The 288,358-nt window shown below is 42.1% G+C and overlaps 3 protein-coding genes, 1 non-coding gene and 2 pseudogenes across 12 annotated transcripts; 2 read left to right on the top strand and 4 right to left on the bottom strand.

The window, feature by feature from the left end:
• Positions 1-22,800: 22,800 nt before the first annotated feature.
• On the bottom strand, positions 22,801-32,034 carry LOC115523169 (phosphatidylinositol glycan anchor biosynthesis class P). Of its 3 annotated transcripts, none has more exons than XM_030328893.1 (5): positions 31,973-32,034; positions 31,268-31,371; positions 24,946-25,018; positions 24,291-24,409; positions 22,801-22,984 (listed from the first exon to the last, which is right to left on the bottom strand). In XM_030328893.1, the coding sequence occupies exons 2-5, from the start codon at positions 31,347-31,349 to the stop codon at positions 22,854-22,856; spliced, it is 405 nt and encodes a 134-aa protein (XP_030184753.1). In that variant the 5' UTR covers positions 31,350-31,371; positions 31,973-32,034; the 3' UTR covers positions 22,801-22,853. The 3 variants fall into 3 exon arrangements, with proteins under 3 accessions (XP_030184753.1, XP_030184755.1, XP_030184754.1); XM_030328895.1 differs by lacking the exon at positions 31,973-32,034 and adding an exon at positions 31,831-31,964; XM_030328894.1 differs by lacking the exon at positions 31,973-32,034 and adding an exon at positions 31,518-31,729.
• A 137-nt stretch (positions 32,035-32,171) lies between these two features.
• On the top strand, positions 32,172-144,770 carry TTC3 (tetratricopeptide repeat domain 3). 5 transcript variants are annotated; one of them, XM_030328888.1, is made up of 40 exons: positions 39,003-42,207; positions 43,579-43,758; positions 44,850-45,004; positions 46,348-46,390; positions 47,227-47,377; positions 47,850-47,937; positions 49,179-49,232; positions 51,283-51,403; positions 53,727-53,812; positions 55,502-55,596; positions 56,729-56,791; positions 67,335-67,389; positions 75,637-75,799; positions 76,734-76,779; positions 78,073-78,193; positions 79,304-79,367; positions 81,509-81,569; positions 84,787-84,871; positions 89,874-90,008; positions 90,663-90,743; positions 93,144-93,256; positions 96,645-96,765; positions 99,377-99,499; positions 100,268-100,369; positions 101,943-102,035; positions 102,669-102,733; positions 103,757-103,893; positions 105,700-106,026; positions 108,350-108,601; positions 111,439-111,485; positions 112,642-112,698; positions 113,232-113,305; positions 114,596-114,760; positions 119,267-120,335; positions 121,266-121,331; positions 126,648-126,797; positions 137,528-137,663; positions 141,724-141,792; positions 143,220-143,316; positions 144,735-144,770. In XM_030328888.1, the coding sequence occupies exons 2-39, from the start codon at positions 43,662-43,664 to the stop codon at positions 143,243-143,245; spliced, it is 4,956 nt and encodes a 1,651-aa protein (XP_030184748.1). In that variant the 5' UTR covers positions 39,003-42,207; positions 43,579-43,661; the 3' UTR covers positions 143,246-143,316; positions 144,735-144,770. The 5 variants fall into 5 exon arrangements, with proteins under 5 accessions (XP_030184752.1, XP_030184751.1, XP_030184748.1 ...); XM_030328892.1 differs by lacking the exons at positions 39,003-42,207; positions 43,579-43,758 and adding an exon at positions 32,172-32,207; XM_030328891.2 differs by lacking the exons at positions 39,003-42,207; positions 43,579-43,758 and adding an exon at positions 32,176-32,316.
• LOC115524294 lies at positions 94,076-94,181 on the top strand. The gene has a single exon (XR_003972007.1). It is a non-coding gene; the product is annotated as a U6 spliceosomal RNA (small nuclear RNA).
• A 62,678-nt stretch (positions 144,771-207,448) lies between the features above and the next one.
• VPS26C (VPS26 endosomal protein sorting factor C) lies at positions 207,449-255,510 on the bottom strand. 3 transcript variants are annotated; one of them, XR_003971722.1, is made up of 9 exons: positions 255,261-255,510; positions 229,709-229,852; positions 228,369-228,518; positions 220,208-220,288; positions 216,475-216,549; positions 211,060-211,210; positions 210,693-210,845; positions 209,187-209,469; positions 208,036-208,121 (listed from the first exon to the last, which is right to left on the bottom strand). XR_003971722.1 is itself a non-coding variant. In XM_030329428.1 (8 exons), the coding sequence occupies exons 1-8, from the start codon at positions 255,315-255,317 to the stop codon at positions 208,039-208,041; spliced, it is 894 nt and encodes a 297-aa protein (XP_030185288.1). In that variant the 5' UTR covers positions 255,318-255,501; the 3' UTR covers positions 207,449-208,038. The 3 variants fall into 3 exon arrangements, 2 of the variants coding, with proteins under 2 accessions (XP_030185288.1, XP_030185290.1); XM_030329428.1 differs by lacking the exon at positions 209,187-209,469 and having other exon boundaries at positions 207,449-208,121; positions 255,261-255,501; XM_030329430.1 differs by lacking the exons at positions 209,187-209,469; positions 220,208-220,288; positions 228,369-228,518; positions 229,709-229,852; positions 255,261-255,510 and adding an exon at positions 219,822-220,200 and having other exon boundaries at positions 207,449-208,121.
• A 26,464-nt stretch (positions 255,511-281,974) lies between these two features.
• Positions 281,975-282,154, bottom strand: LOC115524398 (annotated as a pseudogene).
• A 3,787-nt stretch (positions 282,155-285,941) lies between these two features.
• LOC115524342 lies at positions 285,942-286,033 on the bottom strand (annotated as a pseudogene).
• Positions 286,034-288,358: the final 2,325 nt, after the last annotated feature.

Consider the following 288,358-nt stretch of genomic DNA (forward strand, 5'->3'; position numbering starts at 1 on the left):
CTCTCTCTCTCTGTCCCTTCCCCGCTCATGCTCTGTCTCTCTCTGTCTCAAAAAAAACCAAAAAACAAAAAACAAAAAAAACACACACAAAAAAGAAAAGATATCTTCTTCACCTCATACATCCAACGAAATATTTAAAATGCAACAAGAAGGTAACAGTAGATGCAATAAAAATAACTTCAGAAATTTTAAAATACCTTCTGAATAGTCCAAGCCCTTGAGATCAGGACCGTGCCTTTTCTTTATGCCATTGTGCCTTGGTTGTTATTTGGAGTGCAATGGCTTCCAACTTCAGGTCCAAATAAAAGAAAACATCGTTTTGCATTAGTCCAGGAGATATCTTGATTTAATTCTACCGATAGTGACATCTAATGTTTTAGTTTTTTGCTTTTTCATTTCAGAAAGGACAGAAATTCCGACTGTCATTTTGATATCGGCATGCGATGAATTCCTACTGATGCTCTCTTTTGTCCTCTAGTAGACATCTTTTGTGGGGGGGGGTACGTCCAACTCACAATCATTTCCCTCTTCTTTGGGGACCATCCCTCAGTTCACCAGGGAAGCCAACCTAGGAACGTGGGTGGGTCTATACCACAAGCATTTCGGAGTTGTGAGTGGACATGTCTGGCCCCGCAGTAGACAAGGTTAATCTGTAGAGAGATGAGAAATGAAACAGACGTGCTTGGAGGAACAGAGATGAGTGGCCGAGAAACCTGTTGGTTGGTCAATTCCTGGTTCCACTGCATTCCTGACACCTAGCTGCATTCCTGCCCTATAGATGTTCCCTCCACACAAAAGTTTAAAATAAGGAGACCTATAGAAGCCGAAACTAATACTGTAGTGTATGTTAACTAGCTGGAACTTAAATAAAAACTTGGAATAGGGCGTCCGGGTGGCTCAGTCAGTTGAGTGTCCAACTCTCGATTTTGGCTCAGGTCATGATCTCACGGTTCCTGCCCTGAGATGTTATGTTTTTTTCAACAAGAGTAATACATACTCATATGACACCGATAGAATACCTACCATGTGCCAGATGCTGTTCTAAGGACTTCTGTTGTGACAGTCTCACGAGACCCTATGATGTCATGACTGTTATGGTGCCCACTTGACAGATGAGAAAACCGTTCAACCCTTGCTGGAGACACTTGGGGGCAGTGCCCAAGACCCCGGGATTCTGTTGGTGGCACGCAGGAGGGGTGGCCCTGTCAGAGAGTGCTGACGGAGGAGCAAGGAACCCACAGCCACGGGTTGGCCTGAGGAAGGACCTCAAGAGTAGAACAAGAGAGTGTCTGTCCAGCTCCAGGTGAATGAGCATTGCAGCAAGTAAGTGACCCTGTTCTCTGCCTCTGCTGCCTACCAGGCTGACATCAGTGAGGAAGAAAGGGAAGATCTGGGGTGACAATGGAAGGTGAGATTATAGTTTCTCCCACCTCAGAGAGGGGGAGGACTACTAGCATAGACATGGGGGCCTCAGGTCTGTCCTTCGGAAAGCTGGCCCCTTTCACCAGCACTTCTGGGGGTTCTGAGAGTGGGAGATTCTATTGGCGCGGTGGCCGGAACAGGCATCCTCAACACTCGGGGGTGGACGTTTAGCACAGGGCTGCCCATGGCCACACAGTTAAGAGCATTGCAGACTTACGCTTGTTACATCACAGACGCAGCACCGTGGCTAAGGTTACACCGTTGTGTCCACAAGCCAGTTGCATGGGCCGGCGTGACGCCCTGGAAGGGCCTGGCCCGGGGTGCCGACCGCCCGGAGCCCATCCTCTTGCCAGAGAAGCCCCGGTCTTCCTTGTCGTACTAGGCCTGCCCCCTTGTCCTGTCCCTCCCTCCCTCTGCACTGGGCGATGCAGCCACCGTGCCTCTTCCAAGCTCCACTGCTTTCTGTGGCCTGTGGCACCAGGTTCCACCGCCCACCCTGGGCTGAGTGACGATGGAATGTGTCTTCCTGACTCCCCTCTGCTTTCTGTCCTGGACTCAATACCTTAGGTGGAGCCACGTGAGACGGCTGTTCTCATTTACCTACAGAAATCACACGTTCTCATAGGTCAACTTAAACGTAGGCCTTTTAATTTTTTTATTTATGGGAGAGCACAAGCAGGGGGAGAGGCAGGGAGAGGGGGACAGCGGATCCGAAGCGGGCCCTGCCCTGACGGCAGAGAGCCCGATGTGGGGCTGGAACTCGCCAACCGTGAGATCACCACTCGAGGGGAAGTCAGATGCTCAACTGACTGAGCCACCCAGGCGCCCCAAACAGTAGGCCTTTTTTATTTGAAACATCTTGCTGCTCACTGCGGCAGGAAAATACACAGAAAGAAACAAAGTAGGAAATCTGGGCACATGACAGACTCCCTGGAGACTGTACAAGATCGCTTTCCCAGCCTGTCTGGCTTTCCCAGGGGCCTTTTTTTTTACTTTTTTTTTTTTTTTAACATTTATTTATTTTTGAGACAGAGAGAGACAGAGCATGAACGGGGGAGGGGCAGAGAGAGAGGGAGACACAGAATCAGAAGCAGGCTCCAGGCTCCCAGCCATCAGCCCAGAGCCCGACGCGGGGCTCAAACTCACGGACCGCGAGATCGTGACCTGAGCTGAAGTCGGAGGCTTAACCGACTGAGCCATCCAGGCGCCCCCAGGGGCCTTTTAAACAGGGAGTTTTGAGGACGTCTCCCAAGGTTACCCCATGGCCTGACCTGAATGTCGGACCCGGGCGGCTCTGCTCAGACGGTGGCCGGGCCCGACCCACCCTCCTATCCTCGTCCTCACATCTCTGCTTCCCTCTTCTCTCTTTCCTGCAGGCTTTTCTTCTGCAGCCGCCTCTTGGTCCTGGGCTGTCTCCCAACCCCCGTGAGAAAGAGGCCTGGCTGCTCAGGCCTGTGTGACCTCGCCGTTACCTCCCTGTCCTGTCCTGGAGGCCCCTGGGGCCAGCCCCCCCCCTTGCCTGTTTCTCTCTGTACTGTGTGTTTTGCCCACAACATTTCTCCTGGCCAGGTTGCTAAGTCCAGAAAAGTTTAGTTGCCTTATCTCCGCTGTGGGTTTCTATCTAGCCAGCTCTCTCCTCAATTCATGTTTCCCTACACAGCAGGGGCCACCTTTGCAAGCCCACCAGCGGCTTCCCCCACCTCCACCCTGCAGATTCTGTCTCTGTTTCGGGCCTGAGTCCCTGCTGGCCTCCCTCTGGGGCCCAGTGTTGAGGCTGCATGGCCCGCTCCGGAGCAGAGGGCCGCTGACCACCAGCTGACTCCACCCAAACCTGACTCCCCAGACTCTCTCTCTGAAACTCCCCTCAGGTAGCCCGTTGCCCCCTCCCAGTGCACGGCAATGGATCTTGAGTGGAATTTCTACTCGGGGTCCTCAGAGGGAATCTGATCAGAGATCAGAGGGTTACCAGTCGGAGCACGGGGGACAGGCCGAGCAGAGCTACTCTGGGATAAAACCAGGCTGCTACGTTGGCAAAGCCCGCTCCTGGGGCCTCTCATGAGCCTGGGCAGGGAGAGCACTGCTGAGTCATTCCTGGGCCCCTGCTGGTCCCCCATGATGCCTGCAGACTTCACCACCAGCACCCAGCCACTTGGCCAACAGTGACCAACCCAGCCAATCCACCCATCGGACCCCTCTTTTCTACACACCCTCTTTTATAGTGACCGGTTGTTCATTCAGCCACTCACGCCATTCAATAGAAATGTGTTGAACACCTAGCACCTGCCAGGTACCATTTTAGGCCTTAGGGACATGTGGTGAATAAGACAGATGAGGTCCCTTCCACTATGGAGTTAATAGTCCAGTGGGGACAAACCAATGATTATCCAGCCGCATGGGCTAGTAGGGTCTGTGGACTAGAGCTGAGCCACAGATCTGTGTTACCAGCTTGAGATGAGGTAACACAGAAGTTGAGAGAAGTGTTTAGAAACTTCTTTTTTTATTTATTTTTATTTTTCTAATGCTTATTTTTGAGAGAGAGAGGGGCGGGGAGGGGCAGAAACAGAGGCAGACACAGAATCCAAAGCAGGCTCCAGGCTCTGAGCTGTCAGCACAGAGCCCGACGCGGGGCTCGAAGTCACGAACTGTGAGATCATGACCTGAGCCAAAGTCGGACGCTCAACCGACTGAGCCACTCAGGCACCCCTAGAAACTTCTATAGTGATTTGATAGAGTAATCTTATGTTCATTGAGTCTAGTAAAAAAAAAAACCTGGCTTCTATTGTTTGTCTTTTTTTCATTTTATTTTTCTAGTAATTCATTTCTTTTATTTATTTATTTTTTTAATGTTTATTTGTTTTTGAGACAGAGAGAGACAGAGCATGAACGGGGGAGGGGCAGAGAGAGAGGGAGACACACAGAATCGGAAGCAGGCTCCAGGCTCTGAGCCGTCAGCCATCAGCCATCAGCCATCAGCCCAGAGCCTGATGCGGGGCTCGAACTCGCGGACCGTGAGATCGTGACCTGAGCCGAAGTCGGTCGCTTAACCGACTGAGCCACCCAGGCGCCCCTCTAGTAATTCATTTCTAATATATTTTACAAAAATATAGATCTGCAATGGGCTGGAAATTTAGAAAAATTCATCCTATACTCCAGAAATTTTGAGAAGCATTGCTCTAAATTACTAATTGCAATTTGTGCCATGAAAAACATGATGGAGAATAACGGGAAAAACTTGGTCTAAGAAGGGTGGTGTGATGTGACCTAAAGGGTGAGGAGGAACCAACCAGGCAGAGCTGGGGATGGAGCTTTCCAGGCAAAGGAACAGCCGATGCAAAGGCCCTGAGGGGAGTGAGAACCTGGAGGGCTAAAACAGAAAAGAACCTAGTGGAAGTGGAGGCAGAAGTAAGGGGAGACAGGTGGGGCAGGCGGGGTGGGCGGAGCAAGGGAGACAGGTTGGGCAGGCATGGTGGGCAGTCAGAGGCCCCCATCCCGGGAGTGCATTTGAAGGGCAAGGAGAAGCTACTGAAGTGCTTTAAGTGTCACATCAGGGCTTCCTACCTGCCCCTTTCCTATAACACGTGCACAGCCAAAAAGGGACCGCTTCATCCTGGACTCCATCGGGAGGGCTTAATGGCTGGATCCAGGACATTGTGATAGCAGTATCTCTACTAAAGTCCAGTTCTGAAACAGGGATTTTCATAACAGCTTTCTTGGGGCACCTGGGTGGCTCAGTCAGTTAAGCTTGGGCAGCCCGACTTGGGCTCAGGTCATGATCTCGAGGTCCATGAGTTCGAGCCCCGCGTCTGGCTCTGTGCTGACAGCTCAGAGCCTGGAGCTGTTTCAGATTCTGTGTCTCCCTCTTTCTCTGACCCTTCCCTGTTCATGCTCTGTCTCTCTCTGTCTCAAAAATAAATAAATGTTAACAAAAAAGTTTAAAAAAAACAGCTTTCTTGTAAAAGTCTGCAAACCTTTTTTAAAGGAACTTCTTGTGGGGCACCCGGGTGGCTCAGTCAGTTAAGTGTCAGATTCTTGATACTGGCTCAGGTCACGATCTCATGGTTCATGAGTTCGAGACCCGCGTTGAGCTCTGTGCTGACAGTGCTGAGCCCGCTTGGGATTCCCTCTGTCTTCCTCTCTCTCTGCCCCTCCTCCATCTCTTTCCCTCAAAATAAATTAAAAAAAAAAAAAAAAAAAGACACTTCTTGTACGTTGGGCACTCACTGGTTGAGACAAAATGTTGCCAGGATGGAATTTGATTTAAAGAAGGATTTTCAGGGCACCTGGCTGGCTCAGTCGTTAGAGCATGAGACTCTTGATCTCAGGGTCATAAGCTAGAGCCCCACATTGGGCATAGAGTTTACTTAAAAAACAAAAACAAGGGGCCCCTGGGTGGCTCAGTTGGTTGGGCTAATGACTTCGGCTCAGGTCATGATCTTGCAGTTTGTGAGTTCGAGCCCCGCATCGTGCTCTGTGCTGACAGCTCGGAGCCTGGAGCCTACTTCGGATTCTATGTCTCCCCCTCTCTCTGCCCCTACCTTGCTCACACTCTGTGTCTCTCTGTCTCTAAATAATAAATAAATGTTTAAAAAAAACAAACAAAATCTTTAAAAGTAATAAAGAAGGATTTTCTCAAAGATACTACACTTTGCAGGGTGCCTGGGTGGCTCTGTCGGTTAAACATCTGACTTTGGCTCAGGTCGTGATCTCCTGGTTTCTGAGTTCAAGCCCCGCATTGGGCTGTCTGCTGTCAGCACAGAGCCCACTTTGGATCCTATGTTCCCCTCTTTCTGCCCCTCCCCTGCTCGCTCCTCTCTCTCTCAAAAATAAATAAATATTTTTTAAAAAGATACTGTATCTTTTGGGGCGCCTGGGTGGCTCAGTCGGTTAAGCGTCCGACTTCGGCACAGGTCACGATCTCATCTCGCGGTCCGTGAGTTCGAGCCCCGCGTCGGGCTCTGTGCTGACTGCTCGGGGCCTGGAGCCTGTTTCGGATTCTGTGTCTCCCTCTCTCTCTGACCCTCCCCCGTTCATGCTCTGTCTCTCTCTGTCTCAAAAATAAATAAACGTTAAAAAAAAATTAAAAAAAAAAAAGATACTGTATCTTGCAACTAGGGAAAAAAACCTAAAGAATGGAAAAGAGGATTCTAATCCATCATTTTTCCTTTTTTAAAGTTTTCATTTAAATTTCAGTTAGTTAACATACAGTATATTAGTTTCAGTTGCACAGTATAGTGAATCAACACTTCCATACAACACCTGGTGCTCATCACAGGTGTGCACTCCTTTTTTAAATAAGAATAGGGATTGGGTAACATGGTTGGTTGATCTGGCCTTCTATCAACCGGTCTGTGCTTCAACAACTGTTCATAACGACAATGATGCTAAGGCTCTAAATATTTCTAAAGCATCTTGTAAGTCCCCCAAAGGAAAATTATGTAATTTAAGCATTATTTTAGAATTGTGGTTTCTGTATTCTTTAAAAAAAAAATGTGGTGCCTGGGTGGCTCAGTCGGTGGAGCATCTAACTCTTGATCTTGGCTCAGGTCATGATCTTGCCATTTGTGTTGGGCTCTGCACTGACAGCATGGAGCCTGCTTGAGATTCTCTCTCTCCCTTTCTCTCTGCCTTTTCCCTGCATGTGCATGCACACAGTCTCTCTCAAAATAAACTTAAAAAAAAAAAATGTAACTGAGATCTATTGAACAGGATGGTCTATACGTCTTTAACGACTGGCTTGTGTCTAAAATGAGATCATTGTCGTCTCCTTGCATTCTGTTACTTTAACAGACTTTGCTAGGCTCTTTTCACTGCAGGTGAAGGTCTTTGTATATTCCAGAGAGTTATTGCACATTGTTTGCAAAAGATAACTTAGGTGGGTTCAAAGTTTGAACCAGCCCCATAACCTTTTTCATTATTGTAAAATAATTACTTTGTATGTGAAGGGGATTTCCTGCATGAGTTTGGTGAAACTTTAAGTTATGCCCTACAGATAAGTCATTTCTACCTCCTAGACCTGCCAGGAAGCTCTTAGTTCTGGTTTACATGTTAAATAAGTCTCGCTAAATTCCTAAGAGATCATTGCCTTCAAATTTCTTTGAACTTATTTAGTTATTCTGAAAATGATCATAGGAGATCTACGACCATTTTTTGGAATAGTTAAAGCTTAAAATGCATATTAAATAAATAAATAGGTTAGCAATACATGATGTTGACAAATGAACAGTCACGCTTTGCTGGTGGAAATGTAAAAACGGAGGTTAGCTTCCTGGCAATTTGGTGATAGGTAATAAGAGCTTTAAGAAATTTCATATCGCTTACCCTTCAAATACATTTCCAAGAGATATAATCAGAGATAAGAACAAAGATTTCTATACAGGAATATTTGTTACACTGACATTTATAAAAATGAAAATCAGAACCATCCTTAGAGTCCGTTAATAGAGAATTTGTGAAATTATGGTGCATCCATATGCTACAATATTTTGCAATTATTAACTGCTCATAATATAATGTTATTTGAAAAATGAGGCACACAAAATTATATTCACAGTATTTTTTTGTTTTTTGTTTGTTTGCACACACATGTAGAAGGGCTTATAGAAGACAATTAAGAATATCTTTGAGTGATGGGTTATGGTTGATTTAGTTTTATTTGTTTTCTATAATCTAAAAATTCTCGGGGTGCCTGGGTGGCTCGGTCAGCTAAGCGTCCGACTTCAGCTCAGGTCATGAACTTGCAGTTTGTGGGTTCGAGCCCCGCGTCAGGGTCCGTGCTAACAGCTTAGGGCCTGGAGCCTCCTTCGGATTCTGTTTCCCTCTCTCTCTGTTCCTCCCCTGCTCGCACCCTGTCTCTCTGTCTTTCTCTCAAAAATAAATAAAGAATAAAAAAAAAATAAATCTCTATGATGCATGTGTATTACTTTTAAAATAAATGATACTGATTAAAAACAATGCAAATATTTAAAGTATCCGTCATTAGATACCATTCCACATTCATTACTTATGTAGATTTAAAATGCTGTAATAATGAAATGATCTTAGCCAAAATCTTACGAACTTTAATCAAGGGCATTTCTGATATGGTCTGTTGATCCATAGACTGTGTGGCTGATGGGCTCTTCAGCACCTTTCAATCACACAAGTTATTTGGTTCTTGGCATTTTCATGATTAATCCAACATGAAAAATCTGATCTAGCCCAATGCACTAACTACCACTAATCTTATTGGTGACAAGAAGCTTCTGATAAGGATGGCTTGGAGAGGTGAAAAAGAGGGCAAGTTTGGGGATTTAACTTCACTGAAACCATTTTCTTTGAGGGATGGGATATCTGATCCGATTTCGTTTACTTCAGATCTTTGAACAAATCATTACACAGGGATTTGGGGGGAAAAGGAGTTAAGTCGAGAAGCAGTGCTTGATTTAGCATTTGTTTTGGAATCACTTACCTTTTGGGTTGCTGACAGCAACAAACATTTTCTAAATGCCCAAAAGAACGAAAGTAGATTGTCTTCCCATAAGAAGTGGCGGATGAAAGTTGGTTATTTCTCTATATTCATTCAGATGAATGTTTGAGCGAGAAAAAAACCCAAGAAACAACCTGAAACCAAAACAAAACAGGTAAAAGTTACCTCTTAAATTTGTCAGGCATCCGTACATGGTGTGTGGCCTTCACTAACTTCCAAGATGGCCTAGGAGAGATATTTATTTTGTAAAATAAAGTTCAGAAAGGCAGAGATATCATCCACTTAGACCAAACATTCAGTAACTCCTGCAAATGGATTGTCAATAGGCCTTGACATCCATTCCTTATTCTGGCCAGGAAGGAATAGAGTTATTCTCAAGGTTAAGTAAAGGTCATCTCTCTCTGCCAACTGCCAGTCAGCAGTGATGGAAAAGCACAGGCTGGGGCTAGGTGCCTGGAAATTTCACTTAAGAAACAAATGGCCCCAGTCTGTCTGTTCACTCAGGTCACTTCTGTTAGTTTTCCCATAATTGTGCTAGATCGGTAGGCAAGTGAAATGACAGATTCGTCACTGATAGAATCTCTATCTTGGGTTGACAATTCTTTAATTTGTGGCCCTTTGTGGTCAGAGGCCATTATTTCTGATTGCCTTTTTGTCCCACGGCAGTTCATCTGTCTTTCACGTGCATTAAATTTAATCTTCTCGTTCAGAGATGACAGTGAATTCAGTCTGAAGTAGCTTTCAAACTGATTTCATAAATTTAGTAAATTCAGGGGGAAAAAAAATCTTAAAAGGCACCAGAATTTGAAAGTAGAAGACAAATAATGATGGCTTTCTGGAAATTTCGGGTCGTTACAAGATCTCCACATTGATCATTCTAAATATTTAGGGCCTTAAATGACTTGACTCCTTAAAATATGAGAAAAGTTTGTATCTCCCTCATTCCACCTTCAAAACCATTTAATTGTAGTGCTTCTGATGATTCCAGCTAGGAGCCTCTGAATTTTTGCTTTTTCACTCAATAACCATATACTTTGTTGTCTGTGCTAGAAACCCAGGACCCAAGATGAATCAGCCAAATTCTCAGCAAGTGAAGTAAAAACCAAGTGTGCGTGTGGCCCCGTGTGTGTAGCACAGAGAACGTTCGGAGAGAGATGGACACAGTGTGGACGGGGTGTGGGGTGTGGACAGGGAGCAGCAGGGACAGATGTGGGCCAGGATCTGTGACTCCAGGATTTTCGTCCGCTTTACCTGATTCAACCCTCAAGATTATCTCAAGGTAGGTGTATCCCTCTAGCACGTGAGAAAACGGAGCTTTCAGGGTGGGGGGAGGGGAAATCTCTCCAAGGCTTCCCACTCCACCCAGGAGGTGAAGTGAGGACTCGAGAGCTGGTGTTCTCATCCAAAACCCAAACTCTTAACTTTGCAGGCTCTCTTCCTGAGGACACGGGCAAGATCGGAAAGGGTTTCTATGAGTGTGGTGGTCCAGCCAAGTGGGGGGTGAGGGGACAGGGGACAGGTGGGGGTAGAGAGAGACAGCAGAGGAGAGAGAGAAGAGTAATACTGTGTAGGGGCATGTTGATCTCTCTCTCTGAGTCACAAGAGGGATTTATTATCTAACACAGTCCACTTACGGCATCGGCTCTCTCTGGGTTTGGGGTATTCTGTGGCACACTTTGCCATCAAAGATAAAGGGTTTTCTTCGTCGTGCTGTGCCAACCTTAGCACTTGGGTTTTCATCCTCAGGCTTGAGGGAATACTTCGTCTTCTGTTTCCTGACATGGATTTTAAGCCAACCTTGATATATGATTGGGGTAGCCTGAATAATGGCCCCCAAAGACATTGGCAGGTGCCAGTTCCTGGACTCTGTAAATGTCATCCTATAAGGGAAGAACGGTCTCTGAAGATGTGACAAAGTTAAGCCTTGTCTTGTTTTGCTATATAAACACTTTTTATTTTTTTAATTTTTTTTTCAACGTTTATTTATTTTTGGGACAGAGAGAGACAGAGCACGAACGGGGGAGGGGCAGAGAAAGAGGGAGACACAGAATCGGAAACAGGCTCCAGGCTCTGAGCCATCAGCCCAGAGCCCGACGCGGGGCTCGAACTCCCGAACCGCGAGATCGTGACCTGGCTGAAGTCGGACGCTTAACCGACTGCGCCACCCAGGCGCCCCTATAAACACTTTTTAAAAGCAGCAGACCAGTGTGGCGCCTGGGTGGTTCAGTTGGTCAAGCATCTGACTTTGATCTCACAGTTCACCAGTTCGAGCCCCGTGTCGGGCTCTGTGCTGACAGCTCGGAGCCTGGAGCCTGCTTTGGATTCTGTGTCTCCCTCTCTCTCTGCCCCTTCCCCACTCACACTCACGCTCTCTTTCTCTCTCTCTCTCAAAAATAAATAAACAGTGGCAGGTCAGCACTATGGGCCAGTGGTCAACCCAGATGCTCAGGACCCAGCAGCAAGCCCAGCACTCACCTCTTGCTCTGACTCTGTTGGGGTGAGCACGTCGCACTCATGCACTGGGCCTTTCTCGCTGAGGAAGTGGCTGGAGTGGCTTGTGTCATTTCTGAATTCTATGTGCATCTGCACGCACTGTCCCTGAGAACCAGTCCTGCCCAGTGCCTTGGTGACCCCGCACATGGTTTATATCTGTGATGGTGATGCAGGTGGCGTTTGGGAGCAGACAAATTAAGGATCTTGACATGGGGAGACGATCTTTGATTATCTAGGTGGGCCCTAAATCCAATCACAAGTGTCCTTATTTATTTTTAATGTTTATTTATTTTTGAGAGAGAGAGAGAACACGTGCGCGTGCACATGCGCATGCGAGTTGAGGAGGGGCAGAGAGAGGGGGGACAGAGGACCCAAAGCAGGCTCTACGCTGACAGCAGAGAGCCTGATGCGGGGCTCGAACTCACAAACTGCGAGATCATGACCTGAGCAGAGGTCGGACGCTCAATTGACAGAGCCACCCAGGCGCCCCGCATGTGTCCTCATGAGAGAGGCTGAGGGAGATGTGATACATGCAGGAGAGAATACCTTGTGTCTTGGCCAGCTCGGGCTGCTGTCACAGAGCACCCTGGCCGGGCGGCTTTAACAACAAACACTTATTTCTCACTGTTCTGGAGGCTGGGAGTCCAAAGCGGGAGTCAAAGCGCCTGCACGTTCTGGGTCTGGTGAGAACCTTCTCCCTGGTTCATAAGTGATCATCTTCTCGGGGCATCTGGGTGGCACCTGGGTGGCGCCTGACTTCGGCTCGGGTCATGATTTCACCGTTCATGGGTTCTGACCCCACCTCCGACTCTCTGCTGTCAACACGGAGCCTGCTTCAGATCCTCTGTCCCCCTCTCTCTCTCTCTCTCAAAAGTAAACATTAAAATAATCATCATCTTCTCACTGTGTGCTCACATGGAAGAAGGAGAAAAGGAGCTCTCTGGGGTCTCTTTATTTCATTTTTTTAAATTTTTTTTTCCACGTTTTATTTATTTATTAAAAAATTTTTTTTTAATGTTTATTTATTTTTGACAGAGACAGAGCATGAGCAGGGGAGTGGCAGAGAGAGAGGGAGACACAGAATCTGAAACAGGCTCCAGGCTCTCAGCTGTTGGCACAGAGCCCGACGCAGGGCTCGAACTCACAGACCGCGAGATCGTGACCTGAGCTGAAGTCGGACACTTAACGGACTGAGCCACCCAGGCACCCCTGGGGTCTCTTTATTTACAGGGGCACTAATCCCATTCATGAAGCCTCCATCCTCATGATGCAATCACCACCCAAAGGCCCCATCTCCAAATTGGTGGTTAGGGGTTAGGATTTAGGAAACATTTGGGGACACAAACATTCAGTCCACAGCACCATGTGACCACCGAGGCAGAGACTGGAGTCAGCAGCCACCAGAAGCTGGGTGACGTGAGGGACGGAGTCTCCCACGGAGCCTCAGGAGGGAGCTCAGCCCGGCTGACGCCTTGATTTCCGCCCAGTGAAACTGATTTCAGACTCCTGACCTCCAGAACAGTGAGAGGATAAATTCCTGTTGATTTAAGCCACTAAATTCAAGGCAACATGTCATAGCAATCATAAGAAACTAACACAGCGGTAGCAACAATTGGTGGAGAGGGGCGTCTGGGTGGCTCAGTCTGTTGGGTGTCCGACTTCAGCTCAGGTCATGATCTCACGGTTTGTGGGTTCGAGCCCCGCATCGGGCTCTGTGCTGACAGCTCGGAGCCTGGAGCCTGCTTCGGATTCTGTGTCTCCCTCTCTCTCTCTGTCCCCTCCCACTTGTGCTCTGTCTCTCTCTCTGTCTCTCTCTCTCTGTGCCTCTCTCAAAAATAAATAAAATGTAAAAAAAAAAAAAAAAAGAATGGGTGGAGAAATGGCATAGATTATAGACAGTGGCCCGCATGAGGAAAAGAGTGAGATAGAATCATGACGACCATTAAAGGCCTACCATGTGCCAAACATGTTTCCCTATATCCTATAAAATGGGTGTTGTTTGACAGATGCAGAAACTGAAGGTCAGAGAGGTCAAGTGACCTGCCCAAGGTCACACTGGCAGGAAGTGGCAGAGCGGGGATTTGGACTCAGGACTCACTGATGCCAAAGCCCTAGTCTTTTTGCTTTGTTTCCTGGAAGTTGGCCATTTGAAGGTATATTTATTATTTTTTAATATAAAAATAGGTATATTTATATAAATTTTTGTATAAAAATTTTTGTAATATTTTTTGTATAAAATATTGAGCCTAGTTGTATTCAAATATGCAGATTAAAACCGCGTACCATTCGTGTACTTCCTCCATTAGCAAAAGCAGAGCAGGCAATGCTTCCCCGGCCACACTGTGGCAGATTGCTCATGTTTTGCTGCTATAGATTCACTAAGAAAAACATACAGTGTCTTCCCTTCCCATACCATCAAGGAGAGACTGGCAGAGGGTCCAGGTTTCTTTTAGGGGGTGACATGCATGTGTGTCTGGAGGAGAAGTGAATGGAACTTTCTGTGCAGATCAAGGAGACTTTGCAGCCTGGAGGCCCTCCCTACCGAGGCTTGTGGTTTTCAAGGGTCATTATCAACATGGGGTCTGTGGCCTATTCCCAGCAGAGCCTCCAAGGAGGCCTGTTAAAAATGCAGATTCCAGGGCCTTCCAGACTTACTAGAGCTGGGAACCTGCATTTTAACAGCTCCTCAGGTGGTTCTTGGCCATTTCAAAGTTGAAAATAGACCTCCAAGCCCATTCTGGCCATCAGCAGGGTTATTCCAGCAGGACGAAGATGATGGCTTTGTGCCTGAACACTGATGGGAACTGTATTGTTAGGTTTAGCTATGGCTGTGACTGGACGACCCAAAATTAACAGTGGCTGAAACCAGATAGAAGGACGTTTCTCTGTCCAAATCCAGAGGTTGGCCATCCAGGGCTGGTATGATGTCAGGATTTGGGCTCTTTCAATCTTTTTGCTCTGCTGCTGTGTGGCTTCAACTCCTAAGGGCACCTCATGGTCTAAGGGGCATTTCCATTTCCAGTCATTAAATCCACACCCCGGACAGTAGAAATGAGGAGAGCCGAAGCAGGGCATGATATGTCCTTGAAAGACACCTTACCAAAGTGACACACACTCCTTCCCCTCTCGTCCAATGTACTGCCCAGAAGAAACTCAGGTGGTGCTGTCTTGCTGCAAGGGAGAGAGCACTTTGTTCTAGGTAACCATGCACCTCATTAAAATTTTTTTAAATGTTATTTATTTTCAAGAGAGAGGGAGAGAGACAGGGCGTGCACGGGGAGGGGCAGAGAGAGAGGAAGACACAGAATCCGAAGCAGGCTCCAGGCTCTGAGCTGGGCATGGAGTCTGCTTGGGATTCCCTTTCTCCCTCTCTGCCCCTACACCATTCGCGCTCTCTTTTTCTCTCAAAATAAATAAAATAAACTTAAAAAAAAAAAAAGCCTCCACATTAAAAACAAATAAAGAGAGAGAAAAATCCACCCTTCCTCCACTTTTTATTCTATCCGGGGCTCTCAAAGGACTGGAGGTCCACCCACACTGGAGAGGTTGGATGTTCTTTACCTAGACTGATTCAGATGCTAATCTCTTCTTGAAACACCCTCGTGGACACATTCAGAAATAATGTTTTATCAGTTGTCTGGGCATCCCTTAGCCCAGTCAAGTCGACACATAAAATTAACCATCACACCAGTAGAGCAGCGAACTGTAGGGAGTGTGTTTAATAGATATGACCTTTTTGAACATCAGTCTGACATCACATATTAAGCGTGAGAAGTAAGGGAGAGGACTCATTTTCAGAAGTACCAAATAAAAGCCACGCTGTCTAGTTAACAGTAGGTTTATAACCTATTGGAAATATGTACAACCCCTCCCCCCTCTCCACAATGGAGTCCTAAACCTTAGACAGTTCACTTCCTGGTTTTTCTTTCCCTTTCTGTTTCATGGGCTTATTTTTTCAGGCTTTGCAATGAGCTTGCGCCAAAGAACAAAGGGAGGAGGGACTGAAAGTCTCTGTCACCTCAGAGAATGTACCTTTGTTCCAATCAGGCTACTTTTTTTTTTTAAACGTTATTTATTTTTGAGACAGAGAGAGAGAGAGAGAGAGAGAGCGAGCATGAACGGGGAGGGTCAGAGAGAGGGAGACACAGAATCTGAAACAGGCTCCAGGCTCTGAGCTGTCAGCACAGAGCCCGACGCCGGGCTCGAACTCACGGACAGCGAGATCATGCCCTGAGCCGAAGTCATGCCCTGAGCCGAAGTCCGCCGCTTAACAGACTGAGCCACCCAGGCGCCCCTCAGACTACTTTTTGCCTTCCATGGGCATAGGCGACTTCCAGGTAAGGCTATAACCTCTGTAGTGCTCAGCCAATGAGGAACCAGGGGAGGGACTCACACAATAGGAGATAAATTATCTGCTGTAACTGCCCCAAGTGTGCCTATCCGTCAGACACCTGCTCTTGCGAGAACGTTAATTAAAGCCTCGCTTCACTGTGCTCCGCCTCCCTCCTTTGATTGATTGGGTTGGTGGGCTTATTCCTCCCTTTAAGTATCTTCAAGATGTTCAAGCCCTTTGATCCTGTAACAATTCCAATGTCAGGAACCTAGCCCAAGGGCACAATTTCACAAAGCTTATCCACAAAGATTTCCACTGATGGTTCCTAATAGGGGAAAACAGGAGACAACCTAAGTGGCCAGAGTAGGGAAACCATCATCCTTCTGCTCATATTTCTGCCTCAGTGACTAAAACAGTCTGCCTTCTTGGGAAAGCATTGGGGGAACACACTCCTGCACTATATTCCACACTCAACACTCACAGGTGTGTGACTTACCTGATGGGTGAGAAATGGCCACACTGACTGCACAAGAGTTGTCTGCTATCTGCCAGGACCACACAGGACGCAGTGCACCACGCTGTCTTGTGCATGCAGATGGCTGGGCCGTGTCTAACTCTGCAGGCCAGCCCTCCTCACATCAGATTTAAGGAAGAAAGCTGGGCTTTGGCTTCATTTTTATGCAGCACTTGAACATCTGGCTCCATCAGTATTAAGGTGGACAATGTATTTAAAAAAATTTTTTTTAATGTTTATTTTTGAGAGAGACAGAGCACAAGTTGGGGAGGGGCAGAGAGAGAGAGGGAGACACAGAATCCAAAGCAGGCTGCAGGCTCTTGGCTGTCAGCACAGAGCCTAATGCAAGGCTCAAACTCACAAAAGGTGAGATCATGACCTGAGCTTAAGTTGGAGGCTTAATCGACTGAGCCACCCAGGCGCCCCAATGGACAATGTATTTGAATTCCCATCGGGCACTTGTCCTTCACAGAACAGTGACGGCGAGTGTTGTGTTCACCCCAGTGGTGTGCATGTCAACCTGTGGTTCACTGAGAGGTGTCAAAAGCGGGGGTCCTGGAAACTATAGTGTCAGAAGGCAGGATGGGGCCTTTAGAAGCAGCCACGGGAGCAGGGTGAACAGGCTTTATAACACAAGTGGGCCAGCCTGGCCAATTATGGTGCAATCGGAGGGTGCCATTTGATGCTTTAACTGGCATCATCCAGCCCTGGCCATATGGCCCTCTGTGACTGACCTATACAAGCAGAGCTTGGACACTGGATTTGCAGAAAAAGCCTGATGAGACAGGTATTGAGTCACTGGAGTTTTTCCCCTGCATCACGTGAAACAGATTCACAGGGGGAAAACCCAGGTCCACAAAAGCATCTGCTCACCAATTATACCTCAGTTTCTGTAACGCCATTATTTCGAACTCCGTGGCTCCTTCGGTCCCTGAGGTTTCCGTTGCATTTCTGGAACACTGGGACTTATGTGGTGGTGAGGAATGGAGGGGTAGGGAACATTTGGTCCCTGGTCATAAGTCCACACAGGTGACCACTGAGACATCCACGGTCTCTGTCTACATGGCTCCATTCTGATTTGGTGGTTATCTCCAAGTGCTGAACTTTTGTTGTGTCTAGACCGATTGGAAAGGTGGGGGAAGTACGTCTGCCCATTCTGAAGTAGTATATATATAGTGCTACGGTTAATCCACCTGAGTTTTACCCTGAACGAGGAGAATCTTGACAACGGCCACAGCCTGACCTGCACCTTGGGAAGACAAACCAAAAAGAATCTCTTCGTTTCTGCCTCCCTTTCCCCACATCCCATCCAGTCTGCGCTGAAGTGACTGCCTAGGACGGGGGGGGGGGGGGGGGGGGGGGGGGCGGGTGTCTGTGTTGTTGCCCAATGTACTGGTCTGGGATAACTGCAGTAGCACTGGATTTACTTGAGTTTTCCAAGTTCTGTGGGCATGGGCCTGGTAATAGGATACTGCTTGTCCCATCGGCTCTTTGAAATAGTGGCACATAGAAGAAATTATGGGCTGGATCAATTTGCTTAAGGAGTAACACCAGTTCTAATGAGCCCCGAGGCATCGGCTTCTGTAGAAAACCCAGCCTCCTGATTGAGATACTTCTCAGTAAGACAGGTAAGGTCAAGAAATTAGGGAGGGAAGAATTTTGGATTTGAATTGTTGGCTTTTCATTTAGGTGATTTCATATCTGGACTTCTATAATTCTTGTTGATAATCTAATTACTAGAAGGGGTTTTGCCAAAATCAGAAAATGTTTATATTGCTGACATTTGGGGAGTATTTTATGCTATTATTTAGGCTTATTGTAAAACATGGTGTCTTTCAAACCTTTTTCTTTTTAAAATTGTTTCAGTGTTTATTTTTGAGAGAGAAAGAGAGAGAGAGAGAGATATCATGAGCCAGGGAGGGGCAGAGAGAGAGGGAGACACAATCAGAAGCAGGCTCCAGGCTCTGAGATGTCAGCACAGAGTCCAAAGCGGGGCTCGAACCCACGGAGTGGGCCGTGAGATCACGACCTGAGGTGAAGTCTGACTCTTAACCAACTGAGCCACCCAGGCATTCCTCAAATCTTTTTCTTAAACTACAGTGTGCAGCAGGGAAATGCATTACATATCACGGCCCTGCAACTGAAGCAAAATTTTTACAGAAAAGCCACATCTCAGCCTGGGGTTCTCATGAAAGCAGAGCCTGTGACAAAGGCTTGTGTGTAGGCAGTCTATTTGGAAAGTGACACTAGGGAAGAGTGGGCAGCAATGGAGCAAAACCGAGAAGAGCCAATTCAGGCATGCGCTACTGAGCTCACCATTGCCATGGTGACCGCAGCTCAATCTCCCAGGGCCTCCTGAGGAGCTCCCGAAAATGAAGCTCACAATTGCTTCTTTGGGGGACGGACGCTTGCCCCACATGGAGCTCCATGGCGTCCTCTGGGGGTTGACCTCCCCTCTCTCCAGGGTGCACTGTCAAGGGGCATCTGTGGCTGATCAAAGGGGCATCAGTGGCTGGAATAAGGCGTGGAACCAAGCAGATCAAGTGGCCATTAGAGGTATTCAATTAAGATACTTATCCTTCCTAAGTGCAATACCGTATCCTACACACACACACACAGTCTCTCTCTCTCTCTCTCTCTCTCTCTCTCTCTCTCTCTCTCTCTCTCTCTCTCTTTCTAGTTGAGGCCCACTAACCAGTAGTTCTCCAAGTGTGGTCTGGAAACTCTGTTTCAGGGGGTCCATGAGGTCAAAACCAATTTCATAAAACCATTAAGATGCTATTTGTCTTTTCCACTCTCATTCTCTCACAAGTGTGCAGTGGTTTCCCAGAAGCTCTGTGACATGTGGTATTAGAACAGACTGAATATAGAAGCAGATAGGAGAACCCAGCTGTCTTCCATTAAGCCAGATATTTAAAGTGATTTGCAAAAATGTAAAACAATTCCACTCATTTCACGAAGTTTCTTTTAGGAAAATATAGTTGTTTTTCATAAAATGTTATTTAAACATGTCAAAATGTAATGGGTATATTATTTATAAACAAATATTTTAAAAATTCCTATGTTAATTTCTAAATATAATCCACCTACACAAAAGCTCTTTGGGAACGCTCTTTATGAATATAAAGGGGTCCTGAGGTTTAAAAAAAATGGTGAGAACTGCTGCACTAAACCAAGACCCTGGAAAGAACTGCATCCCATAATTTAAGAAAAAGCGACATACGGACAAAATGTCTTATAAAGTGTAAGAACAGCAGGGCTGGGAAACAGAATGAAAAGTTAATAGGGGGCTGGAGGCGAGGTGGGGTACTGCAGTTAATGAAGGGCCTTTTCTCACCCATTTCAACACCTTCATAGGCCTATCATTGGCCTGAGGGGAATGCAAAGGAGTGATGCTGATCTGGGCGGGAGTCTCACAAAGGTGGGAGGGCCGCTCCAACACTGCCTGTTCTTTCAAAGCTAACACCACTCCCTGGTTGACCACAGGCTCAGTTAAATCCAATGAATTAAGGCAGGAAGTTCTCAATCCTGGCTGCATGTTTTAAGTGTCCGGTTGTCATTAAAAACCACCCCTGCTTGGGTCCCACTCCAGACCAATGAATTAAAATTTCTGGGGATGAGGCATCGGCACTGTTCTTTACCTTTTTATTGATGTGTAAGTTACTTCTTGGTTGAAGGGACGGGTGAAACAGGTGTAGGGGATGAAGGAACTTCTAACTTACAAACTTCTCATAAAATAAGCCACAGGGATGTAATATACAGCATAGGGAATACAGTCGATAATACTGTAATAACTTTATATGGTGACCTACTGTGGTGGGCATTTTGTAATGTACAAAACTATCCAATTACTAACTTGTACACCTGAAACGAATACAACATTGTATATAAACCATAATTCAATTTTAAAAAGCATTAAGTCAAATGATATTAACACAATGATTGTTATACCCAAGTAACTACAACCCATATCAAGGTGCGGGGCATTTTCAACAACCCCCCGCAGGTTCCCTCATGGCTCTGCTAGTTAATATCACCATTCCAATATATTTTTTTTTTTTTAATTTTTTTTTTTTCAACGTTTATCTATTCTTGGGACAGAGAGAGACAGAGCATGAACGGGGGAGGGGCAGAGAGAGAGGGAGACACAGAATCGGAAACAGGTTCCAGGCTCCGAGCCATCAGCCCAGAGCCTGACGCGGGGCTCGAACTCCCGGACCGCGAGATCGTGACCTGGCTGAAGTCGGACGCTTAACCGACTGCGCCACCCAGGCGCCCCACACCATTCCAATATTTATCACCAGAGTAGTTTTTCCTGATTTTGAATTTCATGTAAATGAAAACATATAGTATATATTCTTTTACGTCTGTTTTTCCCCCCAACATATATCTGTGATATTCATTCCTGTTGTTAGATAAAGCAGTGATTCATTGTTTGTACGGCTGTAGGGTTTTTCAATGTATAAACAGATCACCATTTATTTACCATTCTATCCTGGATGGACCTGACTGGTCCTCTTAAACTGCTCTTAAATGTGGTGAGATGCTCTTACCATAAAAATACAGGAAATGGGACAAACAACAGAACAGAAATAGCAGATTCCTGTCATCCATCTCGTGCTCATTGGGCAGGGATACTGTCCTTGAAATGGAAGTCCTAGTTTTCTCAATTATTTAAAATTAATAGTTTCTTTTTTTTTTCATTTTACAGAAGGTATAGTTAAATCTAAACAAAAATGGGTAGCTCCACGTCTCTGTAGAGATTTAGTGTGTTCAAAGTTAGAAGGCCTTGAATGCTTGCTAAGACTGGCCAATTGTGAGTATACTCTTACAAAGTTATACATGGTTTGTTTTTTAAACTTTAAGCTTCTTAATCTCACGTGGACACAAACAGATGTTCACAAGGTGGCATCAGTCCAAGTAACTCATATACCAAATTCTCCAACCCCCTCACCTACACTTCCCCAAATACTGTCTGATTCGGCAAAAGGTAGAACCATCTACTCATTGATCCAAAAGAACCCAGGAGGGGCCCTTGATCACAACTTGTCTCAGCAGCTTGCCTACCCTGCACAGTCAGTCAGCTGCGTCTCCGACAAAGGCTGCAGAGTGACTCCTCCCCAGCTCCACCGCCACCACTCTGCTCCATACTCTTGCCCCATCCCGGACTCTCCCTCCCGAATCCATCCTCTATCCACCAGCCTGAGCAACTTTTTAAAAACATACATCAGGCCATGTCATGCCTTCCCTTAAAGCCTCCCGATCGCTCAGTGTCTAAAGGGTTCCAACTCCTCACACGGACCCTTAAGTCCAAACTTCCTACACTGGCCCACAAAGCCCACTGCCGTGTTGCTGGCCTCTCCGGGCTCCCCCGACCACACCCCGTGGCACAGAGCACTCTAGGCCCCCTGCTGGCCTTCCATCCTCAGGACACGCTGAGCTCCTTCTCACCTGGAGGCCTCTGCCCTGGCTGCTTCACACCTGCAAGGTCTCCCTTGTCTCTGATCCTTCTGTTGGGCTCCTGCTTTTGCTAATCAAATTTCAGTCTCAACTGCCTCTCTCTGAGCAGCCTTCCCTGACCCAATCTAAAGTAGTCATCCCTTTACTTTCTAGAACATTATTTTAATTCTCTGCATAGCACTCATCACAAATATTTTACTTGCTTAGTCTGTCTCAATCTGCCTCTAAAATGTAGGCTCTTTCAGAGAGAATCTTTTCATCGCTACATCTAGAAAAATACCTGGTATGTTGGAAGTACTCCACTAATGTTTCTTTGTGTCTTAGACACAAATGTGATGGCAAGAACATACAAATTAAACGTACCCTTCTCCCAAATCAGAGTTCGAATTCTGGGCCTCCAAGAACAAACAACAGGAAGGACATAATTGCCATTTAAAAATTGCAGCATGAGGGGCGCCTGTGTGGCTCAGTTGGTTAACTGGCCGACTTTGGATCATGTCATGATCTCACGGTTCGTGAGTTTGAGCCCCACATCGGGCTCTCTGCTGACAGCTTGGAGCCTGGAGCCTGCTTTTGATTCTGTGTCTCCTCTCCCTCGGCTCCTGCCCTGCTTGCAGTCTCTATCTCTCTCTCAAAAATAAATAAACATTAAAAAAAAATTAAAAAAGAATTACAGCATAAATGTCTCTCTGGAGGGATTTCTTGATTTTACAGATACTTGTTTCAAAAAGTCTGGTATGTGGTAATGCAGTATTTATTTTGTCCATTAATAACTAATACTTGAGAGCATCTACATTTTTTTAATGTTTATTTATTTTTGAGAGAGAGAGAGCATGTGTGCCCGCACAAGACGGGGAGGGGCAGAGAGAGGGGGAGAAAGAAGATCTGAAGTGGGCTCTGTGCTGATAGCAGACTAGCCCAATGTGGGGCTCGAACTCACGAACTGTGAGATCATGACCTGAGCTGAACTCAGATGCTTAACCGACTGAGCTACCCAGGCGCCCCAAGAATATTTACAATATTAACGGAACTTTATCTAAAACAGGCTCAACTTATTTTTTTACATTTCAATATCATGTTTTAACAAGAGAGTCAAAATAATTATGGTCAAAATTATTACATCAAAAACTTTTATAATAAATGCTTGTTGTTAGTCTACATACATTTTAGTTTTGGGTGTGATGTTCTTTGGCTGCAAGAAAGAACATTTGGTTTACTTCACTAATAGGAATATCTCTTAATGCCGGGATGGCCTCTTCTTGGTAATTCTTCCGCTGTTGATTTTTAGCATAGTTATCTGTAAGAAGAGGACAAAAAGCTATGCTTACCTAAGTAATTTCTTCTACAGTTTCTGTGGTTTATGGAGATCCACCACATAGTTTACTGAGCTAATATCTGCATAATAATAAATACCGTGTTAACATAATTAAGACTACTTGAATGCTTTCTTTAAAAGAAATGTCCCTGGGGCGCCTGGGTGGCGCAGTCGGTTGAGCGGTTGAGCGTCCGACTTCAGCCAGGTCACGATCTCGCGGTCCGTGAGTTCGAGCCCCGCGTCAGGCTCTGGGCTGATGGCTCAGAGCCTGGAGCCTGTTTCCGATTCTGTGTCTCCCTCTCTCTCTGCCCCTCCCCCATTCATGCTCTGTCTCTCTCTGTCCCAAAAATAAATAAACGTTGGAAAAAAAAAATTTTTAAATAAAAGAAATGTCCCAACTGGAATAAAAATCAGGAAAGTCCTTTCTATATATAACTAGGGTAAGAAATTAATATTTCATTCAACTGTACAGTGATGATTAAAGTCCCACTTGCACACTTCTCATAGGGACAGAATTAGACTGAGGCTTGGAAAACAGATTTAACCCAATATCCCCAAACTATTAAATCATTCATGCAAACTTAACAACATCCCCTTTGTACAAATTGTCTATTTGCGGTAATTCCAGGCAAGAATTCAGGAAATACAGTAGGTTCTCAGAAAAGAAATATAAAAATATTGTAACTGGTTCAAAATATATTGTAGAGACTCATGAAACAAACGCTTTGAAAAGTTAAAAAAAATCATACCAAGCAATATGGTGTGATTAATACCATAAGTATAATAAAAAATACTTCACTTCTTACAATCTGAGCAAGCTCAGGAATTTACTTTGATCGTTAGACTTAAGGGAATTTAAAAAAACTACAGAAACATGCTGTGGCTCTTTATCTACAGAACTGGGGTCAGATGGACACAAGGGTCCTGAGGAGGGGGCACACTGTCACATTGCTCTCCTAGACAAGGTCTACATGGAACGATTTGCCTGCCTTGATCAACACTGCCTGTTTAGGATAAAATTTGTTTTTCTCAGGAACAGTTGCTAAGGAACATATTATGTACTTGTGGTCTTTATGGGAAAATACACATGCTATAAACAGCAGATTTAGAATTTATTTCTGCCATGTAAACATCTCCTCTGGTATAACTTTGTATTTATTTCTCCCAGGTTCTTTTTACCGGGCCAGTGTGTGTCACCTACTGTAGCCTATTCTCGGTTGCTTTTCTTGATAAAACTGCTGACTCTTTCTCTTCCATTCCCCCACACTTCCCTCTGAGGTACATTTACCTGTGATCGTATGAATGGAGTTGAGTGGAGAGGTACTCATCATGTTTATTCCAAACAAGAGTACATAACCGATTACTATAGTAATGAGGAGGTAGACGGGCAATGCAATCGCCCAATACCTGCAGAAGAAAATATTAAAGTAGGTAACTGCCTAAAAAGTCATCATTCTCAAGAGTCCGTCACCAAGGTAACATGCTTTTTGAATTTAATTTTATTTTTGATTAGACATATCGTTCTACAAGGTCTCATGATGAAAAGCTGCAATCCTGTATCATTCCATACCATAGCAACATGGAAAAAGTGGAAACTAAGTCAGTTACCACTCACCTACCTGCAATCCATTTCCTTAAATTCTGCTGATACTTCTTACCTGCTATCCCATTATTTGTTCCCATGGGTTTATACCTTAAAATGTTTTTTTCTATAGTGTTATCTGAGCAAGATGTCAGGAGGAAATGGAGATAATGATGTTGTGTCCACCTCACCATTTTTAAAGGTGTATCAGTGATGTCCTTTAAAAAGCTTTAGATTTCTATATGGCTTTTTATGGATCTTAAAAGAATAAATATTTAAGATTTGGGAAATCTAAAGGAAAAACTATGATCCTGAGAAACAGCATTAATACATTTTTATTTAAGAAAATCATTAAACTTACTTTTGAGGCCAGTAGGTTAAGCCTAAGGAGTTTAGCCAAGTTTCAGGAATAAAAGCCCACACAAGATATAGTACTGCAGAAAAGGGGAACAAAAAGAAAAAAGAGAAGTTAGTAAGGCATGTATCTAATCCAAGGTTTAGATAACACAAAAAGCTCCTTTGAAGGTTCCCTGATCACCTCAAAAATGACTTTTCTTTCCCTTCAGTCTTCTAGCTCCTTATCTGTATCATTCCTATGATACTTACAACAAGTTAAAGTAGTATATTTCCATTGCTGTGAAATGGATCTCTAGAACTTTACCATCTTGCAAATCTAAAACTCTATACTCATTAAGCTACTCTTCCCCCCCATTAGTCTTTTTTGTTTTAAAACATGTCTTAAGTCTTATACTATATTTTAAGCAATGTAAGGTCAGAAATCACTTTTTAAAAAAATGTTTATTTATTCTGAGAGAGAGCACATGTGTCTAAGGGAGGGAGGGGCAGAGAGGAGAAAGATAATCCTAAGCAGGCTCCATGGGGTCAGCACAGAGCCCAACGCAGAGCCCAATGTTGGGCTTAGTCCCATCCATCAACAGTGACATCAAGAGTCAGTTGATGAGCCGAAATCAAGAGTCAGTTGCTTAACTGACTGAGCCACCCAGGCTCCCCAGGATATAAATCACATCTTAGCTGTTACTGTGATCCTTACAGAACCTAGCAACTTGCCTTATATACAGTAGCTGTTCAACACTTCGTCCCCACAGGGTTGAAATGATTACAGACACTTGTTGCTCAAAGGTGAACGTATCTACTACCCTTGTTTGGACCCACTACCTGTTGGGCTTCTGCCCCATCTCCCAGAATACAATCTTATTTCCCTCAAGTGGAGTCTTTGTGGCACCCTTTACTGTTGTTAATATGTAAAAACAACAGTCAACCTCCAAGTGCTCACGGTTGGATAAGCATTTTACATGTAGTATTTAATTTAATCCTTAAGACAATCCTATGTGTGTATGTCATTTTTACAGCTGAGTAAATGAAATCTTAGAAATGTTACATCATCTGCCCAAGGTAAGGGGCAGAGATAAAATTTGAACTATCGGTATCAATGATGATGAGTCATATTCTGTATCAGGAGCATGAGAAACGGCGGTGAACCCAAAAGACATGGCCTCTGTCCTCCCCGAGCATAAAATTGGGGGGGGGACAGAGAGAAGTAAATTGATATTTTCACTGCACTGTGATTAAGTGGTATGAGTAATAAAAGACATAAGGACATATGAGGACCTTAGCCCACACTAGTGCTGATGGAGATGATGTTAGTGGTCAGGAAAGATTTCCTGGAAGAAATGACTAAACTGGGGCCTAAATAATGAGTAGCGGATTAGCCAGATTAAAGATGCATATAATTGGGGCCTGCAGATGAGGAAGGAAGGAAATATGAGAAAACGATGTTCCCTGCCATGATCCACAGAGAGAGCACGAAGGATCTGGTGAGGCATTTAGTGCGGCTGGATGGTAGAGGGAAAAGATGGCAAGGGACCAGCTTGAAGCTTGTGATGGCTTTTAAGACTAAAGAAATGCAGGGGCGCCTGGGTGGTTCAGTCGGTTAAGCATCTGACTTCAGCTCAGGTCATGATCTCATGGTTAGTGAGTTCGAGCCTGGCGTCTGGCTCTGTGCTGACAGCCTGGAGCCTGCTTCGGATTCTGTGTCTCCTTCTCTCTCTCTGCCCCTCCCCAACTTGTGCTCTGTCTCTCAAAAATAAATAAATGTAAAAAAAAATTCAAAACAAAACAAAACAAAAAAACGAACTAGTGCATGAGACAGAAATGAGCCAAACGTAGTGGCAGGAACTTCCCATACAGTATCTTGTCTGACTCTTTCCAAATCCTTTGAGGTGCATGCTATTATTATTCATAAGCCACAGACAGAAAAATCAAAGCACAGGGAATTTAAGTAACTTGCCTAAGCTGGACTGTGAACCCATGCAGTGTGTTCATACTATGCTTTCAGGCAGCAGCAAGAGCATTAGTTAAAACGGAAGTGAAGAGGAATGTGATGCTTCTGGGGGAAACTAAGGAGTTTAGAGTATGTACGGCATAAAGCATAAGGCTGTGAGTGCTGAGAGGTAAAGCCGGAAAAGTGAACAGGTCCCAGATCATGAAATATGTTGTACAAGGAACTTGGACTTTATGCTCTAGGCAATGAGGACAGCTGGAGATACATATACATACACATATATATATACACACATATATGTATATATGTATGTATACATATGTATACATACGTATATGTATATACGTATATACGTGTATATATACGTATATATATATTTTTTGCTTTCAAGATCTAGCAAACTATGAAGACAAATAACCATTTACACTCCAACCAGAGGTTTTAAGTAGAGGAGTTGGGTCTGCGTCCCAAATGAGTCACTGTGATGGTTGTGTGTGTGGGATCTATCTGTGGAAGAGCAGAGGCAGTAGAAAGCCCCACCAGATTCAGCGGCAGGAGCAGATGAATGAGTTGGAAGAAGAAAAAGTGCAAGTGAAGAACGACTCCGGGTTTTTCGAGTGGGTGTCTAGTAATTTCAAGGCTGAGAACACGTGAGCAGTCATTCTCCACACAGCAATGAGTGATCCTCCAAAGATATAAATCTGACCATATTGCTTGCCTGCTCAAACCCTTAGAATAAATTAAGTGCCTTTAGAATAAAATTCAAACTCCTTTCTTGCAAGGACTTCAACATTGTGCTCACTTCTCCAATGTCTAGTCCTGCTGCGCAATGCTCCTGCTCCCGGCGGAGTCTCAGGGCCCTTGCACTGACAGTGAGTGCAGTGATTACTGCCTGCCTGGAATGTTCTTCATTTGATTCTTTCAATGGATGTTTCCCTCTCTTCCATTCATTTCTTGGCTCAAATACCCTCTTTTTAAATGAGGCGTTTTCCATCACTTGCTGTTCCAGCTGTGTGCCACCCACCACCCCCTCCTGACTCCTATCATTTCCCTTTATTTCCTTCTAAGTTACTATCAAAATCTATAATTATTGTTATGGAACCGAGGTTTATATCTCCCTCAAATTCGTGTGTTGAAGTTAGAATCCCCAGTGTGGAGGTATTTGGAGGCAGGGCCTTTGGGAGGTAGTTAGGTTTAGAAAAGGTCATGAGGGTGGGGCCCCATGCTGGGATTAGTGTCCTTATAAGGAAAGTAAGAGACCAGAGCTTCCACTTGCTCTCTTGCCACTCTGTGAGGACACATCAGGAAGGTGGCTGTCTGTAAGCCAGGAGGAGGGCCTTCACCAAGAACCACCCATGCTGTTACCCTGATCTTGCACCTCCCAGCTTCCAGAACCGGAAGAAATGTTGATTGTTTAAGCCTCCAGTCTATGGAATTGTTACAGTGGCCTAAGCAGACTAAGAAAATTACTTGTTTTCAATTCAGTAAATATTTAAATGTAGAGAGGATCATGTAATCCCTTTGTACAATACCTTCTTTTATCATAACTGCTGGGTACAGCCTCTGACCTCTGTCCTATTACTTTCTACCTCATTTTCTCAGGCTTCAAGCCTACACCTCCATCGGTTCCTCAAACTCATAGGCACGTTCTTCTAAATGCTTCTGGTACTGGCTGTTCTCTGTTTGACTTTTTCCCCTGATTGCCCCACAGCCAACTCGCACTTTTCACGTCTGTGCTTAAATCACATCTCTCAGGGAGGTGCTTCCAGATTGCTGTATTTAAAACAACAACCTCCTCCCATTAACCTTAGCCTCCTTTCTTGCTTCATTTTTTCCCCATGGTACACGTTATCATCTGACATCATATATGTGGTACTTACTTACTTTGTCCACTGGCTATCTCCCCATACTAGAATGAAAACCCTAGGAGAGCAGGTAAGTTTTGAATGTTTTGCTCCTCCTTTGCCTATCACAGTGCCTGGCATCTGGTAAGTACTCAAAAATTTGTAGCATTACTTTTTGGTTGTGGGCTGTAGCGATTTCTTACTAGATAGGTCTCCTGAGGCAAGAGAAACAAAAGCAAAAATAAACTACCGGGACCTCGTCAAGATAAAAAGCTTCTGCACAGCAAAGGAAACAATCAACAAAACTCATAACGCAATCTATGAAATGGGAGAAGATAATCACAAATGACATATCTGATAATGGGTTAGTAGTGAAAATATATAAAGAACTTATCAAACTCAACACCCATAAAACAAACAATCCAGTCAAAAAAATGGGCAGAAGAATGGACATTTTTCCAAAGAAGACATACAGATGGCTAACGGATACATGAAAAGATGTCCAACGTGGCCCATCATCAAGGAAATACAAATCAAAACTAAAATGAGATACCACCTCACACCGTCAAAATGGCTAAAATGAATTAAAGAAAACAAGCAATACTAGCGAGGGTGTGGCCCTTATACTGTTGGGAATGCCACCTGGTGCAGCCACTCTGAAAAACCCGTATGGAGGTTCCTCAAAAAATTAATAGTGGGTATTATTGGATTTAGGTCTTAAAGTCATTGCCTTTACTTATTTGTATAGTTTGTAATCTTTCTAATACTAAAACAGGGATTTTTAAAAATGATGTTGTTGATGATAATAGTAACAGCAGCTAACACTTAAGTAATTATGTTCCTATATGTTAACTGCTTTGCATAAATCACAGCAATTAATCCTCACAAGACCCGTGAGAGGCAGCAGGGTGAAGTCAACCCAGTGTCTGGGTTCAAATTCCAAGCTGTATCATTTACAGGGTATATTAGTTTGAACACATTACTAAAACCCTGTGCCTCAGGACTGTCGTTGTAAAATGAGGACAGTAATAGTAATATCTACTTCACAGGACTGTCTTGCACGCAATAAACATTCAGTAAACTTGACCACCACCTTTTCACAGATGAAGAATCTGAAAGTTCAAGAGGTTAAGCAAATGGTCTCAGGTGACACAGCTCATCTCTAGAGGAGTCACGATTTGAACTCAAGTTAGAACATCTTTACTCCGTACGCTACCCTAGCCAAAAGCATGGCTGGCTGTACTGATGCAGTTAAGGTTCAGAAACACCACCACTCCCTCACCTCCCTGGTTTCTACAAAATTCCAAGATGTTGGATGGGGACACCCAATTTTCTCTCAGGTTTTCCTCACAATTCCCGCATCCTTTTTTTTTATTAAAAAAAATTTTTTTTTAGGTTTGAGATAGCACAAGTGGGGGAGAGGCAGAGAGCAGAGAGGGAGAGGGAGAGGGAGAGAGGGAGGGGGAGAGGGAGAGGGGGAGGGGGAGAGGGAGAGGGAGAGGGGGAGAGGGGGAGAGGGAGAGGGGGAGAGGGAGAGGGGGAGAGGGGGAGAGGGAGAGGGGGAGAGGGAGAGGGGGAGAGGGAGAGGGAGAGAATCCCAAGCCGGTTCTGTCAGCGCAGAGGCGGATGCGGAGCTCAAACCCAGGAAACCGCTACTAGATCATGACCCGAGCCAAAACCAAGAGTCAGATGCTTTACTGTCTGAGCCACCGAGGCATCCCCCCACATCCTTTAGAGGAGAGATGTGGGTCCTGCTGTGTGACCGTGGGCACATGAGTGTCTCAATGAGCATCAGTTTTCTTATCTGGAAAACCGGATCCTCCCCAGGGACTGAGCCAGATCCAGGATGTGAAGCACCTAGCTCCCACAGGCTGCACCCGCACCAAATTACTCACTCTACACCCTTCATTCAAAACCTTCCCACGTCTAGGGGCGCCTGAGTGGCTCAGTGGGTTAAGCGTCCCACTTTGGCTCAGGTCATGATCTTGCGGTTTGTGAGTTCGAGCCCCGCGCCAGGCTCTGTGCTGACAGCTCAGAGCCTGGAGCCTGCTTGGGATTCTGTGTCTCCCTCTCTGCCCCTCCCCTACTCATGCTCTGTCTCTCTCAATAATAAATTAACGTTAAAAAAAAAAACAAAAAGTGAACCTTCCCACGTCTTGCTTCTTATTGGTTATTGTCGGGGAGAAAGCTGACCCTGATTTCCCAGGTTGATTTCATGTCGCTCTACTGGGTTCCCATGGCTCTTTTCACACTCTTAATTGTAAATTTACTTGTCTGCCTTGTCCAGAAGACTATGACCACTGGGACCAGGTTTTATCCACTTTGCAGTCCTGTCTGGTGCTATATAAATATTTGTTGAGTTAAACTATTTACGCTGGTGCCTGGCATACACAACACCAAACACAACTTCCCTTCGGGTTTTCTTAAAGACATAGGTAGAAAGAATCACAGTTCAGATGGGCCCATTCTAAGAACAAATGCAGTAATTTCCTTGTCCTTGAACACCAGAAAAAGGCCCTGGCCATCAAAGTACTCACTGAAGCCAAACTGGGAGCTTAAGAAAAGAACAAAGCCATAAATCGCTCTTTCTGGTAATGGCGACGGTGAATTTTCCACCATTTTCCCTGTGGCTTTGGACAACCTGTAGGAAAGAAACACAATCATCGTCAGTGATTTACTCCCCTTCGTCACTGGTCTGTCGTAGCCTCATTGCTTTGCTATGGGCACAGCCTCTGCAGTTTTTTCCCCTAGCCTAAACCACTGCACGCGGCCAACCTGCGGACACACCTCCCAACACACACCGCTTGCACGCGCGCACAAGCCCCCGGACCTCGCGTGCGCGCGCACACCCTGCAGCTGAGGGGGAGGGAGCGCAGAGGAGGGACAGACGCCGCTCCAGCCCTGCAGACTTCGCTTCCCTGCGGAAGGGCAGGGCAGGGCCGGGCTCCTCCCCAGGTTTGGACCCCGGCACCCGGGACCGGACCCTGTCCTCTCGGAGGAGCTTCTTGTTTCTCATTCGAGGCTGGGGGGGGGGGGGGGTTGGCCCTCGACCTTGGGTCCTTGAAGCGTCCACCCAGACCCCTCCCAAAAGCTCGACCACCTCAGCTTCGAGTCCCCTGCGCAAGCGCTGTCCGGGAAGCCTCGGGGGGGGGGGGGTGGTGCGAGAGAAGAAAAACTGATGGAAAGGCCGGGTCGCGATGGCGCTCCCCCCACGCCTCCCCCCACCCCAGGCGCAGGCGCACCGCGACCCTCGCCGGCTTGCAGCAAGCCCGCACTAGGGAAAGCTAGATCGCTCCGCTCGCCGCCGCGGAAGCGGGGGGCGGGGGGGCACGGTTACGCATGCGCGCTGCTGCCCACGTGATACGCCCGCCGCCTGCGCTGCCTCCCGCTCCCGCCCGCCCGCTGGCTGACGTGGAGGGCCCGAGGCGGCGGCGTCGGCGGCGGCCCGCGTCCGAGGCTCGCGGGCGGCGGGCCCCGGTGAGTGCACATCTGGCGCGCGGCGGGGCTCCCGGATGTGTCACCTTGTCGCGCTGCAGCCGAGATGCCCGGGGAGAGGGGCCCTCCACACCCCCTCCGTGGGTGTGTGGTGAGTGTGGGTGTGTGTGCGTCGTCCCGCGTCGCTAGCTGTGGTGCCCGTGGTGTGTCTGCGTGGGTCGGGGTGCCGGTGCGCTGGGGGTGTGGCCGCCTTTTTCGGCCCCAGTGGGTGTGTCCCCTTTGTCTTATGGTCCCCTTCTGCAAGCTTGGGCCCCTCCGGGCGTCTGTGCGAGGGTGGGAGTAGCCCCTTTGTGTGCGCATCCCCCTGCCGCCCGCGCACTCTCGTCTGGAGGGTGACAACCCTGATAGGCGAGGGGTCCTTCGGCCCGGGCGTGCGAGCACGCGCCTGTGTGTCCACTTTCGGCTTCTTTGTGTCGCGACCGTTCTTCTTGGCGTGGGCGCCTGTGGCCCGTGTGGGTGGCCCCTCGTTGTGTCACCGTCCCTCTCCGGGGGGTGCGCGTCCACTCCTCGCGTGGCCGCGCGTTCTGCAGTCGTGACCCTGTCCTGGGGCATCTCCCGCCCAGGTGTGCGTCTTATCGTGTACCCGCCCGCGTGTCGCGCCCGGATCCTGTCGAATGTATGATTCCCCCTTGTGCGCGTTTTCGTTCGCGAGTGTTCGTGAACGTTCGTGCACGCTCCATCCTCTGTGTTTTGTGTGCCTTACGTCTGCGCCACCTGCTTTCGTGAGAACGGCAGTCGAGTCCGGGGCTGGTGGCCTCCTTCCCTGGAAGGGACCAGGGACGGGAGACGCTCCCCCCTCCCTTCTTTTGGAAGCATCCTCCCACCCCCAACGCTGGTGGGAAGAGGGGAGACGGCAGCGGGTCTGGCCAGCTGCTCTATAGTGTTGACGACTAGTGTGGCCTGTCGAACCAGCCTATTCTGGGGATGGAATAAGGGGGGAGCCAAGGGCCCCAAATCGAGCCTAGGCGTAGGCCAGTTTTGGCTGGTACCCGTGCAGAGTGCCTTTTCCAGAAGCGCCCTAGACACCCAAAGCCCTTTAACTGCAGACTCCTTCCAAAATATACGTACACGCCAGCTGGGTAAATATATTTTAGCTGTTTCTGGGCATTCTTGATCTTACTTAACGGTTCGTATAGTGTTTTATGGCGTTCACATAAATTGTCACTTGATTCTGCCCAACACCCTGGCGAGGGGAGTCAAGGTAGACGTCTTACAGATTTTACTCCTCCCTTGGGAGCAGTTTCCTTATAGTTACAGCTTCAGTTAGGACATTTTTTTATTGCAAGAAATTTGCATTTTATCCTGAGCGAAATGGGATTTATTACAAGGGTACCCAGGGAAAGAGACTTCAAACCCGTTAAAGACCCTACCTTCTACGCTTCCTCTTGCTCAAAGGTTCGTGCTCTGCGCTCAAAGGCTGTGTTTTGGTGTCTGTTTATTTCTGCTCATTTGTTCAGTTTTCTTACCTTTGCCTAATCTCCCTTTTTCTTTTTAACTTCTGGAATAATTCACACATAATATACGTAGGGGGATCTAACCAGTCCATGACCCAGATTTACAAATGTAATTATTTTGCCAGATTTACTTCAGATCCTTTTTTTTTTTTTAAGAAGTAAAATTGCAGATATTGGAGGTGCTCCGAGCTCCTCCACCTCCTCTAGAAGCAGCCACCGTGTTCCTATTTTATACTTGATTCACAGTGACTCCGTAAACAATATGTAGTGGTATGTGTTTTAAATTTTAACGGTGTTAAATGATAAGTGTCTTTTGCAACTTGCTTTTTTTTGATCAGCATAATATTTTGAGATTTATATACAAATAAATTGGATAATTGTGTTACCTTTGGTTCATTTTAATTACTGGTAAAGAATTCAATTGTATGAATATACCATAATCTATCCATTTCCTTATTGATGGATTTTGAAGTTGTTTCTGGTTTTTGACTCTAAAACAATCCTGCAACAAACCTCTTTGTACTTGCCTGCTTGTGCACACGTTTGGAAGTTTGTCTAGGAGATGCACCTGTAGCAGAGTTGCTAGATAGGTTATGTGCATTTTCAATTTACTAAATGTCACACAAGCTCTCAAGGTGGTTGTACTAATTTTCACTCACTGGTTTTGAGTGAGGACACCCATTTATTTCCTCACACCCTTGCTAATGTTTTATGTTATTAGACTTTTAACTTTTTTTGTCTTCTCTTTACTGACCAGCTTCCTTGTACTTTAGTGTATGGCTAAATCTGCTTGCAGCCACCTTGGCTACTGCTCCAGCTCTGTGTCAGATGGGTTCATCTCCCACAGCTAGTTTGCTCAGTCTTTATCTCATGTGGTCCTCATAAGTTTAATTCCAGTAAAAATTTATTTTGCACCTATGGTTGATGTAAAGTTAGTAATTTCCGTGATATGTATATGTACCTCTCTAGTGGCAGTTGAGGCGATTTAATTGCTTTTTAAAATACGATGAATGGTTTTGAAAAATCTTTTTTTCCTTTTTAATGTAATATTTGATATAATCAAAATATATGTAACACAATGAAGATAATAAAAAACAAAATATATGTAATATATATGCAGGTTATGAAGCAAAATAATAAAATGAACACCAATCAGTACACCCAATCCAAGAATCAAAATGACCAATATCGAATGTACTCAACTGCAGAGTGACTACTATCCTGAATGGTGTCATTTCTTGCTTTTTAAATACAATTTTGCCAGATATGTGTATATTCCTCAACAATGTATTGTATGGTTTTTGACTTAAAAAAAAAAAGGAATTCTGGATACAGTTTTCTGAGACTTGGTTGTTTCACTCAATGTTGTTTCTAAGAATCACTGATACTGAGTATAGATGTAAGTCATTTTTTAAGGCTGTGTAATATTCCACGGCGAATATAACACAGTGTATGCATTCTTCTTTGATGAACATTTTGGCTCTTTCCAGGTGTTGCTATTACGAAATTTTCATACATACCTTCTGGTACACGGTTGCAAGAATTTCTCTAATTTTCATGCTGGGGTGTATGACCCTCAGGGGAGTAATGAAGGTATTTCTAGGGAGTACTTGGGCACCACGGATATTAATGCCTCCATTTCTAGATGATTAAATTCCATGTGTACTCTTTCCTGACGTTGGTAACACCTGAGGCCTGTAATAGAGGCCTCCTGTTGCTTCCACTTTCACCTTACCTTTCCTAGTAGCACTTCTACCTTAGATAAGGAAGGCATACCACTCATCCACATGGAGTCTGACGAAGGCATTGTTCCAAGTGGAAAAGCTCCATGGAAAACAAAGAGATAATTTAAAATCTAGTGTATGTTGTTAGAGAAAGCCTTTTTAAATCCAGGCACTTCCCATTTCCTCAAGACTGCATTTGCAGTACATTTTAACACTTATCTTCAATTATCAGTGTATATAGTTATTGTTGATCAATCGTATGCAATAATACTTATAACAATTTAAGCCAGTGATGTGTCAGCTTTATTTTTAAATGTCACAAGAAATTCATCCTTTGCAATTATTTAAACTTAGACTGAGCATTTTAGGTGTCATCTTAGTGTGAAATGATTAGAAGTATTTTTTGTGGTTTGTGAGTAAAAAAAGGTTGGAATACCACTGTGGTAAGCTATTTGCTAGAAGTGAAATTGTTGGATTATGGGGTATAAATGTTCAACTTTACCAAATTGTTTTCTGAAGTGGTTGTACCACCTTGTACTTCGACTAGCAGTTTTGTCAATTTATATACTTGGATGAACAGTGTGCAAGAGTTATGGTTGATCTGTATCCACTCCAACACTTATTATCATCATCAGATTTCTTTATATTTGCTGACCAAATGGGTATGAAATGATTTGTCATTGTGATTTTTACTTGCATTTCTTTGTTAATGAGTTTGAGCATCTTTTCACATGTTTATGAGCGGTTTTCCTTTTGTGACATGCCTGCTCGTATCTTTTACCCATTTTTCTGTTGTCTTTTAAAACTAACAAATGGGTAACAGTGATCCTTTATTGATTGTATGCATTGTAAATATCTTCTTCCAGTTCATGGCTTGTCTTTTTACTCTTTATGGTGTATTTTGGTGAACAGAAGTTCTTAATTTTAATGTAATCTAATTGGAAACTTTACCTGGCCTTGGAATTATAAAGACGTTCTCCTATGTTTCTTTTTAGAAGTTTTAAAATGATGTCTTTCACATTTAAATTCATAATCCATCTGGTATTGATTTTTGTGTATAGTGTGAGGCACTGATCCGCATTCATTTTCTTTTCCTCCATGTGGCTACAGCTGTCCTCATACCATAGGTGGAATTGTCCCTCTGTTCACCAGCATGGGTTTGTTTCTGGCTCCCTTTTTCTTTGCCACTTGTTTCCTTGTCTATCTCTGTGTTATACCACACTGTTATAATTATTAATCCTATAGCTTTACCAGAAATCTTGCTATTTGGGGCAGGGGGTCTTGAGTCTCAGCTATTCTTGGACCTCTGTTCTTGTTTTAAGAATCAACTTGTCACATGACATGAAAAACTCTTTGGGAATTAATTGGAATTATTGAATCAATTTGAGGGAGAATTGAAATCTTTAAGATTTTGAGCCTTCCTGTCTGAGAAAATGGTATGTATTTCTATTTATTTAGGTTTTTAATGTCTTTTAATTTGGTTTTGTAACTTTATACAGAGAGAACATTAAACATTAAAATATTCTAATGTTTCTAGTAGTTTTGTTTCAATTATAAATGGTGTTATTTTTTAAGATTCTATTTTCTGTGTTTACTGTTAGCAAATAGAAATTTAATGGATTTTTATATTAGTCTTTAGCCACCCAATTGATAAACTTTTACTGTTTCTAATATATTTTCTGTAATTCTTTTGCGTTCTATGTGAATAATTATGTCATTGCAAATACACTTTTTGTTCTTCCTTTCAATTATTTTCCTTAAAAGTTTTTTTTCTTGTCTTAATATGCTGGCATACTTTTACATCTATGTTCAATGGAAGTGATGATTGTTCATTAAAAGTGATTGTAGTGGACATATACATGTCTCATTCCCGATTTTAAAGGGAATGTTTCTGCATTAAAAATATTTAAGTTCTTGTGAATAACTCTTTATAAGTTAGGGAAGTCTTTGCAGTTTTGTCACATCCCTTTCTGCATGGGACAGAAAAACTTGAGAGAGAGTATCTTGTAGTTTTTCTTTTTTAATCTGTTAAATGTAGTGGATTTCAGTTAATACATTTTAAAATTCTTAATTCTCTTTTGTATTCTCTACTGAGATAAACCCAAATTGATCTTAGTGAATTGTTTTTTGTTTGTTTTTTTTTTTATGAACTACTGGATTGAGTTTGCTAATATTAGGATTTTTTTTTATCTGTTTATGAGTGAAATCACATATCATTATTCTTTATTGACTATCTTGTCTGGTTTTGGCATTAATGTTACACCACCCTTATACAATTAAAGAATAGTTCTTTTTTTTCTGTTCCCTAGGACAGTTTGGATTGGGGTGATCTGTTTCTTAAATGTTTGGTGGAATTTACCCCTAAGATCATTTGGATCTAATGTTTTCTTTGTAGAAAAATTGTAAATGGTTGATAATTTGGTAGTAATTAGCAATGGAATAATAGTAGGACTTTGCTTTTAATCAGTTTTGGTAAGTTTAAGAAATTTATCTTTTCAACAAAAACTTGAAGTTGATTGGCATCAAGTTCATGGTATTGTCTTAATTTCTACCCCCCTTTTTTTTTTATGTTTATTTATTTTTGAGAGAGAAGGAGAGACAGAGCATGAGCAGGGGAGGGGCAGAGAGAGAGGGAGACACAATCCAAAGCAGGCTCCAGGCTCTGAGCTTTCAGCACAGTGCCCAACACGGGGCTTGAACTCACAAACCGTGAGATCATGACTGCCTGTGCTGAAGTCAGACGCTTAGCCAACTGAGCCACTCAGGTGCCCTCTTAATTCCCTTTTTAATTTATGCTTTATCTGTAGTTATGTTCCCTTTCTCATTTGTTTTGTTTACTTATTATTATTATTATTATTTATTTTGGAAGAGAGAGAAAGAGAGTGCAGGGGAGGAGCAGAGAGAGAGGGAGAGAGAGAATCCCAAGCAGGCCCCATACTGTCATTACAGAGTGTCGATGCGGGGTTCAATCCCACTCACCTTGAGATCATGACCTGAGACAAAATCAAGAGTTGGTGCTTACCTGACTGAGCCATCCAGGCGCCCCAACCCCCTTTCCTCATTTTGAATATTTGTGTGTGACTTCTCTTTTTTCTAGATTAATCTTGCCAAAAATTTGTCTATTTTACTAATCTTGGAAATGGATTAGTTTTTGGCATAATTAGTTCTATTAAATTTTTGTTGTTGTTCATTGACTCCTTTTCGTTTATTTACTTCCTTTTTCTTTCTTTGGGCTTATATTACTTTTTTAACTTAAATTCCATGTTTAACTTAGTAATTTCCAGCCATTGTTATTACCTAGTATAAGTGTTAGGCTGTAAACTTAACCCAAAATTTATTTTTGCCTTAGCTAACATTGTTTAACTTACAATGTTTTCATTAACTTTCAAATCTAAGTGCTTTAAAATTTTCATTTTGATTTCTTCTTTGATGTACATGTTTTAAAATTTTCTTTGAAACATGTAACATGTTTTTTTAATTTTCAAAAGTATCTACATTAACATTTTTCTTTTTGTTATTCACTCCTAAATTGTGTTATCAGAGAATGTAGTATTTTGTCTTTTAAAAAATGTTTGCTTGCTCTCAATTTGTGGCCTTGTACATAGTGAATAATAACTGTTAAGTGTGTACTTGTGACAAGTATGTGCTTTCTAACTGTTATGTATCTGTTAGATCAAACTTGCAAATTGTGTTGTTCAGACTGTCTTTATTAATTTTTGTTTCACTGGTCATTAATTGAGAGAGATGTGTGCAATCTCCTGCTACTACTTTCTAACTGACTTCCTATAGTTCTAACAACTTTTCTGATGTGTGGTGAGATTATTTGATTAGGGATGTAAAAGTTTAACATTATTTTCTTGATGGATTGAGTCTTTTCTATTATGCTGTGATCCTCTCCATGCTTAATTTAGCTTTTTGTGTTAGTCTTATTTAGTCTATCTCACCTTCCTTTTGGTGGTAATTTACCTGGAATATACTTTTCCTTTATTTTGCTGTCACTTTTTTTATGCCCTGACATTTTAGGTGTCTGTTACAGAGAATATATTACTGGATTTTTCTTTCAATCCAGTCAGTTTATGTCTTTTAGTTGGTATTTTTTAAGAAGTTAGTTCAAGTCTCTTGGTAGCTCAATTTTTATATAAAATTATTTTGATTTTATCCTTGTTCTTGAGAGAGGTTTGATGGGTATACACATTCTAGGTTGATCGATTATTTTCTGTCCACATGGTGAAGATATTATTCTACATGGAAAGCCTCCTGTGCGTTTATTTTTGCTACTTTGAAGAAACTTCTTTTTCTTTTGGTTGCATTGGATATTCTATCTTTGGTGCTATGTCATTTCCTTTTTAAGTCTAATGGAGATTACCTTTTGTTTATCCTCTTTTGGATACACACATTTCTTGATTCTGAATTTTGTTGGATTCTGAATTTTGTCTTTCAAGAGGTCTAGAAGATTCTGAGCCTTGTAATAAATACTGTCTCTTTGGAAATTTAGTTGAATGTGTATGTATTGAACTGTTTGCAGGTTAAGTACTTTTCATCTTTCATAGTTTTCATTTCCTTGTTTCCCTGTCAGAATTTACAGTGCTGGGTAATTTTATCAGCCATATCTTCTAGTTCATCAATTTCTCTTCATCTGTGCTTAGTCTTCTCTATAATGCGTCCATTTTTTCCCTTTTACTCTTAACCGTTTTATTTTTTATTTGTAAAAGTTCCACTTGGTTCTTTTTTCAGATACATCAAGTCTTTCTTTCATGTTGCTTCCTCGTTTTTCTGAACCCATGGGTATTCTGTGGACTGTATCTGTCAGTCCCAATGTCTGATGTCTTTAGGGATCTAAATTTATTCCTTGTTTTTTTCTGTTGTCTATCTCTCATATTGGGTTGTCACCTCCTATGCTTGATGATCTTTGGTTATGAACTCTTTGATTGATCTTTCTCCGTGGGATCTTGAAAGTTTGATTTGGAGGCCCTTTTCTTCTGATAGGATTTGTATCATGTTTGGTTGGGAGCCAGGGAGTTTACATTGGACCACTTTCGGTGTCTTCACTTTGCTTCTGGCCCAGGGCTGTGTCCGTTGCTGCTCTTGGCAATACTACTTGTAGCTCTTGACTCTCAGCTTTAGTTTTTAGCCAGAGGTTTGTTGCTTTTGGGGGGAAAGGGTGGTTTTAGACATTCCTAGTTCTATAAGCTCAGCAAAATTTAAAAAATTTTAGAATCGAGGATCTACTTTGTTTTGCAGTGAGAGTCCCCTATTAGTTCATTGTAACCTATGGGTTTAGAAGTCCTTTACATTCTTACTTGAGTGTATTAGAAAAAAAAAAAAAAAGTCCTTCCAAGTGTAAGGTTTCTTGTGGTATCAAATTTTCTATTAAAACAAGCTTAGATCTGAGTTAAAAGTTGAGTTATTCTCAAAAAAATATTGAATAACAGTAGTAGAGGTAGCAAGTAGATTTAGCAAAGTTTTCTAGTTAGGGAGCTTGAATAAAAAATTTGGCAAGTACTGAGCTAGGGAATCAAGATGAATAGGGCACAGTGTACCCTCTCAGCCTACAAAGATAAGCCTGTGATGACCAGTGTGAGAACTGCTGTCAAAAAGATGTGGGCAGGGTGCTCTGGGCTTATGGAGAAGAGGTGCAGAAAGGAACTTGGTAGTAGTAGTGAGAAGATCAGGAAATGCTTCCCAGACTGGTAGGCCTTCGGTGGTTGTAGAACAAGGTTTGTTTATGAATCAGAGGCAGTTGAGTATGAATGTCTTCTGTGTTGCATGTTGTGGAGTGACTGGAAATAAAAGCAGAAACAGGATTATTAAAGACCTTCCAAGCTGCAGTACGAAGTTTGGACTTTATTCTGAAGGTGAAGGGAAGCTATTGAATGATTTTAAGCAGTAAAATGTTATGGTCAGAGTTTTAGAGAGTGCCAAGTTTGAAGGCAAATCACCAGCTGGGAGTCTGCTTGTTAAGTTAGTTCAGAGAAGAAAAGATGAAGCGAAAATGAAGGTAGTGTCATTGGCATGAACAGGTGTATGGGTGCTAATTTTAGATTTCATAGGTGGGAAGAAACGACAGGACTTTGTGGTCAGATGGATAGGAATGTTGAGAGAGACTGGGGAGTCCAGATTGCCTCTGGATCACTGGTTTGCTTAACCATGTGGCATGTAGAACAGTTGACTGGTAACATACGGAAAGAGGAGAGAACTTCGTTTCATTTGTTTGTTTTTGAAGAAAAAGATAGTTTATTTTTGAACTTAATCTGAGGAACTTGTGGGACATCTTGTTGACGGGGACTATAGAGATGCAGTGCAGCCTGGAGAAATTTAGAGACTTCAGCATCTGGCCGTTTCAGCCGTTGTTTGCTTCAGTGCAGTTTGAGATAATTTAAAGTGGCACATGGATTCTGTAATAGTTAAGAACTTAATGTGTATGAAAAATGTAAATTGTATCTCAAATCTATGATATCATGGATATTACCACTTAGGCCAAGTGAGCCCAATAAAAGAGAACTACTAAATAAATAAAAATACATGCGATATGTGGAAATGGCAAAAATCATGGTGAAGCTGTGCAAATGATGGAAGTGCAGAAAGTACTATTTTGAAGCCCTGGGTATGGTGGATGAGGTCACCGAGGAGAGAGTAAGCCTGAAAAAAAAAGAGAGGTGACATTTGGGTGGCGGGGAATGGAGAAGAAGAGCCCATGGAAACTGAGGAAAAGCAGCCAGAAGAATAGGAGGAAAACCAGGAGAAGATGGTCTTTGGAGTCCATATGAAGAGTTCTGAGAAGGAGGAAGTGGTCAACAGCGTCAAGTAAGTTGTAAGCTGAAAAGTGCTCTTTGGACTTAGCAGTTAAGGTAGACCGTTTAGCTGGAAGCATCCAAACAGTGGATTTTTAAAAATATGCATCTAATACTAATGTTAACAATAGCTGATATTTATAATATTTCCTATATGCCATGTACTATTCTAAGCACTATAAATGTGTTACTGGTTAATCAAATAGGTAGTATTGTTATCCCCATTGGAAATGTGAGGAAAGCGAAGTACAGAGAGGTTAAGTGACTCGCCCAAGATCACACACTCAGGAAATGAGGGAGCCAGGATTCAAGCCCAGGCAGTCTGGTTCCAGAGTCCATGCTCTTAATTAACCACTGTGCCATATTGCCTCTTTGGCTAAAACAAGATAGAAAATAAAAATTACATGAGTGTCTAATCATAGAATAGTTGGTATAGGGTGTGGTGAGTCAGGTGTGATGTCAGTGAGATCTGCCAGGCTGTGAATGACCAGCATGCTGTCACAGTGGCTCAGTCTCCTGGGTATGAGCACATTAATTGGATTATAACCGATGCCATGATGGCGATGTGTGGACTATGACAGAGAGTTCTTGGCTCTACACACACAGAATGTTTGTAAGGCAAATGAATTAAAAAGTGTGTATATTTTCCAGGATAGCATATGTCCCACTTTATGTGCCATACCTTGGGTGCTAAAATGTCTATTTTTTCCAGTCATTCGCTTTTGGAGTTAAATTCTCCAAACTCTGGAAACTTTATTCATACAGACAGTTCAGGTTCCAGACATAATAGATAATCAGTCTCTTGTAGAAGGTCATTAATGACCTTGTTGTAAGCAGTTTTCCTTGAATAACAGAGGTGGAAAGCCAGTTGCGGAAAGCTGAAAGGATTCGAATGGGAGAAAAGGGAGGAAGAATTCTTGATGAAGAATGTCTGTGGTAGGAGGCAGGGGACACAAGAGCTGTATGACTCTTGGTTGTGGTCAGAAAGGAGCTAATCAAAGTTAAAGGTTTAAAAACTGGCTTAAACCTGCACAGTGATCTGGGGTGTAGCCTTGGGAAGGAAGAGCCTTGGTGTCACAGGTGGTGAAGATCATTTTAGCCAAAGAGGTGGATGGTAAGGCTGGGGTCCTGAAGGGATCGTGTATACAGGCCTTGGTGTGGCTGGGTTGGTGATAGTTTGGAGGAGAGAGGGGAACAGTGTGATGATTGCCAGTGTTTTTAAACATGGCAACAAGCAAGAACTGGCTAGGTGGCAGTGACAAGGAAGAGTGTGTGAGAGGAGAGACTATGGAATCAGAGGACCTAAGTTTAAATCCTTCTAGCTTGGTGACCTTGAGCAAATTACTTAATTTTACTAAGCATGCTTCTTATCTGCACACTGGAGGTGATGATCGGACCTGAGAATTGCTGCGAGGATGAATGAGATGGTGTATGTGAAAATGTTTGGTACAACGTGTGACAAATAGCATGAATAGTTTGCTAGGAAGATGGTTCTTGTTCTTCACTTCTGCTACTGTGAGGTTTTCGTACAGCGAATTGGACACAAGAAGAATTCAAAGAACAGGTTTGTATTTCAAGGACTGACGGTGGTCTTGCTTAGGGAAAAAGAAGCTTTGTTTGTCCTAACAGGAGCGGGGTGATAGTGGTGAAGTGGAAAGGTGTAAGAAACGGTGTTCATGATGGTGCTGGTGAGGAGAGGGAAAGACGGCCGTTACATGGGCGAGAGTTAGAAGTACTACCATGCTGCATTTTTCAGTGATACTTAGGTTTTGTAGCTAATCTCTGAGAGCTATAAATCTTTATTATTGAACTTTCTTCTGGAAAAAAGCCTTAGTCTGAAACTCCAGCCCTAATTTCCCTCTCCCCCCATTGAAATGATTCTTTTTAAAACATAGTTAATATGTTTGATAATACGAGGCTGTTGATAATATGAGGGTTTTTGCCTACCTTTGCAATCTAGCAGTGCTCTGTGGTGTGGTAGTTGTGAGAGTGAGAGATGCAGTGATTGTTAGGAGGATGGAAGTCTGGATGCGGCTGTGGGAAGTTGGGAGATTGACAGACTCACCCAGGACCACTCCAGCTCTGCCTCTTTGTCCAAGACAGGAACACACACGGAGGGATGGATAGCAGAATATGAACAGCCAGTAAGACACCATTTTCTCAGTGGAGTCAGGATTTACTTCTGGCCAGGAGGTTGAGAATATGGTAGAGTTTGTGTGTGATGAAATGGCATATTTTATAGGATGCAGTAAAAGCAGATGGTGTAGAAGGGCAGCGGTGGAAAGATGTCTTTTGTTCATTCAGCAAACAATTATTTGAGGGCTTACCATGTGCCAGGCACATACAAAAGTGAGTAAAATGCCCTTAATTATCTCCCAGCTAAGGGAGACATGCAAACAGATAAATTCAGAGTAGAGATGGTGAATATGTGAGTCTAAGGAAGAAAAGAAAGATAAACTGATCATTTGAGGAGAGTTGGGGAAAGAATAGCAGACTGAGGATGAGAATCTTCCAGAGCTCAGTGTCCTTATTGATTATTTTGAGGAGGCCTAAGTTCCAAGGATTTTTCTAATATACCATAGAAGCCAGGAAAACTGCTTCTCATATTATCTCAAATGATTTAATTACTAATTTGGGTTTGTGTTATTTCCTTAGGATGGTACAGCATGGATGATTTTGCCCTGGGAGATTTCACTGTAGTAGATGATGCCTTGTTAGAAGATTGCCCTTATGTGGACGATTGTGTCCTTGCTCCTGAATTTATGTCCAATGATTGTGTTCGCGTGACTCAACTTTACTGCAATGGGGTGGTAAGATTTGTTGATTCTTTAACATTGTGTCTTCTTCTTCTTTTTTTTTTTTTTTTAATTTTTTTTTTCAATGTTTATTTTTGGGACAGAGAGAGACAGAGCATGAACGGGGGAGGGGCAGAGAGAGAGGGAGACACAGAATCGGAAACAGGCTCCAGGCTCTGAGCCATCAGCCCAGAGCCTGACGCGGGGCTCGAACTCACAGACCGCGAGATCGTGACCTGGCTGAAGTCGGACGCTTAACTGACTGAGCCACCCAGGCGCCCCATTCTTTTTTTTTTTTTTTTTTAATGTTTTTTTCTTTATTTTGAGAGAGAGAGAGTGAGAGGAGGGGCAGAGAGAGAGGGACAAAGAGAATCCCAAGCAGGCTCGGTGATAACAGCCTGGGCCCGATGTGGGGCTGGATCTCAGGAACCGTGAGATCATGGCCTGGGGCGAAATCAAGAGTCGGATAGTTAGCCAACTGAGCCACCGAGGTCCCCCTAACATTGTGTCTTCTTAAAGGTTTATCATTTTATTGAGGTATAATTGACCTAAAACATTGTATTAGTTTCCCATGTACAATATAATGACTTGAAATACGTACGTGTCGTGAAATTATCACCACAGTAAGTTTAGTTAAAACTACGTTCATTACTGTTCGTAGTTAAAGATCTTTTTTTATTCTGAGAACTTTTAATGTCTACTTTTTAAAGGTGTTTTGATTTAGAGCTATGGGAGTAAAGATGTTTTTGTGGTACACAAGTTTAAAAAAATTTTTTTTTAATGTTTATTTTTGACAGAGAGAGAGAGAGAGAGAGAGAGAGAGAGAGCGCACGTGCGCACATATAAGTGGGGAAGGGACAGAGAGAGAGGGAGACACAGAATCTGAAACAGGCTCCAGGCTTTGAGCTCTCAGCATAGAGCCCGATGCGGGGCTCAAACTCATGGACAGTGAGATCATGACCTGAGCTGAAGTTGGACGCTCAACCGACTGAGCCACCCAGGTGCCCCTGTGGTACACAAGTTTTACAGGAGGTACAAATGTGATTTCAGAAGGGAAAGTAAGCAGTGCCTCAACAAGAATGTACAATACCAGAGAATGAGTGATGAGGAAATATGGTTTTCTGACTGGAGATTAGAATGGTTCTCGAGAGAGCCGTAGATACAGGCTCAGGGGAAATGAAACGCTTTGAAAAAAGGCTTAAAGGCTCACCACTGAGCAAAGATAGTGTAATCAAAGTGTATAAGTAAATGGGCACTGAAATTTGTTACTTTAGTACTGATAATCCTTACATTAAAAATTGAAAGCTGTATTTTTGCATTTCACCAGATACAGATCAAAAGAATTTTTTTCTATTTAGGGGATGCAGTATAAAGATTTTACCCAAAGTGAGAGAAACTTAGGTGAGTAACTTGGTATTTTAATTTGTTAAAAGACTGTAATGGGAGGTTCATCCATTCGCATCAACATACCAGTCCTACATATCTGTCATTTTTATTTTTTGATTTATGTCTTTTTAAAACATTTTTAACGTTTATTTATTTTTGAGAGACAGAGAGAGAGCGCAAAAAGGGGAGGGGCAGAGAGAGAGACACACAGAATCTGAAGCAGGCTCCAGGCTCCAAGCTGTCAGAACAGAGCCCGATGCAGGGCTCGAACCCACAAGCCGTGAGATCGTGACCTGAACCAAAGTCGGACACTTAACTGACTGAGCCACCCAGGCACCTTGGTTTATGTTTTTTTGTTTGTTTGTTTTTTGCTCATTTGTTTTTTAATTTGGCTCCATGCCCAGCACAGAGCCCACTGTGGGTCTTGAACTCACGACCCTTAGATCAGGACCTGATCTGAAATCATGTCAGACATTTAACCAACTGAGCCACCCAGGTGCCCCGATTTATATATTTTTAGTTGAAGTATAGTTGGTATACAGTATTCTATTAGTTTCAGGTGTACAACATTTATATATATTAGGAAATGCTCACCATAATAGTTACCATATGTTACCATACAGAGTTATTACCTTGCTGATGACGATATCCGTCATCCTGTCTATACTTTACAGCCCCGTGATTTATTTGTTTTATGACCGGAAGTTTTACCTCCTAATGCCCTTCACCTATCCTTCTCACCCCTTCTTTTTTACCTTTCCATATCTGTTGTAGCCTTTCCTTTATTAACAGTGTTGATTTATTTCAAAATGAGGCACAAAATATTAATTGAGTACTTTTTTCTAATTAAGAATTTGATATCTGCAATATGTGGTGTAGTAAACCAGTTTCTGTCCTGCAAGATTACTGTGATGCCATTAAAATACACATCTTCTGGCCACTTCTGTTTCAACGTCAGCACAGTTCTGTAATATCAAGGTTGCATCCTTGTGTGGAGGCTGGGTAAGTTACTACATGTTATTTGTTTTGTGTAAACAGTTGTAAGCATGTTGCCCATTATTAAGGAACACCAAATACAATGGAAGCCTTATTCTTATTCTTCTGTCTTATTCTTATATATTGTTCACCTTCACTGTAATGTAATAAGGTGGAAAAAGTTAATGCTTTGGATTTAGATATGATTGACTAATCATGGTAACGTAATGAATGAATATCTGAAGAGCATAGATGGTAGGTTTGAACCCTACCTAGGGAAAATTAATATGCTTGTTTATAAATAAGAGTATTGTTATACAGAAGAGAGAAAAAAGTACAGAATTTTGTCCACTTAATAAATAACTTACTGTTACCTAGAGTGAAGAGAGAATTTTTTTCCAAATAGTTTAAATTGAGGTATAATGTACAGTAAAGTATAAAAGTCAATGAATTTTTATATATAAGAACCTGATGTTTTAAAAATGAATTTGTATTTAAGCAATTCTCATGCTTCTGAGATAAGTTTGAAGAAATTACAACATCTAGAATTGATGGAAGATATTGTGGATTTGGCAAAGAAAGTTGTGGTAAGTGATAGAATTCCCCATATCTAAAGAATATAAATACTCATAGGGTGTCAGGGCCACGTTAGTAACTTATAGTGGCTAACAGGTTATGGTTTCAGTTTGATTTAACATGACATTATTCTGCTACCCATGAGTTTGCTGTGTATTTGAGAGATTAGATGGACTGCTATTTTCATGGCTCTGACATGAATGATGAGATCCAGGACTATTCCTTGTCAGCAAAGAATAGAAACTGGAATTTGGCACAGATGGTTCACAGGAACTTTTGTCGCTGAAAGTGACAAGGTTCTCTCTTATAAAATCATGCCACTGTCACTATCACCACAATAAATACTACTACTTTGTGGTAAACTTTTATTATGCCGTATTTGAGGTAGTATCCCTGTACTGCACTGAGGGTTATTTTTTTTCCCTGTGAAAGCCATTTAGTAATTTTTCTTACTTCAGTTGGTTATGGAGCCAAGTGTTTTTCTTGGTATTATTCTGATTGCAAACTTAAATAAAAGACATTCTGATATTTATTTCCTGCTGATAATCCTTTGCTGTAACTTCTGTCAGCCAGTGTAGTTGCTTTTTTTTTTTTTTTAATGTTTATTTTTGAGAGCGAGAGAACATGAGCAGGAGAAGGGCAGAGAGAAGGGGGCAGAGGATCCCAAGCGGGCTTTGCGCTGACAGCAGAGACCCTGATGAAGGGCTCAAACTCACAAACTGAGATCATGACCTGAGCTGAAGTCGGACACTTAACTGAGCCACCCAGGTGCCCCAGCCAATGTAGTTTTATAAAAAATTTGGTGTGGGGTGCCTGGGTGGCTCAGTTGGTTAAGCGTCTGACTCTTAGTTTCGGCTCAGGTCATGATCTCCTGGTTTCATGGGTTCCGCCAGCTCAGAGCCTGCTTGGAATTCTCTCTTCCTCCTGCTCTCTGCCCCTACACCACTCATGCAGTCTGTCTCTCTTGGAATGAACTTTAAAATCCATACATCTAAAAGGTACACTGAGTCATTTTATTATTAGAAGCCAATTGAAGACTATTTCTTAATTCCTGTTTCAGGGTTCTTAGGAGGTAAATTGGGCATGAAAGTACTTGTAGGAAGTGGACTCTGAACACATAGCAGTATTCATGAAATGTAGGATTTTTTTTTTGTTTTTTTGTTTTTTTGTTTTTTTTGTCCACTGGAAAATTCAAGTATAATTCATTGAATAAGGAAATAACTGTGTTTTTTTGTTTTGTTTTGTTTTGCAGAACGATTCATTCTTTATTGGAGGCTTATTGAGAATTGGTTATAAAATAGAAAATGTAAGTGTTAGATATGGGAAGCAGGCACAACAACTGCCAGTAACTGGCAGTCATCTCACTGGTCATTGCCCACGGATCGAGTTCACATGTTGAGTGTTTTACATGTAGTATTTGGTAGCGTCGATTTCTATATTTTGCTTAAAAAATCTCCTTACTCTGGAGGTTTGCATCATTTTCTTCTCCCTCCCGTGTAAGTAGTATAATTTTGAGCTTCTTTTACAAATTGATTCTTTTTTCTTTTTTAGATTATTTACCTTGCATATATTCTCCCAAATGAAATTACTAGGTCTCTAGTATGAACATTTTGGATATGTAATTACTAGATAATCTCCAGGTACAATAATCCAATATTTAATGCTATTGGTAACATAATAAACATCTGCCTGTTTCCTTTAAGCCTGATGCCAGCATCGATAACTCCACTACTTCTTAAGTCATTTCATATATATGTATTTTTTTAATGTTTTTATTTATTTTTGAGAGGCAGAAAGAGACAGAGCATGAGCAGGGAAGGGGCAGAGAGAGAGGGAGCCACAGAATCTGAAGCAGGCTCCAGGCTTCAGGCTCCAGTCTTCAAGCTGTCAACACAGAGCCCAATTCAGGGCTCGAACCCACGAACTGCGAGATCGTGACCTAAGCTAAAGTTGGACGCTCAACTGACTGAGCCACCCAGGCGCCCCTCATATATATATATATATACACACGCATATATGTGTGTGTGTATATATATATACACACACATACACATATATATGTGTATATGTATATATATGTGTATATATATATACGTATATATACGTATATATATGTATACATATATATATAGTTTTTATTTTTATTTTTTTTTATTTAATTTTGAAAGAGAGAGAGACAGAGTGCAAGTGGAGGAGGGCAGAGAGAGAGGGAAATACAGAATCTGAAGTAGGCTCCAGGCTCTGAGCTGTCAGCACAGAGCCTGATGTGGGGCTTGAATTCATGAACCGTGAAATCATGACCTGAGCCGAAGTCAGACGCTTAGCTGACTGAGCTACCCAGGCACCCCTGAAGTCATTTTAGACCAGAAGTATGAATAACATTCTTGTGAACTCCTGACTCTTCATGAAGATCTTTGCACTGAATGCTCATTTGAGCAGTTGTGCTTTTCTCCTGTTGTTTATCTGCTTACTCTTCTCTGTTTGCCACAGACCATTTAAAATACCCAGTCCTGCGGTGCTGGGGGACTCAGTCAGTTAAGCGTCCAATTCTTGATCTCAGCTCAGGTCACGATCTCACAGTTCGTGAGTTCGAGCCCCACGTTGGGCTCTGTGCTGATAGTACAGAACCTGCTTGGGATTCTGTTTCTCCTTCTTTGTACCCCTCCCCCACTGTGCGTGTTCTCTCTCAAAATAAATAAACTTAAAAAATTAAAAATTTTTTTGAATGTTTATTTTTGAGAGACAGAGCATGAGCGGGGTAGGGGCAGAGAGAGAGGGAGACACAGAATCTGAAGCAGGCTCCAGGCTCTGAGCTGTCAGCACAGAACCCAGTGTGGGGCTCCAACTCACGAACCGCGAGATCATGACCTGAGCTGAAGTTGGGTGCTTAACCGACTGAGCCACCCAGGTGCCCTCCAAAAATGTTTTTAATATACACAGTCCCTTTCATGAACCTTAATCTCTATACCTTTCACTTTGTGGTAAGGGTGGAAGTCCTAGTTTAGATGAGATCTGAGACCCCTCACTCACCTTTTGTTATTGTACTTTAGTGCTACACAGAGCATCCTCTGGCCAGGTTGTAAACCTCAGCTTCCAGGTCTGTAATCATTGAAGCAGCATCCTGTTCTCTGAGGGTGGCCTGAGGTTACTTAAAGATGTAACGTGTGAGTCCATGGTATCTGTTAACTTACAAATCGGGGTCCAGCTGTTCTAAGTTGCATGCTAGTGTAATGAAAGTAGGAGATCGTGTAAGTTTTTATCAAGTGTCTAAAATGCTATATGTTACATATATGGTGTCACATGTAAATTTAGAGTTAATACCCAAATCACATTCTTTATCCATCTTTTTGATACAGAAAATCTTGGCAATGGAAGAAGCTTTGAATTGGGTGAAATACACAGGTGATGTAACAATTCTACCTAAATTAGGAGCAGTTGACAATTGTTGGCCTATGTTAAGTATTTTCTTCACTGAATGTAAGTATACATGCATTAAATTGTTTCTTGACTCAGTTTTTAAAGGAATTATTTGGGAAATGGAATGTGTGGTTATTTATCTTAGGATTTTTTTTAATGTTTGTTTTTAAGAGAGAGAGAGAAACACAGAGCACAAGCAGGGGAGGGGCAGAGAGAGAGGGAGACACAGAATCCAAAGCAGACTCCAGGCTCAGCTGTCAGCACAGAGCCCAACATGGAGCTTGAACTCATGAACCGCGAGATAATGACCTGAGCCACGTTAGGTCCTCAACCGACTGAGCCACCCAGGCATCCCTATCTTAGGATTTAAAAAAATGTTTTTCTCTTGTGAATAAGAGAAAAGCCTGAATAAGAGAACTTTAAGCTTATAGTTTTATTCTTCTGTACTTCTTGTCTTAATGTTTTTTATGACATCATACTTCTAAAAATCCTACCTAATGAATGTCATGTTATTATATATAATACCCAGAAAAAGAGATCACAACTGGCACTATGTATTCTCTTTCAAAAGAGAAATAAGGGGGCACTTGGGTGGCTCAGTCGGTTAAGCATCTGACTTCGGCTCAGGTCATGATCTCACGGTTCCTGAGTTCAAGCCCCACATGGGGCTCTGTGCTGACAGCTCAGAACCTGGAGCCTGCTTCGAATTCTTTGTCTCCCTCTCTCTCTGCCTCTCCCTTGCTCATGCTCTGTCTCTCTCTCAAAAATAAGGATAAAAAAAAGAGAAATAAGAGCTGAGATTGTAATTTTCATTTCCCTGATGACTGTTAATCTTTTGTATAATGAAACTGCTTTATATATTTATTTACTTTGTGAAATATATTTCTCTAAATAATTTGAATGTTAGCAGTTTTTTTGTAGTATATCTTTTTTTTTAATTAAAAAGATTTTTTTAATGTTTATTTTTGAGAGAGAGAGTGAGTGTGCGCGCGTGCACGTGAGCGGGGGTGGGGTAGTGAGAGAGGGAGACGCAGAATCTGAAGCAGGCTCCAGGCTCTGAGCTGTCAGCACAGAGCCCAGTGCGGGGCTGGAACTCCCGAACTGCGAGGTCCTGACGTGAGCTGAAGTTGGGCACTTACTGACTGAGCCACCCAGGTGCCCCTAGCTATAGGGATCTTGAAGCAGAAAATATTTGGCTCCTTAGTTGATGATGTCTGGTAATTTGCCATCCCTACTGAGAAGAGGTCAAGTCTTATGCTGTTTAATGTAAGTGGTAGAGAGAAATTAAGCTTAAACATGAAGGCTGCGTTGATAGAGGTGGTTCTCCTCATTGTTCTGGAGGCCTTTAATTACAGGGTAGATTTTATGGTAAAAGTGGAGGAGCAGTATCACATCGGGCACCCACGTGGACTCGGTTCCAACACTCTTTCTCTGTTCTCTTCTTTACAATAGCTGTCTTATGGTAGCTGCTGTTGTCCTTATTTTAGAAGTAAGCAAACTAAGGCTTTGGGAGGTTAAGTGATATTTCTGCAATCTAGTGAGTAGTACGGCCTAGGTGAGAGGTCAAGATTCCCTAATTTCAAAGCCTAGGTTTTTATCCTGTAATCTTACTTTATCCCTTATTAATTACTTTATTTGGTGACCTTTCAGAATTCTTTCTTAAATCTTAGATTTTAGATACTTTTTTCACCTTGGAAATGTATGTGTTTGGTAGAGGCTTAACTATGATTTTGTTGGGATAAAATTACTATCCGTTAAAAAATATTTTTTATAGAATAGCTAAAAATATAGAAAATGAAGTCTTGGTATACTTTTAATATAAGTTTTGGTTATTACCTACTGTGTTTTAGTTTATTAAATTTTTAAAAGAATGGTATTTCAAACAACATTTTAACATTTCATTCATGAGAGAATGTTAAATTAAGATATTTAAAATTATTTGTTACATTAAATACATTTTAGAGAGTTTTCCATGTTTTTGTTGTTAGACATTTTTATTGACTATTGTGCCAGGTACACCATACATGCTCAGTAATGTTTGTGGAACTGACTTGAGTAATTATGAGACCTGTTTGGAATATCATGACCGAACATTTATTTAAACTACAATTAGAACTAATGTAATAATAAGTGCTTTTTTTTAATGCTAGACATAAAACAGATGAGACTCCCAGCAAGCAATAAATCTAATAATGTGTTCTAAAACATTTTCAGTTGTGTATTTTCAGTTGTATTATTTGGTACATGTAAAAGATTACAAGAAACATGTTATTTAGAAGGTATAATAATTAGTTGACTTTATGGATTGACTTACATAACCTAAGTTTTAGAACATTAACAGTACCAATTTGTTTTCTCACTCTCTCCTAAAAATAAAATTTAGACAAGTATCACATAACTAAAGTCATAACAGAAAACTGCAATTTGCTTGAAGAATTTAAAACTCAAAATTGTGTGGAGTGTATAGAGGTGAGAATAAATATTTACTTGTAAGTATATTTTAAGATTTATCTGTTAGAACTTTTATTAACATTCAAAGGAAGTTCAAAAATACTGTCAGCACACAACAAACTGTAAAATTCATAAACAGGTTTGAGGGAAATTTTTAATAAATTTTAATTGGAATATTTATTTTTTTGGAACAGGCAAACAACATCTTGATCAGAATTTTCTAATGTTACACATATATTTTTAAAATATATATTTATATATTATTAAATTCACATAATGTTGAATAACAAATATCAAATTGTACATATTTTAAGAGTTAATTATAAACTGAAATTTGATTTTTTTTAAATTGAAAGGCTTTTACTTAGTTGAGGAAGTATGATTTTCTCTGGTATAGCTTTATTAAGATGTAATTCACATGCCATAGAATTTAATCATAGGAAATACAATTTTTTTTTATTTAAAGATTTTATTTTTTTTAATTTTATTATTTTTTTTTTTTATTTTTTTTTCAACGTTTATTTATTTTTGGGACAGAGAGAGACAGAGCATGAACGGGGGAGGGGCAGAGAGAGAGGGAGACACAGAATCGGAAACAGGCTCCAGGCTCTGAGCCATCAGCCCAGAGCCCGACGCGGGGCTCGAACTCCCGGACCGCGAGATTGTGACCTGGCTGAAGTCGGACGCTTAACCGACTGCGCCACCCAGGCGCCCCTAAAGATTTTATTTTTAAGTAATCTCTGCACCCAGTGTGGGGCTCAAACTTAAACCCTGAAATCAAGAGTCACATGCTGTACCAACTGAGCCAGCTGGGTGCTCAAGTAAATAAGATTCAACTAAATTTTTAAAGAAGGATTTAGGAAAATATTTAATGTTCTATTTAATTCACTAATTAAAGCCATTTATGTGATCCAGTTTATTTTACTCTGTTTATTCTGAAACTGTAAGTATTTGAAGTGAAAAGTTTCAGTTGCATCTGTAGCATCTTTGATTTCACATTCTTACTAATTTTGCTGCTTCATTTTTTGGCAATTAATCTATTCAACATTGCCTATATGTTACTGATTTATATATTGGGGTTTTTTTTGGCACTTAGGTTATTGAATAATACCACATTTTCTTTTTTTAAGTTTATTTATTTTGAGAGAGAAAGAGTGCATGCACGCTAGCACACAAGCAGGGGAGGGGGCAGAGAGAGGGAGAAAGAGAATTGCAAGCAGGCTCTGTACTGTCAGCACAGAGCCTTACATGGAGCTTGAACTCACGGAATTGTGAGATCATGACTTGAGCTGAAATCAAGAGTTGGATACTCAACTGACTGAGCCGCCCAGATGCCCCTAAATAATATCACATTTTCTAACTCTTGCATCTGCTTTTTTCCCTGCTGTGTGGCAGGCTCAGTAGGTATATTTAAAAGTGGGCCTGCCAAATACTATACACAAGGGGATTAATTATTAGTAGTTATTCATAATGTGGTTTTACTTTCTAATATTCCTTTAACAAAGTTAGCATTGAATCGTCAGAGACTGGTTTCTTTAAATATATATACCAACATATTGGGTATTGCATTCCCCTTTTCCACATAAATAATACCCCAGGTTATTTCTGTTGTCAATGACAAAAACCAAGAAATATTTTTCCTAGATACTGGGTTCTTGATTGCCTTTGCATTTAATTTATGAGTCTTTTTTCACCTTGGTTTCTCAGCAAGGAGAACTAATGAAAATGAAAGGAAATGAAGAGTTTTCAAAAGAAAGATTTGATATAGCTGTTATCTATTACACCAGAGCCATTGAATATAGGTAAGAGCAAAATAGAACGAGATCCTTTTTGTGTGGCAGATCAAGTTAGAATGCTAGTCAGGAGAAATAAAAACAAGGCAAGGAATTAGAGAGTAATTTCAGTTTGCCAAGTGGAATAGATGTTCTCACCCTTCGGCACCAGAAGTATTAGGGATGGCCTGGGTCAATGAACTTAACCAAGCAGTAGAATTCAAGCAAGTCAGGCAGGATTGTGAATATTACTTCTACCCTACCCCATTTCTCTCAAGCTTTCCAGTATAGGGTCATCTGTTTTTTTTTCTTGTTCTCATTTTGCCTTTAGCTGACATCTTCCAGATTGTTAACTGATCAAAAAGGGTTAGTTACTAATACTTAAGATTTCCATTAGAAATTCCCATTTGGGAAGTTTTGCTTCCTAAGAGGGAACTTTTAAAGGATAATAGTTGGGATTGTTGAGAGAAGGTGTGTATTTTTTCTACCTCATCTTCTGTTTGCTCAGCTGCTAGAATTTTGTAGCATTCCTGCATCTGTAACTCAGATTTGGTTCCTACTGACATATTAGCTGGGCCACCTAGTATTGTAGCAGCCTTTGGAGGATGTGTTGCAGACAGCTACCCTCTTTCGTGCCTTGCCCATCTCCATGGGGAATGAGTGACCCAAGGTAGCACACCACACCTGGAAGGCTGCTGCTCTGCTCTGAGGAAAGAAACAGATAAAACTAGAAAGGATAAAATGTGAAATGAAGCTGTTTAAATTATTGTTGTAGTTTAAAGACTTTCAGAGTTCTTTGTCAAAGTGGTATAGTCCTGACTTATGTGAGTATAATTCTGTCCTTTGTACCTATGCCACACTTGTGGTTTGCTAACTTTTTATTATGCCTTATTTTATCTTCACAGCATCCCTATGAGCTAGGCAGAAATGGTAGAACATTTTGAATACAGGGAAATGTAGATTGATTTGAATAAAGTTAACTATGGTAGGAAGTGAAGGAACCAGGACTTAGCCAATTAGGTCTCCAAATCCTATATTCCTTCTGCTCTGCCACATAGATGTCAAGGTTTTGAGAAGTTTTTCATGCCTTATGTTTTCTGTGTGCTTTTTATTTGTTTTGTGTATAATGTACTTTCCTGACTAAACATTATTTCTTTTAAAGACCTGAAAATCACCTTCTTTATGGTAACCGAGCTCTTTGTTTTCTTCGCACTGGACAGTTTAGGTAAGTTGGTTAGAGTACCCCAGTCACTGAGCTATTATGCTAAACTACCCATATTTGAGAAATATTTCTGTTTTGCAGGTAGACAAGAAAATCCTTCAGTAGTTTTGGCAGAAATAAATGGTTAAAGGGGCTCTATAGGCTTTATATAGAACAACAATGACAGCAGCAGCTGTTGATTGAGTGGATAACATGTATGCTTTTTTCAGTACTTGTACATGTGTTTCTTAATTCTCATAACACACTTAATAGGTAATGTTATTCTCCACATTGAAATTTGGGGGGGTTCATACTATTAGTAAGTAGTGATGTCAGGATTTGAACACGGATCTTATCTGATGGTATCAAAGTTTGTGTTTATAATATCTATGTTACTCCCCCTTTTTTTTAAGTTTATTTATTTTGAGAGAGAAAGCACGAGTGGGAGAGGGGCAGAGAGAGAGAGAGAGAATCCCAGGTGTTCCTGTGTTACCTCCTTTTGCTCCTTTAATTGATCTTTATAATTCTGGAAGAATTTTTGCTGTTTCTTTCCTATATCTTGATATAAAAAATTAAGTAAATCTCACTTATAAGTGAAAGAAAGAAAAGATATTTAATGGTTTAGCTATGAGACTTGAATTATGATTCATGTAATTCAGTCTTAGTTTCTTATGTTGCATTGAGATTTTATGTATTAGTTGAGAAAGATTGTTGACACTGTGCCATGATTTTGTTGTTCCTCAATTAAAAATTTTTAGGATAATATCACAAGCATTAGTAGTGAACAGTATATGCTATTACGTTTAGTCATATCCTGCCATACTGTAAGATGGGCTTAGAGTGGCTGCAGGAATATATGCACTCAGTAGAAGAATGTTACAAGCACAACAAGACAAACTAAAAAGCCAGTTTAGAGCTGGGGATCCTCAGAGTAAAGCTGCATAGGCATAAAGTCCTGTAAAGTTATTAGTTATAATTCATATTTGTGTTTGACCTTTCTATTGCCAAAATAAAAGGAGAAAACCTGACAAGTTACACGAGATTTTTCACTGTCCATGAAGAAGGCGGACAGAAGTTGTTCGGGTGAAACAATTTTCCTGATGTTTAGTTCTGGAAGAAATTTCTTAGATGGCTTACAAGTAACTTGAATTGAGTGATGGACAAGAAAGAACCTCCACAACTTTTCTGTGAAAGCAGAAAACTCTCTGAAAGTGCAGTTTTGGGTTTCACAATTTTTTTGTGGCGTTTTCTGATGAAAGCAGAGAGTTTGATACCAGTGATTTTTTAGTTAAAGTGCTTACATTGGGATGCGGGAGGGTGGGAGTGGGGAAGAGAGTATGTTCCAAGTATGTAGCTTTTAAAAATAACATGTGTTTTTCTTTTATTATAAACAGAACACATTCTCATGGTAGAAAATTTGGAAAATACGAGAGTTTAAAAAGAAGAAAATAAAAATCACCAGTAATCCAACCACCTCGGAGAATACCGCTGTATTAACGTTATGCAGCTTTTAGATGGCTTAAGCCGTGGATAAACCGAGGCTATCTAGACTAGAGGAATGGATGGGCTTGACACAGTCTTCCGTCAATACCACTGTCCTCAACTGGTTCTGACAAGAAATGAGCTGCAAATGTCCTTAGGTTATTGCGTCTGGCTAGGTCCAGAATTGCAGATATCCTATGCTGTTTGATGGTGAATCTGTGTGCTTTCAAGATGAATAGGTTGGCAACTTGGCTAGCCTCTTGTGAAAATCGAAATGTTGATTGGGCAAAAGGTCATCCGCTCTGCATAGGGGAGCTCCGAGAGCTGAGAGGCCAGCCAGGGGGTTTCTGCCCTCTTTCACGAGTGTTGAATGCTAGACATTCAAGGAGGATCCTCTTAAAACTGTGCTGCAAACGAGGTGCATCAAAGTAGAAATACAGAAGCCAGGTAGCCTGGTGAGGTAAAGGTTAAAAGCAGGGTTGTGTGTCCATCCTTGTACTGACTTCCTGATGGTCTAGCTTGTGGTTCGACACCATCGAAGTTTTCACTAGAGGCAGGTCAGCAGCATTTCCTTCTTAGGTGATCACCAATATGTATTGGATGCCAATGTAATGTCAGAAATATTGTGCCACACGGGTTTGTTGGTGCTTCCCACCTTCTCACACATTGTTTACATGACTTGCTCAGTAACCTAGGGATGTTTTCTGAGTCCACAGTACGTTTCATTCCTGATTAAGTGAATAGATAGTGTAGATAGTGTGACTTCAGAAAGGAACACGTTGCCAGTGATTCACTCGTGTCATTGACAGCAGAAGGACCCATGCCCTTTAGCTGAGTTACCGTGGTTGAGATGTTTTGAAGGTCTCACATCTGAGGTTTGGTAGATCTGTCATGGGAATCTGGCTGAGCAGCTGTGGGACACCTGAGGGTAAAGCCTCCAACCACCCCCCCCCCCCGCCCCCCGCCCCCGGCACTGTTCTGAGCACTTTACACACACAAGCTCAACAACCCTCCACGACCCCGTGAGGTGGTTGCTCCTGACTCTTTTTAGATGAGGAAACAGGAATGGGAGATCAAGTAAAGTGTTCTCAGATACTAGGTGGGTGTGATGAAGCCAGAATTTAAACCCAGACAGCCTGGATGCAGGGTCTCTACTACTAATCCCCATGGACGGGTGATGGTAGAATCAAAGGGTAATGTGAAAGCTGAAAAGAAAATTAAAAATAAATGCTTCAAATAGTCAATAAACATTAATATCCTTATAGGACATGCTGATTACAAACTGTGAGTCTTTTTTTCATGTCCATCAGATTGGCAAAAATTTTTAAAGCTTCATAATACCAAGTGTTTGAGAGGATGTGGAACAAAGGAAACTTGCGTACTCCGCCGGAGAAAATATAAATTGGTGCAATCACTTTGGACAGCAATTTGGCAAGGTGAAGATGTGCATACTCTGCAGCCCACTTCTAGGCTCATATCCTCCAAACTCAGACGTGTCCCCAAGAAGATACGTGCAAGCCTTCACGATAGCATTGTTTGTAAGAGTAAAGGAATGGAAACAACTCAAATGTCCATCAGTGGGGGAATGGATAAACAAATGATGGTATATTCATACAATGGAATCTTATGTAGCAGTTAAAATGATGACAATGCTGAGTGAAAAAGCAAGTTGCAGAATGATTTGTATGGTATGATGCCATTTATATAATGTTCAAAATATGCAAAATGACTTACATATCCACAATTAATACATAGTGTGTATTAAAACTTTTTAAAATGCATGGGCATGTTAAACACTAGGGGAGTGGCTGTCTCCTGGGGAGGGAAGGAGGGAAAAGGATGGGAGATAAGAAAGATGATACACAGTGGATGTCAACTGTAACAAAGTTCTGCAAAAAGATCTGAAGTGAATGTGGCAAAATGTTAAGATCTTGCTAAGCTGGTACATGGGTGTTGGCTATATTAATGTTATTCTTTGTACTTTTATGTATACTTGAAATATGTGATAAAAAGTGATACAGTGAAATTGAAAATGCACATGATAAGATGAAAAAAGAAAAAAGCAGCGTTCCCTAAACATCAAGGATAAAATAAGTGAAAAGTAATCTTGAAAGAAGAGAAATAATAAGTATTTTAAGACCAAAGGTGGGGAGCCGGATGTGAGGTGTATGGGGAAAATGCTTCATTCAGAAATGGTCAAAGTGGTGGTGGTGTGGTTTTAATGCCAGATAGTCACAGTTTGTAAATCAGGTCACCTTTGGGTGAGTGTAGGTGAGGCCAAGAGCCCACCTAAACTCTTCCCATTCATCAGACACGTGCACCTCCAGGTCTGCAGATGTCGCACTTGGGGAATCCTTGGAATGGGATTGGGGTGAGGGGGGTAGTGTGTGTGGAAATGCTCTATCTCCTGCTACAGCATCTGCTGAATACTTCAGGCTCAGGACTGTGCAGTGTACCCCAAAATGCCTGGTGTGGCTGAGATGTCCTTTTATTCATGTCTTCCAGAAGTTTACTTTTCAAATACGATTTGGCAGTTACAGAGCATTATAGAGTGATAGTTTTTTTTTTTAATGTTTTTATTTATTTTTGAGAGAGAGGGAGACACAATCTGAAGCAGGCTCCGGGCTCTGAGCTGTCAGCACAGAGCCCAACGCGGGGCTCGAACTCACAGACTGTGAGATCATGACCTGAGCTGAAGTCGGATGCTTAACCAACTGAGCCACCCAGGTGCCCCTAGAGTGGTAGTTTTAATTGAAGTAATCAGCTGTTTTTAGTTTAAAGGAGAATCTAGAAAAAGCAATTAGACATATCTATGGCTTCTGTAGTTATGGGTACTTAAGTGAGGTATGTGATTAGGCTGTGCCTCCTTACTGTTTCATTCCTTCTGGTACTCACATGTGGAAATCTGCATTCTTTGATGGGATGTGATAAACTGTGTAAGGGGAAATGTAATTGGAGAAAGGGAAAGTTTAGCCTTGGATGTTTTTTTTTTTAATTTACTTTGGAAAATTATCGAGCTTTAAACTTGGTATTTACTTTGACCTTCACTATTTTTTTTTTTTAATTATTATTTTTTTTTTTCAACGTTTATTTATTTTTGGGACAGAGAGAGACAGAGCATGAACGGGGGAGGGGCAGAGAGAGAGGGAGACACAGAATCGGAAACAGGCTCCAGGCTCTGAGCCATCAGCCCAGCGCCCGACGCGGGGCTCGAACTCACGGACCGCGAGATCGTGACCTGGCTGAAGTCGGACGCTTAACCGACTGCGCCACCCAGGCGCCCCTGACCTTCACTATTTAATTACCCATCATAATACGTTCTCTTCTTTTAGATCCAACTTGTGATTAATAGCAGGAAGATAGACTTTAAAATGACTTCTGTTTTTTTGTTTTTGTTTCTTTGGTGTCTTTCTGAATTTCTCTGAGGCCAGAGGCATAAATCAAGTCAATTTTATGTTCCTGCGAGAACTTAAAAAAATCCTAGTGTGTGGTGCTTGACTGGCTCAGTCAGTAGAGCATGTGTGACTCTTGAACTCTTGATCTTGGGGTCATGAGTTTGAGCCTCACATTGGGCCTAGAGCCTATTTAAAAAAATCCTAGTGTGTGTGAGGAATGTCACTGTGAGTGTTTTGGTTTGGTGAATTTTTGCTCATGCTGCTCTCTTTCTTTTGCGGACTCTATTTTTACAAGCTGCTGAATTTGCTTTTGAAGCTTTTGAATTTATTTTTTCAGTCTTCTTTGTGCTTTTAAAAAAGCAGTAATGCACATCATAAGAAGTTAAGAGTACAAAAGAATGAACTGAAAACTCTTGCCAAGCTCAGACCCCTGCCCTAATTCATCTTTTCAGGTCCTTATGTGTTTCCATAATGTCTTATGCCTATATAAGCGCTTACTATGTTGAATCAAATGCAGTTGCCATTTTTATAAGTCAGAATATAGGCAGTTTCGTTTGGTTCAATGTAATGTTCATATATATGTGTGTGTGTGTGTGTGTGTGTGTGTGTGTGTTAAAATATATTCCTTGTGTGTGTGTTAAAATACATATATTTTAACATAGGAGCATGCTCTACACACTGTTGCACTTTTTTCCACCTAATACTTAAATCTTGGAGCTTGTTGCATGTCAGTGTATATAGAGATATACCCTTGTATATGTTCATGGCTCCGTAGCCTTTTACGAAATGGATTACTCATGCTTTGGTTACTTTGTATTAGAATATAAATTATTTCTAGTTAAAAAAAAATTACAGCTCTGTAATGATTATCCTTTTACTTATATTCTGCACTCAGGTACAAGTATATCTGTAGAGAAATTGCTGATTGCTTTTACTTGGATGAAAGAGTTTATATAATTTTAATTCCAGATGACAACTTTTGATATATAGTGTGTGTGTTTATTCAGTTGATGGTTATCAGTCACTGCTTATTTGGCAGTGAATGACCATTACATCTGAATCCTGCTTTTGTCGCTTCATTGTCAGATCTGTGAACTTGAGGAGGAGTATTACTATTTCTTTGTTGGTCTGGTCAGTCCCTGATAGTGATGACTTATAATAGGGAATGAAAAAAGTGATAATCCTTCTATGTCTTGCAAAGTCCTTACATATATTGTGATCTGAGAGAGTCAATAAATAGCATCCCATGTCCCTCCCAAGTCCAGAATCAGTTAAGAGATGGAAACAGAAGACAGGCAAATGATGATCCAGTCTTACCTCTAATGCTGATCCAGTTTTTAGAGAACAGAGCTTTATCAGGATAGTCTCATAGCTAAGTGACTTATTCATCCATGATCACAGACAGAACTGGCTACAGCGACCTTTATGAACTTTAAGCTTGGGGGAAAAGGGAATCTGGTGTTATGATGGCGTTCAGTAGAAGATTCCAAAGAGAAGAAGAAGAGGCTACGCCACTATGATTTGTGCCCCTCCCCGTCCACTAGGTAGTTCTTATTCATCCTCCAGGGAAACGTTAGGGGTGGGGAAGGAGATAGCTCAGAAATGGTTCATCTAGCAAATCCACATGGAAGCTAGAGGAGGGGACAATACGTATTCATTCCTAACATTTTAAGGCAAAATGTAGCACGTCATATATGAAGAAATAGGTGAAGGGGCTGGAGAGAGAACACTTTGCCATGTAACAGGTATTCAGTTGGATCATCTAGGCTAGAACTCTCTCTTACCTTCTGTTCAGTACTCTCACCATTATGTCACACAGTCTTTCAGAGTAAGTAGCCATTTGCATTTCTTGTTTCCTGTTTTCAGAGATGTATTGTTCAGGGTATTGCTGTTCCTAAAGGCATACCTGCTCTCCAGAGTGTTTAGGTTTCAGGCTGTACTAGGTTGGATGAGCAGTAACCCCATGTAATTTACTATGCCCAGTTGGTTTTAGTAGGAGGATGTGGTCATGTGCTAGTAAATGTGAAAATATGTTAGTGTTCTTATATATTTATATACACAGGCACTAATGAATATAGTATTTACAACGTGATTGTAATATAGTACTATAGTTGTAGTATTGTATATTATATTAATTATAATAACAATAACATTCAACATTGATTCAGCCAGTATGATGGGAGTTCTGCTTTTAGCTCTGTCAGAAATGGGCAAAAACGGACATAGTTCCCACTGTATTCTAGACGGTGGGCCAATGGTGGGAGGGAGGATGTTGTATTCATGGAATTAGTAGTGTGCTGGGTGGCCTGAATACAGAGGAGGAGGGGAGTGGTGGTCAGGGGCGAGACCAGGGAGGGTCTTGTAGGCTTCATTAAGACTGTTGGCCTTTAAGAACATCAAGAAGTGAGTAAAAGATTTTAAATTGAGGGGAGATGGCACGATTAATACCTTAAAAAGATCAGTCTAGTTGTAGTGAGGAGAATGGGTTTGGAGGGGATGCAGAAAGAATGTGGGTTAGGAGGCTATTGCAGTACTCTAGGCCAGAGATGATGGTAGCTTGGAGCAGGGTAATGGTAGTGGAAATGGAGAAGCGGAAGGATTTGACATACTTTGAAAGTAGAAGGGACAGAGGTTGCTTATGGTTTGGTGTTTGGAACTATTATGAAGTTTCTGCCTTCAGCCACTTCATAGATTATAGGCTTACTCTGTAATACTGAGCTCACTAGAAGAGATACATTTGTAGGAAATAGAACTTGACTTCACTCTTGGACATCCTGATTTAAAGTGTCCTTGAAGGATTCCAGTTGGAATGTCACACCGGCAATGAGTTAGGTAGGTCTGCCACTCCAGGGAGAGGTTTGGGCAGGAGGCAAATACTGGGATAGTTAACCTAGATGATTTGAAGTTGTAGATGTGGGTGAGGTTGCTTGGGGAGACGGTTCTCAACTTTTATTGCGCCCTGGAATTGAGCTTGGAAGAAGTACCCCCAACCCAGAGATTTTTGATTAATTGGGCTTCTAGCAGCCCCCCAGATAGTACTCGTGTAACCAAGGCTGAGACCCACTGGTCTAGAGTGAGGATGAGCTGAGAACTAGGACTGAGCCTTGAGGGGCACAAATAGTGGCCAGTTAAGGGAAGATGAACCTGCATGGAGACTGTTAAGAGGTAGCCAGAGACGTAAGAGGAAAACTGGAAGCGTGATGTCATGAAAGCAAGAGGGAGAGAGTGGCCAGTAGTGCCTGTTGCTGAGAAGCCAAATGGAACTTAGATTGAGCAATATGAACATCTTCTAGTTCCCATAGGGAGATCTGTCTGTGGGAAGCTTGGAATGGATGCTGGGTTGGAGTGGGTTGAGATAAGAGGAAATGTAACAGTATAGGCAGCTGTTAAAAGTATCTAGGGAGAGAAGTAATGAGACGAGATATGCCATTCTGTCATGATGTGTTTGGTTGCAAATAGTAGAAAACCCTGTTTACATGGTGAAGAAAACTTAACCTCGTTCAAAAAATCAAGAAGAACGTGGCTCTAGGGTTGTGTATTTAGTTGCTCAACAATGTCCTCAAAGACCTAGGATTTTTCTAGCCCCACTGTGTGACTTGGACCTCAGTCTGGCTACTGTATTTCAGACGTTAAACTGGACATTCTAGTCTCCAGCAAAAGAATGGCTCATGCAATCTTCAGAAAAAAGAAAAATACACATACTGCGAAGCATATGATTCATAAGTATATAGGTTGAATTTTCAGAAACCTTACATGTGTAAGGTCCCGGCACCTTACATGTGTAAGATCGGCACCCAGATCACAGCCCCAGAAGTCTGCTTTTTTCCTCTTCCCAGTCTGCCCACCTCCTCCCCCAGGATAACTACTATCCCAGCTTCCAGCGCTACGGGTTAGTTTTGCCTGTTTTTGTGCAATGTAAATAGTCATATGGTATGTGCTCTTTTATGTTTGGCATTCAGCATTGTTTTTGAGATCCATATTGTTGCATGTAGTTGTAAAGTGTTCATCTATTGCATGAATATACCACATTTTATCCATTCTAATGTTGATGGGCATTTGGGTAGTTTCTAGTATTTGGCTTTTACAGATAGTATCATTGTGAACATACGTATTCATTCCTGTTGAGAATATAATTAAGGAGTGGAGTTGCTGGGACGAAAGTATGCTTATATGCAGCTTTCCTACATAATTTCCTGTCTGGTTGTATCATTTTATACTCCTGCCAGCAGTATATGAGAGTTTCAGTTCCACGTCCTCACTGACACTTACTATTTTGTGTCATTTCATTTAGACATTCTGATGGGTATGTAATGACACATTGCTGTGATTTTAATTTGCATTTCCTTAAGTTGATCAAGGATATTTAAGTTGAGCATCTTTTCATACGCTTATCGACCATTTGGATATTCTCTTTTGTGAAGTGCCTGTTTGGATATTTTCTTTTCTTTTGAGTTGAATGTCTTATTCATTAGGTTTTAAAAAAATTTATTTTGGATATGAGTCATTAGTCAAATATATGTATTACAAATAGCTTCTCACATTCTGTGGCTTGCCTTTTCACTTTTGATGTTTTGTTTTCACAAACAGATGACACTAACTTCAATATAGTGCCATGTATCAGTTTTTTCCTTTATGATAAGCACTTTTTGGGTTCTGTTTATAACCTTTGCTTTCTCTAACATCACCAGAATGTTCTGTTTCTTTCAAAAGCTTGATTTTTTAACTTTCGCACTTAGACGTATAGTCTACCTGGAGTTGGTTTTTGTATTTAGTGTGAGGTAGGGTTCAGGATGGACATGGATGTCTAATTGACTCATCACTGTTTCTTAAGAATGTATGTTTTCTCCATGCACAGCAGTGCTCATCTTTGTCAAGTAGATCAGGTGACTATATGTCAGCATCTGTTTCTGATTTGTTTGTACTAATCTGTTGGTCAGGTCATCTGTCTTTAGATAGACTTTTTTTTTTTTTTTTTTAAACTGTATATAGTCTGGTAGAAGCTACTGCTATCTGGCAATGTAAGTTACCTAGCTTTATTCTTCCTTGGAATCTCTTTTTGAGTGATGAGCCCTCTGAGCTCTCATTGGCCAGCTCTCGGTTATAGGACTACCTCAAAACTAGTCAGTGCAAAGGAGAGTGAGATTGCTGTGATTGGCTTACAATAATTATAATTATCACCCTCGTTTTACATGTGAGAAAGCGGGCCAGAGAGGTTAAGAACTTCCTAAATAATCCCAAATTGAGTTAGCGATTGTACTGAATTTAACTTCCATCTGTGTTTCAGTTTTCAGGCTCTGTCCGCTGCAGCTTAGCTGATGTGTGAAAGATCTGGGAATTATATTTTTGGAGATCAGAAGTCTGGCTGACACGCAAAAATAGTGCAGAAAAACCATGCAAATAATAACAAGTTTGGCATAGATGTAGATAAGATATATGTAGGAAATAACTCCAGAAATAAGAAAAGTAGTTATTCCTGGGTAGTTGTGATTGTGACTCTGGGTGACATTTTCCTTTTGTTTTGCTTTTCTGTATTTTCCAAATTTCCTATAATGGACATGTATGGATTTTTAAAAGTTAAAAAATTATTTTAAACTAGGTTATTTTTGGAAAAGTCAAGAAGTACAAATAGATACACAATATATAATGCCTTTATTAAATACATAAAAATGAATATTTATTTTTCTTTTCAGAAATGCACTTGGTGATGGAAAGAGAGCCATTATTCTAAAGAGCAATTGGACAAAGGTAGATTTCTTTTATATTTACATTCAGCAAGTAATGCCGTATAATTTTGTGAGAAATCTGTGTACAGGATGTGAATTTATATGTAAAAATGCTGGATAAAATTAATGCAGAGCTCAAGAATGTGAGAGGGAAATCTTCAGTTCCATGATCAGAAACGATACTTCACACAACAGTGAGGTCCTGCATGTCTGAGGAGGACAGGTAGCCCATAGGAGTGTTGAGGGTCTGGAGGGTACTTGAGTGATTGAGATGTCAGTATCTGCATTTTCTGGATTGGTCAAAGACCTTCCTATGAAAAATGAAACTCAAAACCTAGAATGAATTATAGGAGACTGTCTTTACAACCTTGAGGTGAGAAAGGATTTCTTAAATCATACACAATGCACAAATCTGGGGTGGGGGAAATCTAGTAAATTTGGATATATCAAATTTAAAAACTACCGTATGTCAAAAGACACCGTGAATGAAATCATAGTCTGGGAGAAGATAATTTGTCATATAGATAACATATATAACTGATAGGATTTATGTCCAGAATATGCAAAGAACTACAATAAATAAGAAACCCAGTAGAAAATGGGCCAGCGAAATAGATAGGCACTTTGCAGAAGAGAAATCCTGAATGGGCAATAGAAATAAGTTATGTTTTGTTTCCTAGAAATTAAAATTGTACAGTTAGAAAAATGAAACCAAGAGAGCAGAGTAGAGAGCTTCCAAACAGACCTTCATATACATGAGTAAATAAAACAATGTGGTATTATTAGGTACTTTAGATTGGCAAATTAAAGAGACCCACAGTCCCAAGTGCTGGTGCATGTGTGTACTAACAGGAACCCTCCGTAAACTGGTGGGTGAGAATTGGTTGCAGCCAACTTGGAGAGCACGATCATATGCTTATGCTGTTGTAATTATTTGATTCTAAGTGTGTGTGCCCCACAAACATTCTTGCAGTATGTGCGCATGGGGAGATATACAGAGTGGTCATTGTGGTGGTGTTTTTAATGGCACAGAACTGCAGATACCTACATATCCATTGATGAAGCAGTGATGGATGTGGTATTTTCACTTGATCAGAGTTGTAACTCGCATCTGATCTGGCCCTCTTCTTAAACACCCATTATGTCACTCCTACCCCTCTCTCCCTTGTTCACTGTGTTGACCTGTTGGTCTCCTCGCTGTTCCTTACATATGCCAGGCACTCCCAGTTTGTACTTGTTCTTCCCTCTGCCTAGAATTAGAATGCCTTTCCCCAGAGTTAGCTCTCTTATTTCCTTTCATTTTTTACTGAAAATTGTCTTCTTAGTGAAAACTTCTGGCTATACTACTAAAATGGCAGGCCTGCCCCTGCCTAGACATTTGCTGCCCTCTTTCCCTGCTTTACTTTTTTTCTTCTTGGCATTTATCATTATTGGACAACTCTGTGTGTTATTTCAACTGTGCTTACTGTGTGTCCTCCTATACAACGTGAGCTCAATGAGGACAGGTTTTTTTGTTTGTTTGGTTCACTCTTGAATCTACACTGCCTGACAAGCTGCCTGGCACATAGTAAGCACTTACTAGTAAATAGTAAATATTTGTTGACTTAGTGAATGAACGAACCAAATACTAGTTTTCAGTTGGAATAAGTTAACTGGCTTACCGACATTTATAGATTTAAAAAACAGTGTTGAGGGGTGCCTGTGTGACTCAGTGGGTTAAGCATCTGACGCTTGATTTTGGCTCAGGTCATGGTCTCATGGTTGTGAGATCGAGCCCCACATCAGGCTTTGCGCTGGGCATGGAGCCTGTTTGAGATTCTCTCTCTCTCTCTCTCTCTCTCTCTCTCTCTCTCTCTCTCTCTCTCTCTCTCTCTCCCCGCCCCGGTCCCCTCCCCCCTTCCCCCTTCCCCCTCTTGCCCTTGCTCTCTCTGTCTCAAAACATAAAAAATTAAAAAACAGTGTTGAATGAAAAAAAGCAGTAAAAGCATAATGTAGGCCAGAAAGATATCTATCAAACTCATGATAATGTTTGCTTCTGGGCAGTTAGAGAGGGAACAATGAGAGAGGGTCCAAAGAAGATTTCAGCCATATCTGTATGGTTTTATTTCTTTCATTAAAAAAAAATGCAAAACAAATACAACAAAATCTTAGCATTTATTTCTGGGTGTTATATTGATCACTGTATTTTCCTAAATCATAAAAATACCTGACTTTTTTAAAAAAATTTTTTTGAATGTTTATTTTTGAGAGAGAGAGAGAGAGAGAGAGAGAGAGCGAGCCATGAGCAGGGGAGGGGCAGAGAGCAAGGAGACACAGAGTCCAAAGCAGGCTCTAGGCTCCAAGCTGTCAGCACAGAGCCTGATGTGGGGCTCGAACTCAAAAGCCGTGGGATGATGACCTAAGCCGAAGTCAGCCGCTCAACCAACTGAGCCACCCAGGCGCCCCCTGACTTTTTTTTTTAAGTGGAGCTTCAGATAAGACACAGAAAGACATGTGTTTCAGACTTCATTCTTGGCTTTTTGTTTTTAAACCAGAGTGAATATAATCATAGAATTTTAGAGTCCCCCAAGTTGTGATTCATGTGGCCAAGGAGTGTATCAGAGTCTGGGGACTGTGAAATTCCCCAGGTGGACTTCTGCATCCAAATTTTGGAGTCTGTTTTTAAATGCCTCATTTTACAGATGAAGATATTGAATTCCAGAAAGGTAAAGGGACTTTTGCACGTAAAGACAAAACTGGATTGAGAATCCAGCATTGGATTTGCTTCCGTTTTAGAGTGATCAGTTTGTTGCTATTTTTATTTCCAGTCATTGTTGTACTTGATACAGAAATTTGTTGATCACTGAACCTGCATTTGGCATGTGCTCTGTAAACACTTACAGAATGTATGGATGATAGAATTCTTAACACTGAAACCCAGACCCTGAAGTTGGTTTTCTGGAGTTACCTTTTGCTATTTCAGTCTAGTATCGATTGAAAAAAGAGTACTACAACTTTCTGAATTACATTGAAGACTGTTACATTATAACAGTTACATTGTAGAGTGTTTATTTCTGGATTAATTTATTGAGCAGAAAATACTTTTTAAAAAAAGACTTTATTTTTTAATTTTTTTTCTATTTATTAAGACTATTTTTTTAGAGCAGATTTGGGTTCACAGCAAAATAAAGAGGAAGGTAATTTCCTATAAGTCCACACACATGCATAGCCTTCCCCATTGTCAGCCTCCCCCGTTATCAGCATCCTCCGGCTGACTGGTGCAATTTGAGAATTGATAAATCTACACGGGTACATTATAATCACCCCAAGTCCCTAGTTTCTCTTAGTGTTCATTCCCTAAATGTTAGGCATTCTGTGGATTTGGACATAGGTATAATGACATTTATCCATCATTATGGTTTATACAGAGTATTTTCACTCTCCCCAGTATTCTCCCGATCTGCCTGTCCATCCTCCTTTCCCTGACCCAGTCCCTGGCAACCGCTGATCCTTTTACTGTCTCCATAGATTTACCTTTTCCAGAACACAGAGTTGGGATCATACAGTATGTAGCTTTTCTCATATTGGCTTCTTTCACTTAATAATACTCCTTTAAGTTTTTGCCATGTCTTTTCATGGCTTGATGATGCTTTTTTTTTAGTGCTGAATAATACTACCTGCCTGGATGCACCAGTTTATTTATCCATTCACCTACTGAAGGACATTTTTGTTGCTTTCAAGTTTTGGCCATTAGGAATAAAGCTGCTGTAAGTATCTATGCGCAGGTTTTTTTGCGGACACGTTTTCAGCTCCTTTGGGTAAATACCAAGGAGTATGATTGCTGGATCACATGACAAGAATGTGTTTAGTTTTTTAAGGAAATGCCAAACTGTTTTTCAAAGTGGCTGTAACTTTTTGCATTCCTACGCCACAAATGAGAGTTCCTGCCTCTCCGTATCCTCAGCATTTGGTGGTGTCAGTGTCCTGAATTTTGGCCTTCCTAATAGGTGTGCAGTGGAATCTTGTTCCAATTTGCATTTCCCTAATGACATGATCTTTTCATGTGCTTATTTGCCACTGTATACCTTCCTGGATGAGGTGTCTGTTAAGATCTTTGGCCCATGTTTAAGTGGGTTTTCTTATGGTTGAATTTTTAAGAGTTCTTTGTATATTCTTGGCCCTTATCAGATGTGTCTTTGCTAAATATTTGCTCCTGGACTGTGGCCTCTCATTTTCTTGACAGCAGTTTTCAGAGAGCAGAAGTTTTTAATTTTAATTAAGTCCAGCTTATCAGTTATTTCTTTCATGATCCATGAAAAAGTTATCACCGTTTTTTGCATTTTACATTTAGGTGTGTGATTCATTTTTAGTTAATTTTTGTGGAGAGTGTAAGGTCTAGATTCATTTTTTTTTTTTTTTTTTTTTTTTGCATGTGGATGTCCCACCATCATTTGTTGAAAAGGCTCTCTTCATTGTATTGCCTTTGTTGCTTCGTCAAAGATCAGTTGACTATAATTATGTGGGTTCATTCATTTTATTTAAATAGGGTTATTTTGTGATGATTGCAAAAATATTTATATAGATGCTAAACACAAATCCTAGTAAGTATTAAAAAAATTTGGTAAGTATAGCAAGGTCATTTTTTCTTTTATTTTACCAGAAAGGAGTGCTCATTGAAGGGTAGCCTAAACTGCAAAAGCAAAGGTAGACTGTACAAGGTGCATTCTGTACTTCTACTTTAGATTAACTATGAGCCTGAGTCTGTTGAGTCATGCCTCGAGGGTATAAACCTGTATAGAAGGTATTCTTTAGATTCTGTGAAGGTGAGCCATTGTTCCCCCTTCTTTCCAGATAGAGAAGACTGGTACAATGTCAACTGTCCTACACGTGCTTTCAAGCTTAAGAGAGGGTATATCATTGTATCACAAAGAGCGGGAATGTTTATAGTCAACAGACATTTGTCAGTAATCCCCGTGCGTTGTCTTTTGATGTTGTCATATAGCATACAAACCAGTAGCCTCACAGATGCCCACAAGAACCTTTTAATATTGAGGGGGGGTGTATTTTGTGAGTGACCAAACCTAACTCCGATTGGGCCTAAGTAATTGGTTCATGTAATTGAAAAGTCTAGGGATCAGCTTCAGGCATGGCCTGATCCAGGTCTGCATCCATTTTCTTCCTGTTCTCAGTTTTGCTTTCGTGTGTTTTTTTCATTTTCAGTCTTTTTTCCCTCTGTTTTCATTCTGTGTTTCTTTTTGGGTAGTAGTGTCTAATCTGCCCCAGTTTTCATCCCATGTATTTTTCATCTTAAATGCTTTAACTTTGGAGTTTCATTTTGAGTATTTCTTACATATTTCACATCTTAATATGTTCAGTCTTTCTTTTAGCTCCTTAAGCATATAGAATATGTTTATAATAACTGTTCTAATGTTCTTAACTACTAACACTATCATCTGTGTCATTTCTGAGTTATTTTCAGTTGACTTTTTTTTCTCTTCCTTGTAGATCACATTTTCCTTATTTGCATACCTAGTGATTTTTTATTGGACATAAGACATTGTGAATTTTACCTTGTTTGTTACTGATATTTTTGTGTATCTGTAAATATTTTTGAGCTTTGTTTTAGGATACAGTAAAGTTACTTGGAAACAGTGTAATTCTTCCGAGTCTTGATTTAAGCTTTGTTAGGTGGGACCATAGTGGTATTTAGTCAAGGGCTATCTTTTTCTTCACAGCTGGGGCAGAATTCTTCTGAGTACTCTACCTGTTATTCTATGAATTATGATGTTTTCCACTTTGGTTGGTGGAAACAGGAATTATTCCTGGCCCTGTGAGAGTGCTGACTGTTGGCTTTCAAGTGGTTCTTTCCTTGATTTGGGTTTTGGGAGGTTGCCTTGCATGCACATACTGACTAGTACTCAGTTGAAGTCTCAATGCAGGTGGACTGTGTGAGGATCTCTGGAGTTCTCTGTGGAGCAGTCTCCTCTCTGGTCTTCTGCCCTGTGAATTTGCACTGCCTTGGCTTTCCTGGACTGCTGGTTCTGTCTCTTGAACTGAGACTGCGGGCCCTGTCTGGGTTCCTTTGCCCTGTGCCACGGCATAGAAATTCCATTCAGCAATGTGGAGCAGTCATAGGGTTTATTTTGTGTGTTTCTTACGTCTCGAGGATCACTCTCTTTTGTCGCTTGGTATTCAACGTCTACAAACCTTTATTCCATATATTTTGTCCTTGTTTGTTTTAGGCAAGAGCATAAATCCAAATCTCTGTTACTGCAGCTTGAGCAGAAGTGGTAATTAGAGCGTAGGCTCTCCTGGCTTCATTTTGAAAATGACTTTTACCATGTAGTGGGAGCCCCAAACTGATATCCTTAATAGCTGTTAATTCTAGTGCAAAGAGAACCTCTTTTAATATCTGTATAGAACACCTGAGGGATGCCTCAGACTTCTCGATTGAGCTGTGTGCCCACCAGCAGATTGATCCTACAACCTGGAAAACGGTGCATTTCGATTGGCCAGGCTCCTGGATCACAGCTGCACTCCTCCCTGTTTATTGTTGAGATGGAGCGCTAGTCCCAGCCCTGCCATTACAATACGGAGTAGGGACGTGGTGGCATCCGAAAAGAGGGGCTGCTCGGCAGATGGGCAACAGGGAGTTTCTATATATGTGCTACACAGTGAGGTAGTGTCAAAGAAGAGCAAAGCTTTGTACTGCAATTGGGTTCAGGAAGCTCTGAGATACCTTTAATTTAAGCTTCCTTCACATAACTTCAGCAGTGATACCTGAATAAGCTCCTTTCTCAAATGATAGACATTATAGTAGGTTTTATAGAGTTTGGGAAGAGGACCCAGCAGCAGATGAGGACAGTTGCCGGGGGCAGGGGGGGGGGGTGCGGATAAGAGAAAGAAAAGGCGCTTTCTACAAATTTAGCAGGTATGGTTTATAATCTCATAATTTCTAATGCTATGAATTTTTATGCAGTTACCTAAATTTCAAAGTTGGAATATTCCTAGGGGATAGGATTTTGGTTTTGTAGCATATCTGAGAGATCTATCTTCATATGCCTTTTGAGGAAAAGCAGAGTTTAAGCAAATGGAATCAGAATTGGGATCTTTAATCTGAGCCTAAATAGTCTGGCTATAAAAATGCTTCAGAACTCACAGATTGGGTTGGTACACCAGAGTAGGATTATATATATGCACCGAACCTGCATAAACAAAGGTCCTCATGGTTGTTTACAGCCTGTTTTAGTGAAAAGTTCATCTTTCTTAAAAGGGTCATTTATCTCTGATTTAGTAGTTTCTTATAGAATGAGAATGTTCTTTGTAAAATGTGGAGTAAGGAGGAAAGAGCTGTGGGCCCAGAGTCAATAGGTCCAGATTCTTTGGTTTGCCTCTACACAAATGTGCCATTATAGGGCAGTTTCTAGCCTCTTTCACAGGTACGTCAGTTCCCAAGTGGAGATACTGTACCTACAACAGGAGCTCAGTTTGTGAGTAGGTAGAAGAGGGGGTGGTTGAGTTAGCCCCAAGTTTGGTAATACTAGCTTTCTAGATTAAAATGTTCATCCTTGATATAGAAGATTTCCCAGAGTGCATAAATGGGGCCAGCCAGGACTGTGGTTCTATAGCAAACAAAACAAAACAGGAAGCCCCGATCATTGGAATTGAGTAGATCTATGGTTTTTGGACCTTTTCTTCAAGCCAAGAACTACACCTAGAGATAAAAAATGAAAAGCTGATTGAGAGAGGTGGATGGAAGGTCTAGCCTAGGTGTACCCCTTATCTGTAGCCATGCTCTCAGAGGGGTTGCAAAACTTCTGTATAAGCTGATTTTCCTTCCAGCTCTAAAATCTGTGTGATTTCCAAAGTGTAGAGAGTGTAATGACTTAGAGAATATTACTGCCTTAAAATATTTTCAAAAAAATTAAGTTACTCCTATATAATGAATGGTTTTTTGTACTTTATTTGGCACAAAATAATATATTGCATTCTTTACTAGTAAAATATAATAAAGGTTGAATTATTTTCTTTGTGGGCATAAAAATCTCTTGAGCAAAAATACTGATCTCTAGTTAAAATTATTATAAATACTATTCATTACTTTTCATTTTAGCTCATTTAAGTAATTTTATTTCCTGAGAGGTATTAACATTTAAAAAAAAATTTTTATTGATAGGGTCCTAATCTAACATTTTAAGTAATTAGTTTTTAAGCAAAATATTTTTCCTTATCTATTTTCTTTAACTTAAGCATATTTTTGAGAAAAAATTAAATTTATCTTTTGGAACAGGGTCATTATCGTTATTGTGCTGCTCTTTCTATGCTGGGGGAATATGACTGGGCCCTGCAAGCAAACATAAAAGCTCAAAAACTCTGTAAAAATGACCCTGAGGGAATCAAGGATCTAATTCAGCAGCATGTAAAGTTACAAAAACAAATAGAAGACCTGCAAGGTATTTCACCTAAGATTCTTTGGTTACAGTCGAATTCCCTTTAAAACTTTTGAAGGTGGGTTTCTTGGATTAATGGAGGACCATAAATCAATTCTCAGGTGATTTGTACTTACTTTGTTTTGCTTTCTTGGTCAGGTCACTTAAGTTTTCCATTTCTATCTGTGTAGAAGTACATTAGTGTTATATTCCATTAGGTAATTACAAATGATTTGTATCTTTTAGTTGAAACAGACAACAACAAATTACAATTTGTTCTGTAGATTTTGAATAAAGTGAAGCCTTTTGAAATAAAATTGTTTAAAAATTTTTCTTCCATGGTTATAGTTACTTCCTAAAGAAAGAACCCTTCAGTAGAGTTGTTTGATATTCACACCAAGTGTGTGGCTCATTCTATAGCATGCTGACCACATATGCATATATACATCTGTATATGGATATGTACACATACCAGAAATCGGCTGTGTGGGCTAGGAATTCAAGATTTTCATTCTCTCGTTTTCTCTCCTAAGTGATTTTGCTTTCTCCAATGCCCGAAATTTCCTTACTCTATACTTTCACCATATAGGTCTTTGCTGTTTTTTTTCTTCTTTGGGTATTTACTGTCTTAGGAAGCTGAGCTGAGATGTTATCATCCAACTTAACGTGATTGTAAGATTGTGAGCTCCTTGAAGACAGATACCATCCCTGGTTCAGATTTATATACTGCTGCAGCTAGTCAATGATCACATGTAATGGGATGTCAAATCAGGCTGTATAACAATTTGGTGAAGCCATCCTAAAACTAAAAACATCTGGAAATACAAAATTATTCAGGTTTATTTTTCCAGTTCTGTAAATTTGATGCTCTGTCAGCTTAAAGGAAATTTTAAATCTCTTTAAAGTATGTGTTGCTAATCCTCTGATTACTATGCGTGTGTGTGATTGATTTTTATAGGTCGAACACCAGCTAGGAATACAATTAAAGCTTTTTATGAAAGCAGGTGAGTTAACATCTCTCAGGTCTGTAGCTGTTACTTGGGATGGCTTTGCCTTGTAAGTTTAAGAATCACTATGTATGATGCTTTGTAGCTAATGGCAACCACGGTAAAGTTGGGGAGGGGAAGGACCCGGGTTTGTGCCTTAAGATCAGGTGACCCATGAATTGTCACATTTGTTTTGTGGACTGTTTTACTGAACCATTTTCATATATATTTATGGGAGATCTGTAGCCTAAGCCTAGGGGAAAAGAGCTGTGTAATACTACTTTCATTTCACTCTACTCGTATGGGAACAGTTTTTGTAGTGACGATCCTGGCAGCAGAGAGTAGGGACAGTCTGTACCTTTAAGTCTTAGCTGCTATCCTGGAAACATCTGTCTCCAGCCTCCCAGTATCTTTTCAAAGGCTAAGACACTTTCTGTTAGAAATAAGCAACAGGCAGATTTTAATATGCTCACAAACAAATAGCAGCCTGGGTCCTACGTTTGTTACTGGGCAATTAAAAGAGATTATGCCTTTTCCTCCATGCTTTAGATATCTAAGATATCGAAGCTGTTAAATTTAAAACAGGGAGACTTACTTGAATATTAGAAACCAGAATATATTATTAAACTGTTCTTAATCTGTTTTGAGTTTTCACTACCAAATTGAAAATAACATTTATGTATAAAGCCCAATCTCAGAGGTAGATTCTTTCTAAAACAGTATTACCGTGCTTTCAAGGGAAAAAAGGTGATAGTTGCTAAAACTTGTTTCTTTGAAGGATAACTTTTTTAAAATTCATGCTAATCAGGGGCACCTGGGTGGCTCAGTTGGTTAAGCATCCGACTATGGCTCAGGTCATGATCTTGTGGTTTGTGAGTTTGAGCCCCACATTGGGCTCACTTCACTGTTGTCAACCTGTCAGCACAGAGCCGGTTTCCCATCTTCTGTCTCCTTCTCTGCCCCTCCCCCTCTTGTGCTCTCCCCAAAATAAATAAATATTTTTAAAAATTATTTTAAAAAATGCATACTGGGGCGCCTGGGTGGCGCAGTCGGTTAAGCGTCCGACTTCAGCCAGGTCACGATCTCACGGTCCGTGAGTTCGAGCCCCGCGTCAGGCTCTGGGCTGATGGCTCGGAGCCTGGAGCCTGTTTCCGATTCCGTGTCTCCCTCTCTCTCTGCCCCTCCCCCGTTCATGCTCTGTCTCTCTCTGTCCCAAAAATAAATAAACGTTGAAAAAAAATTTAAAAAAAAAAAAAAATGCATACTAATCAGTATTAAAAAATTTAATATTTCTTTTATTCCCCATTTCAGGGCCTACATACCTAGTTTATCAGCACCTGCATTTAGTACTTCACTTAACTTCGTGGAAACTGAAAAAGATTCCAGAAAAACTAACCACGAAATGGCAAACGGTGGTAATCAGAATCTAAAGGTAGGTTTAGTTAAAAACTAAAATTAAAATTATTTCAAGTTTAGAAAGTCTCATGTTTTTACAATATTTTGGTGATAATGGAAGCTAAATATTTTGGTGATACAAATCCCTTTTTGCCTATTGATACCAAAAGAATGATTTTCTTTTCTTTTTTTTTCATTTTCTTTTTTAGTAAATATTCCAACTACCTCCTTCAACTACATGAAGATGATAGTCACAGTTTCTTTTGAAATCACATTTGTGTGTTTTCAAAAATCTTTTTTTCTAAATTTCATTTTTCCTCTTGGATAAGTTCTTTTTGTATGCTTTTCCTGCTTTACATGTCTCTCAATCAAACAGCCACTTAGGGATGAGTGACAATGGGGTCTGGTGGCCATGTCACCCCACTGCTTACAGTGCTTTGGATTTTTCTTTTCCTCCCTTTCCCCTTTTGTATCTACTTGGCCTTTGGCACCACACCAGCCTGCCCACCGGCTTGTGTTGCATTAGGCCTGGGAGGCCTGCCATCCCCATCTCTGCCCGAAATATTTCTGCAGCCTCTGTGGTGCTTCCCAGCAGTGGTCCCCAGGCTTTATTCCCTGCTGTGTGCACCAGCACCCAGGCCTGATGGTTTGTGAGGGTACCTCTAGGCCTTCAGTCTGCCTCTGTGATCAGCGTCTATATCTCCATTTTCTTCTGAACAGCAGTATATTAAAAATTCAGCAGGTATCACCAAGTACACATTCATATTTCTTTCTAGGATTTGAGAGGAAAAAAGGAAAATAGTGTTTTGGAGTAGGTGGCTAGGAGGCATTGAAGGGAGCTTTGCCAACTCCCTGTATAGTCCTTTTATTGTTAATAATGAATATCTCAGAGGCCGTACTCAGGGAAAGAAGCATAAGGAAAGATATGATAGTATTTATTAAGTACACTTATTGAACAGACTTGTTAGGCATCATGCCAGGTGTTGGAAATAGAATGGTCATCTTGTTTGTTTATTCATTTAGGCCTAATAACCAGCTGGTTATTTTAGGCACTTGGGTAAATTCTGTTCTATTTTATTATTTAGCTATTGAATTCTTTATGGCTGTATTTTTGTTTTAATCTCACTAATTTTATTTTCATGGCTAGGTGGTAGATGAAGCTTTGAAGGTAGATGATTGTGACTGTCATCCTGAATTTCTACCACCGTCAAGTAAGTTTTTTCCTTATTTGTTGCTGAATTAATGTAGAGTTCCTAAACTTCCATGGCCCAACATTTGTACAAGCCTCACTTGTATTTGCTTTTGTTCTTTTCTACTTTATAATATTTCTATGTTAAGAAAACATTGAATATTACTTGAAGTCAATGCTCAGTATTTTCATATATTTAATAAATTTAATTTTGGAAATTCATATAAGAAGCACAGAAAGGAAGGATAAAACTCTTCTTCATCTGCTACCTAATTCCTATTAGGCCAGTGGTATCTTTCAACTTTAATTAACCACCACCAACCCCTGACCCAGGAGGCTTTTTAAACTTTTTTTTTCCTATTTGCCCTCCTACCACGGATACTGTTTATCATTTTATGTCCTGTATGTACATCTGTGCTTTATATATATAAAAAGTTAGATTTTTCTCATCTCCTAATAACTAATTTTCACCCTGTTAGGAGTGATGCTGAGAATGGATGCTTTAGGCTTATTTTATTTTATTATTTTAACTTGCATGTGCTTAATGTATATGTTTATTTATGCATCTAGTAAATACACATACACCCAACAGGACTCCATTTACTCGACATCATTGGGAAATGATGGGTCCAGAGAAGCAAACATTGATGCTTCACTTATTTCTCAGTCTCCCTTTATATGACCAGATTTTGTTGAAAATTATTGTAGAGTAGATCATATGCTTCCCTGCCTTTTAAAACAGAGCTTAGGAAAATACAGCCTTGATGGCACAAGGTTGCTTGTTAGATACAGATTTTGTCTCAGACTTTCATGTGCTCCTTCCAGGATTATTGTGGTGAGATTAGTGACGTAGTTGTGATCCTGCCGCCCTCTTCTCCTTTTTCTTGTTGGTTCATTTGTTTTCTGCTTCTGGCAGCCATTTCTGTCTTTTTTCCCTGCAGTTCTGTCTTTTCTTAGACTCTGGTGCCATATACCCAGCTATTTACCACTAGCCATTCCCATTTGGTTAGCTCATTGGAGGATGATAAAGAGGGCGACTCAGGTGATTGTCTTACCTGATGTGACTCTAATAGTGCATGAAAAATCTTTGAGGACAAAACTTTTCTTTTGGAAAACACCTTTTAATTTATTGATGTTTCTTAGGCTGTTATTATCAGCACATTTTTAAGTAAATAATTTAAATACCACCTTCAGCATCTGTATTCAGTCAAAGAAATTGAGGTCCTAGTTAAGCCTACATAGATTTGCCCTAAGTTGGACAGCAGGAATCAAACTAGAACTCTTCTGCCTTTCTGGAAGCCTCTTTTGTTTTCTGAGGCCACTCAAACCACTTCGGCTCTCATCCCCTCCTTAATTCATAGGTTCTGACTTGCCTCTGCTTTCTCTCCCCAAAGCTCCCATCACATACACCCTGTCCGTATTGCCGTGCTCTCTTCCACACAACTTTGTGCATTTGCCTCCCTGCTCCGAAGTACATAGTGGTTCCTACTCTCCAGCCTGTGGGTCAAAGTCTGGACTCACACAGCTCGAGTATCGGAAGCCAAGGACCTGTCTGTGATCGCTCACTCCAGCCAGCCTTCGCAGCCCCTTTCCAACCTTCTCTTCTTATCCAACTCCCCAGATCACACAGGTTTACTTAGTGTCTCTTAAAGTGAATGTCATTCTTGAGTTTGGCCCATCCTATCCAAATTCTGCTTGCTTCTTAAAGCTAAATATGAATGCTGCATTCCCACTAACACTTTTCCCGGACACTCAACCTGAAGTGATTTCCACTTCTATGAGTTATAAGACCAGTTAACATGGAATTAGTATGTCAATAGCAACATGCCATATCTTCTTTTCTAAAAGTGATTGTCATGTAATCCTGGTGACTGTCTTTTCTTCCCATCTGATTGTAAACTACCTGAGAAGAGGAACTGTGGCCTTTATCTCTCTGTATCTACTGTAGGCCTAAATAATATCATTGTAATTTATGTTCACAATAATTTTATAGCATATACAGACAAACATCATAGCTGTTTCCTTACCTGTTTGTAGTTTCACTCACATAAAACATTGCTTGCTTTGCTTTCTTATTCCAATGTACATAGTTTTAGTTGATTTGCTTTCAGGCTTGTTGATTGTTGTGTACAGATTTCGGGAACAAATACTTTGTATTCACAGGTCAGCCTCCAAAATATAAAGGAAAACAAAAATCTCGAAACAATGAATTGGAGAAGTTCAGGTATGTTGTTTATCTAGGTTTTTTTCCCCCTTAAATATCCTCCTCTTAAGAAAAAAGAAAAAGGGGAGGGGGGTATGTCTCTTCCAAGTAGTAGCTATGATGAGTACTAAAATGCCTTTCAAATATCAAAGGCATGTCTTTAGGAGAGTGTCATATTTGGCTAAAATATTATTAATCCTGAATGTTAGTAATGTCTGAAAGGCATATAATATGAGATATAGCAGTGTTAATTCTTAGAAATCTCAAAATACATGCTCATGAGAAGAAAAAAGAAGTATGAAGTGAAAATTACCTCTTCTCCCTGCTCACCTTATTTCACCTTTCCCACAATTGCTTCTCTCGTGGCTTCCTTTAGGTACTCATTGTTAACAAGTTCTTGGCCACCTGGAAGCTTACTCTGCATACACAGGCATGAGTGTGTGTATATTCAGGGGCCCTTTTGAGCAGCTGTCATTAGAGGAAAGTGTTCACTAATAAAGTGACTACATATAAAGTGAGTTCTACCAAACATCCCCTTCCCCGAATTAACAATAGGAACTCTTACCACCTATCTTTACAATTAACCCACCATTGCCTGCAAAGATACAGATTCATTGCAGAGTGAGTGAACTTGTAAATCTTGCAATGGATACAGAAGTTCATGAAGTCAGTGAAAGTGATGCTGGAGACCCTGCAAAAGCATTTCTGCCAAAGGTACACCAGCTGTTGGCTTTCTCTTCATTTAAGGCTGATTCCTTGACAGATGTTTCAAGAAGGATTTGAATATCAAAGCAAGAGAATCTTTTCTATTGGCTCAATCTCTGTTGAGCTAATAGAGAAATTAGTAAAGCCCCATTAAAAAAAGGTGATCATTTTTAATGCTGCTACAAAATTTAATTTAAAGCAAGGGCATAGATACTATGTTATTCTCTTATTCTGTAAGAAAATCCTGAGTCCTCCCCTCCCCCCTTCCCCAACCCTCAAAAGAAACCAAAAACATACAGGGACATTCTTTGAATGCATGGTTATAATTTAAACTGTTCTGCTAAAGGTAAAATGTTTTTTTATAGTTTGTTTTTGTTTTCAAATTGAAGTCTTCTTATTTGATTATGTCCATTTCATGGGGTTATCTAATGATTAAGTAGGATAGCCACATGAAACATTTAGAGCCCTGGAACATGGTAAATGCTCAGTTTACCTTAACTATCAATATTGTTATTACCATCATTTTCATTGTTGTTAAGACCATTCTGGCCTATAGCTTGCTTTTTTATCTCTTTCAAATATCTTGCATACCTTCACACATCAGATCATGGAGATCTACATCCTTCATTTTTATGGCTGCAGGATATTTCACAGTATAGATGTCTATTTGAAGAAGAAATTTCTAGAGTGGAATTGCTCTGTCATAGGGAATGTGTAATTTTAACTTAGATAGATACTGCCAAATTGTCCTAGAAAATGAGTACCGTTCAGCATTCCTACTGAGCGGTGGGAGCGTGTGTGTGTGTGTGTGTGTGTGTGTGTATGTATGTATATGTGTATACATATGTAGTCTTTGTCCTCCGTTCTTGGCTTAGAGCACCTAGGATCCTTGGAACTTTTGGAGTGAAAAGAGTATCTTTCGTTAGTCCTAACGGGCTCCTCTCTACCTTACCTGAGTTTAAACTGAGATGACTTAAGGCTGGGCCCCTACCTGCAGGATTGGGGTTGGTCACCAGAAAGAGCAAGAATGTGATTGGAGGGTTGGAACTCTCTGCTCTACCCCCTGATCTCCAAGAAGGGGATGAGAGCGGGAAATTGAGTTCAGTCACCAATGACTAGTAATATAATCATTCATACTTATGTAATAATAACCTTAATAGAAGCCTTTAAAACCACTGGGGCTCAGGGAGCTTCTTCTGGGTTGCTGAATACATGGAGATGCTGAGAAGGTGGCATGGGGTGGCGTACCTTCCTGTGCATCTCTTCCGTTGGCCATTGTGAGTTACAGCCTTTGTGATAAGCTAGTAATGATAAGTAAAGCACTTTTCTGAGTTCTGTGAGTCATTCTAGGGAATTGTTGAACCTGAGGGAGGGTCACAGAAACCTCTTGAGTTTGTAATCTGCCAGGCAGTAGAGGGTAGCCTGAGCGCCTCCTTGTGTCTGACAGTATGGGGAAGGGCATTGTGTCTGAAGTGGGATCAGTTTTGTGGGACTGAGCCTTTGACCTGTGGGGCCTGTGTTAACTCCAGAGTTTGTGTCAAAATGGAATTGAATTACTGAACACTCCGTGTTGGAGAATTGGTAGGGAAAAATGACAACTATTTAGTGTCAGAAAACACTACCCAGAGTACCTGAATCTTCTTTACCCTCAGCAGCATTTGAAATCAGACTTTCTGAAACAGTTGTCATATTATTAGATTTTCCTATGAGATGAAGCATCTTTGCAATGTTTAATGGGCACATTTCTTGTTTCAAGCTATGTTGTTATTTGATGACTGTAGATTTGTAATAACTTTTGATGATCATAAATCTCCCCAATTTCTTTTTTTTTTTAAGTTCTTCTGTGTCATCTTTTTTTTTTTTTTTTTTTTTTAAATTTTTTTCAACGTTTATTTATCTTTGGGACAGAGAGAGACAGAGCATGAACGGGGGAGGGGCAGAGAGAGAGGGAGACACAGAATCGGAAACAGGCTCCAGGCTCTGAGCCATCAGCCCAGAGCCTGACGCGGGGCTCGAACTCACAGACCACGAGATCGTGACCTGGCTGAAGTCGGACGCTTAACCGACTGCGCCACCCAGGCGCCCCTTCTGTGTCATCTTTATAATCAATTCTTCTGGTCCCCCTCCACCTCCAGTTTTATAGGGATTTTATTGAGATGTCATTGTACTTAGAGATTAATTTGGGGAGAATTGCACTCTTGGTAATAATATTTCTATGTAGGAATCTGTGACTTTCCATTTATTCAGTGTTTGAAATGACCTTCACATGGAGATGAGAAGGATAGGATAGGGAATATCATCAATAATGCTGTAATCATGTTGTATGGTGACAAGTGGTAAGCACACTTACTGTGGTGAGCATTGTGTAATGTATAGAATTGTTAAATCACCATGTTGTATGCCTGAAACTAATATAACATTGTATATCACTTTTACTTCAGTTTTTAAAAAATGACTTTTAGTAAATACTCTTTTCTTTCTATAAGCAGGAGTGTTTTATTTTAAAATAACTCAAAACACTTTTCTCTTTTAGTTCTACTTCACAGGGGAGTTTACCAGTAGATTTGAAAAACATCTTGGAAAAACAGTTTTCTAAATCTTCCAGAGCTGCACACCAGGTAAAGGAAAAGGCTTATTTCTAATTTAAAAAAGCAAAGTCTTTGAACAAAATATTTTTCATATAAATTAAGTCTAACGTGCATCTCTAAGATTTATTTTTTATAATTTAAGTTACGGACATATAATTTTCTATATGACTGCTAAGAAACAAAACTATCACTAATTTAGATATTAACTTGCTAAAGCAGATTTTTTTAATGTTTATTTATTTTGGGAGAGACAGCAAGGGGGAGGGACAGAATCAAGCAGGCACCGCGCTGTCAGCACAGAGTCCGACACGGTTCGACCTCATGAACTATGAGACTATGACCTGAGCCAAAATCAAGAGTCCGATACTTAACTGACTGAGCCACTCAGGCACCCATACTTGATAATTACTTTAACCAGAAATTGTCAACTAATGGTTGACACTGAAAAATTGTTTGGTTCCCAAAGATTTAAAGATTTGGGATTCTTTGCTTTCCAAAGTTTTAACTTTTAAGATAATATTTTAAAATTTAAATTATTTTGAAAGGTTTAAGTGCTTGCAGTTTTATTATGCCTACCTGAAAGCTGTCAAAGAGCGAACTTTTTATTCATTGAATGATTTAACCATAATCAGATAACTTTATGTATAAAATTCTTTCTATGGTATTTAGTAAGTAATTTTAAAATATACGTTAAGATGGGGCCCCTGGGTGGCTCATTTGGTTAAGTGTCCGATTTTGGCTCAGGTCATGATCTCACAGTACATGAGTTCAAGCCCTGCATTGAGCTCTGTGCTGACAGCTTGGAGCCTGGAGACTGTTCCAGATTCTGTGTTTCCCTCTCTGTCTCTCTGCCCTTCCCCCACTCGCACTCTCTCTCTCTCTCAAAAATAAACACTTTTGGGGCGCCTGGGTGGCGCAGTCGGTTAAGCGTCCGACTTCAGCCAGGTCACGATCTCGCGGTCTGTGAGTTCGAGCCCCGCGTCGGGCTCTGGGCTGATGGCTCGGAGCCTGGAGCCTGTTTCCGATTCTGTGTCTCCCTCTCTCTCTGCCCCTCCCCCGTTCATGCTCTGTCTCTCTCTGTCCCAAAAATAAATAAACGTTGGAAAAAAAAAAAAATTTAAAAAATAAACACTTTTAAGAAATTTAAAAAATAATAAAAAAATATACATTAAGGGGGAAAAATGAATAGGCAGAGCACAGAGGATTTTTAGGGCAGTGAGAATTTTCTGTATGATATCATAATGATAGTTCTATGTCCTTATACATTTGTCCAAACCCATAGAATGTACAACACGAGGAGTGTATTCTGTGGTAAACTATAGACTTTGGATGATTAAGATGTGTGAGTGTAGTTCATGTTTGGTGAAAAATATACTATTCTGAGTTAAAGAAGATATGGTATACATACAGTGGAGTATTCTTAAAAAAAAGCATAAAATCTTGCCATTCTTAAAACATGGATGGACCTAGACCAGATTTCATTAAGTGAAAAAGAGAAAGTTAAATACCGTGTGATTTCACTTCTGTGTGGAATCTAAAAACAAAACAAGTGAACAAACACACAAACACAACATACAAAAACAGAAACAGTCCCATAAATCCGGAGAAGAAACTGGTGGTTGCCAGAGGGGAGAGGGTGGGAGGATGGGTAAACTATGTGAAGGGGATTAAGAAGTTCAAACTCCCAGTTATGAAATAAATAACCATGTGATGAAAAGTATAGCGTAGAGAATATAATCAATAATATTGTAATAACTGGATTGTGACAGATGGTAACTACACTTATTGTGGTGAGCACTGCATAATGTTAAGTATTGTGGAATCACTGTGTTGTATCCCTGAATTTAGTATAACATATGCTTATTATACTTCAATAAAAAAATAGATATGTAAAATACACCATTCTGATGAGTGATAGTGGGGTGTACATTTGAGGAGGCAAGGGGTATAATGGAAATTTCTGTACCTCCTCAGTTTTGTTGTAAACCGAAAACTAAGAGAAAAAGTCTTCTAAAAAAATGCAAGGAGTATAGCTAAAAGATAACTTTGAAGGAAATTTATCAAGCTAAACGTATGTATGAAAAGAACAAAAACTTTTAAATTAATGAAGCAGTTATTCCAGGAGCTAGGAAAAAAGAAAGACAGCAAATAAACCCAAAGAAAGGAGAAGGAAGGAAATAATAAAGACTGAAGTAGAAAATGATGAAATGGAAACAGACATGTAGTGGAATGATTCACAGAGATAACCATAGATTCTTTGTCAGTATAAGTAAAATTTATACACTGGTATTGAAACTGATTGAGGAAGAAGAAAAGAAGACATTATAAGACAATTTCAAGAATGAACAAGGATACATTACTACAGATCCTTGAATATTACAAATACATCAAAATACTATTATAAATTACATCATACCAAGAAATTTGAAAGCATATATAGATGAAATGGATAAATTCCTAGAAAAATCCCAACTTACAAAAATTGATTCAAGAAGAGATAAAAACCTTGATGCAATCCAGAATTCATGAAACCTTGGCCAGTGACTATTCCAGTCACTGAACACTTATAGATTATGTAGTACTAAATGAAAGATGATCTTTTTTGGGTAAATGTGATTCATATGCATCTGCTCTGGTCATCCAGTTCTTTATGTAGACATAGTTTTATTTCTTCTAAAATAGAATATTGGATTTAAATTTCACTCTTAAAAATGTGTATTAACATGGCATATAATACTTGTCCCAATATGGGGGTCATTTAAAAATTCAATTAACTATTTTAGGTATATATGACAAATATCTCACAAAAGACTGAAGGAATGAAGCATGTTTCAAGCAGTTTATGAAAACATTTCTAACCAGTTGCATAAAAGCATCTTTAGAATTTCTGGCAGTTAGGGGTGCCTGGGTGGCTCAGTCGGTTGGGTGTCCAGCTTTTCGCTCAAGTCATGATCTCATCATCCATGAGTTCAAGCCCCACGTCGGGCTCTGTGCTAACAGCTCACAGCCTGGAGCCTGCTTTGGATTCTGTGTCTCCTTTTCTCTCTGTCCCTCCTACACTCATGATCTGTCTGTCTCTCTCTCTCTTTCAAAAGTAAATAAAACATTAAAAAAAATTAGAATTTCTGACAGAGATGTTAAAATTATGGCTTTTTACATTGATTTACTGACTCTAGAAACTATGAAAGACCGGGGCGCCTGGGTGGCTCAGTCGGTTAAGCATCCGACTTCGACTCAGATCATGATCTCAAGATTCGTGAGTTCGAGCCCCGCATCAGGCTCTGTGCTGAAAGCTTGGAGCCTGCGTTGGATTCTGTGTCTCCCTCTCTTTCTACCCTGCCCCCTCACACTCTGTCTCTCTTTCTTTCTCAAAAATAAATAGTGAAAATACTTTAAAAAAAAAAAAACTATGAAAGACTTAAATAGAAGAGACAGCCTGTGAAAGATCAAAGGTGATTTAAATAAATATGGTAGTTATTTTTGAGCCTTCCATTGTTCATTCAACACACTTTTGGTTAGGCCCCTCCCTGTCTGTCCTGAAGAACGAGAGACATTGGGTATATGGCATTGCAACCCAGCCTGCTCTCATGGAGCTTTTAGTACTCAATGGTCGTTTATTGTATTTACTGAGAGAAACAATTTTTAACAGAAGCATGAGTTAAAAGGGACTCTTTTCTAGAATGTGAAAGAGATTAAAATGGAATCAGTACATTCAGGGCTAATAACTAGTATTTGTGGGGATAGCACATCATCGTCTATAACTTTTAAAACTCGTATCTTGGGGCACCTGGGTGGCTCAGTCGGTTGAGCATCCGACTTTGGTTCAGGTCATGATCTTGTGATTCGTGGGTTCAAGCTGTGCTGACAGCTCAGAGCCTGGAGCCTGCTTCGGATTCTGTGTCTCCCTCTCTCTCTGCCCATGCCCCTCTTGTACTTTCTCTCTCTCTCAAAAATAAGTAAACATTAAAAAAATAATAAAATAAAATTCATATCAACATAAATGTAGCTGTCCTCGAGCTTTTATTAAATACTGTAGCAAATACGAAGTTTATGTGAGAGCTTCTCTGTTCCGTGTGTATTCTGGGGGAAAGTTCTCCTTGGACGAAAGCCAGTAGGCAGCTTTTGTTAATTGTGACCAAACTGCTCTTCCCTTTGTGCTTTGTGCATTGGGCCTCCTTTTGGATCTTTACTGTTAGGAACAGTGAGGAATATTGCACACGTATTTGCATCTTCTGCTTTCCTCAGTGGTGTGCACGTGTATGTCAAGGAGTGAGGAAGTCTAGGCTTAACCTTGTAGTCTTCTCTCTCTAGTTTTTATGGAACTTTTGTGACAGCTATTGCCATGTAACTAAAACTTGAATTCAGCTTCTATGATGTATGTTCACATATATATCCAAAGGTACCATTTTTTCTCACTTTATTTTAAGGTACATTTATATTTATAGTACTTTTGTTTTTTTAATTCTTATGCTCTTCCCTTTGCATTTAACCAAATCTCTCCTGATAATTTTATTGTGTTCTCTTCAAGCACATGTTAGGCAGAAGCAGAGCCAAAGATTGAAATAGCCATTTCTTGCTAAGAATTAAGGTTTAATTCTAGAGCACGAGGGCAGTTGTTAAAGTCTGATAGTGACCAGAAAATTGATTTCTTGTTCTTATTTGTCTAATTCTAGTTCCAGCCAAACAGTTACTTAAATTGGTGGCTGGTATTCTCCATTTGTGCTATTAAAACTTCTGAATGCTGTCTGTTTGGTCTGGAGAAGTGAGCAAGGCTTAGAACCATACAGTGTAAAATGAACCACCCTTTCCTGTCAGCAGCAGTAGGAGTATTGAAAATAAGATGGTGAAGTAGTACCTTTAAGTTTTTGCTTTAAAGGTGCCATGTAGAGAAAGTATAATGCGTAAAGCATAACTTTGGGGGTTTATGATCAGTTGTAAAATATAAATGCCCTATGATGAACTTTGGCATCTTAAGTTTCAGACGGAACACATATAGCTCTGGATTACTGAAGTAGAATTTCTTCTTTTGCAGGATTTTGCTAATATAATGAAAATGCTGAGAAGCTTAATCCAGGATGGTTACACGGCTTTGCTCGAGCAGCGCTGTCGCAGTGCCGCGCAGGCCTTCACGGAGTTGCTCAATGGTCTAGATCCTCAAAAAATAAAGGTAAAATTTCTGTCTTATAACTGGCTCATCAATGCAGGAGCATTTCAAGTGAATGTAGATGAGAACGAAGGCTTTAAGGTCACTGTATTACTGTACCTTAGACCCACCTGAGATTGCCTGAATCTGCTCCAGGTTGTGAGAAGCCGGTCATGCTCTGATTCAGCCATTATGGTTGCACACATTATACGACCCGGGTCTAGACTCTCTCCTTGCTCTCTACTTGGTGCTCATTAGAACGCTTGGCTTCTCCTCCTGCAAAAGTACTAAATCCAGGTTTTGGACTCACGTTAGTCACATCTTTTCATCCAGAAAGAATTAGCTAGGTGAATAGTTTATGCAAGATTATAAGAGAGAAAATGTCTTAATCTGTCACTAGTACCCATTTATATGCAAAACAGTATGGCTTCAGTTATTCTAATCTGTCACAAACCATGCCTTCAAGGAACTCTGAGATAATGGTTCTGCGTTTTAAATACTTGATTTCAGTATAACTGCACATCTTTGCAAAATATATTTTCTATTTCTGTTTGGTCTTATCCCAATCATAGCAATTAGTGAGATTTTATTACATTTTTTTTCTATTGTGGCTACCAGGTTTGTGCAGATTAGGCAAAATTATGTTCAAATTTTTAACTGGAGCATTTTTCTTGACAGCAATTGAACCTGGCCATGATTAACTATGTCTTAGTAGTCTACGGACTTGCTATTTCTCTCCTTGGGATAGGACAGCCGGAGGTAAGATTTGTAACAGAGATGATAAACAGTTAAAATATGCCATTTTAGAAGATATGTGAAAAATAGTTTCGCCACTTCGGTTTATTTCTTTCTGTGTACTTGCTTGATATTTTTTTTCTGAAATACCTGTTTGTGGTTTTTGGTTTTTTTTTAAAAGAAAAATTAGTTTGTGATCCCATTAGAAAAAAGCTATGCCAGACGACCAGTAGAAATTTACTTTTTACTTGTATAAAAAGTAAAGCACCTACTGTATCATTATAGATTTAAGAAACATGTTGAGTGAAAAAGACAAGTTAGAGAACATGACAAACATTGTGATAACCACTTATGTACAGTTTGGAAAACTTGTGCAACAATAGTAGATATTGTTTATGACTATTTCTGCCTTTTGTAAAGGTAAAAAAAAACACTGGCTAGCCCTACATCAAGTTTGAGATAATGGTTGCATTTAGTGATGGAAGGAAGGAATGGCCTTGGGGAGATTAAGAAAGGAGAGTTCAACTTTGTGTTAAGTTCTCTTAGTTCTGGCTACTAAGTATTTGGGTATTTTATTATCTTCTGGAGCACAGGCTTCCCTTAAGCACGTAGAATCAGTGTATAGGTGTGAGCACACATGGTTTTCATTACTCATGGTCCTTCAGTGCTCTCCTGCAAAGTTTCCTTAACTGCAGTGAACACAGCATTATACAGTTGACTCGTGAACAACATGGTTTTGAACTGCATGGGTCCACTTACACGTGGATTTTTTTGAAAAATATAGTACTGTGAATATATTTTCTCTTATGATTTTCTTTTCTGTAGCTTACTTTATTATAAGGATGCAGTATATAATACATATAACATACAAAATACGTGTTGATCAGTGGTTTATGTTATAGGCAAGGCTTCCAGTCAACAGTAGACTTAGTAATTAGGTTTTTGGGGAATCAAAAGTTACACTTGGATTTTTAATTGCATGGGACACTTATGACCCCTGCATTTTTCAAGAGTCAACTGTACTTTGCTTTCCATGGTTTTTAGTTTTCAATAAAAGCCAAAATTTCAAAATTGCTGTAGAATTACCTCAGGTATAATATATCCTTTCTATCAACTTGGGCTCCAAGCTTCCTTGGCTGAGTGAAGCCCTGCCTGCTACCTAATAAGGATCAAGTCATCTTTTATGTTCCACTCTCACAGTGGTCCAGCGTCTGAGGTTCATTTTCCTTGTTACATGCTTGTTTCCTTATTATTTTTGTTTTGTTTTTAATGTTTATTTTTGAGAGAGAGAGATTGATTGAGGGTGGGGGAGGGGCAGAGAGACTTTCAAGCAGGCTCTACACTGTCAGCTCAGAGCCTGATGTGGAGCTCGAACTCACAGACAGATCATGACGTGAGCTGAAATCAAGAGTCGGACACCCAGGCACCCTGCCTTCTTTCCTTGTTCTTGATGTGACAGATGAATATCTTCTATTAGGGCCTGTCTAATTCTCTTTTCTAATAGATTGTTGGAGATAGGACTTTATGATCTCAATTCTTCTATTCTTGGCAGAGTGATAATATCTTAACCATGTTTTGCTTTATCAAAATTGAAGAAATAGTTCACTACATTTGTGATTTACTTTGAATTAATGAGACTGATTGAAAAAAACAAACCAGACACAATAGAACTTGGACATTTAAAAGAATATCATCACTCAGGGTAGCCCCAGAAGTAAGCAGTGTATTTACTCCAGGAGAGCTCTTGCTTAAAACATTTTTGGAATGCCTCCTTTGGAACTGGCCTCAAAGCTTTAATGAACTCCCATTTTGTAGTGACATTTCCTTTTTCACCCACAATGGGGTTACCAGGACTGCCTTGAGCTAAGTGTCTTTTGGATTTTTTCGAAAACAAAATTCAAAGCGTAGAAGTTTTCCATTGTTGGGAATTTTCAGAAGAATGTACTCTAAGTTCTATAAAGCTTTTGCTATTTTTAAGACTGAGTATTTATCGTTCTTATGCCACAAAATATTGTGGTAACATCATTGGAGTGCCAGCGGAGCAGCACTTACTAGGAGATAGGTCATGGTGTGTTTGCATCCAGTCAGTCTTTATACCATGAACTCATACCTTTTAGTTTTAGCCAGCACATACTGGGCCCTCTGTGTGTGTGTTAGTAAATGCTCATTTGGTTGGTTGTCTGATGTGTCCCGCACCCATGTTTCATTCTGAAGCTGGATCACTTTCGTTGTGTCTCTGAGTATCCTATGATCAAAATTTGTATGTTTGCTAAGGAAATAAAATGCCAAAGGCGTGATTTTGCCATAGAAATTTTTGGATATACAGTTTGTAATACTACACAAAAAGAATCAACCTTCAGATAAAATCTGTTCTAGCCTTTCTTTTGTAGTGTTAAGTGATCATTGTTTTTATTGCTACTGAAGGAATTATCTGAAGCTGAAAACCAGTTTAAGAGGATGATTGAACACTATCCCAATGAGGGACTTGATTGCTTGGCCTACTGTGGAATTGGAAAAGTATATTTGAAAAAGAACAGGTTAGTAGGAATTGTACTTTTTTATGCTCAGGGTGGATAACTCATTTGAAGTCTAAGGTGGTGGTGGTCCCTTTTCTGGAATTATATTGTTATTTTCTCTGTGGCATACTATCATAATTATGTTTGCTTGGAGGAGCAGCATTTCTGTATCAATATTAATTATTAATTGAGTATGACCAGTCAGTTCAGCACCTAATGCTTCCTTTTTTTGAATCTTATAAGAACGTTTGAAATAAGGTAATGTGACACAAAAGATTGTATATTTTTTTCTGTTAGTATATGTCACTTACAAATGGTGACTGAATTGATACAAGTTAATGCTACATAAGTCTGATTATATGATTTTTTTGGTTACCAAAATACCTGTTTCCACTAAAAGCCTGTATAAATATGGTTTTAATATGAGATGTACATCTGTTCAAAGACATCATGAGTTAGAAATAAAAATTTGTTCTCTGAACTTACTCTATAGTTGGAATCATTTTTTTGTTTTAAGTTTGTTTATTTTGAGAGAGACAGAGTGTGAGTGGGGGAGAGAGGGAGAGAGAGAATCCCAAGCAGGCTCTATGCTGTCAGCTCAGAGCCTGACTGGGGACTCGAACCCACAAACTGTGAGATCATGACCTGAACTGGAACCAAGAGTCTTTGGACGCTCAACCAACTGAGCCACCCAGCTGTCCCTATAGTTGGAATCCATACTCAAAGTTTAATAGGTAGTTGTTCTCCAAATGTTTCTTATCTTATCTTATCTTCCCAAATTGCTATATGACCCTTTGGGAATAGGATTATGCATTGGGCTTTAAAAAAGCTCTCTGTTCAGTACTTGCTTGCACAGCACATAGACTAAAATTGGAATGATACAGAGAAGATTAGCATGGCCCCTGCACAGGGATGCACACAAATTTGTGAAGTGTTCCATATTTTTGGCACAATAAAGCAGTATAATTAACTGTAAAATAACAGTAACAAAAAGAAAACCCAAAATTTCCTGTTCTACACTTGCACTCAATATAATCGTAGGTATGTTAGATTACTTTATGAAGAAATAATTGTTGACTAATTGAATAGCATTCATAGCTTTTAATTATTCTTACATTTTAATCTGTCTTTTTAGGGGAAATTTTATCAGGCCTTTGGTACTCTTGGAAGCCCACTCTGGGAGTGTGCTTAGGACTTCTTTTATATGTTTTTAAAGATTAAAGAAAGTTCTTTAACTTCCCAAAGTTAAGTTCCTGTGACTAGGCCGATTTATATAAAAATCAGGTAGAGGGAGGGGAATTGAGGGTTTAGCAATCATCTGTGTAGTAATAGCAAGTGAAGTTAATTTCAAAGTTTAGCATAAATTGTTTAGGATATACCCTTTTTATTTTTATTTTTTAAGTTTGTTTATTTTTTTTTTTTTTTTTTTTTTTTTTTTTTTTTTGAGAGAGAGAACATGAGCAGGAAAGGGGCAGAGAGAGGGAGAGAGAAGTCCCAAGCAGGCTTTGTGCTGGCAGCGTAGAGCCTGACACGGGTCTCGATCTCACAAACTGTGAGATCAGGACCTGAAGCCAAAATCAAGAGTCAGACACTTAGCCAACTGAGCCACCCAGGTGCCTTTAGGATATACCCTTTAAAAAAAAATTTTTTTTTTAATGTTTATTTATTTTTGAGACAGAGAGACACAGAGCACGAACGGGGGAGGGTCAGAGAGAGAGGGAGACACAGAATCCGAAACAGGCTCCAGGCTCTGAGCGGGTCAGCACAGAGCCCGATGTGGGGCTCGAACTCACGGACCGCGAGATCATGACCTGAGCCGAAGTCGGCCCCCCAACCGACTGAGCCATCCCAGGATATACCCTTTTTAATGCAGCGGTCATATGCAGTTATTCACAAGATCTAGGAATAGATCGTAATGTGTAATATCATGGGAATTATGATAAATGATAAAGTCTTTGCCATTTTGAAAAGCATTTACATTTTGATTTCAAAATAATCTGGTGTGGGGTTCAATGTCTAATATGCTGGTTGTTTGCTGTTGTGATATGCAGTTTCTGGTAAAAGTTCTGTGAACTGTCTTACGGTGGATGGTGAATTTTCTGCAGGTGAATTTTTCTTCCCCATAGGCAAAAAAAAAAAAAAAAAAAGGTTCTTAAATTGGGCAATCATTTCAAGATTGGAGAAAGCAGGAAAACTTTCTTCTCTAGTCTCAAGAGAATTATAAAGACTTGGTTAACTTTATAATCCAATATTTTAGTATTCTTTTGCTGAATGGACTATGGAAATCGATTGACATTTTTTAAAAACATAAACCATAACTAAAACATTTCATATAGTTAAAAGTTTACATACACATTTGTTCTTTTAAAATTTTTTTTTTCAACGTTTATTTATTTGTGGGACAGAGAGAGACAGAGCATGAACGGGGGAGGGGCAGAGAGAGAGGGAGACACAGAATCGGAAACAGGCTCCAGGCTCTGAGCCATCAGCCCAGAGCCCGACGCGGGGCTCGAACTCACGGACCGCGAGATCGTGACCTGGCTGAAGTCGGACGCTCAACCGACTGCGCCACCCAGGCGCCCCACATTTGTTCTTTTAAAATACTGCTTTATGGTTGAAGATGTCTAGCATACACAGTCTCTTTAGAATTTTTTCAGAAGAGCGATTTTTACTATAGATGTCCTAATAGAGTTAAAAAAAAAGTATTTATGATTGATTAATTTAAATGAAGGGTTGCCATTTCTCTACAGGAATCTAACTTATTAGTAAGCAAAACAAATAAAAAAAAATGGAACAACCAAATTGTTCAGTTTTCTGTTTTAATTGTTGGAAACTTAAAAAAAAAATTTTTTTTAATGCTTATTCATTTTTGAGAGAGAGAGAGAGAGGGAGACACAGAATCCAAAGCAGGCTCCAGACTCTGAGCTGTCAGCACAGAGCCCAGCGCGGTGCTTGAACTCACGAACTGTGCGATCATGACCTGAGCTGAAGTTGGACACTTAACCGACTGAGCCACCCAGGCACTCCTAATTGTTGGAAACTTTAAATAATAAATTACAACTTTAAAAGGACTAGTGTGCACCTACCACAATAAAGCCAGTGTCCAGGCAGATTTGTGTTTTAATTTATATTACTTTTATAGTAAGCAGTGGTAATGCTTTTTTAAAAAGTTTTTATTTTAATTCCAGTTAGTTAACCTGTAGTATTATATTAGTTTCAGGGTGTACAATAATAGTGATTCAACATGCCTGTGTTTTTTAAAGAAAATATAGGTTGTATTGAATATTTCTCTACAGTGATTTATCAGATGTATTCTTAGTAAACTTGAAATCTCTGTGACTTTTATTGTGGGGAATGAAAATTCTTATCACAGCTTTAATATCTTCTTTCTTCATAATTCTGACTTTAGATTTCTAGAAGCTCTTAATCATTTTGAGAAAGCAAGAACCTTGATTTGTCGCCTTCCTGGAGTGTTAACTTGGCCCACAAGTAATGTGATTATTGAAGAGACTCAACCAGGGAAAATAAAGGTAACCATTGATTTTTGCAGAGAACTTCTAACTAACTCTAAAGAGCTTCTAACTGCAAAAACTAATTTGCACTGACTGACCCAGGTATCAGGAGACAAAAAGGTAGGGACACCCTGTCCTCAGCATCCCCACGTGTATTTCCCCTTTATTTTATTTTTTTTTTTTTTCAACGTTTATTTATTTTTGGGACAGAGAGAGACAGAGCATGAACGGGGGAGGGGCAGAGAGAGAGGGAGACACAGAATCGGAAACAGGCTCCAGGCTCTGAGCCATCAGCCCAGAGCCTGACGCGGGGCTCGAACTCACGGACCGCGAGATCGTGACCTGGCTGAAGTCGGACGCTTAACCGACTGCGCCACCCAGGCGCCCCTGTATTTCCCCTTTAAAGACTAGTGAGAATCACTAACATCTGTTAACTGTTTCTTATGTGCCGGTCATACAACTTGCGTTTATCATACCTTTAATCTGTACAGCAACCCTGCAAGATGAGTACTAGGAATATTCTTATTTTACTGTAGATTAAGTTAGGGAGGTTAAATGATGATCTCCAGGTTAAACAGCTAGGAAATGGTGGAGCTGGGACTTGAATCTCGGCATTCTGACTTGAGAGTATGCATTATTATTTTTTTTTAAGTTACTTATTTTGAGAGAGACAGAGACCATGTGAGTGGGGGAGGGGCAGAGTGAGAGGAAGAGAGATATAATCCCAAATAGGCTCTGGGCTGTGTGGGGCTGGAACCCACAAAGCCATGAGATCATGGCCTGAGCTGAAACCAAGAATCAGATGCTTAACCAGCTGAACCACCCAGGTGCCCTGAGATCATGCGTTATTAAGGAGTATGACTCACTGGTTATACTTAGAGAAAGGTATAGCATCATGGTTTCATCATGGTGACTATAGTTATTAAGATGGTACTTGAGGACTTAGAAAATAAATTTAGTCTCATATCCAGAGGCATAGAATGCTTTGCTACTTCTGAAAAGACTAAGTTACGTGTGGATTGACTAGAATAGGCCTTTACTTGTGGAGAGCTTGGCATGTGTACAGAACTTGGCTTTTGGCTGAAGCTTTTAAAAGCACAGGGTCAACTCTTACAACTCAATAATAAAAGACAATCCAATTAAAAGTAGCCATTATACTGGAATTTAAAAAAATAATAAAAAGTAGCCAAAGGATCTGAATACCTCTATCTGCCAAACATTTCTACAGATAGCCAGTAAGCATGTGAAAGATGTTCAACACCATTAGCAATCTGGGAAATGCAAATTAAAACCATAGTGAAGATAGTACTTCACACACTCGGATGGCTGTATTCAAGAAGGAAGACAAGTGTTTATAAGATGTGGAGAAATCAGAACCCCCATACGTTGCTGGGGGACATGTAAAATGCTCTGACAGCTTCTAAGTAGGTTGAAGATAGAGTAACCACATGACCCAGTAGTTTCACTTCTGGGGATATACAGAGAAAGGAAATCATATACTCTCACAAAAATGTGTACATAAATGTTTATTAGCAATATTATTCATAATAGTGAGAAAGTGGAAACAGCTCAAGTGTCCATCAATTGATGAATAATAGTTAAATCAAACCATTCATAAAATTGTATAGTGGTCCTCCCATAAAATTGAGTATTATTTGACCATAAGGAGTAATGAAGTACAAATAAGTACTACCGCATGGATGAACCTTGAAAACATGCTAAGTAAAGGAGGCCAGACACAAAAGATTGCATATTTTAGGATTCTATTCATCTAAAATTTCCAGAATAGGCAAATCTATATTTAGAGACAGCAAGTAGATCAGTAGTTGCCAGGGGCTGGGGGAGTAGGGGGAAATGGGGAGGGACTGCCAATTTGTAGGGGCTGGGGGAGTAGGGGGAAATGGGGAGGGATGGGGTTTTTGGTTGGGTGATAAATCCGTTCTAACTTTAGACTGAGGCAGTGGTTGTGCAACCCTGTGGACATACTGAAAGCCACTGAACCATATACATTTTAAACGTGTGGATTGTATGCTATGTGAATTATATCTCAACGAAACTGTTGAAAAAAAATCATCGAATGTTCTCTTTGTAGTAAATTGGGATGGAGACAGAGGAGCTATTGATAACAGAAAGCCAACACTGGAAGCATGGCCCAGGTCTCTTGGGGCGTCAGTGGCAGTGGGGTAATTCTCCAGGGAATGCACAAGATGCTTGAGGGTGATAGGATCCCAGGTGATGTGCCTCTGGCAAGGAGGAGCAGGGGAGATTCCTCAGGGTTATTCTGCCTCCTCTGACCCCCTCTGACTGCCTAAAGGACACTTGAAGAGCTAACCTTGTGAAATGAGCCTTGATGATAATAACACAGGATAAGATTTTGATTCTGACATTGAAATTCTGAAACTTTTGTTCAGTCTTTTTTTTTTTTTTCTGACTCTATCTCTGGGTATGTCTCAGCCTCCTTCTGAAAGGAAAAACTTTAAAAGTTATATGTAGTTTATTCTTTGCTAAAAAACATTTAGTCATTCCTATGCTGAAAATGTTTTGATGGCAAGAGGTTATTGAAATCATAAGGACTTTCATTGGCAAATTAGTGTTGTTATAATATTATTTTTATTTATTTTTGTTTTAGATGCTGTTAGAGAAGTTTATTGAAGAATGCAGGTTCCCTCCAGTGCCAGATGCCATTTGTTGCTATCAGAAGTGCCGTGGATATTCTAAAATCCAGATATATATAACTGATCCAGACTTTAAGGTACATAATGAACATACTGTAGGACAGTAACTTGCAGAATTATGCCTTAAAATGGATTCAAAACAGATTCTGTAATTGGAGGTACCTAAGTTCTCTGGCTTGTCAGCAGTTTTATGTCCTCTTGTCTGTACCTCATCCCCTGGACCTCTTAGGTCTATATCATCTCACACGGGGACCCAGAGCCAGTTACTAAAGAAACTCTGAGGGCAGGGAGTGACCTGAGAAGGCAGGCTAGCTAAGTCTATTTCAGCTTTCTAGCCACTGTTCATGTTCTTTAGGAACACTGGAAAGAAAATGAGGTTGTTACCTCTGATTTGTTGCAATTCTAATTTCTTATAAAATTTGAGTCTAAGAATCTAAGGGCCATTGTGACCACTGAATTCACTCCTAGAGACCTAAATCTGAAACCAGATCTGGCACTTAAGGTTACTTGGCTTTACTTTATTCAAGACAGTAGCTGCCCACTGTTCCTGGTTAGTAGATCAGGTGAATACTGTTTATACAATGTTTGGTATTATAAAGAATAATGCAGCTATATGCTATGGAAATGAATATGCCAGTCAAGTTCTCTGTCTCTAGCACTAGGCATTTTGGGGTATAAAAAGATTGTACTTCCCTAGGAGAGAATGTGATGTCTAGTTATGTTTGCCAGGTGAACGCAGACAGCTCTCTCTTTTATCTTAATATATGTGTTGTGATTGTGAGGGAGAGTGTGTGTGTGTGTAGACATCTTTAAAATGTATATTAAAAATTGTTTTAAACCCATAGGGTTTTATACGAATCAGCTGCTGCCAGTACTGTAAAATAGAATTTCACATGAACTGTTGGAAGAAATTGAAAACAACAACTTTTAATGATAAAATTGACAAGGTAAGTTCACAAAATAGCTTGGAACTTTTAGTATGTCTATTGTGTGTTGATTTTTTTCCCCTGAGAATCTTCAGAAAAAACTTTAAGTGAATATAAATTCCTTTCTGTGTTGTTTTTTTTTTTAATTTCTTAAAATATTTATTTTTGAGAGAGAGAGAGAGCATGCGTGCGTGTGAGGGGGAGAGGGACAGAGATAAAGAGAGACAGAATCCGAAGCAGGCTCGGGGCTCTGAGCTTCGTGAGCGTAGAGCCCAGTGCAGGGCTTGAACTCAAGAGCCGTGAGATCATGACCTGAGCCGAAGTCGGGCACCTAACTGACTGAGCCATCCAGGCACCCCCCTTTCTGTGCATTCTAAACATAACTAAAAGTTTTAAATTATTATTTGAATGATAAAGTAGAAAATCAGTTTTTGTTGTTACTTTATACTGGTATAAAGGCAATAGCCATAGAGACCTTTAATAAACTGTTTAACCAGTTTTTACATTGGGAATGTTATGGTTAAAAATAAAAATTTAAATGTCTAATGTTAACATTCTGATGTAGAATTGGGGTTTCAGATTTTTTATTTTCTACCAAAATGTAATGAGATAATTTGTGCTAAGCAATCAACTTAAATTTGGTACTCCTGCTTCTTTTTGTGGTTTTTCTTAATTAGCAAGGTTATAATGTTAATTACCATTAGCTAGGTGTACTTTGAAAGAAGGCACAGTTTTGTAATCTAATTTGCATTCATAGAATTTGTTTCTGATTCAATAAGCTATTGACTTAAAAAAAAAAAAACATTTTCTACACTGCTTAGCCTCATGTAATCCCCTCTTCTTGTTGGGGAAAAGAGTAAGGTGCTTGTGCGGTGTCTTCTTAGCAAGAGGAATTATTCAAGTTTGGTAGAAATAAATGCTCACATTTTATGCAGTTTCACATAGTTAAGTAATGATACAATGATATGAACAAATAACTGTTGCCGTTGAATCACTTTTGCTGTGTCTTACATTAACTGAGTTTCTCTAGTTACACAATGTTCCCTTAGTGGTCTTAACCATGCCTGTGGGTTGAAATACACTCTGTCAATTAGTCCTCTTTCACTAGGATGTATTAAAGTAATACACAATGCAAATATCTCGTAATTTACAATAAGAAGAGTTCATTTCTTGCTGACATTGATTGTCTTAAAGTTGTGCAAGCTGTTGCCAGAGTTGGGCTGTAGCATCTCCAGTCTACGTAGCTGTATTGTTTCTGACTTGAGGTTGAAGAGTGACTGGAACGTGTTCTTGTAGCAGAGGGTGAAGAGGAATAGCCAGTTCATTTGGTGTTTCTTAAAGCTTTCGCGTGGACATAGTGTACGTTATGTCAGCTCACCTTGCACTGACCAAAGCAAGTCATGTGGTCAGCCCTACAGCTGGAAGTATATTCCTTCTATAAGGGAGGCTCCGAAAGTCGGAAGACAATGGGCAGGGACTTTCAGTGCCTCCCTAAAGGAAGTTTCTGATGTATCTTGACTATTTCTGATGATTAAAATGGTATGCATCTATAGATTTATGCAGAGATATAGCACTTGTTTTTTTAATCAAATAGGATTTTCTGCAAGGAATTTGTCTTACCCCTGACTGTGAAGGAATCATTTCTAAGATTATCATTTTCAGCAGTGGTGGTCAAGTTAAATGTGAAGTAAGTATCTAATAAAGGGAAAATATTACCAAATTGTTAATCAAAACATTTACACCTTTTAAAATATGATTTAAGTTTGTAGAAGTTGTACAGTCTTATGTTTTCCAGGAAAAAAAAGTTATTTAATTTAAGAAAATATAGGAAATTTTAGGATGTGAGAATATACCTTTGCAATGAAGGATTCTCACGTTCTTTAATTTCCTAAAAGAGGGGACTTTTGACATTTCAGTTTTACAGTTTGAACTCTTTGATAATCTTGTTTCCTTAATCCTGAGTAAATTTTTGGGTATTAACGAGGGTGGGGTTCTTAGGGAGGGGGAAGAGTTTCAAAGGATTACCTTTCACTTCATAATATGGAGGGTTATGGGTTGTTCTAATGGTATTTGTAGTTTATTTGATCTGCTCACTCTTAATTTTTTTTAAGCTTCCTAAGGTGTGTCTACTCTTTTGTTCCTCTTTTCAGTAAATTGTTTTGCTAAAATTTTCTGGGCTTTTGTCTGGGTCAGAGCATTACCACTGTTCTCTATCAAATTGAACATTGCGGGTGCTTCTGAAATGCTTGTTGCTTGTGGTTTTGTGCTTTATGTCATGGGAGTATGAGACAAATTTTGGATGTCTTTGTTTTATTTAAAGTTTGAACACAAGGTCATAAAAGAAAAGGTTCCTCCAAGACCTATTCTGAAACAGAAATGTTCTAGGTAAGATTTTTAACAATCAATTGGTAGTTTAATGATGTCTATTAGAATGTAATTCTGTTAAATGCAGATTTCTGAATTACGCTGTGTTTTAAATTGGCTGTGTACACATACCCAAGTAAGTGGTGTTTAAATGAATTTTGTGGATATTTAAAACTTGAAAAGAGAACTAGCCTAGAATGGTTAAATATCAAAAGCTTGAGTAAGAAACATTATTTGAATTTTAAGTAAAATTATGACATTTGATGCTGTGAAATGACGTTTGATTAGTAGATTTGGCATTTAGATAAAAATTATACACTTAGCTCTCAGTTGTTTAAACTTTAATTCCAAAAGCATTTTTCTTTTTTTATCTCTCTTCAGCAAATATTTTTGAACCAATGACTATTTCTCACCCTAAAGAACTCAATATACTGTCAGAATTATTCACTTCTCTATATATATGTTGTTTAGATCAAATAATTCCAATGCTTTTTCTTTTTCTTTTTGGTCCTGCTTCTTGTTTTCCATTCTAAGAAGTGATTTTTTTCATCGTTTGTGACCAAGAAAAAGCAAAAGAAAAGATGAACAGAAATATTTGTTGAAGAGAATTCTTTGTAAACCATATCAACCAAATTCCAATGTTGTGGGCTGTCATTAGGATGTGAAAATAATATTTTACTGTGGAATCTTTCTTTGAAATTAGTGTACATATGCATTCTCTTACAGAGTAATTTTTACTATTTCTGTTTACCCTAAGCAGTAACTTATATATATGGTAATAACATTTGTATAACCTATACATGCCAGCCTTAATTATAAATCACTCAGTCATTGAATTCTTGTTTTCATGACACAAGTACCCTAATTTTAACCGAACACGTGTCAACAGTTTTTGATATTGAACAGAAGATGCAGGCCAAGTTCTAAATTCAAAGGGCAAATTCTAACTTACTGCTTGGAGAATGGTTTCTGTAATAGGCAAAGGAAATAGTTAATTGAGTTTATAACAAAGGTGGATATCCACTAACTGTAAACGCTTATCAGCCTAGAGAAGCTAAGACTGAAAGAAGACAAAAAATTGAAGAGAAAGCTCCAAAAAAAAGAAGCAAAAAAATTAGCACAAGAAAGGATGGAAGAGGACTTAAGGGAAAGTAATCTGCCCAAAACTGAAGAGCAGAAAGGTATGCTGAAGTCCAAGGCATGATGAGAATAATATATTCTTGCTTAATATGTCCGTCTTACTGGGCATCGTGTTGCTACCGAATTGAAATTAAGAGTTCAGTTAGTATGTTAATACCGTCACTTTCTTGTGTTGCTCTAGATGGGGAGAAGTTGGTGTAAAGAGCACTGAATTTGGAAGCAGTACATAGGGATTCAAAATCCTAGTACACAGGGATAGCGGTACACTAACATGGGGCAGAATCTGTGTCCATGTCCTCATCTCCAAAGTGACAGTGGAAATAATAGCTGACATGCATATTCTGTGTTTAGCAATGCTCTGAACCCCACTGTGCAGATATATGTGAATGTTGAATGTGAATTAGCTGAATGTGGAATTAGTTGAATGTGAAATAATGTTGAGTTCAAATAAAGAAACCGTTCATAAAAGATCGATAGAGATAACCTAACCCAGCCTTCTGTTTTACGTTCATCTTGTCATTATTCCCTGATCTACATGGGAATGTCTCAGTTGTTATACTGTTCCTGTGAGTATATTTACTTTCAGACTTTTTTCTTTTTAAACACTTTTTTAAGTTGATTTATTTTGAGAGAGACAGACAACGTGAGTGGGGGTGGGACAGAGAGGGAGGGAGACAAGAAGAATGCCAAGCAGGCTCTGTGCTGTCAGCGCAGAACCCAATGTGGGACTTGAGCTCATAAAACTGTGAGATTATGACCGGAGCCGAAACCAAGAGTCTGAAGCTTAACCAACTGAGCCACCCAGGCACCAAGTTTTTTTCTTAATTAAGGTTTTTTTTTTTTTTTAATTGAGGAATAGATGATGTAACATTGTATTAGTTTTAGATGTACAACATGATGTATATATGGCATATTTGTATATATTGCAAAATGATCACCATAGACTATTAACTTCCATCACCATACATAGTTACAGAAATTTTTTTCTCATGACTAGAACTTTCAAGATCCACTTTTCTAGTAGCTACTTTCAAATGTGCAATACAGTCTTATTAACTGTAATCACCATGCTGTACATTACATCCCCAGGACTACTTTCAGTTTTCAGCTGAAGGAAGTTAATCTTTCTTGTTTTCTACTGTGATGGCTGTTCCCAAAATGAAATATTTCCTCTTGTTCTTATGTTTTATTTAGTATTCCATTAATGTTTCACCAGTCAATCAAAATTATCTTTTCTACTGTAAAAGTCTGTGGTGAATGTGTTTTAATTTTGCATGCTTCAAGGGACTAAATGGCCCTCTGTAAGGAAGATGCCTGAGTTGGGAACATGAACTCTGAGAAATTTTCTGAGAACTTTTCCAGCTTGGAATCAACAACTCCATGGGATCCTGTGATTTAGGATCCAATAATAAGATGAAAAACCTAACAGTAACTACCAAATATTAATTGAATTCAACTGAATAAATGATCCCTTCAACTCCAGAAAACACTCTTTGCATTCTTAGTGATTAAACATAGTTATTGAATGTAAATGTTGATGAGGCTGGGTTAGGATTGTTGAGGAAAGTAACCCTATTTTGGAGGAACTGAGTTTTTCGATGTTACATGAGTGGTACAGAGTGAAGGAGTACTTAACTTCTGATGTGTTTGGTTTAATGTGACTGTGTTTTCAAACATATTGCTAAGCAATTATTTTCCAAATTTCTTGAGTTTATTTAAAACATTAAGAATCCCTCTGAACCGTACTTTACGTTATTATGTAATGTTATATTATTTCTTTCTCAGTTTATATCTTTGCAAATTGGCCCCGTTGCTTACTTTAACTGACCACTTTTCTTTATCCTTAGAAACTGTAGACAGTGTTCAGAGTTGCCAGTTCCTTGATGACAGAATTCTGCAGTGCATAAAGCAGTATGCTGACAAGATAAAATCTGGTATTCTGAACACTTCCAAGCTTCTCAAAGAATTGCTTTCTTGGAAGGTTTTAAGCACAGAAGACTACACAACCTGTTTTTCTAGCAGAAATTTTCTAAATGAAGCGGTGGACTATGTCATTCGTCACTTGATTCAAGAGAAGAACAGAGTAAAGACCAGGATATTTCTGCATGTTTTGAGCGAGCTTAAAGAAGTGGAGCCCAAATTAGCTGCCTGGATCCAGAAACTGAACAGCTTTGGTAATGCCACTGAACTCGAGGGCTGCTGTTTATTAGTAGGAAGGCTGGATATCTGCCTCTGAACCCTCTTTTTTTCTATCATCATACATGATTTTTTTAAATGTAGGACCACAAATTTGTCTGGTTAAAAGTACTGTTTCCTCCCAATTCACAATTTAGGTTATTTTATAGATAGGTTACGGTTATAGATAAGTTACCTTTTCAAAAGGTGTAAACACAAGAAAGTTCAGTCACTTAGAAAATCCAGTCCTATATTTTGCTACTGTTTGTAAATGTGTAAACCACGTGAATAGTAGGCACAGTCATGGGTAAATAGCACCCCCCCCAGGCAGCTGTCCGAGTGCCCTCTGGGACCGTGCAGTTCTGTAGACAGATTCCTTAGAAAACTTAGAGGAAAGAATGGATGGAACTAATTGCTTAGGATCACCAAGGGCAATCCGTATCTAAAGATCATGAGAAAAATTCTCTGAGGTTGAATCATAGGATTATAAAACTCTGCTACTACTGTTCCTGATTTTCCTAATTTGGTTGAGGAAGACCCTCTCCTCCCCCCAAGCAGCCCAAGGCCATGCGGGGACCTCAGAAAGCAGCTGCAGATAGAGTTGTTGTCTAACACTAGATTGAGAGTTTTCTGGGTACCTACCAGGGCACTGTTTACCTTGGTGACCGTGATGGCAACTGGCCTCATATGGTAGATGACTCCGTTGGCAGCAGTTGGATACAAGGCCAGTAGGAGCCATAGCAGGGCAGTCCAAAGAGTGAGCCTGCCAGGCCTCTGCAAGTCACACGGATCTGCTGGAGTTTTTAGGGACAGGGAGCTGTTAGAATTCTAGAGTTTGGGGAGTGTATTGATAATTTTCTGTCAGTGGAAACAAAGTAGGATAGAAGCAAGCTCAACATAGTTGATAGCTAAGTGTTGCTGCTTTGAGCATAGGTCTGCATGGGTTTCTGGTCCCAGAAAATCACTCTTAAGTGATCAGGTTGTCATTAGCATCTACTAACAATCAAATAATAAATTACAATGTTATTCTCACTTTAATCTGCTTTGGAGAAGCAGGAGAAGTAGGCTTTCTGGTTATATTTACCTGGGCAAGAGTGCCTGCCATTGTTGCTTTGGGTAAACTAGAGCATTTGAGCCTTATAGTTCACTGATGGAAATGTTAATGTGGCCTTTTGATATAATTCACATTTATTCTGAAGATTAAAGTATCATTTTAATAAGTATGTATGCATAGTATTTAAAATTGTTTCTATTTAAATTACTTCAGGCATGTTAATTAAAGTAAGGCTGTACTGTAACCCTGATGTAAAACTCATATATATTTAAGGCAAGTAATTTCCAATTCTTGGAATTTTACTTCTCAACAAAAGTCTATACTGTGGAGTCACATCATGTGCGTATTTAACATGAGAGGTCAGGTCACATGCAGGGTGTGGGAAGAGGTTAACATTTTAATACTAGAAGCCATCTCGTGCCTTCCCTTCAGTGAGCACATTTTTCATGCATCATGACCACTGCAAGGTAACTATTTCATCTGGAAGAAACAGCCATCCAAGGTAATTTTGACTCAGCAGTCTGCTTCATTTGCTGACTGATAAACCATGGCCAACACGAGGTGATCATGCTGTATCAGAGGCAAGTGGGAAGACAGAACAGAGCCAACCTTTGCCTTTTGGTGGCTGTTGGTAGGGTCAGGGCTCACCGCCCCTCCCTCAGTAGCAGTACGAGTTTGCAGCTACTTCTTTCTCTGATTGGGTAGCAAGTGGAGTAACAGTGGGAATAGTGACTATCCTGATTTTGGAGGAGGGTAAGGAGCCATTGATGGAGGTATTGGGTGGGGGTGGTTACCCATGTCCTGTTTTAAAGGCATTTGGGAAGCTTTTGCATATTACTGATTTTTTGTTCCTGTGAAAGATATATAGAAAAGCACTGTAAAATCTTGCTAGCTTGCACTAATTAGGATGAACATCATTTTGAATTAGTGAAAAAGTTGTTATATTTTTAAAGGAATTTAATGCCTGCTTTCACTGCCTAAGTCTAGTAAAAATAACCTTATAAACTTTTAATATACGAGCTATTTTGTAAGAAGCTTTTGGTCCATCTTATTCAACTAATAGAGAAGAATGATTGTCATTAGCCTATCAGTGTTAAGTCATATTCTAAAATGCAAAATAGCTTGAACAAGTTTATGTTCAAATATGTGTTTTTCACTGAAAATGTAAGCAAATTATAATTGAACTGCTTTCAGAGATGTATGACTGAGTGTGATTTTACTGTAAATGATTTTCCCTTTTTCTGATTTGGGTTTTGTTTTTATTACAGGTTTAGATGCCACGGGACCTTTTTTTTCTCGTTATGGAGCATCTCTTAAGGAGCTTGATTTTAGCATCATGACTTTTCTCTGGAATGAGAAATACGGTCATAAACTAGCCTCTATAGAAGGAAAGCAACTTGATTATTTCTGTGAGCCAACATCATTGAAGGAAGCACGATGTTTAATATGGCTGCTAGAAGAACACAGAGACAAGTTCCCAGCGTTGCATAATGCTTTAGATGAATTCTTTGATATAATGGGTATGTAGACTGAGTTTTAGTTTATATTATATCTAAGGGGGAAAAATATCTCCAAAGGACCTAGCTTATTTAATACTTAAAAAAATAGTGAGAATTGTGGTACAGCCAGCTTATGTGGGCAAATTAGTGATTAAGAATAATGACTTTTTTTTTGGTCATAGAATCTTTTTACTCTGTTGAGCCAAGTGTTATAGAGATACTCAGATGGGTATATTATACCCAAGTTGAGCCAAGTGTTATAGAGATACTCAGATGGGTATATTATACTGACTACGTACCATACTGTTCTCATTTTAGGTACTTTAACAGTATCATGGCAAAGGTTGCATATTAAGTGGACAGAATTTATTAGTAAATGGTTTGATGTTTAACATTCAAGAAAACATTGCCCTGAAAAGGAGGTGATGTTTGCAGAATCTATAAATAGCACATCTGTTGTAGTGGGAAGAACTTAGAATTGGGAGTTAGGAAAAGTAGGTTATGGCCCAGCTTCTTCTCTAATTCAATTCATTAAAAACTTTGTTTTTACTACTTCTTCAAGGCCCCTGCCTGAGCTGGGTGTTAACCAGGTACTCAGAAATGTTTATACTAGTCCCTGCCCTCAAGACCTTATGTTGTCGAAAAGGGAGTAAAATGAATATACAAATAACTATAATATGGCCGTAAGCTCAATAAGAGAGGATCAGAAAGAGTGCTGGGGGTTCAAATGGAGGATCAAGCCCTTGTGCTCTTCCTGGGGAGGGCGAACCCTTGGTGCAGCACTGGAGTCCAAGCTGTGAATGGGGAGTTAGTTGGACACCTCCCAAGTTGACATCTGGGATTAGAGACATGGGGTTGAGGAGGGAGTCAGGTCACCTGTTTGGGTAGTGGCATGGAGTCCAGTTTGGTAGAATGGGAGGACTAGTAGTTAATTCCTTAGTTTCCCTTGGATCTTAGTTTCTTCATCATTGAAGTGATAGGATTTAGAGCCATTGATCTGTGTGGTCCCATTTTGCTTCAAAATTCTAATATTCTTAGATTCTATATTAATTTTAATTTATCTTTGGTACTACATGTATGTCTTATGATAATCTCCCACCCCACCTCAATCCCTCAGCATTCCTTAGTATTTGCTTTACATGTTGTCAGCAGTGAGACCTAAAATTTCATGCTTTGTTTTAAAGAGCACATTAAAAAGTCCAGCCTTGTACAGGAGTATCACACATTACAAATTTCATACGTATAAGGAACTGAAAAGCTTGCTTTTGTTCTGGGTCTTAGGAAGGAGCACATTCAAATATAGATGGCTTATTTTTCCAGGACACAGCTTCATGGCTGGAGGTGACGTGCTTGTTGATAGCCTGAATTTATTGCCGTCAGTTTGCTGCTGCTGGTAGTAAAATACTGTCTGGAGACTGAGCTTACAAAACCCGATGCATGTTTGGATCACACAACAAAATAACTAAAAAGGACACAGTTCTTTCTTTGTGTGCATTTTTTCTGATTCTTGTGTTCTATACCCCAGATATACTATGACTATTCCTCTGGTTTTAGTCATAGAGTCAGAAGCCACCAACCAAATGACTAGCCATCCCAACAGATTTTCTCTCCAAGAGCTGTGCTTCTCACCCTTACTCCAGACATTTTCAATTTTGTCTCTTTTCATTTAAAGGGATGATTGTATTTCTTAAAACTTTTCAGAATCCACTGATCAACATCCAATCCTATCACTAATTCAGAGTTTCAGCCTGTCTCCTGAACTCTGCATACTGTTTTACTGTTGGTAGTTCTTTGTAGACAACTAAAAGGTCCCTTAAGAGCAGTGTGGCTGAACCCACTTACTGTATCCCCAGGGACCTGTTTTTCCTAAATTTATCTCAGTAACATTGTTGTATATCTCGTATCTATGCAGGAAACCCTGAAAAAAGTCTTGATTCTTCCTTTTCCCTATTACCCCGTATCTAGTCTGTCACCCGTTCCAGTAAGCTTTATCTTTGATCTCTCCTCTCCTGTCCATCTCCACTTCCCTAGGTCAGAACCTTAATAAGCTTTCCATGATTAGACCATGCTGGTAGCCTCCAAACTGGTGTCTGTTCTTTAGATCTTCCCACTACAGATCTTCCTCTTATATTGCCACTAGTGACTCTTCTGGAACATCTCTTTCATACGACTGTAACAATTCTGTTAAACACTTGCTTAGTTTTGCCTACACATTAAATTCACATCATCTGTGTGATTTATCATCACTCTCCCCATGTGCCCTGTGTACACCCCACTTCTTGAAGGTGTACAAACCCTCCTCGTACTTTTCCTGCCTCATGTCTTTGCTCCTGCATTTGCTCCAACTACGTCCTGCCCCTTTGCTTGTTTATTTCAAGTCTCATTTTGATATTGCATCCCTCTCTGAGCCTTCCCTGGCCTGTCATTGGGCCTTTATCCTTGAAAACTGTATTATTCCATCAGCTTTGTTTCCATTGTATTTATTGAGGCACTTGGCACTCTGGGTTGCACGTATTTGCTTGCTTGTGTATTTGTACAACATAAGCTTAGAATACAAGCGTATCTATGACAGGGATTATTCTCTGCATCTTTGTATTCACAGCATCTAGCACAGAGTTTGATATCTAGAAGGCACTCAAATTATGCTGAACTAGATTGACATTTTGTGATTCTTTGTAGTTGGTTTCCATTTAATTGGCCATTTGCTCTTGGTTTCTAAACTAAACTTGTGTCAAAGCAAAATAAGGAGCAAAATATAGTTGATGATAGTAGTGTCTGCGGTGATTTTCTTTAAGGCTTTAGTGTGCTGTCAATGTAAAAATTTCATTTTCTCACAATTTATTGGTATTTTCCTACAGACAGCCGCTGTACTGTATTAAGGAAACAAGACAGTGGTGATGTGCCGGTAGGTTATTTGATTGCTTTAAACGTGTTAATTTGTGTTAGCCACAGGAAGAGAGGAGTACCCAGGCCAGTGTTTATTTACATCACAGGTGGCATTCTAGAACCAAACATGGAGGATTTCTGGCTAACATATACTCATTTATAGAATGTTAATGCCAGTCTTCCTCTTGGAATTAGAGTGACAGTCAGCAATCAGCAAATTCAAGAGGCTTAAATTAGACAATGTCCATAAAGTTTCGCAACTAATAATTGTTAATCTCAGAAATAGGGAACGAGTTGAGTCATCTCCTGCCTAAAAATGAAAAGTTATCTGTAATGATTAAAATTCTAATGTTTTGTTCTGTAAGGAAAACAAAGAGACTTTGTTTTGAATGGCTCCAAACTAAGTTAAGTTAAAATAATTCCAGAGTCGTTTATCTTAGTAGGTTGTGGCAGTTTTCAAACAGAAAGATGCATATTTACTGATTTTTAGGATCAAGTCATCTGTACTTGAACTTTTCTTAATCTGCCTGTGAAATATACTGCCCAGCTAAATATGGAAACACACTAACACACCCAGTGGGAAGTTAAATGTCTTCTAAGTCCACTGTGCCTCAGAGTTGGAGTGCCTCAGGCGTAGAGTGTCCAGTTTACCTTAAGAAAAGGAATGCCATTGAAATGGTGGTAGCATATAATCGGAATTACTCTAAAAGACTGATTAATTACTTGAAATAACATACACCTTATTAAAATGTTGGACCAAGAGGTGGTTCAGTCGGTTAAGCATCCGACTCTTAATTTCATCCCAGGTTATGATCTCACAGTTCATGAGATCAAGCTCTGCATCGGGCTCTGGGCTGACAGTGCAGAGCCTGCTTGGGATTCTGTCTCTCCCTCTCTCTCTGCCCCTCCTTTGCGTGTGCACACACACACACACACTCTCTCTGAGAAATAAAACATTAAACAATTTTTGGAAGCAATTTTAGTTATAACTGTCATTATTAGGCTTTCTCTTATTTTCTATTATAAATCATAACACTAGGGCTAACATATGAAGTGTTATTTTTGTTCAGCATTTTGTGGATATTCAACTTGTGGCTAAAACCAGTATATACTTTATACAGAGCTTCATCATGCTGTTATTTGAGTGTTCATTGTTTTTTCCCCCATTTTTCCAGTTTAATTCTGCCAAGATAAAAAATAAAGGCAAGAAAAAGAAGCCAAAAGATTCAAAGGTATGGAGTATTTTTGGTATTAATTCTTGTCTAAAATAGTTAATTGAATATATAAATTAGAATTAACAAGTTCTTGGGGATATTTTGAAGTACTTTATAGAGAAAGACTTTTTTTTAGGATTTAAAGATTTGCTCCAAGCCCATGAGCCATATAGGGCATTATTTATCTTCTGGGGGGTTCTTCATGGCTGTCATGTATGTGGGAGCTCAGGAGGGCAGGAGGTGAGACAGTGAACAGATATTAGAGGAGGATTAGAGCAGCTCTTTGTAAGTTCTGCTAAAACTTGGCTTTTTATCTTTGACATTTGAGTTTTTTTGAGTATTGGAAGCTACTTGAATGTTAAGTTGGGCCTATTTATGGGTGTTGAAACTTTATTACTATGTGTTCCTGTTCACAAGGAAATTTAGATAAGTCTTACATATTGGCAATTTGCATGCATATTTATATAAGCATTCATTTGTTTTAATGCTAATTTTTTTTCATGGAATTTTAAGGTAGAAAATTGTTTTCATTTTTGTGTGTTTTAAACTAGCCTATGTTAGTGGGGTCTGGAACATCTTCAGTAACCCCAAATAATGAGACTATCACTTCAGGTGAAGACCACAAGTAAGTAAAATTGAAAATGTGTGCTTCAAATTTTAACTCAAGTGTATTAACTTAGCAAGTGGTATTAATTTAACATCATTTAAACTTGTGTTTTATTTCTCTAACTTCACTATCTAAATATGTGCATCTGTGATGACAGCCTAGTGTGATCCATCTTGGTTGATTTTATAATATGGCTTGTCAGCATTAAGAATTCCTGCAAACAACATTAAAATCATTGGGCTAATGACATTCATTAGATAAGTTTGGGAACTTACTATATGCAAGATACTATGCAAAGATTTAGGAAATAGTCTTTAAGATGTTCAGTGAAGAGAATTTCCTACTGATAATTACTAGCATATTTGCTATAATAGAGAGGAAGATGTTTTAGATGTTCAGTCTTAGATGTGAATGATTTTCAGTGGCATCTAGTTGTTGAAACTGAGTTTTCAGAAAACAAGTAGACATAAGAAAAAGTAAAAGTAGTGAGTAGCAATGACCTTTTTGTCATATTCCTTTATGAACCAGAAACCTATTTTTTTTTTCACATTTCTTAAAGGAGTTGTCATAAGAGCTGCTTTTGCTCATTTTCATGGATTCTTTAAATGGAGGAATTATTTTAAGTTCAAATAGTAATAGTCCATACTTAGACAGAACTTATGTACCAGGTACTATTCTCAGGGCTTTACATATACAAACTCATTGAATATACTCTTCACCCTGGGAGATAAGTACTGTTATCATGTACATTTTACAGATAAGGGGATTCATGCACAGTGTAGTTGAGTGCCTAAGAACCTGAAGCTTGTACATGTCTGAGCCAGGATTAAACCTGATAGTCTTGTTTTAGAACTCACAAACTGCTACATCTTTTTAGAATGCAAAATCGTACACTTTAGCAAAAGAATCTTTTTGTTAAGTGTTTTACTGGTTCCAATCTCACTTTAGCTTAAATTAATAGCAGTTATAACAAAATCTTTAACAAGTTACAATTAATATAACATTGATACTTTTAAAACCAGGAGTTTCAAAAAATTTGTTCTTGGGATCAAGAGTAAGTAGTTAGTTAAAAGTGCTTCCTTGGAGGTTTATAAATGTATACACACACACACACATGGTTTATAAATGTCTACACACACACACACACACACACACACGCACACGGGTAACTTTTCTGCATTTAATTATCTGGTAGTGTTTTTTTGCATTGTAAGGCTGAGTTGTATGTTACTATCTTTGTTTTAATTTAAATATTCTGGGTCATCTCAAAGTTTAGGACTCACAAAAAAAATTTCTTTTTTTAATCAGCAGACGCAATCCAAATTCTGCAGGCCCATTTGTGGTACCTGACCACCTTCGGCAAGATGTAGAAGAATTTGAAGCTATCTATGAACAGCACAGCAGTGAATATGTTGTCCGTAATAAGAAGCTGTGGGACATTAACCCAAAACAAAAATGTTCAACGCTGTATGAGTAAGTAGTTTAACATTCCTACTAGTATTATTTCATCCTGAAGCTGCCAGTTAAAGATTGCAGGTTGTTTAATTTGTGTCCCTTTTGCTTATTAAAGGAATCATTTATTGGCTTACAAAGTTGGGAAGGAAAGTATTTTTATGGCTTTTGTCGTGTAGTGCACAAAGTTAACTGAGGGTTTTTAATTTTAAATTTAGAATCCTGGAGCACCTGCGTGGCTCTGTTGGTTGGATGTCCCAACTCTTGGTTTCAGCTCAGGTCATGATCTCACCATTCTTGAGATGATTGGAGCCCCGCATCGGGCTCTACACTGACAGCACAGAGTCTGCCTGAGATTCTCTCTCCCCCCACTCTCTCGCCCTCTCTCACTCCCTCTCTCTCCCCCTTTCTCTCCCTCCCACCCTCCCTCCTCTCAAAATAAATAAATAAACATTTAAAAAACAAAAAAACCACAGTGGTCTGGCTGGACCCAGGCTCTGGTACTTGAGGGCAGCCAGGACCTTTTATAAGTAGATAGATAGATAGATAGATAGATAGATAGATAAGTAAAGTAAGTTAAATAAATAAATAAATTCAGAATACTACTAATAATTGGTTTTGTCAGTTTGAGCTGCTAATATAGATATTTTCTGTCTCTAAAACTGACCCTGGTATGTACTGATAGGACTGTAAAAGTTTCCAGCCATATCTTTCATCATGAATTCCAGGGTATACAGTACTCCTCCCTTATCCTTGGTTTCGCTTTCTGAGGTTTCACTTACCTGTGGTCATCCGCAGTCCAGAAGCAGATGATACTCTTTCTGACCTGTTGTCAGAAGGTCAGTAGTAGCCTAATGTTACGTCACAGTGCCTGTGTCACTCACCTCACTTCATCTCATCACAGAGGCATTTTATCTCCTATCATTGCAAGAATTGAGTGAGGATAGTGCAATAAAATTTTGAGAGAGAGACCACATTCACATAACTTATATTACAGTATATTATTGTAACTGTTCTATTTTATTTTTAGTTATTGCTGTTAATTTCTTATTGCACCTAATTTATAACTTAAACTTTATCATAGGTATATATGTGTAGGAAAAAATAGTATAGGGCTCAGTACTATCTGTGGTTTCAGGCACCCGGGGTTGTGGAACATCTCTCTTGTGGATAAGGGGGGAGTTCTACATTTGACAAGGAGTCCTATTATTATTTGGTCTCATTGTTCTTTTGCTGATGGATGCTGTTGTTTAGCATCTCCTAAGTCCAGTGACAAGTAATGTAGCTTGTCAAAGTGTTGCCCTTTTATTGGGTAATGAGGATACCAGGATCCCATTATTACTTCTGCTGAGGTGACAGGTGTTCTGCTGAAATGATAGTAAAGGTAACAAGACCTTGTATCTCTGTATTGTACAGGAGACTTGTCTTCCTGACATTGACATAATACAAGAGAAACAGACTTTTCTTTTTAAATAACTTTGGCTGTTACTTTGGGATTGAAATGTGAATATGAAATCAACAAGTCTGAGTAGGGTAGATGAAATAATGGAGTAAAGGGTTCAGGAATATCTAACAAGCAGTTACCATTTTGAGCTTGGTATTACTAAGTAGTGCATGCTACCTTCCTTAAGAAGACAAATTGAGGGTTAAGATCTGCAATAGGAAATTAATTTAAGACCTGGTTATTCTCGCAGAAAACCTGTTACTCATCCATAGTTTAGTCCTTGCTTCTGTTTTCCCCAGTCGCTTCTTTCCTTTTCAGTCTGGTTATGCTCCCAGACCCTTCTTTATGGTTTTTCTTTAAATTTTTTTTTAATGTTTATTCATTTTTTGATAGAGACAGAGCGTGAGTGGGGGAGGGGCAGAGAGAGAGGGAGACACAGAATCAAAGCAGGCTCTAGGCTCCGAGCCGTCAGCACAGAGCCCGATGCGGGGCTCGAACTCACTGACCATGAGATCATGACCTGAGCCAAAGTCAGATACCCAACCGACTGAGCCATCTAGGCGCCCCTATGGTTTTTCTTTAGAGTTGAAATGCTGAGCATATCATATTTCCAGAAAACTCCTGGATGACCCCATGGAAACAGCTATAAAACTACACTAGTATTTCTTAAAATATGGTAGGCTTTGCTTCAAGCATCCGAAACTGAAGCTAAACTGTGTCATTGTCAGGACCTTGCTTCTTAAAGAATTTATTACTGTTATAAGTGGGAGGAAATTAAACAACTTTATGAGGAAGAAAATAGGCTGATGTATTTTGAGATAAAACTTTAAAGTCAAAAACTTACAGGAAGTTACACCTCAAAACAATTCTTTCTCTGAATTTTCAAAAGTAGACATGTGATGATGAGCTTAAGAACAATTTCTTTTAGGGGTGCCTGTCTGGCTCAGTCAGAGGAGCGTGTGGCTCTTGATTTCGAGGTCGTGAGTTCGATCCTCATGTTGGGTGTAGAGATTACTTAAATGAATAAATGAATAAAACTTAAAAAAAAAAAAAGAATGATTTCTTTTAGTGGCCAGTGGGTAAAAGAAAGAAAAATGAAACAAAAATTTTGTGTATGACAAGAGTGTTAGAGTAGAAAAAAAATATTACACAAGGAATCCAGAATATTGGGATAACTGCTGTTAATTTTATCCTGACTCACGTATTCCACTGTGAAGGTGGGGATTAGACTGATTGGTGTATAATTGACTTGACCCTCTTCTAGTTCTAACAATTTATGATTTTAGATAGTTGAAGGGAATTGTATTTCACTGGGTAGCGTTCTGCACTTAGCTTTTCCTACCACCTCTTTCGTGGTATTAATTAGTCAGCCACGATTTATTTAACCACTTAGGGTTAAGCACTGTGGAAGATTGCAGACAAAGTAGAAGACACAGTCCTTTCGCACAGCTTGCAAGTAGCAGGAGAGCTGCATCATTGGTCTGATCACACTGTATTGTAAAGAGAATGACTTTGTGAGGGAAGAATCATGAGCTTCTACAAAACAGTGATTTGTCAAAGGGCCACCGCCAGCATACTAGGGTGGGAATCCTTTCCCAAACATTTTCTTCATCCTGTCCCTTGCCCCTGTGCCTTCAGTGGCCTGTAATGGCACTATGGAAGGCCAGCCATGACCATTTCAGACCCTGATGGTCCCTATCCAAGTGTGAAAATATATGTACGCGAGTAAACATGTACTTGCATATATGAGATAACAACATAAGAACTATTAATCTTTCTGGTATAGTTAGGTTTTTGTTGTTTAAACTGCTGTCTCATGTAGTGTGCCGTTTTTACCTCTGGTTCTGAAGTGCAGGAACACTATCCCTTTTAGAGTCTGAGACTTTGAACAGGAGCAATGATGAGAGAGATGCATCTTGTTTAACTTGGCAGAAGTGGAGTCAGCCTCCTTGTTTCAGTTGTATCTAGCATCTTTCATTAGAGCTTTGGCCTCTTTCATGTCTGCCGAACAGCCATACCAGTACCACTGTTCTGTGCGTCAATGGATGGTTGCTAACCCCTGTAAAACACTGGTTATAAAGAAGTCATATTTATGCTATTTTGGACCCAGTGTTTCCCTTACAGAGATGATTTTTCAGGGCTAGAAAGATGTATAAATAGTTAAAGTTCATTTTTGTGTTGCGTTTCAAATAATAGCAACTGTAAAAATTTTATTCACAATATGGTTTATAACACACTTTCCCTTTGGGCTGGGGACCCTTGTTAAATTTTGTCCTGCCTCAATGTTTGAAAAATTCATTGCTAGTTAGGCAGTGGAAAAAATGTGGAGGCTCTATTTCTTTGAAATTGCATAGTATGTGTCTTGGTTGCTAGTTATGCCATTGTTATAGACTGAATACCAAATTCTAATGGAAGAGGAAGGCTCTTGGAGCCTGACACAAGAATGGGAAAAGAAAATAGCCCCTTAACTGGAGTGCACCCCAGTCTAGGACTGGATGTAGATTAAGGGATCACCCCATTATGTGTGTCTGATCCTCTGCTATATTGATTTATTTGATTTTTTGTTTTGTTTGTATTGGTTTGTTGATCAGACATGATTAGTTTCAGTACTTCTGAATCATTGCATATTTCTAAACAGAAAAATGTTAAGAGTTTTACTGTATGTAAATTCCAATAGGATTTTAATGAAATTTGATTTCTTCTCATTTGACATTCTTGTTACTGATACTCTTGTTATTTTTCTTGAATAAATTTTCTTTTCGTTACTTTTAAAATAGATTGTATAATTATGTAATTGAAATTTATGAAATAACTTTTTAATCCCTTTTCGGTTTTTTTCCCAACAAATTTTTTAAGGATTATTCTCCAAGGGTAAACAAAATTTTGCTTCTAGAGTATCACTGATTGCATATAGCTTTTGTCAGATTTAATATGAGTATAATATGTTTGTTGGGGAGGTGTTGAGATCAGTTGGAAGTGAAATAGTATTTTTCTTGGGGAGAATTTTGGGGGAAACACTTTTTTCAAAAGAACATGTTTAAGTACTTCCTTGTAATAACATGTAAACATAAATTTTTTCCAAGTTATTTCTCTCAGTTGTTGGAAGAGCATGGTCCCTTGGACATGAATAATAAAATGTTCTCTGAAGAATATGAATTCTTCCCAGAAGAAACTCGGCAAATACTAGAAAAAGCCGGAGGTTTGAAATCTTTTCTCTTGGGATGTCCTCGTTTTGTTGTGATTGACAACTGTATTGCATTGAAGAAAGTTGCATTACGGCTTAAGAAAAAGAGAAAGAAGAAAAACATTAAGACAAAAGTGGAAGAAATTTCAAAAACAGGGGAGTATTTACGAGTTAAACTACCACTGAATCCAACCGCGAGGGAATTTAAACCAGATGTAAAGTCCAAACCAGTGTCTGAGTTATCTTCAGCACCAGCTTCTGAGGACGTGAAGCCCAAACCTGTATCTGCTAATTCTCCCCAACCAATCTGTGAAGCTGTGAACCCGAAACCAGTGTCTGATAATTCTTCTAGATCAGTTTCTGAGGATGAGAAGCCCAAGGAGGTCTCTTTTGATTCTCCCACATCAGTGTCTGAGGATGCCGGTCATAAGCAAGTATCCTGTAATTCTCCCAAACCAGCCTCTGAGGATGTGAAACCAACCTACTGGTCTCAACCCCATTTGGTCACAGGATACTGTACATACCTCCCCTTTCGGGGGTTTGACATTACCCAGACACCACCAACATATATGAACGTGTTACCCAGTTTGCCCCAGTACACTAACATTTATACACCTCTAGCCAATGTTCCTTCTGAATATCAGCTGCAAAGATCAGTACCAGTGGCGCCATCGTTTGTAGCCAGTGACAGACCAGATGAAAGTGCTGCTGTATATTTTGAGGGTCCTCATTTGAATGCTGAGAATACTCCTCCTGGTAACGAGATTGCCCCTAAAACACAGATCCTTCAGGAATCTTTGGAAGTATCAGTAAAGACACAGTGCAGCATGAATGGTGACGGTACAGCCCTCAGTGGGTCTAACAGCCATGAAGGTCACTGTGGAAATTCTGCCAACAAGTGGGAAGTAAATCTAGAAAGTACCGACGAAGTAACAAATATTCCACATACACAAATGGCTGCTATACAGGTAAGACCTAAATAGAAAAAAGTAATCTCAATTCTGAAGTTAAATTTTCCTTTTCATCTTTCTTTGCCATTTACTAAAATTCTTTTAAATTATTGACTTTATAATGGTTATGAAAGCTTTTGCCTGGAAATGTTTTAAAAATATGAACCCTTTTGTAGGGTATGATCGGTAATTCAGAAAGAATTTTTGGGTCTAGTAAATAATATCCTTCTTCCCTAACCAAGTTTTATACCAGTTGATAAATGAGATAGAGGAATCAGCAGATGGAGCCTTCACGTTAATGATTAATAATGGCACCATTGAGGATGATGTAGTTACTTCTGTAGCACTTGCACATCCTGGTATTGAAGCCCTGACACACCAGCCTACCTACCCAGTTAGAGCTAGACCAGGAAACCTCACAACGTGGGGTGCTGGCCCCACAAACTTACTGTATGGAGAATGAAAGGAAATATGCTTTTTGCACAGGTGGCCCCAAAAAACAGAGTCTGGGCTGTATGTGACCAGTTTCTTTTACGAAAACCAGTTTCTCTAAAAAGACAGCCAGGTGGAGAGAAACAAAAGAGATGTGAATAAAAGTTACTAACAAGCATGAGAATAAGTTTATGTTCTGTAGTTCACTTTGTCGGGCGTGAATTCATTAGACCCTTGTTGGATTATCCCCCTCCTTGTTATGTTTTCTGTTTTCTAAAAAGCTCTGAAAGCACATGTTAGAGTAATAAACCAAAATCATTTTCATTTTTACCAATTCTACATGATAGCTCTTTTCTAATACAAGAATTTGTAGAAAGTGTGAGTTATTGAAATTGGAGAAAAATAAATAAAACACACCTCGAAAAAATTGTGAGCATGTCTTAAAATGTCATTACATAATGGATTTATTGTACCACAGGAATTGAGATTAATGAAATGGTTTGTTTTTCCCCAAAGGTGTCTTGGAATATAACACATGAAGAGGTCAATACTGAGCCATATGATCCTTTTGAGGCACAACAGGTGAGTCAGAATTGTATTAGACTATTTAAAGGTTTTTAGTTTTCATTATTATAACTAGATGGCAATGATGAACTAGACTATTTTGGAGTCTGCTAATTCCATATAAAATGTTACCATGCAATAAGCTTTAGAACATGACAAAAAAAATTGTTTTATTGAATTTGGGAAAGAGGCAGAAACAAAAGTGTTTTTTTCCCTAGCTTATTTATTTCAAAGTATAATGGCTTTATTGTTTTAACTGGTATAATGAGCCTCTATTAATTTATATATAGAGCTTATTCATGTGAATGATACAGAAAGTTTATAATACAACCTTCACCATTATAAGAATGATTCAGTTAGAAAAGCTATTAATATAATATATTGTGTTGATGTATCTTAAGAAAAGTTATTTGGCCAACTCCATAGTTCCTGAAAGGTATTAGATAAAATTCAATTCCCCTTCTCGTCTAAAACTCACAATAATATGGAGAAAGATGAATACTTCTCCACATGCTAATATCTTTTTCTCAAGCCAAAGCCTTCATCTCACTTTTAGGTGAAACATGACCATTAGTATTTTATTATCCTGGAGATAGCAACTGACAAAATTAAGAGAAGTAAGATTGTAAAAGAGGAGGTGTAATATGATTTCTTACGGAGGCTAACATTGTGTATCTGGAAGATTAAAAAATAATCAAGTGAAAATGCAATACCAAACTCTTAAGAGAATTCAAAAAGGTGATTGGATAGAATACTTTTCCAAATATAAACAACAATCTGTTGCAAAGTATACTAGAAGATAAAATTCCATTTTTAATAGTAACCAAAAGATAAAATAGTTAAATCTATGAAAGAAAACTTTAAAATGTACTGAGAAATGCACAAAAGACTTACGTAAATGAAAAGTATTGAATAGGAAGGTCCATTATTGTGAAGAGACTGGTTGTCCCTAAAGCTTTTAACACAGTTCCAGTACAATCATGAACAACATGTATTAGTTACCTGTTGCTACATAACAAATTACCTTAAAACCTAGTGCTTTAATTGGGGCTCCTGGGTGGCTCAGTCGGTTAAGCGTCCAACTTTAGCTCAGGTCACGATCTTGCGGTCCATGAGTTTGAGCCCCGCGTCGGGCTCTGGGCTGATGGCTCAGAGCCTGGAGCCTGCTTCCGATTCTGTGTCTCCCTCTCTCTCTGCCCCTCCCCCGTTCATGCTCTGTCTCTCTCTGTCTCAAAAATAAATAAAACGCTTAAAAAAATTTTTTTTAAAAAAAACAAAAAACCTAGTGCCTTAAAACAACAATAAACATTTATTATCTCACAGCTTCTGAGTCAGCAATTGAGCGGTTCAGCTGATGGTTCTGGAGATTGCTGAGGACTTGCAGCCAAGATATAGACCAGGGCTCATCTGGCCATCTGCAAGGAGTAACTGGGGTTGGAGGTTCTGTTTCCAAGATGGCTCACTCACACAGCTAACAAGTCGCTGCTGACTATTGGTGGGGGCTTCAGTTCCTTGCCTGTGGACCTCCATGTAGGACCACTTGAGTGTCCTCATGTTCTCATGGGGCCTGGCTTTCCCCAGAGTGGTTGATCCAAGGTAGAAGTAGCAATAGCATTCATGACCTACTTTAGAAAGCCACTTTCTATCACTTCTTATGTATTCTCTTAGTCACACAGACCAACCCAAAACCTGATACATTGTAGGGGAGGACTGTACAAGGGGATAAATACAGAGGTAAGGATCTTGAGGGCCACCTTGGTGGCTGGCTCCTGCACAGGGGTTTATCTGAACTGGACAGATTGATTCTAATTTAGCACAAATCTATTTTAGCACATAAATAGGCCGTTAAATAAGAGACAATAGAACAAAGAAAATAGAAATTTAAGGTATAATAAATAAAAATGGTATTAGTGAGCAGAAGTAGCTTATTAAATAGTGGTATTAGGAGAATTGTTAATTAGGAGAATATTAAATATGTGGTATTAGGAGACGTGGTTGCCTGTCTAGAAGAAATTAATTTGGGTCCCCACCTTATTTCCATATACCAAGTAAATTCCAGACAGATCAAAGATTTCAGTATTAAAAAGCAGATCCACAATTTACCTAGAAAAAAAAGGGAATTTTTTCATGAGATTACTATAACAGTATAACAAAGAGTATCTGTTTATATACACAGATATAATCTGTGTGTACATATGTCATAGCATGTATTTGTATATGGACAAATAGACACATGATGTCAGAACACTCATGACAAACTAGGAAATTTATTTGCGGTATAGGGACAGATAGAGAACTAATTGCCTTGTTTAACGTACAAAGTTTCTGTAAATTATCGGGAAAGATTAATAATGCAAAAATGGGAATGGATGTGAATAGACAATCCACAATAAAATAAGGATGATTTTTTTTTTTTTCAACGTTTATTTATTTTTGGACAGAGAGAGACGAGCATGAACGGGGGAGGGGCAGAGAGAGAGAGGGAGACACAGAATCGGAAACAGCTCCAGCTCTGAGCCATCGCCCAGAGCCCAACGCGGGGCTCGAACTCACAGACTGCGAGATCGTGACCTGGCTGAAGTCGGACCGCTTAACCGACTGCGCCACCCAGGCGCCCCTAAGGATGATTTTTTAAACATATAAAAAGATGCCCAGCTCCACCTGAAATAAGAAAGTCATTTATGCACTGTTGAAAGAATGTAAAAATGTAAATTTCTGGGGATGGCAATTGGGAATTTACCTGCATTCCTATATATGTATAGAGACCAGTGAGCAAGGGTATTTTGCATATTTGTTTCATCTGCGTTAGTGTCAGCAAAAATTGAATACAACCTAAATATCCATCAGTATTAGACTCCATTAAGTGAATTATAGTCCAGCAATTTTATTATTACTGATATGGAATGATTTACAAGACCAGATAGATAATTAAGTAGGAAGAAGTAAGGTTAGATGTGTTGCTATGCTTGGTACAAATAGCTTTATAGTTTGGCCAATTAAAAAAGTAATGTATGGGGTGCCTGGGTGGCTCAGTCAGTTAGCGTCTGATGGACAGCTCAGAGCCTGGGGCCCTGCTTTGGATTCTGTGTCTTCCTCTCTCTCTGCCCTTCCCCCCCCCCCCACAACTCTCCTCTCTCTCTCTCTCTCTCTCTCTTCTTTTCTTTCGTTCTCTCTCTCTCTCTCTCTCTCTGTCTCAAAATAACATTTAAAAAAAATAATGTAGAACTCTTAATTTTTTTAATGAACAATACTGAAAATTATGGAGGAGAAGAAATTAAAAATCATCTATGTTGCCATCTCCCTTATTACATTTTGATGTGCAGCCCTTAGGCCTTATTTTAACATTTACATTAAGTAAGCGATTCTTTTACACTTGATCTTAGCCAAAAGGCCGAGAAACGATAGCAATTCTTTTTAAAAGATAGGATTGTAGCTTATATGTTGTGTTTAAAATTTTTGGTATTTATATGTTATGGATTTTTTCCATGTCAGTAAATATTGATTTTTATCATCATTTTTAACGCAGACTTGGTATTCTATTGTATGAATATGATAGTTTATTTGATTAGTTTCTTACTGTTGAACATTTAGATTGTGTCAGCTTTTCAGGCATATGGACAGTACTATAGTGAACATTTTTGCGTATAGAATATCTGGTGTTGAATTCTTATAGCATACTGAGTTCTAAACCAGGCTCTTCACCCTCAAATTTTTTCATCAGTATTGGGAGAATTCAAAAACACTTGTTAAATTAGCAGTTAGTTTCAGGACCTTATCATTACTATGGCTGAGTGTTGGCTTCTCCACCAGTGAGACTTGCAGTTAATCCCCAGCACTGTTGCTTTTCCTCAGGGGCTTTAAGAAGTTGCCTAATTTCTCTCAACTTTGGTTTTCTGATCTCTAAAAGGTGTGAATAATGTTTCTTACAGAATTGTGGTGAAGTTTGTATGTGATAACATAGAGATGGCTATAATTTCTTGTTCCTTTGGTGACTTGGGCGTATAAATTGATACATAATAATAAGTTGTTAATTCATTGTGATTCTTTTGCTGAATTGAGAATGAACATAGAGGTAACTAAGATCTAAAACCATAAAGTCTTTCTCCTGGGTCGTAGTGGGGTTGACCATTTAATTTATTATTTAAACGTGGACTCTCTATTCATACTGCCAAACTTTTAGTCTGGACAAATAAAAATTGGGACACTCAAAACAGACTGACATGTGTGGTCACTCTGGTCACAGCTCATAGTTCTCTAACTGATAAATCACTGAATTTCAAAACCTTGATTCTCTGCTTTTTTTAAACTTGGAAGATGCTGAGGTGCAGCAGGTGGGGGAAGATAGACCTAGGTTTGTGCCCCTGGGATAGAGTTCCAGGCTTGGCCACTAAGGCCCTGGGGAGAGCAGTCAGCCGCGACTGGGCGGACTTGCCAGCCCACCCAGACGCCTTTCAGACACACAGGTGTGATTGCTGACTGTCTTAGCAGAATGAAAGGTTTTTTTAATTTTTTTAGATGTTTGTTTATTTTTGGGAGAGAGTGAAACAAAGAGCACGAGTGGGGGCGGGACAGAGAGAGAAAGGGAGACAGAATCCAAAGCAGGCTCCGGGCTGAGACACAGAGCCCAGTCCAGAGCTCAAACTCACAGACTGCCAGATCATGACCTGAGCTGAAATCCAGTGTTTAACCGACTAAGCCGCCCAGTCTCCCTTCAGAATGAAAGGTTTTTATTTTATTTATTTTTTCAGAATGAAAGGTTTTTAAAAACACATAAATGACATTTTTTGTTGGACAATATTTCACATTGCAATATGCTTCTGTTTTTGCTTTTGCTTTTTAAGCTGGTCCAAGAGATAGTTACATAACTGGAAACCATTGATAATATTTTAACTTGTCATTTTTACAACTGTCCATTTGAAACACTTAAAAGTAGGGTCAAAGTTAATATGTTTTGTTCATATCTAAAATGCATATGTACATACAGCTTTTTAAACCTAATAAATAGTTCTTGATGTTAATCATGGAGAATGATATTCACATCACACTATTGATTTAGTAATACTGAACCCTTTTAAGACAAATATTCAGAACTAATTATAGTACAGATTGAAATGTTTCATTATGAGTTACAGTAATATGAATAATTGTACTTTAAAAAGAGTTGGCTTTGCTAAACACTGTTTAGGAGGTTTTAATTCTTGAATTATCATGACATTTCCCTTGTAAATTTTCATCTCCCTCTTTTTCTCTTCTGTTTATTTTAAGAGACTGTTTGGAACAAGATGAGAAAAGTGTATTTTAAACTATTTTAACAGATAATTTTGTAACTTTTAGGGAGATCTTTCACAGATTGAGAAGGAATACCAGGTTTTACAAGAGCAGCTTAAGGAAGCATGTGAAAATTATGAGCAGATTAAACTCAAGGTCTCGGAAGAGACCAAGGACATGGAAGAAAAGTTGAAAAGGAACTCAGAAGAAAACAAGGTAATTCTGTCCGAAACTTCTCTTTAGTAGCATGTGGCATGATCAGGAGGTCTGTACTTTAGTAGCCTCAGTTAGCTGAGTCAACAGCATTGTTGGCTGAACAACGGATTTTTTCTTAATAATGCTTTTTTAAATTTCTGTATGACATTAAAGTAGCAGTGTTTTTGCAGTGTTTTAGAACCTCTGCTATATGTTGCCTTGTAAGAAAAGGGCTGTGAATCTGGGTTTTCGTTTATTTATACTCAGTTGCTTCTTTAATAAATCTGTTTTCTGGTGACTGAGATTTTTGTTTGTTTTTTAATTTACATCCAAGTTAGCATATGGTGCAACAATGATTTCAGGAGTAGATTCCTTAAAGCCCTTTACCCATTTAGCCTATCCCCCCTCCCACAACCCCTCCAGTAACCCTCTGTTTGTTCTCCATATTTAAGAGTCTCTTATGTTTTGTTCCCCTCCCTATTTTTATATTATTTTTGCTTCACTTCCCTTAGGTTCATCTGTTTTGTCTCTTAAAGTCTTCATATCAGCGAAGTCCTATGATATTTGCCTTTCTCTGACTAATTTCACTTAGCATAATACCCTCTAGTTCCATGCACTTAGTCGCAAATGGCAAGATTGCATTCTTTTTGATTGTCAAGTAATATTCCATATATATATATATATATATATCTCACATCTTCATCCATCCATCCATCGATGGACATTTGGGCTTTTTCCATACTTTGGCTGTTGTTAATAGTGCTGCTATAAACACTGGGGTGCATGTGTCCCTTTGAAACAGCACACCTGTATCCGTTGGATAAATACCTGTAGTGTAATTGCTGGGTTGTAGGGTAGTTCTAGTTTTAATTTTTCTGGTGACTAAGTTCTAAGTTAATCCTTGTTTATATTGAGAGGCAGTGTAGCATTAGTGATTCATAGTGTGAGCCTTGGGGTCCGACCACCTGGGTTCAGATTCAAGCTTGATTCCGTACCAGTTCTCATCTTGGGCAAGTTACTTAACTTCTTTGTGCTTTAGTTTCGTATCTGGAAATTTTGGGTGACAATAGCTCCCATTTCACGGGGGTAGATTAATACTTATAAAGTACTTACAGCTGTGTATGTGTAGTAAGGGCTCTTTAAGTATGCCTCTGCCACTATTATTACTACTACTATTGTCATCATCTTACTCTGAAGGAAATGTAAGACTGACACATGAAGCTTAGGCATATTCGATCTGCAAATCACCTAGACCATCTTGAATTGACCTTGAATTCCATCAGCTAAGATGGATTACAGTTACAGGTAACTGGCTATTGGAATTAATTAGTGGCAAGGCACACTGAATTGGTGGGAAAATGAATTATAGATGTAAAGGAATCTTAGAGTGTTTCTTTTTAAAACGAGGTCTTCTGTACAGGCATAACAAGTGGATGTTAGGCAATTTAAGAAAGGAAGGATTTACACTTATCGTGGTAAACATTGCCTAATTTTTAGAATTGTCAATTCACTGTCTTACACACCTGAAACAAATTCAACATGGTATGTCAAGTATACTTCAATTAAACACAGAAAAGTTAAGAATTTGTTCCAGAAGTCTGGATCAGTAACTGTGGTAGCATATTAAATAGAAGAAAATTAGCTTAGTGGGATTTTAATCAGGGAATTATCGATATTTAAGTACACCCAGAACAAAAGGGTCAGTTTGTAAAGGTAGCTGTTAAAATACTGCTGTTGTAATGGTTACCACGTTCCTGTTATAACTTGTCTTCACTTGGGATGAGACAGGGGAGATTTGAAGGGTGAGAGCAGTTGAAGAAACCAGACTTTCTGGTCAGTTGCCTGGTTGAATGAGATCTTCTGATTGGGAGAGGAGAAAAGGAGCAAAAATAAAAGCCTCACAGTAGTCACTCATGGAACACTAATTTGAGTAAGCTGTCTGGGGCTTAACAAAATAAAATTTTTTTTTAAATTTTTTTTTTAACATTTATTTATTTTTGAGACAGAGAGAGACAGAGCATGAACAGGGGAGGAGCAGAGAGAGAGGGAGACACAGAATCGGAAGCAGGCTCCAGGCTCCGAGCTGTCAGCACAGAGCCCGACACGGGGCTCGAACTCACGGACCGTGAGATCATGACCTGAGCCGAAGTCGGACGCTCAACTGACCGAGCCACCCAGGCACCCCCAAAATAAAATATTTTTATAAACGTTGTATTACCTCAGTAAAATTCAGTTTTACTAAATCCATAGGAGAATGCTTATGGCCACCTGATTAAGTGATGAGAGCAGATTTTCCGACTCTGCCACTTGGGCTTCCGCTGAGCGAGCTTTGCTTCTCTCTGGCAGAGGCTTGTCCAGCTTTATAAACTGCTGGTCTGACTGGGTCCTGTATTTGTGCAGTTTCTCAAGGCATCTTCCTTTCTTTCTATACTTGACCAAGAAATTCACAGTGACTCAGTCACCTCGGGTGGAGGGCTGCTAGGGAGCCACAGCTCTGACTGGGACTGGGCTTTTAATGTGCTTTTTTAACTTCACTGAGGCTCAGGTCTGCTCTCAAGTGGGGGGGTCCTAAGAGCGTAGTCGGTCTGTTTTTTAAAAGAGCCATTATTTAGTCCCCCAGTTTTAGGCCTGTTAGGTTGTTAAATTTCCCATGTAAAATGTAGGCCTGTGTCCTATCAGAATAAATTGCTCATCTGAGTTTTTTAGGTTGTTGTCTATACAGGAGCCGATGAGATGTAGCTGTGGCCATTTCTTTATTAATCATGATTGTGTTCATAATTAGCTTGTGGAGAAATCTTTTATAAACATAAAAAGAAATGTGTGGCTTTTATTGATCTTTCCCATGGTCTTGGACTCTCTAGATCACTGAGGTCATCAGCTAATACTTTTACTTGAAAGTTGGTTGATACCACATACTAGGTACAACCACCCTTTGCACTCTAGACAGCGATAGCAAATCATGTTTCCGAGCTCAGGCATCAGTAGGGCTGCCTAGGTTGAACTCCAGCACTACCATCTGATACCTCTGTTACCTTAGTTTACTTAACCTCTGTGACCCTCAGCTTCCTCATTAGTAATACAATCTGCACTTCGTAGGTTTTTGAGGACTCACAGGGGTGGTTGGACGAGGGTGGGTTGTCCAGAGATACTAAATATAGTTAGAAGGAAGAGTTGTCCCACCCAAAATGCCGCTCATGCCCCTACTCAGAAAAATTGTTTACAAAGCAGTTAAAGAGTGCTTGGCATATAAAAAACATCAATAAAAATCTGAGCTAACTATTGTATATAGCTGATGGGGTTTTATTATCATGAGCTAGGATGGCCTTAATAGTTATTTAGGCCAGTTATCTGTTATGTCTGAGGAAAATACCTGTTCTAAGCCAGAATCTCCTGTTGGTTTTACCTCTAACTTGCAGTGGCAGATTATAACTGACTGCAGTATTGCTCACAGGTTTATGTTCTTTTAATTTATTAAGATAAAATTCATCATTTTATTCATTACAAAGTATGTAATTCAGTGTTTTTCAGTATACTCACAATATTATATGACCATTAACACTAATTCCAGAACCATTGTCATAACGCCAAAAAGAAACCCTGTTGTACCCATTAGGCAATCATTGCTCATCTCCCCTGTTCTTAAGGTACTTTAATGAGATTTTCATAGAGCTAAGATGGGTATTTAAGTTGACTTTGGCTCTTAAAACGTAATCAAAATAATTTTGACCTAGAATAAGTTAATGGAGTAGAATTTTAAAACTTTGTCCTATTTTTACATCAAAACAGAATCTTGGGCCCTGCCTGCCAAAAATTCCTCAGCCCACATCTGTGTAGAGGTGGGGTTCTCCTGTTCGTTCAGTCATGATCTTTGCCAACTTCAGCCTTTTTTTTTTTTTTAAGTTTATTTATTTATTTTGAGAGAGAGAGCAAGAGCACAAGCAGGCTCCTCACTGTCAGCATGCTGCCTGAATGGGGCTTGATCCCACAAACCATGGGATCATGACCTGAGCTAAAATCGTCAGTTGGACACACTTAACCGACTGAGCCACCCAGGTGCCCCTCAGCCTTTTTTTTTTTTAAGTTTATCTATTTATTTTGGGGGGAAGTAAGCAGGGGAGGAGCAGAGAGAGAGGGAAAGAATCCCAAGCAGGCTCTGCGCTGTCAGCATGAAGTCTGACGTGGGATTTGATCCCACGAATTGTGAGATCATGACCTGAGCCTAGATCAAGAGTCAGCCGCTTAACTAACTGAACCACGTAGGCACCCTGAGTTCAGCATTTATAATCTAACCTTTATGTAGCTCATTATGTGCCAGACTCAATTGTAAATTTTTTACATGGATTATTTAATCTCAAACAATCATAATATACTAATGTTACATAGTACACTAGTATTTTCTCCATTTTACTGTTAGGATATGGAGGCAGGAGCAGCTAATGCAACTTGCTGAAAGTCATACCAGTACCAAGTGGCAGAACAGTTAGTAAGTGTCAAGCTCTAGATCCCTTGCTTTTGTCCTCCCCTAAGAGAATGTCAGTTCCATAACCATTTGAAAAATATTTCTTAGCACTTCACAAGCAGTATGGATGTGTCAGTTAATTGCTGCCATAATAATGCTGAGTAACCACCACCCACGAAACCTTAGTGACCTATAATAGTAAACATTAAGTGTGTGAGTCTGTGGATTGGTTTATCCCAGTTAGGCTGGGCTGGACTGTTTCACCTTTGGATCAGCTGAAGTTCTGTTCTTGGCTTACTTGCTCATATACGTGGGGTCACCTGGCTATGGAATGATCTAGAATGGCCTCAGCTGGGATGATTGGGGCAACCAGCTCTGCTCTGTGTGTCTTTCTTCTTCCAGTAAGTGCAAGGACAAGCAGGGATGGTCACACAAGAAATTTTCAGGCCTCTGCTGACGTCAGGTCTGCTAATATCCCATTAGATAAAGCAAGTCACATAGCCAGCCCAGATTCAGGGGTAGAGAAAAGAGACTGCTCTTTATGGAAGGAACCTGGATGGTCCCATGACAAAGGGTGTAGATAAGGATGGGGCTGTGAATGCTATCCCTTTGCTATAGTAGGTCAGCACCAAAATTCACTAACATTCAGTAGTTAACCAAGAGCTTAAAAACCCTTCCATGATTGGTGCCGACCCTCCATCATCCACCTTCTCCTTTACTAGTTAGTTCTCTGCATTATCCTCTATACTTACTGGATAGCATTTGTCCTGTGATTTTTTTCACTTTTGGCTCTTTTCCTAGCACTGTTTCTTCTGCCTCAAGTGGCCTTCTTTCTCTCCAAGCCTGGCTCACTTCTCATTTTTTGGGTCCACCTAGCTCAGGCATCACTTTCTTAAGGGAGCAGTTACTGATGGTAACCTCAGCTTTGGTTCAAGGTCCTTATTAATGCAATGTAATAATAAATACCTCACTATATTACCCAGTGACTATTTTTGTTAACATTTTTGTTGAGATATAATTCATTTACCATAAAACTCACCCATTTAAAGTATACAGTTCTGTGTTTGTGGTACACGAACACAGTTGCACAGCCATCACCACAGTCTAAGTTCAGAACATTTTCATCATCTTCAGAAGAAATCTCATACCCACTGTCAGTAACTCTCCATTCTCCTCCCTCCCACCGCCCTAGGCAACCACTCATATACTGTATGCATCTGCCTATTCTGGGCATTTTATATAAATGGAGTCACACTCTGTATGATCTTTTGTGACTGCTTGCTTTCACTTAGCATAATGTTTTCAAGGTACATCCATGTACATCCATCCATGTAACACATGTCAGTACTTCATTCCATTTTACTGCTGAGTAATATTCTATTGAATGGCAGTGCCACATTTTATTTATCCGCTCATCAGTTGATGGGGTTTTTTTTCTACTTTTCGACTGTATGAATAATGCTGCTGTGAATATCTGCCATGAATATCTGTGGGCATATGTTTTCATTTCTTTTTTTTTTTTTTAAGTTTATTTATTTATTTTGAGAGGGAGAGAGAGCATGCCAAGCAGGGTCTGCACTGTCCGCATGGAGCCTAACGCGGGGCTCAAACTCACGAACCGTGAGATCATGACCTAAGCCGAAACCAAGAGCCAGACACTTAACCAACTGAGACACCCAGGCACCACCATATGTTTTCATTTCTTGAGGGAATATGCTTAGGAGCAGAACTGCTGGGTCATACACTAACTCCATATTTAACTGCTTAAGAAACTGCCAGACTGTTCGAAAATAGTTGTAGAAGCTAACATCCCCACGAGTAGAGTGTATGAGGGTTCCAGCTTCTCCACATTCTCATTAATGCTTAGTATCAACCATCTTTTTGATTGTAGCCATCCTAATGGGTATGAAGTCATTTCTCATTGTGCTTTTGATCTGCATTTCCCTAAAGGCCAGTGGTGTGGAGCATCTTTTCATGTGCTTATTGTCTATATATCTTCTTTGGAGAAATGTCTGTCCAATTTTTTGTCTGTTTATTAATTGGATTATTTGTCTTAAGCATTTCATATATGTTTAATCTGGGAGCAAATTGCTAGTTAAATATATGACTTCTAAATATTTTCTCTCATCTTCCATACTTGAAAATATATTTGTCCGATTTCCATTTTGCGGGTTGTCATTTCAGCTTCCTGATGGCATGATTTGCAGCACAGTTTTTTATTTCAGTATCGTCCACTTTTTTCTTTTGTTGTTTATTTTTGATGTCATATTTTAGAAACCTCGTAATCTAGGGTCATCAAGATTTACTTCTGTATTTTCTTCTAAGAGTTGTACAATTTTAGCTCCTCCATTTAGGTCTATGACCATTTTGAGTTAATTTTTGTGTGTGGTGTAGTAATTATCATTATGCATACTTCCCCCACCAAACTGTTGTCATCTTTAATTTTTTTTTAATGTTTATTATTTTTGAGAGAGAGAGAGAGAGAGAAAGAGAGAACAAGCAGGGCAGGGGCAGAGAGAGAGGGAGACAGAGGATCCAAAGAAGGCTCTGTGCTGTCAGCACAGAGCCCGATGCAGGGCTCGAACTCACAGACTGCGAGATCATGATCTGAGCTGTAGTCGGCCGCCCAACCAACTGAGCCACCCAGGCACCCTTAAACTGTTGTCATCTTTGAATCTCAGTGTACAGAATAGTTCTGCTGATGTTATCAAACAATGTGCGTTTGAGCACCAAAGAACTGGGTTAACTGGGTTTAGTGAATTGCGGCTGCATATTCTGTGTCCGCCTATATCAGAGAACATCAGGCCTGCACTTCTGTGAAGATTGTTGCTTGAATATTTGCTAATATGTGGTTGAGGATATTATCCACTGTTTCATTTGACAAAATGTATTGGATGCTCCCTTCAGTATAAGCCAGGCTCTGTGCTGGTGTTTCGGGACTTTTCTGCAGCGTCCTCTTTATGAGGCCCTAAGAAGTTGTTTCGCTCTGCTTTCACTACCTGGGCTTCTTTGTGCAGCAAACTTGTTTTTATTTTGTGAGTATAGCTCACTCTGTTTCCTCGGATTTTGTCTACCAGAAAAGTTTTAATGTTCTTTCTAAAGAATGGCTCATGCCTCATGCCATTTACTTTTATATTACTCTCACTTCTGGTTCTGTATTACCATTTTTATCTTTTTATTTTGTTTTCTTTACCTACTTAGCATTCTTTTTATTTTGTCTTTTTTATTATTTATTTTGAGAGAGCATGCCGGGGAGGGGCAGAGAAGGAGACAGAATCCCATGCAGGTTCCATGTTGCCAGCACAGAGCCCGACTCAGGGCTCAGTCCCACAAACCATTGGACGCTTAACCGACTGAGCCACCCAGGCACCCCTTCCGCCTACCATTTTCTTATCCATAAAAAAGTCAGCCTTGCCCACTCGGCTACCCACAGGCTGTTAGGAAAGATGAAGTGTGATAATAGATGTGAAGCATTTGTAAAACTAAAGCCTGGGAGCACCTGGGTGGCTCAGTCGGTTAAGCATCCGACTTTGTCTCAAGTCACGATCTCACAGTTTGTGAGTTTGAGCCCCGTGTCAGGCTCTGTGCTGATGGTTCGGAGACTGGAGCCTGCTTTAGATTCTCTGTCTCCCTCTCTCTGTCCCTCCCCTGCTCATGCTTGCGCGCTCTCTCTCTCTCTCTCTCTCTCTCTCTCAAAAATAAATATTAAAAAAAAAAAACCAAACATTAAAAAGCAAGGAGAAACCATTGAACTTGCCAGATAAAGCATGTGTGTAGACCGCCTCTGGGTTAGAGTCATTTAGGCTAGTGAGTGAAATGTGAACACTTCTAGGCAAGCTGAAGGGGTTCTTCAGAATCCCCGAGTGCGGTGAGGGGCTCTGAGTGCTGAGAGACCTGAAGGAAAGGAAAGGGTGTTTGAAGTATGCACTTGGGAGGCTGACATACCCTCTGTCAGGGGCGCTTAAATCAGGGGTCCAGTGAAACTTGAGGGTGTTGCAGAAGGGTCCTTGGAGGATGGAACGAATGTCGGAAGGTGGAGGCTACTACAGACAGGACTCTTTCGAGCAGGTTTCAGGGGAGATTCTGCACTTTCCCCTTTGCCTTCCCTGCACCATGTCTCTGCTCCCAGCACCCAGGATAAGACTGTGTCTTCTATAAATAGACTCTTATGGTCTGAGGACTTGCCCTCTGAACCCTGTAGACCTCCTTGCATCCAGTTCACAGTGTAACCAGATGCATCCTGGAAGGAACTGGTAGACATTTAACTGACATTTCTAACATGGCTTTTCATGGGGAAATGCATTCCAGGTTACAACCAACCAACTGGTCAGTGGACTTGGAATAGGGTGGGACTTGCCCATATTGGGAAAGGCTGTTTTGGGGAACAAAGCATACCTGACTTGATTGTGTGCTGTTCTTGTGCTAGAATAGCCTGTTAGAATAGAAGTGTCTGTTGTATAGACAAATAAGACTCAGAAGAATGTTGTTTCTTTCTAAATGGTTATGTTGAAAAGCTGTGTGAATTCAGTATTTTTATTCCTTTGATTTCTAGTCTTTGTCAAACGCTTAGAAATTTCTGCTCTGTCCCATCAAACTGACTGCAGGGCCTGGGGTGCCTGGGTGGCTCAGTCGGTTAAGTTTCCAGCTCAGGGTCCTGAGATCAGGCCCCCTGTCAGACTCCACACTGAGCATGGAGCCTGCTTAAGATTCTCTCTCTCCCCCACTCTATCCCTTTCCCCTGCTCACTCGCACTCCCTCTTTCTCTCTCACTCAAAAGTAAAAAGATTTTTAAAAATGACTACAGGGTCAAAATTACGGGGTTCTCACATATTTATTCACAGATTTATTTAAACATCCATATCTAGGTTAATGTGTCTGTTTTCATGCTTCCTAGCCTAGTACATCTTTTGTTAATGGGATTTTTAACTGTTCATCAAAGGTAGAAACCTATCTTTAACTCTGTCAACTTCTTTTTTTTTTTTTCAATTTTTTTAAATGTTTGTTTTTGAGAGAGAGAGCATGAGTGAGGGAGGGGCAGAGAGAGAGGAAGACACAGAATCTGAATCAGACTCCAGGCTCTGAGCTGTCAGCACAGAGCCCAACGTGGGGCTCGAACTCACAAACTGTGAGATTGTGACCTGAGCCGAAGTTGGCCACTTAACCAACTGAGCCACCCAAGGTGCCCGTAACTCTTCTTTAGGTCACAACTTCTGCTTTAGGTCTCATATCCCACTTAGACATATGGTCTTATCTGTCCTCTTCTTTTAAAATTTCATTTATTTCTTTTTATCATCCCTACCATAATCCTTATTGTCTCTCACGGACTATTACAGTGAAATTTTTAAGAAATTTTACCTTCGTCTAATGTAGTTTTAACATTAAGGGTTATAATTCATAATGGGCTATGAAATCAGTTTAATGGTGGTGACTGGAATTGTTTTCAATAATTGAATAGATTAAAAATATCAGAAAGCATCTCCGAAAGGGCAGTTCTCTTTCAGTTTGCATGTGTGTGCATATATACATACGGTATGGATTGTTATTAAAATGTATCTTGTTTGGGGTCACAGTCAAGAAAATATGAAGGCCACTGATTTGGTCTACCACTTTCACATGGCCTCTTACCTATTCTTCTTTGGGTTTTTTTTTTTTCCCCCTCTTACCCATTCTTAATCCATCTCTGCGTCTTTCGCTTATTTTTCTAAAACCAGAATCTAATCATCTCACTACCTTGCTTAAGAGTCTTCACTGGCTCCGTGTTATCTACCGGGTAAAGTCCACCCTCCTTAGCATTACTCACAAGTCCCTTTATAATTTGAACCCAAGTCATCTCGGGTATCATTCTCCCTGCCCTGCCTTCCATATGTCCACCTCGTACTCCAGCCACGTAGTGCCTCTTGCTTTCATTTGTACGTGTCTTACTCTTTTATCCTTCTGCCTCACTATTCCTACTGTTTGGGATCTATTCTCCACATGGCATCTCATCTTTAAAGACAGAAATCAGAAATCATTGTTTTTAAGAAGCCCTTCCCAAATACCAGATAGTCTATCATACCTCTGTGCCTTTTTGTTTGACAGCCTCCCCCCAGCCTGATTCGGTGAGGACAAGTGAGGCCCAAGGCTATGTGTCATATGATTCTGTATCCCAGGCTCAGCCCAGGTCCTAAGTGTGCTCTGCTAACTGGAGTTATGATTGAACTAATGCACCACCACAATTCTGGTCTTTGGGGCTTTTTTTTTTTTTTAAGTAAGTCTTCCTATTTATTTAAGTGCTTTCTAAAAATGTTTTTAGATATCAAAGACAGAATTAGATTGGTTCCTTGAAGATTGGAAAAGGAAATTAAAAATGGGAACAAGAGAAAAAAGAAATCCAAGAAAATCTAAAAGCACTAAAGAAGAAATGAAAAAGGTTCTAAATGCAACGAAACGTAAGTTAACAATTGAAAGGCAATGATTTTTTATTATTGGGGCTTTTTTGTTGTTATTTTAACATTTTTGATATTCAGTTTCAGACTATATCAGGTAGTGTACAAATTTAAATACTGTTTTCACCTCATTTTAGAGAACGTTCTGTGGGGACTTACCTGAATTTTTCGTTAAAACTACTGTGTTTTGCCAATCAAGTGGGACTATGAATGAGCAAAGAGCTGACTTCCTTCTAGTTGGGACACCACCCCTTACTGTGAACATTACCTTTGCCCCATTTTTTCCTTGTCTATAACGTGAGGGGCTTAGTCTAGATCTAAGGTTCTTTCCTGCACTAAGATTCTGTGATGATTATTTATAATTGCTTTCATCTTGAGCCTTTAAATTACGAAAATTTGGTCTTGTGGTATGAAGGATTTGGTAATGCATACAGGTAATACAGTTGTCAGATGGGCCAAGTTTAAGATTCTCTGTGATCCATTCCTAACCCCTCTCTTCCCTAGTTGGTGACGTATCATATGATTCCTCAGCTAATTGTTACCTACCACTGTGTAACAAAAACACTCAAACTTGGTGGCTTACATTAACAGCCATTTTATGTGATCATGATCTTGGAACCTGGTCTGAGTTCCGCTGGGCTGTTCTGATGGTCTTCACGTGGCAGGGAATTGGCTGGGGCTAGGCTCAGCTGGGATGCTGGGATGTCCTGGCTTTTTTCTCTCGTGTAGTTTCACGGCTGCTCCCTTTCCATGTAGCCTCTTCATGTGACTTTTATCGGTATGGTCTACCCAGGTGATCTCCAACACAGTAGCCAGGCTTCATATGTGGTGGCAACGGGCTCCCAAGGGTACGGGAGCAGAAGCTGCCATGCCTCTTGAAGGTTCAGGCTCAGAACCATCAGAGCATTACTTCCACCACATTCTGTTGTGAAAAGCAAGCGGCAGGCCTACTGGAGATTTAAGGGCATGAGGAAGGGGAGGCATGGTTCACGGGGGCCACACTACCATTCTCACCTTTCAGGACATTCGTGGTTTTTCCATTTGCCATGCCATAGGATCGACGACTTCATCATGAGTCTTGCTGGCATTAAATTCGGACAGTTTTTAGGTAATCCTTCCAAGAATGATGAACCATAAAACACCGCCTGTGTCTTGTCATTTTGAGTAGGCTCAGAGTAGTTCTATCAGAACACATGTGTGGAAATAACATCTGCAAAGCTCTGTACAGTACCCCCCATCCCCACCTATAGGTTCATTTTTCACGGTTTCAGTTACGTGTGATCAGTGGCAGTCAAGCTCAGATGATTCCCTTTCTGACATATTGTTGGAGGGTCAGTAGTCGCCTAGTGCTGTGTCACCCGCCTGCGTCACTCGCCTCACCTCATCATATCACACAGGCATCTTGTCATTTCACATCATCAAGGAAGGCCGGGGACAGTGTAGTAAGATAAGATACATTGAGAGAGAGACCACACTCATACGTAACATTCATTACAGTATAGTTGTTTTTATTTATTATTAGTTATTGCTGTTAATCTCTTACTGTGCCTAATTTATAACTTGAACTTTATCGTAGGTATGTATATATGGGAAAAAACCTGGGTTTGTTACAGTCCATGGTTTCAGGCATCCAGTGGGAGTCTTGGCACATACCCCTCTCAATATTTGAGCATGTCAGTAGTGAAGTTATTCAAAAATTCAGGAATATTTGTATTTAACATAGATTTTTGTATGCTCAATTCAGATTTACTGTTAAACTAGACAAAATAAATGAGGCTGATAATGATAAATTGTTTTGTGTGTGCTAGCATAAAAATCCATTTCTGTTGAGGAATAAAGTTTTTATTATTTTTTTTTCACTTTATTAATACATGTTTTCCTTTTTTTGTCCCAGTTTAAAGATAAGCTACAGGCTTCTTATGTGCTTGGCTTTTGCACTTTGTAAATGATATAAATCTAAATTTTTTTTTTTCAACGTTTATTTATTTTTGGGACAGAGAGAGACAGAGCATAAACGGGGGAGGGGCAGAGAGAGAGGGAAACACAGAATCGGAAACAGGCTCCAGGCTCTGAGCCATCAGCCCAGAGCCTGACGCGGGGCTCGAACTCACGGACCGCGAGATCGTGACCTGGCTGAAGTCGGACGCTTAACCGACTGCGCCACCCAGGCGCCCCTATAAATCTAAATTTTATATCTGGATTTTAAAGTAAAGCCTCTTTTTATATTAAAAGTTTTATGTAGTCTTAAGTTTTGAAGCAAAACTCTGAGCAGGAGAATAATTGTATAATTAAGCAGTTGACCCTAGAACAATGTGGGGGTTTAGGGGTGCTGACCCCCAACATGTAACTTTTGACTCCTCCAAAACTTAACTACTAATAGCCTACTGTTAACTAGAAGCCTCACTGATAACACAATTAACACATATTTTGTATATTTATTATATGCCATAATTCTTGGTAAACTAGAGAAAACAAATTTACTAAGAAAGTCATAAGGAAGGGGCACCTAGGTGGTTCAGTCGGTTAAGCATCAGACTCGATTTTGGCTCAGGTCATGATCTCACAGTTTTTGAGTTTGGGCCCCACATCGGGCTCTGAGCTGACAGCTCAGAACCTGCTTGGGATTCTCTTGCTCTCTGCCCCTCCCCCGCTTGCACTCTCTGTCTCTCGAAAATAAATAAACTTTAAGTAAAAAGAAAGAAGGAAGAGAAAGTACATTTTTAGTATTATACTGTATCGAAAAAAAATCTGTATATATGCACCACACAGTTCAGACTTGTGTTGTTCAAGGGCCAACTGTACTTCCTGTTTTGCAGGAAGTTTTAAAATTTAAAAAGAAAATGGTTTTGTAATCAAAATACCTTGGGTTTACATTCTGGCATGCCAGTTCAGGTCTTTTCATATGCAGATCCCCTCCCCAAGCACCCACCCTTGAAATTTGATCTTGCTGGGATACTTTTTATTTATTATTTTAATTCAAGTTGGTTGGGGCACGTGGGTGGTTCAGTAGGTTAAGCCTCTGACTTTGCCTCAAGTCATGTTCTCCCAATTCGTGAGTTTGAGCCCTGTGTTGGGCTCTGTGCTGACAGCTCAGAGCCTGAAGCCTGCTTTGGATTCTTTGTCTCCCTCTCTCTGCCCCTCTCCCACTCGTTCATTCATTCTCTCTCTCTCTCTCTCTCTCTCTCTCTCAAAAATAAGCTTTAAAAAAAAATTCGGGGTGCCTGGCTCAGTCAGTTGGGTGTCCAGCTTCAGTTCAGGTGATGATCTCACAGTTCATGAGTTTGAGCCCTGCATCAGTCTCTGTGCTGAGCTCAGAGCCTGGAGCCTCCTTCAGATTCTGTATCTCCCTGTCTCTCTGCCCCTCTCGTACTCATGCAGTGTCTCTCTCTGTCTCAGAAGTAAACATTTTTAAAAAATTAAAAAGTTTTAGAAAGATATGTACACTTCGTTTTGCAGGGTGTTAGACTGGATATGTGTGTGTGTTGACTGGGCTGTATTTCTTTTTGCGCACGCAAGTGGGGGAGGGGCAGAGAGAGAGAGGGAGACACACAATCCACAGCAGACTCCAGGTTCCAAGCTGTCAGCGCAGAGCTTGACACAGGGCTCAAACTCATGAACTACAAGATCTTGACCCGAGTGGCAAGTCAGATGTTTAATCAAATGAGCCACCCAAGCACCCCTGTAAGTCCTATTTTAATGATGAGAAGGCTGTTTTCATTTTGAATGAGAGCCACTGGTTATACTGATGATGATAGACAACACCGATACTCCTCTGGGTCATGTGGAATCACCTGGAAGTGCTCCTTGAAGTGAACTGAGATAAGGTGTTGTCTACACTGCAAGCATATGACCTAGGGTGAAGAAAAGATTTCTGTCCTTTAGGTGTTAAAGGAAAATGACCCAGATTCTTTGCCTATTTAGAAGATAATAGAAATTAAATCAAAATGTAGAAGTTTACAAAATCAAGAAATGTTTGCCTCAAAGTAAGTAGAATTTACTATGTGGGATCGTGTTTTTAAATATCCTTGAAAATTAATTAAAATTTGGTGATTTTCTTCCATAGATATACCCAGAAAAATGATGGAAAGGATAAGGAACATGAATTACTTCTGGATCAGTCCCTCGAAATCAGGCAAATTAAGTTTATGTTTGCTTTTACTATTATCTTATACTTTTAATACCCAGAGGCACCAGCACACTAGGGTTCTAAGTCTATTGTGGCTTGTCTATTTCTTTTAAATAATTATGTCTCTTTTATTTGTTTCTATTTTATTCTTTAAATTAATGTTTAAATAAAATTATTCTTTGAGTGTTTTTATTTTATGATGTTCCTACTACTTTTATTTTACATTGCCAGTATAAAAATCCTCAACTTTATTCGGGGTGCCTGGGTGGCTCAGTCAGTTAGGTGTCCTACTTCAGCAGTTCATGGGTTCGAGCCTTGAGTCGGGCTCTGTGCTGATGGCTCAGAGCCTGGAGCCTGCTTCGGATTCTGTGTCTCCTGCTCTCTGCCCCTCCCCCACTCATGCTCTGTGTCTCTCAAAAAATAAACAATTAAAAAAAAATTTTTTTTAATCCTGAGTTTAGTATTGTTGATTAACTGTTCTTTTCCTTTGAAGTCTCCTGAAACTAAAAATGTGGATTTTTTTTTTAAGATTTTATTTTTCAAGTTTATTTATTTATTTTGACAGAGAACACACGTGCTCCTGAGTTGGGATGGGGGATAGGGAGAGGGGGAGAGAGAGAAAGAGAGAGAAAGTCCCAATAGGCTCCTCACTCTGCACTGAGCTCAACGTGGGGTTCAGTCTCATGGACAGCAAGATCATGACCTGAGCCAAAATCAAGGGTCAGATGCTTAACCAACTGAGCCACCCAGGCGCCCCTAAAAATGTGTTTTTAAAACTTTTCTTTTGTGTTACTTAAGATAACAATCTCAACTTTATTATGGTAGTTCTACAATTTTAAGTTTATTAAAGAGGGCAGATTTTTATTATGAACCTATAAAAAGTTTTCTTTTAAGTTTTGTTAATGGATATAATGTTTTTACCTACAGGTAGTCAGTATATTCATTAGTGAAGCAGTTGTGTTCTGCATTTTTCGTTGAATATTGTTTCACATAGACATTTCCATTCATATCATGATTCATGGCCTTTTTGTTTTTTTTAAGCCCTTATACACATATTGCCGTGATTACTTTGTAGAGATCACTTTTTTCCTTTGGATGATTTCTTTGTCATATAATGTGTGTCAAAATAGAATTTCCTGACTGGAAGCATGAGGGATGTTCTGTAGCCAGATACGTTGTAGTCCACCTGCCCTGGTAAAAGTGATGAACCAGCTTCTCAGCATTTCCACCAAACACTCAATTTTTAAATTTTGTATGTTCCTTTGATCATTTGTGAAATGCAAAAAGCACATATGAGTGAATCTGTGTGTCAGACACTAAGAAGTTTTGTGAGTCTCTCTGTGTCATGATTTCAAAGCTAACCTGGCTTAAGCCTTTAGTTATCTCACTGTTTTTTTCTTTTTCAAGAAGTTTTTTCTCATTAACATTTGCAGTGATACATTTACAAATGAGAAAATGAAAATAGAAGAGTGCATAAAGAAAGGGAAAGAGAATTATGAAGAGAGTCTTCAAAGAGCAGTGGCTGCAGAGGTGAGCCTGGGACACTTGGTGACGGACAGATGTGGCGAGATTGTTTGCTTTGTTTGTTTGCTTTGTTTGATTGTTTTTCATATGCCTACATATGAGGCATAACAACATTGCTGAAAAGTGTGGAGTCTGACGGATAGCCTCTCACCCAGAGTCCTACATCCCAGAAACAGCTACTTTTTTCCATGCATGTCACTTTTTAATGTTTTACCCTTGTGCTTACATGATATTACATAGCTGTACTCAAAGTGAACACCACATTTTGCAGTCTGCTTTCCTTATTTTTATAATTCAGTCGTTTTCCATGCTGTACCTTAGAATGGCTTCATCATCTGTAATCAAGTGGTGTGCCATGAAGTAGCCAACCATAATAGTCACTACTGGAAAAGGAACTTGAAAATAATCCACTCATTAAGAATATACTCTCAAAAAAAAAAAAAAAAAAGTATATGCTCTCTTCTTTCTTCAGAAGAATATATACCAATGTCCACATACTATTTGAGATACTACTGAGACAAAAATCAAAATAATGACCTCTGGCTGTATTTTATTGAGTTCCCAAAACATGGTTGGTTGTCTTTGTTTTCTCAATTGAGAAGAAATACTACTTGTTGGTATATATATCTATGATTATTCTGGGAAATTAAAAAAAAAAAAAAAGACTTAGCTTATATAATCCACAGACATGGGACTTCTGATTAAATATTGACTATGCAGCTGCTTCTAAGGAAAGGATGGGGAAAGAAAAGCTGAAGTGCCTATATTTTATGAGTCCTATGCCTACATGTATATTTATGAGCTTGGTCAGGTCCCATTTACCACCATTTGGCCAGCCCTTCTGCCTGGTGGGCCCTGTGAAGGTTACTGACACCTGTATTAAAAGAAAGCAGTTCTATATTTCTTGCAGTGCCTCTTACAAAAATGGCCCATAGGCTTGTGGGAAAACCAAAAAACATTCCCCAGAGGCTTTTGAAGCTCATACTGAGAACAACTTCTTTGAGGCCTTTAAATTTGATAGCATGCAGCCTGGGGGTCATTGTGCAGACCCCTGGCCCTCTGCTTACCAGGGACAGGACCACAGATAATGCTCATCAGGCCTACACATGCAGGGAACCTGGCTCTGTGTTTGTACATGGCTTAAGCAGTAAGCCATGTGGAAAGTTTAGTATCTGAGAAAAGTACTCTGTAAGGTAAAATAATTTTCCTGTCATTATATTATTCTGTTTTCAAATCCAAAAGTTTGAATTAATTCATGTTGACTTTTGTGAATTACCACATAAGCAAGTTCTAGTGCTTCTGTCATCATCTGTCATTTAAGGAGAAACTGGAAAGTGGCTTAGAATGTTTACGTTTTAACAACCTTAAGATAGTTTCAGTTTCACTGTTTGAAAATACTTCATTGTTATCTAATCTAATGGTAGGTATCTGTGCTTGAAAACTGGAAGGAGACAGAAGTGTACAAATTACAGATCATGGAATCACAAGCAGAAGCGTATCTGAAGTACCTGAAGCTTCTGAGCAGGTACTGTGTGGTGTCACGGGTGTGCTTCCCAGCATGTCGTGTAGGAAATCCACATTAGAGCTGATTTGACAAAAGAGTCATTACGTTATTCAGGACCATTTTATTTTTAATAGTTATACATCATCAATACATGTTCAGTTGCAGAAAAATCAAAATATACAAACCACACCAATAACGATTATCCATAATTCTTTTTTTAATGTTTATTTATTTATTTTTGAGAGACAGAGTAGGGGAGGAACAGAGGGAGAGAGAGAACCCCAAGCAGGCTCCTCACTGTCAGCACAGAGCCTGATGTAGGGTTTAGTCCCACGAACCATGAGATCATGACCTGAGCCAAAATCGAGTCGGATGCTTAACCAGTTGAGCCACCCAAACTCCCTGATTATCCATAATTCTTAATTAATGTGTAACTAATTAGTATTTTAGAAGAAACCGTTAAGTATTTGAAAAAAACAAAATTTTATAAATATATATATATATATATATATTTTTTTTTTTTTACTAAGTAATATAAAGGAAGCTTCCTTTCGTATCAATAATGACATTTCTCTAACCTAATTTTGAAAAGTTGGATAGTATTCCAGCATACAAATGTGTCATGATTTATTAAACCCCACTGTGGTGGTGCATAGTTGGGTTCTTTGCACACTCTGTTAAGAAAAGCTGCATTTCGGGGCACCTGGGTGGCTCAGTCGGTTGAGCTTCCGACTTCGGCTCAGGTCATGATCTCATGGTCTGTGAGTTCGAGCCCCGTGTCGGGCTCTGTGCTGACAGCTCAGAGCCTGGAGCCTGCTTCAGATTCTGTGTCCCCCTCTCTGACCCTCTGCTGTTCATGCTCTGTCTCTCTCTGCCTCAAAAATAAATGTTAAAAAAAAATTTAAAAAAAAAAAAAAAAAGAAAAGCTGCATTTCAGTGAGTTTCCTTGTAGCCACATTTTTATGCACGTTATTAATCACTTCCATGCAATAAATTTCTGGAGTGAAGATCACATTTTCAAGCTTTTTAAACAATTACCTTCTGTAAGAACAATCACTTAACAGTCTTAATGATAGAGTATGGAAATGTCACTTCAGAAGATACTCACCTATGGTCCTTTTTTCAACTCTCATAATCTTTACCTGTTTTTGTTTGTTTAGCTTTGATTTTGGAATAAGGTTTACCTGGGAATTCTAGAGGGTCTTCCTCAGTCTAGTCTCTAGCACTATTCTGTGTGGATTTTCACACAAGGGATTATTTTTCATCTGGTCTTTTTATCATTCCACAGTTTTTCATCCTTCCCTGTGCTTTTTGCCTTACATTTCAAACCCTCGGTGTTGAGCCACAGGTTCTGTGGGTCACGGGAAAAAGTTTGGATGTGTTGTTATTTCTTCATTTTTCAAGATTTAGTTTTTTTCACATGAGAAAACCTTTCTAATGAGAGGAAAACTAAGACGCTGACTCGGGTTATAAGACTAGTGCAGCTGAGGGGCGCCTGGGTGGCGCAGTCGGTTAAGCGTCCGACTTCAGCCAGGTCACGATCTCGCGGTCCGTGAGTTCGAGCCCCGCGTCGGGCTCTGGGCTGATGGCTCAGAGCCTGGAGCCTGTTTCCGATTCTGTGTCTCCCTCTCTCTCTGCCCTTCCCCCATTCATGCTCTGTCTCTCTCTGTCCCAAAAATAAATAAACGTTGAAAAAAAAAAAATTAAAAAAAAAAAAGACTAGTGCAGCTGAAGTGAGGCCCAGGGGCTCTGAAAGGCCAGTGTTTGACCTTGTGCACTGTGGTGCCTCTGAGAAATGGAGATCTCAGACCTCCTTTCATCTGACAGTGTCGACTTCCTTATTAAATCTCATAGGACACATAGCTTCTTTCTTAGGGATGCCCTGCTAACTTTCCCATTCCACCAAAGGATAGCAAAAGAGAAAAGACGTAAAAGGAAATGTTCAGGGTTTTCTTTAAGATGTATAAAGAAAACTGGGTGCTCAGTCAGTTAAGTGTCTGGCTCTTGGTTTCGGCTCAGGTCAAGATTCAAGGTTCGTGGGGCGCCTGGGTGGCTCAGTCGGTTAAACGTCCGACTTCGGCTCAGGTCATGATCTCACGGTTCGTGAGTTCAAGCCCCACATCGGGCTCTGTACTGACAGCTCAGAGCCTGGAGCCTGTTTCAGATTCTGTGTCTCCCTCTCTCTCTCTGACCCTCCCCTGTTCATGCTCTGTCTCTCTCCCAAAACTAAATAAACGTTAAAAAAAATTTTTTTTTTTTTAAAAGATTCAAGGTTCGTGAGATCGAGCCCCGCATCAGGCTCCCCATCAGCAGCACAGATCCTGCTTGGCATTCTCTCTCTCTCTCCTTCTCTCTCTGCCCCTCCCCCACTCACATGTGTGTGCTCACTCTCACTCTCTTTCTCAAAATTAATAAATAAACAACAAAAAAAAAAGATGTGTAAGGAGAGCTGACACAATCACAAATTCATAGTGTTATTAATCTTCCCAGTTAGGAGTTCGAAAGCTTGTTTGTCACTTTCAGTAAAGGTGTGGAGGTATAACTTACCAGTGTATCAGGCCCTACTCTTTATTTTACAATAACGATGTGGGTTTTATTGGAATGTTTCAAGTGTTCCAGGCTGCCTTATAATTTTTTTTAGTGTAAAAACACCCTTTGATGTTAAACACAAAGATGTTAAGTGAAAAATGGTCAAATCTTCAAATTTAGGGAAAGAAATTAAAATTAAGGAGAATGTTTGCTCTCTGTCCACCAGCTTAGGGGTTTGGGTTAGATAAGCAATTAATATTTCCTAAATTGTTTCTAGTGGTGAGTCTGTAAGATACATAATTCTTTAAAAATAGGTTTTGGAGGGGCGCCTGGGTGGCTCAGTCAGTTAAGCATCCGACTCGGTTCAGGTCATGGTCTCACTGTTTGTGAGTTTAAACTCTGCCGCAGGCTCTGTGCTGACAGCTCAGAGCCTGGAGCCTGCTTCAGATTCTGTCACCTTCTCTCTCTGCTCCTCCCCACTTGTGCTCTGTCTCTCAAAAATAAATGTAAAATAAAATAAAATAAAATAATTTAAAAATAGGTTTTGGTGTGTGTGTGTGGTCATGTGAAATACATCTTTCTGTCGTGTTTAAATGTTGTCATTTACACTTCAGTGCTTTTTTTTTTTTTTTTAATTTTTTTTTTCAACGTTTATTTATTTTTTTGGGGACAGAGAGAGACAGAGCATGAACGGGGGAGGGGCAGAGAGAGAGGGAGACACAGAATCGGAAACAGGCTCCAGGCTCTGAGCCATCAGCCCAGGGCCCGACGCGGGGCTCGAACTCACGGACCGCGAGATCGTGACCTGGCTGAAGTCGGACGCTTAACCGACTGCGCCACCCAGGCGCCCCTACACTTCAGTGCTTTTAACTTTTTTTTTTTTTTTTTTCAACATTTATTCATTTTTGGGACAGAGAGAGACAGAGCATGAACGGGGGAGGGGCAGAGAGAGAGGGAGACACAGAATCGGAAACAGGCTCCAGGCTCCGAGCCATCAGCCCAGAGCCTGACGCGGGGCTCGAACTCACGGACCGCGAGATCGTGACCTGGCTGAAGTCGGACGCCCAACCGACTGCGCCACCCAGGCTCCCCAGTGCTTTTAACTTTTAAAACATTTCTAAAGTAAACATTAAATGGTTTCATGGTTCTCTGCTTTTTCAGTGATTCTGCAGCATATCCTGATACGGAGTCTGATGTACATTCATGGGAATCATTTCTTTGTAAGGTTGGAAAAGAAATTGAGAAAGCAAAGGTAAGTTACAAAATATTTTCTGTCAAAACCTAGATGATGATTATAGTTCTCAGGAGAGGCTAGTGTCATTGAAACTTTCTTTTTTGAGCTGTTAAAGATAATATATATTTTTTATTGTAATTATTAGGAAGAGTTTTTCCTGAAAGTAATGCTGTTTTCTTAATTAACTGTCTTAAATTCTGCCCTTAATTGATAAGATTAGAGAAGTTCCATTTGATAAGGCTTTAGAACATTCTGATTAGGGGCGCCTGGGTGGCGCAGTCGGTTAAGCGTCCAACTTCAGCCAGGTCACGATCTCGCGGTCCGTGAGTTCGAGCCCCGCGTCAGGCTCTGGGCTGATGGCTCGGAGCCTGGAGCCTGTTTCCGATTCTGTGTCTCCCTCTCTCTCTGCCCCTCCCCCGCTCATGCTCTGTCTCTCTCTGTCCCAAAAATAAATAAAAACGTTGAAAAAAAAATTTTTTTAGAACATTCTGATTAATGAGGTCTCATTTTGAGTTTCTTTCCTTACAAGAAATAATTGTTCTGATACCTTGCATCTCCGTTATATTTCCTGGAAAATTGTTGACCATTTGTAAATATATAGTAAGGAAAAAAGTATTAATTGACAATTGTGATATTCCCCTGGGAATTTATTAGAAAAACTTAACAGTTTTCCTTCTACCTACAGTCTCAATTTGAAGAACAAATTCAAGCAATTAAAAATGGCTCTCGGCTCAGTGAACTTTCTAGAGTGCAGATTCCTGACCTTTCACTTCCTGTCTGTAGCACAGTAAGTCTGTCACAGCTTCTGTCACCACAATTTCTTCCTTATTTGGGCCCAAGTAATTTTTTATTGTTTGTATTCTGGGAGATTGCCTTAATGTTTTCATTATTGGTGCTCCTGGTTAACATTTCAAGCTGGATAGTAAACATTCTTACGTAAATGGAAGAGGAGTCTTTCTACATCAGTGTCTAAGGACAGGACTGAAGTGAACACAGGGCTGGTACATCTGCCTTCTTTTCTGGATGCTGGCATGTTCTCTGCATTTGAACGAATAATCTAAGAGGAGCAGGTGCCTGTGGTTTAGACCAGCTCTCTCTACTGACACCACCTCAGAGTTAGTCTTATTCCTGGATACTTGTGGGCATAAGACCAAAATTCAGATCTGTGTCCTCATCAAATACAGAGACATACAAAGGTTTTGTTGGTTAGGTCTGTCATATTTTACTGCTATTTTGAGGTATTTGCTAAAAAGTCTTTTGAATAATAGTGACTGCCAAACCTGTCTTTATATTTTAAACTGTGCAGCACAGTAAAGAAAAACATGAATTTGATATTGTGGACTTTAAAAATGGCTATACCAGGTATCACTTTATTGTCTTCTGGGGTACATACTGCTTCTGTAGACACAGAGCAGATGCTCTGCCAATACTAAAATGGCTGAAGCCCAAAGGAGATCAGACTGTAAGAATTTAAAGAAGGACTCTATTCAAGAGTTGATTAGAGCTGGTTTCAGAATATTTTGGCACAACATTAAAACCTATTTGTGAAGTAGTCTGCTGTAAGGAGACTATTTTCCTTAGCTCCTGATTTGCACCTTCCTGCTACTGCCAGACCTTTGCCTAAACTGTCCTCCAGCCTGGAGCACTAGCCTCACTCTTGGCATTGTGTCTGAACCTGAAAGCCTGGTCAAGGCGGCCCTCATTTGCCCCTCACCCTGTAGCCCTTCTGTCACATGCGCTCAGTCTCCTTAACTGAGGTGACAGGCTCCCTGCACACAGGAGCCTGATCTCGAAAGGCTTTGGCTTGCCAGTACTTTGCACAGTAAGCATTCAACTTGTGGTTTCGTCTGCCAAAACTGTGTTTAAAATGTTAAAAGTCAGCCACCTTGAACTGAGTAAAATATTCTGTTGAGTTCCAAAGTTTCTTCTCTCCATAGAAAAACATTTTTTTCCTCCATTGAACTGAGTAAGAAGTAGAGTTTTATGTAGAATTAAAGCTCACGTATCATTTATAGTGTTTCCAAACTTTCATGGCAGACATGGAAGGGAAAAAAATGTGAGATCTCAACAGCATATTCACTACTAACTTTTAGTTCTAGCTTATGTAATTTTATAAACACACAAAAAAATTTTAATACCCAAAACCTTGGGAACTCGTAGGGTGCCAGGCACTTGAGTAATAAATATTACCCTAAAAACCATTAACTTTGTGTGTCATTTCTCCCCCATTCATTCATTGGGTATTTAGTGGTGATGAAGATTGGATGCGGTCTCTTCCCTCAAAGGACATATGGGTTTGGGAAAAGAGAGATGTTAAGCCCATAATTACAAGTAAAGTGTGCCAAGGTTTTTCATAGGAGCATAAAATGCTATAGCAGCATAAATTAGGAGGCACTAACCTAACGAAGAGGTCCAGACCTCAGCAGAAGATTCCCTGTTGGAGGTCTCAGTGAGTCAGAGATCTGGAATAGGAATTAACCAGGCAAAAGGAGAACATGGGTGTGTGTTTGAGGAGGGGTGGATGGTGTGATATTTGGAGGGTCAGAGTGTTCAAATGGAAGAAACAGCATATTTGGAGGCTAGGAAAATAGGGAACACTTCTTTCATGGATATAAAAGAAGTTTAGTATGACAGAGGGGGGCTTTGGTGAGAAATATTATAAAAGTACCCAAGGGCCAGAACGAAGGGAACTTTGTTCTGTAAGGTGTGTTCAGCAGTTTGACTTTTCCTGAGGTCACTAAGAACCCAATGCAGGTTTCAAGTAAGGGGATGACTTGGCGCTGTTCCTGATGGCTGTCAGCTTGCCCGCAGTATGAAGTGGCAGAGGGGCTCACTGTCACCAGCCATGTCATGGATCAGAGAGTGGTTGTGGGGTTGGAGGGAGAGCAGGGTCAGAGACCGAGCTGAGCCTGCTTTTGGAGACACTGAGTTTAAGTGTCCTTGGAATCACCCAGTGGATTTGCCTAATAAGGGAGTTTGAATTTGCAGGTTTGGATCTCAGGCAAATATTCTAGACTAGGATCTTGTAAAAAGCGGCCATTATTAGTACCTAGCACGTAGTCTCTGAGGCATAAGAGAGTGTGAAATGTCCTGGGGAGAGGGTGTAGCAGGGGCTGGAGATGCACCCCCCTCCCCCGACAGCATAAGGAGCTGAGCGTCCACATTAAGGCACAAACAGGTGTAAGCACTGCAGGGAGAGCTGAGAAGGAGCTCCAGAGAGGGAGAGGGAGACCAGCAGTGCAGAGCCCAGAGAAGCTCATTTTAAAGTGAAGGCAACCAGCAGTTTTTTAAAAACAAAAACATTTAATTCATTGGAGTCAAGTTCCCCATGCACTTGAGCACCCAGGTTTATTATAGTCGTGCTTATTCGTCAGTGTTTGTCCACAGATGTTTCTCTTAGTGATCCAACTGTGGTGTGTTCTTCCCAGATTCCTCCTAAGTTACTTCCTGAGTCTTCAAGCCATGACGATCACGGAACTGCCGCTGCCAACACTTCTGCAGATCATGGGACTGGAAACCAAACAACAGGTCCCAAGGATTCAAGTCTGGTCTCCGCCAGCGATGGCCCAGTGGAGGCTTCCTCTTCTCCATTGTCGGGATCGCTCTCCTGTCAGCCTGGAGTCACCCAGCTGCCAGAGTGTAAGAGCACGGGCCAGGAAACTCTGTCAAAACAAAGCCTTGTGGCTGATCAGAAACTACCAGGACGTGCTACTCGGTCAAGCCAGTCTCCAAAAAAGCCGTTCAATAGTATTATTGAGCACCTGTCAGTGGTATTCCCATGTTACAACAGGTATGGCTATAAATTGTCTGTGACTCTGTTAAATATCTTAATGAACTGAGGTTTCCTGATCAGATAACATTTTGGCCAGTTAAGGGCTGAGGTGGAAACAACTCCATAATCGTTTTATTCAGAAAGACAGGTGCTACATTTCTTCCCTTTTTTGTAAACATGGAGGTGAGCATTTTCAAGCCAACCTTTTGATGCACATATCTAGATTGAAAACACTGAACACTGGTTACTCCATACTCATCAGAACCCAGGGCAATTTGCTTAGATTGATGAGATCATTAACATGCTCTAGTCCTAGTTATGGAACCCCTAAATGAAAATAAAACTGTAGAAGCACCTGGGTGGCTCAGTTGGTTAAGCATCCGACTCTTGGTTTCAGCTCAGGTCATGATCTCACGGTTCGTGAGTTCAAGCCTCATGTCCGGCTCTATGCTGACAGCTGCAGAGCCTGCTTGGAATTCTCTGTCACCCTTTCTCTCTGCCCCTCCCCTGCTGTCTTTTCTCTCACTCTCTCAAAATAAACATTAAAAAACAAAAACAAAAAAACTGCAAAACACTAGTTTTATATCATTTAGGCGAAGAAATACCACATAGCCAGGAAAGTGGCAGCAACTTAGACCTTGCTCGACACCTCTGATTTGTTAGAGGTGTGAGGTCCGAAAGACTAGATGTAATCTGATAGTGAATCAGGGTTGTGGGTGTGTTGCAGAGGGTCCTCTGAGGGTGGGGAGCGCTGCTTTATCTCAGCCAGTGTTTCCACCTCCAGCCTCTGGCCTTGCTGTCTGGGTTGGTATGAAGGAGGAGAAGTATTCCTTGTCTCAGCCAGGAGAGAAGGAAAGGCAGTGTCTCTGGGATACAGCTAGGAAAAGAGGAATGCACATCCCTGGATGACCCTCTGTGCCCTGTCCCATGTTATTTCTGTCTTTGATATTAGTTACAGGTTTTGAAATTACACGTTTGAAGCAAGTAGTGGTTAAATTATGATTGAGCAGAATTAATGTTTTGCATCTGTTGGCAGAGCCCTTCTTATTTGAAAACAGGTATATGCACATGGGCATATTTAGCCCTGCCTAAGTTTGAGAAACATTTTAAGTTCTCTCAATAGCAGTTCCCATGCCAATTGTAAAAATACTCAAGTTGTAATTAGCCAAAGTACCTTAGAAATAAATTGTTTGCAATCCTGACTAAATTTGGGAGCGTTTACACCACCAAGTAGAAATGCATCCTAATTTTCTGAAAGTTAAAACATTTGAGGGATTAGTGCTACAAATAACAAGTTCCTGTTGATTAATGGTTTAATTCCATCCACTGCTACTTGTAAAAAATTCAGGCTTGGAAAACCTTGTCAGACTTTTTTAAAGAAGGCAGTCAGCAAATCTAATTTCCTCTTAGGTAGAAAGAGATTTTATTGATTTCAAGTCAGAACCAATGTTGTCTGCTCAGTCAGTGATTTAGCATAAAGCTATAATATACCCAGGCTGTAGGAAGTCAGGTTTCTAGGTAGAGATGGGTATCTCAAGTAGATCTAGTGATACACTGTTACTTTGACATTTTAGTTAAATAGTTAGAAATATCGGAATTTTCATAACTGCTTGGAAAGAGTGATTCCCCTGTTTTTATATACCGTTGCTATTATTTACAAATTTATTTTGTTTGTATGTATTTGGTTTGTTTCTTTTAGCTGTTAATATCGGCACACAGTATTTCTTTACAGTAGAAAACCTTGAGTTTCTCTTGTCATTTGTGTCCACTTTCTCTTTTTAGCACTGAGCTTGCTGGTTTTATTAAAAAAGTGCGAAACAAGAACAAGAACTCACTGTCAGGATTGAGTATTGATGAAATTGTCCAAAGAGTGACAGAACACATTCTAGATGAACAGAAAAAGAAAAAGGTCAGTGTTTCATCCAGATACAATAAAATGGTCCACTTTATTTATAAAATAAGAATTTATAAAAAAAAAAATGCATCCAACCAAAATGTGGAGAACACTTCAATAAAGACAGAAGACGGGCAAGCTTTTGGATTACTGAACTTGCTTCACTCCCCACATTATCTCTGCAGCCAACTTCAGGAAAGGACAAGAGGTTGTCTGAGCCCAGCTCTGCTGCTACTGTGACCAATGCCTCCCAGGGCCCATCCTCCCTGACTGCTGGACCGTTGCCCAAAACCAAGGGACAGAAGGCAGAAGATATCCCTGTGAGTATTGTATGTGTGGTCAGTTTGTATTTTTTGGGTTGTTTTTTTTTTGTTTTTTTTTTTAACATTATTTATTTTTGAGACAGAGACAGAGCATGAGCAGGGGAGGGTCAGATAGAGAGGGAGACACAGAATCCGAAACAGGCTCCAGGCTCTGAGCTGTCAGCCCAGAGCCCGATGCGGGGCTCCAGCTCATGGACCGTGAGGTCATGACCTGAGCCGAAGTCAGACGCCCAACCGACTGAGCCACCCAGGCACCCCTCAGTTTGTTTTTTTAATGAAGAAGAAGAGGGAGACAAAATTTAACAATTTTAGCCCCATTCTCTTCATTTCTAGACCTAATTTATTTAATCTTAAAATTAGAAACCTGGGACGCCTGGCTGGCTCAGTCAGGGGAGTGTGTGACTCTTGATCTCAAGGTCATGAGTTTGAGCTCCACGTTGGGCGTGGAGCCTACTGAAAAAAAAAATTAGAAACCAAATTTAGATGTACTTGAGTTTCCCATTAGGACAGTCTGTCACCAGTAAGGCCCGCTTTTATGGGAACCTGGGGCTCCTGTTGGGAGAAGCGCCTACACCAAGAAAGTTCCAGCCACATTGTGGAAACTGGGCCTTCAGACAGTCAAGTACAAGTTAATTTTTTATATCACATGTGATATTTTGAGTAGTTCAGGAAAATGATTTTTGAATCATTTTATGCCGTGTCACCACGGGCTTTGGAATCACACAGACTTGGTTTTGTCACTTAGTAACACTGTGAGCTTAGCTCTTACCTGCTTGTTGAAGTTGCTATCTGGATGAAGTGCTACAGTAGAATTACCAGGGTCAAGCTGTGTGTCCAGGAGGGTCTGGCTGCTTCCCTTCCCTCTCCCCTTGAGTGCCTGGAGGGGGTGTGGGTGGGTAGGACACAGGAATGGGCTGAACTTGCCTTTAATTTGATACACAGATTTTAAATGTTCTAGAATGTTATATTTATATAGATCTTTTTATAAAGTACTGTGGCATCGATGATCTCAATTGAGAAGACATTGTAATTGTCTTTGTAATGAGGAAACTGAGGCATAGATGATTCGGGCAGCTTGCCAGCATTCCCTCATTTGATCTGGGTGTGCAGCATTTAATTCCCTAATCCTCACCACACAGACCCAGCCGACACCAGGACTGTGTACCAGGGACCAAACGTGTGGTTGAAAGAGACGCCATCACCTCTGTGGCTCAAGGCCACGGGCTCCAGATTGAATTCTGATGCAAAGCATGTTTTTTCCCTTTTGTCCAACTGTGGTATCAGAATTTAGATGAAATCAAAATTGCAATAGATTTTGGCCCTGTAGTGGAGTCAGTGATGCATGATTGGACAGAGTACTAGTTTGCTGACGAACTAAGCAGTGAATCTTTTTGTGAACTTGTTTTTATTCCTCCCGTACATTTTCATTTTCCACTATTCGTTGGAGATTTTCCAGACCTCATACATTCAGTTCCCAGAGTGTCTAACTCCAATGAGAAAGCTTATGAGCATGCAGAACATTCCTGCAAGGCCTGGCTGGAGTGCCTCCCTCTCCCCAGGCTGTCCCTGACTGGCCACAGGCTGTGTGGTCCTCCAACCAGGTCCTCAGAGCATCCTCACGGACAGCCCCACCCCCAGACAGACAGCAGTCACCTTCTGCAGAGAGATGGCTTTCTGCTTCACAGTTGATGTTGATAGTAATAAAGTTGTAAAAGTTGACTTACAAGAAAAAAATATATTCAAACTGGGACTTAGTTTGATCATCGTGGGTAGTTTTTTAAGGATTAAAAGTAGTTTGCTTTATGTTTTTAAATTACAAAACCAATATGTGTTCATAGTAGGAAACACAAATAAAAAGCATTTAAAGCCTCCCAAAATCCAGTCTCTAAGGTAACCAGTATTATGAGGTTGGTATTTCTAAACTCTTTTGTATGTGTGTGTATGTGTGGATTTAGTCATACTTTTTGTGTGTGTGTTGTTTTTTTTTTTTTTCACTTAGAAATGTATTGTAGCGATCTTTCCATGCTAGGAAATAGTCAAGTTAACTGGGTTTTTTGAGCCAAACCTAGCTCTGAGCTCTGCAGAGACCTTACCATTCCTTTCCCTGGGACTGACCCCTCTGTTGCTTCCCTGACCCTCCCATCAGGGGCCACAGAGAGGAGCTAGAACACCTCATTCTGCTGCATCTGCCCGGTCAGTGTCAGAGGAGAGACAGAAAACCCCATTCAGCAGTTCAGGGTCTTCAGAGCCTTTTGCCCCCCTCTGCATCCCTGACCTTAATCCCACTGCCAGGGCTGCTTCTGTGCACTTGCCTGACAGTTGATGGAGAATCCGTTTGGGGCCAGGTTCCTTGTCAGTTGCTAAGGTTGTAGATGAATAAGGCTCCTTCCTGCCATCAGGGTGCTCAGGGTTTAGAGGGGAAGAGGAGTGGAAAATACTGGTGCAGTGTGGGTAGGTGCTGTGAGTCGTATGGAGAACTTGTGCCTGGTGTCCTGGGTGCCTCTCGGGCTCTGCTGTCACAGAAAATGCCGTCTGTGCTCACCAGACTGTGTGCCCCTGCTGGAGACTCTCCCATTCAACTCTGCGCCCTCGCGCCCCACACAATCCCTGACCTTGGTGTTTGCTGAATGAGCCATCAGATTGTTTTGTTTTGATTTGCACACGTAATCTACATTCATAGAAACTTTAGAAAATAGGAAAAAAAGTTAAATCTCTCTGGACGAAAAGTAACCATTTGTCCACATTCTGTATCTTTCCAGCCTCTTTCCTGGGTATCTCTCTCTACACCCATTCTCTTTATTTTTAAAAAATTAAGTATGTGATTATATGATATGTACTGTTTTGTAACTTGCTTTTATTCAGATGTTAGTCGTGACCAGCTTTTTGTGTCAGGGATTGTGGACTTGAGTGATTTCAGTCAGCCCCACAGGAGTCCATGGTGTGGATCATCATTTACGTTTGTATCTCCAGCTGTTAGATAATTAGATGAATGATTGGTTTATAGTGTTCATACCATAGTTTAGGTGTGAGGTGGGATAATTAGAAATTTGTAGTAATTTCCTGGGAATCTATCAACCGTATAAAATATTTTTTTCTCTGAGAAAATTAGAACTTCAGAAGTATATTTTTTCTTTTGTATGTCTATGTTTCTCTTTTTTTTTTTTTTAAGATTTTTTTTTTTCAACGTTTTTATTTATTTTTGGGACAGAGAGAGACAGAGCATGAACGGGGGAGGGTCAGAGAGAGAGGGAGACACAGAATCGGAAACAGGCTCCAGGCTCCGAGCCATCTGCCCAGAGCCTGACGCGGGGCTCGAACTCACGGACCGCGAGATCGTGACCCGGCCGAAGTCGGACGCTTAACCGACTGCGCCACCCAGGCGCCCCTGTTTTTCTTTCTTTAACGTTTATTTTTTTTTAAATTTTTTTTTTTCAACGTTTATTTATTTTTGGGACAGAGAGAGACAGAGCATGAATGGGGGAGGGGCAGAGAGAGAGGGAGACACAGAATCGGAAACAGGCTCCAGGCTCTGAGCCATCAGCCCAGAGCCTGACGCGGGGCTCGAACTCACGGACCGCGAGATCGTGACCTGGCTGAAGTTGGACGCTTAACCCACTGCGCCACCCAGGCGCCCCTAACGTTTATTTTTGAGAGAGAGAAAGCACGCGCATCTGCATGTGCGCAAGGGAGTGGCAGAGAGAGAGGGACACTGAGAATCCAAAGCAGGCTCCTTCCTCGCTGTCAGTGCAGAGCCTGACATGGGGCTTGAACTCACGAACTGTGAGATCGTGACCTGAGCCGAAGTTGGGTACTTAACTGACCGAACCACCCAGACACCACCCTGTCTATATTTTTTCTTAAATGCTGTTGAAAAATAAGTTGTTCCCAACTGAAGGTTACTGGTGGGGTATTGGGTGTGGGGATGGGCTAAATGGTGATGAGCATTAAGGAGGCACTTTGTTGGGATGAGCGCAGGGGGTTATGTGTAAGTGATGAATCACTTAGTTCTATTCCTGAAACCATTATCACACTGTAGGAAGAGCTCATATAGTAAAAAGGAATTTCGTTATTCTTTATTATTGGAATACGTTTGTTCCCACAGGCACCGGGTGCAGCTTCCTGTGAAATATGCCATGAGGTATTCAAATCCAAAAATGTGCGTGTACTAAAATGTGGGCACAAGTTTCACAAAGGGGTAAGAATTCTCTCCGGCCATCCTCCTCATGAATTTTGACTATGAAGTATTTTGAAAATAAAAAGGAACTTTTTTTTCTAGGTGTCAATACTTCTTGGGGTTTCAAAGCACTTTCTTTATAAGCCAGTGTTCCTTGTCTCCCTTTCCAAAAATTGCTGCTGTGGCGAGGGAGAGAGGCCTCCTGGGGTATGCACACTGTCCTTTCCATCCATCACATCATGGGTGGAGGAGAACAATCCTAGTCGGCTCCATCAATCAACTTGGTTGGTGCTGAAATTCAAAATAATACTAGTTTCTTGGAAGGTAGCTTCTTACATATATGGCTGAATAGGTGCACAGTGGAAGAGTTTGTCAGTTTCGTGCAGTATAGGAAGTTTGACATTTTAGAGGAGAAAAGCTAAATTTAACTGGATCCATTGTGCCTGATTCTAGGAGATTCTGGCTTGTACCCTTCCAGGATCTGTAGGTAGTTATCTTGGTTGCTGTGAGCATTCATTCTGCACCCCTGCTGCTGGCTGGAACAGATCAGGTCTCTGCCATGTCTGTTTATTAATCCCTTCAGAAAAGGGATAAATACAATATATTCACTAGGTGGGGTCAAGACAGCTTGCAGTCTCTTGCATGGCCTGTCTCCTGCAGGTATAGGGGTGTTGTGCCTGCACTTCCAGACTTAACACACACACCCAGCTTGGTAGCAGCAACACACCATCCACGAGCAACTTGGGACCACAGTGTGTAGACAGGCTCCAGTCGAGGCTGCAGTATGCAGGCTGGTGGGGTGTACAAGGTCCAAGACCAGGCAGGAGAGGATCGGTTAACTATTAGGTGAGTGAGTCCCAGGGCCAAGAAAATGCCAACCTCTGGAACTCAGGGCACTGACATGCCAAGGCTGAAGCTGGAGTGTGGGGCAAGTGGAGGGGCGAGGGGCAAGGCCGTCCCCCTGAGGTCAGGTTGGAGGCCCAGAGTGCATGGGTCAGATCCTGAGGGGAGATTATTTGTTCCTGAGGCTTGGGGCACACTCCTAGCTTGAGTAGGCTTCTGTGTTCCTCAGTGTTGGGCAGCTCCAGGCCCCATCAGAATTAGAAGTGAAGTTAACCATGTCCTTTGAGCAGCACAGGAGAGCTCAGGCTCCACGTGCCCCTAAAGGCACTGACTGATTTTGTTTTCTCATTTCAGTGCTTTAAGCAGTGGCTGAAAGGGCAGAGCACTTGCCCGGCCTGCCTTGATCAGGATCTCCTGTAAGAAGAGTAGCCGGCACCTTCTGGAAGAGGCCAGTCTGCTTTTGTAGGTAGTCACAGTTCACTGAAGAGTCATTTACTGGTTTGTTGAATTGGGAGAATAACGATATATTACTTCTGGTATAAAAGGCAAACATTTGGAGATCCTTTGCACTGTGTGTCACAGCGCTGGTAAATGGAAATCTTTAATATAGTTGATAGTAATTTCCCTGCTCTTATTAAACACTTTGATAATAGCAAATAGTGGCTAATAAAAGTATGTGTAACCACATTCCTAAATTGTTGGGGCTGCTTACAGAGGTACTCTCTGAGACTGAAGGCTTCTTTTGGAAAGTGTTGTGAGCACCTCAGAGCAGTACTTGAATTGTAAGTATTCTGACCTGTTAAAGTGCCCCCAGTTAAAATTTTTACGAGTCAGTATTCCTTATAAAATGCCTACATTTTTCCTCAGAGATTCTGCACTTAAATGGGCGTAAGCAAACACATTTTAATAATCTGTAGTAAATGGTAACATATCGGCTGATTTAAACCAAAAGATTTAAATCTCCTTTTCATGGAAACACCATGTGATTTTGCTTTTCCATTTCATTATTTTATATCCCTGGTAGATTTATAAAGGACTTAGTTTTCATCACCTAAAGGTATACTTTGATTTTTGAAAATTGGTTACAAACACTTTCTTATTAGTGTCAGCCAAGACTTTTTTTGCCCTGAAAATTGAGGCTACGTGTTCATCCCCCAATCCACTTGGAGCTTGGAGCTTCTTCTTTCCATACCTTACTCTTAGGAGCAGCATTTGTCCTTCTTTGTGATGACAGGTGTTTGGGTATCTCTGTCTGATGCATAGCGGGCACTACGGGGAAATAGTCCCCGTCATTCCCCTCCCTGTCCCACCACCACAGAGAGATACTTGTGTAAGTAGACAGTCCTGAGGCATCTGTGTTTTTGCTCGCTCCGTGTGTGACATTTGTGTGGAGTAATGCATGCGCTCTTGTACTGTGGTGTGAGAACAAAACTCTAACTACATTAGAATCTGTTAAAATATTAGATAGCTTTAGTGACTTGTAAACAGTGGTAAATGCAGAACCACGAATTGTAGATACATTCCATTTCTCTCAGACATCAAAAAATGTTTTTCATTGTGTTCTTTGTTCCCCTGGAAGCTCACAGTCCCAAGTTTGTGAGCTGATTTCATCACCTTCTTCAGCCTTGGTTCCCTGTGAGTTTTGATGTCGTGGTGACTTAGTCCACTGACACTCACTCTGTATTTTGAAGCAGATTCTCCTTGTGGGTCCCTGAAACATTGTCTGCATGTGCTTAATAACTGAGAACGGTAGATAGGAAGATATGTAGGGACCAGTATGTAGCAGCAGGTACAAAGGCAAGGAAGAGCAGCTAGGGGGTGAGAACATGTCTTTTGTACATCAAACAGATACTTGTGAACATGCCTTACCCATGTCCTGTTGTAAGTTTCAAAATAAAGAGCATTCTAAAATAACATCAGTTTACTGTCATGCTTGTCCATCCTTTGTCAAATTTTTAAAAGGATTCTACTAGAAAATTCAAGGCACATACAAATGTTATCTTTGGTTGGAAAAGAAAAGCCATGATATGTCCAGAGTCTAACCAAGGATCTTAGGAAATTATGAGCCTCTGTGCCTACATAAAGGCTGCTAAACTCAGTTTCACAAGATTGGCTATTTGTGAATGGAAAGTTTATACACAGATGATAGAATTTACTGTTTAGCTAATGTAAGGTTTTTCATGCGAATATGAATAAGAATGTGCAAGTTGATCTCTCATTACAATCCTCAGTATCCGTTTTCCTTTGAGGCGCTTGTGGATTCATGGACTACTAAGGCCAAGCAGTAAGGTTTCTGTTGGAGAATTCTGGTGAGCACTAAGGGGTGACTGAGGAAATACCAGTATGTGTTTTTAATCTGATAGCATTTAATTAAAAATAAAATTAACTTAAAGCAATGACTGTTCCTAAGAGCTTCCATTCTTTTCCCTGCTGAGCAGCTTCGTCTATGCTATAAATATTGGGTAATCTAATATAAAACTGAAATGGTGCCCCAGCAATGCATATGTTACTATGTTTTCTAAGGTAATTTCTAAGACTGGAGGTAGGTGGGCAGAGTGGTCACACTACAACACGGAAGCAATGGAACTATTTTATTTTAGGTAGTTTTTAAATCTGATGACCCTCTCTGGAGAAATGGATTAAAGGAAACAGAAGAGACAGTAGCAAAGGTGGAAACTCCTCTTATCACACGAGGTACGTGAGGTACATGAGGAAATTCCTCTTATTACATGAGACTGATAAAAAGCAGGTGGTAAAGTCTGTCAGAAAAAGGACCAAGAACATCACTACGGTCCTTTGTGAAAGAAATAGGAAATACATTTAGGTATTCTAAACTTTAATCAAACTATATTAAAAGAATAGCTATGAAAACAATTGATCAGTCATGTCTGATCCCATTTTAATATTCTCCTTTACTCTGCCATGGTCTGAAAGGAGCCATCCGCCTTCATGTAGCCATATACCTTAAGCACTGGGCTAGATGTTTTGATACAGCGGTGAACAGGAGAGCAGGACTCTATGAAATTTGTCCTCCAGCTGAAGAGATAATAAATGTGTGATTTCTGGTGGCAAGAAGGGCTTTGAAGAAGTAGGTATATAGATTAATGATATTCTTGTAGGGCACCTGGGTGGCACAGTCAGTTGAGTTTCTGACTCTTGATTTTGGCTCAGATCGTAATCTTCATGGCTCGTGAGATTGATCCCCATGTTGGGCTCTGTGCAGACTGTGTGGAGTCTGCTTGAATTTCACTCTCTCCCTCTCTCTCTGCCTCTCCCCTGTTCTGATTAAATAAATAAATAAATAAATAAATAAATAAATAAACTTTATTAAAAAATAATATTCTTGTAAAGTGTTTAGCAAGGTGCCTAGCACATAAATACTTGACAAAAGGAAATTAGTAACTGTTACTAAGATTAGGTCCTGGGGACGCCTGGGTGGCTCAGTCGGTTAGGCGGCCGACTTCAGCTCAGGTCATGATCTCGCGGTCCGTGAGTTCGAGCCCTGCGTCGCGCTCTGTGCTGACAGCTCAGAGCCTGGAGCCTGTTTTGGATTCTGTGTCTCCCTCTCTCTGACCCTCCCCCATTCATGCTCTGTTTCTCTCTATCTCAAAAATAAATAAACGTTAAAAAAAAAAAAAAAAAAAGATTAGGTCCTGGAAATTGCACAAGGAAAGAGTTTGGTGGTCCTGTATAAGAAAGGCCTTGTTAGATTAAGAAGTAGAATTTCTCAGTGTAGCCCAGACTGTCGAATGTGATCAAGTGGACAAGAAAGCAGAAGAAATCAAATCACCTCAAAGTCATTTGGAAAATAACAGCTTTGTTCCAAAATCTACCTAAAGATAACTGTGGACATTGTGATGATACAACAAAGGATAATTTAACCTGTGGCTTTCAACACACGCAAGCAGTTTTGAGGCCATCTTTCTGGTCAGTTTGGATTTAGGACCAAAGATCTATGGTTGGCTCACTTTGGAGATTTGTACTGAGGCCTGGGAAGGGTCTGAGCAAGGCTAATCCTAATGGAGAAGGTGTGTGATCCCAACTCCTTGCTTTGGGGTCAGAACTGCTCATTCACTCTGTCATTGCCTCCAGGTTATATTGTCTCTTCCTACTTCCCCTTTAAGAGTGAAAGAAAAGGGAAAAATATTCAGCAAAACTGCAGAAATTAAATGACACTTAGAAACTATAAGATCCTAATGAGACAACCATCAATAATCAGAAAAAGTAATCAATTTCAGATGTACATATGGAAAAAAATGAACCTTGACCTCACACCACACAAACATGATCTCCAAAAGGATCATGGTCCTAACTAAGTATAGAAAGTGAAATAAAGTTTCTAAAGAAAACTTTATTAGGACACGTGAGGGAGGCACCTAGGTGGCTCAGTAGGTTAAGCATCCAACTTCAGCTCAAGTCATGATCTCATGGTTTGTGAGTTCCAGCCCTGCATCCAGCTCGCTGCTGTCATGACATCACAGAGCTTGCTTTAGATCCTCTGTCCCTCTGCCTCTTCCCTCCTCGTGTACTCTGTCTCTCAAAAACATTTTTTTAAAACACCATGAGAATAAAAAATATGATAAATTGGATGTCATTACAATTAACTCATTATCAAATTATCATTGAGCAAGAAGTCAAGCCATGAAGCAGAAAAAATCCAACAAAGGACCCAGAATATGTAAATGTTACATATGAATAAAAAGACTGTATATTTAGAAATGAGCAAATAATTTGGCCATTTCACAAATATCCAGAAGGTTATTGTGCATTTTAATAGCCAAAGTTATTCAGTATTCATCATCAGGGAAATATAAACACTGGAATGAGATACCACTAGATAATCCACCAGGATGGCTGACCTAAAAAGAGGACCGACGAGACCAAGCATTGGTGAAGTTGAGGAACAACTGGAACTCTCATACACTGCAGTTGGGAGTAAACTGGTACGACCACGATAACAGTATTTACCAAAGCTAACACTACACTAGTACCCTTTGACACGATCCCACTCCCACACATGTGCACTTACCAGAGATGCATGCAGTAGTACTTAGTATTTTTATGCTAGTTTTGTTCATAATGGCCTCAGACTAGAAACAACCCCAAGGTCCATGAACAGAATGTTCTGGCAAATTGTGGTATGTCTACACAATGGTTTAATGTCTCAGAAATGAAATTAAGGGAACCATCACTATACACAACAACACTGGCGACTCTCCCAAACAGAATACTGAGCAAAAGCAGCCAAAGTTGAATTGCATACGTGTGAATTTCAAGAACGAGAAACCAAAGTGGGAGAAGTCAGAGTCCTGGTTACCTCCAAGGTGATGCTGCTGACAGGGAATGAATACAAGGTTGTCCACCAGGGCTCTGGAAATGTGTATCTTCGGCAGAGTACCACACTTACCTGAATAGATCATTTGGAAAATCCATGGAACAGTAAATTTAAAATTTGTGTACTTTCCTGTAGTGCTTTTCTTTTTTTAATTTTTTTTTTTCAACGTTTATTTATTTTTGGGACAGAGAGAGACAGAGCATGAACGGGGGAGGGTCAGAGAGAGAGGGAGACACAGCATCGGAAACAGGCTCCAGGCTCTGAGCCATCAGCCCAGAGCCCGACGCGGGGCTCGAACTCACGGACCGCGAGATCGTGACCTGGCTGAAGTCGGACGCTTAACCGACTGCGCCACCCAGGCGCCCCTCCTGTAGTGCTTTTCAACAAAGCTAAATGAACAAAAAAATGCTAAGCCTGGGCTCGGGAAGCTTAGTGATTACTATGGTTTTTAGGCAGAGCTCCTGGAAAGGCTCATCACACACCTGTACACCTGGCCCTCGTGACTGTTAGACCAAATTCCCGCCAGAAGTCAGCGCTGACCTATACGCCCCAGCACAGAACAGAACAACCTTTCCTTCGGTTGCCTGCTCCTGTAGTCTCCCAGCAATGACCTCAGCCAGCCAGTGGTTCTTCAGAAAGCTGCTCAGTAGGGTAGTAAAAAACGTGAGCCTGATGCCAAACTTGTAACTGGTGCTGAATGAAGAGAAAAAAGCCAAAGAGCACACCTTGTTAGGAAGGGAGTGCAAGTTGCCTTGGAGTTCACTCGTACTGGCAAGTGAGACCATTCTCTTTGCGAGGACCAGTTTAGCCAGCCTCCTTGGCCGGGGGAGGTCTGGGATGCTGGGGTTGGGTTACACTGGCCCCAGGAGCAAGAGCCAGTCGTTCACTTTCAGGAATTTTGTGAGCCGGCTGTTCAACACAACCATTGCTGAAAGTGGAATGTATAACCTTATAATTAAATTCTATAAAAAGCAAAGGTAATTCCTTCCTGATTGCTAGAGTTTATCATTATGCTTTTGGGGTCACTGATGTATATAGTTTCGGTATGGTGGGAATAATGTAGAGTGGGATTCTCCCAACTCTGTTCAATGCTGGGAGTATTCACACCACAGAAATTGGCAAATGTGACTTATCGAGGCTTTGCCTCCCTACTGCCCTCCACCTCCGAAGAAGCCGTGAAGGCAGTTTTGTCTGTCGTAGAAACAGCTGGTCTAATGGCACTTGAGGTGCCCTTTATGCCTTTCTCATTTCACATTTGACACAGCGATTAGGGGATTCTAACACATCAGCCCTTCGAGATGATTTTTTGCCGAACGAGCTCCTTCTCATGGCTCTATCAGGCGAAGGTCCTCACCCTCGCTGCCAAGAGTGCCTTCTGTGTGCCCGTCCTGGGCCCTGTCCTGGGTTTGCTCCCCTTTCACTGCCATCCTGGAGAGAACACTGCTTACCACAGTGGCTGGGGCATGCTGGCCCAGAGACCCAGCAGAGTCTCAGCTCCTTCCAGCAGCCACTTGCCCACATCACACCTGGTATGGCTGCGGGTCCTGTGTGAAGAAAAGAAAGAAAGACACCCTTCCTGCCTCAGGAAGCTCGCAGGTAAATCCAAAGCAGGTGTCCTTCAGGGGTGCCAGACAAGAAAGAACCACGTGGATCACCCCAAGCCACAGGCGACTGACTCATCTTCCCTCCCTGGAGGCAGGAGGCAGCTTGAAATGGGGCCAGACCTCAGTCTTGCCCCCAGAGCCCTCCCAACAAAGTGGTTGGTATTTATTACCCAGGCTTCTGTGGCAGGACACTTCAAAGAGAAAGGCTTGCTCTTTCTAACATGTGCTTTTGTGTCAAACAGAGGTGTCATTGTTTTCAGCAAATACCTTGGGACGCGAGTGAATAAATACCATTCTGTTTTCCAACTCCCCCCCGCCCTCCATTTTTCAAAAGTTATGTATAAAGGCATTTTGCCTAATTCCTTCAGCCCTCTATTTCAGCTTCTATTTATTTGGTGTGATATAAAGGTCTTAATTTAGATCTCCCTGCTACCAGTTCCAAGAAATCTGCCACCAGCTCCAAGCTTCGTGTCCTGAAGTGCCACCCCATTCCAGCGGGGTGAGCCAGCAGCCTCCGAAAAAAGAAAGCAGTTGAACAGATGGACACTGTGCCTCCAGACGCTGGCTGCAACTCCCGCGCCAAGCAGGACTCCGGCTTTGACGGGGGCCTCACTGGAGGCCACGGTGCTTTTGCTTCCAGTTTCAAAACTACCACAACTTCTAAACTGGTCAGACCTTCGGAGCCCAGGACACGGCACTCGCTACAAGCCTTCCCTGTGAGAGACATGGCCATCAAGCCCTGCTTCCGGGGCCTTTGTGAGACACAGCCCATGTGTCCATCCTTCCCTTGTCTTCGTCCCCCTAGGGACCCCTCCTGGAGGACAAGGGCCTCGTCTGCCCTGACACCTTCACTTCTCCCAAGAATTTTCAGTACCTTGTGGCTGTGCTTTCTGGGAGTAAGCCACATGGCCCTGGTCACTTTGGTGAGCTACTGAACTACAGCACATCCACTGTCCATTTGTTCACGCAGTCATTCATCAGACCTTCATGGAATAGAGTCTAGCATGTGCAGGCAGTGTTGTGAGTGTGGGAGACACTACAGGGAACAGAAGCCATGAGAGGCCTGATCTCAAGTCTTCAACATTCTAGCAGAGGAGACTGGCCTCACGTACGATAGTAAAATACATGGTATGGCACTGGTAATCCAGAGAAAAGCAGAGCTGGGAAAGGGATGAGGCAGTGCGTATGGGACGGCAGGGCTCACAGATATTAAGCCAGGGAAAGTAGCATTTGAGTGCAGGCAAAGGACCTGTGGAGGAAAGGGAGAAGGGCCGGACAGAACAGGCCGAGCAAAAGCAAGAACAGAGCTGGCCAAGGGAGCACCTGATGGGTGTTTGAGGAGACAAGGAGGTCAATGTTATCCCTTGTTCTGGTGGAATGTGCAGAGACAGGAGGATCCCAGGGCAGAGATGGGGCACTGGGGGTCATGGGATGGAGTTGGGGCTTGGGCTTGAGACCACCCATGTGGAGGCATTTCAACATCTGGCAGGCAGTACAGCTTGCTGATGGACCCTCGTTAAATGTTAGTCCTAAGTGTAGGCTTGGACTAACAAGGGACTTACTCTGAGGCATGCAACAGGCATTTCTTCTTCCTTCCTCCCTCCCTCCCTCCCTCTCTCCCTCCCTCCCTCCCTTCCTTCCTTCCTTCCTTCCTTCCTTCCTTCCTTCCTTCTTCCCTCCCTCCCTCCCTCCCTCCCTCCCTTCCTTCCCTCCTTCCTTCCTTCCTTCCTTCCTTCCTTCCTTCCTTCCTTCTTCCCTTCCTTCCTTCCTTCCTTCCTTCAAGTTTTTAATTTAAATTTTAGTTAACATATAGTGTCATACTGGTTTCAGGAGTAAGTTACACTTACATGTAACTCCCAGGGCTCATCCCAACAAGAGCCCTCCTTAATGCCCATCACCCATTTAGCCCATCCCCCCATCCACTACCTGTCCACCAACCCTGTTTGTTCTCTATCATTAAGAGTCTCTTGTGGTTTGTTTCCCTCTCTTCTCTTTTTACCTCCTTCCCATATGTTCACCTGTTTTGTTTCTTAAATTCCACATATGAGTGAAATCATATGGTATTTGTCTTTCTCTGACTAGTTTTGCTTAGCATAACACTCTAGCTCCATCCATGTTGTTGCAAATGGCAAGATTTCATTCTTTTTGATGGCTAATATTCTGGGGTGTATGTGTGTGTCACATCGTCTTTATCCATTCATCATTCAGTGAACATTTGGGCTCTTTCCATAATTTGGCTATTGTTGATAATGCTGCTGTAAACATCAGGGTGCATGTGTTCGTTTGGATTAGTATTTTTGTATCCTTTGGACAAATACATAGTAGTACAATTGCTGGATCATAGGGTAGTTCTATTTTTAACTTTTTGAGGAACCTCCATATTGTTTTCCAGAGTGGCTGCACCAGTTTGCATCCCCACCAGTGGCTTAAGAGGGTCCCCCCTTCCCCACATCCTCACCAACATCTCTTGTTTCCTGTGTTGTTAATTGTAGCCATTCTGACAGGTGTGAGGTGGTATCTTATTGTGGTTTTGATTTGTGTTTTCCTGATGATGACAGATGTTGAACATCTTTTCATGTGTCTGTTAGCCATCTGTGTATCTTCTTTGGAAAAATGTCTATTCATGTCTTCTGTCCATTTCTTCACTGGATTATTTGTTTTTTGGGTGTTGAGTTATATCAGTTCTTTATAGATTTTGGATACTAACCCTTTATCAGATATGTCATTTGCAAAAAGCTTCTCCCATTCCATAGGTTGCCCCTCAGTTTTGTTGATTGTTTCCTTTGTTGTGCAGAAACTCTTTATCTTGATGAGGTCCCAATAGTTCATTTTTGCTTTCGTTTCCCTTGCCTCCAGAGACATGTCTAGTAAGAAGTTGATCTGGCTGAGGTCAAAGAAGTTTCTGCCTCTGTTCTCCTCCAGGATTTTGATGGTTTCCTGCCTCACATTTAGGTCTTTCATCCATTTTGAGTTTATTTTTGTCCATGGTGTAAGAAAGTGGTCCAGTTTCATTCTTGCATGTTGCTGTCCAGTTTCCCCAACACCATTTGTTGAAGAGACATTTTTCCATTGGAGATGCTTTCCTGCTTTGTCAAAGATTGCTTGACCATATAGTTGTGGGTCCATTTCTGGGCTCTCTATTCTGTTCCATTGATCTATGTGTCTGATTTTGTGCCAGTACCATACTGTCTTGATCACTACTGTTTTGTAATATAGCTTGAAGCCTGGGATTGTGATGCTTCCAGCTGTGGTTTTCTTTTTCAGGATTGCTTTGGCTATTCAGGGTCTTTTATGGTTCAATACAAATTTTAAGATTGTTTATTCTAGATCTGTGAAAAATGCTGGTGGTATTTTGATAGAGATTGCATTCAATGTGTAGATTGCTTTGAGTAGTATCGAGATTTTAACAATATCTGTTCTTCCAATCCAGCAGACACCTCTGATACAATTTCAACTGTATTTTATCAGCCTCCTAACTGAGCATCTGCTTCCACCCCTAACACCCTGCCCCACTCCCACCCTCCTCTAGTCACTTGAAATTCTGGACCCAATCACATCCCCACAGACCTTCAATGGATCTGCCCAGCAGAGCTGTGGGCATACCAGTGGGCTCATGTATCCTGGGCCTGAGCCCGTTCATTCAGCACCAGCTCCCTCCCCAGGTCATCAGTGTCATTCTCATTTCTCACACCTTGTCTTCCTGTAGCCCAGACCAGCCCCTGACCTTTAGCCACCAGCTCCCTTCCAGTGTGCCACTGCAAGCTAAGACACCCAGACCTCCCCTTTCATTCTGCCACCTCTCTGCTCCCTGAATGACTCTAGTACTGTGGCCTTGATAAATTTTTTAACCTCCTGGAACCTTGTTTTTCATATTCATACAGCCAGGATCAAATGAGCATGCCATGCACATTGTGGCTGCTCAATCAACATTTTTTAAAACCAGTGAAGCCACAGAATAAGAGCCACACACCGCAAATGGGCTGTGGTGGCCTCCAAATCTCCCCTTCCTCACAACCCCCAACACAGGCTCTGACCTCCACTGTCTCCCAACATTCCTTTTACAAATGACTATTTCTTGAGTGTAGTAAAATGTTCTGGCTGCCGCACTGATCACAAACATCACAGCGTTTAATTTCTCTAAGTACCCTACAAAGTAGAGCTTACTTTTATCTCCTTGTACAGAAGAGGAAACAAATCTAAAGAGTTAAATAGCTTCACCAAGGTCACAAGGCTGGAAAGTGTCTGAGTCAGGATTTGTACCTCCTAGGCCAAGACGCTGCTCAAGGCATTCATCTACTGGCCACTTCCCCTCCAGCCAAAACAGCTCAGCTTCCCATACCCCTACAAACCCTTCTCCAACCATGTAGACTATGAAACCCCTGGAAATCCCAGTTCCCCTGCTGCATGCACTCACATACAGCTGCAGTGGGGGGTCCCCTTCATTTACCTCAGGAGACCATGCAAGTAGTGTCCCATGGTTAAATGGCCTTCTCCATGGTTACAATGCTACAACCTTTGTGCTACTCATGTTGGGAAAAGAACTTCACCGAATCCCCAATATCTTCCTATTCTATTCTCATCTTATCTGTTTGTCTTGGAGCCCACTGACTTCTGTTCTACATTGGCTCTTTTTTTTCCTGAAATTTTTGGTTGCCTCTCTTTCCCTCTTTCTTTGCTCCTATCTTCTTCCATTATGCACTGTTAGCCTATTTTCTCAGGCTCTTGTCCAGCTTCATCATAGAATTACCTTTATTGCTATCTTGGATTGGACCTGCAACTTACCCAATGCATGTTTTTCTCCTCCTTGATTTACAACTCTTTTTAGGATCAATTTGTTGATTTCTACAAAAATAGCCTGCTTGGATTTTGTCATGGATTGCATTAAACCCATATATCAATATAGGGAGACTTGGCATCTTCACAATATTGAATATTCCATTCCATGAACATGGTACATCTCTTTATTTATTTGAGTCTTCTTTAATTTCTCTCAGGAATGTTTTGCAGTTTTCAGTGTAGAGATCTTGCACATATTATGTCAAGTTTATGCAAGTATTTTCTATTTTTGGTGCTGTTGGTAATGATTTTTATTTTAATTTCAATTTCTGATTGTTTACAACTAGGATATTGATATATAAGTGATATTTGTGTATCTATTTTACATTGTGCAAACTTGCAAAACCCACTTATTCTAGTAGCTTTTTTTTATATACTCAAGAATTTTCATAGATAATCATATCATTAAAGAACAAAGTTTTAATTCTTCCCTTCTACTCTGGATGTTTTGTCTTATTGAACTGTATACAATGCACTAAAGCACAATGCTGAATAGAAGTGGTGAGAAGGGGTGCCTGGGTGGCTCAGTTGGCTAAGCATCCAACTTCGGCTCAGGCATGATCTCACAGTTTGTGGGTTTGAGCCCCACATTGGGGTCTGTGCTGACAGCTCAGAGCCTGCTTCAGATTCTGTGTCTCTCTCTCTGTCCTTCCCCCACTCACGCACTCTTTCTCTCAAAAATAAATGAATAATTTCAGCAACTTCTTAACACGTCTCCAGAGGCAAGGGGAACAAAAGCAAAAATGAACTATTGGGACCTCATCAAAATAAGGAAACAATCAGCGAAGGAAACAATCAGCAAAACTAAAAGACAACCTATGGAATGGGAGAAGATATTTGCAAATGACATTATCAGATAAAGTGTTAGAATCCAAAATCTATGAAGAACTGATATAACTCAATACCCAAAACACAAATAATCCAGTGAAGTAATGGGCAAAAGACATTAATAGACACTTCCCAAAGAAGACATCCAGGTGGCTAACAGACACATGAAAAGATGCTCAACATCACTCATCATCAGAGAAATATAAATCAAAACCACAGTGAGATACCACCTCACACCTGTCAGAATGACTAACATTAACAACTCAGGCAACAACAGATGTTGGCAAGGATGCAGAGAGAGATTATCTCTTTTGCACTGCTGATGGGAATGCAAACTGGTGCAGCCAATGGAAAACAGTATGGAGGTTCCTCAAAAAATTAAAAATAGAACTACCCTATGACCCAGCAATTGCACTACTAGGTATTTATCCAAGGGATATAGGTGTGCTGTTTTGAAGGGGCACATGCACCCCTTGCAGCACTATAGACAATAGCCAAAGCATGGAAAGAGCCCAAATGTCTTTCAACAGATGAATGGATAAAGAAGATGTGGTGTGTATATACACACACACACACATATATACACACACACAAGAGTATTACTCAGCAATCAAAAAGAATGAAATCTTGCCATTTGCAACTAAGTGGATAGAACTAGAGCATATTATGCTAAGTGAAATTAGAGAAAGACAAATATCATATGACTTCACTCATATAAGGAATTTAAGATACAAAACAGATTAAAATAAGGGAAGGGAAGCAAAAATAATACAAAAACAGGGAGGAGGACAAAATATAAGAGACTCTTAAATATAGAGAATAAACAAAGAGTTGCTAGAGTGGTTGTGGGAGGGGGGATGGGCTAAATGGGTAAGGGGCATTAAGGAATCTACTCCTGAAATCACTGCTACACTATATGCTAACTAACTTGGATGTAAATTAAAAATAAATAAATTTAAGATTGTGCACAGGGGGAAAAACATTAAAATTTTTTAAATTAAAAAAAACCAACATTTGCAAAAAAAAGAATAAACATTTTAAAAAATTAAAAAAAAAAACAAAACAAGTGGTGAGAACAGGCAGCCTTACCTATTCCTCATCTTATGCTGAGAACACTCAGTATTTTACCACTAATTATAATGCTAACTGTAGTTTTTTCATAGATATCCTTTATTAGATTGATAAAGTTCATGTATATCCCTAGTTTGCTGAGTTTTTAAAAAATCAAAAATAAGAAAAACCAAAAGCAAATACCACACAAAAAGAAAATTGAGGCCAATATCCCCGATGAAGATAGATGCAAAAATCCTCGATAGAATATTAGTAAACCAAACTCAACAATACATTTAAAGGATCATGCACCATAATTAAATGGGATTTGTGGATCCCATTTAGTATTTATTCATCCAGGCATGTAAGGATGGTCCAATATCTACAATTCAATGTGATACACCAAATTAGCAATATGAAAGATCAAAATTATATGATATCTCAATAGATGCAGAAAAAGTATTTGACAAAATTCAACATCCACTTATGATAAAAACTGAATAAAGTGAGTATGGAAGGAACATACCTTAACATAATGAAGGCAATATATGACAAACCCACAGCTAACATCATAGTTAATGGAGAAAGGCTGAAAGCTTTTCCTCTAAGATCAGGAACAAGACAAGGTTACCCACTCTTTCCACTTATATTCAATAGAGTATTGGAAATCCTAGCCACCGCAATTACCCAAGAAAAAGAAATAAAAGGCATCCAAATCAAAAAGGAAGAAGTAAAATCCACTACTTGCAGATGACATAATACTATATATAGGAAACCTTAAAGACTCCACCAAAAAACTACCAGAACTAACAAATGAATTCAGTAAAGTCAGAGGATACAAAATTAGCATACAGAAGTTGAATGCATTTCTGTACACTAATAACAAGCTATCAGAAAGAAAAATTAAGAAAACAATCCCATTTAAAATTGCACCAAAAAGAATAAAATACATATGAATAAATATAACCAAGGAGGTGAAAGACCTATACCCTTAAAATGATAAGATACTAATGAAAGAAATTGAAGATGACACATATAAGTGAAAATATATATTGTGCTTAAGATTGGAAGGATTAATATTGTTCATATTAACATCCATACTAGCCAAAGAAATCTACACATTCAATGCAATCTCCATCAAAATACCAATGGCATTTTTTACAGAAGTAGAGCAAAGAATCCTAAAATGTATATGGAACTTCAAAAGACCCTGAATAGCCAAAGCAATCTAGAGTAGGAAGGACAAAGCTGGAGCTGTTATGCTCCCTGACATCAAACTATACTATAAAGCTGTAGTAATCAAAACAGTATGGTACTGGCATGAAAACAGACATACAGATGAATGGAATAGAAAAGAGAGCCCAGAAAAAAAACCTATACCTATATGATCAATTAATTTATGACAAAGGAGGCAAGAGTATACAATCAGGAAAAGACAGTCTCCTCAATAAATGGTGTTGGGGAGACAGGACAGATATATGCAAAAGAATGAAACTGGACCACTATCTTGTACCATATACGAAAATAAATTCAAAATGGATTAAAGACTTGCATAAACTCATAAAACTCCTAGAAGAAAACATAAGCAGTGAGCTCTCTGACATCAGTCTTAGCAATATTTTTTTGGTCTGGTCTCCTCAGGCAAGGGAAACAAAAACTAAAACGAATGGGATTATTTCAAACAAGAAAGCTTTTTTTTTTTTTCCAAATTAAAAAGCTTTTGCACAACAAAGGAAACCATCAACAAAATGAAAAGCAACCTACTGAATAGGAGGAAGATATTTGCAAATCATACATCTGATAAGGGATTAATATCCAAAATATGTAATTAATTTACACAACTTAAATTTAAAAAGATTAAAAATATCTACTTGAATAGACATTTTTCCCCCCAAGAATACATACAGATGGCCACCAGGCACATAAAGATACTCATCACCAATCATCAGGCAAATGCAAATCAAAGGAAGCCAAATGAGATATCATCCCACACCTGTCAGATTGGCTATTATCAAAACGACAAAAAATAAGTGTTGGAGAATGTGGAGAAAAGGAGATTCTCATACACTGTTGGTAGGAATGTAAATTGATGCATCCACCATGGAAAACAGTATGGAGGTTCCTCAAAAAATTAAAAACAGAACTACCACATGATCCAGCAATTTCACTTCTGGGTATTTATCTAAAGAAAATGAAAACACCAATTTGAAGAGATATATGCACTCCTATGTTCATTGCAGCATTATTTACAATAGTCAAGATATGGACGCAACCTAAGTGTCCATTAATGAATAAATGAATAAAGAAGATGTGGTATATATGTACACACAATGGAATATACTCAGCCATAAAAATGAAATTTTGCCATTTGTAACAACATGAATGGACCTAGAGGGTACTATAGTAAGTGAAGTAATTCAGACAAAGAAAGACAAATACTATATGAGGGTGCCTTGGTGGCTCAGTCAAGCGTCTGACTCCGTTTCAGCTCAGGTTGTGATCTCGTGGTTTTGTGAGATCGAGCCCTGTGTTAGCTCTGTGCTGACAGCATGAAGCCTGCTTGGAATTATCTCTCTCCCTCTCTCTACCCCTTCCCCACTTATGCTGTCTCTGTCTCTCTCAAAAATAAATAAATAAGCTTTGAGACAAATACCATATGATTTCGCTTACATGTGGAATCTACAAAAACAAATTAACAAACAAAACAGAAACAGACTCATAGATACAGGAAACAAACCTTTGATTACCAGAGGGGAGAGGGGTTGGTGGGTGGGCAAAATATGTGAAGATTAAGAGGTAAAATCTTCCAGTTATAAAATAAATAAGTCATGAGGATATAATGTACAGCATAGGGCATGTAGTCAATAATATTGTAATAACTTTGTATAGTGACAGATGGTAACTAGATTTATCATAGGGATCACTTTTTTAAGATATAAAAATATTTAATCACTATGATGTACACCTACAATTAATAGGATATTGTATGTCAGTTATACTTCAATTTAAAATTAATTAAAGAAATCAGTCAAATGTTTCTTTGCATCAATTTTGATGATTATATAGTGTTCCTTTCTCAGTCTATTAATATGGTAAATTATATTGCTTTGTTTTCAAATGTTAAGTAAATCTTATTTTCCTGGAATAAATCTCATTTGATCATCCTTTTTGTAATATTGTTGAATTCGATTTTCTAATTTGTTTTACAATTTTTTCATCTATGATCATGAGGAATATTAATCTATAATATCTTTTTTTGGTAATGTCTTTCCCTGTTTGTGATAATGGGATGATTTTTGGCCCTATATAATGAGTTCAAGAGTATTTTCCCTTTGATTTTCTGAAAGACTTTGCATAGAATTGGCACTATTTCTTTCATAAAGGTTTGGTAGGATTCATCATTAAGTCCTGTAATGTAATGTTGTGTTTTTATTCAGTTCAAAATATTTTTTTCATTTTGATTTTTATTTTCTCTTTTACCTATTGGTTACTTTAAAAATGTATCATTTAGTTTCCAAATATTTGACTTTTTAAAAGATATCTATTATTTATTTCTAATTTAATTCCAAGAGTCAGAAAATAAAATTTATATGATTTGAATCCTTTTAAAGTATTAAGAGTTTTTATGGCCCACAATGTGGTCTGTCATGGCAAATGTTCCACGTGCAGGATGTGTATTATGCTGTTGGTAGGTAAAGTGTCAATCAACAAATGGAATTAGTTGGTAGTATTTTCCAAGCCTTCTATAATACTTCCTGATTTTCTGTCAATTCATTCTCTCAATTACAGTGTGAAACTTCTGACTATAATTGTGGATTTGTCTCTTGGAGTACAATAGATTTTAATTTGTGTATTTTGAAGATGTGTTGTTAGGTGCATAAATATTTAGTATATGTTCTATATGTTCTCTTGATGAATTGACTCTTTATCACTATGAAATGACCAATTTTTATCTCCAGTAATATTTTTTATCTGAAATCGACATCATCTGATATTAATATAGATTGATACAGCTTTCTTTTGATTAGTGTTGGAAAAGTATATTTTTTCCCATCCCTTTGCTTTTAACTTACTTGTGTCTTTATATTCAAACTAGGTTTCTTATAAGCAGCCAATCAAACATCACATTTTTAGCCAACCTGACAAGTTATGCCTTTTATTTGGGGTGTCTGCACATTGACATTTAATGTAATTGTTTGTATAGTTAAGTTTAAATTTACCATCATACTGCGGTTTGTTTTCTATTTGCAATATTCTTATTTTCCTTTTTTTTGCCATCTTTTTGAGTAACTATGTGTTTAAAAATTTTGGTTTTGGTTTATTAGCTACCTGTTTTTTTTAATTTTAGTGGTTGACTTATTTATAATTTACACCTTTAACTTCCATCAAGTAATATTATGTATATTAAATAATAATATAATTCCTTCAAGTAAATTATTCCAGTTTACTTATAGTAAAGAATCTTACAACAGTATTCTTTCCTTTTCCCCTCCTGACCTTTGTGTTATTTTTGCCATACATTTTGAATGCTATAAATTATATACCCTATAGTATGTTGCAATTATTTTTGTTTTTAACAGTCAGTTAGGGGTGCCTGGGTGGCTCAGATCATGATCTCACAGTTTGTGAGTTTGAGCCCTACATTGGGCTCTATGCTGACAGCTCAGACCCTGGAGCCTGCTTTGGATTCTGTGTCTCCCTCTCTCTCTGCCCCTCCCCCTTCACACTCTGTTTCTCTCTGTCTCTCAAAAATGAATAAACATTAAAGAAAAAAAAATTTTTAAGTCAGTTATTCAGGGTGCCTGGATGGCTCATTTCATTAAGTGTCAGACTCTTGATCTCAGCTCAGGTCTTGATCTCAGGGTCGTGAGCTCAAGCCTCATGTTAGACTCCACACTGGGCATGAAGCCTACTTAAAATAAATGAGGGGCGCCTGGGTGGCTCAGTCGGTTAAGCATCCGACTTCGGCTCAGGTCATGATCTCACAGTCCGTGGGTTCGAGCCCCGCGTCAGGCTCTGTGCTGACAGCTTGGGGCCTGGAACCTGCTTCAGAGTCTGTGTCTCCCTCTCTCTCTGACCCTCCCCCGTTCATGCTCGGTCTCTCTCTGTCTCCAAAATAAATAAAACATTAAAAAAATTAAAAAATATAATAAATAAAATAAATGAATGAATGGTTATCTTTTTATAGCAACTTTATTGAGATAATGTACAATTATACAATTGTATAATTTATATACAATTATAAAGTATATGATTCCATGGTTTTTAGTATATGCAGTTGTGCAACTATCACCATAATCAATTTTAGAATATTTTCATCATCCCCAAAATAAATTTCATATATTTTAACAGTAACCCTTCATCCTCCAAAATCCTCAACAATCACCAATCTACTTTTTTCTCTATAGATTTGTGTATTCTGGATATTTGATATGAATGGAATCAAATAATATGTGGTCTTTTGTGACTGCCTTCTCTAACTTAGCATAATGTCTTCAGAGTTCATCTATTTTGTAGCATGTGCCAGTAATTCATTTTTATTGCTGGATATATTCCTTTGTATGAATATACCTCATTTTATTCATCCATTCTTCAGTTGATGGAAATTTTGCCTGTTTCCACTTCTTGACTTTTATGAATAATGCTGGAATGAACATTCATGTTCAAGTTTTTGTGTAGACATTTGTTTTCATTTCTCTTGGGCATATACCTAGCAGTGGAATTGCTCAGTTATATAGTAACTCTATACTTAACTTTTTGAGGAACAGCCAGACTATTTTCTCAAGTAGTGGCTGCACTGTTTTGCATTCCCACTAGCAGTATACAAATGTTCCTGCTTCTCCACATCCTCATCAGCACTTGCTATTGCCCATCTTTTTTATTATAGCCATCTTAATGTGTCTGAAATGGTATCTCATTGTGGTTTTAATTGATATTTTCCTAATGGCTGATGATGTGCATCTCAGTGACTCTCCCCCCAGCCCTGATTTTATTGAGATATAATCAACATCTGACATTGTGTAAGTTTAAGTTGTACAGTGTAATGACTTGATATATGTATATATTGTGAAGTGATTACCAAAACATTTTAGTTAACACATCCATCACCACCTTTTTTCTTTCTTTGGTGGTGAGAACTTTTATGATCTAACCATGACTTATTAAGGAGATTTTCTGAATAGAGGAGAAAACTCATTTTCATATTTATCAATACATGTAGTATCTCCAGTACTCTTTCTTTACCTATGTAGATATAGATTTCTATCTGGTATTACTTTTCTTCTGCCTGGAGGACTTCCTTTAATGTTTCTTATAGATCAGGTCTCCTAGTGATGAATTCATTCACCTTTTCAATGTCTGAGAAACTCTTTACTTTTTTGTGAAAGATATTTTTGATGACCATAGAAGTCCAGGTTCGTAGCTTTTTACTTTCAGTGCTCTATATTTGTTCCATTGTCCTTGGGTTCACATCATTTCCAATATGAAGTCTCATGTAATTCTTATCTTTGTTTCTCTGTATGTAATGTGCCTTTTTTCTCTGGCTCCTTTTTTAAGATTTTCTCTTTGTCAATGGTTTTGAGCAATTTGATTATGATGTGCCTTGATGTAGTTTATTCATGATTCTTGTGTTTATAGTTATAGTTTATAGTTTGAATTTCTTGGATTTGTGGGCTTATGAGTTTCATCAAACTTAAGAAAATTCTTAGCCATTATTTATTCACATCTTTTTCTTGTCCTCTTATTTCTCCTGTGCTGTCCAATAACAGATGTTAGGCTACTTTGTTTTCTTACAGCTCAGTGATATTCTGTTCACTTTTTTTTTCAGTTCCCCCACACACACTATGCTTCATCTTGGGTAGTATTGTTATATTTTTAAGTTTACTCATTTTTGTCTCTACAGTGTCTGATCTGTTATTAATCCCACCAAGTGTATTTTTCATCTCAGACATTGTAATTTTCAAGTCTAGAAGTTCATTTTATGTCTTTTCAATATTTCTATGGTTTTGAACATGCTTATTTCCTCTACCTTCTTGAACATCTAGTATATGGTTAAAAGGACTATTTTAATGTCCTTTCCTACTAATTCTATTACCTATTTCCCTTTTTTTCCTGTTTTTGTTGATTGATTTTTCTCATTATTATAGGTCATATTTCTCTACTTCTTTGCATGCCTAGTGATTTTTGGTTGAATGCTAGACAGTGTAACTTTTATCTTATGTGGTAGATATTTCTCTATAAATATTCTGCAGTACATTTAAGTTTGTTCTGCAGTACATTTAAGTTACTTGGAAATAGTTTGATGCTTTCATTATTTTTTTTTAACTTTGTTAGCTGAGACTAGAGTAGATTTGAATCTGGGCTATTTTTTCCTTCATTACTGAACCAATACCTTCTGGGTATTCTATCTGATGCCTTGTAAGTTATAACCTTTTGTATTCTAAATAACATGGAACCATTACTGGTCCTGAGTAAAGCATAGGGATTATCTCATCTGGTCCTCTTTAGTGATTCTTTCTCCAGTATCTGTTGGTGTCATCATAGGCATGCGCTGATCAGTAATCAGCTAAAGACTCAAGGGGACCCTTTGCAAATCTCTGGGACCCTCTCTCTATATGATTCCTTTCTCTGATAATTCTGCCTTCTCAACTCTGTCTGCCTTGGCCTCTTTTGACTTCCAGCTCCATCTTCTCAATTCAGGGAGACTGCGGGCCTCCACTGGGGTTTCCCTTCCCAATGCTGTAGTTTGGAAACTCTGTCCAGACAGTAAACTGGGGACGTTGTAGGGCTCCTTTGTTTTCCCTTTCTCAAGGGTTACTGTCCTGTGCTGCTTAATGCCCATTATTTGCATATCATTGTTTTTTTTCTTTTTCTGGTGTTTTAGTGTTTCAAGCAGGAAGGCACATATTGTCCTTGTTATTCCTGGAAGCAGTAGTCTTAGAAGGTATTTTTATTTATTTTTATTTTATTTTATTTTATTTTATTTTATCTTATTTATTTTGAGAGAAAGGGAGAGAGAGAAAGCACGGGAGGGGGCATGCAGAGAGAGAGAGAGAGAGAGAGAGAGAGACAATCTGTCAGCACAGAACCCAATGCCAGAGTTGAGAAGGCAGAACACAGGCAAACTGTGAGATCATGACCTGAGCCAGAGTCAGATACTTAACTGACTGAGACACCCAGGTGCCCCTTAACTCCTTTTTTAATGCTTATTTATTTATTTTGAGAGAGAGCACAAGCAGTGGAGGGGTGGACAGGGAGAGGGAGAGGGAGGGAAAGAGAGAGAGAAAGGGAATCCCAAGCTGGCTCTGAGCTGTCAGCACAGAGGCCAATATGGGGTTCAATCTCACGAACGGTGAGATCATGACCTGAGCCGAAATCAAGAGTCAGAAGCTTAACCAACTGAGCCAGCCAGGTACCCATCCATTTTAACTATTTTTAAGTGTACAGGTCAGTGGCATTAAGTACATTCACATTGTTGTACAACCATCACTGCCATCCTTCACAACTTTTGCATCTTCCCCCAGACTGAAACTCTGTACTCATTAAACACTAATGCCCTCGGATTATAGGCTAGATATTGTGGATGCTCCTTTGTTGCATGCCTGTATGTTGTTGTCTTCCCTTAAATAATGTGTCCTTTTATTCTGAAAGGCAGTGAATTTGTTGATAGATCTTAACCTTCCAAGTCTTGCTAATAGGTTTGTGAGGAAGCGTTTAGAGTGGCCCTTGCCCTGGCGCAAGAGTAGTCCTACTAATGAGCTCCACCCTTTGGAGGGTCTCAACTAAATGAACAGGATGTTAAGCAAAGAGTCCCCAAGCAGAAAGCCAGGATGAATGTGGTGCTCACCTAATGTTTCACTTTCCTTAGGGACTGTAGTCCTCTAACGGCTTTTATCCAATGTCTGAAAGCAGTTGCTTTACATGTGTCCGGTTGTATTGTATTGTGAGAGAATAAGTCCAATACCTGAACTTCTGACCACATCTGGAAGTCCTGGAGGGCATGTAAAAAACGGTGTCTAAAATACCATTTAAAGTTGTGTGTATCTTTGTAATATGAGTGCCTCCTTCTCAACGCTCCCACGTCTTCATGAAATCTATCATAGTTACAAATTCTGTGTTAGTCAAGCTTTTGTGGAAGGTACATATTGAAGAAAAGATTCATGACTCCACGAGATGTGGAAGAGAGAACCAGAATTTTTTTTTTTTGCTTTAAAAAGCATTAAAAAAAAATTTTTTTTATGTTTTTATTTTATTTTTGAGAGAGAGAGAGAGAGAGAGAGCAAGGGAGGGGCAGAGAGAGAGGAAGACACAGAATCCAAAGCAGGCTTCAGGCTCTGAGCTGTCAGCGCGGAGCCTGATGCGGGGCTTGAACTCACAAACCGCGAGATCATGACCTGAGCCAAGATTGGACACTTAACTGACTGAGCCACCCAGGCACCCCACCAAAAAATTTTTTTAATGTTTATGTATTTTTGAGAGAGAGAGTGTGAGTGGGAGAGGAACAGAGAGAGAGGAAGACATAGAATCCAAAAGTCTCTGGCCTCTAAGCCGTCAGCACAGAGCCTGACACGGGGCTTGAATACACGAACCGAACTGTAAGCATGACCTGAGCCCAAGTCAGACACCTAACCAACTGGGCTACCGAGGCACCTGAGAAGCAGAAATCTGGAGAATGAGCTGGTGTAAAGAACAGAAGTCCCCTGGAACTTGCTAGTATATTGGAGGGGAAGTTGGATTTTCACAACATAAGGCGAAGAAGAGATGGATCCAACTTAGCCTTTCCTGACTCAGATCAGAGATCTGAGAGACCCTGCTGAGAGCTGGGTTGCACTTACAGTCCTCACAGCACCTAAAAGCACATCTTACTTCAAAAATGGTAAGAGGTTTTCATAGAAACATAATGAATAAATAAATGAAGTAAGTTTCTTTTTTTTTTTTTTTTTTACATGTATTTATTTTTGAGAGACAGAGCACATGCAGGGGAGGGGCAGAGAGAGAAGGAGACACAGAATCTGAAGCGGGCTCCAGGCTCCGAGCTGTCAGCACAGAGCCCGATGCGGGGCTCGGACTCGCAAACCGTGAGATCGTGACCTGAGCCGAACTCAAGACGCTTAACTGACTGAGCCACCCAGGCGCCCCAAGTAAGTTTATGTTCTTATGTCAAAGGCACAAGAGAAGAGTTTCCTATATGTTTCTGCAATTTTTTTCTCAAGTAGTCAAAAGGATTTTAGATTTGTTTTAAGTTCTAATGTCAAACTCTCTTTTATCCTAACACTTTTTCCCCAAGCCACACTTGGAAAGAGGTAAGCCCTTCTGTCTCAAGAAGCATCTGCACATCACGTCAGCCTGACCGCCCAGAGATCGGTCATTAAGCAGTCTAGGCCAGCTGCCCCTGACAGGATGGGAGATATCCCAGCATGCCTTCTCTTGGGGCAGCTGGTGTGAGCCTTCATTTGTGGAAAAGGCCCTCAGGGGGCAGGGAGGAGAGGAAAGGAAAATGACTGTGCAGAATGGAATCTACTGCTTGTCTGCAACTTTCTGCTGCTCCGAACCAAAGCCCTTTGGGGCTCTGCCAACCTGGGGACCTAGCCCTGTGAGAATGGCATGCCCACTTCTGGTGCCAGAGACCTGAGCTGGGGAGGGCGAAGAGGGAGGGAAGGCGGGGAACCTGTGACTTAGGAAGCTGGCCCTGGTGCTTGGTGGTCTGCCCTGGTTTCTTTTCTCCTCACTGACTTTCTCATTGGCTTCTCGGTGTCCTTCTTCCTCCCTGCCTATGACTCCAGGACAGGAACTGTGGGCAGTGGTGGAACCTGTGAAGGGAGCAGCCCCAAAGCTTGTTAGGTGGAGGCGGGAGACCCAGGCTGGGACAGGGCTGGAGTGAGGGGCCAGGGGCCCGTCACTGCCCTGACTGATATCGAAGATGAAGGGGACGGAGGGCACAAGGGGTGCGGTGAGCCTGGAGTTCAGATAAAGTGGATGCAGACGCTAGAAGCGTCTTCCGTGCCTCTTGCCAGTTGTCACCACACCAATACTAAAAATAGCCCCCTTAATCCTGATGAAACGACTAGAGGAGAAATGGACTGTGTTTGTTTCTAAGGCGTCCGTATATGGTAGACTGGCAGTAGGTGCTCTGTGGTTCTCTCTGGTTCTCATTGGCAAATCTTCATTTGTTCCTGTGGTGGGAGTAGTGAGAGGTGGCTAGACCACCTCTGAATGGCTCCAGCTTAGCACACCCCAACAGATGACAGCATACAAACACGGGAATTTTACAATGAATAAAACCCACTAACATCCAAACACTAGGGCTCCTGACCACGTAATACGAGAATATTACTGCTCCCTCCTCTCTTTTACTGCTGGGTTTCCTCACAGCCTTGACATCACTAGGATATAGTGGGAAGAGTCTGGATCTTCAAGTGGAGTAAATGTGAAATTTAGTGCCTGGCTAATGACTTCTATGTAGCGAGCATCACTCCGGGCCTGACGTTGGGCTGAGTGTGTTACACGGCTGTTCCCAGGATCACACAAGATGCGGGGGGACGTGTCTGAAATAGAACTCTGTCCTACCAGGCACTTATTCACAGAGTATCCTTCACGGTGTCTACCTGATGTCACCGATCAGAGTTCACACGGCCCAGGAGAGCCTCTGTGACTTCAGCTCCTGAACAGGTTGAGACCTTCGTCCTCACTCATTTGTTCTCAGCCACGGCTACTCATGAGAATCCCTGGGAGCATCTCAGCAGCCTATAACCAGCATCCCCAGCACAACTAAATCAGACTCTTAAGGGGTGAGATCCATGCTATAGACAGAATTGGGTCTCCCCCTAAATTCACATGTTGAAGCCTTAACCCCCAATGTGACTTCATTTGAAAATAGAGCCTTTCAGGCTATAGCTAAGGTTAAAAAAGCAGGTCATAACAGTGGAGCCCTCATCCCATACAACCGTGTCCTTATGAAAAGGGGAAGAGACCCCCTGGGGTTGCACACACTAAGAAGAGACCTTGTGAGGACAGAGTGAGAAGGCGGCTGTTTGCAAGCCAAGGAGAGAGGCCTCAGGAGAAACCCAGCCTGCCCACACCTTAATCTGGGATCTGAGACTTCCAGCTTCCAGAACTGTGAGAAAATAAATCTCCGTTGTTTAAGCCAGCCAGTCTGTGGTATTTTGTTATGGCAGCCTGAGCAAATGAATATAATCCAGCATCAGCATTTTCGTCTTTCAAAATAACTTTGGCAATTCTAGGTCTTTTGCATTTCCAAATACAGTTTAGAAGCAGGTATTTAGTACATAAAGCCACTGGGAGTCTGGGGTTTGCACTGAATCTACAGATCAACTTTAGAAGAATAAACACCTTAATAATGTTGATTACTGCAACTTATAACCATAATGGATCTCTCTCCATTTATTTAGATCATTTTAAATTTCTCCCATCAATGTTTTAAAGTTTTCACTCTGGTCTTTCGTATCTTTCATTAAATATATTCCTAAGTATGCTGCATATTTAATAACACTGGAAATGCTATTTTTAAACTTCTTTGTCCAAGTGTTTTTTACAGGCTTGTATCCTGCAACCTTGACAAATGTGCTTATTAATTCTCTTAGTGTTGTTTTCTAATTCCTTAGATCTTCTATGTAGACAATTGTGTCTGCAAATAAAGGCAGTTCTTCTCTTTCCCTTCCAATCTTATACCTTTTATTTTTTGACTTACTGCATTGGCTAGGACATCCAGTATAAGAGGTTCTCACTTTGTTCCCAGTTTTAGGGGGGAAGAATTTAGTTTCTCATTATTAAGTATGATGTTAGCTATGGGTTTTCCATAGATGCCTTTTATCCAGTTAAGGAAGTTCATATTCTAGTTTGTTGAGAGTTTTAAAAATCATTAATAAGGGGGGTGGGCAGAACCTGGGTGGCTCAGTTGGTTAAGTGTCCGACTCTTGGTTTCAGCTTGGGTTATGATCTCACAGTTTGTGACTTTGAGTCCCACATCAGGCTCTGCGCTGACAGTGCAGAGCCTGCTTGGGATTCTCTCTCTCCCTCTCTCTACCCTTCCCCTACTCACGCTGTCTCTGTCTCTCTCAAAACAAATAAAATTAAAAAAAAACTTTATTAAAAATAATAAGGACCTTGAATTATTTTCATAATGTAATAAATTAACACTGAATATTAAAAAGAAAGTTCTTTCAATTATTTAAAAAAATTTTGTCCATTTTTTTAGTGATCACATAACTTTTTAATTCTGTTAATGTGGTGACTCACATCTGATAAACCTTATTTATTTATTTATTTATTTATTTATATATTTTGATATTCTTGCATTATATTGGATAATACCATGAAGATTTTTGCATCTATGTTCATGAGGCATTATTAGTCTGTAAATCTTGAGTTGGAATGTCTTTGTCAGGATGTGGTGTCAGGGTTTCGTTGACCTCATAAAATGAATGGCAAAGTGTTCTGTTTTCTGAAAGAGTTTATGTAATATGGGTACTATTTCTTTGTTAAATGTTGGGTAATTTGGTATTTCCTCTACAGAAAGGCTTTTTGGTAAAAAATCTAGTTAATACATATAGGAGCATTCTGATTTTCCATTTCTTTTTGAGTTAGTTATACTAATTTGTGTCTTTCAAGTAATTTTTCCAGTTCATCTAGATTTAATTTGTTGGAATAAAGTTTTTTTTTTTTTTTTTTTTTTTATAAATTTTTTTTTTTCAACCTTTATTTATTATTTTTGGGACAGAGAGAGACAGAGCATGAACGGGGGAGGGGCAGAGAGAGAGGGAGACACAGAATCGGAAACAGGCTCCAGGCTCTGAGCCATCAGCCCAGAGCCCGACGCGGGGCTCGAACTCACGGACCGTGAGATCGTGACCTGGCCGATGTCGGACGCTTAACCGACTGCGCCACCCAGGCGCCCCAAAGTTTTTTTTTTTTTAATATTTCTTCATTGTCCCTTTAATATCTAAAGGACCTATAGATACTTCTTCATTCCTACTATTGGTTATTTCTATTTTCTCTCTCTCCTTTTTTAAAAAAAATTTTAAACATTTTTATTTGAGAGACACAGAGAAAGCAGGAGCAAGGGAGGGGCAGAGAGAGAGGGAGACACAGAATCTGAAGCAGGCTCCAGGCTGTCAGCATAGAGCCTGACACGGGTCTCAAACCCACAAACTGTGAGATCATGACCTAAGGCGAGGTCAGACACTCAACCAACTGAGCCACCCAGGCGCTCCTTATTTTTTTTTCATTAGTATTGACAGCTTATGAATTTTACTCCTCTTTTTGAGAAACCAACTTTTGGCTTTAACTTTCTATTGTTTATTGCTCTCCTTTTTCTAGCTTCTTAGATTATTGGTTTTAAATATACTGTCTTTTCTATTATATATATATATAATTATAAATTTCCTTCTAAAGAGTGCTTTAGCTGCATCTTACAAATTGTGATGTGTTGTGTTTCCCTTTGCATTCAGTTCAGAATATCTTCTAAATTCCCTGATGATGCTTTATTTGCTCCATTGGTTATTTAGTAGTGTGTTTAATTTCCAATATCTGAAGTTTTTCTAAATATCTCACTTTGATAGAATCTAATTATATTGAATTATTGTGATCTAATATAATTTAGTTCTGAGAATATGTTTTATGTCATTTGATCTTTTAAAATGTATTGAGATTTGTTTTATTGGCACAGTTGATAAATTACCTTGGTGAACATACTATCCTTAAACATACTAGATGTGTTACCAGAGGGGGATTTGAAATATTGTCCAAATGGAATTTAGTAGCAAACTTGGGGTGACCAAGGAGTTCAGGGCTGCTGAAGTGTTTAGTATGAGGCCAGAGCTGTGTGAGGAGGATGGGGGCACAGAGAGGCACGGAGAGAGTAGCTGAGAGCTTCATCCTGTAGGGAGAACAGTCCACATTCCCTGTCCAAGGTAGATATTTTAGAGATACGTGAGGATGTGTTTGGTTGTCTCAATGACTGGGAGGCAGCTGGGGAGGGCCAAGGATGTGGGACTTTTCAAAGACCCACCAGACTCAGTCTACATATTAGTGCTGCTGTCCCATAATGCAAGTCACATATCCTTTCTCTTCCTTCCTCCCTCCCTGCCTCCTTTCCTTCCTTCCTTCCTTCCTTCCATTCCTTCTTTGCTTTTTTGTTCTTTACTTTCTTTACTGTTCTTTTCTTTCTTTCTTTCTTTCTTTCTTTCTTTCTTTCTTTCTTCTTTTATTTCTTTCACTTTAGAGAGAGTGCATGAGCAGGGGAGGAGCAGAGAGACAGGAAGAGAGAGAATCCCAAGCTGCTTCACAGAGCCCTGTGCGGGACTCGATCTCACAATGGTGAGATCATGATCTGGGCCAAAATCAAGAGTCAGTTGCTAGTTGCTTAACTGAGCCACCCAGGTGCCCCTAAGCCACATATCACATTTTAAATGTTCTAATAGCTACATTTAAAAAGTAAAAAGAAGCAAGTAAAATTAATTTTGGTACTACATCTTATATTTTTTTATTTAAAAATTTTATATTTTTATTTATCCAAAATATTATTTTAACATATAATCAATATAAACATTAATATGGAGATATATTACATTCTTTTTGAAATTATTCTAAGTCTAGTCTTCAATATCCAAAGTAATCACATTTCAAATTTTTTTAGTGTTTTATTTATTTTTGAGAAAGAGAGAGCGAGGGAGAGACCGAGAGAGAGGGAGACAGAAGGTCTGAGGCGGGCTATGCACTGAGAGCAGCAAGCCCAATGTGGGGCTCAAATTCACAAACTGCAACATCATGACCTGAGCCAGAGTCGGATGCTCAACCCACTGAGCTGCCCAGCGCCCCAGGGTAATTACATTTCAAATGCTCAGTAGCCACACATAGCTAGAGGCTTGTGGCTACTGAACTGGACAGCACAGGTTGAGACCCTAACTTTACGCATGAATACCAAGTATCCTTTGAATTTTAATGTACTTGAATTTTCTAGGAATGCAATTACTGTGCAAATAGAGGTTTGAGGGTTTGACTGTACTTTTTTTTTTTTTTTTCCAGAATTTTACCAGAAGTTGTTTACTGTTTTGGAAAGTGATATCCTCCAACAACACTCCCGTTTTGTGTTTGTTTGAGTCCCCAACACAGCACATACCCAAATCAGCTACATTTGTAGTTGTCATATTCATGGGGATTCTGCGCCTACAGGCATTAGGTACTTCAGTATCCTGTCTTGATATCTTCTAGTTTCTCTGTGCCAAAGCGATTAATTGAAGTATGTATTATTTTACGATACATTTATTTCTTTGTATTATAGTTGAGCATTATAGTGGTTTTTAAAAATTGTGTATAGGCAGCTTATATATGTATCTATTTATCGGGTTACCATAGGAGCTATTTAAACATATTTGACCAATATTAAACTATTGCTAATCATGAAAATATTGGTTGTGAATAAAAAATACTAATTATAAGGGCACCTGGGTGGCTCAGTCGGTTGAGCATCTGACTTTTGGTTTCTGCTCAGGTCATGATCTCATGGTTTGTGGGTTGTGGGTTCAAGCCCCGCATGGGGCTGTATGCTGACAGTGTGGAGCCTGCTTGGGATTCTTTCTCTGCTTCTCCCCTGCTCGCTCTCTCTCTCTTTCAAAGTAAATAAGTAAACTTAAAACGTACTAATTATAAAAAGGAATATTGGGACCCTGTAGCAGAGAAGGGTCCCTGATTTAGGTTTTAAATCTCTCCCCCTCTGAAAGAATAGAAACTAAAACTGGTTTCAATTGTAGGGATAGAGAAAAGGGACGGATTATTTGCTTGATTCACTTTTTTATATGAAAGACACACCAAAACTCTCTGATTACAGAAACCTTGATGATGCCTTTAGATTGTTTTACAAGGTAAAGCTCGTCTCAGAAAATTACCTCCCACCATGTAAGAATGCGCTCTTAAATGCCAGTTTTCCATACTAAATATTTGCTTTAAGATATTAGCTCTTCCTTTTGTCCTCACAGATTGAAACCTGTTTCTTGGTCTTAATTTAATTACATCCATCAAATCTTACCAGTTCCCCCTGTGGACACTTTCCCTCTAGGTCTCTTACAATTCGGTGGAGCAGTTAGTGGTTCCTCTGAGGGTCCAGAGAATCATACCACGGGAACCACTTAGTCTCTTGCTATACGTGCTGCATCGGAAAGGATACTGGAAGCTTTTGCGTTTTTCTCAATGGCAGTAATGATAAAAGAACAGGACTCATGAGTATAAGTGTAGTAACTACTAGGACAAAATGGTAATTTATTTTTAGGATTACAAACACAAATTCAGAAATTCCCAGGCCCCTCCCCTCTGTGATTTCATGGGCTGTGAAGACAGGGGCAGCCGCTTGCCCAGTGTGATCAATACCCGGGAAATTCATCGTTGATGAAGTTGCTTGATTAGTCCCTGCCTCCTCAGGCCACTTTTTGAGGCCACTATTTACCCAGCACTTTTAACGGGCCCGGCTCTGTGCCAAGTGTTTGAATCCTTCATGGTAGGAGTTATTGTCCATATTTTACAGATGAAAGATTTATCTTTCTATTTGCTACGGAGGCAGGCCTGCGGATTTACATGCAATTACTCAGTTCTGGGTTGAGCTAATTTAAGTTCTAACCTCCTCTGTTTTTCAAAACAATGGCCAATTCAATCCTACTAACCACAGGTTGGTGATCTCATCAGTTTTCTCCCCAGGCCCTGCTTTTCATTCTCCTTATTCAGCAAACATTTGTTGCATACCTGCTCTATGCAAGGCCCGGGAAACTTACAGAAGCTGTTGGGTTTCTGAAGTGTGAGGCACAGGGGCAGGGCAGGGAAATCTCCTTCCCCTCACAAAGGGTGAAATTACAGAGCTTTAGAAAATGCCATCCTCAATGAGCTTGGCCGTGGCTCTCCAACTGGCTGCTTGGAGAGTCACCATTTGTGGGGGGCCTGGGCTTTCTCCTCAGTAGCTGGAGCAGTCATATTTCCAACATGCAGTCAAGGTGGAAGACGCGGGTACCTGGGGGTAACGTATTATCGACATTGGCCAATTGGACAACTGAATCAATCATATGCCAGTCAGGCCTGGAAAGAGCTTCCTGGGAAGTGCCCTGGTTACCTCCCACCCTGCAGTCAGGGCCCTAATTGGGGAGTAGCCGTGGCTGAGAATATCACCTCCAACACTCCCCGGTAGGTAACCTAGGGCAAATTACACCGATCTCTCCATGCTTCAGTTTCCACTCTATTAAGTTGGAGACAGAAGAGTATTGTCAGTGCACCTAGAATGGTGGCTGGCACATAGTAAGTGCTAGATAAGTGTGAGCTATTACTGTTACAACAAGTCAAACACCAGTCTGCCTCTCCTACCTTCAAAGACTTTCAAGCCAAGCAGAAGAAACAGCCCTCCTTTCTCATCTTCTCTGCTAGCCTGAGAGCTTCATGTGGACACAGGTTCTGCTGCCTGGTGTGGGCTGGACCAGTGGTCACAGATCTGGGGGTGATGGCCAGAGCCTCGACACTGGAGGGCTACGCTGGAGTCCTCCTGGGGGGTCCGGGTTGAATAGTCTCTTCATCGCGGGTCTCACTCATTTTTCCAGCTCTTTGTTTTTTTAAGTGCTCTCTGAGCCTTTACTCCATTTTCTTGTGTTTCAGGTTTATACACATCCCAAGAAGAACTGTGTATGTTGGCAAAGATGTAATGCCTTGTGTAATGTGAAAATTATCACAGCATACTTTCTTTACCTTAAAAAAAATTTTTTTAACATTTATTTATTTTGGAGAGAGAGAGAGAGAGCGGGGGAGGGGCAGAGAGAGAGGGAGACAGAGAATCAAAGCAGACTCCAGGATCTGAGCTGTCAGCACAGTGCCCAATGCGGGGCTCAAACTCAAAAACAGTAAGATCATGACCTGAGCCAAAGTCGGACGCTTAACCAACTGAACTACCCAGGCGCCTAGATTAGTTAATTTTTTGTAATATATATTTTTTAATGTTTATTTTTGACATAGAGAGAGACAGAGCATGAGCGGGGAAGGGGCAGAGAGAGAGGGAGATACAGAATCCGAAACAGGCTCCAGGCTCTGAGCCATCAGTACAGAGCCCGGAGTGGGGCTTGAACTCACAGACTGTGAGATCATGACCTGAGCCGAAGTTGGACGTTCAACCGACTGAGCCACCCAGGTGCCCCTAGTTTTTTTCTTAATCTGTGTCATATATGTATTAGCATTTGTGTGTATACATACACACATATGTATACCAATTTACAGTCCCATGAGCAGTGCATGAGAACACATCACCAATTTTAAATTGTGTTTAAGAATAGAAAAAATACGTGGATGAGGTAAACATTCAAATGGTACACAAAGTAAAAAAACTAAAAATAAATAAGAATCTGTCCTTCTCTCCCTCTACCCCCAATCCTCTGTCCAAAGGAATCCACTTCCAAAAGTTCACTGTGGCTACTTCCGTACCCATTTCATATACGATAATATGTATCCTTTTCAAAATTAGACAAATGGGATGATTCTATACCTAGTATCATTATACCTTGCTTTTCTCACTTTATACTACATGATTTTTACTATTTTTATTATACTACATGCAAATCTACCTTACCCAATTTAACAACTTCCTAGCATTATGTCAATATTGATGTAACAAAATCTATTTAACTGTTTCAATTTTCATCACATTTGGAAAATTTTCAGTCATTATTCAAGCAAATACTTTTCTGCTCCCACTTAAACACTTTTTTCCAGGACTTCAGTGATGATAGACCACCTGACATCAACCCACAGCTTGGGAGGATCCCTCTCCCTTTCCTTCCCCTCTCTTTGTTTCTTCCTTTTCCTTTTCTTTTCTCCCTTATCCAATTGGCCTAATTCAGTGATCCCGGAATCAGGCAGCATCCTTTCTAGTAAACAAGTAAATGCTCCCCATTTGATTATTTTTTATGTCTTCAGTTTCCTTTCTGTTTAAAAACATTTTTTTTTTTAGTTTATTTATTTTTGAAGGATAGAGAGACAGAGGGTGAGGCGGGGAGGGGCAGAGAGAGAGGGAGACACAGAATCCGAAGCAGGCTCCAGGCTCCCAGCTGTCAGCACAGAGCCCGACGTGGGGCTTGAACTCACAAACCGTGGGATCATGACCTGAGCCAAAGTTGGGACTCAAAACTGACTGAGCCACCCAGGTGCCCTGATTTTTGAGAGAGAGAGAGAGAGAGAGAGGCAGAAAGAGAGGGAGACACAGAAGCAGAAGCAGGCTCCAGGCTCCCAGCTGTCAGCACAGAGCCCGACGTGGGGCTCAAACTCACGAGCCATGAGATCATGACCTGAGCAGAAGTCACATGCTTAACCGAGCCACCTAGATGCCCCTTCAATTTCTTTTCTCATCGTTATGTTTTTCACAAATCCTTAAGCATATTTTTAATAGCTGTTTTAAGTTGCTTATCTGCTAATTTGACCTTCTCTGCTAATTTTGGACCTATGTCTTTTGACTGAGTTTTCTCCGGTTTATGGATCACATTCTTCTGCTTCTTGGAGTGTCTAGTAATTTTGACTGGATACTAGATATTGTGCGTTTTACCAACTGAGGGTCTGGAGTCTGTCTTCTTTTAAAGAGTGTTGAGTTCATTTTGGCTGATAAACTCTTGAAGATCAACTTGACCCCATTAACACTTGTGTTTAAGCTTTGGTGGGATGGGTTTAGAGTAGCCCTGCTAATTATGCATGACCCTTCTGGAATATTCCCTCTGGCTGGTTGGAATTCACATGCCTCCCAGCACTGTGTCAGCTCTGAAAACAGTTTGGCTTACAGACACCTGGCATTTCCTTGACTTTTGGAGATTCACCTTACATATATATTGATGAGGGAACACAGGGCAAGGGGCAACATATAAGCTAACACATCCCCCTCCCCCAGGTGGGATGTGTGTGACATTCCTCAGCCTCTCCTGGCTGCCCAAGAACAAAGGAAAGGAAAGAAAACAAATGGTTAACTGATAGAGATCACAGTCATACAGGACATGAGTCTCCATCAGTTTACAAATATCTTAGTAAATTATAAGAAAAAGGCAATCTTATCAATAGATTATCAACCTATTGATATCAATCTTACCAATCTCCAGAAACCTACAGACTCAGTTTCCTGGAGTCCCTAATATCAACCCCCTTCACAGTAATGTGGGGAACAAAGGCAAGAAGGAAATGTCAGGTAAAATTAAAGTTCTTTATAACCTTCAGGCTATCAACAAATACTTGGGGAAATACAGAGTATACATTTCTCCAGGAACCCCTACTGTCCTAATGTCAGTGCCTTACTAGAGGAAGAACAACCTTAGTTTGTCAATAGCAAGGCCTCAGGTAACTTAGGAGTCCTCTTTAGCACATGAAAGTCCTTCTGGAGGCCTCCCTCGTGCCTTTACCTCTCCCAATTCCATAGTATATAACCAGTCACTCTTCATGACCCCAGTGCAGCCCTTTCTGCCCACAGGTCTTGCCCCGTGCTTTAATAAATTCACCTTCTTGCACCAAAGATGTCTTGAGAATTCTTTCTTGGCCATCGGCTCCAACCCCCACCCCCATTCCAAAACCCCATCATATGTGACTAAGTTTTCAGCCACAGGTTCAAGGGGACTCCTTTCAGATTTCTGGAGCTTTTTCTCTATGTATCTTTCTCCTCTCCAGTGTTCTGAAACTTAAATTCCAGCCATTCCAGTCTACCCAAACTCTGATCTCCGATTCCCCAACTCTGCAATGACATGTCCTCCTCAGTCCCCCCTCCATGTGCTAAGGCCCACATGCAAAGCCTCGGCATTCTTAGGACTCACCTTGTGTGTGCTTCCCTCTTTCCAGGGATGTCAGTCCTGCACTGACTAGCCTAATGTTTAAACACAGGTGTTTCCTATATTTTAGCTAGTTTGCTATTTGTTTATGAAAGAAAGGCAAGTCTGGTACCAGCTTCCCCTTCATGAGTAGAAGCCGAATTTCCTAAACACTGTTTTAAAAATGTGCATCTTAAACCCCATGAGAACATACAGGTTGATCTGTAAACGAAGATCTGGGATATATTTAACCTTAGTGTGTAAAACACTTTAATTTCTTTATGTCTGTTACACTTTTGCAAAACGGAGATAATAAATCATGGAAGCTGTATCACAAAAACTAGAAGCTGATGGTGAACAAAGAGCAAGAGAAAAGGGTGATTTCATTTACAATTTAGGTGAAAATCACGCACACATAATTCACGAATGAACACTATTTACATTTTTTAAATTTAAAATTTGAAAAAAAAATGTTTATTATATCAAGCAATTGATTTTAGCCAAGAGGTTAAATAATACATTGCAGGTATTTAATGATTATTTATGATTTTGCAATACTGCTTAGCAAAAAGGCACACCACAGAAAATTTAGTTATGGAGCAGAGCCAGGTTTTAGGTTTATTTAGTGTTTCTTGCTAGTTTCAACCTGATTCATTGACAACAAGTTCTTTGTTTATCTCCCTGAGTCATAACTATTTTGTATCCTTAGTTTCTACTGTGAGGAAAGAACAGAAATTTGTAACGTAGAGCCTGAACAAGCAGAGGATTATTAGGCCATGTGATTGGCATTACCATTTTTCTTTCAATGAAAAGATTCATGTATCTGATTTCATACGTTTCTGAATCAAAGAAAGGGCTTACATAATCTTGTTCCCACGTCTCCCTTAATAAAGAGAACTTAGGAACCTTTAACTTTCATAGACACCATGCTTTTTACCCTGTTCACTGGGTATCCCAGAAAAATGGCTGATAAATCGTATTGCCTAATACATATGTTTGCATAAATGAAGAAATTAGTGAGACTGACCCTTTTTTTTTTTTCATGAGTTCATTGGCTACATGCTTTTTTTCCTCTGGTGAATTGTCTATTCATATCTTGACCCATTTTTCTTTTGGGGTGTTCATACTTTTCTTACTGATCTGTAAGACTATTCTTATATGTTAATGATATTCATACCTTGCAAGTCATTATGTCATAGTTTTGCTAATTTGTCTTTCCTCTTTTAACTTCCAGAAAATTTTTATGTATTGAAGGTTTTTACCATCAATATTCTTCTTGATGACATTTGTCCTTGCTGTCATATTTTAAAAGTTTCACCATATAAAAGTTATATATTATCTGTATCTTCTTTTTTTTTTTTAAGTTTTATTTCAATTCCAGTTAGTTAACATACAGTGTAATTGTTTCAGGTGTAGAATTCAGTGATTCATCAACTTACTATATCTTCTCTGGTATTGTTATGTCATTATTTACTTTTACATTGTTATACCTTTGAAATTTACTTCCTTTTGAGGTGGTTACTGGCAAAACAAATTTTTTTTTAATATTTATTTATTTTTGAGAGAGACAGAGCTTGAGTGGGGGAGGGGCAGAGAGAGAGGGAGACACAGAATTCGAAGCAGCTCCAGGCTCCGAACTGTCAGCACAGAGCCCGACACGGGGCTCCAACTCACGAACCGCGAGATCATGACCTGAGCCGAAGTCGGACGCTCAACCGACTGAGCCACGCAGGCGCCCTGGCAATACAATTTTTAACACAACTTATAATATTCTCAATTCTTCTGCAACTGTTGAATGACGTTTTTAACTTTGTATTCCTTGCTTGTCTCAATACTAAGTTCTTATTTATACACCTGGGTCCAACTGTGGCTTTTATATTTGGTAAATTGCCCTGTCTCTTTTGGCACAGCTACCATACTGTTTTAATTTTTGGGTTTTTTTTTTTCATACTACCTAATAATCTGGTTTGGTATTACCTTTCATTTTTTCCTTTATTTTTAAAATGTTATTGAATATTCTAAATACAAAGAACAAACTGAGGGTTAATGGGGGATATGGGAAAAGGGCAAGTGTGTGATGGGCATTGAGGGGGGCACTTGTTGGGATGAGCACTGGGTGTTGAATGTAAGCCAATTTGACAATAAATTATATTAAGAAAATTAAAAAAAATAACATACTTATTCTTCCATATGAACTTTAGATCCAAAGAAAATATTACGTTAAGATTTATATTAGAATAGGGGCGCCTGGGTGGCGCAGTCGGTTAAGCGTCCGACTTCAGCCAGGTCACGATCTCGCGGTCCGGGAGTTCGAGCCCCGCGTCGGGCTCTGGGCTGATGGCTCAGAGCCTGGAGCCTGTTTCCGATTCTGTGTCTCCCTCTCTCTCTGCCCCTCCCCCGTTTATGCTCTGTCTCTCTCTGTCCCAAAAATAAATAAACGTTGAAAAAAAAAATTAAAAAAAAAATTTATATTAGAATAAGGTTAAATATTAAAAATTAAAAAATTTTTATTTTTATTTATTTTTGAGAGAGAGACAGAGAGAGAGTGTGAGCCAGGGAAGGGCAGAGAGAGAGAGAGGTAGAGAATCTCAAGCAGGCTCCATGCTATCAGCACAGAGCCCAGTGCAAGGCTTGAAGCCATGAACCGTGAGATCATGACCTGAGCTGTGACCAAAAGTCGGACATTTAAGCTTGGGTGGTTTAGTCAGTTGAGGGGCTGACTTCAGCTCAGGTCATGACCTCATGGTTTGCAAGTTCAAGCCCTACATCAGGCTCTGTGCTGACAATTCAGAGCCTGGAGCCTGCTTCAGATTCTGTGTCTCCCTCTCTCTCTGCCCCTCCCCCTAATTGCACTCTGTCTCTCTCTCAAAAAAATAAACATTAAAAAAAAAAAAAGTTGGACGCTTAACCAACTGAGCCCCCAGGCATCCCTGAATATTAAAAAATTTCAATTAATTTGATAACTGATATCTTTATCTGATCAGAAAATTGAGCTTTTCTATATACAATACATACATTTATCTTGATTTTAAGAAGTATTCCTAGGGGCGCTTACTCTCATCACTTGTATTCAACACTGTACTGGAGGACCTAGCCAGGGCAATTAGGTAAGAAACAGAAATAAAAGACAACGTTGGAAAGAAAAAAGTAAACCTAACTCTATTTGCAGATGACATGATCTAGTATATAGAAAATCCTAAGGAATCTACCCCCCCAAAAAAAAACCTATTAGTAATTAATTAACCTATTATTAGTAATTAACCTATTAGTGATTAATATCAGCAAGAATCCTGGATACAAAACAATATATAAAAATCAACTGTATTTTGGGGCACCAGGGCGGCTCAGTCAGTTGAGTGTCTGACTTGATTTCAGCTCAGGTCATGATCCCAGGGTCATGGGATCGACCCCCACGTCGGGCTCCTTGCTGAGCATGGAGCCTGCTTAAGATTCTCTCTCTTTCTCCCTCTGTCCCTTTCCCCTGCTCTCTCTCTCTTAAATAAAAAATAAATTAAATTAAAGTCATAGGACTCATACTTTACAATTTCAAGACTTACTACAAAGCTACAGTAACCAAGACAGTATGGTACTGCCATAAGAATAGACGCATTGATTAATGGAATGGGGAATCCAGGGTCCAGAAACCCATATATGTATAATCAACTGATTTTTTTACCAGGGTGCCAAGACAATTCAATGGGGAGAAATAGTGTTTTTTTTGACAAATGGTGCTGGGACAACTGGATATCCACATAGAGAAGAATGAGGTTAGATCTCTACTTCACAACATACAAGAAATTAACTCAAATTGATCAGAGACATAAATCTGATATCTAAAACTATAAAACTCTTTGAAAAAAAGCCACAGGAGTAAATCCTCACGGCCTTTGGATTAGGCAGTAGGTCCCTGGATATGACAACAAAAGCTCAAGCAAGAGAAGAAAAAATGAATAAACTGGACTAATCAAATTTTAAAACTTTCGTGCTTAAATTATGTATCAGGATGGCAAGAAGACAACCCACAGAATGGGGGAAAATACTTGCAAATCATATATCTGAAAAGGGGTTTGTAAACAGAATGTACAAAGAACTCTCACAACTTAGTAATAAAAAGACAAAGAATCCAATTAAATACAGGGCAGAAGATCTGAATAGACATTTCTCCAAAGATGACACACAAACGGCCAGCAAGCACATGCAGAGATGCTCAATATCATTAGTCCTCAGAGAAATCAAAATCAAAATCACGATGAGATACCACTTCACACCTGCTGGGATGGCTGCAATAAAACGATGGGCCATAACAAGCGGTGATGAGGACGTGGAGAAATGGGGACCCTGGGGCACTACTGGCGGGAATGTAAGATGGTCCAGCTGCTGTGGAAAACAGTCTGGCAGTTCCTTAAAAGATCAAAGAGTCCTATGACCCTCAACTTCTGTTCCTACATGGAGAGTTAAGAGGAGTAAAAACACATGTCCACAAAGGGCTTATATGCATGTAAGTGTTCAGAGCAGTATTTTTCTTAATTGCCAAAAAAGTGGAAACAGTTCAAATGCCTGTAGCTGAGAATACACACAATATCGTACAGCTATACAACGGAATGTTATGTGGCGATAAAAAGTAACAAGCTATAGGGGCGCCTGGGTGGCTCGGTCGGTTAGGTGTCTGACTCTTGATTTTGGCTCAGGCCATGATCTCACGGTTCGTGAGTTTGAGCCCCGCATCGGGCTTTATGCTGATAGCCTCTGCAGAGCCTGCTTGTGATTCTCTCCCTGTCTCCCTACCACTCCTCCCCCACTCTCTCTCTCTCTCTCTCTCATTCAAAATAAATAAACTTAAAAAAATAATGATCTACTGATCCACGTTGCAATGTGGATGAACCTCAAATACACGATACAAAGTCAAAGAAGTCAGTCACAAAAGGCCACATAATGTATGATTCTATTTATATGAAATGTCCAGAAGAGGCAAAGTATGGAGACAGTAAATTACTGGTTTCTCAGGGCTGAAGGCAGGAAGTGACTGACTGCTAATAGGTTCAGGGTTTCTATTTGGGGTGAAGAAATGTTCTAAGTTTAGATGGTGGTGGTGGTTCCACAATTCTGTGAGAACACTAAAAAACAATGAAATTATACACTGTAAATGGGTCAATTTTATGGTTTCTAAATTATATCTCAATAAAGATGTTAATAAAAAGAATACATATCCTTTGGATCTGACATGATCTATATGATTCTCTCCTTTTGTACATGTTGGAATAACATATACAAAATAAAATACAAAATAAAACATTAAAGAATATATATCCTAAGGCATCCATTAAGATGGTTTCCTTTACCTGATTAATGTGATAAATCATGTCAACAGATTCCTTAGTGTTGAACTGCCTTTTCCTATTGTAAACATACACACATACCCCTTCCTGGTCATGATACATTGGCTTCTTTTTTTAAAGTTTATTTATTAATTTTGAGAGAGAGAGAGAAGGGGGGTGGGCAGAGAGAGAGAGAGGGAGAGAGAGAATCCCAAGTAGGCTTTACACTGTCAGTGCCCAGCAGGGCTCAAACTCTCAAATCTCAAGATCATGACCTGAGCCAAAATCAAGAGTTGTGTTTAGTTTGTCCTATTGAAACTCTGCTAAGCAAAAAAGAGGTTAGAGTGGGAGAGAGCCAAAGCATAAGAAACTCTTAAAAACTGAGAACTGAGGGTTGATGGGGGGTGGGAGGGAGGGAAGGGTGGGTGATGGGTATTGAGGAGGGCACCTGTTGGGATGAGCACTGGGTGTTGTATGGAAACCAATATGACAATAAATTTCATATACTGGAAAAAAAAAAAAAGAAACTCTGCTAAGCAAATCAGTCTTTTCAAGTACCAACTCCTGGACTTAGTTATAAACTTTCCAGTGTTTTTGCTTTCATATCAACCAATTCCTGCTTTCATCATCACTTTTTTTTTTTTTTGAGAGGGGGGGGCTCAAGTGAGCAAAGGGCAGAGAGAGAGGGGGAGAGAGAGAGAGAGAAAGAGAATTCCCACGAAGGACAGAGAAGGAGAGGGAGGAAGAGGGAGAGAGGGAGAAGCGGGGTTCCCCTGAAGCAGGGTTCAAGATCAACCAGTGAGGGGCTCAGGGGCTCAAACTCATAAACCGTGAGATCATGACCTGAGCTAAAGTCCGATGCTTAATTGACTGAGCCACCCAGGTGCCCCTTATTGTCATTCTTATTTTGTTCTTGCTTTTCTAGACTTAGGAGTGCCTAACTCATTAGTTTTCACTCTCTCCATTGTAATAATAAAAACACTTAAGGGGAGCCTGGATGGCTCAATCAGTTAAGCATCCGATTCTTGATTTCAGAGTTTGTGAGATCAAGTCCCATATTGGGCTCTGCGCTGACATCATGGAGCCTGCTTGGAATGCTCTCTCTCCTTCTCTCTCTGCCCCTCCCCTGCGCATGTGAGTACTCTTTCTCTCAAAATAAACAACCTTAAAGAAAAAAGACTATGAATTATCCTTTGACTGCAGCACTAGTCACTGTGCAAAGCTCTTTGCCACATAGTATATTCATTTTCATTAAATTAAAAAAATTTTTTTAATATTTTTATTTATTTTTGAGAGAGAGACACACAGAATCCAAAGCAGGCTCCAGGCTCCGACCTGTCAGCACAGAGCCTGATGCGGGGCTCGAACCCATGAACCACGAGATCATGACCCGAGATGAAGTCAGATGCTTAACTGAGCCACCCAGGTGCCCCCCAAAAAATTTTTAAATGCTTATCTATTTTTGAGACAGAGAGCACAAACAGGGGAAAGGCAGAGAGGGAAATACAGAATTTGAAGCAGGCTCCAGACTCTGAGCTGTCAGCACAGAGCCCAACTCAGGGCTCAGACCCATGAACCATGAGATTGTGACCTGAGCAGAAGTCAGATGCTTAACCTACTGAGCCACCCAAGCGCCCCTCATTTTCATTAAATTTTAAAAGGTCTGCAAATAAAGTTCTGATTTTCTTTTTGAAGAATGTTATAAAATTTACAAATGGTTATACTGAATTTTTCTTTTGGTATTAATTTCTAATTTTATTGCAATATGGTAGACTGTGTGGCTTGGGCAGTTTCTACTTGTTAACATTTTATTGAGATTTTCTTTCTTTTTTGGAAGAATGTATACCTGATTTTTGCAAATTTTCCATGCATTAAAAAAATACTTATTTTCTGTAAGATATAAAGGAAGATGGTGGCAAGCACTTCAGGGAATCAATACTCATCTCTTGAATTTACCTGTTTTTGTGTTTTGTGTTTTAATACATTTTGATGTTGAAAACTATTTTAAAACTAAAACGAGGGGTGCCTCGATGGCTCAGTTGGTTAAGTGTCCAACTTCAGCTCAGGTCATGATCTCACGGTTCATGAGTTCGAGCCCCACGTCGGGCTCTGTGCTGACAGTCAGAGCCTGGAGCCCGCTTCTGATTCTGTGTCTCCCTCTCTCTCTCTCTCTCTCTCTCTCTCTCTCTCTCTGCCCCTCCCCCATTGACGCTCTCTCTCTCTCAAAAATAAACATTAAAAAAATTAAAACATAAACATTTAAAAAATTAAAATGAATACTTGATTTTAGTTTTCTGCTCTTTTCCACAACCTTTCGTCAACTAAGTCTGTACGCACCCTTTTCTTGGTGCATCAAGCAGCAATATGTCAGGGCTGCTGGCCCAGCCTCCCTCAGGGGGCCTGATCAGTGGCTGCTGGTCTAAAACAGGAAAGTTGGTCCCATCCCATCACATAAGACCCAGAAGTGATGGTTCTGAAGCCCTAGTCCTTTGTCCCCCAGATGGGTGACCCCTGAGAAAGGAAGTGACAACATCCCATCTCACGGAGCACTTGTTTAACAAACCCTACCTCAGGGAACCCCAGCCTCCTGCCCCTGCTGGACGTTGCCAAGGGAACCAAACAGAGGCATCGCTGGAGCAAGTGACAGTTGATGCCGATCACAGGCAATCCAATATTTTGGTTTTTCCGCCCCCTTGGTCTTGGTCAAGGGGGTGCTCCCAAAATCTGACAACAGTTTTGCAGACACAGGTGCAAATGATGTCTTGTACTTTTCTAAGTACTTAAAACCTCCAGAGTATGCTTCTTGTATGTTCATGCAAGGTTTCAGAGGGCCTGGCTGGGTTTGGATGTGAAAAACCCCTCAGCACTTGGACTCCTGCCTAACCTGGCGGGGGTCGAGGTGGCCCCATTCTACCAGCGATATTCTCAGGAAGGCAGAACTGTGTGTCACGACTCCTCACTGAGCTATCACTCCGGTCTGCCTTTACTCCCTCCATCACTTCACTGCATTTTGTGTAAGTGTAGATGGGTCAGCTTTGAGTCTGTAAGCTAGGTACCCTTAGGTTTCTTAGTAAAGTCACGTTCTTTGACTATTCCAGCCACTCTTGACGGTCTCAAGTATAAATAGGTTTTGGTGGTCAGAGTGAAGACACTGACCCAGGAGACTTACTCTCACCTCCACCTCTTGGACCCACATGCATGCACTTTTTTTCTGCCCAAGTGTCTAGTTTTGCCCACCTTGGCGTTCCAGAATTGTTCATGCCCAAAAGTGGCCTTCTCTTCCCAGAGCATTTTCCCAAGCAGTTGCCCTGCCTTGTGACTTTTCAGCTCTACGCTGGTCCCAACATCCGTTAGCTTGGATAAGCCTGACCATGGACAGAGGTTTCTCCACACAAAACTTTCTTCCGCCTCTTTGACAACCAGTGGCAATTACGAAGAGTGGCTTTGACAGCAGGGGTGCACGAAGAACAGGTGGCCCCCCACGAACAAGATCACGTGCGCCTTTAGCAATGGCTATCTATTCTAATTCTCTCTTGGTGTGGGAAGTCGGGGCCGTGGGGGTGGATGATCGGGCCGGGAAACCTACAGAGCGATGTGGCTCGGGCAGCTCACAGCTTCTCTGGGCCTCAGCTTGCTTAGCTGTCAAGTGGGGATAACAGAACCCCCTCAACAAGGCCACTGTGAGGTCATTACTGCAAGACACTACAGTGGGCTGAATTGGTCGAGAACATTCCCTGATATTTTCACTTTCCAGAAAGGAAATCAGGACGAGAGTACGATTTGTCTTGGACTTGTGGGTCTTCTGTCACTCACCTCACTCCTTAACGGCATCCAGCTGCAAACGATTTCCTGTCTCCTGATTTCATCTTCCTTTGATTCACCTCATCAAAATGGAGGCCATCACTGAGAACAAAGGCAGCAGAGCCCTGAGCTCCCCTCGGCCGACACGGTGACACAGCCAACGTGGGACAGGGAAGAGGAGGAAAAGGGCAGAAAAGCATGTCGCTGACGTGGCACAGTGAGGCCCGCACCGAGCGAGGTGAGGGTGGCCCGGGGTTTGGTGCAGGTAAAACGACCTCGTTAAACAGAGCTCCCCCCGGGAGGCGGGGAGGCGTGGGCGGTGCCTTCGTCAATTCTGATCCCTCCATCAGCCACGCGGAGAGTAACCGTTCCCCCCTCCGAGGATCATCATTCGGCTAAATGATATGTGCACAGCACTGTCGACGGGGCCAGATCCTAAACGACAACAAACGCTCACGTATCTCCTACTCCCATTAGACCCAGAGTCACCGCTGGTCTCTCTCTTTTTTTTAATTTTTTAAGTTTATTGATTTATTTTGAGAGAGGGGGGCAGAGTGAGAGGGGGAGAGAGGATCTCAAGTACGCTCCTCACCGTCAGCACAGAGCCCAACTCAGGACCCGAACCCACAAACTGTGAGATCCTGACCTGAGCCGAAATTGAGCCAGTCGCTTGACCGACTGAGCCACCCAGGCGCCCCCACGGCTGGTATCTCAACATCCAGTGACTCAGAAGCGCCAGGGTTGAGCACCCCCCACCCCTACCCCGAGCAGGCAGCTCGAGGCGCACCCTCTGGAGGGAAAGGAGGAGCCTCGCCGGAGGCAGCACCTCCTGACAAGGTTCAAGGATGGGTCGGGGCCGGCTCAAGACCCTCGAGCCCACCCTCGCGAGCCCACTGCAGCTCTCCCCCCAAAGCGGAGGATACAAGGATGCCGTGCAGCTGTCTTCCCTGAATTCACTCTTGGTGCTAAGCTGGCCCTTCTCTCCGGGGAAACCAGCAACTTAGTCCTTTTAATCGACTGACCAGTAACCGTGAAAACCAGCCCTGGGTCCTTCCACTCGGGTCAGGGAGGTTTTCCTGGGTGGGGCCGGGCGTGGCCACCCGACGGGTGGCGATGGTGGCTCCCAGGGGTACTGGGCTTCCTCCCATCCTGGCACTTGGCCAGCCGACCCAAGCAGGGTTCTGGACCCCTGAGAGCCTCGAAGCCATCTCGCAGCTCGGAGGGTCACGAAGATGTTTGTTGCACACGCGTGGGTACCTCTGGCCCTACCAGGCCCAGGCCCCGGTGTGGGGCTCCTGCCCTTCCCACCACCCGCTCTGGGGTGGGGTTGGGCTGCCAAGCCTCCCGGCAATCTGGGGGTCTGGAGAGGTGTCCCTTCCTTCCTCCTGTGGCCACACAGGGTGGGGAGGTGAGCTGTTCTTACACATTCGGGGACGGTGTCCCGCTTCTCCGCCATCCCCGAGGGCGCTGAGCTCCGGCTAGGCTGGGCTGGGCGGCAGGCTGCTCCTGGGCCCACGGCCTCCTCATCACACAACCACACCGAGCAGCAAAGGAGTTGGAAGTCAGTCCCTACTCAGGTGGCCTTGGGTTCATGGAAGCACATTATTTCGGAAAAAAAATTCTGAAAGGGATCGTGGGATCCCAGAGTGTAGCCATCTGCCACAGCCCGCATCTCTGCCTGCACGTGGAGGTAATCTTCTCCCCCAAAGGTTTTTAAATACTTTTTTAAACGTTTATTTATTTTTGAGAGAGAGAACATGCGCAGGTGCACACAAGTGGGGGAGGGGCGTGGGGGGGACAGAGGATCTGAAGCAGGCCGTCAGCCTGATGTGGCACTCGAACTCATGAACAGGGAAACCACATTTAGCTTAACTGATGGAGCCACCCAGGCGCCAACCCCACCCCCCCACCCCCGAAGTTTTAAGAGGAGAATTCAGACCCAGACTGGGAATTATGAGATTCCAATGGTGGGGGCAGACAGGGCACCAGGGTGTTCTTCCCCACCAGCTACCAGAGCAGGTGGGCTCAGGACATCGACTGGACGAATTCAGGCACAAACGCTTTGGCTTTTTCACACCTGATTTCTGATCTACCTCTTGCCTTTACGCCGGAAGTTACAACATGGCCGAGAACTGGAGCCAGGCTTCTCGCCTGCCGATCTCTGACAGCCCAAGTGCGTTCCTGCCTCGAGGGGCGTTTCCAAATTAATACAGGTAGACACTCACGGTTCAGACTCTTTCCTCCCCCTCCCCCTCCTCTGCTCTTGCTCTAATGGGCGAATTTGGCAGCCCCGGGCACCTGACAGCAGATACCCCGGCCCCAGCCAGCCAGGACAGTAGCCGGGCGGTTGCCGCTGTCCGAGATATCTACACATCTGTGTTTCCCTTAAAAAGCCACGGGAGGTGTCTGGCCAGGAAGGGGAAGGACATGGCCAGCCTGAGGCCCTTGCCTGGGCCACTCGGGATCCAACGAGACGAAAATCAAAGCGGCCAGGCTGGTGGCAGGTCTTGAGTTAATAGTTAGCCCCTAAGAAGGGCAGTCGTCATATTTATATCCATAAAACCTATTAACTAAGGAAATTCTATAGCAACATACATCCCAAACCTTTTCTCAAAATTCTTATTTAGCTTTTTTCTTTTTTCACTAAAAATGACTTCTGCCTTTGAAATTTCCCAGAAAGTATGGCCTCTTTGTCTTCTGATACTCTAAACACATCATCAAAGACAATTATTAATGTCACGTGAGCATAAAGGGCGATTTGTAAACCGGAAACGCGTTCTCTGGGAGCCAGCTTGGGAATGACTCCGTGGATAAGCGCTGTCAGTTTCGCTGGCGAAGCCCCAGGATAAGGCGGTGCCTGACTCAGGCGTGTGCGTCCTGGGCCTCACCCGTCGCGGGACGCCGTCGCGGAAGAGAGCGGCGTGCCCGGGTTGGGGGGGGGGGGGGGGTCAGCCGGCCGCCTTGCTCAGGCCTGACCGGGCGGAGGGACCGTCAGGAGGCCAGGGAACGTGCGAAGCACACGGCTTATTTCTCAGGCCTGTTCGTTGCGGACCAACAGAAACAGTGGCTGGATCAGACGGAAGAAACGCGTCGCCACAGGCTCACATTCCGCGAGCCGCGTGGCTTTACGAACGCACCTCCGTCACGGGCTTCGGGGCAGGCCAAGTTCATCACGTCCGGGGCATTTTCCCAGCACCACCCACCGCAGAGGGGTCTTCGCCTACTGCCCCCGGCACAGGTCTCCTGCCATTCGGAACCCACCCAGCAACAACAGGTGCAGACAGACGTTTTTTCCTCCCGTGACAGGAAGGGACGCTTTATTCCGGTTCCCTCAAAACTTGGAAGTTGTTATGAAAAATGTTACAAAAGGACTACAGAACAGAGTCGGGGGAAAAAATGCTACACCGTTCTAGGGGATGCCGCCTTGCGGCCCCGCGCGGGCGGAATCCACAAACATCGTAAGCCGGAAGCTTGCCCGTGACCATCCGGCGAAGCTGCTTTGCTGCGGGGGAGTCTTCGGTGCGGAGGGATTCCTCGGCCTCCGGGATCCCACTTTCCGGCCAAGCACAAACGGCTGTTTGTAGTTTTACTGCCTCTACAAGGGGGCAGTTAAGTCAGGAGTCCCAGGAAGTTTTGCTTTCTGCCAAGCGGTCTGGCCAAAAACAACGGAGTCCTGTTGAGTCTTAAAGGAGAGGTCTGACGAGAGGCGAGCACTGGAAGCAGAAGCTTCACGGCGACTGGGGTCGGGGGTCAGCTCCGTTTGACACAGATTCACCGAGAAAGGAAGCACAAGCTGCGGGCTTCGGCTCCCATGGGTCGGCCCCCCAGCCGCATTTCCGCCCCGCCGCTCCCGCCGTCCACGCTGCCCGCTCCTGGGCTACATCCTGCACAGCTTCAGCGGAAAGTTCTCGGTGATGAGGTGATCGGGGTGGAGAAGCACAACGATGTTAACCTCAAATTCTGAGAAAAGAAAGATCGGGCGTCACACTCACCTGCCCCCGCAGCAGAGGCCACACGCCCACCGCCCGGCTCTGAAGGTGAGGGGCGCACAGGCAGCCCTGGGGGCTTCTGTGCCCGCCACCCGCGACGGTCACCCTCAGCCTCCAGGGGAACCGGGGAGGACTCTCTCTAGGGGAATTTGTCTTCTCTCCTTGGAACAGGAAGAGGTCAGCTTCTCAACCACACTTTCCTCATCCTCTGTCCTTACCAGAGAGAATCTTCTAGAATCCTTTCTGCTCATTCATAGTCTTGCTTTTTTTTTTTTCTTTTTCCTTCCAACAGTTCTTCATGGAAGAACCGACTGGGAACTGGCCAGCTGTGTGGGTCCCTGTCTCCCGCCCCAAATGAGAGACTGCGGTTTCACTGTTGTTCTTTGCGGGAGGGGTTAATTCACCCCAGACGCCGGTTCAAAGAACGGTCTCTCGTTGACGACGGCAAAAGCGGTGTGTGTGAGCGGGGAGCTCCGTGCCAAGAGGCCAGGGCCAAGCACCAAGGCAGCTCGGCTGGGGAAGGGGCTCTGCAGTCACCTCACCCACGGCCCTCGTGGCTGGAGTCCTGAGGATAGTGTCCCCGAGGGTGTCTGTCTGCCTTCCGGGGGGGAGGGGGCGGCCCTGGCAGGAGCTGTGGGCCAGCAGCGCCCCCGTCTCTCTCCTCATGGTGACGATCGCCACGGCACTCGAACGGCCTGCTGGGACCCTGGTGGCCATCATCTTCCCCCATCCCCCCGCCCCCCTGCCGTCCTCCCTGGAGGGGGCACAGTGTGGCTGGACGCCCGGCAGGCCGGGAAGGCCCAGGTCAGGGAGCTGGTGCTGGCTCTCTTTACGGCAGAGAACACGGGGCAGAACAGCCATTCCGCCCAGGCTCCGGGGCCCTGAGCCGGTCCCCGCGGGAGGACCCGGGCCCGACGGAGCACTGGGTCACGTGTGGTCAGCACCAGCAAAGCTGAAGGGGGCGCACGCAGGTACCGCTGGACACTTAGGACGTACGGCTCGCTCCCACCCCCCGGCCAGACGCCCGGAGCCTCACCTCAGCCGGGCCCACGGACGGCAACTCCAGGGCCCACGGGAGCTGCGGGGCCCAGCCATCGGGCCCTCCCTCTGCTGCGTGCGCTCCCGACCAGCCGTGTCCGGCGGCCTGTGAGCCCCACCAAGTCCCTACCGGTGTCCGGGAGCCTGTCAGCCCCAAACCACACGAAATTCACCATCAGGTCTGAAGAGCATTACTGCTGTCCCGGCTGAAGGACTGAGGGCGTGATTTATATGGAAGAATCGCAGGCTCGCATGACATGTTATACGGACACTTTCTAAATCTGATAGAAACAGCATGCAAAAAGTTAGGTGCTTAAAATACAGCACAGAAGAACAAAAATGTTTAGAGCTCTTGAAGTTTATGTAGAAAAACCAAGTGAGAAAGCAACAGATAAGCTCCTCCTTCTGGCTTAAAATCAAAGTACACTGAAGTAAAACACGGCCTTTAGGACGCTTTGGGCAGCGTGCCGGGGGCCTGACGCTGGTCGCCAGGGGGGCACCTGCGGGGGGAAGCGGGCAGCGGAGGGCGTTCGCTCTGCACTCCAGCCCCTGGCGCCCTGCCCTCTCTGCTGTGGGCACACACCAGCTATTCGATACTCATACACATTTTGTGAGAAAAGTCACAGCGGCGGGGCGCCTGGGTGGTTCAGTCTGTTGGGCGTCCAACTTGGGCTCAGGTCATGATCTCACGGTTGGGGAGTTTGAGCCCCGCGTCGGGCTCCGTGCTGACAACTCAGAGCCTGGAGCCTGCTTTGGACTCTGTGTCTCCCTCTCTCTCTGCCCCTGCCCTGCTCATGCTCAGTCTCTTTCTCTCTCTCTCTCTCTCACTAATGAGTAAACGTTAAAGAAACATTTTTTTTTTAATTAAAAAAAAAAAAGTCACAGCAGCTTAGCTCGGGTCAGATCTGACCCCACGCTGTCTTTAGCAGACGTCGCCGTCCTTGTACGTGTTTGGCAAACAGCGGAGTCTGGCGCCCTCTGCTCCTGCCACGGGTGTCCTGACCCCACGACGTGCTTGTTATGATGTCACATGGCAGGTAAAAGCACTCAAGGGGCTTCACAAATATTCGTCACGGAAAATGACCAAGACACCACCAGCTGGTGGAAGGCAGCAGCCTTCACGGTGATCACACTGACGGTCACTTCCGAGTCTCCCCCAAATGCCAGCCTATCAGAGGAGCCTGCCTGACCTCCTCATGCACACGGCGGGCTTGCTCCCCGCTGTGCTAGTTTCCTTCTCGAACCCACGGTCCCTGCCCCACGGTGACAGGGCCACGCTGTCTCCCCGTGGAGGGCCGGCGCCGCTCACGTGTACGGTCAGGGCTGGCACGGCAGCCTCTCGGGGAGCTCCTGCTGAGTGGCCGGAGGACTGGGTGCTCTGGGCCGAGCCCGCCCCAAGCAGACCTGTGTGGGTCTGGGCCTCAGGCACTCGGTGGCCCTTCTGCGGGCCCCGCCTTCGCGGGAGAACCCCGGCAGGCTCGGGGCAGGGAGCCAGCGCGCTTACCCACTTTGAAGTTGGTGGTCTCCAGCGTAGGGCAGGTGAACAGCCGGGGGAAGACCATGTATATGGGGACAGACAGGCTCCGGCAAACATCTCCGTCGGCGATCTGAATGTTCTGAATCTCCGTGGCGTCTCGGGCATATCCTTCGGCACACCCTGGGGGAGGCGGGCCGCCGAGCGGTCAGGACACAGCGGGTGTCCAAACGGGCCGAGCGAGAGACCCCGGGGACTCCGTGAGCACGTGTGTCACCCCGCTCACCCAGCGCTGCCTCCCTCCGCGTGGCGCCTTCTCACACGGACACGTCCCAGAAGCGGGAGGCGCGCCCTTCCGCCCGCTGCCCCCTCGGCACGCCGGCCGCAGGGCCCTTACCGCACGTCTCCACGCGGACCAGCTGCAGCTCTATGCTCTTGATGGCGGCCTCCGAGCTCTCGACCAGCAGCTCGCCCGTCAGCGGCTGCGTGATGACACAGCTGGTTGAGCTGAGATGGCCCCTGATGAGAAACTTGGGGAGCAGGGCTCTCTACGACGAACAGAAGCAAGACGTCAGGGACGAAGGTGCCAAGGGAGATCACTCCACAGTCAGTCACTCGGTGCAGATAAAAACCGAACACAAAGCTGGGTGATTTTCGTAAAACCCACGGTCGAGTCGGCTAACAGACTGAATTACTCAACAGCTGCCCGCAGACACCAGGCGTCCACACGGCCCGCACAGAATGGCCGGCTCCCTCGGAGCTGTCCCGATCGCCTAGATCGGATCTGGAAAGCTCCTTCTTGCCAAGCAACACGACCTAAAAACGCCCGAGGAAGTTGCCAAGAGCGTGTAAGGGCCACGGGCAGCCGGTCACACATACACCCAAAAGGTTTAAAAAAATAATCAACAATTATTGGGGCCTGGGTGGCTCAGTCGGTTAAGCGTTGGACTTCGGCGTAGGCCACGCTCTCAGGGTTTGTGGGTTTGAGCCCCGTGTCGGGCTCTGTGCTGACAGCTCGGAGCCTGGAGCCTGCCTCAGATTGTCTCCCTCTCTCTCTGCCCCTCCCCTGCTCATGCTGTCTCTCCCTAAAATAAACATTAAAAAAAAAAATGCTATGCTCCCAATTATGCAATTTTGAAAAGCGAAGGCATTTATTTCAAGGACATTTAAAAATTTTTTTACATTTAGTTTTATTTTTTATTTATTTACTGTTTTTTTTTTTTTTAATTTTTTTTTTTTCAACGTTTTTATTTTATTTTTGGGACAGAGAGAGACAGAGCATGAACAGGGGAGGGGCAGAGAGAGAGGGAGACACAGAATCGGAAACAGGCTCCAGGCTCTGAGCCATCAGCCCAGAGCCCGACGCGGGGCTCGAACTCCCGGACCGCGAGATCGTGACCTGGCTGAAGTCGGACGCTTAACCGACTGCGCCACCCAGGCGCCCCTATTTACTGTTTTTTTAAGTAGGCTTCATTCCCAGTGCAGAGCCCAATGCGGGGCCTGAACTCATGACCATGAGATCAAGACCTGAGCTGAGATCAAGAGCCAGACACTCAAACAACTAAGCCACCCAGGCACCCCTCAAGGGCATTTAAAGAAAATTGTCATCAATGCTTGACTAAACCTTCTGGATGCTTCCTCTGTAGACCTAAGAACCTGGTCACAGGCGGATGATGATTTCTTGTGGGAAGTGGATATAAACAGAGGTAGCTGTTCTAGAAGCCTTCACCTCGCTGGTCCCAGTTACTCAAGTGGAGTTTGGAGCACTGCTGTCTCACAGAAACAAAATGCAGCCAAAATGGGAACCACCTATGTAATTTAAAATCTCCTAGTAGCTATATTTTAAGGAGTAAAAGGAAACAGCTAAAACCAACCAAAAGGTCCAAACTCTCCCTTCCACATATAATCAATATTAAAAATTACATTTAGGGGCACCTGGGTGGCTTGGTCGGTTAAGCGTCCGACTTTGGCTCAGGTCATGATCTCACAGTCTGTGAGTTCGAGCCCTGTGTCGGGCTCTGTGCTGACAGCTCAGAGCCTGGAGCCTGTTTCAGATTCTGTGTCTCCCTCTCTCTCTCTCTGACCCTCCCCTGTTCATGCTCTGTCTCTCTCTGCCTCAAAAATAAATAAACGTTAAAAATGGGGCGCCTGGGTGGCGCAGTCGGTTAAGCGTCCGACTTCAGCCAGGTCACGATCTCGCGGTCCGGGAGTTCGAGCCCCGCGTCGGGCTCTGGGCTGATGGCTCAGAGCCCGGAGCCTGTTTCCGATTCTGTGTCTCCCTCTCTCTCTGCCCCTCCCCCGTTCATGCTCTGTCTCCCTCTGTCCCAAAAATAAATAAACGTTGAAAAAAAAAAAAATTTAAAAAAAAAATAAACAAAAAAAATAAACGTTAAAAAAAAAAATTTTTTTTTTTTTTTTAATTACATTTATATTCTCTTTCTTTTTGAAATCCAGTCAGGACCTGACACCCAGAGCTCATCTCAGTTCAGACTAGCCACACCTCAGGGGCCAGCAGTGGCCATGACTGGTCTCCCCTGTCGGGCAGCGCTGGAACTGGGGTGCAGGGACCTGCTGGCCCCAAGGGCAGAGAGCTCTAAAAAAAGACTTGATTCAAGACAAAGTTCTAAAAATAACTACAGAGAGGCTATTTGTTCCAAAAACTAAAAAGCAGTAGCAGTCTGCATTAAAATTCTTTCAGGCAACTGGCAAAAAAGAAAAGCTCTCAACGCCCAGCTAAAGATTCTGACTAATAATTCACTTTACCCCTCCTCCCGGGGACATGACGTTGGCATAAACAAACAAACAAAAAAACAAGCTACACAGAGAAAGACCAGCCCGGTGAAGTGTTTCTGTGAATAAAAGCGCACGGACAGTGAAGCTCCCGGGGCTCAGGGAACCACGTCCTGCGGTTAGAAGACAGAGCTCTGCACACGCGTGCTCCCGGGAGGCCCTGGGCAGCCCTGAGGTCAGAGGTGGGGCCCACCCGGGGAAGGGGCAGTCGGGGCGGGGCAGTCACAGGGATGGCGGAACTGGCCATGGGCGGCCTCTGGGGTCAGCGTGTCCCCCTCGAGGGGGACTTCCCACCCAGGACGCTCCCAGAGCAGGCTGGGCGAGTGTCCCCATTTACGGCCACGATGCAGGACGACAAGGCTCTGACCCCAGAAGACAAGCCACCTGCACACCTTCAAAGAGAGCCCACAGGGCCGAATGCCCCTCCCCTGCAGCAGAGCTCCTCAGGTAGAGTGTGCGTGTGTAACCACAAGGACAGATTATCATTTGGGCTGAGGACAGAGAGTCTGGTTAACAAGGCCACACACGTTTGATCCTCGTTTATATAAACATAAGCTGACACCCAAAAACCAATAGACACTTGAGGAAAATAAAAGCAAGAAAAAGAGGCCGACGTCAGCAAACAGGATCACCAGGAAGAGAGATGAAGGGCCGTGTGTCTGCAGGAAGAGGCGCTATCTTGCGAGAGGAACTGCTTGGAGATGAATCACACTGCTGTTGAAGGAAATGTTTCTTTTATTATTATTATTATTTTTAACGTTTATTTATTTTTGAGACAGAGAGCGACAGAGCATGAACAGGGGAGGGTCAGAGAGAGAGGGAGACACAGAATCCGAAGCAGGCTCCAGGCTCCGAGCTGTCAGCAGAGAGCCCGATACAGGGCTTGAACTCACAGACCGTGAGATCATGACCTGAGCTGAAGTAGGATGCTCAACCGACTGAGCCACCCAGGCGCCCGAAGCAAACATTTCAATAGCTGGGCTCCATACCAATCAAAGAGCAAATCAGTGAGCTGGAAGACCGAGCCGAGGGCTCTGCTGGGACGCGTCTAAGAGACACTGAGAGATGGTCACAGAGCTGAAGGAAAGACAGCAGGCACACTGACTAAGGAAACATCAAAATCCGGGCAAGGGCTTAGACGTTCCACAATGCTAAGGATGGGGAGATACTGGAAGTTTTCAGGGCTGGGTAAGGAAGAGGGAGGAGACACAGATGAGCTCGCACAAATTTGGGGATCAGGTCATCATCAGAATCACGAGGCACCAGAACACCAGGCAGCTACCTCCCAAGTTCTAAGGGCAAATGAAATTAGAGCCAGAGTCTTCGACCTGGACAAACTAGGGTTCCAGTGTCTGGTGTCTGTTAGACACTCAAGGATGTAAGTTCACTCCTCGCCCTTTCTGAAAGAATGACTCTAGGATGTACTCCAGCAACACAGAAAATAAACTGAAGACACACGAGAATGGGAGAGGAAGCAACAGGCAGCAATGACCACGGTGACACCTCCAGTGAAGCAGTGACAGTTAAATCCTGCCTGTGATAGTTCAGGCAACTATGAGAAATGGCTTCTAAGCCAACAGAGGCTTAATTAACACTGAGAAAAATGAAACAGACAAACCTGACCTTAGATTTCAGACCATTTCAACAAACAAGGGTGTGGTAGGAGAAAAATGCGAAAATGTTATAAACCTTCCGGCAGAAGGTTCTTGTTCTCCGTGTTGTTACTGAAACGCATGATTGTCTCTGCATGTTTGAACATTTGGGGATAACTGTTAGGAAAACAGAAACAGGATGTTAGAGAAAAAAGGAGCAAGTAACAGTACGCTAACAGAAAAAAAAACGCTTGCGACCTTAATCAATTAGACCAAGGCCAGGCAAAAAGAGAAACATTAAGGTACACATTAAGGTACACGCAGGACACGATGGAAGGAACAAAACAAACTCGTTCAAAGGATCTGGCTGGGTGCTCTTTACAAGACGCTCTTGGATCTACTCAGCCCCCCTCCCCTCTCCCGTTCTGTCACCTGGTTCTGTATTGTTTAGATTCCTAAGAAACACAAACCAGTTAAGAGCATGAGCGCCAACTGGGACACCACTGGGTAGTTCTCGGGCTGAACAGCCGAGGCCGGGGAGGGACCAGGGCAGTGAGATCCGGGCCGCGGCCACAGCCTCAGCCCGTCACTACCACCTGCACTCCCTGCACGTGTCCAGTCACGTTCAAATCCCTGTGAGAGTACAAGTCGACCGGGCCATGGGGGTCCTGTCCCCTCCAGATGGTAAAGGGACTTTCTGAGAGGCACCTGAGGACGCACCCCTGCCTCCTCAGGGAGGCCAATAACCGCTCCTGTGCCCCAGGCCTCCCAGACTTGCCTTTAACCCAGATGACAGGGTCCGGACAGCAGAATGCGGGACGACAGCAGGGAAGAAGAGCCAGGCCCTCGGACAAGAGAGCAGGTGGCCAGCTAAGAAGTGAGGGGTGCAGGGGTGGTCGGGACTCGGGGAAAAGGGGCTCTGACTGCAGCACAATAGAACCGGGAGGAGAGGGGGGGACCATGGTGGGCATACAGGCTCCCAGAGCAGCCTCTGAAAAGCATTCTTCTTCCAAGTAGTTACCGAGTTTAAAAATAAATCAAACCAGGGGCGCCTGAGTGGCTCAGTCAGTTAAGCGGCCGACTTCAGCTCAGGTCATGATCTCACAGTCTGTGAGTTCGAGCCCCTAGTCGGGCTCTGTGCTGACAGCTTGGAGCCTGGAGCCCTGCTTTGGATTCTGTCTTTCTCTGCCCCTCCCCCCACTCACATTCACGCACGCACACACACACACACTCTCTAATACAAATAAACATTAAAAAAAAAAAAAAGAAGTCAAACGAAAAATCCAGGCTATTTTGGGTACAGAGATAATCAGAACGTTACTCTTGCTGATGACCTCATACCCAAAGAAGGAACCCTTGGTCAACGGTCTGTCTACGGGGTCCAGTCACCAAGAAAACATCTCTGGCTTTCAAGTGGGAAGTGCACGTACCTCTCGGACGTTCTGCAAGGTTTCGGGAGTGATAGTGAAGTCCACAGGGCTCGGGGTCAGCTTCCCCTTCTGAGGCTAAAACAGGAGGTAAAACCAACATCAGCTGCTTGAAGGCCCAGGATTCCACGGGTCCAACTTCCCTTTCCATTTTTAAACAGACGAAAGGCAGCAGAATGGATCGGGGGGCGGCGGGGGGGGGGGGGAGCTGGCAGTGCGAGGCAGCTCACCTGGGTTCTACAAACACAGCTCTGCCAAAAGACAGTGTTGTGCTCTTTGTCACATTTCTTCATCCCCTGTGACTCAGTTTCCTCATCTGTAAAATGAGGGACCGCTTTCTTAACCTATCAGGTCCCTTTCAGGTCCGGGAATTAAAAATCAGACCTAAGAACCAAGGGTAGTATTATTGGAAGGTATTCACGTTAAAGCTCTTAGAATAAGAGCCGACACCAAGTACCTCTGATGTGCTACTGACTGAGCGCGACGAGCCTACAGGGTGCTGTTACGGTCACTGGCCCCACTTCACAGACAAGGACAGTGAGGCACAGAGAACTCAGATGGTCTCAAGTGGCAGAACCGAGATTCAAACCCGGGTGGTCTGGCTCCAAGGCCGGCACTGTGAGCCACCCAGCCGTCCAAATGTCCACCGGGAGGATCACTCCCATTAAATAATCATAAATGTTGCCGGGGCGCCTGGGTGGCGCAGTCGGTTAAGCGTCCGACTTCAGCCAGGTCACGATCTCGTGGTCCGTGAGTTCGAGCCCCGCGTCAGGCTCTGGGCTGATGGCTCGGAGCCTGGAGCCTGTTTCCGATTCTGTGTCTCCCTCTCTCTCTGCCCCTACCCCGTTCATGCTCTGTCTCTCTCTGTCCCAAAAATAAATAAACGTTGAAAAAAAAAATTAAAAAAAAAAAAAAATCATAAATGTTGCCATCGTCAGCCAAGCACGGTCACCTCCACGTCACACAGCTGCGGAACCCATCGGCACCGCCGAGCTTCACGAGGGCCTGCCTGGCAGATTCCGCTCCGGCGCTGGGATCCAAAGGCCACTGACACCCAGATGCCAGGAGCCAAAATGCCAAGTTTACTCATTTACCAAAGGCGTATTCTACGCAATATTCTTATTAATAGGTTCATGAACATAGTCTTTAGTGGATATATTCTTCCTCACGGCATTTAAAGGAGTATTTAACTTGTCGACTAGAGATCACAGCATGGTTTTATCCTTCTCATGAAATCGTTTGTAAAAAAGAACAGGATTATTTTTGTAGTTTTTTTTAAGATTTTATTTTTAAGATTTTAAGCCCCAACATGGGGCTCAAACTCACAACCCTGAGATCAAGAGCTGCATGTTCCAGCAACTGTGCAAGCCAGGCACCCCAAGAACAGGGTTCTTTTTTTATTATTAGTTTTTTAATGTTTATTTATTTTTGAGAGAGACAGAGAGGTAGAGCATGAGCAGGGGAGGGGCAGAGAGAGAGGGAGACACAGAACCCGAAGCAGGCTCCAGGCTCCGAGCTGTCAGCACAGAGCCTGACGTGGGGCTCGAACCCACGAGCGGTGAGATCATGACCCGAGCCAAAGTCGGACGCTTAACCAACTGAGCCACAAGGCGCCCCCAAAAACACGGTCCTTGAAGGCTGGGTGTTGGTAAGCTGCCGGGAGCAGGGAGGAAGCCCCACACGGCCCTGCCACTGGTGCCCGCCCTGAGCTGACCTCTGACAGGGCCCTGCAGTCACGAGCAGGCTGGGGGTCAGGGGTCAGGGAAGACCTGGCCTGGAGTGTGGCTCTGGGCAGGGAGCTGAATTTGGGTTTATTCTCCTTCACAAAGCTGGAGGTTCTTTTTGTTAAAGACATAAAAAGGGTATATGTCTCTTTTACGGAATAATCCACATTAAAGAAAAAAAAATTTTTTTTGCTTCCATGTGAAGACCTTTGATACAAAAAAGGAAAATACCTAAATCACATGACTTCCAAAAAAAAGAATAATATATTTTTAATATTTTATATAATATATTATCACTAAAAAATACTAAACAATGATTATTAAAAATTTAATAAGGGGTTAATGATAAATGTTAGACGTCCTAAAAAAAAAAAATCACAAAAATGATGGAAATAAAGGACATCGGTGATTTTGCCAATCTTCTGCACGAGAGATTTAAGTCTTACATTTTTATGTAACCACTACTAAAAGACATCCATGGACATTTCATAACAGTACAAAAGAAATACAATTGCAAATTTTCCACAAAAGCAACGTGCCTCCCCGCGGAGTTCTGTAGAAGCCCCCATTTACTAAGGCACGTGGCAGGGACCACGGGAAACGTGTGGGGTCCCCAGGACGCGGCGCCTTGCGCAATTACCTACGAAGGGAAGCGAGTCAGGGAAAGCTAGTGGCTTCTGCGTCTCTCCGGTTTGGTGCCACCTTGACACGGCCCGCAGCCCCACAGAACCCGTTCGCTCACGGAGCACACGCACGGGCCTTACCCGGCCCGGTGAGGCCCTCAGAAGCGGTGTTCCCGGGTCAGCCCGGGGACGGCCCAGGCAGACGTGCGCCAACACGTCCAGACCCCGTTCACCTGGGCGCCTCCAGGAACCCCAGTTTGGCCACCTCTGTCTCCAAACTGCTCAGGATCAAATGAAAGGCAGATGCGCTGCAATCTGAGTCTAGGCGGCCATTGGCCTAGAGAAAGCAGGAGCCGGCCCTGACCTGGAGGTGTGAGCACACAGCCCAGGGAAGGGAAGGACGACACGGCCTGCAGAGAGGCCGGGGAGACAAGGGAATCCGATGCTGTGGACATCCATCACACGTGTCACACCTAGGGCGGACAGGGCCAGTCACCGTGAGGCTCTGCACGATGACCAAGGAACAGCACAGATGGGCTGCGGACTCTACCTTGAATTCACCCGGAATCGCCAACAGCCACAGGGGAGAGGGATCCAGTTCCCTCAGTTGGCACGTGAAAGGAAATTTTAAAGAATATGTTGTAAAAAATTTTAAAAAATGAATGAATAAATAAATAAATAAATAAATAAATAAGATAAAGAATATGTTGTCACTGCAAAATAGTAACAGAAGGTGCTGGGAGAGGGGCGCCTGGGGGGCTCAGTCAGTTAAATGTCTGCCATTGGCTCAGGTTGTGATCTCACGGTTTGTGGGTTCGAGCCCCATGTCGGGCTCTGTGCTGACAGCTCAGAGCCCAGAGCCTGCTTCGGATTCTGTGTCTCCCTCTCTCTCTCTGCCCCTCCCCCACTCATGGTCTATGTCTCTCAAAAATGAATAAAACATTTAAAAAAATGTATTAAAAAAAAAAAAAAAAAAAAGGAAGTGTTGGGAGAGGCGACCCACCCTGACCCCGAAGGTCCCTGTGTGCTCTCGCTGGGCGTGCCAACAAGGTAAGGTCCTGACCATCCCTTGTCTGAGGCGGGCCACTGCTCTGGATTGTGTGGCCGTCGTGACCTTGAGAAAGGAAGAGATGCGTCCCTCGGAAACGGGCCTGCTGTTTGCTATGACGGAGGTGGGCCCCTGCCCGCTGTTTCTCAGCGGAGGCACGGCCCCCTGCAGGGTTCTGATGCTGCCTGAAGACACCAGCGTCCCTGTCTCCGACCCAGGAGTGTCTTCCCCAGCAGCCACGACACAGCACCAGGCTAACTTCTTGGCCTACAAACGGGGGAAAAGACCAGACCCTACGGGAGAGTCCCATCATGACGCGCAGAGCCCCGAACACAGCTTACAGCGGAGTGAACGATGAATTCGCAGGTCTTCGTCACGTCCTTGGCCAACAGAGACCGCCTCATGTCACAGCGCAGGGTATACTGGAGGGCGAAATCGGACAAGAAAATGCCGTTTTAGTGTGGTCTGCTTCCACCTCGGAACTCTATCCAAAGACCCAAGAAAGCCAACTTTCAGGGAAACGTGGTCCAACTACTGTGTTATACGAACCTAATATACATAACTGGGGGAGCCAGTGCTCAAAGTAAAGGCATTTCTATAAAAAGACCAAAAGCAAAGACACACTTTCGGGTGATGCCGCGGCCGCCCCGTAGTTGACCCGCTGGTGCAAAGGCACAGAGTCTCACCTATAAGAGGCAGAGAGCGGAAGGAATGTGCACCTGCAAGCAAAAGCCGCTTTAAATCCAGCTGTCTGTCTTAGCGTGTGAACCCTGACAAATAAGACAACCCGTCTGAGCTTTAAAGAGGAGGCATCTTGGGGCGCCTGGGTGGCGCAGTCGGTTAAGCGTCCGACTTCAGCCAGGTCACGATCTCGCGGTCCTTGAGTTCGAGCCCCGCGTCGGGCTCTGGGCTGATGGCTCAGAGCCTGGAGCCTGTTTCCGATTCTGTGTCTCCCTCTCTCTCTGCCCCTCCCCCGTTCATGCTGTGTCTCTCTCTGTCCCAAAAATAAATAAACGTTGAAAAAAAAAAAAAAATTAAAGAGGAGGCATCTCTTTAAAATGGGGATATCAGTGCCTGCCTGCAGCAAGGGCCGAATGAGATAATGTGTGACACGCACTTAGTACAGGGTCTGGCACATAGCAGCTCTTAGTAAAGTGGCAGCTATTTTGTCCCGAGGATTAGAAAACACACAGGAAGGACAAGCAGCCCCAGGACAGCGTCTGGCATTTCACGAACCGCCCCTGAGAAGCGAGCTGCCCGTGGCACCGTGTGCACAGCATGGCGCCGGGTGACGGAGCAAGATCGGAGTCGGACCCTGCACCCAGGAGTTCCGGCTCTAGCGAAGAGAGGACTCTGCGGTGACGGTGCTCAAGGTCTAAGACTCCAGGGCTCCTCAAAACTAGCTCTCCACATTTCAATTAACTGTTTTAAGATCTATTTATTTTTATTTTTTATTTATTTATTTTTTTAATGTTTATTTATTTTTGAGACAGAGAGAGACAGAGCATGAATAGGGGAGGGTCAGAGAGAGAGGGAGACATAGAATCTGAAACAGGCTCCGGGCTCCGAGCTGTCAGCACAGAGCCCGATGCGGGGCTCGAACCCACGGACCGCGAGATCATGACCTGGGCTGAAGTCGGACGCTCAACCAACTGAGCCACCCAGGCGCCCCAGGTCTATTTATTTTTGAGACAGACAGAGAGACAGAGTGTGAGCGGGGAAGGAACAGAGAGAGAGAGAGAGGGAGACACGGAATCCGAAGCAGGCTCCAGGCTCCGAGCCACCAGCAGAGCCCGATGCGGGGCTCGAACCCACAACCGTGAGATCCTGACCTGAGCTGAAGCCGGACGCTTAACCGACTGAGCCACCCTGGCACCCCTAGCTCTCCATATTTTAATCTTAAGAAGTAATAAAGAAGGGGAAATCTTTTAAAATGTTTATTTTGGAAAAGCCAACCATATGCAAAAGTAAAGAGAAGAGTATAAAGACACCCCACGTACCCAGGAGCCAGCTTCCACAGGGGTCGATGCATGGCCGATCTTAACTATTCTCCCTCTCAGCCGTTCCCCATCTGCCAATACACAGACATACCCTGAGTGCAAGGTGACGGGGACGGGTAAGGCAGGTGGCATCACGCTAGCTTTTAACCCGTGTTCAGTTTCTCTGCTGTGCCTGGGCTGTTTTTCTGAACCAGCCACTGCTCGTGTACCTCCTGCAAGACAGGCCCGGTTCTACCCAAGGGAGAGCGGGCCCCTCTGCGGGGCCGGTCCCTGAGCTAAGAGCTCTGACCTGGGACTGTTTCTTCACATGGTTCTTGTCTGTGGGTTGACACACTGGTAACAAAAATCTATAGCATGATCACTGTCTTCATGCTAATCTAAGAACAAAAAATCACATAACCCACATTGAAGAAAGTCAGCTACTGTTTTAATCATCCAGGAAAAACTTTAGAATTATGTTCAAAATATTTTATATAACTGGGACTACATGCATGGTTGAATCAAGAAGCTACATTATTATGAACGACCTGTCCACATTATACAAGGAGTTGCTATATATTTAAGGTGTTACTGGGATATTAAAACATTTTTAAAAATTTGTTTGTTTATTTCGGGAGAGAGAGAACATGAGCAGGGGAAGGGCAGAGAGAGGGAGAGAATCCCAAGCAGGCTCCACACTGTCAGTGCAGAGCCTGACACAGGGCTCAAACTCAAGAACTGTAAGATCATGACCCGAGTGGAGACCAAGAGTTGGACGCTTAACCGACTGAGCCACCCAGGCGCCCCTAAAACATTTTTCTTTTTTTTTTTTTTTTTTTTTTATTTTTTTTTTCAACGTTTATTTATTTTTGGGACAGAGAGAGACAGAGCATGAACGGGGGAGGGGCAGAGAGAGAGGGAGACACAGAATCGGAAGCAGGCTCCAGGCTCTGAGCCATCAGCCCAGAGCCTGACGCGGGGCTCGAACTCACGGACCGCGAGATCGTGACCTGGCTGAAGTCGGACGCTTAACCGACTGCGCCACCCAGGCGCCCCCCTAAAACATTTTTCTAAAGAAACGTCCCTTGTCTACAAAGACCTTTATATATATAAAGATCTACAAAGATCTATATCTATATCTGTATCTATATATCTTTTTTTTTTAATTTTTTTCTTAATGTTTTTATTTATTTTTGAGGCAGAGAGAGGCAGAGCATGAGCAGGGAAGGGGCAGAGAGAGAGAGGGGCCACAGAATCTGAAGCAGGCTCCAGGCTCTGAGCCATCAGCACAGAGCTCGATATGGGGCTCGAACTCACAGACTGTGAGATCATGACCTGAGCCGAAGTCGGATGCTCAACTGACTGAGCCACCCAGGCGCCCCTCTGTATCTATATATCTAATATAAAGATCTTTGTAGACAAGGGATGTATATATATGTGTGTACGTACACACACACACACACACACACACACATTCTCTTTTGAGATTTCAATCTGGTCTCCCCAGCCAGACAAGCTCAGTGAGGCCTGGTACTGTTAGATCTGTATACGTGTGCGTGCACACAACGTGTGTGTATGTGTGTAGTCTGTGTGTATGCACACACGTGTTTTGTCTTTCTCCTACACAGCCCACACGCTGTCTAGCATTTTGTTCGACATTTTGTTCGGACCTGCCTGGTCTCTTGCATTCTTTTCCCAGTGGGAACTTCCCCTTCCTCATCTTTAGTCTCAGGGCTTTGGCAGAGCTGACCTCCCATCAGCCTCCTGGAAGTGACCTTAGGTAAGCCAGGCCTGCTACGGGGAAACAACTCTTTCTGCTGGGGTGCCGATCCAGTAGATCATACGCCAGCCACACGCTAGCAGCCAGCTCTGCCGCGGCCCGGGAAGAACCCAGCTGAGAACGAGGCCTGCACAGAAGACAACGGAGCCGGAGACACAACTGGCCTCCCGCACTTCTGGCTCTGTGATCTGATACCTTTTTTAGGCGAAGTCAGCTTGAACTGGATTTCCTCGCAAAGGAGCGAGAACGAGTGGCATCAACTTCTGGCCACGTAATGTTTTAAGTATGGAGGCAATAATTCGTAACATGGGGCAGATGCTAACAAGCGAGGGTGGGGATTTGAAAGGCGGAGAAGAGGAACATGCTGATTTTTGTTCCAGGAATTATGTTAATTCTTTTGCATGCACCATCTCAGTTAATTCTAACAACTCCAATAGAACTGTTAGGATAATGCAAGGACGGCTACCAATACCTCATTTATACTCAATCATTCAACAAATACGGACTTGGACCATTCCGTGTGCCAGGCACTGAGCTAACTAAGCACTTCATGCCAAGACCTCATTAATCCCCTAGGAGGAGGTCATGAAGGCTGTTCGGGGTCACAGAGGTGGGATATGAATTTACACCTGCTGGCTGCCAAAACCCGTGCTCTGAATCTTTACACAACACATAACTCAAGCCCGGATCTGTCTGCTGCAAAGCCCTCGATCTTTTTGCTTTATCGCGCTCTTGCCCAATCGTGAAGAAATGGTCCAGGTGGTAGGAGTTTCCGCAGGTCAGAGGGGGTCAGGACAGTCAGACTGAGCAGGGCTCCAGGAGAAGGTGCAAGATTGGATCTTCTATGACCGTCAGTAAACACAGAGCCAACAGGAAGAAGAAAGAAGACTGCCAATAGATTTGAAGCAGACTCCCAGAAAGGATATTCTGAACTATGACGAAGAATGACTAGCATCTGGATAAACTAATTTTGAATTGCGATTTCAGACATGTTAGTACTGCTCTATGCTGTGTTATTATAGGACAAAACGTTGTTAGTATGGCCACATGAGTGGAACAAACATAATAAAACTTGCCTACGATTTACATAACTTTTAAAAGAAAAGGCGCACCAAGGACAACTAGGGAAAGCGGGCAGATTCTCGTATCCATGATCTAATCATGAAGGTGAGAACAGGCCTGAGAAACAGACGGGCAAACACCGCTGAGCCTCCGTCTAAGGAGTCACAAGGAAACCCAGACCCTGCAAGCTGGGAATTTAATACTGGCTGCATCTTAAACCCTTTATTCTGTCTTATGGTTTTTACTGTTTTTACAATATGTTACTACAACACAATTCAAATTATAAGTGTAAAATGTCTTTGTGCCCACGTCATTTGAGAAAGAGGATGTTACTAGGTTTAATAACACTTTCTATCTAGTTGAACACCACCTTCTATCCAAAGTAAACCGCCCATGAATCTGCAGAGTAAGTGTGGTAAGCGATGGTGCAAAGGCCAGCCCTGTGACCACAAGTGGTTACCGTGGACTCTGGGAGGCACTTGCTCTGCTAATAAAACAAGAAGGCTAGCAAAAGACCCATCTAGAAACCCAATGACTGAATCAACCGATCAATGAAAAGCAGATTTAAAAAACCCATAATCCTAGTTTTGCTCAAGAAGTATATTTTCAAGGGGCACCTGGCTGGCTCAGTCGGTGGAGCGTGTGATTCTTGGTCTCAGGGTTTTGAGTTTGAGCCCCACTGTGGGCTCTGCACTGCTTGGGATTCTTTCTTTCTCTCTGCCCCTTCCCCACGCACTCTCTCATGCTCTCTCTCTCTCAAAAATAAATAAACATTTTTAAAAATAAATTAAATTGGGGCGCCTAGGTGGCTCAGTAGGTTGAGCGCCCGTCCGACTTTGGCCCAGGTCATGATCTGGCAGTTCACGAGTTCAAGCCCTGCATCAGGCTCTGTGCTGACAGCTCAGAGCCAGGAGCCTGCTTCGGATTCTGGGTCTCCCTCTCTCTCTGCCCCTCCCCCGCTTATGTTCTGTCTCTCTCTCTCTCTCTCTCAAAAATAAACATTACAAAAATGTTTTTTAATGAATTAAATAAAATCTTTTTTTTTAAAGTGTATTTTCTCAAAAGAAGCAATGACAAATTTGAATATGAATTGGGAATGAGATGGTATTTGAGAATTCCTGTTAATTTTGATAGGTGTGAAAATGTCAACTGTGATTCTGTAGGAGAATGTCCCTATTTTCCAGAGATGGACATTGAAGTGCCTCTAGATGAAGTGTCGAGATTCTGTAACTAACTTTGAAATGATTCAGGAAGGAAATACAGATGAAACAAAGGTGGCAAAATTCTAACGAATGTTGAATCTAGGTGATAAGCTCTTATAAATCTAAGGTTAGGATAAGAAGAAATCCCCTCATCTTTAGAAATCTGTGAGATATTTGGGGAGGTAGAGAATTCCAGGTTGTAGCATTCTGAAGTTAACCCTCAAGGGGTAAGATCTTAGGGCCAAAATAAAGGTTGGGTCGGGAGAGTATACACCTTACTAAAAGAATTCACCACATGTTAGCCCTCTAACGGCATTTTAAAGAATTTCCAACTTACATACAGCGATGCAGGACATAAGTACACAAGTTTTTATGTACAGTTGACTCTTACGAACAATGGGGAGTTAGGGGCGCCAGTCCAAAAACCCAGGTGTAACTTGTGACTTCCCCAAACCATCACTACTGAGAGCCTACTGTTGACCAAAAGCCTGAGTGATAACATTAACAGTGGATTAACACGTATTTTGTTAGGTTATATGTATCATATACTATATTCTTACAATAAAGTAAGCTAGAGAAAAGAAAATGTTATTAGGAAAATCAAGGAAGAGAAAACACATTTATAGCACTGGACTGTACGTATTGACAAAAATATCTGCAAGTAAGTGGACCCGCACGGTTCAAACCCATGCCGTTCAAGGGTCAACTGTAGGTCCACATGCCCTTCCTGGCAACATCTGGAAAAGAATGAAATTTCCAATATGATTTTTTTAAGGTTTTATTATTATTATTTTTTTAATGTTCTAGTTATTTCTGAGAGACAGAGCGCAAGCAGGGGAGGGGCAGAGAGAGAAGGAGACACAGGATCTGAAGCAGGCTCCGGGCTCTGAGCTGTTAGCACAGAGCTCGACACTGGGGCTCAAACCCACGAACCGTGAGATCGTGACCTGAGCCGAAGATGGATGCTTAACCCACTGAGCCACCCAGGCGCCCTGAAAGATTTTATTTTTTTTAAGTAATCTCTTCACCCAACGTAGGGCTTGAATCCACAACCCCGAGATCAAGAGTCACATGTTCCACCAACTAAGCCAGCCAGGCGGCCCTCCAATTTGATTTCCAACAATTAATCTTTTAACAAAAACAAAGAACATAGGAGGAAGTAAGAAGTATGCCACTGGAACTTGAACACTATTCTATTCGGTTTCTAATGAACATATGCTTATGTTATTAAATAAACAGGATTAAAGAGCTACCATGTCAGGAAAGTGCGGTGATGCTGATTCTGGAAAGAGAATAAATATGATTTCCAAATAAACGTTTGAGATGGTCTCAGTCTTGCTAAAAAGGCATTTTGCATTTATGGTCTTATACGGTGAAAGTGCTCCCAGCCTAGAAAGCTGGCCAGAGGACTCACGTCTATGCAGGCAGGTTCCTTCCAATCTAGACGTTTCCCCACTGTTACAAGTACTTCCTACGGGCCTGTCCAAAGCCTTTAGTATACAGACTGCCTGAAACAGGCGCACCAATAACAAAGGACTAGATACAGTTTTTCTTTGTAGAAAGATACTCCGTGCAGCACAGTACGGCCAGGCTGCAAGTGGTTCTTGTCTGCCCATCTTTTAAGCACTTCATGGAACTCACACGTAGACAGACCTTTAGTTAAAACTCTCAGGAGTGGTTTGAGGAACCGCATTTTTAAAGTGTTGCATTTTTAAAGTGTTACATTTGAGGCAGGGGAATGGGGACTTACCAAGACCGAATTATCGGCTAAAACTCAATAAATCAAAAAACTTCCCAACTTGCTGCCCTCTTGCACGTACGTAAGACAAGATGGTTTTGTCTCATCCAGCAAGGGGAACCCTGCAGAGCTGGTATCACAAAAGTACCTTTCTTTCCACTGAATAAAGGAAAGGCTCTCTCGCTCGCTCGCTCGCTCTGAGTCATGACTCCAAACTGTGCCTGACACAATAGTGGCTGTGAAAGGCATCCTGAGCTAGCGGAGGTAGACAGGAAGTCATAAATTCACTTCCCCTCATTTACAAGGCTTGTTCACTAAAGAATACAAGCCTATGTTAGAGTAGTAGCCTTTGGATATCTAACAAAGAGATATTTATACGTAGAAAACAGACAATTAGTGCGGGTGCCAGAGAGACGTGAGGGCATATCTATCACCAAACAATAAAAGCACCCCTCGCACGGTGTCCATGCGGCCTGAGTGGGGGCCAAAAGAAACAACGGAGTTTTTTCAAAGAAGCCGTGTAGCACGGGTCCTCTGGGATTTCTATCAAAACTAACGGCCGCACACAAACTGTGTTCTGCAAAGCAAAATGAGAAATCAAAATAGAATACACACAGGAGGTCTCGGCAACAACTGCAACATCAACTTCTTGGGTCTGTCAACTTTCAGTGAAAGAGACACGGAGCCGTTCTGCAGAGGAACAGCTGTGAAGGTGGCCCCACAGCGTTAGGAAGCGCTCACCTGAATGTTGACAAACACGCCGTGGTAAGTCTCATACAGAACTTTGTTGCCCTTCACGTGCAGGGGAAATTCAAAAGGAATTTCTGTTTTGCCGCTGGGAAATTTTCCTGGCTTCACCATTTCGATGGTGCTATTGATAATCTGGATAGGCTGTGAAGAAAAAAAAAACAACTCCGTCTATCAACACGCACTTCTAGATGTACTTCCAAATTACTGTGTCCGTTAATGATCTCCTGAGAGCCGCGAGCCATGAGCCCTGGGGTGCCCCCCCTCCCGGTGTCCTGGGCCACACAGCTCTGTATCTGCAGGTGAGCACACAGTTGGCTCAAGTCTCTGGCACAATAATGGTTCATTCACGGTACCGGATGCTTCGATGTTTGGGGCACATCTGAAGCGGTATTTCCTCTCCTCTCCCCAAAAAGCTCAGTCAACTATCCTAACAACCCTCCTGCCTGGCACTCTGACCTTCGGAATGAAGAAGCAGGTGCAGCACAGTCAGGATGAGTGGCCAGGAGGGCCGCCACCTGAACCGGGGCTTCTCACCAGCCGGCACCCGCCTCGGACACCAGCCTCCCGGGAACCTGCCCACCGCCCGCCCGCCGTGTGCGGAGGGAGCAGGCCCGCCCGGCCTCAGCCCTGCGTGCCTCTGCATCACACTGGGAACCTGCCTGAAGGCAGCCATCACACCGTAGTTAATGTGTTCCAAGCCCTGGGTTAGCATCACTCAGAAGATCTCCGACTTCTGAAGTGAGTCTCGAAGTGCTGCTGGAGGAAAGCAGGGAGACTGCGGAAGAGGGTGGGAAGGCCGGAATCTGAACACGGGCAACAAGAGCCCTTCTCTCCTCTCACCTCCTTCCCTCTCAACACTGAGAGTTAACATGTCCTTCAGGAAACGGAAACTATAAGTACGGAAAAAGAGATGATATTCCGGAACACAGACCTCTACCCAAAATGACAAAAAGGAAAGAATGGCCACTGCCCTACCTGCGTCTTATCTGAATATCAAGTAACGGTTTTGTTTTGGGAAGGTGAGTGCCAGAGCCAAAGGCACAACGTCTCAGAAGGGCTCTGGTCTCTGGAAAGGCTGAATTTAGACCACTTATAGTTTTCCTCGTCCTACCTTCTAGGAATAAAAACAGACTTTCAATCGCAGGAGATATTCAGAATCAAAATATCGGAGTATTTTTTTCAGTTTGATTAGTAAGTATTCAAAGTATGACTATCACTATACCTTACAAAACAACGACAGGTAACAACAATAAAGCCAAAAAGCAAGCAAAAAACCCCACAATTACGCGGATAATGGGCTAAAAAAAAATGTGCAACCTGAGCATTCTTACCTTAACAGAATTATAGAAAGCTTCGAACACACCCACGCTCTTGGCGCTGAGCTGGAGGTTCACACTTCCTTCCACTGTCAGAGACACTCCCTGGTGCTGGATTGAATCCTTGCCAGATATGACCACCACGCCCGAGAGGACTTCCTAGGAAAGCAGAGACAGCCACCAAATTAACGTTCCTTTGCATTCACCTTATTAGCCAAAATAGGTCTCCTTAAGGATTTGTTCAAAGATGCAGACATTCACTGAGCACTTATTACAGACCGGAGGCCTGGATGCTGGGATGGAGAAGGCACAGCCTCGGGTGGGGGCGCCGGACGGCCACGGACAACTACATGGACAATTAGCTGGGTGCACACTGCTGGGGAGCATGAGGGGGGGAGCGGGCGAGGGATCTCATGCGATCGCCCCCTTCCAGACACATCCGCACTCCCAGCTGGGGGAATCCCAACAAATGTCTGATTTCAAAAGGGCAAAGACAAGGGCCTGAGGCAAATGGCAGATTCACAATCATGTTACACATGAGCACGTATAATGACTTCTTCAGAAAGAATACGATCAAGTAAGACCCTTTTCTTTGGGTTCTTTCCCGACTATGCTAAAACGACTACACATTTTCAAATGCGTAATTTAACACAACTCCTTGTTAAATGGCGCTCTCTCTGCCCAGGAAGGCTCCCTGAGGGGGGGGGTCTCGAGCCTGTCTACACAACACGTGAGTGCAACCCAGCCTTTCACTAAAGGTCTTCCCCAGTCTCTCCACGTCCAGGTTCACTCTGTAGACATTCGAGCCCAGAATTCTCTGGATCATAAATCATTTGAGAACGATTTCACAACAGATCGTGTATTCATTTGCCTGAAGATAATTACTGAGCAACAGAATATGGACATTATACTCTCGGCTGGATGGCAGTTTCTTCCTGTCGCCATTGAACTCGACAGTCTCAATTTGCTATGGGGGTTTTGGGTGGAAAAGGAAGTTGAGATTAAATAGCATCCACCCGAGCGGAAAGAGAATCCACAATAAATTCAAACAATGTGTTTCTGAAATGACCTTCAGAAACAGCATGCGTCTGTCAAGCGGTAATATGATGGCAGAAAACTGTGGGCAACAACACAAAAAAAGGAAAACAGCAAAATTAAAACGGGCCCACAGATCAAAGCATTAAAAACCATCTTTCCATCTCCTCTAGTCATCCAGCGAAAACCCTGTGACCAAGTTCTTATCGTATATGGAATTTGGGGAGCAGGGAATAGTCTATGTCCCTTAAATATGCTAAGTATTTTGTTTTTGTTTCCTACTCCCCCATAAAAAGTACGTAGGCAAATTTAAATGAAAACTCCTCTGAAATAATTTAACTTTTTTTTTTTTTTAATTTTTTCCTTCAACGTTTATTTATTTTTGGGACAGAGAGAGACAGAGCGTGAACGGGGGAGGGGCAGAGAGAGAGGGAGACACAGAATCGGAAACAGGCTCCAGGCTCCGAGCCATCAGCCCAGAGCCTGACGCGGGGCTCGAACTCACGGACCGCGAGATCGCGACCTGGCCGAAGTTGGACGCTTAACCGACTGCGCCACCCAGGCGCCCCTGAAATAATTTAACTTTTAAATTTAATTAAAATTGGGGCGCCTGGGTGGCTCAGTCAGTCGGTTGAGCGTCCGACTTCAGCTCAGGTCACGATCTCATGGTCCATGAGTTCGAGCCCCGCATCGGGCTCTGGGCTGATGGCTCAGAGCCTGGAGCCTGCTTCCGATTCTGTGTGTGTCTCTCTCTCTGACCCTCCCCCGTTCATGCTCTCTCTCTGTCTCAAAAATAAATAAACGTTAAAAAAAAATCTTATTACATTTAATTAAAATTAATTCTACTAGTTCTTGTACAACCCATATTAAACAGAAATATAATTTTTAGAAGTTTAAATTCACTAGTATATTTTTAAAAATCTACTTGACTAGTGTATCCAAGAAATAAAATGAGCCAAAACAATTGCATGAACTTTATCACCTCATGCAACACAGTCATGCCTGGAACAGGTCTGCTCCTATCTAATCACAACATTTGCAGTTAATCTCACAGGAGCAGGGTCTGTCTGGGCTGACCACTGGTTGGCATATTATAATCAGTAGCACCTTTCCTTCCCTAATCCCTATGGCATAAGAAGGAAAAAGAAGCAAAGTACCTTGGAAGTAAGCAGAGTAAATAATTTATGACCCAAGGGACTCTTTTTTTTTTTTAATTTTTTTTCAACGTTTATTTATTTTTGGGACAGAGAGAGACAGAGCGTGAACGGGGGAGGGGCAGAGAGAGAGGGAGACACAGAATCGGAAACAGGCTCCAGGCTCCGAGCCATCAGCCCAGAGCCCGACGCGGGGCTCGAACTCACGGACCGCGAGATCGTGACCTGGCTGAAGTCGGACGCTTAACCGACTGCGCCACCCAGGCGCCCCCCCAGGGACTCTTTTGTCATTCGCTGATTTAATTTAGAAAGAACGCAGTAGAGAGAATACAAAATTAATAAAATAGTAGATAAGTTAGGAGTTCCTATGATATACAGGTCTGTTCAATCCCTGCCAATAAAAGAAGGATATAGAATTTGTCCAAGTGTAGGGGTGCCTGAGTGGCTCAGTTGGTTAAGCATCGGGCTCCTGACTTCGGCTCAGGTCATGATCTCACGGTTAGTGGGTTTGAGCCCTCTGTCAAGCTCCGTGCTGACCGCAAGGAGCCTGCTTGAGATTCTCTCCTCTCTCTCCCCCTCCCTGACCTCATCTCTCAGCCCTCCCCCTCAATCACTTCACTCCAATCCTCCCTCACTGGCCCCCCTGCTAGTCCTTCAGGTACCTGCAAATTCCAACTTCAGGGCATTTGCACATGTCCTTCCCTCCCCCCCACCCCCCAACCTGGATGTTCCTCTTGCACATACCCACACGGCTTGTGACAAAAATCCTCTCCTTGACCAAACTCTACTCAGCTTCTCTTGAGCTCTTTTTCAACGAGGCCTCAACTTCTGGACTCCCGTGTTCACCTCTGCAATGTCTGACTGTAGCAAGAATTCTGCTAATTGCTTTAGCCACCCCCCATATCTGATCACCCTTGCTCAGGTTCCTCACCCGGGGCCCTCGGCCCAACACATGAGACCCTGTCAATCTGGCCTGCCTTCAGCAAGAGTCCCGTTAGATTGGTTTAGCCAGAATCCCCACTTGGACTCAGTCCCCGTGTCTCTTCCTCCCCACCCCCACTCCTTACCTACACCGTGCTCAGAATTGAGCCTGTTCTCTCCCCTGCGCCCACCACAGAAGTCCTCCTTGAAAAAACCTGCCCGACCATCTTTAACAAGTGTCACGGATCGTTTTTCTTCAACACTCACTCGCTCATCTCTATGAAGTCATCATGCAAATGGCCCCATTTAGTGAGGCCCTCGCAGACCGTGCCGTCCAAAACCGCCCTCTCCCCAACAGTCAGCCCCACCTCAACTCCACTCTGGGGCACATGTCACCTCCTAAAATACACACAAGTACATCAAAAGATGCTCAATGTCACTCGTCATCAGGGAGGTACAAATCAGAGCCACAATGAGATACCACCTCGTGCCCGTCAGAATGGCTAACATTGACAACTCAGGAAACAACAGATGTTGGAGAGGATGTGGAGAAAGGGGAGCCCTCTTGCACTGCTGGTGGGACTGCAAACTGGTGCAGCCACTTTGGAAAACAGTGTGGAAGTTCCTCAAAAAATTAAAAATAGAATGACCCTATGACCCAGCAATTACACTACTAGGAATGTATCCAAAGGATACAAAAATGCTGTTTCAAAGGGGGCACCTGCACTCCCATGTTTATAGCAGGGCTATCAACAATAGCCAAATTATGGAAAAAGCCCAAATGTCCATCAACTGATGAATGGATAAAGAAGATGTGGTATATATATGTATATGCACACACTTACAATGGAATACTGCTCCGAGGTCAAAAAGAATGAAATCTTCCCATTTGCAATAATGTAGATGGAACTAGAGGGTATGACGCTAAGAGAAGTCAATCAGGCAGAGAAACACAAATATCGTAGGATTTCACTCATATGTGGAATTTAAGAAACACAACAGATGAACATAGGGGAAGGGAAGGAAAAATAAGATAAAAACAGAGAGGGAGGCAAATCATCAGAGACTCTTAAACACAGAGAACAAACAGGGGTTGCTAGACGGGAGGTGGGTGGGGGGTGGGCTAAAGGGAGCATGAGTTAAGCGGGCGACAGGCATTAAGGAAGGCACCTGTTGGGACGAGCACAGGGTGTCGTATGTAAGCGATGAATCACTGGGTTCTACTCCTGAACCAGTACTACACTGTATGTTAACTAACTCGAATTTAAATCAAAAATCAATCAATTAATCAATCAATAAAATACACATAAGTAATTCTCTCTTATTTATTATCTGTACTCTTAGAACATAAACTCCACAAGAGTGATTCCAACCACAAGCCCTCGATCCATATTCATTATTCAATATTCATAAATGACCATTCACCAGGAAAAACAGTATCATCAAGCAGACGAACACTGTGAAGATGCATTTCCCCATGAACTTTTTAAACTGCTTCTATAAAGGATGGGCACAAAACAGAGCTGTAAGAGCTCAGGGAAAATGACATGATGAGGCCACAGAAAGAGATAAAGGTAGAAGAAAAACTCAGAAAAGAAGTGGAAGGAAAAAACCAAAAACACCACAGAAAAGGGGGTGAAGCTGAAAAGGGCAAAAAGTACATGCAGGGCAGAAATAAGAAAATTCAAATTAAATAAAAATTTAAGAATTAAAAAGAATCACAAAAACAATGACAAATAGGACAGACTGTGAGGAACATCCAACAGGTGCATAACGAAGTTCCCAAATAAGAAAACTGAAAGAATGGAACAGAACACATAGTCACTGATCAATTTTAAAATACTGAGAGGGAAAATGAATCAGGAATGGTCAGAAAAAGGACAAACTACAGTAAAATTATTCTAAACCGAAAAAGAAAATCCTTTAGGAGTCAGGCAGAAAGATTAAGTCACTCACAAGAGGGGAGAAAACAGACTCTCCACAGCAAGACACAAAACGAAGGTACAGCAAAATGCCTGACACAGTGCTCAAAGAACAAAGTGATCCTAGAATTTTATACCCACTTCAACAGTCACTCCAGTATAAAAGAGTTTTAAATGTGCAGAAACAAATAAACCCCAGGGAACACTGTATGAAAATCCTCCTTGAGGAATTTACTACACTGCAAATTATATGCACCTGTGGGATGGCTAGAAAAACCGTGTCAAAAAAACCCACTTGTGGGGCACTTGGTTGGCTCAGTGGAACGTGTGACTCTTGGTCTTGGGGTTGCAGGTTTGAGCCCCACACTGGGTGCAGAGATTCCTTAAAAATAAAATCTTTAAAAAAACAAAACAAACATGTGAAGATTCAACCCATTCAACTCTAACGACGAGATACGCGATGATGACGGTAGAAGAATGCAAAATACCTGACAGTGTAGAAGTGACTTAAGTGACACTAGTTGGGGAAGGAAGGGAGAGACCATGCAGCAGGTGGCATAATGTCCATGGTTTTCCTGACTCTCACAGCTGGGACTTAAAAATACTCCAATAAAGCCATGCTCTCCAGTATGGTATCCACTAGCCACATGTAGCTATTTAAATTCAAATTTATATAGGTTAATAACAAACAAAATTTGAAGTTCAGCCCCGCAGTCGTCCTAGCCACACGTTCAAGTGCTTAAAAGCCACTTTATGGCCAGTTGCTGTCATAACGTACAGGACATGCACATCGCTGGGGAGAGTTCTATTAGACAGTGAGGATCTAAAGTTAACACATCAAACCATACAGTACAAACTTAACAAAGGTAGACGCCAGTAGAGTTAATATTTGTAAATAACTAGGACCAGTTGGTAGAAGAGAAAGGAAGAAGGAAAGAGGGGATACAGTCATCTCATCATCGTTCACAAGAGGGAATTATAAATAACGTCTAAAACATAGCAGATGTGGGGCACAATAAAAAGTTGTAAGGGTAACAACTATAACAAATAAAACTCCAAAGTATTAGAAAATCAACACAAAGCAAAGAAAATAAGAGAGGAAGAAGTTTTAAAAGGTACTTAACCATCCCCTCGAGTGACAACAAAGCAGCAGTGACAGAACTAATGCCAAACATATGTCGCATTAATAAATGGGCTAAATTAACGTCCATTAAAAACAGACATACAGATTATATCTTAAAGCAAAACCCAATTTTACGGCGTATGACAGAGAAGCACCGAAAAGAAGAAGAAAGGATAAGCAAAGGACTGTGAGGCAAAAGCGAAGAAATAAATCACGGGCCGTAATCTTCACATCAGACAAGGGTGAGCTCAGAGAAGGAAGGGCTGAAGCGGAAGGGCGCTGTACCACCCGAGGCGGTGCCACCGACAGCGACGACCTGTGGCAGTACTCGCTGCAGATCAAATAACACAGCATCGAAACGCAGTGCAAGAACCACAGGGGAAACAAGGACAAATTGAGGGAAACACGTTAGTTGTGGGAGGTGTTCATTTACCCCCTTGGCTCATGACAGATAAAAGGACAAAGAGAAGAAAGGCTATAACGGACCTACGTTACATGTCAATGAGGTACATGTGGAACTCTACCCCCTGGAAACTGAGATACACACTTAATATCCGTGGTTCCTTCACAAAAATCGACCAAGCTGGCCCATAAGTAAGTTCAACAGTTGTTTTTTCAGGGGGGAAAAAAAAAGCAAATGACTATCAAGAAAAAAAAAAAAAAAAGCACAAATTTCCAAAATAAGAGGGAAGTATCAGAGACACAGAGGTTATTAAAAGAATAATAGAACACGTTATTCAACTGCATGTAAGTAAATCTGAAAAGTTGATAAAGTCAATTATCATTCTAGAAAATACAATTAACCTAAACAAAGGAGCCATGAAACCGAATCAATCACCTTAGAAAAAGTACAGAAAGGTATAAATAAACCCCTGCTCAAAGCGCCAGGCCCAGAGAAATTCATAGACCACTCCCAAAATATATGAAAAGCAGAAATTTCCAATATTAAACTACTCCCAAACAGATAAAAGGTATATAAAATATTAGCAAATATAATCCAGGAGCAACTTAAAGGAATATCACATCATAATCAAGTGGGATTTAGTCCAGGAATGGATAGCTCGATTATTGAGAAAAATTATTAATACAGCGCATTAATAGCTCTCCAGAGAAAAATACAGTCGTCTCCATAGATGCACAAAAGTCACTTGCTAAAATCTAATACCCGTCCTCGATAAAATTCTTAGTAACATTAGAAGGATACTTCCTTAACATGACAAAATACATCTACTTTCCCCAAAAGCCAGCCTCAGCCTTGATGGGAAATGAGATACACTGCCTTTAAATCAAGAATAAAACAAAGATCAGGGCACCTGGGCGGCTCAGTCGGTTAAGCGACCAACTTCGGCTCAGGTCATGATCTCATGGGTTTGTGAGTTCAAGCCCCACGTCAGGCTCTGTGCAGACAGCTCAGAGCCTGGAGCCTGCTTCAGGTTCTGTGTCTCCCTCTCTCTCTGACCCTCCCCTGCTCATACTCTGTCTCTCTCTCTAAAATATTTAAAAATTTAAAAAAAAAGAATAAAACAAAGATGAACACTGTCACCACTATTATTGTACTACAAGTACTAGTTAACATAATGAAACTAGACAAATAGTATGAAAATTGAAAAGTAGAAAGTAAAATGGTCATTATCTACAGATAATATGATTACATGCCTAAAAGAACCCAAGAGAATTCACTGAAAATTATCAACATGAAGAAAATTTCAGGAAGACAGTTGGGTAGAAAATTAATGCAGAGAAATTAATAAGGCATCCTGTACAAAACAACCACCAATGAGAAGACATGGCTGGAAGTAAAGACTTTATTTCCAAAAGCAACAAAAAGTTAAAATATTATATGGGGAGCTTTTTTTTTTTTAATGTTAATTTATTTTTGAGAGAGTCAGAGAAAGAGCGTGAGTGGGGGAAGGGCAAAGAGAGCGAGACACAGAACTTGAACTCATGAACTGTGAGATAATGACCTGGGCCGAAGTCAGATGCTTAATTGAGCCATCCAGTTGGGCCACCCAGGTGCTCCCAAAAGTTAAAACGTTATAAATTAACTTAAACAGGAAATGTCCAAAACACAGGTAAGACAAAAACTTAAAACAGCTGAGGGCACAAAATAAATGAAAAGCCATACCATACTTATGAACACGAAGTTTTAACACCCTAAGTATGTCTAGTTTCCCAAAGTTAAGTCTATAAAGGCAACAGAATCCTAAAGAAAATAATTCTCTTTTGGGGGGGTTCGGTGGGGTGAGACAGACCAGACAAGCTGATTCAAAAATTCTTTTTTTTTTTTTAAAGCTTATTTACTTATTTTGAGAGAGAGAGAGAGAGAGAGAGAGAATGTGCATGCAAGTGGGAGTGAGGCAGAGAGAATCCCAAGCAGGCTACATGCCAAAGGCACAGAGCCTGACACAGGACTCCATCCCATGAACCATGATCATGACCTGAGCCAAAACCAAGAGTCAGAAGCCCAACCAACTGAGCCACCCAGGTGCTGCTGATTTGAAGATTCTTATGGAATAGTCAATAAATGTTGAAAAGAAGGAGACTAGCCCCATGAGATGTCACATCGCCACAATTATTCACAACGTGAGGTGCAAGGCATGTACAGGCTGAAAGGTCAAAGGAAGGAAATAGACGAGTCCAGAAATAGACCCAGATAGTAGGGGAATTTAACAGATAATAAAGGTAAGCGTTTTAAATCCAGAGGAAAAGATGGAAAAGTCACTAAATGATACTGGAAAACTGGCCTCAGAACTGGAAAAAAAATTAAGCTGGAGCCATACTGTAAACCTTTGTTCACAGAAAAGTTCACAACGCATCAAAGACTTCAATGTAAAAACAGAAATAAGCAAAATGTTGGAAGAAACCATCCAGGATGATTTTTATCATATCAAAGTGGGGAAGGCCTTTCTAAGAATGACTCAAAATTCTGAATAAATATGACTACAGATACAACCTAAAGTTTGTTTCATAAAAGTGATTATGAGCAAATCATTTACATAAATGATAAACCTGGGAAATAATGCAACTCCATGTAAAAGGCAAAGGGCTGATGATTTCTCTAATACTTTAAGAACTCCTAAAAAATAAATGGAAAAGATAAACAACTTAACAGAAAAATTAAAATATGGGCAAACGACGGGACACCCGGGTGGCCCAGTCGGTTAAGTGTCTGACTTTGGGTCAGATCAGGATCTCGCAGTTCGTGGGTTCAAACGCTGCATCGGGCTCTGGAGCCTGCTTCAGATTCTATGTCTCCCTCTCTCTCTGCCCCTCCCCCACTCGCACTCTGTCTCTCATTCTCTCTCTCAAAAATAAACATCAAAAAATATTTTAAATATGGGCAAATGATAGGAACAAAGAGTTCACAGAAAAAGAAGGCAATCTATTTCACACCCATGAAAATACGCTCAATCTCAACGGTAATAGGAGAAATAATAAAACTATCCTAAGTGCCATTTTCCACCATTTTCCATCAGATTACTAAAGATCAAAATATTTTATCGTGTTGTGTTAAGGGAGGCAGCAATGGGTACTCTCAGATGTTGGGGTGGGTGGAGTCTGGAGTACCATGACCTCATAAGGAACATCTGGCAATACCAAAGACATTTCACTAACACCCGGGCTGGCAATTCCTAGCTAGGAATTTTCCTGAGATATACCAGCACAGGTGAAATGACTTAGGAACACGGTTACTCACTACAACACTGTTTGTAATAACAAGAGGCTGTAAACAACCTAAATTCCAACAACAGGAAAATGGTGGTTTTCCCCTTAACAATACCTTGGAAATCGTTCACATTAGTATATACATGGTTATTTTTTTTTTTTAAGGATGCATATTGCACCACTGTGAAAAAAAAAAGGGGGGGAGAGAAAGGCCATATGTATGACTTACTTATATATGCATAAAATCTCTTTGGTAGGAATCACAAGAAATAGATAGCTTTTGGTTGCCCCATGGAGAGGACCTTGATGGATGGTGAGGGGTAGATGCGTCCATCCTGGAACTCATGAATTTTAAACCATGTGAATTGATTAACTATTAACATAATAAATCAATTTTAAAGTAAGATCAATCCCAGAATGGGTGGCCTCTGGACCTAAATGTACAAAGACTCTAAGTTCTTTAAATTCTGATAACCTGCTCGCCTTGGGAAAAGATCTGAAGACTGTATGCTAGAAAGTCACAGCTGGATTATCTCTTGCTTTGGACTTGAACACAACTGCCAGAGAGGCAAAGGCCTCTTACTTGATGCCTCAGCCATTCTCTCTCCAGTATCTGGTCCCAGAGGAGCCGGCACTGTTCCCAAGAGTCCTCTGTGTATCCAAACAAGTCCCTCCTTCCTAATGCTGCAGCACTACTCAGAACCACCCTGGGATTCTCATACCACATTTGGTCTAGAGATCTTGTACATCGATAATGGGCTGTCCTTTCATTTACCAACGAGAGAATCAAATGCACAGCAAAATCGTAAGGTAAATCGGCGAGCCAGGTGGGAAAACGCAAGATAGATAATTAATCGCGAAGACAACTGCTGAAACACTAGTCTTTCTTAGTAGCACTCAGAGACCCATTCTGTTTGGAAAACAGAAATCAGAAACATTAGGGAGATTTCAATTTGTGAGGTACCCCCATTTCCACTATTCTGTACCACAACTGTTTTCCATCTTGTCTGAAAAGCAGAAGAATCACCAGATAGGTCACCACATAGTCAGTAATGGCCAGTATCATGTAGTGTTTACTGTAGTTCTAGAAAGGAGAATTTAAGAGACTGTATCGTCTCCGATCTGTCATTAAAACCTATAATGCTACTTAACCCCATTTATAGGTGAAATGAAAGATTACGTCCACACAAAAATCTGTACGCAAATGTTTCTAGTAGCTTTATTCCAATCACCCAAATGTCCTTCAACAGGTGGATGGCTGAACAAACAGTGGTACATCTATACCTGGGAAGACACCTCAGCAATAAAAAGGAACAAACTATTGATACAACAATTTGAATGAATCTCAAAGGCATTATGCTACACGATAAGGCCAGATTCAAAAGGCTACATATCATGTAATCAAAATTAGGCCACTTACAAGATATTCTGGAACAGGGCAACCATAGGGGACTGAAAACGGACCAGAGTTTGCCAGTGGCTGGGGTGAGGGTGGGGGGGGGGGTAGAAGGGGGAGAAGAGGTTGACTACAGAGGACACAGGGAGTTTCAGGGAGTGACAGAACTGTTCCAAGTCTTTTTTTTTTTTTTTTTTTTTTGAGAGAGAGAGAAAGAGAGCACATGCATGCAACCCACGAGAGAGGCAGAGAGAGAGAGGGAGAGAGAATCCCAAGCAGGCTTCACATGGTCAGCACGGAGCCTGATGTGGGGCTTGATCCCACGAACCATGAGATCATGACCTGAGCTGAAATCAAGAGTTGGACACTCAACCAACTGAGCCACCCAGGTGTCCTTGCTCCAGATCTTAACTGTGGTGACAGTTACCATCTCAAAAGAACTCTTCGCTGAAGAGTGATCTATTGTATGTGATAACCTCAATTAAGAAACCCACAGAAAAAAAAAAAAAAAAATTAAAAAAAAAAAAAGGGGGCGCCTGGGTGGCGCAGTCGGTTAAGCGTCCGACTTCAGCCAGGTCACGATCTCGCGGTCCGTGAGTTCGAGCCCCGCGTCGGGCTCTGGGCTGATGGCTCAGAGCCTGGAGCCTGTTTCCGATTCTGTGTCTCCCTCTCTCTCTCTGCCCCTCCCCCGTTCATGCTCTGTCTCTCTCTGTCCCAAAAATAAATAAACGTTGAAAAAAAAAAAAATTAAAAAAAAAAAAAAAAAAAGAAACCCACAGAGATCATTAAGTAGAGACGGAAATACAGCCATACTACTTTCTCTCTCTTTTTTTTAATATATGAAATTTATTGTCAAATTGGTTTCCATACAACACCCAGTGGTCATCCCAAAAGATGCCCTCTTCAATACATGCTACTTTCTCGACAACAGAGTCACAGTCTGAAAGTGATTAATATTTAAAGATTTTTTTAAATATTTATTTATTGAGAGAGAACATGAGCAGGGGAGGGGCAGAGAGAGAAGGAGAGAGAGAATCCCAAGCAGACCCTGCAGGGTCAGCACAGAGCCCAATGCAGGGCTCGAACTCACAAACCACGAGACCATGACCTGAGCCAAAATCAAGAGTCAGACGCTTAAGCGGCTGAGCCACCAAGGCACCCCTGAAAGTGATTAATATTTAAGTAAAAATCTGTGAAAATCAATCGGTTCACGGACAACAGAACGGTAACAGAATACTGAGATACTAACTTGTTTGGCTTACATTCACATATGTATTGCCAAAAAAGCAGAAATAATATCATTATGTATTGAACAAACATTTTTGGTATGCCTTCTAGGAGTCAGACACTGTTCCAGGTACCAGGGACAGGGCAGGGGACAAGAGAGACAAAGTCCCTCTCTCAAGGCTTGCATTTTAGTATCGCATTCTGATGCTGTACTGCTACGGTGAAAGACAGCAGGTTTCTTCCGTACTTCTAGGTATAGAAGTACAGGTGTAGATACTAAGTAAAATGGGCTGACAAACTCATGGCAGTTGTCCGAGGGCGACATCTCTGAAATTTCCAGTTCCAAAACTTTCTTGAGTCTGGAAAAGACATCTGAGCCACTGAGGAAAAGTTCCGGAAGGGGCAAAATAAGATTGCCGACACTAGTCACAAAAAGTGAAACCTTTTCGAGTCTTCAGGACAGGAGTGTCACCTTAGAATCCCGGCGAGCTGTGTGGTTTCAGGGGTTGGATACTACGTATTAGCAAAGTGATGACTTAATAGAGATGACTGGGTTTCAGATTTCAAGAACAGTACAACTCACGGAAACTTGGGAACACTGACATTTGTCTGCAACTACTGGCATAAGGGAACATAAAGACTCCAGACTACAAACCAAGAGCTTCAGAGAGCTCCCGTCACAGAAGGCTGGGAGCTGGCCTGATGATATGCCAAAGTAATGACCGAGGAATACAGCGAGCTGGCCAAAGAAAACGCTTTGAACAGCCAGCCCGCTTACATAATGAGCTCCAACAAGCCACCAAACCGAATCCCAGGCAGAGGGAACTCTCATAGGAACGAGAACAGTACATCAACAGCGTACACATCAACAGTGCAGCATCAACAGCGCAGCATCAGTCCAAGGCAGAGCCCGGGCCGGGAGCAGAGGGCGAGAGGTGAGGGGAGCAGGGCCCACAGGCAGGAGCGGGGCCAGAGAGCCCAGGGCCGACCGATCGCGCTTCCCAACGCAGCAGCAGCCGCCTCTGCTCCAGGCGGCCCAGTGGCTCCCGGGCACCCTGCCCAACGAGACTGTAGGACCCTGCCACAGCGGGAGGCTGCGAGTGTCACGTGCTAATTCTTGGGCGCTTACGGGGCAGTGAAGGAGGGGGACAGGGAATGTTACTTGTCATCCGGTACTCCTTCCTCTTCCTTAAATTTTCTCAGCAAGGGAAAACATAGATTTTTTTTAATTTACAAAATAGAACTTTTTTTGAAAGATCTGAAACGCACGGCCAAATTAACACCACTAGATCTTTTTGCAATAAAAGAAAAAAGTGGCTTTTTTTTTCCTGATTATTATTGAAGGGAGGAATTTCTGTCCTTCTATCCCTTACTTTTCCACTGATGGGACTTCTGTTCCTTTCCTAAAGATGAGGACCCGGGTTTTAGAGTAATGGTCTTAAACGATCTTTTCTGAGAAGCAGAGGAAGGGCCGATTTTTGGCTGACATCATGCCAGGTGTGTGACAGAAAACCACAAGCATAGAGAAGCACGTCAGCATAGAGGGCGGGGTGCTGGGCATGAACGGAGCCCAGCCATCATTAGAAAGCCCGTGTGCCAATGTCACACACCGTGAGAACCTGCCCGACAGCCAGGAGGACAGCTGGTGGGAGCCCACAGTTTCTCAGAGGCAAGCCCTTTCTGAGCATCAGCATCCGGGGTCAGGAGAGCATGACCAGGTTCAGGTTCCCAGCAAGAATCAAAGGCTCTACTGACAGTCTCACACCGCTCTTCCCACGGCAAGCTTAATCACCCACCGGTAAGGAGAACAACGGTGAAGGTGGCCAGGCCCCACCGGCTTCTGCTGGGACTACTGGCCCAAGAACCCCAGGTGAGCAGGTTGTCAAGGAGGAAACTGGCAGAAGGCTCACCAGCAAGGGTGGGTCTGGAATCTCGTGTACAGTAGGAGGCTACCTCTTTTAATTATTATTATTCTTTAAATACTCCAGTGAATGAAAGCAAAATGCTTTAAGCCTGGTTGCACCCACTGCGTTATATGTGAAAGTTAATAGAGCTTTCAAGTTCTGGCATAAGACAAAATAAAATGGGATGATACAAAACTTCAACTTTGTTGGCTGTGGCCAGTCATTACATCATACAACCAGTACTTTTCAAGCTGCGAAACGCTGAGCCCCAGGCCTATGCAGACGCCTCAGCAGCCACTTTGGGATCTGAGGATGAGTCAGGGAAGCCAGGGGAAACCTCCTCAAAGGGAAAAGCTCTGATTTTATATGCTTATAAAACATATACTTACAAAAATTGGTACGTTAGAGTTATATATAAGATTTCATTTAACATAAGAGGTTCAAGGCTTAAATTTGGGTGGGGGGGGGGGAATCTTCATTCTAAACGATGTTGTTCATTTTCTTGAGCTGTTTATAAGGAAACACTCCCTTTAGTTTTGGGGATGAAAGGGGATATATATCTTCCATCACCTCAAGAAAGGCACCGTTGCTCTGAGCCTGAATTTTCTTCTACCTACGAGTGAGAAAGTAGACTTTGTTCTCTTCAATAAGGACAATAGAAGACCAACGCAGTCTTTTTAAGAGCTGCTCACCATAAAACTGTCCGGAAAGTGTTGTGTGCAGGTAGGGGACACTAATTGAAACTGAAAGGAATTCTTCACTTCACAAAAGTCTTTTACAAAAATTGGATCTTTACCTGTCTGTGGAAAGCATCTGAAAGGACCCAGAACCCCACAGCCGGAGAGGAACAATGCCCAACACACCAGAGCCCAGCACCCTGCATCTCCAGCCACACGTGGGAATCACAGTGGCTCACAAACACGCACCGCGTGACCTACGTCTCCTTCAACCATCCATCTAGACAGGGCCAAGTTCATTTCTGAGCTTCAGAACACTGTCCTTTTCTTGCTGGCACGAGACCCTCAGTTGCTAATTTGTTAATAATGCTCTTCGGAAACTTCCAAGGCTTTGTGCGCTCATGGGGAGGGGAAACAGGTCAGCCCACCCACCCAGTGGCTCACAAGGGACTGTTTTCTGAATGAAACAGCTGAAGCCCAGAAAACTAACAGGGGGTGGGGGTGAGGCCATTGATTTGTCTACTAAAAGAATTGCATTTTTGTGTAACAACTACTTGATTTAGGGGGGAAAAAAACCCAAATGAGATGAGGAGATATTCAGAGCTGGGGGGATAAAAACTCCCGCGATGTAGCTGAAATGAAAATGGGAAGCAAACGGAAAACAGACTTCAACTTACAGCTTTTCTAGAACATGCCTGTGCTCGGAGGGCAGAGGACAAGCAGGGTGGGCAGAGGTGCAGGAAGAGTGATGGAAGTAGGAGGAGAGCCAGGGCCAGGGAGTGACCGAGGGGGTGAGCAGCCCATGGTTCACAGGTGCAAGAGGACCGAGAGCGGGGAGGTAAGGAAGACATAGCAGGGACCGTCCATCCGTAGGGTTAGCTGAACCTGAAGTCTGGAGAACAGCCCAGCAGGGCTCTGCTGACTCGAGTTGGGGCACTAGTGGGGACGGAGTCAAGAGGGGGGACGAGACGGGGAGAGAGGTGGCATCTCCCCCAACGTGCCCATGCTACTGGCTCTCCAGCTGGGGGACCATCACCGCAGGAAGCAGGCAAGGCAAAGGTGCAGGTCTGAGCCCACGGGGAGGGTGCGGCTGGTTCCACCAGCAAATCCAAGATGATGCAAGGCCAGGAGGTCCCAACTGGGGACCGGCATCCAGAGGAAGGCAGAGGAAACCCAACCACCCTGCTGGAGTCAGGGCGGCCTGGCCCTGCGTGCTGACACTCGTCCGGCTGCTGCCGAGTCTAGAAACCGGCACACCCAGAGCGGTCAAGCAGGCTTTCCTAATGCTCAGGTCAGTACAAAACCCGCTGTCACAAACACCAACTAGAGAACTACATGAATCATTTTACTGCACCCAGTTTTCAAACAGGCTTGGATAATTCTGAAAATGCCTCTCATGCATTACATAAGGGTTAGGTTACGATTCAGGAGACAGGCCTTTGGAGGAGCATTCGATTATTCTAGAGGAGACCCACTCAACGTTTAGACGACAGAGATTCCTAAAAGGTTCAGACCTCCCCCACATGTCTTAGGATTACTCACCCCTCCTGGCTCAAAGATCTACATCTTTGTACCCTAAGTACCTGCATCAGCATTCACCTGAACTGATCATTTGTGCATCAAGAATCCTGCAGTACCAAGTACAGTAAGGGGCTCTTTTTCCATTCCATTCCAGTCCTGCAATTTTTCCTCAGAATAACGAACTGTTACATATAGGATTTTCCCTCTTTAATTTTGTTAACAAGAAAGTACATGCAAGCCGAGTAAGACAAGATGGAAACCTAGCGGTTCTCACGCTACAGTAATCAGCGCACTGGGCACAAATCCCTTATCACTGTGACCTGGCTATGCCGGAGAGCAAAGCTCTTATTTTTTGCACAAGCACGTTATTTAACAGCATCACTTTCACGAGTACATGTGCCGGGATTTTAGAACATAAAACATTCTGAATTTATAAAAACAAATGAACCGTATTTACGTTACCAAAAGATTTACTGCAAGTTTCTTTCAACCAATAAACTTCCCCGGTGCACTGAAAACAACAATTTACGGTGCAATGGAGTCAAACTTTTTGATCAAGAACACATCTACTGCACCGTGTGAGGAGTATACAGGGAGACCAACACTCCACTCAGCTTTCAGTGCCCAAAACTGCCGGGCTCCCTATCGGGGCTGCTAGGTCACTGGCCCTCCTTCCTCCAAGTCCACGGCGGAGAGACATCTGACGATGTGAGAAGCATCTGATACAACACTTACTTGTACGCCACTTGGAAAGTGCACTAACACAGCGATTCTGTGTGAACAGACACTATCGAAAAACCTCGCGATACCAACACTTACCATTTGAGCCCCTACTAAGGGTCAGAGCCTACAGTAAATGTCTTAAAACATTATGTCATTTAATTTTGCAATAACACTTTTGAGTAGGTATCAGCTTCCCCCTCCAGCTGAGAAAAATTAAGGCCTTAAAAATTAAGACAAGGCATACAGAAGCCCGATTTCAAATATTTCCTCTCATCAGTGTATGTCACTGAATTCTCTGAGTCTCAGTCTTCTCAGGCATAAAATGGGGGCATTCTTCAGTGTTGGTGGGGATTAAAGTTGGAATGGGCCATATTAGTATATGTTACTATAAAGCAATTTTAGTTAAGTGCTCTCATGGGATATCAGAATGTTCACTGGAAATATGGAATTAGGGAATTCTTTTTAAATCATATTACTGATGATCTTGTATCAGACATACATGGGGCTTGGGAAACACCAGTCAAATTTCTGAACTCAATGAGAAGGATTCTCAGAGTGGAACGGCAATGCTGCTTTAAGCTCTGAGGAAGGTCTACTCACTCTGCGCTATGTAAATTGTGATGAAGGCACAGATCAAATTTTGGACCACTTTCTATTATTTTCTGTTTCTGAATTGCAGAGAAGAGAATCACGTTGATAGGAATTTGGAAGTCTCCATTCCCATATTTATTTGAATCATTCTTTTAAGAATGATCGTCATAGGGGTGCCTGGGTGGCTCAGTTGGTTGATCGTCTGACTCGTAAACTCGGCTCAGGTCATGAGCTCACGGTTCGTGAGATTGAGCCCTGCATCGGGCTCTGTACTGACAGTGTGGCGCCTACTTGGGATTCTCTCTCTCCTTCTCTCTCTGCCCTCTCCCCCGGCTCACGCGCACATGCATGCTCTCTCTCAAAATAAATAAATAAACATTAAAAAAAACCATAAGAACGATAGTCCTAAAGCAGATACAAATAATGGAGAGGGTTCGCACATAGCTCTGGGGCTATGCCAAAATAAGAATCTTACCAACATCTGTCTAGAATTTATGCCTAGAGTATTATTTGTAATTACAAAGGAAAATCTATAGTATACCTATGAAACCATAGCTTTCCCTTTCTGATCGATGCATTTAGAAAACTATTAGCTTTATGAATTTAGTTTAAAGGCTTCAACTATCGTTTAATAAAGTCTTAGAGTGCCTACTGAGTAGGCAGGTACTGACGGCCCTAGGTATATAAATGTCAACAAAACAGTATTGTAGTTAGGAAGATTCAAAGAACAAGTTAATTGCAACAAGTTTAACTGGTGCAATGATACAGGTACCTATAAAAGGTGTTGCTAATGCATTACAGGTTACTACGGAGTTACAGAAAACATGGCATGATACTAAGTCTTTTCCTGACCACCGGACCAACACCTCTGCTCCACCAAGATCTCACATTCCAGTTCAAGGTACTCTTCTCATAAGGAACTTTCTAAAATTCAAATTTGCAATTTAAGGACTATTCTAAGTCGGGGCGCCTGGGTGGCTCAGTCGGTTGAGCGTCCGACTTCGGCTCAGGTCATGATCTCGCAGTTCGTGAGTTCGAGCCCCGTGTCAGGCTCTGTGCTGACAGCTTTGAGCCTGGAGCCTGTTTCCAATTCTGTGTCTCCCCCTCTCTCTGCCCCTCCCCTGCTCGTGCTCTGTCCCTCTCTGTCTCTTAAAAAATAAAAAATACAATGTTAAAAAAAAAAAAGAATTATTCTGAGTCTACGAGTGAGAATCGTTTTTACAACAGAATTGAAAACACACACTTCTAAACAATTCATGTGTCAGAGGAAAAACCATAGTGGGAATTGGAAGATATTGTAGTCATATCTTATTATAAAGTATGACATGCCACAAATCACACCTCACGCGACACGGTGGTCGAGTGATTCGGGGGCCTTGCCATGTCTGCAGCGTGTGAGGTTGCCGCGCCATGCAGTCCTGGTGGGGTCCTTTGGAGCCGCGAGATCGGGCAGCGCGTAGGCAGAGCAGACTTGCGGTTGCAACTAAAGCAGTCCTTGGAGGGAAATGCCTGCATTTTTAAAAGGAGGCTCTAATTTGGTATGCTAAACAGTCAAGTTAGGAACATAAAAGACAACAACAGGAAAAAGGCAGAATAAACTCAAGAAAAAGAGAGGAAAGATTTGGAAAGATGATAAAGTGAAATCCCCTTTAAAAACTGCTGTGGGGGCACCTGGGTGGCTCAGTCGGTGGACCGTCCAACTCTGAGTTTTGGTTCAGGTCATGGTACCAGGGTGGTGGGATCGAGCCCTGTGTGGGGCTCTGTGCTGAGTGTGGAGCTTGCTTAAGATTCTCTCCTTCTCTCTCTCTCTCTTTTCTCACTCTCTCCCTCTCCCCTGCTCGTGCACTCTCTCTAAAAAAAAAAAAAAAAAAAATTACTGCCAAATGGGATTATAGAAGTGACTGGAAAAGCCTACAAAAAAAAGTCCGAAACCTTTTTACTGGACTCAGACTGCTTTGCAAATGTCTGCGGGTTCTTGTTCACTTTGCCGCACTGTCTATTCCTCCCGGTGGGAATGAACAGGCCCGGTGGGGAGGGAGACCCCAGACCAGTGCTTAAATTTCAAAGCTAGGTGCAAACATCACCGCCAGTGAGCTCCAGAAGGCCCCACTACTGCCCGCCCGAAATGCGGATGCCCAACTTTGTGCTCATCTGCCACAGACGCTCCTATTTGAGCTCCTTCTCACCTTTCGTTTATACAGTTACCCATCTCTCTCTCTGACCGCCAAGCCTCATGAGACCAAAGACACGGGGTGAATAAATTTGTTTAGATTAAGTAACAACTAAAAAAGGAGGAGATTGATGGGGATGTGGTGACATGAACAGGTATCCAAGACAAAGAGACACTGTTAAGCAGAAAGAACAAGTTGTGTGTGTGTGTGCGTGTGTGTGTGTGTGTGTGAGTGTATGCACATGCACACCTATTACTCATAGGCAATGCCTGGACTAGTATGTGAACTGCTAGGGGATACCTCCAGGGTACAGAAAAGGGGGGGGGAGAGGAGGAAGAACTTGCTTTTCACTTAGCAGCCTTCTATAAAATGTTAAGTGGTCAACATGGCATGAATTACATTTTTATTTTTTAAATGATTCAACTGTGACTTTTTAAAGTCTATCATTTTGTCAATAATAGGAAAAAACTTTTTTTTTTTTCTAGGAAAAAACCCGACTGCCAATTTTAAACCCAAGGTAACTCAGGTTCTCTGGTATCCGCAGAATGAAAGCCATTTTCAAATGCTTTTATGGTAAGTAAAATACTGAAAAGCACAGTAACAGAATCAGTACATTCTTCTGAGTAGAAGTCATAGTTTTTGTTTTTTTAATTTTTTTAACAAACCAGTGGTTTCCATGGTTTAAGGGTAGGGGAGAGGTTCTGATTTATTTTTTTATGGTTTATTTTAAGTTTATCTATTTATTTTGAGAAAGAGAGAGAGTGCACATGCACGTGGGGGAGGGGCAGAGAGGGAGAGAGATCCCAAATAGGCTCCACACGATCAGCACAGAGCCCGAAGCAGGGCTCAAACCCACCAACTGTGAGATCACGACCTGAGCCAAAATCAAGAGTCAGATGCTTAACAGACTGAGCCACCAAGGCGCCCCTATTTTTTTATTTTAAAGTTTATTTACTTATTTTAAGAGAGAGAGAGAAGGAGGAAAAGAGCTAGAAGGGGGGCGGGCAGAAGAGGGAGAGAGAATCCCAAACTCGATCTAACAAAGAGCTGAAATCAAGAGTCAGATGCTTAACCGACTGAGCTACCCAGGTGCCCCAGAAGTCATAGTTTTTTAAATGGAAATATTATAATACTATTTATAGCACTCTTAGGAAATTAATAACAACTATTTCTACATTACAAATTCAACCATGGTGCACAAAAATAGTCACTCTTAGGGAGGCAGGACGGCAAGACTGTTGGATGGACGAAGCTAGCTGGCCTGAGCTGGAATCCAGGCTGTCACGAGTTGGGTAACCTTGGGCAACTTTCTCAACCTGCTTAGGCCTCAGTTTCCTCATCAGTAAAATGGAGTGATACGGCCTGACTAACAAACCCATACCAGTGCTTACCAAGTACGTCTGAGTGGAACAGAAGACCGCTTTATGTGTTTACACAGGCAAACATGTTTTGCATGAATGACAATCACTTACGACCTAAGGATCGGGCTAATGTAGGTGGTAGCCATGTCAAACAATGACAGTTACAGGTACTGTGCTCTGGTGACCCACTGAGGAGTCAAATCTTGAGTAACGGAATCTTTACCAACGCTGTTGAGATGTGCAGGGAAAACCAAAAACTTTTATGTGATTAGTTCCCCTTGCGGCCAGTAAGAGTGGGAAAAAGAGGCCACCCCTCACACAACCATGGCCCAAACTATGCTTGAAACACGCACTGTCCACAGGCCCTGAGAGCATCAAGCAACTGGCCAGCAAGGGTCCTGCCGGCTGGAGCCTAGGAAGCCGCCATAGCAGTGCTGGCCTACTCCACCTATCCTGAATCACAGATCACGGAGTCTGACATCTGAGTCACAGGCACATACGTTCAGATACTTACTTTTGTTGGTTGATTAGACTGCCCAGTTTAGTAACATTTTTTCTTCCTTTGGCTTCTAAAAACATAGCAACCATCTGTTTAGGAGAAGTTACCTCGATTTTTCTCTTCTACTCACCATGTACGGTCTCCCAATGCAAGATTAAGAAACACTGCCGTAGGGGGGCACCCGAGTGGCTCAGTCGGTTAAGTGTCCGACTTCGGCTCGGGGCGTCATCCCACGGTTCGTGGGTTTGAGCCCTGTGTCATCTGTGCTGATCGTGTGGAGCCTGCTTGGGATTCTCTCTCTGCCCTCCCCCACATGCTCATGCATGTTCACACTCTCAAAACAAATAAAAGTGAAAAAACATGTTAATTAAGTTAAAACAAATGTTAATTAAATTAAAATGTTAATTAATGGGGCGCCTGGGTGGCTCAGTCGGTTGAGCAGCCGACTTCGACTCAGGTCACGATCTCGCGGTCTGTGAGTTCGAGTCCCATGTCGGGCTCTGTGCTGACAGCTCAGAGCCTGGAGCCTGTTTCAGATTCTGTGTCTCCCTCTCTCTGACCCTCCCCCATTCATGCTCTGTCTCTCTCTGTCTCAAAAATAAATAAATGTTAAAAAAAATTTTTTTTTAAATAAATAAAATGTTAATTAAATTAAAACCGCCATAAGCCAGCAACTACAGGTTCTATTCCCCATTAGCGGCACTAAGGGATGTGCACTAGTAGCTGTGCAAAGCTGACACCACCTTCGACTCCGCCACCCACGAGGCCTGGTCCTACATGTGGAAGACTTCCAGCTGGGGCAACTTCACCACTTCATTTCTTGCAGCTTTTCTAGATGCACCTTCGATTACTTGTGCCATTATTTAAAAGCCACAGAAAACATCTCAGCTGGCCCAACATCTCTGAATAGAATGTACTGACTTTTTAATGAAATGAAAATGATTAAGACAAAATGTATATAGTCTCCTACCACTGCCTGCCCCCAATGCTTATTCTGAATTTCCAAGCCACAGAAAAGTTCCAAGAATACAAAATAGTAGGGAAACTGGAACACTCACACACAGTAGAGCAGTCCCAGTGCTTTGGAAAACAGTTTGGTGGGTCTTCAAAACGTTAAACATAAAATTAGGGGCGCCTGGGTGGCTCAGTCAGTTAAGCAGCTGACTTCGGCTCGGGTCATGATCTCACGGTCCGTGAGTTCGAGCCCCGCATCGGGCTCTGTGCTGACAGCTCGGAGCCTGGAGCCTGTTTCGGATTCTGTGTCTCCCCCTCTCTCTGACCCTCCCCTGTTCATGCTCTGTCTCTCTCTGTCTCAAAAATAAATAAACGTTAAAAAAAAAATTAAAAAAAAACAAAACATAAAATTACTGTATCACCCAGCAATTCCACACCTCTGTGTATATGCAAGAGAAATGAAAACCTATGTTCACACAAAAACTTGTACAGGAATGTTCATAGTAGCATTCTTCATAAAAGCCAAAGTGAAAACAACCTAAATGTCCATCAACAGATGAATGGGTAAATAAAACATGGTCTATCCATGCAATGGAATATTAGTCCGCCATAAAAAGGACAAGGAACTGATTGACATACGCTACATGTATGAACACTGAAAACATGCTAAGTGAATTAAGCCAGTCATGAAAGCCTACATGTTGTATGATTCATTTATATGAAGTTTCCACAATAGGCAAATCCATGGAGACAGAAAGTAGATCTGTGATTGCCAGGGGCTGAGATGTAGAGGGAATGAGGAGTATCGGCTAATGGGTGGAGGGTTTCTTTTTGGGTGGATCAAAATGTTGTAAAATTACATGGCGGTGATTATTCACCCAACCCTGTGAATATGCTACAGCCACTGAATTCTACACCTTAAATGGGTAAGTTTTACGGTATTTGAATTACATCTCAATAAAATTGTTATTAAAAAAAGAATACAAGGGGCACCTGGGTGGCTCGGTCGGTTAAGCGTCTGACTTCAGCTCAGCTCATGATCTCGCGGTCCGTGAGTTCAAGCCCCGCGTCGGGCTCTGTGCTGACTGCTCAGAGCCCGGAGCCTGCTTCAGATTCTTTGTCTCCCTCTCTCTCTACCCCTCCCCTGTTCATGCTCTGTCTCTGTCTCAAAAATAGATAAATGTTAAAAAAAAAATTTTTTTTTAAAAAGAATACAAGGTAGACTCGATCAGAGTCCTCAATTATTAACACTTTGCCCCACTTGCTCTCTCTCTTCTCCTCACATCCACGCACACACAATATGTGGGTGGACTATTTAAAATCTAGTTATTTCCACACTTTACTCCTGAAGACTTCAGTATGTGGAGCATTCTCCTACATAGCCAAAATACAAATATCCCACTCGGGAAATTTAACACCCATACAAAATTATTTTTCGTACAATCTATATCCAAATTTATTTATCAGGAATTACACACTGTATTTAGTTGTCGTATCTTTGTAGGCTCTTTTAATCTAGAAAAATTGCTTTTCATGACATTCACATTTTTGAAGAATCCAGGCCAATTATTTCAGAGCGTTCCTCAATTTGGAAATGCCTGATTGTTTCCTTACGAACTGATCTAAGTTGACCCTTTTGGTAGGAATATCGCATCGAATGGCTTTTTCTTTTCAGTGCCATCAGGCCAGACCCTTTATTATCATGCCAGAACTAAACCTCAGTGTCACTAGTGGTGGCAGTGAGGTGATGCTCACTGTTGGTTGTCGTTGGAGTCCTGATAACCTGATTCCTCCATTATAAAGGTAGCTTTTTCCCTTTGACATTAACAATCTGGGAGGTGACCATTTGAGTCTGTGTAAATATCAGGTTTCCCCAGCTGTGTTGCACTCAAAAGGTTTAGCATCTGTTCATGATCTTTGCTTGGTCTTCGATCCTTTTTGAGACTGCTCTGCATTAATGTGACCAACTGCTACTCGCAAGTTTGTTCCACAGTGCAAGCCAGCTGGGATTTTAACACCGGCTGCACATTACAATCAATGGTATCTCTGGGAGTGGGACCCTGGCTATCATACTTTAAAATTCCCAAGGTGACTGATTCTACTGCAGAGCAGGGTTGAGCTACAAGAACCTTGCATCACCCTTGTTTTGCAAATAAGGCAACTGAGGACTGAGGAGATTGGCGAATGGCAGGCACAAAACTTGTTAGTGCCATAATTAAGATTTTTATTTTTTTGTACTTGCATTTTAATATGCTATTCCTTCTGTAGATCATTCAAACAATAAAACCGGAGAAATGAGTCACTTCTGTACGGTGTTAGAGCTGACCGGGGCCCGAAGTGCGTATTTCTGCTTTCAAAGCGAATTCTGCCGTTCGTTCAGTAAGACCCCTGCAGTCACAGCGAGAGCGAAGTTACGGGGCAGGTGGTCACCGAGCTCCTCGGCCCTCACTGGACAGCTCAAGCTCCGGAACCAAGGCCGAGCCGGACGTTCACGAGGCCAGACGGTAAACGCTGCAGCCCAGGCGCCGGCCCCTCCGGCCCGCAAGCCCCGCCAATGCGGTGACGACTCCGCCCGGGGTGCCCTCCTTAGGGCTGCGGGCCGCGCGCGGAACACACCTGGCGGGGACGCACCTGGAGGGGCGCTCTGCCCCGCCCAGGCACACCCAGAAGTGCGCGGGGCCCCGCAGACGACGGGACCTGCAGGCCCGCCCACCCTACTTACCCCGGCGTGATAAACCTTGTTCGCTCTCTTAATCTTAATATCCAGGCAGGTCCCCATTTCGAGTACTCCGCGGCAGGCAGCACTTCCTGCCGCGCGTGACCCGAGCGGAAGGCGAGTCGCCCCGCCCCTCCGACCCGGGCCCGCCCCTTTTCCCTTGCCGCTAGCTGTCTTTTCTGGAGACCTCGCGCCTTTCTCGGGATCGACTCTCCCGCCTTCCTTTTTCCGGTGCAGGGGCGGGCCTTAGCGCGGGCCGAGGGGCTGTCACTCTTCACCCCGCCCCTGCTGGGCGTGAGGGGCGGGACCAGGCCGGCCCCACCCTTTCCGTAAAGACTGTCCTAACACCGGAAATACCCTCCAAAACGGCTCTCTCCCGGCGTGCCCCGCGGTGGGGGGTGGTGCCGAGGTCGCGTAGCGCGGGCCCTGCCTTTGCGGGGCAAGTGAAACTCCCGTCAGGCTCTGCGGCTCAGGGGCGCTGCGCTATGTTGGCCTTAAGGTGGTGATAACTGAGGATTGAGTTCCCTCCCTAGTCTTCTGCCTCTCGCCGTCTCTAGTCCTCCCCCACTCTCTCCCGAGGGTTCTGAAGACTGGCGTCTTCGGCTTTGCGGCACTGCCTCCCCTGCCCGCGGCCCCGCGCTCCCGGCCCGCAAGGCGCCGATTGGCGGGCGGCCCGCCTGGCCCGCCCCTGCCGCTGGGCCGCGGGCCAAGGTCTCGGGGAGCCCCAGGTGACCTCGCCCCGCTCCGAGTCCCCGGAGGCCGGCTGGGCGGGGCCGCGGGGGCTTGTGGGTACTCCCCCGGCGCGCGCCCTGGAACCGGGGGCTGAATATTCATGTCGGTGCGCAGGATGCGGGGAGGCGCGGCCCGCAGGCCCTGGGTGCCGGCAGCGCGCGCGGATGGGAACCTCGGAGCCGAAGCGGACCTGCCCAGTCTGTTTTTCATTCCCGGACGGAGCCGACTGAAGCAGACACAAGACATACTGGTTTTGGGGGGAGTGGCCTCCAGGCAGGGCAGCAATAAAGTGGTAGGAAACGTTTTGCCGTGACGAATAAAATTCCTCGTAGATGTTTTAAACGAGGGCTTTGCCAATAAGCAGGCAGGTAACATTTCGTTATTTTGGCAATGCGGTGAAGAAGTGCTTTTTGTTCTTAAATTCTTTAGTGCTGATGTTTGTTTTTCAATGTGCATTAGTTACAGGATGGCGTTGGAAATCTTCCGTAAAACGATTTCGTGAATTAGTGTGACCGGTGCCTCCCTCTTCAGAATTTAAGGCATTTTATAGGACGACACTGACGGTGCTATAGCTACAATTGCTTTTGAAGGGTGATACAAGGTGGTATTTCCCAATATTCGGGTCTCCGGTTTCAGCTCCTCTCTGCCCTCAGGGCTTCAGTCTCTCTGTCTTGGATGTCTTCCTGCAACTCAGACTCAGCAATTCTAAAACAATTCATTAGGGACTTGATAATCACCGACTAGTCTATTTGCAATTCAGGAAATGAATCCCTCTCCACTAGACTCACCCAGCATTTCCAACTGGTAAATCTCAATCTCAGTAGACAATGCAGGGAAACAGGAAAAGAAACCTCTTAACAGGGATCCACATCCTAGACTTGTCTGCTTCTGCAAACCTGCTTTCTACTTAACTTTACAACCAAACATTTCTTATTCCCTGAGGTCAGCTAGGCCATGTTGTTATTCCTCTTTGTAAGTTGTACACAATTTGTGTGGAATGCTGGTGCGGAGCAAAGAGCTCTGGTTCCAGCAGTTGTCAGTGTAATCAGTTTTGGGGCCCTCTCTGTGCGATGGCTTCCAAACATGAAACGGTCCATTTTTCTCCAGTCACTGTTGTTTTGAATCTTTTCTCCATCCCTCAGCTACACCTTAGGGCATACTCCTGTCTGGTCAGTTTCAGTTACTAAAAATCAGACCACGTCAAAGTGCCAATCTCAGGACATGAGTGGGATCCCAGATCCTTAGTTGGGAGTGGGAAGGTACGAGTCATGCTTCTGGCTCAGACACTTCTTCAGCGTCCTCTTCAAGGCCTGGATGCTTCTGTGTTGAGGCAAGCATCTTTTAACTGGCCACTGCCAAGGTTCTCTCTGAATTGATTCCTGCTTGTCTTGACGGCTGGTCCTTGTTTAAAACTCCTTTCGTGGGGCACGTATGAGAAGGTCTGGTGGGCCTTCTCCCTCCCATGCATTTCCATGGAAGATCTATCTCCAGCTCAATATTTTCTTATCACCCCCCTACCAGCACCCAGTAGTATACCCAGCCTCTTTGTGAGGGTTCAGCAAGGCGGCTCAAGACCATTTATCTCCCACGGAGTCCGCGTGACCCATGAGAAATACACATCCTTGCCACGCAAAAGGGCTGGACTGGAACCTGCCCCAAGGCCTCTCCTCTCCACCCTGCTGTCTCTCTTCAATCTTCTTGCTCCCTCCTAAAATGCAGGCAGGAATAAATCAAGAATGTAGGCCAGACAGGTTTGCAAGGAGTCAATGAAAGACCAGCCTCTCCTTGCAGTAGTCCCCACCGATACTAAGGAGAGATTACCTTGCAGCCTCCCCCTCAACGTCACCTCCCACCAGAATCGCTGAACTCTCTGTGAGGCCAACTGCCTCCTTTTATTCCTTCCTCTCCCTCCCCATGTCGACTGAGATGGAGAGGATTGGGGAAGTACTTGGTGGCAGCAGGACTTGACTGCAGCTCTTTATTAAGCTCTGGGGAAAATACCTGCCTCCAAGTGTAGGCATCTTTTGTTGGAAGATGGGGCACTACGCTTGTTTCAGCTGTGAGCGTATTGCCCATTCTGGGACTGTAGGAGACGGACCACTAAACATCTTTTAGTGGAGGCTGTGCTGCTCTGTTAAGACCTTTTAGGACTGAGGAACGTGTTTCTGCGCTGCCGGGAGTATTGCTCTCAAAAGTTGTCAGCTAAACTCACTCTTTAAAGCTTGCCCTTAGCTGAGGAAAACTGCATTGCCCAAAGTCATGGTCATTTGGGTGGGGGAGGGAATTTGGGGGGGACAGCCCACCTGTAATGACTAGTCAATTTAGAACGTAAAGACTTCTTCCCTTCACCCCAGTTTGGAACGACTCTGAAGGACAAGTCAGCTCCCAAGATCCCTATATTAGTTATCTATTGCTGTGTGACAAATTGCCTCCAACAATTAGCAGTTTAACACAACAAACATTTTTGAACTCGTAGTGTCTGTGAGTCAGGAACTCAGGAGCTGGGTAGGAACTTCACTGGGTAGTTTTGGCTCAAGGTGTCAGGGGGTTGCAGCCAAGTCAACAGTCCTCTGAAGGCTGGACCGGACTGGAAGGTACACTTCCAAGATGGCGCCCTTACATGGCTATGGGCTGAAGGCCTCAGTTCCTCACCACGTGGGATTCTCCACAGGCTGCTTGAGAGCCCTCACGGCATGGCAGCCAGCTTCTCCCATACCAGGCAGTCCCACAGGGCGAGCAGACGGAGCTCTGCAGTGCCTTCTTTGACCTAGGCTCTGAACTCTCACATTTACGTTTCCTTTATTGGTTAGAAGAGAGTGATTCCAGCCCACACCCAAGGGAAGGGGAATTTGGCTCCTTTGGAAGGGAATATCAAAGAATCTGTGGACATATTTTAAAGCACTCTGTGCCCATTGGCTGGGGAGCCTTCCTGTGATTGCATCACAATTAAACTTTTCCCTCTGCCCAACCCAACCCTGCTTGCTTCACCCCCACCCCACCCCCAACACACCTGTTGATCTGGGGAACACTCCTTAATTTATTTCCTTCACATTAATCTCCATCTCAGGGCCTGCCCCTTGGCAACCAGCCTGCAACAATCCTGTCACGCCAGCTTCCTGACTTAACTTCTTTGAGCTTCTGTAAAATGATCTCGGTGCTTCTTTCCTTATAAAGTGATTCATAACAACTCACATATATATAAAGTACTTGCTGTGGATCAGGCACTGTTCTAAGCACTTGAAGTATTTTAATTTGTTCCATCCTTAGAAGTACAGTCATGACTCCCTCACCTTACAAAAGGGAAAAACAGGCACAGAAGGGTTAGTGGACTCGCCCGAAGCCATGTAGCAGCTAAGTGGCGGCCACCATTTTGATCCAGAGCTCACATGTGCAATCACCAATCACCATGCTACATATGTGCACGCGACAAACGTTGGGCTTAGTGCAAGGGGACAGAGGGTCTTAATGAAAAGACCGGGCAAAGAACTCCCAATGAAATGTGAAAGTCAAGCAAGAGTCCAACTTACAGTCAAAGGTGATTTGAGAGAACTTGATGGTGAAGGCACACGCTGTAAAAGCCATGGGAGAATTGTATGGCACATGAGCTTACTGGGGCCGCCATCAGAAAGTACTGCCAATGGGCAGCTGGGAACCACAAACACTATTCTCTCTTGTTTGGTTCTGGAGACTGAGGTCTGAAAACAAGATGTCAGCAGGGTTAGTTCCTTCCAGCAGGAAGGTTAGTTCCTTCCAAGGGCTGTGAGGGAAGGTTCTGCTCCAGGTGCATCTCCCTGGCTTGCAGATGGTGGTCTTCCTCTGCGACCCCTCACACTGCGTTGCTTTGTGTGTCTTCATCCTCACCTGGCATTCTCCCCACATGTGCGTCTGTCTCCAAATGCCCCCCCCCCACTTTTTTAAAAAATATTTTTATTTATTTTTGAGAGACAGAGACGGTGCATGAGCCAGAGAGGGACAGAGAGACGGAGACACAGAATCCAAAGCAGGCTCCAGACTCTGAGCTATCAGCACTGAGCCCGACATGGGGCTTGAACTCACGAACTATGAGATCGTGACCTGAGCTGAAGTCAGCCGCTTAACCGACTGAGCCACCCAGGAACCCCTAAGTGTTCCCTTTTTGTGGGGCGCCTGGGTGGCTCAGTCGGTTGAGCGTCAGACTTCAGCTCAGGTCACGATCTCACAGTCCGTGAGTTCGAGCCCCGCGTCGGGCTCTGGGCTGATGGCTCAGAGCCTGGAGCCTGCTTGGGATCTGTGTCTCCCTCTCTCTCTAACCCTCCCCCATTCATGCTCTGTCTCTCTCTGTCTCAAAAATAAATGTGTTAAAAAAAAAAACTAAAAAAAAAAGTGTTCCCTTTTTGTAAGAACACAGTCATGTTGGAGTGGAGCCCACACTAAGGACCTCATTTTGATTTGATTACCTCTGTAAAGACCCTATTTCCAAATACAATCATGTTCTGAGGTTCTGGGGTTTAGGACTTCACCATATGAATTTGGTGGGGGCACAATTCAACTTGTAACATATGGCAACAATATATAGACAAAAATATTTTTTAAAAAATTTTTTAATGTTTATTTCTGAGAGGGAGAGAGACAGCATGAGCGGGGGAGGGTCAGAGAAAGAGGGAGACACAGAATCCGAAACAGGTTCCAGGCTCTGAGCTGTCAGCACAGAGCCCGACACGGGGCTCAAACTCATGAACCGTGAGATCATGACCTGAGCCGAAGTCGGACACTTAACCGACTGAGCTACCCAGGTGTCCCCAAAACATTTAGACATATAAAGATAAATGTACAGTTAGTAGATACAGTTAGTAGAAGATTTTAACAAAACACAACCTGTTAGAGACTGAGTGCATAAACAATAAAGGTATAGAGGATTTTAAATAATTAAGTACAATGAAATGGAATTACAGGGGATTCACCTTTCCAAGTTATCTGTAAGCATTGATTGCATACTATACCACAAAGAAAATCTCATATTCAAATAACTAAGTATGGTCCAGATACTTAAACCAGCCAAATTTTAACTATTTCGAAATTCAGGTAAACTCTCCCAAATACATTAGGTCAAGGAGCAAATTAAAATACAGTAATCGACTAAAAATAAGGAAGTGTGAATGCTTCATGCCAAAGCCTTCGGATACACCGAAGAAAGATTCCTCTGTAAAATTATTAGAAAAGACTTTAAACATTTGGCCACGTGAAATGATATGATATGTGGAATTTGCTTTAAATTAACTCCACGAAGAAGGGAAGAAAAAAGAGAGCAGGTATGGTTGGGACAGGGCCATGGGTGAGAGATGTTGATAATTATTGAAGCTGAATAATGAGGGCATGGAGCTTTATTATACTATTCGCTGTGCTTTTCTGTATGTTCGAATCCCATGGTAGAAGGAGACACTATTTTTGAAATACTAGCCAACGTATTTTTTTTTATCCCTTGTAATTCCTAGTAGGTATGCCACCACCAACCCTCCCTCCACCAGATTTATGCCCCGGATCACGAATTTGTGATAAAGAGCATTTTGCCAAAGAAATGAAATAAATGTGTCTGATCTACAGGAAAAGGCACAGAAAGAGCAAAACCGATCTGGGGGCGAGGGCTGGCTGCCTGTCCTCCGGAGTCACCATCCTGGTTGAGGATGGGGCCGGGCTGGGCTATGAAAAGAAAGGAAAAAGCAGAGAGCCTGAGTGAAAGAGGAGAGGATTAGAAGACCCTGCAAGAGTGAGCTTCGAATTGAGTTGGCAGTGGGGAGAGCTCAGGCTTATTCTAGCAAAACGCTCTAGCATAGTGTTGGCTGGACCGGGAGGAGACTACAAACTGCACCAGCAGGGATACTGGCCGAGATATATGACATTTTTGAACCATCCACCTCTCCCCATCCCAGATAGAATTATTTCAGAGAGAAGGCAAGAAAGAGAATGGGGATGTGAAAAGGGAATGTAATATAGTATCAACTGAGTTCCAACTACATAGTAAGATTGATTTTTTTTCCCCACCCTCAGCAGAAACGGTTGCTGGAGAGCTAAATCAGGTTAATTTACAGAGAAATGAAGACTGTTACTTTTTTGACCGTTTATGTGTTGTGCCTGTAGATTTTAAAACAGCTACATATACAAAAATCAATAGGCATTTCTATTTAACAGCAGTAACCAGTCAGAAAATAAAATGAAAATAAGGATTGTATGTTCAATAGCAATAAAAATATAAAATACTCAGAGTAATTTGAATGTAATAAATGTTTGAGTTACATGAAGAAAGCTACAAAGCTGAATTAAGAAATATAAGATAGGGGCGCCTGGGTGGCTCAGTTGGTTGAGTGCCCAACTTCAGCTCAGGTCATGATATCTTGGTTCATGTGTTCAAGCCCCTCATTGGGCTCTGTGCTAACGGCTCGGAGCCTGGAGCCTGCTTCAGATTCTGTGTCTCCCTCTCTCTCTGCCTGTCCCCTGCTTGTACTCTGTCTCTCTCTTTCTCTCTCTCTCAAAAATAAATAAGCATAAAAAAATATATGTGTGTATAAAATATGAAAAATGGAGATATGCACAGTACTTCTGACCAGGAAATCTAAATTTTTAAAAAATGTACAGTCTTATAAAATTAATTTTTAGGCTTACTTAATTCCTCTCAATATAATTTTTAATGAGGAAATTTAATGGCAATTTTTCTTAAAGATAATGGAATTTATATATCTTTAAGAAAAGTTAATTGTAGGGAAAAGAGCTCTAGTAGGCATAAAACATAGTAAAGCAATAAGAGTTAAAACAGCATCATTTTGGCATAAGATCAATTGGACAGAGTAGCTCAGAACAAATTCCAATTTGTTAGTATATATGAAATTTTATGGTAAAAGTTTGCATAAATCTGCAGAGAACAAAGGATTATTCAGCAAATGATATTAGGCTGAATGGCTTTATACTTAGGTGAAAAGATAATTTAGATTTTGCTATCCTGCCATAACCCTCTTCCCCCCACCCCCAAAAACCTACTGAAATTAAAAAGTTTAGGACATAATAGAACAAGTTAGACATAGGTTTAACGGGAAATGTGGAAAAATTATTTGAGAAACACTAGTGAAGACTAGTGAAGTCTTGTAGAAGACATGACAGCAGCTTTGAAGGGAAGGAAAGGCATACCATGTTCTTGGATAAGAAGGTTCAATAGCATCAAAATGTTCATTGTCCTCTGCTTAATTGATCAATTTAAAGCAATGCCAATAAAAATATCGTCTACTCTTTATTCTTGCAACCAGGCATGTTGATTATAAAGTTTATTTGGAATGATAAATAAGCAAGAATAACCAGCAAAAGAATTCCAACAAGAAATGAGCAACTGGGGAGGTGAGGGTCCTGGGCCATGTCATACAGATATTAGCACATATGACCTGCTTTAACAAATAGCATGTGGAGAGAGTTCTGGGCCTGAGCCTTCAAAAGGCCTAGAAACTTATGCTTTTGTGCTTTGGGAGCTCTGAGAACCATGGAAGGAGCCCCAAGACACTGGTGGAGAGACCATGTTGATGAGCTACAGGGAGAAACAGAGGCCTTGGACAATATGGAGGGAAAAAGAGCACCAGTCCCCCACCACTAAGACCAGCCTTCCTCTTGTCCCCTCCAAGTACCTAACACATATGAATGCAGCCATCTTGAACATTCCACCCTTCTTACTATCTGACCACAGCCACATGAATGACGCAAAGCAAGACCAGCAAAAGTACCACTTAGCTGAGCCTCAATCAACCATCAGAACTGTGAGAGATAACAAAAGGGCCATTGCTTCAAGCCACTGAGTTTTGACATGGTTTGTGATGTAGCAATAGACGATCAAAGTAAATGCTTACCTAAGGAGAAAAGACAGAATGGGGTGGGTGTGGGGATGGAAGCTACTAGACTCCTTTGAATGTTCCATGCCACACAATTTTGACTTTAGAATTATATACATGTTGCATTTAATAAAAAGGCATTTTAATTTAAAAATTTAAACCACATAAAGAGCTAGAAAATATAATTGAACTTTAAAAACTGGCGGGGGGAACTGTGGAGCTGGAGTAGATTTGGGAAGACTTTGTGACTGGAGATTGACTGATAGAATAGTATCATAAAGGAAAACAAAAGAATCAATTCAATGTATATACATTTTTACTATACACAAAGGGAGAAAACCCATAATAAAAAGAATGGGAAAGATGTGCAACAAATATGACGAGCAAAGATCATGTCTTGTTTAAAGAGGATGCATTAGTTTTCTACGGCTGTGTGACAAATTACCACAAGCTTAGGGATTTGAAATAACACTTGTTTACTAGTTCACAGTTCTATCAGATATAAGTCTGGGTGGGCTCAACTGGGTTTTCTGCTTAGGATCACACATGCTTGAAATCAAGGTGTCTGTTAGCGGAGCTATTTATCTGGAGGCTCCGGAAGCCTCCACTCCCAAGTTCATTCAGGTTATTTGCAGAAGTCATTCCTTGTGGTTGCTGGACTGAGATCCTGCTCACTTGCTGGTTGTCAGCAGGGACCACTCTCAGCTCGTAGAGATCTGTCTTTCATCCTTCCACTGGACCCCTCCATCTTCAAAGCTAGCAATGGCATGTTGAATCCTTCTTGTGGTTTGAATCTCTTTGAATTTCCTTTCGATCTTACCTTCCTTCCTTCCCAGGGAAAACTTTATGCTTTTAAAATGCTTATGAGGGGCGCCTGGGTGGCTCAGTCAGTTGAGCTTCCGACTTCAGCTCAGGTCCTGATCTCGCGGTCTGTGAGTTTGAGCCCCGCGTCGGGCTCTGTGCTGACAGCTCAGAGCCAGGAGCCTGCTTCCGATTCTGTGTCTCCCTCTCTCTCTGACCCTCCCTCATTCATGCTCTGTCTCTCTCTGTCTCAAAAATAAATAAACATTAAAAAAATTAAAAAATAAATAAATAAAATAAATAAATAAATAAAAGGCTTATGATAACAACTTTAGGCTGATCTGGAAAATCTCCCAATTTTAAAGTTAATGGTGTCATATAACATAACAATCTTGGGAATGATATTTCATCATATACCCCACGTCCACCCACCCTCTAAATGGAGGGAATCATACAAGGGTAAGGTCAGTGGGGGTCATTCTTGGAATTTTGACTACCAGCAGGGATAACATTTGAATCTGTAAGAACTCTAAAATGGGGTGCCAGGGTGGTTCAGTCAGTTGAGCATCTGACTCTTGATTTTGGCTCAGGTCATGATACAAGGGTCATGGGATCAAGCCCCACATTGGGCTTCTTGCTGAGCATGAAGGCTGCTTAAGATTTTCTCTCTTTCTCTCCCTCTGTCCCTCTCCCCTGCTCATTCTCTCTCTATAAAATAAAATAGTAATTTTTTAAAGAAACAAGAAGAGGGGCGCCTAGGTGGCGCAGTCGGTTAAGCGTCCGACTTCAGCCAGGTCACGATCTCGCGGTCCGGGAGTTCGAGCCCCGCGTCAGGCTCTGGGCTGATGGCTCAGAGCCTGGAGCCTGTTTCCGATTCTGTGTCTCCCTCTCTCTCTGCCCCTCCCCCATTCATGCTCTGTCTCTCTCTGTCCCAAAAATAAATAAACGTTGAAAAAAAAAATTAAAAAAAAAAAAAAACAAGAAGAACTCTAAGAAATAGGACATGAGTAACATTTGCAAAAGATGAAATTATGGAGTAAGCAGACATATGGAAAAATGTTTACCTTCAATAAAAGAAATTCCAGAAAGAATCTTCCACTTCACAGGTTAAATTAGCAAAATACTCAATATTGACAGAGTATTCACTCATTTTGATAGCAATGTGAATGGTACAACACAGATAGGAAGAAAATTGGTAATATATACCGAAGCCTTTAAAATGTTTATATTCCTTGACCTAGTAATTTCACTGCTGTAAATCTATCTCAAGAAAATAATGCTAGGGGTGCCTGGGTGGCTCAGTTGGTTAAGCAACCAACTCTTGCTCTTGGCTCAGGTCTTGAGCTCATGGTCATGAGTTTGAGCCCTATGTTGGGCTCCACACTGGGCGTGAAGCCTACTTTCAAAAAAAGAAGAGAAAAGAACCCTAGGTTTGAAAAAAAAAAAAACCTTAAAAAAAATTTGTTTTTACATTTACTTATTTTTTGAGAGACATAGAGAGACAGAGCACAAGTTGGTGAGGGGCAGAGAGAGAAGGAGACACAGAATCCAAAGCAGGCTCCAGGCTCTGAGCTGTCAGCACAGAGCCCGCCATGGGGTTCAAACTCACAAACCATGAGATCATGACCTGAGCCAAAGTCGGACACTTAACCGACTGAGCCACCCAGGTGCCTCGAAAAAAAAAAAAAATCTTTAAATGCCATGATGTTCACAGAAAATTATTAATAATAAAAATTGGAAACAAGCTAAATGACAAAATGGGCAGATTTGGTAAACTATACCTCCAATTTGGTGAGATATTATCTGTCACTAAAAACATGACTATGCTGAAAAGAGAAGTTGTAAGTTGATAGGGAAATATTCCATGTTTATGAAGCATAAGATTCAGTGTTATTAAGATGTCCATTCTTCCACTCAATGCAATCCCACTCAACAGTCCGGCAGCCTTTTCTTAAAAATGGACAAACTAATTAAAAAATTGATATGATGGGCGCCTGGATGGCTCAGTTGGTTAAGCATCCAACTTTGGCTCAGGTCATGATCTTGCAGTCCATGAGTTTGAGCCCTGTGTCGGGCTCTATGCTGACAGCTCAGAGCCTGGAGCCTGCTTTGGATTCTGTGTCTCCCTCTCTCTGCCCATCCTCCAACATGCTCTATCTCTCTCTCTCTCAAAAAATGGATAAGCATTTCAAAAATTTAATATGATAATGCAAAGGACCTAGAATAGCAAATATAATTTTGAAAAAGAAGAACAAAGTTGAAGGATTTATACTGCCTGACTTTAAGACCTAGGATAAAGCAATGCTCAAGGCATAAAGACAGACAAATACATCAATGGAATAGAATGGGGAGTCCAGAAATAAACCCATACATATATAGTCAACAAAATCATATGAATTTCAATAAAGATGCCAAGATAATCTTGATTGGGAAAGAGAAACTTTTTCAACATAGGGTTTTGAACTAGATATTTGCAAAATCATGAAAAATTTATTTGGGAAAAAAAAAAAAAGGACCTCAACCCCTACCTCACATCATGCATAAAAATTAACTTGGAATAAATCATAGTCCTGAATGTTATAAGGATAAACTTTTTGAAAGAACACATAGGAGACAATCTTCCTGACATTAGGGTAGACAAAAAAAGTCTTAGACTGAACATAAAAATCATGGATTACAAAAGGAAAAATGCTAAATTATACTTCTGCTATTCAAAATATACCACTAAGAAAATGAAAAGGCAAGCAACACATTGGGAGAAAATATTCACAGTACACATATCTGACTAAGTACACATATCAGAATGTGTAAAAAACTCTTAAAACCCAATAATAAGACAAAGAGCCTAATTAATAAGTGGCGCAGCATGTTCACTCCTAGTGTTTATGCAAGAAAATGAGAACATATGTCCACACAAAGACTTCTACTTGTATGTTCATAGCAGCATTATTCATAATAGAGAAAAACTGGAAACAACCCAAATGTTCGCCAAGTGGTGAATGGGTAAACAAATTGTTGTATATCCATACGATAAAACACTATCAATACAAAGGGATAAGCTACTGACACACACAACAGCATGGATGGATCCCAAAGATACACTGAGCAAAAGAAGTCAGCCATAAAAATCTATATACTTAATGTAAGTTCCAAGTAGGTAAAACTAATCAATATGACATAAAACAGATAAGGGGATGTTTGAGAGGTGGCCAGGGAGGGTCGGGCTGTGACATAGTGGTGCTGACCTCAGAGGGTCAGGAGGTTACATTTAAGGCAATGGAAAAATCCATATCTTGATTGGGGAGGTAGTTACGCAGGTTATCTATGTTGTTAAAACTCATAAATCTGTATATATACACACACAGCAGATATGTTTTATATAAATTATACGTCTATAAGTTGACTTCAAAAGTATAGTTACGAAGATCACATGCTAACATTGGAAAATAGTTGTGTTAAAATCAAAGTTTAAAAAAATTCAGAATTTTTTCTATATGATCACAGTTGTGAAAAACAGGCAAACAAATAAAACACATGCGAGCTAAGTCTCTAGGTTAAACAAACAAAAAGCACAGAAAACCTAGCAGAGAAAGAGATGCCCCTGAACTGTCAACAATGTCTGTGCTGGGGTATTTAGGACATGGTTCTTCTCACAAATATGCATTATTTCAAAAGTATTTACCATCAAACTTAAAGTATTTACTATTAAAGCTAAGGGGTGCCTGGCTGGCTCAGTTAGTGGAGTGTGCGACCCTTGATCTTAGGGTTATGAGTTCGAGCCCCACGTTGGGCGTAAAGATTATTACTCTTTTTAAAGTTTATTTTATTCATTTTGAGAGAGACTGAGACAGTGCAAGTGGGAAAGGGGCAAAGAGAGAGGGGAACAGAGAATCTCAAGATGCCAGCACCAGCCTGACACGGAGCTCGATCTCACAAAACCTCGAGATCATGACCTGAGCTGAAACCAAGAGTTGGGCGCTTAACCCACTGAGCCACCCACGCGCCCTGGGCATAGAGATTACTTAAAAAAATAAACCAAAATCTTTAAAATATTTACTATGAAAGTTAAAAAATATATTTGCCATTAAACTTTTTTTTAAAATATAATTTATTGTCAAATCGGCTAATAATACAGTGTGTAAAGTGTGCTCTTGGTTTTTGGGGGAGATTCCCATGGATCATCACTTACATACAACACTCAGTGCTCATTCCAACAAGTGCCCTCCTCAATACCCATCACCCACTTTCCCCTCTCCCCCACACCCCCCATCCACCCTCAGTTTGTTTTCTGTATTTAAGTCTCTTAGGTTTGCCTCCCTCCCTCTCTGTAACTATTTTTTTTCCCCTTCCTTTCCCTTCCCCCGTGGTCTTCTGTTAAGTTTCTCAAGATCCACATATGGGTGAAAACATATGATATCTGTCCTTCTCTGACTTACTTCATTCAGCATAATACCCTCCAGTTCCATCCACGTTGCTGCAAATGGGATGATTTCATTCTTTCTCATTGCCAAGTAGTATTCCATTGTGTATATAAACCACATCGTCTTTATCCATTCATCAGTTGATGGGCATTTAGGCTCTTTCCGTAATTTGGCTATTGCCGAAAGCACTGGTATGAACATTGGGGTACATGTGCCCCTATGAATCAGCACTCCTGTGTCCCTTGGGTAAATTCCTAGCCGTGCTATTGCTGGGTCGTAGGGCAGTTCCATTTTTAATTTTTTGAGGGACTTCCACACTGTTTTCCAGAGCAGCTGCAGCCATTAAGCTTTAAAAGAGGGAAGAGGAATTAATTGATAAGGGCAGTCAGGATTTTTCCAACTGCAAGAGTCAGGAGCTGATTTAAATGATCTGAAGTAAACCATGAATATATTGGCTTTCCTAACTCAAGTCAAAGACGGGCTTGTTTTAAGTGATAGACAAGATTAATTTACTCATTTCTGGGTACTCTTCCTGACGGGAGATCTTTACCATTTATAGGGGAGACATTTGAAATCTCTCTCAAATAGGCAAATCGGTGAATACTAAATCATGAGCACTTTTGTCATCCAAAAGGCAATGCAGGAAGGACAACTTGTTAAAGTCACATGTTACATCTCTTACATTAATTTCATTTTCACAGCCTTCCGATAATTCAACTTGTGTAGAGTGAGCATTTGGTGCCACACAGGTCTTTTCCTCGTTTGTGCTGTTTGCTTTCTGTCTACCTGCCATTAGGTGGGGTGTCGTCTCCCACAGAGACACTGCCAGTGGGTCACCTGCAAGCTCCCTACAGCACATCAGTGGGCCATCATGTCCCAACACTTTGTAAATCCGTTAAAAGTAAAGTGTAAATCCACTAAAAAAGTTTTTATAATCGATGTAGCTAGAACTTATGCAAAACAAGCCCTTCCCCCCCCCCCCAAATGCGAACTGTGGAGTAAAGTGAGTAACTCTGAAAAGAATAGAACAAGATGATGTCAGGGAGCAGTGAGGGGGAGGGGGGAGGTGGAAATCACGGAAGTTAACTTGATTCCCTGCCATTCCTCATGAACGTCTAAGAGCACATCAGGGATGGGACTCATTGAGGTTTCTTTTTTTTTTTTAATGTTTATTTATTATTGAGAGACAGAGAGAGACAGAGCATGAGCATGGGAGGGGCAGAGAGAGGAGGAGAGACACAGAATCCGAAGCAGGCTCCAGGGTCCGAGCTGTCAGCACAGAGCCCGACGCGGGGCTCGAACTCACAAACCATGAGATCTTGGCCTGAGCCAAAGTCGGACGCTCGACCAACTGAGCCACCCAGGCGCCCCGGGACTCATTGAGGTTTAAACATGACAGCAGCCTGGTCCCTGCTCTGGCTCCTGTATCAGCTACAGGATTGTGCTCTGGTGTCCTTGAGAGACTACTGGGTTTTCCTGGAATTTCAGGGGGGCTGGGTGACAAGGAGGTATCTGGTACCACCACAGCCCTGTAGGGAAGTTCCACATCTTGGTTCACCCTCTCTGACCCTGACTGAGCAGGACAACGACTGCACCCGGGGATTCATCCTCCAGATGAAGTGTCCTTTGTTCGATTTCAGTTATAGCCCCATTGATTTAGCTTCTCTGTCATCACCGAGCTCTTCCTGCTTTACCTGGGCAGTTTCTATATTCATGCAAAACAGTTTCGATGTTAATCCTAGGTATACACCTAATCTGGAAATAGGTAAACATCTAGGATAAGGAAAATGCTAGATAATTCTAAGAGCTCCACTTTTAAAATTCCAGTCAAAAACCCACATGATCAGGGTGCCTGGGTGGCTCAGTTGGTTGAGCGTCTGACTTAGGCTCAGGTTGTGATCTCATGGCTTGTGAGTTCAAGCCTCGCATTGGGCTCTGTGCTAACAGCTCAGAGCCTGGATCCTGCTTCGGATTCTGTGTCCCTCTCTCACTCTGCCCCTTCCTTGCTCATGCTCTGTCTCTGTCTCTCTCTCTCAAGGATAAATAAAACATTAAATATATTTTTTTTAAAACTCACATGATCATAGCATTAGCACAAAGGACTAGGATATAGCTTTCAGGAATTTTCTCGTCTGCTGTCCTAGGGATATCTACCAAATTGAGCAGACATTTTGCCAAGGACCTTGGGGCATCTATACTTTCAAACTCAGGGGCACCTGGGTGGCTCAGTAGGTAGGGCATCCGACTTCGGCTCAGGTCATGGTCTCACAGTTCGTGAGTTTGAGCCCCAGGCCAAGCTCTGTGCTGACATCATGAAGCCTGGAGCCTGCTTTGAATTCTGTGTCCCCCTCTCTCTCTGCCCTTCCCCCACTCACATTCTGTCTGTCTGTCTCTCTCTCTCTCTCTCTCTCTCAAAAAAAAAATTAAAAATTTTTTTTAATTTCAAACTCCTACTCAAATAAGGAAGATTAGTGGATGGGTAGGTAGGTGATAAAGCAAACATAGCCACACATTAATTCTAGAATCTAGATATTTGGCATATGTCTGTTCACTATATAATTTTTTCAGCTCCACTCCATGTTTCAAAGTTTTAAAATAAAAGTTGGGGTGAAATTGGAAATAGAAATACACAATTTATGGGGAAAATATATATTCATTCATTTGGTCAATGGTCTCACATTTATTTATTATGCTAAATCCTGAGGACTCACTGGGGCCAAACAGATAAGGTCTTCCCTTCATGTAGCGTCCAGCCTAGAAGGGAAAAGAAGGTGAAGCAAGCAATTCCAGCAGCACGAAGAGTTATTATTGTAGGACCTCAAATGATGCCATCTTACTTTGATCACCTCTGCAAAGACCCTCTCTCCAAATAAGGTCACATTCTGAGGTCCTGGGGGTTAGGACTCTAACATAGCGTCGTTGCAGGGACACAATTCAACCTATACCGTGAACTGATCAGCTTTGCATTCTAGAAAGATACTTCTGGCGGCAATGTGAAGAATATATCGGAGAGCAGTTAGGAGATGTTTGTAGAAATCTTCGCAAGAGATAACGGTGACTGGACAACAGTTGTGGCAATAATGTAAGAAAGAAGAAGAGAAGTGGGCCAAGAGGGGACATCTCAGCGCCTAGCCCCGATGTGATTTGATTATTGAAGGGGTGTGAGCTGGGAGAGCAAGAGGGCTTCTACCTATAGATGAGGAGGCAGGGTCCCAGTTTCACCCAAACCCCATCCCACTTCCTGGTTCTCCACGTCCTGGAGCCTCACTTCGGCCCTGAGATGCACCTCCTCCAGCCACCACACCTCTGTCCAGTAAGAACTCAAATTACCCATTCACTGCTAACTGATAGATCATTTGGTTCACTCTAAGTTCTGGAGGAAAGTCTCCTGTGTTTATTTCTGGAATCATCAAACTTCCATTTCATGTTCTTATTCCCTGGAAGGTATTTACATGTATGTTTCTCTCTCTTTCTTTCTTTCTTTCTTTCTTTCTTTCTTTCTTTCTTTCTCTTTTTTTAAGGGAACATTGGTCTCAGTGCTACACAGAGGATGCTTGTTACTCCAAAGATCTGCACGAGACTAGTCACAGGTAAAAATTGTCTGCCTTCTGGAATTCAGTGCAGTTGCATGTGAATTAAGTTCATTTTCAGCCCCAAAATGTACACATCATCTTAGAAATTTAGTCAGGAGCAGTGGAGACTACTAGGGGTCCCCCAACAGATACCCTCCTCTTCCTTTGTAGCAGTAGAAACCCCAATTATTTTAGCTGGGCAGGTATCTGTCCGGAATAATGTCTACATTTCTCAGTCACCCTTATCACTAGGTGTGGGAGGGGCAGAGAGAGAGGGGGAGAAAGAATCCCAAGCAGGCTCCACGCTGTCAGGACAGAGCCTGACGCGGGGCTCGATCCCATAAACCGTGAGACCATGACCTGAGCCGAAATCGAGAGTTGGTCGCTCAACCAACTGAGCTACCCAGGTGCCCCCAACTTGTGGTGTTTTAAGCCACTAAGTTTGTAGCAATTGGTTACAGTAACAATAGGAAACTAATATACCCACTTCGGTGACTATTATTTCGTGACCTCTGACATCTGCAGCTGGCTCCAGTCCTAACAGGACTTAAAAGATGGTGAACTGATTAAGCAGTTGAGTGACGAAGATTCACAGGCAGGCGCATGGCCATGAGACATTTGGTGCCATGTTCCCATTGCTACATTAGAAGGCACACTGCCTGCTGACCAAGGCAGAACGTTAGGAAAAAATGGTTGGAAAATTTCAGAATCTGGGGCACATTCGGCTGCTTCCTGCCACTTCCCAAAAAGTCCAAAAGAGAGGGGAACTCGGGAAAAAGCCAGGCAGCCTAGAAACAGAATGGGGAATTTGTTCTGCTTGGGAAATCTCCTCTGTCTGGAGTCTACAATTCATTTGACTCATAAACTGATAATTTGGAGTCTTGCTGAATTAAAAAACCCAAGCTTCTATAACCCAGGCAAAGGCAGCCTGGGTAGGCGGCTTTACTGAGGCCTCCTAATTTCACAAAGACCTTTATATCTCGGTTTTCCTGCCAAGCAGTGAGATTCAGTCCAGAGGCAGACGTCACTATATGGGTGTTATCTTTGTAACCAAGCCCACCATTTCATCGGATCCAAAGGGACTGTAATTTGATGGAAGAGAAGGGGGTAGGAGAGCACAGCAAATGGTTTTTTAGGGTAAAGGTGTCTCCAATATTTTACTTCTCTTTTAATTAATTAATTAATTAATTAATTTCAAGTATTCTACTTCTAAGTATCATTCATTGTTTATCTGAAATTCAGGCTTACCTGGAAATCCTGTGTTTTCTGAGGATTTGCTAAATCTGGCAGTCCTAAAGTAGAACATACCAGAAACAAGCATATCAGAAACCCAGGAGATTTGTGAAGGTATTAGTTACATTAATAAAGAGACTTGGGTGCCTGGATGGCTCAGTCAGTTAAGTGTCCAACTTTTGATCTCGGCTCAGGTTATGATCTCACGTTCGTCTGTTCGAGCTCTGTGTTAGGCTCTACGCTGACATCGAATAGCCTGCTTGGGGTTCTCTCTCTCCCTCTCTCTCTTTCTCTCTGCCCCTCCCTTGCTCATGCATACACACACACACACACACACACACACACACACACTCACTCTCTCTCTCTCTCTCAAAATAAATAAATAAACTTAAAAAAAAAAAAAAGAAACTGCAAAGTAGTCCCCCAATCCCTAAAGCAATTCTTAGGACCCTGTATCTGTTCCGCTCTCAGGCAGCAAATAATCTCTAAAGCTCACTTCTGATGGGGCTTTTGAAAATGAGGGACAAGGAGGTCCCCCTGCAGGCTGGAGCCAGGAGGATATTAGGCAAGAAATCTTGTTCCAGAGCCAAAGGTATTCGGATGCACTGTCCAAATACTTTACTGTACTGCCAGAGAAGGGGGCCCGCACCAATCCTGTTCCCCCAGGATTTGATCCCTGCTGTGGGTCAAGGACTGCTGGGTGTCCTCGGTGACTCCCCTTTCCAATGGGAGTTTTCACTGGAGCTACTTTTCCTACTGCATCATTGTATATTGCTTATTTTGAAGCAGATCACTTTTCTATAGGTTCACGCGTTCCAGACCACAAGGAGCCCTCTGCACTAATGGAGAGTTCTGGACGCCACCCAAGACGCAGGCTTTTGAACTGAAGGATATGCCTAAATGGGACTCTGAGGTTGTTGCTTTTGCAAAAAGTATAAATCTGTACTCCGTGTGGGAGGAGGGGTATATAAATACGTGGGTGGCCGAAGGCAAGTGGGTTTTGTGGCGGTTTCCTTTTCTCTTCCAATGTTCTCCCCCCTCTTCTATAGCAGAATATCTTTCATCACAGTGTGCTGGGATGTCCCGACTGAATTACAAGTTTATTCAGATATTAGTACCTTCGTTTTCAGGCCAGACAAGTAAGGCCCAGAGCGCACAGAGCCTCTGGCCACAGACAGCCTTGCCCTCTGCACCGTTGTGCCATCCCCAGGACAGGGTTGGGATGCTCTGAAGGTAGAGTGAGCACAGTCCGTATAAAACCACTCTCACTTCTGAGACTAATTACAAGTTAGGGGGATTCCTCCAACCGTCCTCTGTTTCAATAGTTCACTGGAGAATCTCACAGAGCCCGCTTGAAGCTGCTGTACCCATACTTACAGTTAAGAAGAAGAACAACAACAAAAATACAGATTAAAATCAGCCAAGGGAAGGCATACAGAGGGCAGAGTCCAGGAAAGTACCCAGGGTGGATCTTCCATTGTCCTCTCCCTGTGGGGTCTCGGGCAGCATACTTTCCCGGCATCGATGCGTGAAGACACATGTGGGGCACTGCCACCCGGGGAAGCCTGTCCACCCTCTGAGACGTGTTCTGTTGGGGCTCCACCCTGTAATCGTGCTGGTTTCCCTTATATCTGATGTGAGCCCCAAGCCCCTCTTTTTCAAAAAAAATGTTTTTTAATTTAGTTTTGAGAGAGAGACACACACAGAGTGCGAGCAGAGGGGCAGAAGGAGAGAGGATCCCAAGCAGGCTCTGAGCTGTCAGTACAGAGCCTAACGTGGGGCTCAAACTCATGGAACTGTGAGATCATGATCTGAGCCAAGGTCGGAGGTTTAACCAACTGAGCCACCCAGTCCCAAGCCCCTCTTTAAAAAAAAAAAAAAAAAAAATGTTTTTTTAATGATTTACTTATTTTTGAGAGAGAGAGAAAGGGGAGGGAGAGAGAGAGATGGAGTGTGAGCAGGGGAGGGGCAGAGAGAGAAAGAGACACAGAATCTGAAGCAGGTTCTAGGCTCTGAGCTGTCAGCACAGAGTCCAACATGGGGCTTGAACTCACAAACTGTGAGATCATGACCTGAGCCAAAGTTGGATGCTCAACTGACTGAGCCACCCAGGCATCCCCCAAGCTCCTCTTGAAGTTGAACTAATACCTCACGACCCAAACACCTCATCCTAAATGACCTTGAATGACATGGACTTCCAGCATGGCGGCCCCCAATCTACACAGTCCAGTGGAGTTTAACAACCTATTGGAAGGAGAGGACAAGGGCCAGACTGCTTTCCAGGCAAGGTTAATGTCTTTACTACACAGATGCACTCTTCTGCACAATAGAATCCCAATTTTTTTAAATGCTTATTTATTTATTTTGAGAGGGGAGCAGAGAGAGAGAGAGAGGGAGAGAGAGAATCCCAAGCAGGCTCCACACTCAGCATGGAGCTCGAAGCAGGACTGGATCTCCTGACAGTGAGATCATGACCTGAGCCAAAATCAAGAGTCAGATGCTTAACCAACTGAGCCACCCAGGCACCCTTAGAACCCCAATTTTTAACTGAGCACAAAGTACCCAGAATCAAGAAACCCAGGGGTGCCTGGCTGGCTCAGTTTTTAGAGCATGCAACTCTTGATCTTAGGGTGGTGAGTTGGAGCCCCATGGTGGGTGGTAGATTGTACTTAATTTTTTTTTTTTTAATCTTTAAAAAGAACTCAACCTCCACCAGATTCCCAACTTCCCCAGTTGTGACCATGTAACTAAATTCTAGGCAATGGGATATAAGTGGAGTTAGTATTTGCCACTTCTGGGAAGTATCCTTGAATAGAGGCATTTATTTTGCTGCCTAGATGGGGCTTGAAGGGCTGTCTTGGCCCATGAGGTGAAGCTCTATGTTGAGGATGTGAGCAACCGGAGGAAGGAACCTGGATTCCTGTTGATGGAGGCGCTCTTCGCGCAACTAGAGAAAACATCGGAATCATGTTTAAGCCACTGTTACATTGGGCTTTCTGTCGTTTGCAGCAGGACCTAATTTCAGCATTTGCTTGAAACTCACTCTTCTTTTTTTCTTTGACACTTCCTTTTGTATTGCTTACATCCAGATTGCAAAACTCTATGCCTACTTGTTACTAGATTCACTGTTAATCCAAGTCCCCCCATGCCGTCAGATCCTCCCTGGCCATTGCCTCTTTGTGCTCGCTCCTGCCTCGCTGTGACCCCGGTCTTTCTTCCCAAGCCCGTATCACACACAGGCACTTCGTTTTCCATTTTCAGCTGAAGATAGGAAGGGACTGTTTTCTGATTATCTGATCATCACGTTTTCCATGACTAACGAATTGGAGATTGGACTTAACTCCTAAACTTCGAGGTGGATTTTCTTGATACGCCTTTTTAACATTGAAGAACAGATATTTGTTTGGTGAGAATGAAGACTTACGGATTTAAAACCCGATATCTGAGTTTTATCAACGTGTACCAGGGTGCCCTATGCCCAGTTGCATCGCGTCACGTACACGGAGGCAGGGTGAGCACTGAATCTTTCATTTCTATGTTTTTGGTGTTCTGTTATCCTTTACTCTTCTTAAAGCTTCATCACAGCTTTTGCAGATGGCTGAGAAATTAATCGTTAAAACGTAAAAGATGAACAAAGACTACTTTTTTACATTACGAAGACAGGGATTTTATCCTTCCTTTATTTAAGAACGGCGGGACATTGGGACATGGCATCAGGTGACTCCCACCACCAGCCTCACGGTTTATCAGTCTCGTAGCGGAGGATGGAGGGTGGGAGGAATCACACTCAAACCCCAAAGTCTCACTTCTCATTTGTTTATGTTAATGACTCGATTTTCTCATTTTCATGGTAGAAGGGGTATGTGTGTGTGTCTATGTGTATGTATATGTTAAAGAAACACAAACGTTCATTTTCTCATTGCTACTCAGGCAAAGGTCAATGTTTAAAACCTCAATATATATCAACGACATGTTTCTTAACTTTGCTCCATTACAAACCCAAGGAAAGAAAAAAATGTATAACGCCGGAAGATTAGAAAAGTCATAAAGCCTTAGGAGGGTTACCGAACAGTAATTATTAGGCAAGAGCTTGCCAGGGATTTGTTTTCCCAGTGAAAAAGGCCTTGTGGAATTTTCTTGCTGACAGGAACCTAAAAACTTATAGCCACACGGGTCCTCCTTTTCTAGACGAGAAACAACCGAGACCCTGGGGAAACCCACATAGATGCCAAGATCACCCTGGTAATTAACAGCAAAGCCGGGGCAGGGAGGGGGGTGCCTGGGTGGCTCAGTCAATTAAGCATCCGGCTTCAGCTCAGGTCATGATCTCGAGGTTCATGAGTTCAAGCCCGCGTCGGGCTCTGTGCTGACAGCTTGGAGCCTGGAGCCTGCTTGGGATTCTGTGTCTCCCTGTATCTCTGCCCCTCCCCTGCTCGCACTCTCTCTCTGTCTCTCTCTCAAAAATAAGTAAACATTAACAAACAAACAAACAAACAAAAAGCCAGCAAAGCCGGAATCAGCACCCCGGTTGTTTTGCCTCCTGGGACACAAAAGACAAATGATCTCCTAAGCTGCAGACCTGTTTAAATGCACCTTCCCGGGGCGCCTGGGTGGCGCAGTCGGTTAAGCGTCCGACTTCAGCCAGGTCACGATCTCGCGGTCCGTGAGTTCGAGCCCCGCGTCGGGCTCTGGGCTGATGGCTCAGAGCCTGGAGCCTGTTTCCGATTCTGTGTCTCCCTCTCTCTCTGCCCCTCCCCCGTTCATGCTCTGTCTCTCTGTCCCAAAATAAATAATAAAAAAAAAAGTTGAAAAAAAAAAAATTAAATGCACCTTCCCAAAGCAATTGGATCCACTTAACTCCTGCTCTTCTGATTGTATTCTGGTGAAGCAAAAGACTTCTGTCTCCAGAATAATTCAGAAACCATTTTTCTGTCACACCAAACCAAACCAAAGGAAAGAACATGTTGGTTTCTAAAGTCCATCGACAAACACAGATCACCTGAGGAATAACGCCAAAGTCCCATTTCCTCCTCAGATGGTACATGCTTGAAGCTGAGAATTACTCCCGTTTGTACCTCCCACCGCACCTAGCAAAATTCTTTTTTAAAAATTTGCTAACATTTTTTTTTTTAATTTGCTAAAAAGTCTTTTTAATGAATGAAGTCTATAAATCCTTGCTTTCTAGCCTGGCATCGTGCCCTTTTCAAAAGAAGCACTTCATAAGCATGTGTCTAATTTCCTGTGCTGTCAGAAATATTGTTTAATCATACTGTTAAAAATAAAGACCTCTAGGGCCCACTGAACTACATTCTCCAAACTAGTAGATACTCTTTCCTCTTTGGGCCACTCAGCTGTGCAGCCGGAAATGGATCGTGGGGGGAGAGCGACAGCCCTTCTGCAAACACCCTGGAATGTGGGCTATGTCGGAAAGTGTTTGGAGAATGCCTCCGAAGCTGAGAAAGTATTTCCAAAGCAATATATGCTCAAAGATATTCGAACCAGAGACCATGCACTCCAAAATAGATGCATGGAGCACATTCACAGAATATCACAGTTTTAGCTCATTTAGGACCTGTAGCCCATTCCTGGGAATCCAAGAATTAAGGTAACTATAAAACATGTGTGCCACAGACTGGTATGCTTGCGATAGATCATGTAGCTGGCTTTCTTCTTTTTTTTAATTAAAAAAAAATTTTTTTTTTAAGTGGCTCCAATATGGAGCCCAAGGTGGGGCTTGAATTCACAACGCTGAGATCGAGACCTGAGCTGTGATCAAGAGTGGGATGCTTGGGGGCGCCTGGGTGGCTCAGTCGGTTAAGCGTCCGACTTCGGCTCAGGTCACCATCTCGCGGTCCGTGAGTTCGAGCCCCGCGTCGGGCTCTGGGCTGACGGCTCAGAGCCTGGAGCCTGTTTCCGATTCTGTGTCTCCCTCTCTCTCTGCCCCTCCCCCGTTCATGCTCTGTCTCTCCCTGTCTCAAAAATAAATAAACGTTAAAAAAAAAAATTAAAAAAAAAAAAAAGAGTGGAATGCTTAACAGACTCAGCCACCCAGGTGCCCCTAGATCATGTAGTCTTACATGGATCTTCTTATGTAGTAAAATACATATAAAAGGGTGATTAAGCTCACAGGCGTATTATAAATCTTCCCTGATCAATGATATTAGCATGTATCAGAAACACCTTGCCTTCAACAGTTACATCTTGGAAAAGACACGCCCTGCTTTTCTACTGAAAAATAGGTTGCAGTCTGAGCATACAAGCTGAATGTTGAAGCAACACTCAGAAAACGATCCTCTCATCTTCTCTGCCACCTGGTACAGTTGAAATGACGGGCAGGCCTCCTCTCCACTCGTGGCACAGAGACGGCAAGAAATCGTCTAGGTTTGGAGTCTCTAGTCATAGAGAAGTTCCAATCGTACCGATGTGAAGACATTTTAAATGAAGGCCTTAAAATGATCCTTTACACGGACTACTACCTGGCAATGAAAAAGTATGAACTCTTGGTCTACACAACAGCCTGAGCTAGACCTCGGAAGCATTTTGCTGAGTGAAAGTAGTCAGACACAAAGACTACAATTCTATTTATAATTCTATTTCTAGAAAATTTCTAGAAAAGGCAAAACTGTGGAGGAAGTAGATCAGTGGTTGCCCCGGGGCTGCGGGTGGGAGCAGGGGGTGACTGCCAACAGGCAAAGGAAGACTTTCGGACGGATGGAAGTGTTGGAAAACTGGATTCAAAAAGAAATAAAACTTAAAAAAAAAAAAACAAAAAACGGGAGCTCCTGGGTGGCTCAGTTGGCTAAGCATCCGCCTTCGGCTTGCGTCGTGGTCTCACGGTTCCTGGGTTCGAGCCCCACATCAGGCTCCTCGCTGACAATGCGGAGCCTGCTTAGGATTCTTTCTCTTCCCCTCTCTCTACCCCTCCCCTGCTCGCTTGCTCACTCTCTCACTCTCAAAATAAATGAATAAACTTAAAAAAAAAAAAACCTCAAAAAAAAAAAAGAAAACTGGATTCACTCATAATGTGTGTGTAAATGTAGAGATTCACTAAAACACATCTACTGTATCCTTGCAATGGGTGAGTTTATGGTATATAAATTTTTTTTCAAGCAACCTCTTTGCCCAACATGGGACTTGAACTCACAGTCCCAAGACCAAGATCCCATGCATCTGGGTTGGGGCTCAGTTGGTTAAGCAGCCGACTACGACTCACGTCATGATCTCCCAGTTCGTGGGTTTGAGTCCTGCGTCGGGCTCTGTACTGACAACTCAGAGCCTGGATCCTGCTTGGGATTCTGTGTCTCCCTCTTTCTCTGCCCCTCCCCCGCTGGTGCTCTGTCTCTCAAAAATGAATAAACGTTAAAAAAAATATATAAAGAGTCATATGCTGTACCAACTGAGCCAGCCAGATGCCCCAAAGCCACCCCAAGTTTGTTTTTTTTTTTTTTTAGAGTTTTATGTCGTTTTCTTTTTTTCTTTTTTTTTAAATCTTATTTTTTAAATTTACATCCAAATTAGCATATAGTGAGGGCAACAATGATTTCAGGAGGGGATTCCTTAGTGCCCCTCACCCATTTAGCCCATCCCTCCTCCCACAACCCCTCCAGTAATCCTCAGTTTGTTCTCGCTGTTTATGAGTCTCTTCTGTTTTGTCCCCCTCCCTGTTTTTATATTATTTTTGTTTCCCTTCCCTTATGTTCATCTGTTTTGTCTCTTAAAGTCCTCATATGAGTGAAGTCATATGATATTTGTCTTTCTCTGACTGACTAGTTTCACTTAGCATAATACCCTCCAGTTCCATCCACGTAGTTGCAAATGGCCAGATTTCATTCTTTTTGATTGCCGAGTAATACTCCACTGTATATATATACCACGTCTTCTTTCTCCGTTCATCCGTTGATGGACCTTTGGGCTCTTTCCATACTTTGGCTATTGTTGATAGTGCTGCTATAAACATGGGGGTGCATGTGTCCCTTCGAGACAGCACGCTTGTATCCCTTGGATAAATGCCTAGTAGTGCAGTTGCTGGGTCGTAGGATAGTTCTATTTTTAGTTTTTTGAGGAACCTCCATACTGTTTTCCAGAGTGGCTGCACCAGCTTGCATTCCCAGCCATCCCAAGTTTGAAGCTCCGGACAGGGGGGCACTGTACCTGGAGGAGTGGGCAGAGCAATCTCCTATTCTATCTACCTGTTCCTAAAATCCATTTAATGCATTGTCCTTGGATAGAGGACGTATCAGATATGAAACTGATAAGAACAGAACCTCCACTTGATCTTAGCCAAAAGGCTGAAAATAAAGCTAAAGCTGGTTTTTGTTTTGTTTTTGTTTTTTTTTTTAATTTTTTTTTTCAACGTTTATTTATTTTTGGGACAGAGAGAGACAGAGCATGAACGGGGGAGGGGCAGAGAGAGAGGGAGATACAGAATCGGAAGCAGGCTCCAGGCTCTGAGCCATCAGCCCAGAGCCCGACGCGGGGCTCGAACTCCCGGACCGCGAGATCGTGACCTGGCTGAAGTCGGACGCTTAACCGACTGCGCCACCCAGGCGCCCCTAAAGCTGTTTTTTTTAAAAAGAAACGAAAAGAAATGGTTCTTTCAGGACCAGCCCAAGACTACTTTATACAACCAGCTTGCCTTGCCTATAATTTCATGGTAGCCATCATACGTTCGCATGGGGGAGACTCTCTCCCGAGGAGGGCACTTTGACGTGTAACTCTAGATGATGTTATATCAAATCGGGCTTGGTGACATTTCAAAAATTAGAACTGTTGACAATTTCTATATAAACATGCTTGTTATTATATTAGCCAACCAATGCCACGTTTCAAGAGTGTTAATACATTAAATTGAGAGAGGCAAAGAAACCACTTCCCTCATCTGGGGAGATGTGACGTGACTCGGAGAATGGGAGAGTTTGGGGGAGCTTTTCTTGAACCAGGCAGCTGTTTAGGGCAGCTCCTGGGGCAGGAGGAGAGGTATTTAGGGTGTAGACTTGAATGCCTCCACTGACAACTGCGGTATGCTGGCTCCGCACATCTCCATCACCACAGAAATGTAGGGAAATTATATTAGGAAAATTCATCTTGCTTAAAGGCATGGGAATGAATGGGGAATTCTGGGGCCCACTTGACTAATGTTTCTGTCCACAGCAAGTGGTGCTCAAACTTGGGTGTGCATTAAAATCTCCTGACTTGTTACGAAGGCAGATTCCCAGGCCAGGCCCATTCAAGACCAAATTGAATGTCTGCGAACAATGGCCAGAGTCTGAATCTTGCAGGAGCCTCCGAGGTGATTTCTGCTGCTGACCCTCAAAACACAGATGAAGGAACACTGAATAAAGAAGAGAGAAAGGAGGGAGAGGGAAGGAAAGCAAGTAAGAAAGAAATAGAAAAAAGGAAAGAAAGGAGGGAGGGAGGGAGGGAGGAAAGAGAGAGCAAGAAAGCAAGCAAACAAGAAAGAGTAAGGAATAAGTAGGACCCAATGAAAGTGATGAAGATGCCTAGCCAGGCCTTGCGTTAAGCACCTCAGCTGAGTTTGGTCTTTGGTTCTTTCCAAACCTCTTTGTCTCATGTCCACATCTCATTGTGTGCCTTCCTCTTTACCTGCCTCTGAGCCTTGCTCTCAGGTAGAGGAGTCCCCCGGTGACGGTCGGAGGGCGTAGTTTGAAAGGGTTTTCTCTTGCAACTTCCCAGCCCCCACCCACCATGGGACATGACTGAGCTAGAGGTAGACGAAACCTTCACTCACCGGCTTGTAGGGTGGTTCTCACTCTGGGATCACTGTTGAGGGGGAGAGAAGCACAGTGTTGGTTGAATTTGACAACCCAGCCCAGGACGGAACCTCTTCGCTAGTGAGGACACCTGTCCGCTTTTGCATGAGGAGGGAGGAATGCCTTCCTGTCTGTGAGACCCTGCACACTTAACCCACTGTGGCCCGATCGGAGCCGGTTTTCCTGGAAACTGGCAATTATTACTAAGACATTCCCATCCCGGTTTTGTTTGGTCTCTCATACAGAGAAAGAGAGAAAATTCGGGGGCTTTCACACAGCTGTTTTTCCAGTCAAGAGGAATGAAACACAGGTGAGAGAGAGAGAGGAGAGTTGTCTGATGCAGAGGGTCCCTCTGGCGTGCCTCCACCCCAGTTCTCAGTTCAGATCCCTTCTGAGCCCCTGCTGATTTCCTGTACTTCCCTTCCATCAGACTCTCCAGTATCATCGAAATAAAGAGTTTCACTGGGGCGCCTGCGTGGCTCACTAGGTTGAGCGTCCGACTTCGGCTCAGGTCATGATCTCAAGATTCGTGAGTTCAGTCCCCACATTGGGTTCACTACTGTCAGCACAGAGCCTACTTCAGATCCACTATCCCCCCTCTCTGCCCCTCCCCTTATAGTGCACTCTCTCTCAAAAATGAATAAAACATTTAGAAAGGAAGAAAAGAGACTCTTATGGTTGTTTATTCCAGCTCTGACCTGCAGTCAGAGTCCTCACTAATCCAGGTAAGATCACATTTCCCTTTGCCTATCTCTGTCCTGCTTTAACTCTCGAATCCCTTCCTTCCAGAGACAGGAAGGCAGACCACAATGTCTTCCTTACGGTACAAAACGAGAGCTTTCAAAAACCCAGTTTGGTTTGAATTACTATCTACAATGTAATACGTCGCCTGTATTTGAAATTATACAATCATTATTAACTTTTAGGTGCAAAATGGAACTACAGATTTATTTTATTAAAAAAAAAAATACTTGGGGCGCCTGACTGGCTCAGTTGGTGGTGCACGTAATTCTTGATCTCAGGGTTGTGGGTTTGAGTCTCACATTGGGTGTAGAGATCATTTAAAAATAAAGTCTTGGGGCGCCTGGGTGGCGCAGTCGGTTAAGCGTCCGACTTCAGCCAGGTCACGATCTCGCGGTCCGGGAGTTCGAGCCCCGCGTCGGGCTCTGGGCTGATGGCTCGGAGCCTGGAGCCTGTTTCCGATTCTGTGTCTCCCTCTCTCTCTGCCCCTCCCCTGTTCGTGCTCTGTCTCTCTCTGTCCCAAAAATAAATAAACGTTGAAAAAAAAATTAAAAAAAAAAATAAAAATAAAAATAAAAATAAAGTCTTAAAAAAGAAAAGAAAAGAAAAAGGAAATAAGAATCTCTGTCAGGGCGCCTGGCTGGCTCATCAGAAGAACACACACTCTTGATCTCAGGATGGTGAATCAGAGCCTCTACACTGGGCGTAGAGATTACTTACTTACTTAATTAATTAAATAAAAAAGAATCTGAATCCTTGTCATTTAGAGTTACATATTGAAATATTTACGCCTGAAATGATACGATGTCAGGATTTGCTTCTGAACAATACTGGAAGGCAGGAAGTGGGTGAGGGCATAGATGAAACAAGGCTGACCTTGAGCTGATAACTGTTGAGTCTAGGTGACTTGGGTTCATTGTGCTAGTCTGTCTACTTTTGCATATATTTCAATTTTTCCATAATAAGAAACTCTAAAAATAAGGATGGAAATTTTTTCAGGGGAATACCTCTGAAAGAACACGAAAACTATCGACACTCAAAAGTAAGAAGAAACTTCTTAAATTAGCGATCTTAAAAGTAAGCCTCCAAAGGCAGTCACCTCTCACGGGAATGGGTCTTGTGCAGCATGTACCTAGCGTGTGAATAAAAACATGCCGGCTGTGGATGACCCCCCTTCCTTTGAATGAAAATAACATCTCAGAGCTTGTGTTCAACTCCTCTCTGATGCAATCCAAAATAAAATATGCTAAGATCTATAGCTGCCTTTCAAATTTAAACAAACCACATTTAACTATATACTTAGTAGTGTTTTTTGTTTTGTTTTTAATGTTTGTTTATTTATTTTGAGAGAGAAAGAGAGAGAGAGTGTGTGTGTGTGTGTGTGTGTGTGTGTGTGAGTATGGGGGAGGAAGGAGAGAGAGAGAGAGAGAGAGAGAGAGAGAATCCCAAGCAGCCTCTGTGCTGTCATCACAGAGCCCGACACAGGGCTCGAACTCACGAGCCGTGAGATCATGACCTGAGCCGAAATCAAGAGTCAGAGGATCACCTGACGGAGCCCCCCAGGCGCCCCTGTACTAAATAGCTTTTTGTGTGTCCCCCTGTGCAGAGGCCATGCTAATCTTGCCTGTATTGTTCCAATTTTAGTATTTGTGCTGCCACAGCCAGCACAATATACTTAGTGGCTTTTATTTTATTAAAAATTATTTGGTGGATTTAAGGGTGAGAAACATTGCTCTAAGTAGAACGTTTTCCAAATAGGTTGAAAGCATGCGTGTCAGAAAATAAAGCATCTTGAGAGTTCTCCAACGTCTCCAAAAAGCTCACTGTATCTGTGCGTACCTTCTTATTTAGAGGAGCGAGTAGGAGGGAGGAGGAGGGAGGGTGCCTGTTGAGTATTCCAGAGTGTCTGATGATTCTTTATATATTCATTATGGTTAAGAGTGGGTTTTGTGGGGGGGTTGGATCCGAGGAGGAATATTTAGTTTTCCTTTTGAGTGTGGCTGTCCATTTCACCTCCGGGCCTACCCGTTTTCAAGGTGGCCAAAGTATTGTCTGTCAGAGGACCCAAGGAGACCATCCGCTCCTTGCCTGACCCATTGCTGTCTCGATTTCACGGTTACTCTCACACCGTGGACACATTTGAGGGCCCACCTCCGAGACCAGGAGTCTTCAGTTTCCTTTTTAGTGTCTGAACGTCCATTCCTTTCACAGCACAACTTCTCAGATTGAGGGAGGGGTTTCCTTTGATTGGACTTTGCAACACTGCCCTCCTGACTGGTCTTTCCACGGTAGGCTTTTGCTCTCGTATGACACATGTGTACTCAAAACAACATATTCTACCGTCTAAGTTCGGGCTCCTCTGCTTCCAAAGACTAAAGACCTGCTCTCTATCTCATGGAAACAGGAGGTCATAGTAAGGACATTTTTTCATCAAAATGCGTCAAGACTAAAAAAAAAAAAAAAAAAAAAAACGAACAAAAACTATTTCTCCCTTCAAGAACCTAATGACCCCCTTAGTTACATCTCAGGTGTTCGTGAATTAAATGGCACTAAAACGTTAGAATTACAAGGACAGCATTTAAAAATCTTTTTGTTATGAAATATTTACGCCATGAGAAAATAAAGCAAATATTATAGCCGAGTCAATAAACCAATTAATAGTTGACATCACTTTTCCATGGAGCCGTATTCCTTTATAGACAAGGTTGTATTAATAAGAAGTAAAACCTAGATCAGGCCCTCCATCACTTCTCATCCCCAACCCAAGGTAAATGTCAGTTAAGTTGCGGATTTCAGACCTTAAAATAATGTTCTAAGGAAATTCAAATATTCAAAATATTTAAGTATGTTAAATATTTAACAGTATTTAAATTTTCATCTAGCTATTCAACAAAGGAGTTTAAATATTGTAAAGAAAAACAGAAAGGCTTGGGGTGCCTGGGTGGCTCAGTCGGTGAAGTGTCAGACTCTTGGTTTTGGCTCAGGTCATGACCTCACAGTTTCATGGGTTCGAGCCCCCTCTCGGGCTCCACACTGAGAGCATGGAGACTGCTTGGGATTCTTCTCTCTCTCCCTCTGTCTCTATCCCTTCCCCACTCGTGCTGTTTCTCTCTCAAAATAAATAAAAAAACTTTTAAAAAGAGGAAAGAAAAATAGAAAGGCTTTTCAAACCATAATTTCTTCTATGGGTTGTATTTCTATAGATGTAACTGGCTATGAAACAAAGCCTAATACAGTTATACATAACATAATTGTTTGAGACTAACACGGTAAAAGGTAAAATTGCTCAAGGTCAGACGTAAGAAACATTTTGTGGCACCTGTTTTAGCATGTTCAGACAATAACTTCAGATATTAAATCAATGGCTTTGAATATTTTGGCCTAGGACCCTCAGAAAGAAACACTTTTTAAATTTTTTTAAACTTTATTTATTTTGAGAGAGAGAGAGCAACCAGGGGAGAGGCAGAGAGAAGGAGAGAGAGAGAATCCCAAGCAGGCTCTGTGCTATCAGTGCAGAGCCAGATGTGGGGCTCGAACTCACAAACCGTGAGATCATGACTTGAGCAAAATCCAGACCAGATGCTGAACCGACTGAGCCACCCAGGTGCCCCTTGACTTTCTTAATAACTTTCTCGGGAGCACAAAAGTTTTTAATTTTGATGAAGTCCAATCTCTCTGTTTTTTTTTGTTGTTGTTGTTTGTGCTTGTGGTGTCATATCTAAATTCATTGCCAAATCCAAGGTCATGAAGATTTTCTTACTCCTGTTTTCTTCTAGATGTTTCATACTTTAGCTTCTACATTCAGGTCTTTGATCCATTTTGAGCTAATTTTGGTGCCTGGTGTAAGGCAGGGCTCTAACTTCGTTCTTTTCTGTGTGGCTGTCTAGAGTCCCAGCACCATTTGTTGAAGACTACTCTTTCCTCAGCAAATTGTCTTTGCCCTCTTATGCCAACTGACTACACATGTATGGGTCTATTTCTTTTTTTTTGTTT

The sequence above is a fragment of the Lynx canadensis genome, chromosome C2 (assembly GCF_007474595.2).
Source record: "Lynx canadensis isolate LIC74 chromosome C2, mLynCan4.pri.v2, whole genome shotgun sequence".
In the NCBI taxonomy this organism is placed as follows: domain Eukaryota; kingdom Metazoa; phylum Chordata; class Mammalia; order Carnivora; family Felidae; genus Lynx; species Lynx canadensis.

What these genes read in the sequence shown, in the direction of transcription:
- LOC115523169 (XM_030328893.1), bottom strand. Translation starts at nt 31,349, where the DNA reads ATGGTGGAAAATTCACCGTCGCCATTACCAGAAAGAGCGATTTATGGC. An exon ending in TTAACCTACTGGCCTCAAAA is followed by an intron (nt 24,410 to 24,945) that starts GTAAGTTTAATG and finishes TTTCTTCTGCAG; the next exon opens with GTATTGGGCGATTGCATTGC. An exon ending in CTCCATTCATACGATCACAG is followed by an intron (nt 22,985 to 24,290) that starts GTAAATGTACCT and finishes CTCTTCTTACAG; the next exon opens with ATAACTATGCTAAAAATCAA.
- TTC3 (XM_030328888.1), top strand. Translation starts at nt 43,662, where the DNA reads ATGAATAGTTTGCTAGGAAGATGGTTCTTGTTCTTCACTTCTGCTACT. An exon ending in GTATATTTGAAAAAGAACAG is followed by an intron (nt 93,257 to 96,644) that starts GTTAGTAGGAAT and finishes TTCTGACTTTAG; the next exon opens with ATTTCTAGAAGCTCTTAATC. An exon ending in GGAACTCAGAAGAAAACAAG is followed by an intron (nt 126,798 to 137,527) that starts GTAATTCTGTCC and finishes AAATGTTTTTAG; the next exon opens with ATATCAAAGACAGAATTAGA.
- VPS26C (XM_030329428.1), bottom strand. Translation starts at nt 255,317, where the DNA reads ATGGGGACCTGCCTGGATATTAAGATTAAGAGAGCGAACAAGGTTTAT. An exon ending in AATTCATCGTTCACTCCGCT is followed by an intron (nt 216,550 to 220,207) that starts GTAAGCTGTGTT and finishes CTCCTGTTTTAG; the next exon opens with CCTCAGAAGGGGAAGCTGAC. An exon ending in CCTTGCAGAACGTCCGAGAG is followed by an intron (nt 211,211 to 216,474) that starts GTACGTGCACTT and finishes TGTTCGTCGTAG; the next exon opens with AGAGCCCTGCTCCCCAAGTT.